Source organism: Myodes glareolus, chromosome 3 (genome assembly GCF_982192425.1).
Source record: "Myodes glareolus chromosome 3, mMyoGla1.1, whole genome shotgun sequence".
Lineage (NCBI taxonomy): Eukaryota > Metazoa > Chordata > Mammalia > Rodentia > Cricetidae > Myodes > Myodes glareolus.
In genome coordinates, this window is record NC_142028.1 from 120,524,182 (window position 1) to 120,812,539 (window position 288,358).

The 288,358-nt window shown below is 43.1% G+C and overlaps 1 protein-coding gene across 13 annotated transcripts; it reads left to right on the plus strand.

The window, feature by feature from the left end:
- The first annotated feature begins 18,357 nt into the window (after positions 1-18,357).
- On the plus strand, positions 18,358-201,996 carry Cdk5rap2 (CDK5 regulatory subunit associated protein 2). 13 transcript variants are annotated; one of them, XM_087904938.1, is made up of 36 exons: positions 18,358-18,597; positions 25,005-25,072; positions 26,822-26,889; positions 46,355-46,465; positions 50,003-50,079; positions 56,039-56,162; positions 59,060-59,214; positions 64,797-64,959; positions 65,959-66,012; positions 66,839-66,958; positions 70,250-70,342; positions 77,522-77,740; positions 100,993-101,163; positions 114,281-114,378; positions 120,229-120,356; positions 121,745-121,854; positions 122,674-122,802; positions 132,291-132,475; positions 142,577-143,012; positions 147,207-147,438; positions 153,361-153,486; positions 157,725-158,298; positions 160,076-160,308; positions 167,366-167,414; positions 170,125-170,303; positions 174,456-174,575; positions 178,128-178,244; positions 180,220-180,409; positions 181,310-181,434; positions 182,525-182,773; positions 184,692-184,769; positions 185,627-185,892; positions 188,638-188,781; positions 195,070-195,196; positions 201,503-201,549; positions 201,884-201,996. In XM_087904938.1, exons 1-36 carry the CDS (start codon positions 18,539-18,541, stop codon positions 201,938-201,940), a joined length of 5,481 nt encoding a protein of 1,826 aa, XP_087761064.1. In that variant the 5' UTR covers positions 18,358-18,538; the 3' UTR covers positions 201,941-201,996. The 13 variants fall into 13 exon arrangements, with proteins under 13 accessions (XP_087761064.1, XP_087761065.1, XP_087761072.1 ...); XM_087904939.1 differs by having other exon boundaries at positions 120,232-120,356; XM_087904946.1 differs by having other exon boundaries at positions 120,232-120,356; positions 142,580-143,012.
- The last annotated feature ends 86,362 nt before the right edge of the window (positions 201,997-288,358 follow it).

Here is a 288,358-nt window from a genome sequence, read left to right on the forward strand (position 1 = left end):
TGAGTCCTATCCTTTCTCTATGTTTGCTGCTGGTAACTATTGAATTTTCCCCACCCTTTTTAGTGCCATCTACTGTGAGGCCCTCCCTAGAAGCAAGCAAATGTCAACCATGCTCTTGAGTTTCCTGAAATGGTAGCTAAATAAAGCTTTATAAAGTACCCTGCCTTAGGTATTTCTTTATATGAACACAGGTAGACTAAGAGAAGTACAATATTTCATATGCAATAACACTATCAACATACAGGCTTCAGAGGGTTTGAGAAACCCTTCAAACTATTAGAGATCAAGCTCTTGTTCATCTGTTTGATTTTTCACTTTTGAGTTTAAGGATTAACAACTGCGTGGATGGGGGTTATTTTTTTTTAACAGATATTCTCCCATGGAATGTTAATTGGTTCAGTTAGTAAATTTGTCTTGACATAAAAAAAAAATTTCCAGAACCTAAAACAGCAGAGACTTCTACTCTTTTTTTTTTTATTTTCCAGCCTTGTGTGCAGAGTTTCTAAAATGGGAAAAAGTCTAGATGTTCAACAATAGACAGATAGCTTAATGCAGATTCTTGTTAGATGATATGTAGCCAGTAAAAATGATTTAGAATTTTTAAAATGGAATGAGGATCAAAAAATGGGAAATTTTTAGACAAGCATGAAATTACACTCCTAGGACTACTAGATATAGAACTGCTTATGTGTGTGCACCAGATTCCTTGTTGAAGCATTATTAAAGTAAGATAATTAGAACCAGCCATATGTCTGTCACTATAAGGATGGATAGATTACAGTCTATTTATATTCTCGTAGACTCCTATGCAGTAGTGGAAGATACATGAATTATAGCTATTCATCGGCTTGATTATTATGGCGTCCCCTAAAAACATTGAGGAGGGAAAAAAGCACTCACGAGAGTGTATATATAGTACAATTTATCTTATAAAAAAAGCCAAGAATTGGGAAATAAGACATGTTGTTCGGAAGTATATGTATATCAAAACAATGGAATAATTTGTTCAAAAATATAACTTTAGACCCAAGCAAGAACTGCACAGATGGCTGGGAAGGTATTGGAAATGCTCACTTCTGAAGCCACACGTGAAGAGATGGGTAATCATACTGCTCTTTTACCCACAAGAAATTGGTTTTTGAATGCCAAGCACTTCAGACTCTGTAGATGCTGCTACCCCTAATGTAAATTGGTATCATATTTATAACATACACATGTTGTATAGACTTCAAGGCATCTCTGAATTCTACTACCTACTGCAATATAAAGGTAAATAGTTGTTAATCTCCAAGGATATCATACATGTTTTTACATTACATGTTTTTTAATATTTATTTATTTATTGTGTATACATTGTTCTGTCTGTCTGTATGCTTGCTGGCCAGAAGAGGGCACCAGATCTCATTACAGATGGCTGTGAGCCACCATGTGGTTGCTGAGAATTGAACTCCGGACCTCTGGAAGAGCAGTCATTGCTCTTAACCACTGATCCATCTCTCCAGTCCCCACATCATATGTTTTTGAAAGCATTCTGATCCATGCTGGCTTGAATCAATGATTGTAGAAGATAAGGATATAGAGGGTGTAAGCCTCCACACTTTCCTGTGGATACCCAGGCCCGATTCACGCGCGCTTTCCTGAACTCGAGTCCACGAGAATGGACGACTGTCTTAAGGGTTTAAACAGACAACACACAAAGAGACCTGCTCACTTACCAAAGAGTAAATGGCCACTTTATTAAACTCAAGTTGGGTATTTATATTAGTGGGCAAGGGGGTTCAAAAGGGCATGACCTCCTCCCATCAGGAGCAGTAGAAGGAGATGGCACCTCAGGCAGAATCAGCTGGGGGAGGCAGGCATATGGGGCCCACTGCTAGAACCTTGATTACAGGTGGAATCACCATAACAAAAGAGAGCCAAATTCTTCCTAAGCTATCCCCTCAAGCCAGTGCTAGTGCAGAATCTCCAGGGAGCCAGAGGTCAAAAGGCCCTGCTAATCGCCAAGGAAGAAAATGGAAAAAGACCTGGGTTCCTACAAGAGGGCTGATGATTCTTTATATATTAGTGTATAACAGACATTGTTATATATGTAGCATACATAAAGAAAAGTTTTTAAAATTATGCTTGTTTGTTTGTTTGGATTGTGGGACACATGCCCTGGTATGTGTGTGTAGATCAGAGAACAATGTTTGAAAGTCAGTTCTCTCCTTCCACCTCTGAGTCTCACTAGTGGGCCATTTATAGTGAAAACTTAATAGAGGAGCATTAGAGAGTTAATAGAATAACATGATTTAATCTGTGGTGGCTTGGATAAGAAAACCAACCCCCCCCCAAAATAGGCTCATATGTTTAAATGTTTGGTTCCCGATTAGTGGAACGGTTTGAGAAGAATTAGGAGGCCTTGTTGGAGGACACTTTTCCTAACACCAGTCCCAGTCTTGTTCTCTCCTCCCACCACCCCTGCCCCCCCCACCACATAGCAGATAAGATATGACTTCTCAACTACTTCTTCAGCAGCTTGCCTGCTTGCTGCTTGCCTGCCACCATGCTCCCCACCATGAAGTTAATGGTAAGTCTCTGAAAGTATAAGCAAGACCCAAATGAAACACCTTCTTTTAAAGGTTGCCTTTGCCATGTGTCTCCTCACAGCTATAGAACAGTAGCTAAGACATGATCTATGTCAAAAAATATATATCTATGAAGGAGATATTTCTGGGAAAAACCATAGCTTGATTATCTGTGCTAAAGAACAAACAATATGAAGATACTGTTTTTTTACATAATGGTAAAAGAATGAATATATGAAGAGACTACAAAATCCTGTTTATATGTACTTAATAATGTTGCCTCAAACCGGATGAAATAAAAACTAATAATTCCTATAAAAATAGATAAACCCACAATTATAATTAGGGGTTATGATACCTCTCTCAATGCAAAGAACAAGTAGACAGAAAGCCAGTAATGGTGTAAAAGAACGGGGAAAGACTCAGCCCATCTTGGCCTTGTTAGTCTAGACCACTACAACCAACAATAGCAGCCTGTTATAGAACACTTCCCAAGATCGGCCATACACTGGGCCATTAAACAAGATGAAATAAACTTACAGTATCAAATCAGGGCCAGTAATATGAATCACCAGATAAAAACACTTCATGCCCAATTCTGATGACCTGAGTTTTGATCCCTGGAACCCATGTAAGGTGGAAGCAAAGAAGAGACCCCTCTGCATGTGCTTGATGACACCCATGTTCACATCTTGGCAGATCAAGAAGCAGAGAAAAGGAAGTGCTGTCCCTCAGAAGACTTCTTTTGTTATTTAGTCCAAGACCCCAACCCAAAAGATGGTACCTTCATCAAGCTTAATTCTTCCACAGGTACCCTCACAGATATATTCAAGGGTGTGCCTCATTAATGCCCAAGGTGGTTTGTTTGTTAGTTTGAAGATTTATTGATTTGTATTCCATGTGTATGAATGTTGTATATACATGTGTAGCTATATGCTAAATGTGTGCCTGTTGCCTAAGAATGTCAGACGCCTGGTGTAGGAGGTCCTTCTCTTTGTTTGTTGCTTTCATTGGTTAATGAATAAAGAAACTGCCTTGGCCTAGTTGATAGGGCAGACTTAGGTAGGTGGGGAAAACAGAACTGAATGCTGGGGGAAGAAAGGCGGGATGGGAGAGAGACACTAAGGAGTTGCCAGAATCAGACATGCTGAATCTTACTGGTAAGCCACTGCCAAGTGGCGATACATAGACTAATAGAAATGAACTAAATCAAGGTGTAAGAGTTAGCCAATAAGATGTTAGAGCTTATAAGCCAAGCAGTGATGTAATGAACACAGTTCCTGTGTGGTGTTTTCAGGGCTAAGCAAGCTGGGCTGCCGAGAAGAACAAGCAGGCCCTCTCCTTGCAAAAGACGCCAGCATCAGATCCTCTGAAACTGGCATTACAGATTGTTATAAGCTACTATGTCAGTGCTAAGAATTGAACCTTGGTCTTCTGGAAGAGCAGTGCATGCATTTAAACCACTGAGCTCTCCAGATTGTTGTGGTTCATCATCTCCTTTTTGTTGAGATGGGGTTTCTCTGTAGCCCTGGCTTTCCTGGCACTTGCTCTGTAGACCACACTGGCCTCAAACTCAGAGATCTGTGTGCTTCTCGTTCTTGATTTTTGAAATTAAAGGTATGTGTCACCACCCAAAGGTTTCTAGATCACCATGCACAAATAAAAAACCTTTACCTGCTGAGCCATCTTACAGATCCAAGGTGTTTTTTAATCCAATAAAGTTATCACTAAAAGTAACCACCTTTGCTATGCATGGTGGAGCACGCCTTTAATCCCAGCACTGGGGAGGCAGAGGCAGGCAGATCTTTGTGAGTCCGAGGCCAGCCTGGTCTACACAGGGAGCCCAAGGCCATCCAAGGCTACATAAGGTGTTAAAGACCAGCCTGGTCTACATAAAGAATTCAAGGACAGCCAGGGTTACATGGGAATATCCTGTCTTAAAATGAACAAAAAAGAAACAACTCCAAATTACCCACCACATTAACTGGTAAAGAGCTATAGAAACATTCTGTTGTCTGAAAATCTGGGTTTTATTTCTGACTCTTAAAATAGTTCCAGAGTGGTAAAGGTAAAAGGAACTATTTTTTTAAGCCCTTGTCTACTATACCTGAATTAATAATTGTTAGAAAATCCTTATAGATGACATAGGTGACCAAGTAAATCAAATCCACAATTTCAGAGGGTCCAGGTATTTCGTCAACCTTCTAAGATCTAGAGAAGGGAGAGAGGCTGAGAGTGATTTTAATTAACAGTGGTCAGTGACCTCATTAGTTAGACCCATGAAATGACACCTCCTTGAAACTCTAACCTGAGGAGTTTGAACAACTTTCAAATTGGTGATCACGTAGAGATGTAGGGAAAGACTGTTCCAAGACAGCTCCTGAATTTCTGCTACTCGGACTTTAGCCTGTGCATCCCATCCACTTGGCAGTTCTGGGTTATAGCCTCTGTAATAAGCAGGTAAGCACAAGGAAAGGGTCCTCCTGATTCTGCCATCCATTCTAGCATGGTAGCAAACTAGAGGAAGAAATCATAGAAGCATTCTGTCAGAGTCAGCACAGGAGGCCTGGATTTTGATAGACATCTGACATGGGACACATCTTAGTGGGACTGTATCCCAAGGCTATAGGATCTTATACCACTTCCAGGTAGACAGTGTCAGAATAGCAATAAACTGTGCACAGACCTTTGGTTGTCAGAAAGAATTTGGGAAATAGCCTGCACATATATTTGGTATCTGTCTTAGGGTTTCTATTGCTACAAAGAGACACAATGACCACAACAACTCATAAAGGAAAACATTTGATTGGGAAACATTTAATTAGATTGAAAGGGTTAGTCCATTACTGTTGTGGGAGGAAGCATGGCAGCATGCAGGCATATATGGTACTGGAGAGGTTGCTGAAGGTTCTACATCTCTGCAAGCAAGAAGAAGACACTGGGCAAGACTTGAGTATTGGAAACCTCAAAGCTTACTTCTAGTGATATACTTCTTTCAACAAGGCCACACCTACTCCAACAAGGCCACACCTCTTAATATTACTACTCCCTGGTGGTCCAGCATTTAAATCGATGCACCTGTGGGGGTCATTACTATCCAAACCACCACAGGGTCAGAGTTGGAATACATGAGAGCATCAGAAGTGGCTTCCCTCCATTTTTCTTCTGCTGTGAGATGATGTGTGCAAGTTGATGGCAAGGGCTCTCCTTAGTTTTCCATTCCATTAAAGTAGAGGGCTTGCGTCATTATTTCTAGAGAAGCTAAAAAATACTAATAAATGAGAAACAGAATCCTGGGTAAATGTAGTGGACACTGCCTATACATTGCTACCTGGGACTTTGAATTTGTGTTTGATTCAAGGCCAGAGAGGCTGGTGTTTGGGTAAGCATCAAGTCCTCTGTGAGGGACTCTGGGAAAAGTACAGCCTTCTTGACTAGTGGAATGATGCTGATGCAGCAGATTCCTTAGGGAGGCCTCTTCTGTGGCCTGGGCTAAGGACGCTCACACTTCCACACACCATCGCTCATGCTGAGTGGGCAGGAAGCAAACCTCTTCTGAAGTGTGGATGCTTTGGGTGCCCTCCACTGTCTGCCTTTATTTTCAAAAACTTGTTGAACAGACAGACTACATTCCATCTTTTTATACACACACACATACACACACACACACACACACACACACACACACACTAAACATTTTCTAAATGAGTCATTGTCTTTAATCACCATGAAAAACGTTATTATACAGTCTTACTTAAAGGGAATTTTTTTTTTTTTGCCAAGAGATGAAGTTCTCCCAGACAAGGAGAAGGACATTAAGGATTGCCTATTAAGATTCTGCTTTAATTTAGATGATAATTTGTGGATAATTAACTAAATTGTATAGACACCAGTGAACCATGAATCCCCCAGAGGAATTGTCTGAGATGCATAGGACTTAAAGTGCTAAAAGAACAGATCAGAGCCGGGTAGTGGTGGTGCATGCTTTTAATACCAGCACTCAGGGAGCAGAGGCAGGTGGATCTCTGTGAGTTCGAGGCCAGCTTAGTCTACAAGAGCTAGTTGCAGGACAGACTCCAAAGCTACAGAGCAGCCCTGAATCAAAAAAGAAAAAACAAAAAACAAAAAAACAAGAACAGATCAGAGTTAGGCAGCAATTACTTTTTGAGTTTCCTGACGTTAGAATAAAAAGGTAGATTCAGAAATGTCTCTCATTCTAGTCACTCAGGAGAATCCAAAGCTCAATGCCAGCTTTGGAAATTTAATGAAACACTATCTCAAAATAAAAGATAAGGCTTGAGGATGTGTAGTAGCTTGGTGGTAGAAAGCTTGCCTAGCATGGTGTCCTGAACCACAAACAGGAAGCAGAGAGAGCCAGCTAAAACTGACAAGAGTCTTTTGAAACCATAAGCTAAGCCCAGTGACATACTTCCTCCATAAGGCCACACTTGCTCATCCTGCCCTAATAGCCACAAAATAGGGGCCAAGCATTGAAGTTCATAAGACGTTGGGAGGCTATCTCATTCAAAATGCCACATTCCCTTCACTGGCTTGTGGCCTTATCACAATGTAAAATGCAGTTAGTCCTACTTTTCAAAAGTTCCGTAGTCTTTCACAGTCTCAACAATGTTTGCAAGTCTAATGCCTCTTGTGAGACTCTAGGAGATCTCTTAACTGTAACCCTGGTAGAATAAAAAACAGGTATGATTCTTTTAACATACAACGGCACATAATACGCATTACCATTCAAAGAAGGAGGAATTAGAACAAAATGGGAAAATACTGGACCAAAGCAAGGCAAAAGCCCAGCAGGACATGCTCCAAATCCTGTAGCTCCATGATTCCTACTATCAAATGGTTTAAATGGCTCTGCTTTGTTGCCTGCAAGATACAGCCTCTCTTTCTTGGGTTGGTTCTAATCCCTGTGTGTAATGGTTCTTGGCAGATGTCTCCTGGTTCTGGAACCTCTAACCTCTTGAAGTCAGGCTTTACATTAATGGCTTCAGAAAATGACATCTTACGGCCTCCATACAAGGACTTCACACACAGCCACAAAGCTGGCCTCAGTGATTCTCCATAACCATAGAGGAAGGATACATGACTCCTTTACTTGTGTATCCTTCCTGACACTAAAACTAACACCAGAAGGATACACACCATTTACCCTCAGATTCAATTAGCCAGGTTTTTCCTTGTTATAGCGAATCTTAGCTGGACCCTGATGGGGTGCTGAGGCTGGTACTCAAGGCCCCTATATGAAACCTTGCATACTCATGTACACTTAAAATTAATCTTTCCCCTTTATTTTTAATGAAAAAACTTATGCTAAAAAGCTATATTATTAATTTACACATAACTCTACTCTGAGATTCTTGGCAACCAATGGAACATGAAAGCTGAGTATTGAAATGTCAACAGAAAATCTATTTGTCTGGGTTTTAAATAACAGGTCACTCTACTAAGAACATCTTTTTTTTGAAGCAGAGAAGCACAGCTTTCAATGCAAACTTTCCAACTACAGGCTTTTAGGACAGGCATCTAAACTGGCTTAACCTGACTGTAAAAGGAGGAGCAGACTTCTCTCCTACCATTGCAGTGCTGCTTGGTGAAGAACCCAGGCACACTCAAGCCCTATGGTGCATGGCAGTTCCCTCCCTCTCCCTGCTACTCACCAAGTTTTCAAGGAGGACATTACAGAACAATAGAGTGTTGTCCTTTCTCTGGTGAGTGAAGAGCTGGATCAGGTAGAGTGAACATTGTCTTGTGATGAGAAGGTCAGTGCACATCCTAGGGTTGGAGTCATCCCATGGCCAGGTTTGGGAAACATTTGAAACAGGATGAGTTGCTGCTGTTTCTGTGTTTTCTATACATGAGCCAGAGGACTGAAAAGGCAATGTGATATCTTGGAACATCCTGTGGTATCATGGGAATCACTGTGCTCACCTGTTAGACATGGGTGTGTATGCATCTATGTTTTGTGAAGTAAGAAAGATGAATGCTTAAGATTGCACACTTTGAATCTCATTCATGCCCTAAGCTTCTAGTGATCGTGGACAAACCACTGACCCCATCTGGAACTAATTCAGTTTTCCATGGACATATCAGGAGATTTTGTTGCTGTTCTTCACGGGGGCCTTTATATTACTGATTTCTATTATGTGGAAGCAAAAGACTGTTTATGGGTACAGGTCATTCCTACTGGTTAAGACTGAGTCTTTCATGCTTTCAACAATGTTACCTAATACTCACCATCTTCCAGGAACTGTAATAGACCCCAGAATGCAGAAAACCAAACCCTCCTATTCAGAGGAGACTAACACAAAAAAGAACATGCTTTCTCTGGAATAATCTGTCTGTACATGGTATAAATTACACTGTGACTGGTTTAATAAAAAGATAACTGGCCAATTGCTGGACAGGATGAGGTTATGTGAAATATACAGACTAAGGACTCTGGGAAGAAGTATGGAGATAGAGGAGTCCCCAGTGAGACACAGAGAAGAAACAGGATGTGCATAATGAAAGAGAAGTAACACCACATGGTGGTATGCTGATTAATATAAATGGGTTAATTTAAGTTGTAAGAACTAGTCGGTAATAAGCCTGAGCTATTGATCAAGCATGTATTATTTATATTAAACCTCTGTGGATATATTGAAGCATCTGACAAGACACAGAAAAACTCCACCTACAACAACACATGGTGCATTACAGTTACATGGACACTCAAATCCTTAATATGGAGAATGATTTCCACTAGGTCACTGGGGAACTTTTAGAAGTGAGGTAATTCTTTTCTCTTTATGCTAAAATAATAGTTAGTTAGAGAGCCTGTCTAACACTAAGGGGGAGACTAATGAAGGACATCTGACATTGACCTCTAACTTCTACACATTTGCTGGTGCACGCACATTCAAACACACCTATGGAAACACACACACACACAACAAACACACAAACACACACACATATACTTGTTCACAGATACAAGTATCACACACAGGTGCATTTATATGTATATCACACATACATTCACATACAAGCTCAGAGCACTGTGGAAGTTGGGGCCCAGATGAGGCCCCCAAACATTCTCCTCAACTGTAGCCACAATGGTTTAGTGGAGTAGTGAAGACAGGCTTAGCATAGATGAGGCCCTAGGTTCGATCATCAGTACCAAACACGTTTCAAATCTGATTTGGAGGACGCTAGGAAATTCACAGTACAAGCAGAAGAAACAGTCTCTTCCACTGAGTCACTGAAGGCATGCTTCCCAAGCCAAGACCCCTGGCTTGTTGAACAGAGCTCTCACCGATGTTCAGTCTCTTCTTGTTTGTGGGCTCTAAGGATCAGTTCGGGACGAAGCCTGTGCAGGGTGCCCGGCACTCTGTCAGACAGAGCGGCCAGGGTCTGGTGGAGGCAGAGAAGCCTGATGCTCATCCCTCTGTGGCAGGAGGCACTGTAGCCTTCCCAGGCCAGCCCTATTCTCTGCTGTGGCTCACTTTGTAAGGAGCAGGTGATATTTACCACCCACTTCTGCGACTCCACAGACTCTATGTTCCTCTTTAATCTGCAATATGTCCAGACAATTTATTGACTTGATTACCCTTCTTTGCCTACAGCAATTGCTATTTTACATATTTAATAAAGGGCTGTGAATGATGATTATAAGCATTCTCTGAAGTTTTGGGATAATTTCCCCAGTAGCCTTTGGCCATCTTCTGGTTTTAGAGACCCTGAGATGTGCCTTCGACTCTGAAGCTCATATATTTAAACTCATCATGTGTCTGTGTCTCTCTATGTTTTATGATGTTTACAAGTGTCAGCTTTTGAAGACTAGGAATTGAAGCTCAAGTTCATGAACTTGCTCCATGACTTCTGACAAAATTGGTTCATAGGTCTGAGTATCAGTTTTTTATCCCAAAAAGAATGGAATAAAAGCTTCTCTCAGGGCTGTTTTGAGGAAGTTTTAAGAGATAAAGAACAGGGACTGGAGAGACAGGTCAGAAGTTAACAGCACTGGTTGCTCTTCCAGAGGTTCTGAATTCAAGTCCCTGCAACCACATGGTGATTAACAACCATCTGTAATGAGATTTGATGCCATCTTCTAGAATGCAGGCAGAACATTGTTTACTAAATAAATAATACCTAAGAGACAGACAGCGAGAGATGCAGAACAAAGTTGTGCCTTGTAAGTAATGTTAAACAGTTGCACATCCAATTGGAGGTTTTGTTTTCTTTCCATGAGCCTCAAAAAGCAACACTACTGTGGTTTTGCTATATTCAGGTTTCCCTTTATAGGGAAGAGATCTTATTTATAAAATTTTTTCCAGAACCTAGATCACAGGAATTTGATACCTATCCTGATTTTTATTTTTCTTATGTTAATAAAATCTTTTTCTTTTGTATGTAATTATGAATATTGAAATCAGCTGCTTGAGGGAAGAGATTTGAGCAGTCCACCAGCAGGAAAGGCTATGTATCTTAACAGTGAGCATGGGCTTCAGAGTGAAATCTGGGCTCAAATTCCAGCTCTGCTGTTTAGCTGCTTGCATGGTGGCTCGGAGGAAAATACTTTTTCTTTATCTTCTCAGGTTCAGTAGCCAAGAGATCAATGACTTGAACTAGCAAAAGACACATTAATGGGAAAAAGGGAATGTCATGTTTTATAAGTTACATGTACAAGAGTTTATACAAAAAAGTAAAACTCAGGGAAGTGTGGGTCAGTGAGTTGATTTAATCAAAAGAAAGGAGAGTTGGCCTTTTGGGGGATGGTAAGTCATTGGGAACTGACAGTAGACCATCACAAAGGGATGCTTATGCTTTGATTTTAGGAGGAAAGGGGGAATGTAAGTAATCCTTCCTTTATCTTGCTGGTCTTATTTGCCTTTAGCTGCAAACGACCTTTAAGCCAAAGAGACTTATTTGATGATGACATGTTAAGTGACCAGTCAAATTTGTTCCTCCCCTCAACTTGTCAACTGTAAATCTGGAACATAAGCATTCCTTCATGGGGCTATTGTGAGGGTTCAATGCACTTGGGTCAACATTTGGAGTATTCAGTGAGCTAAAGTCCTCGTAGCTCATTTCAACTATTCATGGAATTTCTCAGTTGAAGAGGCCTTTGTGCAGTGATGCAATGTATTCAGTCCACCGGTACAAGTAAAACAAAATAAAATACAAGAGTCCAGAAGGTTGAATTGATAAGTGGTGCTAACTAGTTGGGTTTTTCTTTGTTTGTTTTTTTTGTCAATTTGATACAATCTAGAATAATTTGAGGAGAGAGAATGTAAGTTGAAAAATGGCCTTCATCAGATTGGATTGTAGTAGGCAAGTCTGTTGAGCATTTTCTTGATTAATGATCAACGTGGGAAAGCCTAGTCTACTGTGGGTGTTACCAACCCGGACAGATGCTGGTCCTGATTATATAAGAAAGCAGGATGAGCAAATTAGTAAATATCCTTTTTCTGAATCTTCTGAATTCCTGTCCAGATTTGCTTCAATAATAGACTGTGATGTGGAAGTGTAAGCTAGTTAAATCCTTTCTGCCCCCAAGTTGGGTCAAAGAGTTTATCTCAGCAGTGGAAATCAAACTAGGACACAAGCCAAGTGTAATGTCATATTATATTTATATTATATTGATGCTTTCCCAACAATCTTATCCTGTTCCTCATAAAAGGGTGTTTCTTATCCCCTTCCTATTGTTCAATTTTATTTTAAATTAACATAATAATTGTATTCTTAAGTGTATTTCAGTACATGGACACAAGATATACTGATCAAATCAGCACAGAAAGGATTTTTTAGTTCCTTATTTCTTTATGTGTGGATACTTTGAGTTTTTCTCATTTGGTTCTGTTCACATATATAAGTCTTTGTGAACTACATCCACCCCACTCTTATCGTCTTGAGAAGAAGTCAGGAATGGAATTAATTTAACAAAATGGCAATAACACTTACCGCGTACATAGCCTTAGGCTAGATGTTGGATTTATTATAGTGTTGATAAACCACCATACTGTGAAAAGGAAGTGGGTGATAATTGGGAGCTAACTCTCAATAAGAATGTTGGAGGTTGTGGTCTGGCTGGAAAGACTTCTTCAGAAGAAGGAGATCTTTCGGAATACTTCTGACCTTGGAATCAAACAGGCTGCTTTTTGATCTTGGCTTGGCGTAGCTTGGGGATAGAAAAGAAGCTTGCCCAGATCAAGGGCAATTTGTGCAACAAGACAGATAATAGCAGTTGACTTTAGCACACAAAATGAAATAAATTTATGTATGGCCTTACTAATGAAAATAGGTAATTGTGGTAGTTTGAATGTAATTGACCCTCATAAACTCATAGACAGTGGCACTTTTAGGTCTGGCTTTTGGAGTAGGCATGGCCTTGTTGGAGGAAGTATGGCACTGTGGAGGGGCACTTTGAGGTCTCATATGCTCAGCCCACACCCAGTGTCTCAGTTCATTTCCTGTTTCCTTCAGATCAACTTCTTCAGCACCATGAATGCCTGCACACTGCCATGTCTCACTTACCGTGATAAAAATGAATGATAAACATCTGTAGTATAATCCATTAAAAGGATTGTTAGTACAATCCTAACTAAAAGTTTTCCTTTAGAAGAGTTGTCATGGTCATGGTGTCTTTTTACAGCAATAGCAATCCTATGACAATAATTGAATAAATGATTAAGAAGGGATGATGAGAAAGTTCTTCCTTGGAGTTAAATTTCAATAAATAACTTTCAATAATAGAGAGGAAAGGATGGAATACAAAACCACAAACTGAAATGACACTGTCTTGGTTGTTTTTTTTTTTTTTTTCAAAAATGGTTTTGTATTTATATAGAGGAGTGTGTGTGTGTGTGTGTGTGTGTGTGTGTGTGTGTGTTTCATGGTGTGCATGTGGAGATCATAGGATAACCCCAAGTGTCTGTCTTTGCTTTCCATCTTGAGACAGGGCCTCTTTCTTATTGTTTGCTGCTAGTTCCTCAGGCTGGCTGGCCTGTGACCTTGCAGGGATTCTCGTTTCTCTGCCTCCCACCTCTGCATAGGAGCCTGGAGCTTGCAGAGGCTACAGCATCAGGCTTTCACATGGATTCAAATCAGGTTCTCAGGGTTGTGTGGCAATTGTTTCCCTATAGTTGCATTGGGTAAGATTTAGACACACATGGCAAAATTACAGTAGAATTTTGAAAAACAGATTAAGAAATCTAAAATAGTTCAAATAGCTTTACACAAGAGTTATTTTTTTTTTTTTGAGACATGGTTTCTCTGTGCCACTGGCTGTGCTAGAATTTGCTTTATAGACCAGCTGGCCTTGAACTCACAGAAATCTGCCTGCTTCTTTCTCCCAAGTACTAGTATTAAAGGCATGTTACATCACCACCTGGCCCTACAAGATTCTTAACAATTAACAAAGGAAAAATAATACTTTTATTGTGGTGAACTTGGCATATGGAAACCTCATCTAAAATATGTGTTGCTATCCCACTCAATAAAATACATCAACTTCACATCCCTCCTTTTCTATACCCTAAGAAGAGCATAACATCTCATTTTTGTAATATTCTAACTAAAAACACATCATGTATAGTTTATAGTGAAAAAGAAATCACAGAAACCTGATTGAAAAGCATTCTAGAAATTACCTGGCATAAATTTTAGGAAGTTGATTGATATCATGAAAAATAAAGAAATGTCATTTACTAGAGGAGAGGAAGAAGATGTAACAGAAAAATAGTGTGTCGCCCCTTATACAATCAAGGACTTGTAAAAAACAATGTTAAAGAGCAATCTGAGTACTTTGCAATCAAACCTATAGCAAACGTTACTGTATCAGTGAAACTTCTATTTTTCTTATGTTTGACAGCACTGCATTATGTTTGTATAACATGTGACTATTTCAGGGAATTAGATAAAGGTAAATATGAAGAATTCACACACGCACATGCACACACACACACATACACACACACACACTCTCTCTCTCTCTCGAGATGGATGATCTAACCTCAAAATATATGTTCATGTGGCCTCAAACTCATGATTCTCTTTCTCTAGCCTCCTGAGTCCTGGGACTGCAAGTGTGCACCACCATACTTAGCTTTCTTATACTTCTTTTGCAATAGTTTTTTAAGTCTAAAATCGTTCTTAAATGAAAATCTAAGAAAGTAGATATGACCTTTGACAAATCTCTTTTTCCTCTCTGAGTATAATTTTCTCTTGTTAAAACTCTCCACAGTGGGGGAAAGATGTTTGAGATAACCAACTAATAAAGAAGAAAGGTGTATTTTGATGCATAGTTTCTGAGGCACTAGTCCATAGTTATTTAACCCCACGGTGGTGGTACAGTACATCATGGGAGGTTGCTGCTCCCCTGCTGGTAGCCAGGAAGCAAATACTGAGGGTGAAGGGAGACATCAGAATCCTGTTATCCCCTTCAAATGCATGCCTCCAATGACCTGCCTGACTTAAAGTAGGTTCTACCTCTTAAAGATTATCCTATCTCCCAGTAGGGACATTAAGGGAATTTGGCTATGGTTTCTGTCACTCAGTTGATCACTGATGCTGATTTGGCTGGCTAGGCTGGTGTTCCCTTCCTCTTTCACTTCATATGTGCCCTGCCAGAAGCTGCTGCTCCATTGAAGATGGTAACCTTCCCTGTTGGAGGAGAACTATTCTTCCATTGAGGGCAAAGGAGAAGCTGGACTCCCCTGCTAGAACTACAAGCAAGTTCTCATGGTCCATCATCTCCTAATAGCATCACAGGCTTGTGACTAAACTTTGATATGTGGAACTGTGGATCCAAATTGTAGTGTTGCTCATCTGTATGGGGGTGGGGCAACCATTCTCGTCAACTTCCTAGTGTCAGGAAGAGAAAATAGACTACCACAAAGAGCAGTGGGAATGTCTTAATCTGCAGACTTTACTCTTGCTGTTAGAAATAGTAACCCTACTATCTTGAGCTGCTACAACTTCAGAGGGTTCCTGCCAAATCAAAAGCATCTGGACACAAATGACTTCCAGCCATGCAGAATGTCCTTGTCCAAAGAAGTAATAATGCTGTCTTTGTGGGTAGATGACTGTTGCCAAGGAGATGGCTCCAGAGAACCCAAACCGCTCATGGGGGTGATGTCACTTCTGGGCTTGGTGGAAAGAAAACTCACAAAGAGAAAAATGGGTCAATGGCCTCTCTGTCTCTAACCATGAATATGCTCTAGTAGCAGGAAAAACAACTTCCGATATAGTTTTTTCCTTTGTATAATTGATTCTATTTTCAGTTTTCAGGATCACCAAAGGTTAAGTTCATAATCCACAAACATGGTCTTACTGAATAGAACAAGCGATAATCCAAATAGGAACCTCCTATAGGTTCTTTGTAATTCTCTACTTCGTTTTTGTATGTGGGAAAGCCAAAGTACTGAAAGGGGAAGAATCAGTTGTAGTTAGAATGTAGGTCTCCACAATTCTAGTCCTGCAATCCTATCACAGCCACTTGAAACATTTGTTTAAAGAATGAGTCTGGTGATCATAGCATTGCAGTTCTGTGCTATCTACACTAGACTGGATGTCTTCCTTTGATTTCTGCTTTTTTTAAAAAAATATTTATTTATTTATTTATTATGTATACAGTGTTCTGTCTGTATGTGTGCCTACAGACAAGAAGAGGGCACCAGATCTCATTATAGATGGTTGTGAGCCACCATGTGGTCCTGGGAATTGAATTCAGGACCTCTGGAAGAATAGTCAATGTTCTTAACCTCTGAGCCACCTCTCCAGCCCTCTGCTTTTGCTTTTACATTTCATTCCTGTATACAGTTTGTTATGATCACATTCATCACCTCCCATTACATTCTCTTGTCCTGATGTACTCCTGATGACTCCTTTGTTCTTTCTCACTAGTCTCTCTCCTACTCTCTCATCACTGAGTTTCATTAGAGTTGCTTGTATGAGCATGGATGGGGGTTATTCACTGGAGTATGTAAAACTCATGGAAGCTAATGACACCTCCTCACCCACTTGGGAAATATGGCCTGTCTGATCCACTGAAGACGTTGGAGTTCAGAAGCATCTGGGCTCAAATCACAGCTCTTGCTAATTTGGAAAGAAAGAATGTTTGAGGTTAATGGGGAATAAGAATGAAGATGTGAGAAGCCATTGATAATGGCACTGGGACTTGTTTCCTCTGCATGTACTGCCTTTTTGGGATCAGTCTCTTTGGATGCTCAGCTTCCTAGACCTGGAGGGAGGGGGGAGGAACTTGAATTTCCCACAGGGCAGGAAACCCTGACTGCTCTTAGGACTGGAGAGGGAGGAGGAGAGGGAGTGGGGGGAGTGAGAGGGTATTGGAAGGAGGGGCAGAAGTGGAAATTTTTATAAATTAATAAAAAAAAGGGGAGTGAGGGTGGTAATATAAAATATATTGTACACATGGATGAAATTCTCAAATAATGAATTGAAAGTATGTCTCCTTTCAAGTTCTCTGGGATAAAACAGAAAAGCAATGATATTCTTTTATTAGAGACAAAAGCTACACAAATAAAATGTTAACAGTATGTGGGAAAAAAAAGAGTGAAGATGTGAACATATAGAATTATTATTGACAGATTTCATAAAGATATCTCAGGTCATCCTTACAAAAGTCTTATAGGATAGGTACTAGCCCATTTTCTCAGATATGCTTGTCAGTCAAAGTCATCCATTCCATCCCCAAGTCCCACAAAATATGGCAGGTAAAAGTCAAAAAGCCTTGTAACTGCAGAGTTCCCAGCCCCCAAAACAATCACCACCAACAAAAACAAAAACCAACAACAAAACAAAACAAAAACGGAAGGACAATCTGCTCTACAGTTAGCAAGAACTGTTCCATATCCTTGTATCCCTTCCCCCTTTCTTTCCCCTTCTGTCTCTTCCTTGCTCTCTCTTGGGGTGCTCTCTCTCCCTCCCCCTTCTCCACCCTCTCCCTCCTCACTCCCTTCTGTCCCCTTCCCATTCCTCTCTCACATACCTGTGTAGATTTATTAAAGAAAAGTGAAGAAAAACTCTTGAGAGTGGGAGGGTTTCCAAGGGAAGAATACCTGAAATTCTAATTTTGTCCACACTATTATTTTTGATGGCACAGAATGGCTCTTCTCAGAATATCTTCATTCTCTGTTCAGGAAGTTTAAAAAATGGTTCCAGGGAACGCTGTTCTCAATGCAAGTAGCTAAGGATCTAGTTTTAGTGGATAGTAATCTTATTCATTACTTTGGGCAAGTTATTTCTTCTCTCTCCTTCTCAGTTTACTGATTGTTGGTGCATGAGTCCTAATGGTAACTAAATGTACTGAAAGCTTTGACATGAAGTATTGCTAATATAGGTAAGAGGTTTCAAACTCAACCTGTATATTAGTTCCACAGGTGTTATTTTTCTAAATCGAAGCAGAATTCAGTTATCTGAGTTTCAACATAAAGCCGAAGTCTTTTGGTAGAAGAACCAAGGCGCGGAGGGTGGTGAGGAGTCATGATTACAACTGCAAACAGAATTAGACACGATGAGATGGCCCACCTCCCGCTTTAAGTAACTGACGCGGGCGGAGTTTTACCCTCAACAAATATGGCCCCTACCTTGGCTTCGGCCCGAGTGCCCTCACACTCTAAAAAAAATGGCGGCCAACCTCTCCTCTCTTAGTATTACAGCTTCAAGCGCGCTGGTTCTGCCCTGAGTTAAGATGGCGCCCACTCACTCTTCCCTGCCCGGTTTCAGGCCTGTGCAGGGTGGCTTCATCGCCCGTGTCTGCTGACCCCGCCTGGTTTCCGTAGGAAGACGCGGAGGAAAGATGGCGGCGGCTGCGGTTTGAATTCCAACCGCGCCGCTTGACTGAGAACAAGAGCTGGCTTGGAAGGGGCGGGACCTGGGCAGCCCAGCTCGTCGCGACCGCTTGGAGAACCAGTGGCGCCGCCGCCGCACACACCGGTGCCACCATCTCTGTGTTCATGATGGACTCGGGGATGGAAGAGGACGTCACCCTGCCTGGGACCCTCAGCGGCTGCAGGTGTGGCCCTGACTTTGGTTTTGTGGTAACTGCGTTGGGGTTCGTATTGATGGTGGTTCTGTCCCTTGAGGCCCGTGTGTGTTGGGACCTGGGGGTGTCCAGCCAGCTCCACGCTCGTCTGTGGTATTCTGGAATATACTCTGAGAAAATGTGTGGAATGTAAGGGACTTTTTTGAACGAGTGGGAGGAGATGGGCCTAATTGGGATTTGTATTAGTAGGGGTTGGTTGGGACTGGGACCCTAGGGCACTTAGTGATTCGTTCTTGTCCGAGAATTTGCATTCACGATGGGAAGTGTGTTGTTGTTTTAGACTTTGTCTAAGGGCTCACACAGTAGCCACCCAGGACAGAGGCATCATTGCAGGAGTTAAGAGCCTTGGCTGGAGATGGACGGAACTGGATTCAAGTCCAGCCCTTAAGTTGACTATGTGGGTGACCTTGGTAAAAGACTTCTGCTCTGCTCTGTAAAATGGTAATAGGCACATGTGCCCTCACCAGAATTGAATGAGCTGAAAAGAAACAATGGCTGCCTAGCAGTTCTCTTGGCCAGGCTTGCAGCTGACACAACAGTGTTGAAAAGGGTGATCTGTGTTGCCATCACTACCACCACTGCCAGTTGTGCCTTCTGTCCAAAGCTCTTGGGACCAGAACTTAGATTATTTGGATATTTGGAATGGGTTATTGGCATGACAACTAACCTAGCCCAGTGTCTAACTCAATGGATCTGCTAATACTCTCTTTCATTCCCCTGCCTTGACAGGACAGATGCTGCATTCATTTCTGGTAATTCGCCTCCTAACCCACTCTAGGCCCTCCAGGCAACTTGCCGTGTTCAGGCTGAAGTTCTGTAATGTGGCTTTCTAGTTTCTTCATAGCCTGCTGCATCTGCCTGTAGCTTCCCTTCTCTCTGGTTCCCAACTCTGTGTCTTCCCCAAACTCTTTGCCCTATGCCTGACTGTTAAGTTCTGGGTGAGAAATGATGTTGCTGTGTTGTTTCTTGCTGCCTTAGCTGCCCTTCCTATACCTTTTGCCTTATTAACACCCTGTTCGACTGCTAGGAAACCCTCCCTGATATTCCCCTCCTTGAGTGGGCTGTCTGTACTGTTCCAGCTACTCTCACCCTTCTCTGTCTGAGCCTTGTTGACAGTCATCAGCACTGTCCAATAGAAGTACGAACGGTGGTGTATATTTAATTAATAACTGTCATGTAAGCCAGGCATGGTGGTGCTCACCTTTTCCCAGCACTCAGGAGGCAGAAGCAGGTGGATCTCAGAGTTCAAGGCCAGCTTGGTCTACAGAGCAAGTTCCAGTATAGCCAGGGCTACACAGAGAAACCCCGTCTCAAAACAGCAACAACAACCACAACTTTCTGGTATTCACAATTAAAAAGCAGAAAAAGAAACAAATGAAATTCCTTCGTTTGTGGTGCTGGAGTTTGAATGCAGGGTCTCACATGTGCTCAGCAAGTGCTTTACCACCAAGCAGCAGCAACTTTGGGAACAGCTGAATTAATGACATACTTTATGTAGCTTAATATTTCCGTATAGAGTTCTAGCAGAATCTATGGAAAACTTGTTGGTGGTGTATTTTACATTTTTCAATCTTAATGTTTGACATCTGGCCTGACATTTTATACTTAGTTTCCTTCTCAGTTTGGACAAGCTGCATTTCAAGTCATAGTTAATGACTTGTGTATTGGACAGTGCAGGTGCTGGCTTTTAACATATGGTCATCACCAGATGAGACAGAGACCTATTTTAGAACAGGAACCAGTTTTGTTCACTTTAGCAACCCCACTTCCTAGCCTAGTGTCTGGGATACAATGGGAGCAGAATGACATTTATTAAGTCACTGAGTGAAAACTGATTCTTTGAGGGGCTGCTTTTGTCCATGTTACCTATGGGACCCCTGAAGCATAGAGAGCTGAACAGAATGGTCTGGGGTCACATGATAAATCAGGATGTAAATCTAAACTTCCTGACTCTAAGCCTGCTCTGCCTTCTAGTTAGTCTGAACTCATCAGACTGAGTATTCAGGGGTTCTTGCAGACCTTCTGGTTAGTCTAAACTAATCAAACTGGGTATTCAGGGGCTCTTTTAGGACATTGAACTGGCCATTCAAGAGAATCATTAGGTGACCACATCAGGAAAAAATAGTTTCTGTAGCATGAATTCTAATTGGTAATAATAATTAAAATCCAGAGTCAGTTACAGGGGTTAATGCTGAAGATCAGAGAAGTAGAGAGGCCAGCTACTAGAGAGTTCTTTCACTTCTACCAGTGCCCAGACAGAAGGGTGGTCCTGTCCTCAGACTGCATCTCCAGACTCCATTTGTCTTCACCAAATATCAGACTGCACTGAGTTCCTGTCTCCTTCTGCCTTACATTCCTCTCTCCACCCAGCCATATCCCTCATGGCTCTACCTCCCTAGTGTTGTTATTAAAGGTGTGGGATACCAAGTGCTGGGATCACCTTTGTGTGAGCTGTTTTTCTCTCCTTTAGACAGATTCAGTCTTTGTGCCCAGTGTGGTCTTGATCTAACAGAGTCTTCCTCTGCCTCTGTCTCTAGAGCCCTGGGATTAAAGGTGTGTATCACCACTACCTGGCCTCTAGTAGCTTAGTTCTGTACTCTGATCTTCAGGCAAGCTTTATTTGTTAAAACATAAAATGTTACTACAAGTTCCCAGGATAAAAACCATAGCTTTTCATTTTAATATGTTGCTTTCTGAGCACTTTTCTCTTGGTAATTTGCAAACCCCATGTTTACAGCCTAAACTGAGGCCACTTTGTCTGTGAACTTTTGTTTCATTAGGTCAGGGTACACTATTTGCTTTGAACCTAATCCTTCTGTGTGTTTCAAACAGCTCTATCCTTGTGTAATGTGGATCCAGGGTCCTGCCCCAATTAAGAAATTTACTCAGAAGTCAGAGGCAGGCAGATCTCTGTGAGTTTGAGGCCAGCCTGGTCTACAAGAGCTAGTTCCAGGCTCCAAAAGTACTGAGAAATCCTGTCTCAAGAAACTAAAGAACAAAAATTAAAAAAAGAGAGAAATTTACATCTTTTTATGTAGAAAGATCCCGTGCTTGGCAGTCAGCGTGATAGCACAGATACAGAAGACAGTAGAAACCCTCATTGAGCCATGTACTAGTTACGCTGCTTTGAAGAAGTCACTTTTCTTACAAGCCTCCGTTTTACTTTGTTGATAAACTTATTTAATTGATGGCCATGCAGATGAAGTAAGAGTGAACATGCTAAGCCCCTGGCACCTACTGGAGAAAATGTGAACTCGGCGTGTGTTCTTAAATTCCTACTGTTGGCAATACAGGATCCTCAACACCGCAGCCCTCAGTTCATCTCTTTGTTTCATGCCAACTGTCTGTCTGTGTTCAGCTGGGAGTGTCCTGAGGCCTGAGCTCAAGCTCATTGCTCCAGCACGTGGCTATGAAGTACCTGCTGCCGTATTAGGAGCAGCTGGAAGGAAATGTTTAACCATAAGCACAGTTATATTTGGACCATCCTCATGGATGCCTGGAGAAAGGGTCTGAAAAGAGGATGGGGTGAAATCAGGTGAGGACTTGGTGGTAGTGGGAGGGCTAGCTTGGATCCAGGGCATTCTTGATCTGCGAGGCTTGAGGAGAACTGTGGTTCCTCAGTTGATAAAGGACCTGAGTTTGATCACCAAAACCTACCTACAGAATACTGTGCCTGGTGATGTGTGCCGGAGGGCTGAGATCAGAGGATTCCTGGGGTTGGCAGATGAGCCAGTTTAGAGTAATCTGCCAACCCCAGGCCCAAGAAAAAAAGACCCTGTTTTAAACAAAACAAAACAGCCAAGGCAGATGGCTCCTGAGGAATGACCCTGCAGATGAACTTCTCACCTCCAGATGTCTCTGCACACTCGTGTGCATACATGCACACTAACGTATGCCCCCATATGAACAGGTGCACATGCATGAACCTGTAGTTTTTATACCGTAAAGCTTACCCATTTAAAGAAACTACAGAATATAAATGGTGTGTCAGCGTATCCACAATCCAAATTTAAAACATTTTCGTTATTTGAAAAGAAACATGTGTCCCTTAGCAATCCTTCCTCATTTTCCTGTTGTCACCCTGTCCCCACTTCAGACTCCCTTGTCCAGAGTCAATATTTTTGAGTCTATAGATTGTCTGTTCATATATAAGGTACCTTACAGTGCACATTCTTTTGTTAGATACACAATGCAGCATGCATCCCTGCTTTTTCCCTTTTGTGTCAAATAATAGTCTGTTGTACCTATGTACCTTGTCTTGTTCATGTCAATGGATGTTGTTACTTTTTTCTGTCTATTATGAACATTGTTGTGAACCTTTAATTGCATATGAGTTTTGTTTGGACACGAGTTTTCTCTGAAACTATGGAATTCTTGGTTCCACACAGGAGTAGAACTGCCAGGCTGTATGGAAACTCTGTGCTTGTTATTTGAGGGACTGCCAAACACGTTTCAAAGATGAGGTGCCATTTTTCTTTTTCACCAGCAGTGTTTTGCAGGTTCTGGGTTTTTGTATTTCACCAGCAATTCTCATTGTCTTTTCTACTCAAGTCATCACGGCAGGTGTGATATTATGTCACTGTAGAACTGATCCTTTAATGCCTGATGGTAGTGTATAAATTCTTATGTGACTCTTAACCATTTGTGTGTTTTCTTTGGTGATATGTCTTTTTTGCCCAGATTAAAAAATGTGAATTATTTCAACCCCACAATTTCAGTTCTTCATATCTGCTCTAGAGGCATCCTCATACATATACACAACGGGACCAGTGTACAGATATTCATACAGCAGATTTTAAAAGAGCTGCTTAGAAACAAGTTGAATTCCAGTTAGCAGGGGATCAGGTAAATACAAATCCTTTAAAAGCACCTTTTAGACTGTATACAACCCCCATTTTTGGCTCTTAAAGTCAGCTTCCTAGGTTACAGTCATGTGTTTTATTAAAGTAGGAAAGAACAGAGACGGTTTCAGGCAGTAAGGAATTCTTTATGAATCAATGCCAGTAGAATTGAAAAATTACTGCGACAGAATGCTCTGTAGGGTTACAAATGTGGTCACAGACCCATGTGTACAGTCACTGAAACTGTAGGATGAAGGGTGGTGTAGAGTATCACACTCACTTTAAATGCATTGGTGTGTGTCCATCTGTTTGTGTCCCTTCATGGATCTTCCTCTACCTGTTGCTCCCCACCTTGGTTTTTGAGATAGAGTCTCTCATTGACTTGGTGCTTAGTATATACTGACTGATCAGAAAGCCCCCAGATGCATGTGTTAGCTCCGCCCCTAACAGTGCTGGGGTTATAGGCATATGCCACCACAGCCGGCTTCTACATGGTCTCTTGGTATCCAAACTGTTTATGCATGTGCAGTACACAATTTACCCACTGAGCTGTCTCCCCAGCCTGCATTTGTCTTATTTTAAGCCAGAACATAAAACTGTGATTCTCTGTGTATAAATGCCCAGGCGAAGACTATCAGGCACCTTGTTTCTGAAGTCATTGCTTATCTCTTAGGAAGTGACTGGGTTGGTAATCTCTAGTGAGAATGAGCTTTAGGTATATCTGATTTTCATCTTTATGCTTTTCTGCTCTAATTAAAATTCATGGCAGACAGTGGAAAAGGATGTTCAGAGACAAACAACAGTGCACTTGTTCATTTGATTGTTTTTCAGGGTAAGTCCATTTCTGCTCCAGTTCTGATGGCACTGCCAGTAGAAAGCTTAGTTTCCTTTGGGTCTTCTAGTGTGAAAGACAGTTATTTCTGGCAACTAGAAGCACAGAAAGAGGTAGCTTCCTTCAGAGAGGCAATAAAATAAGCCAGGAGGATGAGGTAGAGAAGTGCACTCGCTCTGGGGCCCATGGCCTTCCTCTCCTGGCACATGGCAGATGCTCTTCAGTTTATGAATGTTCACCCATTCATCCAGTAAAGAATGGGGACCCTGCTGTGTGCAGAGGCTAGAAGGCCCTTCCTCTTCTCATTTATTCTTCATTATCCCTACCCCTGGTGTCAGGAGGCCATAGTCGTGAGGAGGTGCAAAGTGTACGAAGTGAAATAATGCCATTGAAGGCTTCCTACCTTTACTTTTGGAGGCTTTTAATATATAAAAAGTAAAATTTAAAATAGCACCCATTCAAAAGATGGTGGTTAAATTTGATTTTAGTTTTTAAAATTCAGTGTAGAAAATAGACTTTGTTCTTTTAGTGATGCTTTTTGGAAGAAATAGAAAATTAAGGTGAAGGAAAATATGTCTATTCCCTGTGAGTGATACTTTTGGTTCTTTGGAATATTTTCTTGGTGTTAGTTATTTGTAGCTGCCTTTCAGGCGACTTTTGATCAAGTGCTAGATCATCTCTCATCCCCCTGTGCTCTCTCCTAGTGACCTTCACCCTATTCTGCCAAGTGAGCTGGGTGGCATCAATGACATTGCTGGCTTGGGAAATGGAGGTAAGTGTGCAAGCCAAGAAAAAATGGGGAGTAGGCTAACACCATGAGCATCTGAGGCCCAGAATCAACCTGAGTGTTCACAGTGGGCACTCAGCATTTTGTATATGTGTACTGATTTGCACTTAATCTTCTTCATATACATGGACTAGAACCGTTCTTAGACTCAAATTTACTTCCTGTTAATAAATAGCTGTGGGGAGGCTGGACATTGAATTGGTACCAGCTTGGACCCTAGGGTTGTGTTGGTTTCTACTCCTGAATGCTTGAGACCCAAGAGAGCAGCTGTCTGTACTTCATTGTACCAGGGTTTTGTAGCAGGCTGCTGGCTGCGGTCTAGCCTCAGGAAGTAGCTGCTCAAACTGTAGGAGGTGTTCCTCTGTAAATTGCAACATGTTATGTTCAAGCTGGATTGTGGGAGACTGCATCCCACTGGATTATGCAAGTCTGGTTTTCTCTTCTGAATTATTTCTATTCTGGAAGAAGTGTGTGCCTTCCTAAGTGTCTGTGTATGTAGTGCTAACAATTTTCCTTGCTGAATTTTTTTTTAAGAGATATTTTGACTCAGGGTTTTTTTTTTTTTTCTTCTCTAAAGTCAGGAGATAATGCAAAAAGAAGCTTTTGGAGCAGACAGAATGAGAATAACAAGATTTATTTCCAGGGAATGATATAACTTAATAGGTCGTCCCCAGGTTTTCCTTTGGGACCCGTTGACTTTTACTTGAAAGAAAACATTTGATAAGCAGAAAGTTGTGAAGCTTGCCCTTAATTCAGCCTTGGATGTACTTGTCTTCTTGCCAGAGTCTGGCCAAGCATTGAGAATCAGCTTGGAATGTCATTGCCTATAGACTGAGGACAGATAGATAAGAAGTTACTCTGATAAATCATTTAATCCAGGTTATCAACAGAGATGTGTTAGGTGCTGTGTTAGGTGCTGTGAGGGAGGAAGGGAGTGAGATGCACATTGGCTGAGAGACTGGACACTGGATCTGAGAGTTGGCATTGGCCTGAAGTAGCGGAAGAAAGGCATGGGCTTCTCCAACAGGCATTGCTGAGCACCAACTGAGGACAGAAGAGAAACCCCTGTGCCCTTATTAGGGACACAGGAGTCTGCACTGTCTCTGCCCACACTTGTCTGTGCCTGGGGTCTGCTGTTTTATCCTCTGCCCACCGCTGCCTGCTTTGTTGAGAACTCAGCTCAAAGCTCACTACCTTCTTTGGCTTTCCTGGGTTACTTAGCATCCTCCATCCTCTGAGCATTTTATATATATATATATATATATATATATATATATATATATATATATATATATATAATATATATATAAATAATTTTATATATATAAAATTATTATTTCTGTTGAGTAGCCATGGGAGATTTTAGGTTCGTGTGGCCTACAAATCTCAAAGTCTTCACTGGTGTTTTAAGAAAGTCTTTGCCAGCTGTGCTGTGTCAGTTACTGACATGTGAGGAGGAGGAAGCACATGTCAGGACTGTCTACTTTGTCACATCACCCATGTATTTCTGGGGTTCATCACCTTGGCACATGTGGCTATATTGCAATCAATGTAGGTATTTTGCCAATATTGAGAATGTAGTAATTACTGATTTGAGTCAGTAAATGCCAGCAAGCAATAAGTGCCTGTGGGTACACTGACTGCTATTCTGATTTTCTCTCCTGCTCTTGACCCCATTACGGATGCTGGGTAGCCTGAATACACTAACGAGCTTGTCTCTTTGCCTTTCTAAAGTGCTCCCAAACGTGTCAGAAGAAAAGGTGTGGCCTACCAGAGCCTGGAACATGAAGGACTTTGAAAATGTAAGTGAAGAAACCAAATCATCCTCCTCTAAGAAGCCATGTCTGCTGCCACCGTGTAGCCAGGCCAGGAGACAACTGTTTCCTGAGAACTGTTGTAATGCCAGAGGCGAGGGAGGGGGTGATACATGCCATGTGGTGGGGCTTTTGTGGCCTGGGCCTTATATGAGGAGGCGTTTACATGTACACACAACCAGTCTTTCGTAAAGGTTCTGCTAGGTTCTGACTGGTAATTGGTTTGTTTCTGGTGTCTTAAAGATGAGAGTGTTGCCGTATTATTCACTAAAATGTAGCTGACAGTATCATAGGTACATGATTTATAAATTCTCTTTGGTTCTTGCTGCAAACATGAGGTGTTTTCTATTAGCAATTTTACAAAGGAGGTCTCAGAATAGGAGAGACTGATTTATGGTCAGATAATAAATTCGTAAGAGGCAGAACTAGGATTCAGTTTCACTTTTTAGAAAATGAATATTCTTTTAAGGTTTATTTTAATCTACTTTAGAGTGTGTGGTATGTGTATGCTGTGTGTGTGTAGTACATGCATGTTGAGTATGCTAATGTGTATGACTGTGTGGTTGTATGTCAAAGCCAGAGCTAACTAACGATGGCAGTTATTTTCCTCTGTCACTGTCTGCCTTATTCCCTTGCGACTGAACTTTTGCAGCTAGGCTGGCAGGTTGACTGGCTGGCCAGCAAAATCCGAGGATTTTCAATATCGGTAATGCAGTTATTTAGGTCATCTCTGCTCCTCCCAGTGCTGGGCTCATAGGCATGCCTGGCCCTGCTCAGGTTTGTTTGTTTGATTGTTTTTCTTTCTTTTTAAGTGATTGCTGGGGATTTGAATTCAGGTTCTGACGCCTGCATAACACGAGCTCCACTGCCTGAGTTCACTTAAGCATCCTTGTTCTGCTGCATTGCCCCTCCCCTTTCATTTTGTAGACTTTGTGGCTGGTGAATGGAGCATGGGTAGCCTGTACCCAGTGCTGTGTTGTAATTGCCAGAGAATGGCTTACTGGTGACAGGTTTGGCTTTGATGCTCAGTGACTTCCAACATTGTTACCTTTCATTTGTTAGCAGAGGGGCTTGTTGCCAGGTAACAGGAAACTAAGGTTATTTTCCAAATTCCAATTCTCTTTAACAAGTAATCTGCTCAACACTCTCGTTCATCATGGGAAGAATTAGACTCTTCTTCATTTGTGACCAAATGACATCCATACTATGCAAGACACAGGAGATATTTGTCAGAGAGAAGATGGAGGACGCAGAGAGAAGGACGCCTACAATTATGCCTTTCTCTCCCCAGTTGTCTTTGCAGAACAGAGCGGTGCTGTCTCTGGATTTAATTTAGCATACTCATTACTGCTAATAGTTATCTGCAAACCACCAGTGACCAATTGAAGAAATGGCTTGTCAGATCTCTAATGGAAACAAGTCATTTTTAAGCTTAGAGTTGTTATAATTTCAGCTGTACATGCGCTGTTACGTTGTAAAGTCTGGGGCCTGAACTGAATGAGATCTGATTGTTTCACATCGTGTATAATTAAAATATGCTCTCCTGTTAAAGGCTTGTTCCTATTTGATCGTAAGAGTAATAATAACTGCTGTTTATTCGGCTCTGGCTCCGAGCTTGGCACTTTAAATATGAAGTTTTTCATAATATTAGAGCAACTTTGCAAGATCAACAGTTATTATGTTTTGTTGAGGAACATGGTTTCATTATCAGATGAGGAGATTTAGCAGCATTGTATAATTTTGGCCTCACATCTGCCTTTTGAACCCTAAAGAATCCTGCCTGCCCTATTTAAGATTCGTAAAACATACCGAGGCTTGGGTATGTGGTGTGGCAATGGTGTTCTCAAAGGACCTTACTAAGGACCACAGCTTCTCCACATAGACTGTCTCTTAATCCCTTTTGCTGGTGACTTTCGGCCAGCGGCTTAACCTCCCTGTATTTCTTCTCCTCTCAGATGGGCTGTTAAGAGGATGATGCCTCTGTCATTGAGTCCATCCATGTGTCAGGTGGCCTTCCTCCTTACTATCTTATTACTGTCATTTTTCTCAGCTCTGCCTTGTGATTGAAGTTTCTCTTGCTCAGACTGTTCTTGATGGCCAAAACCTCATTTTTCTTGAAGGTGAGGGAGAGCTTTCTATGCCAATATGTTTTAGAATTTATGCTTTTTCTTTATGACTGTGGTCCTTTGGCTGCTGTTAGGTTTTTATGGCATTAATATTTTTTATTGTAGCATTTTCGAGAGCACATTTTGCAGTTGAAATTGAAATGGCCACCCTGCTCTCACTGTCTCCCTTGCAGGTCTTTATAAGTCACTGAAAGTTTTCATTTGGCCTGAGCTACATTTTGTGGTGGCACTCTGGGCTTTCTGGGAGGTGCTTATAGGAAAAGAACTTGGCATCTGACATGAGATTTAAAGGGACATGCACATGAAAGAGAGGCAGAATAATTTTGAGTTAAAAGGGAGACCCCTGCTTTTCTTGTTCTGGTCTCAGGTGACTGCTGTGTGAGCATCAGCAGGTGCATTAACTAGGTTTAGTGAGGCATTGATCTGCTTGTGCTTTTCTCAGAGTTCATCTGTTCAGTACACAGTTTCACATAGGCAAGCCAGGTCGTCTGTCAGGTGGGGAATCTGCAGTGGGTTCTGCCCTGGTAAGTTTCCCTGTTATGATCGTACTGGATCGATGGATAGGAAGATAGTTTGGTGATGCAGTGAGTGCATAAGAGAGGGCACCTGTGGATACCAGAGACAGATAGCACTGAGTAAGTGACCTGGGCTTGGAGAATTCTATGTATACGAAGATTCATATACAGCTTTGAGAAGGCATGTTAATAAAGTCAGGAAACTGTGAGATGTATTTTCAGAATGAGGCTATCTCAAGGAAATATAGCCTAGAAGTAGGAAGGCAGTCTGTTTCTTGACTGTTACACTGCTGATTTTTTCTTGAAGGGGAGAGGGGACCAGTGATAGACAGTGATGTAAGTGGTCAGAATTGTGCTTTTAAAAGATTACCCAACACTGTGAATGTAAGGAGTAGAGTTTTGAGGGGGACAGGGTGGTGGCAAGGTGATAGGGTTAAAGGAGACCTGAGAGGTGTTGTATAGAAGGAGCAGGGCCAGACTCTAGGGTATGGGAGTGATAAATACAGAGTGGGGTTCAGGCTTAGAAGCCAGAGACGTGGAGAGTACAGTGAATCATGAGCTGAGAGATATCGAGAGTGAGGTCTTATCATAGAGGCCAGAGATGCAGAGAGCCGGTGGGAGCACCAGAAGTTAGATGCAGAGAGTGGGTAGGAGCACCAGAAGAGAGATGAGTGGGGAGCGGGTGGGAGCACCAGAAGAGAGATGAGTGGGGAGCGGGTGCAGCACCAGAAGAGAGGTGCAGAGAGTGGGTGGGAGCACAGAAGAGAGATGCAGAGAGCAGGTGGGAGCACCAGAAGAGAGATGCAGAGAGCGGGTGGGAGCACCAGAAGGGAGTTGAGTGGAGAGCGGGTGGGAGCACAGAAGAGAGATGCAGAGAGCGAGTGGGAGCACCAGAAGAGAGGTGCAGAGAGCATGTGGGAGCACCAGGAGAGAGATGCAGAGAGCGGGTGGGAGCACAGAAGAGAGGTGCAGAGAGCGGATGCGAGCACAGGAGAGAGGTGCAGAGAGCGGGTGGGAGCACCAGAAGAGATGTGCAGAGAGTGGGTGAGAGCACAGAAGAGAGATGAGTGGAGAGCGGGTGGGAGCACAGAAGAGAGAAGCAGAGAGCGGGTGGGAGCACCAGAAGAGAGGTGCAGAGAGCGGGTGGGAGCACCAGGAGAGAGATGCAGAGAGCGGGTGGGAGCACAGAAGAGAGGTGCAGAGAGCGGGTGGGAGCACCAGAAGAGAGGTGCAGAGAGCGGGTGGGAGCATAGAAGAGAGATGAGTGGAGAGCGGGTGGGAGCACAGAAGAGAGATGCAGAGAGCAGGTGGGAGCACCAGAAGAGAGTTGCAGAGAGTGGGTGGGAGCAGGAACTGAGAGATGAGTGGAGGGTGGGGACATAGCTACAGAGCTAGAGGACCTCTGGTCATTCGACAAGCCAGGGGATCCAAGCCCAGAGGGTAGGGACCTACTCAGACTTTGAACCTAGCAGCCCTTTTGACACAAGGTCTTCCTGGTGGTTTCACAGTGTTGTAGAAACACTGATGAGAAAACCAGGTTCCTTCCTGTGTGTATTGAAACTGGTACCTGGTCATGTGCTGTCTGTGTTGACTGATGATAAAGTCAGCTGTCCACACGGAAGGCTTTAGGGAAGAAGTCAGCAAAGAACTTTATTTCACTGAAAGCCTGACTTTGTCTTCCTAGGTGTTGAGTACCAGGGTTTTTGGATCAAACAGGACCTGGTGAAGTCAGCATTTTGTGAAGGCCTGTGCTTGTCTTCTGGGACCTGGACTAGACATATTGTCCCTTTAAAAAAAAATAATATGCCTGGGGGTGGTAGGGTCCACTTTTAATCCCAGTACTTGGGAGGCAGAAGCAGGTGAATTTCTGTGAGCTTGTGGCCAGCATGGTCTACAAGAGCTAGTTCCATAACAGGCCCCAAAGCTACAGAGAAACCCTGTCTAGAAAACTGAAAAAAAAAAAAAAGAAAAAGAAAAAAAAGATTATGGATGAGTGAGGAAGACCCTACGTCTGGTCTGTATAGAATAGTTCAACTCTAGGTTTTGGCAGAGAGTGGCAGGAGTAGTTTCTGTTTCAGTTGTCATGGAAGCATCAGAGAGGGACCTGTATTCCACTGGGTGTGATAAACCATAATTGTCTCTGATAAGGCCTTCCGGTTTCTCATTCACCATAGTTACATATGAGACAGTAAAAGTATCCTTGTGCGTATTGTCTTTTTATATTTGTGTAATTTTTCCTGGGGGGGATGAATGACTGGAAATGGGAGTTCTGGATGGCCCAAGCTTTAAATCAGAATCACATGCAGCCAACAATAGACCCCAGAGTAGGCCCGACTTCCACTGATGTGTTCTCTAAAAATTTCTGAGAAACCTGGGTAGGTGAGGTTGAAAGTTGCTTTACCTCTTGTCCCAACCTGATCTACTTGAAGTACCAGCGTTCTTTGGTCAAAACCCCTATTCCTACTTGTTGAAAAGCTTGGCCCCAGCTGACGCAGTTGGTCAGATTTGAGTGGCTAATCTGATTGGCAGGGTTCCTATCTTAAAATTTGCTCCGTAATACATGTGCTGCAGGTCGTTTGTCACTGGGGAGCAGCCCCCTTGTCTTTCACCCCATGTTTGTAGCCTGACAGCTTAAAATCTGTGTGACCAGCATGGATTTTAAGGTGACAAAACTTCGGTTTTATGTCTCATTTGATGACTACTGACTAGTGGTCCCATATGAGTGACTTCCAGAATGTCCTGGGAAAGTGAAGCTAGTGAGGTATTTCAGGGTTGTGTAGCAGTTTTTGAGCCTTAGTATAGGAAGAACCTAGCATGATGTCCAGACTGCTGAAGTCTGCCATAAGGTGAGGGTTGCTATCCACTGCCTTAAGTTCAGCATGCCAGTTTCGATTTTCTGCTGGTTCTTTTGTGTTTCCTTGACTGTGGAATAAAGTTTCTAAGTTCTTGCCGTGGCCCTCAAGGCCCTGCCCAATGTGATGGTCAGTTCCTTGTTTCTTGGTGTTCAGCATGTTCTTGTCTCTGTGTCACACAGTGCTCCATCCCACAGACTGCTTTTTACCACCACACCCAGCTTCTTCCTGTGTCAGGGCCTTCACAGCTGCTCCACCCTGGCCTGGCATCCAGTGTTTCCCTTTCCTTGGTTGTCTGGACCTTCATGTCTAAATTTTAATTTGAATTGGTTAGAAAGGTTATCGCTAATGCTGTGTCTCAGTTCTGTGTTTTGTCTCCTAGCAATCCCTCAGCACCCTGTCTTTGTATATTTGCTAACATGTATCACTTTTCTGTCTTGTACTCAACATTGAACCAAATAAAATAGTAGACTTTTGGCAGGCATATGTTGATTGAATGAGTAGCTGCATGACATACTGAACCACTAAACTTTGATTGCTTCTTCTGTAAAATGGGAAACTTAATATTTATCTAATAAACTTGTGGTGAACACAGTGCCTGGCATTTAGGTCTTCAACAAATGGTTTCTCTATGGTAGTTGTTAATAAAATGAATGGAGATAATACAGCTAGAGGGAGACAGATTGTAATGAGGATGGGACATGTAGAACAAGAGTGACAGGAAAAAGAGCAGAAAGGAAACCGAGGTGAGGCTAAGAGTGGGAAGATTTTGAACAAGGCAGAAGAAGAACCTGCTGGAATCCAGACAAGTGGAAGCAGCCAAGCCTAGGGCATGCAGGACGAGGACTCAGCCACTCTCTGTGGACTTACCTGTATGACATGGGGTCTTCACAGTATCCAGGAGTCAACTTTGTCTTTTGACTGCTAATTGTTGGGCACAGAGATTTGTGGAGTGGCATGGCTTAGGTTGAGCCTTCTGAGTTCCCATACTCCTGCATGTCCTGGCCGTGCCCTCCAAAAACCTGGCCAGATGGTTGGCTGGGCAGTCTAAATTTCTACAATCTTTGTGAAGGCCATTTGGAAAGAGATTTTGATGGTTATAAAATTAAAATTTCTCTTGAACCCAATAATCCATTTTGGAGAAATTTATCCTAAACAACCAACCCACTGGAAGGGAAAGAAAAGCAAAGTCCCTATTCACGAAGCTATTTCTTGCCACATTGTGTATAATTGTGAAAAATTGGGAACAAGGGAAATTATATTTTACATTTGCCGTCTCTGACTCTTTGGCCCAAGTTTGTTTTGAGGCTATTTCACAAATGAGGAAGCAGCGGTTGCAAAGATGAAATGACTTGCCTGTGAGCCTGGTTTGAGTTTAGACCTTACCTTTCAGATTGTGAAGCCACAGCACACTGAAGCCATGAATGCTCAGTAGAGTACTGCTGAGTAATAGAAACTCACTGATGTCACTGAATCTTTATACTGTCTCTGTGTGTGTGTGTGGACACACATGTTTATGTGTATCAGTATGTGTTCATGTGTATAAGCGTATATAAAGGTCAGAGGTTGTCATTGAATGTCTTTTTCCACTTCTTTCCACCTACATTTTGAGACAAAAGTCTCCCTCCAAACCTGGCAATTAGGGATTTAGCCAGCAAATGCCAGGAATTCTCCTGTCTTTACCTCCCTAGTGTAGGATTACAGGCTTACACTGCCACCCATGGCTGCTTTAAATGGGTCCTGGGGGTCAGACTTGGATCCTTATGTTTGCATAACAGGCAAGCTTTGTACTGACTGAGCTATCTCCCCAGTCCTAGTGTAATCTTTTAAAGTTATCATTAGCTTACACATGGGGCATAAACACACATGCAGGCAAAATACTTGTAGACAATCTTAAATAAAGTGATAAATATGTTTAGCTTGTAACAACATGAAGCATCCCTACAGTGTAATATTACAGGAAAGCAATGGAATCTACAGCCTTACCTATGCTGTGATGCTGTAAATGGTTATTGGGAAGCAGAGCCTGGAAATCATGTGCAGAGAACTGACTGATGAGGTGGTTATACTCCATATTTTGCTCAGTTATTTTTAAACCAGCTTCTTTTTGTCGGTTTCATTTTATTAAAATTGTGTGTTTATTTGTGTGTCTGTGTGTGTAGGGGGGTAAGTATGTGCATGTGTATGCAGGTGCCCAAAGATTCCAGAGGTATGGGAATCCCTCAGGAGTTTAAGTTACTGGCAGTTATGTGCTGTCTGATGTGGGTGCTGGGACTCACACAAGGGTCTTCTGGAAGAGCAGTACACGCCCTTAACCACTGAGTCATCTCTCCTGCCCTCAGTTTTTTGGTTTTGTTTTGTTTTGAGGAAGGCTTTTTTTTCTCTGCAGTCACATATCTGCTGCACTTTCTATGTTGCCCAGGCTAGCCTTTAACTCACTGTGATTCCCTAGCTTCAGATGTCTGAGTAGTAGAATTGTTGGCAAGAGCTACCATACTTGGCTGGGATCCGGTTTAAGATCAAATTCTGCTGCAGTTTTGTTTGTGAATAAGGAGATATTTGCCTAGGAAAGCGTTCTTGATGGTTTGAAGACTCTAGGGAGTGTATTGGCATCAAAACAAATTCTAATGCATCCCCTCATTTCACTAACTCATTTGATGCTGTTGGCAGAATATTCTTATACACAGTATTGCTCACCAGAGATGAAGTTTGGGAAACAAGAGGGCATACGCTTGTTATGCCTTGGTGAGATATGACATCTTTTGTACATGCAAAGAGGATACAAAAATTATATTAACCCAAAGCTGTGCTTGCGGAAGGCTGCAGTAAGAAATGATTCCTTTTAAAAGCTCTGCCCTGTTTACCGATTGCTAAGTGCTAGGCTCTGCCAGGTGCTTAGCGCATTTAGTTGTCACAACATCCCTTCAAGGTAATTGATTTTATAGATGAGCCAACCAGTGACTCCAAGATGTGAAATAATCTTCCCAGGGTCACACAACTCGTGAGCAGCAGCAGAGTGGGTTCCTACGATCCCAAAGCCCTTGGTCTGAAGGAATGACATGGTCAAGTGGGCTTTGGTCTTGAAGGTCTGGCAAGTCAGGGAACAGTCAGAAGGAGGTACTTTATGTTTCTACTGAGATGGACATCTTTTTTTTTTTTTTTTTTTTTTTAATATTTGACATTCCCCCCCCCCTTTGGTTGGTGCTTGCAGCCGCCAAGGCTTTTTTGTTTGTTTTATTTTTTGAGACAGCATTTCTCTGTAACTTTGAAGAATGTCTGGGAACTAGATCTTGTAGACCAGACTGGCCTCGAATTCACAGAGATCCACCTGCCTCTGTGTCCCTGGTGCTGGGATTAAGTGCATGCTCCACCACCGCCTGGCCAACCATGGCTTTGATGGAGAGTGGGAGTCTGAGGGAACCAGAGTCACCCAGAGGCAGATCTTGCAAATAGGATCCCCTCATTTCAAATGACTGCCATTCCCAGCAGTGTGAGCTTCTGAGGGCTGGACTGTGGCAGATGCAGCCCTAGTGTTAGATTACTTTTGAGCACTATTTCTGGTCATAGTTGGTGGGTTTATATTTTGGAGTGTTTATTCCTCTTGCGTGATAAGCAGTTTTCAGTTCTTCCACATCAAGTTCCGCTCTCCTAGAACTTGTTTCTCATAGAGGGGGAAATTATGCACAAGGAAAGCAGTATTGTAGTTTGCATGATTTTCTGAAAAACCTGTGTGAGTGTGTGCGTGTCTGGCAAGGTGGGCAGAAGCCAGATAATACAGCACTTTGGACATATTTGAATGTAATACTAATGGGGAAAGCAAACAGGAATATAAAACAAAACAAAAGAAGCAATGAGAGGTTCATGCAGGAGAGGAGCATGAACAGATCTGTCTGACTGGAGACAGCAAGGCTGTTTTTCCTTGACACAAGCATCCAGCCCGTGTTCTAGTTCTCTCCCTTGTTTGAACAAGTATGCACGAGATGGCCATGTTCTCTCTGAGGTATGATGGGTTAAAAGTGAGTGGCCAGTGTGGCAACGCAGTGTTGCTAAGATGGGGAGAACAGAGGGTTGTGGAGGCACCAGCCAGAGATAAGTTGAGGCAAGTGATGCTAGACAGAGAGGTGACTGGTCAACTTGTGTCGAATTTTATTCATTTAGGCCTTTTTTGACATTTACTTGACTTTAATCAGGCACATTTTCTTTTCCATTTGCTTTAAAAAAATCTCTATAAATAGGACAAGTATTCTTTCAAGTGTTGTTAGGAGAATTCTAGGCAATTGCCATAAATATTTTATTGGTAGCTGAGTAATAGAATAAAGTTTCTCTTTATAGTAAGCATCTGGCCTGGTAGAATTTTGTTTGAATGAATGTTTTACGTTCTGTTTTCTTAATACATTTAACAGGGGCTTTAATGAACCTTCCAATTGTTTCTTGTGCTGTTCTATTAGTCACAAAGTTGAAGCCTTAAGTATTATTAACAAGAAGGCAAGGGTAGAAAGCTTGAAAAGTATATTGCACCTAGAATATGCTGTTCATTTATCCAGTCCTGAAACCGTGTTTGTGAAGAAGAATAGTGCAGATGGGATGTGGAGAGGATGGGTTAGTGGTTAAGAACCTTTGCTTTGGATCCTATCACCTGTGGAACTAGGAGTCTTGCACATGCCTGTAACCTGGGCTTCAAGGTCAGCAGAGACAGGACCATCAGTGCGGCTTTCAGGCTTCATTCTGAGTCCAGGTTCAGGAAGAGACACAGTTTCAAGGAATAGGCAGAGAGTGGTAGAAATGGTTATCTGATGTCCTCCTCGGGTCTCCATGTGCTTGTATACACATGTTCATACAGTCGCACAGACAATGCACACATAAGTAAATCTTTAAAAACAGAATAGTATGAGACGTAATTATTTTAAAATTACCAAAAAAGAGACTTGTTGACTATGTGTATGCGAAGATGTGCTAGAGTCCAAGTCTGGCTGTTCCTACTTTAACCATGGTTCAGTTCCTTATGTCAGATATCTTGGTTTGCTGTTGTTGTTTGATTACATTTTTCTGTGTACACTAGGTCTTTCTTATTCAACTTCCTTGAAATAGAAATTTATATGAAATAAATTTTACCAGTTTTAATTATTGGATGTATTTTAACTTGTGTGTTCCTGTATTGGTGACTGTTTGCCATTAGGGTTTGGAAGGGCTGGTGACTTCTTCCCAGCTCCTGATGCTCTGAAATCAAGTGTAGTAACTCTCTGTGTTGAGGTTTCTGTGTGAGCATAGGTTTCATTCTTTAGAGTGAGTAAGAGTGAAATTGCAGTTATTGATAAGTGTAGTATGTGTAGGTTTTGATCAGAAACTGCCCAACTCTTAATTGGTGTGGCCATTCCCTTTTGCATCCCACAGAGAGAGAAATCTGCTTGCTTCTCATTTCCTTCTTCATTTGCTATTGTCAATTAAAATGTAGTTTTAGTCCTTACAAGAGATGTGTTTCTCAGTATAGTTTTATATTTCTCTAAAAGCTAAAAATTTTGAAATGGTTTTTTGTGTATGCCTATTTACCATCTGCATATCTTCTGCTGTGTATTTTCTGCTCAAGTCTTTTGCCTTTTTTTCCTCCAAGAAAAATTGGGTTTTTGGTTGTTTTCTTACAGTTATATTTTGAGAGCTATTATGTATTCTGGATATAAATCCTCTGTAGATATGTGATATGCAAATATTTTCTCCCAGAGTGCAGCTGTCTTTTCATTCTCTTAACAGTGTTTTTCAGAGCAAGATTAAATTTTAATGAAACCCATTTTATTGATTTTTTTTCTGTTAAGGATCATGCCTTCAGTGTTATATCTAAAGAACTGTTTGCCTTGTTCTAGAACCTAACAATTTTCTTTTATATGTTTTTGTCCAAAAAATAATCATATTATTTTATTTGTTACATTTAGATCTGCTAGTTCATGTAAATCAACTTCTATTTAAGATGTAATGTAGGTCAAGATGAGGTGTTCATAAAAGGATATCCAGTTGCAATTCCATTTGTTGAAAGGAAGACTATCCTTTCTTCTTTTCATGCATTTATTTGCTTGTTTGTTGTGTGTGTATGGGCAGTGTGCATCTCAGTGCATGTGAGGTGGTCAGATTACAACTTGACAGAAATTCCCTTCTGAGGATCAAACAGGTTCCCAGCCTTGGAGGCAGACACCCTGAGCTCCTTAAGCAGCTCCCAGCTTCCTTTTTCCTTTGATTGCTGTCACTCACATGACAGAGCATGGCCACGTTTGGAAGGGTTCATTTGTATTTCCAACCTTCACACTATATTCTCCTCTTCCCTGATGGCTTCAGTTCATCTGGCTCTTCACTGTTTCAAGTAATCCTTATAACCAGCTTGCCTGTGTTTACAAGAATCCTTCTCGTATTTTAATAGAATTTGTGTTAAATCTTTAAGTAAATTTCAAGAGAATTGATACTTTGTTAAGTAGAGTCTTCTAATCCAGGAATTTCGCTTCCAAGAAAATCACTTCCATTGGTTGTGGAGTGTTGCAAGGAGGGCTCGCTTGTTTGTCCAGGCCTCCTGGCCAGCTTATCCCCAAAATAACTGCACAGAAACTATATTAATTAAATCACTGCTTGGCCCATTAGCTCTAACTTCTTATTGGCTAACTCTTGCATTTTAGTTTAACCCATTTCTATTGATCTGTGTATCACCGTATGGCAGTGGCTCACTGGCTAAGTTTTGGCAGCATGTCTTACTCTGGCAGTGGATCCACAGCGACTCCCTGACTCTGCTTTCTTCTTCCTAGAATTCAGTTTCCTCTTCTCCGCCTACCTAAGTTCTGCCCTATCATGCCACGGCAGTTTTTAAATTCATTAACTAATGAAAGCTGCACATGGGTAGCAGGACCTTCTACACCATTTTCCCTTTTTTGTTTAAACAGTAAAGGAAAGCTTTATCATTGTAAAATTACATATAACAAAACAGTTATCAAGCAAGAATTGCAGTTATAATATTTATATCTACTTTATCTTCTATTATAACTAGGGGAAAAACTGTAACTATAATTTTTTTAACTCCATCAAAGACTCCAGAATGATATAATATTATCTAAATAAGCAGGAAGTTTACAACTTTTAAAACTCTGGAATTGACAGAGACATCTCACTGCCTGTACATTCACCCAAAGTTCTTCTGTACCATTTGGGCAGCCATCTTCAGCCTACAGGCCCATAGTATACAGCCGACTTTTCCATGAAGCAGGAAATTTAAAAGACAGTTCCGCCTATATTGGCAGTTTTCCAGTCATTTTCTTCTGTATCCTGCAGAATGTCTCTCAGACTCTTTTATAAAGCAGGAACCCCGAACCATCTCCCCTTTAGGCAAATTCAGCAGTCATTTCTCTGTGGGTTCTGTATGTCCATTTTTTACAGCATACCATAAAGCAGTGGTTATTTCAGGGCTAAGCTAGCCGGGCAGCTGGGACGAACAAGCAGCCTCTCCTTGCAACAGTGGAGGTGTCACTAATGCTTTGTATTTTTCAGTACACAGTTGTGTGTCTTATTAGGCTAATACCAAAGGCTTTCATTTTTGGAGCTATTGGAGCTGCTGCTTAAAATGTTCAATTTATGGTCATTTTTGCTACTGTTTTGAAATACAATGGGTATTTGCATGCTGACCTTGCCAAAATTACTTTTATGTGCTAGAAACGTTTTGTGGATTCTTTCAGCTCTCTTTTCTATCTAATGTGAGTACCTTAATTTTTGCGTATACGTGAGTGTGTGTGCACACTTGTGCACTTTATTTCACTGCTCAGGACTTTAAATGTAGTGTTGAAGAGCAATTCCTGAAGTTAGGGTAATGGCGTACAGTTTTTCTTCCTTTGGGAAACACACACACGTAAGATGTTCATTATGTGTGTGATACACACACAGTTTGTAGTTACTGTTAGCATGTTAATGAAGTTTCTAATTCCTGCTTGGCCGAGTCCATCTCTGTTTCCCAAATGTCAAATACTTTGGTTTGGTCAAATACTTTTTCTGCATGTGTTGATATGATTTTTTTTTTTTTTTTTTTACTGTGTGCTTTGTTAGTGTGACCCTCATGTGGACTGACCGAGGAGCAGTGAATTATCCTTGCATTGCTGGGGTCAAACTAATGGTGTAGCAATCTGATTATTCAGTTTCCTAGCTTCTGCTAAAGGTTTTATGTTTGTGCTCACGAGGGATTTAGTTTGCAGTTTTCCTGTAATGTTTCTGTCTGCTTTTGTGGAGCAGGTTATTCTCATCAAGCCAGCTGGGGAAGACCCACAACCTGCTGTTTCTGTAAGAAGTTGAAAAGAATGGTCATTGCTGACATTGCTTTTCATTTAAGTATTTCATAGAAATTGTTACTGAAAACATCAACTTGTATATTTTTCTCCTTCCTTCCTTCCTTCCTTCCTTCCTTCCTTCCTTCCTTCCTTCCTTCCTTCCTTCCTTCTGTCTGTCCGCCTGCCTGTCCGCCTGCCTGCCTGCCTGCCTGCCTGCCTGCCTGCCTGCCTGCCTGCCTGCCTGCCTGCCTGCCTGCCTTCCTTCCTTCCTTCCTTCCTTCCTTCCTTCCTTCCTTCCAGCAAGATGGCATAAAGCCCAAGGCTGTCCTAGAACTCACTATGTATTCAAGAGACTCCTGGTCTTCCTGCCTCTGCCTTCTGAGGATTGCATTAAGTCCTTTACCTCCATGTCTGATTTACATGGTATTGGGGATGGGACCCGAGGCTTCAAACATGCTAGGCAAGCATTCTACCAAATGACTTATATCCTTAGCCCCTAAAAGACATTAAGTTCAAAATCAGTTTTGAAGATAGGTACATCACTGTTTAGGTTGTGTTTTCCTTTGGTGAGTTTGTTGTGTTTGCTATCTATTTCACCAGCTTCTAGTTTTGTATTTATTTTGTCCTTAATTTTGCTTTCCTTAGATTAATTTTGCTCATTTTCCTGCTTCTGAGCTAGAGGCCTCAATTGTTGACTTGAGACCTTTCTTTCCTAAAGTACTTGGCTTAGAGAATTCCTCCTCAGCATTGCTGTCACTGTGTCCAGCTATTTTTAATACATCATATTTTTGTTTTTGTTTAATTCACAGTGTCTTCTAATTTTTTCCATGACTTCTTCTTTGATCCATGCATGGCTGGCCAGAAGTGTGTTGCTTAATGTCTAAGTGTTTTTGTTTACTGTTTCTTTTTAGTTTCTGACTTTTGGTATAATTGCATTATGGTCAGAGAACATAGTTTGGCTTTGGTGTTTTTAAGTATGTTAAGGTTTGTTTTGTGACTTAGAATATCTTGGCAAAGTCCCTGCTGACTTGAGTGCCCAGTTAGTGTCTCCTGAATGTAAATAAGTTAGACCTGCTGGTTGATAGTATTGTTTAAAATTCTTATGCATTCTTTCTGACTTTTGTGGATTAATGCGATAGGCATGTTGATCTCTCCAACAGTAACTGACTTGTGCATTTCTCCTTCCTGCTCGGTTCATGAATCTGACACTGAGGTCCTGGACCTCTGCACACTGGGATCTTTGCGTTTTATCATTGTGTCACATCCTCTTGTTCTTGACTGAATCTCCACTTTGATGCTATCATCATTTGATGCTCTCTTGTCGTTAGGGCTCACACACTGTAGTTTTTTCTATTCATTTAAAGATATTTTTAGCCTTTATTTTTATTTTATATGTATGGGTGCTTGCATGTCTGTACACCATGTACATTCAGTGTCCTCAGAGGCCAGGAAAAGGGAATTCCCTGGGACTGGAGTTAGAGATTATTTTGAGCTGCCATGTGGGTGCTGAGCGTCAAAGCTGTGTTCTCTAGACGAACAACCAGTGCTCTTACTTTCTGAATTGTCTCTCCAGCCTCCTTGTTTATTTTTTAACTTACTTCTATTCTCAGGTATATAGTTTAAATTTCTTTTTTTAAACAACCTTTTTTTTTTTTATTTTACATACCAATCCCAGTTTTCCCTTCCTCTCCTCCTCATGCTCCCTCATAAATTTCTTGTATATAGTACACAATTTGTTTTTTAAATATTACATTTGTTTTGTGTGTGTGTGTGTGTGTCTGTCTGTCTGTGTGTGTGTGTACACGTGTGTGCTACAGGGATGAGTGTGTGTGTGTATGTGTGTACACGTGTGTGCTACAGGCATGAGTGTGTCTGTGTGTGTGTGTACACGTGTGTGCTACAGGCATGAGTGTGGAGTTCTGAGGACAACTCGCAGGAGTTGTTTTATTTGTTACCATGTGGGTCCCAGGGTTAGGGCTGAGGTGTCTGACTTGTTAGCTGTCTTATCAGCCCCATAATTGGGGTTACAATCTGTTCTAACAGCCTCTGTATTCTAACTGGGGTATTTATGTCATCATTTAATGTGCATCAATGTATTTTGACTTAATTTTTTTGACATACAATTGTAAAAATTTTTCTAATTCTTTATTTTCTTTTCAAATCTCTTTTACAGTTGCTGGGAATAATGGTTTATACCCTGTTAATTGTATTTTACTAAAATGCTGATTGGGCAGTAGCCAGACAGGAAGTTAAGGCGGGAAACCAGGCAGTCAGTAGAGTCAGGGTGACAAGAACAGGAGAATTCTGGGAAGAGGAAAGCTTAGTCGGCAGTTGTGACCCAGCCACAGAAGTAAGATGTGACTGCCTCGCTGAATAAGGTACCAAGCCACGTGGCTAGCCTAGACAAGAATAATGGGCTAATATAAGTTATTAGAGTTAATAGGAAGCCTGAGTTAAAGAGCCAATCAGTTTATAACTAATGTAGACCTCTGTGTGATATTCTTTGGGACTTAATGGTTTGGGACCCTGGCAGGACAGAAACCCCGACAACATACAGTATTTGAATACTTTTCATACTTCATTTAAATATATTTGATTAAATTTTAAATAGATCTTTGTATAGTTTATCTTCAAATCTTTAAGGCATTTTAGTAGTTGCTTTGGGATGACCTTGTCTCTCCCCTCCTCCATCTCTTCTTCCCTCTTTTTCTTTCCTTTTTTCCTCTCTCCCTCCCTTGCCCTTTATGTCTCCTCACTCCTCTTTGCATTTCACCATAAGTAAGATGTGGAAAATGTGACTATTGCCTCTCCCAAATGCATTATATTAACACACTTTCACAGCTCTCCCCAGACTGTTTGGTTTACTCCAGCAGTCACATGTATTTTAAAGAGTTTGTGGGCTTTTCATTTGAATAGTTTCTGTAACTGAATGTGCAGATATTAACAATTTACATTTCTTTTTCTTCCACTTCCAGGGCTCCACACTTCCTTTGGTATCATTTCCTTTCAATCTGAAGAACTTCCTCTGTCATTCCCTTTAGAGCAGGTCTGTTTGTTGCTGATGAGTCTTCATTTTCTTGCATTTGAGAGCCTTGTTTTACCTTCATTCCTCAGTGTTGTTCTTGGATGGAGAGTTTTGCATGACAGTTTCCTTCAGCCTATAATGCTTCCGTTGCCCTGGCCTCTCTAGTTGTGATGGAGAAATCTGCTGCCTTTTGACCCCCCCCCCTCTGACCTTGCATGTTATATGCTAAATTTCTCATGCTTTCAATCATTGTTTTTGTCTTTAGTGTGCACCATTGTCTAGGTATGAGGGAGGTCCTAAGCCATTTTCCAAATAGAATGTTTTAAATTATTTCTTTGGGTATTTTTCCCCTGAAACATCTTTTTTTCTCTTATTTCTTTTAATATTTCAGAAGCTCTGATAAACATTAGAATTTTATCTAATGTTTTATCTCAGAATTTTATCTAGAATTTTATCTCAGAGTCCATATTAATGATTTTCAAGGGAATTTTTTTTTTTTTTTGGCCTCTTTTCTGTTGAAGTTTTGTTGATTTGAATTTGGGCTTGTCTTTGTTTTGAGTCTATTCCAAATAGCTATTCTACTGGCTAGTCAAATGGTTATACTGCTTTCCAATTTACAGTTTCTGTTTGGTTCTCTTTTTAACATCTGTTTGTGTGCTGTTCATTTTGTGGCAGTGGTTTGAGACAGTGTCACTATGTTGCCCAGGCTGTCAAACCTTACGGTCCTCCATCATCCACCTCCTGAATCATTACAAGATTGTACTACCATGTCTGGTCCAGGTTTCACATATTTACATAGTCAGATGTGTTTACTTTGTCCTCACAGAAACCCGTGAGATTGATTTTATTATTCTTACGTTAGAGATAAATAGAGGCTGGGTCTGACTGGAATGTTGTACCTTTTCATCGTCTCTCCTTTTCCCATTTTACTGTCTCCTCTTTTATGCAGTCAGTAGTCTGTCCTGTATAATATTATATGTCATAATGTTTCTGTTAACGATACATCATAGACATAATTACATTTAAGTATACGAACCGTTCTTTCTTTGTTACATCTTTGTAATACTCTACTGAGTGCACATACCATGATTTACTTAATCATAGACTGTTGGCTTAAATTATCCACCTATTATTTGATTTTAAGAATTCTTTAAAGTTCTTTAAGATGCATGCATTTAAAACTCTTTAAGACTACATAAGATACATGCTACACATGTGTGAATAGTTCAGCGAATTAACAAAAACTAAATACCACAGTCAGTCATTATTAATGAATGATAAGAGTGTTTTTAAGACCCCAGAGAAGTCACTGATATTCCCAGTGCCACCCACCTTTCCTCCACACCAGGTGACTATCATTGTAGATTCATTTTAAGTCTCTTTCTACCCGTGTTTCTCTTATTCCTGACAACAGTTCTGAGGAGAGGAATCCCCCTGCCCCAACTCCCAGGCAGAGATTTAAAGCATGAAGCAAAGAAGCAGAAGGTGGGGGAGGACTTTGAAAACATTTATGTTTAAGCATGGTGGTGATGTTTGTTTTGATACAGGAAATTAATTTAGTGTATAGGTTAATGTCTCCTTGGAGTTAGGCTACTCTTTTTGTTAGTCTGCTTAGAATGCCAAATCAACGGATCAAAATGTCAGCTATTTCCCATAGTCCATGAGGTCTACTTGGCAGATCAGGTTTCTGGAGTCTCAGCAGGATATGAGCCCAACTAATTATGTACTATCAGTGTGATCCTTGGTCTTGTGTACAATAGGGGTGGTACTTGCACAGTGTAGCTTAAGAGTTGAGGCTCCACATATTAAGGTATCTATGTCAATATTTGTTTGCACAATTGGGTCTCAGTAAAAATCTCTTTGTGAATAGCCCTTCCCCCCTTATTTTGACAAATTTTAAACTTAGAGAAAAGTTGTGAAATTATAGATGACTGTCAATTCACCAGTGACTGTCCTTCATTTGATGTATTTCCTTTTTCTCTTCTAGCACTCTTAGTGGCAGATACTACCACACAGCACCCTATGGACTTGGCATTGAGTTGCCTTTTTATCCTAGAATATCATAATGTTACAACCTAACAAAGTTGTTTTCTGATTTCCCCTAGTTATCATCTCCATATGCAATAAATATTTAAACATTTGAGAGTCTTCCATTATGCTTGCCGATCTTGTTTCTGTAACCTCAGGTTGTTTAGATGACTGACCCTATCATTTTTACTAGTTTGTCATTAGGGTTTTTGAAGAATTCAAGTCTATTGTTTTGCACAGTCCTTCAACTTGACTGCTTGGTGGAATTCAGGTTAATGATTATAGGCTCGAGTGCTTTAGATGAATTGTTTGCTCTCTGTGATTTATTTCAGAAATAAATAAAAAATTTATTTATTTATTTCTGTCTCTCTTCCTCTTCCCTTCCACCTAATGCTATCCCAGTATCCCAGCCCCATCTCCCATCTCCTCCTTTTCCATTGCTATGGAGCCATACGTTCTTTTTCACTTGTTCATTCCCGTAGCTGTCCATGCTGATGCTCTTCTGCTTGTGGCTAGTGGGAACCCTGTGTCCTGGTGGACTGGTACCATTTCAGTCGGGGTAAGCTCCTTCTGGTATTTGGCCCAGTTGCTGTACCCAATTGACTCTCCTGTGCTTGCTTTACAGCAGATCACTGAGCTGAAGAAGGAGAACTTCAACCTAAAACTCCGCATCTACTTCCTTGAGGAAAGGGTGCAGCAGGAGTTTGCTGGCCCCACTGAGCACATCTACAAGACGGTGAGTAGCCACTTCTGACTGCTATCCCTTGTGTCTTTGATGAGGTTTTCCCAGAAGACGTTTGACTGGTATTTGTTCTTAGAGTTAGCATTAACGACTGCTGTCATTCAATTTGGATTGATTTGGGGGAACAACATGATGCTAGAACAACCGTCAGAAAAGTGAGGTATATGATCTTAAGGACGTTTTAAAATTGTTTTGTCATCAGATTTCTGACTCACAGTCTTGATCTCAGCTGTCTTTTTATAATTAGTTATTATTTGGAAACAGGCAATGGATCAGTAGATTAGCTTTGTAACTGAATGGTAGTGTTACCAACCAGTGGGGTGGGTGACTTTTAACCAGTCACCCCTCTCTCTGGGCTTTCTTCTGCAATGAAGTGATAGCCCTGGGGCTGTTTGGATGAAACCAGAGTGACAGGTGAAGTGGGGTGATGGGTGCAGTGGGGTGATGGGGACGGGTGCAGTGGGTGACAGGTGCAGTGGGGTAATGGGGACGGGTGCAGTTGGGTGATGGGTGCAGTGGGTGACGGGTGCAGTGGGGTGACGGGTGCAGTGGGGTAATGGGGACAGGTGCAGTGGGGTGACGGGTGCAGTGGGGTGACGGGTGCAGTGGGTGACGGGTGCAGTGGGGTAATGGGGACAGGTGCAGTGGGGTGACGGGTGCAGTGGGGTGACGGGTGCAGTGGGGTAATGGGGACAGGTGCAATGGGGTGGCGGGTGCAGTGGGTTGACGGGTGCAGTGGGGTGACAGGCAAATGGCTCAAACAATCAGTAAGTGCTATGCATTCACAATCATTGACTTATAGACTTTGGTTACCCAGAGTTAGGTTGGTCAGATTTTCTGCACTTTGACTCCTGTATCCCTGTGTGCTTGCTTACAACTGTCAGGAAAGTCTTTTCCCATTTGAAGTCTTAACCTGCAGGTCTGTGTCTGTACACAAACTTTGTTTCTGAAAGTTGAAAGAAGAATTTGACATTCTTCACATGAGTCCAAACAGTACACAGGTGCCTATTTCTTAGCTTTTGCTGGTAGATTAGCCCCTGGCCTAGGAATTACTCCGTCTTCTTGCTTCTGAAGTTTGTACTGGGGAAACTTTTGAAAGGGGAAAAGGAGCTCCCAGCGGCAGGTGGGGTGGGAGTTGAAAGCCTGCTTAGACTTTGCTGAAGAGAAATCTGCTGCCTTTCTGAGCCCTTTCAGGAGCTGAAACGCTTCCTTTTCCCTGAAGCTGCAGTTTCCTCCTACAGTGTCGGAGTAGAAAGACTAAGAGGACGGTCCTTTTCTGGGTGCAGTGGGTGCAGTGCTGATGCAATCAGAATTTCAAGGGGAACCAATAGGAGAGCACACTGTGCATGGTGGTCGGGCCTCTCAAGACTTCAGGTGGCAGGCTGTCAAACTGTCTGCTGCCCACTGGGTTCAGTAGGCTCTTACATATTGGTCATTTTGCTGTGATTCTCAGGAAAGTTGAGACAGTGGATGTTATCCTAGTGTGCACTGAGGACACAGGCCTGGGGAATGTCGGTCACTTGCCTACTGTCCTGATGATACGGAGTGGATTGTGAGCCGACCTGCCTGCCTCCGTGTACGACTTCTCCTCCTTCTCACTGACTGACCGGCCTGCTCTTATGATCTCCCTCACCAAGCTTTTGTGTAGTGTGTGGTTCAGATTCCTAATTTAAAGGACATAAAGTTGTGTCCTAAAAAGACGTTCTAATCTGATCCCCGGGCCCTGGATTTAGCTAGCATTACCGATGTCCTGTGCAGAGGAGTAGTTTCATGTAGAACATAAAGTTCTGTGTGACCCCTTTTGCGTAAGTACTAGCATGTTCTGTTCTGCGTTTTGCAGTTTTCATTCAGTGATTTCTTGGATGTCTTTCCCAACAGTAGTTTAAGAGCTGTTTTAGTCTTTCTTTTCTAACTTTATAATAGTCCATGTAGTGCTTTGAAGGCATTCTGACTCTTGGTTTGGAAATGTCTGTCATTTTACACAAACCCTTAAAACTTGAGATACTGTGCATGGGGAGCACAGGCATGCTAGCTAGCCATCGGGTCAGGCACAAGCCATGCTTTTATAACACACTCTGTCTTCGCCCACACCTTCTCTGCCCCGTGGGAGCTGGTGGAGGAACCCAAGGCTTGTGGGGTGTTTTTCACAGAGGTACACATGGAGATATTGTGCCCCACCACTCCGGGTCTTGTCTGTCATGCAAAGGGACAGTTGTTCTAGAGAGATTCTGCCTCATGGGCAGGCTTGCGTTCCAGTCTGACAGCGAAGGGGAAGTACAGGCTTCTTTCAGTGTGTATTTGGTTCTCTAGTCCTCCCGTTACAGCTGGACACCTTGGGCACCTTGGCCCTCTCTTGACAGTATGGGATCTGACAGTCACAGCTCTGCTTTCTCATCCCCTGGATGTGTCTGTCTCTAAGGACAGGCACAGGGTCACCCTGCTGACTGTGTTATCTCAGGGTCTGTCATGTTGACTTCAGCGTTCTTAATGCTATACTCATCACTAGCACTCAAGTGTCTGTGAAGTAAATACACGAGTGTCCACTGTGAAGGGGCCGTGTCCTTCAGTGTGGGCTATACTCTTGACTGTGAGTGCTCCTTTCCGCAGAGCCACTAGGCAGAAAGGAGGGAGGCATGCCCTTTGGATTGTAAATTTTATAAAAGTGTTATTATTTTAAAAACACAAATGTGGTACAAATCAGCATGCATTATTAAAAACATAAGAGTGAGAATTCAGAGAAATGTTGATTTGCTATCACTCCTCTGCATGCCGTATGCTAGGCTCCAGGACATGACTACTTTGTGAATGCTCTCTCGACTTCATTTGGGGCAAAGTCAGAAGCCTACCATGTCCCTGTTGCCTCCCACTGACTGCCACCTGCCAAAAATTCTGTCTTTGTGTTCTCATGTGAGTCAGTTGTTAGCCCAGGGCCATGTGCGACTTCCTTTGTTCCAGTCCCTTAGGGAAAAAAGGTTAATGACACTGTGATATCCCTTAGAGATGGCTTCCCACATGAGCTGGGGCTTTTTGTGAGTGTCCTGAAATCTCACACGGAAACCAGACAGGACATACTGAGGCCTCCCATTTATCCCTTCACAAGTCTTATTTTATTTTTGTTAAGTCTGTAGCATGCTCCCTCTGCAACAAGCACATGCGTGATTATAAACAACTAGGAGTAATTGCCTTCGAATGGGAAAAGCAGGCCATAAATTTGCTTTTTTACAAACAGTTTTTGCATCAGCCCCGTTTGTGTGACATTTGTGCCTAGGTGTTTGAATGCTCTGACTGTTAGACACTGGAACATTAACGTCATTGTTCCAAGTCCTAAGGAATCCAGAGCTTTCTCTTGAGACCACCAGTACTTAATATTTCCCTTTTTCTGTGCCTCAGGGCTAATGAGGCTTGTGAGTGTAACATATGCTATTGCGAGCATGGCATAGTCAGTCCAGCCCAGAAGTAGCTTGGCCACCATCAGTGCTTGCTATCCCTGCACCTTACACTGTGTCTTTTCTTACCTTATCGCTCTGGAAGAACATTGAGCTCAAGGTGGAAGTGGAAAGTCTGAAGCAGAAGCTCCAGGAGAGAGATCAGTTGCTCATCAGTGCCTCGTGAGTACCTGTCAACCAAGAGCTTGGCCATCGGGTCCCACGGGTGGGTGTTGGGCTGGGCAGTGAAGCACAACCAGCTGCTTCTCTAAGCCAGTTGTTTCCCGACTGGCTTCTGAGGGCTCCTTGGAGCTTGTAGTTTTTATTTAATTGTTTGGCAACTGTTTTTAAAGTGTTGTAGTATAGGCAGATGTACAGGACTTAAGCGTAATGTGTGATGGACTTGTATGAAGCAAGCACATATGTGAGACCCCCCCCATCTGAGCCAGAAAGGAAGCATCACCAAGCTTCCAGAAAGCCTCCTTGCCTTCATGTTCTCACAGCCTCTCTCTTTTCCCAGGACACCCTCTAGTCTCAACACAATGGCCTTGTTCTGCCTATTTTTGAACTTTATATAAATGGAATCATACAATAGGTCCTCTTTTGTGTCTAGCTTCTTTCCCTAGCCGTGTTTGTGAGAGTCAAGTCACTTGTGTTTTCTTTTGGGAGTTCATTTCGTTCTGACTGATGAAAATCCCAAGGAGTAGAGTGGGTTTTAGTGGGTAAGGCTGGGAGGCAGAGGGAGGATTTCAGCTAGTAACTGGTTTTAAGCCTGTTTTGTGTCCTAGGGACTCTTGTAATATGTTGTTTAAAGGGGATTGTAGGGTTTTATTGTTTAAAAGTTAGACACCTACAATATCTATTAATAAGTTAATTTATTTAAATCTTTATTGAGTGCCGACGTATAGACCAACTGGCTCCACAGAATTACTAGCACCATACACTGAAACTCTGCAGGGACACCGTCTCACACCCCAACCCCATAGCCGTAGGCTCCCCTGAGGCACAGTATGAGCCAGTAGGATGTTGTGGCGGTGTGCTGTAGGCTTGTGTGGCAAGTGAACACCCCAGAATGTGCCCAAAGTTCGCCCCAGAAGAGTGGAATTTCTTCCCAGGTACTCCACAAGGGCTGCTTGGACGTCTGTGTAGAAGTGCTTCCCTTGCCATGACAGTGGAACTCCTGTTACGTGTGGAGGTCCAGGAACAAGCTTGAGCACGCCAGGCTGCGCCACAGCTGGGTCTGGTAGCTGCAAGTTGGCTGTTGTGGCTTACGGACAGACCACAGACTCCTAGGCCCAGGTTCCTTTTCTGAGTGTCCCCGAATGAGTGAACAAATTAATAAATATACCGAGACTAAGATCTTCATTGGAGTTTTTTCTTTTGGAAGTGGCTCATTCTTTGGGCACTGAAGCAAGTCTCTTGTACCAGATTCAAAATCAGTATGTGAGTTGGTCTTAATAGTCATTGCCTCACCGCTAAAAATCTTGGGTAGTACTTGGTTTTGACAAAGCACATATACATTGGAATTTCTGCTCACAAGGGCTCATGTACATTCCTCAATACTGTCACTCAGGATGGGAAATTTTGGGTACTTGCATGCATATTTGTATATTTTCTTAAATGCCAGGGTTTATATTCAAGGCCCCTCATGATCTGACCAGTTTTTGTTAACTTATTTAGAAGATTCTTATCAAATGGCAGTTGTGTGTGCATTGTATGAGGCTCCTGGTGATACAGTGCTGATCCAAACAGCTAAATGAGACTTGGATTCTTCCAGGAATGGTGATGATGAGATATTTACATTAGCAAATGTATGGATGCAGGTTGGGAGAAGAACGTTAAAGAGAAAAGGAGCTGTTGAGAGTTTGTAGGTGTGGTAGCAGATATGTAGACAGCGAAACAGGAAACGTACGCCAATGGAGGTGACATTTGACATGCAGTATGAGGTGCCAGTAGAATTAGTCGGATGCATGAATGGAGATGTGTCTAGGTAGAGGCTGTGGCTGAAAAAATAGGAGGAGAGCAGCGGCGCTAGAGAGTTTGGTCTTTGTTCTAAGGTTAGATAAGTAAATGACACAGTACGGAGTTTGATTTTCAGAAAGGCCATTCTGAATGTTGGGTGGAAGAGGTATTGTGAGGGTTCCAGGAGACCAGTGAGGAAACCAGCCAGGTGGGTGAGGTGAGCCGAGTGCCGACTTGGATGGCAGGCTAATGGGAAGAGCCTTAGGAAGCACAGTCCTTGGTGATGGGTGAGAAGGGAGATGTTGCATGTATTAGTCACAGTTCTATTGCTGTGATAAAATAACTTGACAGAGTGATTTGGACAGAGAAAAGGTTTATTTTAGCTTATAGTTCCAGAGGGATAACATCCATCATGACAGGGAAAGCATGGCAGGAGCAGGAAGCTGACTGATCACATTTTTTTTAATCCACAAACAGGGAACAGGAAAAAAAAGGGGGGGGGAATTATTCCCAGTCTACAAAACCTCAAAGCCCACCCCCAGTGGCATCTTCCTCCAGCAAGGTTCTATAACTTTCCCAAACAGTGTCATCAACCAGGGACCAAGTGTTTAAATACAAGAAGAGCCTATGTGGGGCATTTCTTACTCAAACCTCCACACAAGGAGAGGCTCTTTGGGATTAAAGTCACGAGCTCTATCGATGGATGCTGACATTGACTTAACAATTTCAGCTTCCTCTCTACCACCTCTTTCTAACATCCCAGATGCTCCATAACTGTTCTTACTCTAGCTTCTGAGCAGATGCCTTCCCTTCCTTCCCTTCCCATCTTCTCCTTGTTCTAAAAGACTCAGACAGGGATCCTCGTAGCCTGTATTTGCCTCTTTCATAGACTTCTCCATCATATGGTGTCCATCCAATGTGGGTATCTCTTTTCCATGTCTAAACACTTTTGCACCCATACATATCATTATTCAAGGAGGACCCTCATTTTATAGAGAAGGGAATCAGGCCTTGTAAAGAGAAGAGCTGTGGTCTAGAAAGGTCAGAACTTAGGTTAGAGGTCAAGTCTCACTTTAAAATTTTTTTTTTCATGTATTGACATAGTGTGTGCACAGTGTATCTAAGTGGCCTTTCAGTGTCTACCTCATATCTGCTGATGGCCCTTTTCCCTTTTGCTCCTACTACCCAGAACCCAGCAGTTTGTCTATAGATGCTGTTGTTGTCTTGTTAGTTTAACGCTATCAGCCATTTTCTGAGTTGAGTTTTGGCTGGGGAAGGGGTAGGACGTGGGGCTCTGCCACAGGAAAAGGACAAGTCTAATTTGAATGGAAATAATCTAGAGGAAATGTTGAAGGTTAAAAATAGTAACAAGGAAAATGTTTATGGAAGGTTCTTTCACACTGAGTGGAAAGATGGTGTACAACTCTTGGCCTGACCCTGCCTGTTCTGTACTTGTAGCCCAGATTCTACAAAAGAAAAACAAAATGGCAGAGGGAGAGAATAAGCACTGGTTCTGATCCTCCTTTGTCCCAAACTTGTATGTGCAGTGCTTGGCAGTTGTGTGAGGCTGCCAGTCTTCCTGTGTTAGTGAAGAGAAAGCTAAGACCCAGAGAACTGTAGCAAGTTGGCTCTGGTGCAGCTCCTGAGCCCACTCTGCCTTGATGTGAAGTAAACATATCTGTGTGCTGGTTTCCATTGTTCTGTATCAGTTACAATAAGGGGGCATTAAAAACAAAAGCAGTCATATTGTTGGGAGTAAATTTCATCTCTGTAGCTTTAAAACACAAACAATAATAATAATTCCATTAGCAAAGGCAAATTGCACCATACTGCTGAGTATAAATTTTATTGCTACAGTAACTGTAAAATACAAAGATGATAAATGAAACGTTGGAACATTTATTATTGTGAGTTTATTTTATTGGTATAACTAAAACACAGACAAAGTGAATAATGCTAGTAGTTGTTCATAATTGTACAGCCTCCTGACAGCATATGTGATTCAGGCTGTGCGATGGCATGATTAGATCTGGGCTGATGGAAGGGGCCATACAGGGCGCTATAAAGCCCCATGGCTAAAACATCCTGAGCACCCAGCTAGAGGGGTGCTAAGTGGGCTAAGTGTTTGTTGTGGAAATACAGGGACCTGAGTTTGGATTCTCAGTGCCCATATCAAATCTGGGTAAAGTGTTTGTAACCTGGGGTGGTGAGGGGGAGTGGCAGGGGAGATGGGGTTGATGTTTAGGAGCTACAGGGTCAGTGGTACACCCTGTTTAAAAGTAATAATAAGGTTGAGAGCAATAGAAGACAGTGTCACCCTTTGTCCTCCATACACATTGTGCGAGCCACATTCAGACATGAAGGAAAGATAAAAATCTTTCGTCTACAGCTTGGGAAAGAGAGGAGGCAGTCCACAGTTCTTGTCATCTGTAATGCCCCTTGAGGAGTGACAGAAATGACTGTGAGTCAGTGTGACCTGGAGACAGCCCTGGTCCCAGGAGTGAATTGAGTGAGTGGGGGCTGAGGGCACTCAGGGCAGTGATCAGGAAGTGAGCATGTTGGCCTGGGTTCTGGCAGGGGCTGATCTGTTCTGAGCTCAGACTCCAGCTGAGGGGTGACAGGAGGCCTCTCAGCAGCCCAGCAGGGTTTGTGCTGCCCTGGCCTCACAGGAGAGGCCTCAAGCAGGGTGGAAGGGGGACCTGCAGAGTACTGAGGCAGGCCTGCAGAGGACCCCTTGTGGTAGCCCATTAGCTCCAAGAGGTAATCATCTCATTTGTCACATGAGGAGACTGAGGTGTAACAACTAATTTACTGAGGCTAGAAAATTTACCCAGACCACACTGGGGTTGGGATAGAGTGAGGATTTAGAAGCAGATCTGTCCAGCTGGAGCCGGTGTTTTTTCTTTCAGTTATTCACACTGAATTCTATTACTGTGATATTGTCATGGTTTTCTGAAGCCTTGCTTGAAAGGAAACCGCAATATAAATAAGGGCTCTATTTGCAGGTGATTTCTGTGGGAGCTTGGACAGCCAGGATAGCCCTTTGGGTGCCCTGGTCCAGTGTGTGAGCATCTGGTTACACAGCTTCGGGTTAGGGAATTTTATATACTCCTGAAATCAAGTGAGGTACTGAGTGGCAAAGAGTTTTGTTTAATTTTTCTGCTACCCTTTTTCTGAGAAGCCAGCTTGAGGTGGAGCCATTTCCTCAGTTTTCCTTCTGGAGACTGCAGCCATTGAGGATGCAGTGAGGACCGAGGTCTCAGCTGCAGCCAGCACCGTTCTTTCTGCGTTCCTGCTCGTGGCCCTGTGTCTGGTTTAGTGTCAGGCCTGCCTGATTGTTCCACAGAGAGAACATTCTAGGGCCACAGCCCAGTACCCTGGGCATTTAATACCACAATACCAGGTGCAGGGTGCTGGCACCCAAGTCCCCCTTCACACCCTAAGTCGTAGTGTGTGCCGGACCCATTTTGGTGTACTTAGAACGTTTGCCCTCAGGCTGGTGCAAGGTGGAGCATGCAAATGCTAACCTCACAGATCTGTTTGTTGCATGCTGCTTCTTTGCCCATTGATTCCTGTACTGCCTTCTATACCTCTGGTGTAAGAGTACTAGCGGGAAAATTGGCAGCTGCCATCAAGAGTATTAAAGTGTGCTTACCCTTGGGCTCGGAGATTCTCTTTCTAGTAGTGTGTCCCTAGAAACCATGAAGCCACAACACTGATGTTTAGTGAGCCGTTGCTCAGTACCGGGCACCTCTTCTTAGATCTTGTTCACATGTCACGTGTACATTAGAAGCAGCTTAGAGAATTGACTTCATAAAGTATGTTCCATATAGTGATACAGTCGTTAAGATGATGATGCAGATTTATGTTTACTGACTTTGTAAAGCGTGTTCTCAGCATAGTGAGTGATTCATTGTACAGGTTAGTTCACTAGTATACACTACATGGTTCTGTGTGGGTAGGTAGAGCCCTGAAAGGCTGTGTGCTAAAATGTTAATTTTATCCTGTTGGATAAGTACCCCCCCGTTTCTGAATTATAAATATTATTTTTTTTTTTAAAAAGGAAACTTAGCTCAGGCAAATGTCAGGAATGACTGACAAATACCCCTTATCCTTTGGGGCTGGGGAAGTTGCCATGAGACAGGCCCCCCGACTCAGCCTGCCCTTTGCCTCTCTGCAGCAAAGCAGTGGAGAGCCTCGCTGAAGGGGGAGGTTCTGAAGTCCAGCGCGTGAAAGAAGATGCCAGGAGGAAGGTGCAGCAGGTGGAAGACCTCCTGATGGAAAGGATACATCTTCTAGAAGAAGTAAGTCTGGAGTTGCCGAGGGGCCTCTACTTACAGGTCAGTCCTGGGGAGGGTCACCTTTCCGCAGCAGTTACTGGGTGTCCTCTGGGTCTGGCCTCATTGTAGGCACTCTGCCCCTGTAACTGACAGCTACACGGTTGTCTCCTTCCTGTGAGGACCCTGAGGTACAGAGGGAAGTACTAACTGGCCCAGGTGGTTGCCAAGGCCCACTGAAGGAGGGTAGCCCTGAGCACATTCAGATTGCCTGCTGCTCGGCTATTGCCTGCCCTCCCAGCTCTTGTCCCGTTGCAGCCTCTGTCCCGGATCGTGCAGAACCGAGTGGCTGCTCTTCTCTAGTGGACCCACACAGCGTCCTGTGCTCTTCCCTCTGTCAGGCAGCTGCTGTGACTCCAACTGGGAGTCAAGTGCTTTCTGGCTAAACATCCGCCTCTGGATGGGACAACAGACAGTGTTCCTCTATGTTAAGCTAGTATTAAGAACCACAGTTTGAGTAGCCCTTTCCTGAAGTGCTTGGATCCAGAAGTGGTTTAGACTTGAGATTATTATTATTGAAATTTTTATGTAACTAATGAGATGTCTTATGGATGGGTTCTAAGACTAGACACAGAACTCAGTTATATTTCACATATGAATTATATATGTAATTAGGGAATTTTGTACAATATTTTAACATGACTGTGTTCGACTACAACCCATCACATTAGGTCAGGTGTGAAGTTTTACATTTTTGACACGCTGATAATCAGAAAGTTTTGTAGTTTGAGCCTTCAGAATTTAGATTGGGTTGATCTACATATTAATAATTATTATGGTATTTACTTATGTGTTTTGAGGCAGGATTAGCTAGGTAGAGAGTTAGGTCTCAAACTTGCAATCCTCCTGTCTCAGCTTCTCAAATACTCTAATTATGAGCACATACTACTGTCTAAGCATTTCTTTTGTTGGAAAAGACGACACCATGACCACAACAACTCTTTTTTTTTTTTGTTTTTTTGAGACAGGGTTTCTCTGTGGCTTTGGAGCCTGTACTGGAATTAGCTCTTGTAGATCAGGCTGGCCTCAAACTCACAGAAATCCTTCTGCCTCTGCCTCCCCAGTGCTGGGATTAAAGGCATGCATCACCACCACCCGGCGTGATCACAAAATCTCTTATAAAGGAAAACATTTGATTGGTACTTTGTTTACAGTTTAGAGGTTCAGTCCATTATCATCATAGGAGGAAGCATGGAAGAATGAAACCGGACATGGTGCTGGAGAGGTAGTTGGGGGTTATACGTCTGGAAAGGCAGGTGAGAGAGACACTGGGCCTGGCTTGAACATTTGAAACCTCAAAGCTCACTCCCAATAACAGGCCGCTTCTAGTGACACCACACCAAATCCTACAAAGCCCTATCTCCAGTAGTGCCTTTCCCTGGTTACCAAGCATCCAAATCTGTGAGCCTACAGTATTGGGGTGTTTGGGGGTAGGGTATTCTTATTTAAGTCACCACAACCACCACCCACCACACCCTTAATCAAGACAGTTGAGAAAGTTGTCACCTCTTGATGCAGCACTTTGTTTGTCCCATGAATACTTTCCAGTGCTTCTGCTTTGTCACTTGCTGCATTTATCCCATCGGGTGAAGCATTTGCCTGTGTGAACTGAACACAGAAGCACCAGCTTGTAGCACTTGCTGCAGTAACAAGAACACATTCCCACAGTTAGAGTTCCCCTGGAAAGCCTCATGTGTGTGCTTAACTATCCTTCTAAGAAACCTATGTGCTAACTACTTCCATTTCTCCCTCTCTCTCTTTTTCTCTCTTTTTTAAACATAGTGAAACATTAGGCACAGAGTGGCCAGGTCATTTGCTAAAGGTCACACAGTGGTAAAGGTCAGGTGATCTGGCCACATTTTAGGCTCTAACATTCTGCTGTCTCGGTCCACAACACTTTAGGGGTAGGTCAAGATCAAATGTGATATAAGACTTCTTGCTCAGAGCCTGGCTTTAGTTGCCACTCAGCAAATAACAGGCATCGTTGTTTGCTGCCTAAGAAATATGGAGTGACAGACAAGCCTCTTAAACAGATAGTTAGTGGGAAGGGGCAGGGGAAGAGAAGCTGAGCTTTAGCTTCTGGATGCCAGGTGTTGGCAGTCCCCCAGCAACTCTTTGGAATGTTGGGTATCCTGTCTTCTGGAGTGAGAACCAGGGCTCAGAGTTTAAATGACTGTCCAACGTCACACAGCAAGTGTAGTAGGAGAGCTGCACTTTGAATCCAGTTTTATTTGACTTTAATGTTTGTGGTGTGATCTTGAGGCAGTGGTCTGTGTAGGTGGAGAGTCAGCCCTGTTCCAGGTCACTTGCGTGAGGACCAGAGCCTTCCCCCAACAGAGACATGGTCTAAATGATTTAGAAGATAATTTCCATGGTGGTTTCCTGAGCACTCAGGAAAAGCATAGAGCTTTTCACCACTTAAATCACCTCGGAGATACAGAAATGCATTTTAGAAATGTGTAGTCATTATCTTAAAAAGAAATGGTGGGGGGCGGTGAGCTGTGGGATGAATTTGCATGGAGATTAGGGTGACTCTGGGACTTATGCATGTTTAGTATTGAGAAGCTCATTTCTTCTTGTTCTCATTGAAGCTGTAAATATTGATCTGATTTTTCAAAACCAAAAGTACAGTTCTTGTAGAGTTGACTCTTTTCCATTGGAAGTGCCCATTACTCTTCCAATACAAGAGGGAAAAATGGCTGGCAAATATATTTATTACGCATTCTTTCCATGTATAGTACATTCAGGGAGGGGAAATGTGCCGGAGAAAAAGTCATAAATATTTATATTTTAATCCAATTTCCTTTCAAAATGTTCCCAATTGTATTGAAAAATTGCATCAAATGCATTTAATTTAACTGTAGGATGTGAAAGCCGCCCAAGCAGAACTGGAGAAGGCCTTTGCAGAGACGGAAACAGAGAAGGCGTTTCGCCTCAGCTTGGAAAGCAAGCTCTCTACCATGAAGAAGATGCAGGAGCGGGACCTGGAGTTGACTCTGGCTCTGGAAGACAAGGACAGGTCTGGATCTGCTCCCTGGGAAGCTCAGGTCCCATCATCTGGAGAGGGAGAGAACCTAGCCTTCCTCTCCCTCCCATCTGCCATTATTCTTCTCTAGAGTGAACTACCTTCCTGGAGTGTATTTAGCACAGCAAGATAAAACTGGGCATGAGAGAAACAGGAACAAGATACTGGTGGGCGAGAGGTGGTCACTAGACAAGTTCATGTTAGAAAGGGGTGCGGAGACCCTAAGTTTAGCGTTTAGCTTGGCGATAGCTTCCTGGTAGACAAAGGAAAAGCAGCCCTATGGACCTGAGGTTCGTATTACCCATGAGGTGAAACAAGCCATGGATTCAGGAGAGACCCAGTTTTGCTTGGCCCTAGTAGAGGGAAATTGCTCTTGTGGTTCTTTCCACAAGGGGCAGTAAGTGGTGATGTCCCCACAACGACGCTAGTGAATTTTGTGTGATCTGTTTCCCATCATGGTTTTCAATGTTGGCTACAGGCCGACATTATGCAGCCTTATAGAACAAAGAGCATTGTAGATCAAATACAGAGTTCTTCAGTGCATTGTGAATAAGCGGTGTGGTGTTGGGTCAGAGAAATGGATGGGCAGCAGGACTGTTAGGCCCACTCTAATGACCACTGTATTCTGCTGGGAAACTTTTGACAAAAACCCGTTAAGAAGTAGTTGAAATTTTCTTGTGACATTTTGATTGTCTTATTTGTTGTCTCTAAGTGGGAGGTAGAGTTAAGATAGTGGAGACAAACTGATATCATAGGTGCTGAAGAGCCACACCTATTTGGAATTGGATGAGATTATTCCTGAGTCAATTGTCTCCTCCAGAACGTTCTGTCTCTTTTCTCAGCCACTCAGTGCCCTGTGGAATGGCATGTCCCACCACATTATTTAGCTAGTTAAGGCCCAGGCTGGCACAGACTCACTGTGTGGCTGAGGCTGTCTTTGAACTTCTGATGTCCCTACCACCCGCTCCCCAAGTGCAGAGGGTTTGCAGCAGTATGTCAGCCTGCCTAGCTGTTTAGGTTTTTGTGCCCAAGTGCTGTTTGCCTTTACTTCTGACCTAGTGCCACCCTGCTATTTACCTAAATATCAAAATATTGAGGTCTGCAACTTTGTTTTCAGTTTGTCGTTGGGAAATTAGCAGAACACACCTTCTGGGATTCTTTCCCTGAGGGGACCGAGTCAGTACTGAGGGAGCCTGTGGTCATGGTCTCCATATTTCAGTACCCTCTCACTTCAGGTATTCACAGGACTGTATTTATTGTGATTACTGGAACCTTTTTTAGGTTCCTTTTTAGTTTTTTTATTTTTGGCTCATCGTTTAGAGGTATTTTTTTTCATTTTAATTTTGGTGTATGTGTGTATACATGCATGGAGGTCAGAAGTTGGTCCCCTTGTCTTAGTTTTGATCTGTGAAATAGAAGTGTTGTATCTGGACCTTGGTGCAGGAAATGAGTTATTAGCTCCATCTATCCCTTTGTGATTCAGTTTTTCTTGATCATTTGTCAGGAAGAGAAAGTGGTCCTTTTGCTGACTTTTTCTGCTAGGTAGCATCCATGAACAGTGAAGAACTACCACATCTAGAAATTCTTTGTAAGTCATTGTTGTATTCCATGATCTCTTTCTCTGTTGATTGGCAGTGAAGTCCTTAGAAGGCATATAGGCTTGTCTTTCTTGGAGAACTAATAAGTTTTATAAGATAAATTGGGGTTAACGAGCCTAAGGAATGGATTTGTCTAGAGTAGAATGTTTGAGTAGCCATAGGGGGTAAAAAGGAGAATTCTTAGTATTGGTGACTAGGAATAAAGGAGGAAAAAAAAGGCTTTACAAAGGGGACTTGCATTGCCAAAACCAAAGCTTATCCGAGTTGGCTGGGTGGAAACACGGGAAGGCAGGAAGAGAAGGATCAGGACTGAATGGGACAAACAGTGGTTTCTCGTTACTGTTTACAAATTTGTGTGGAGGTCCAAGAGAAGCCTCTCATATTATGTAGGTGTTCATGAACTGAGACAGACTTGACTGTATTCAGCCTTTACTTGCTGTGCACCTCCACCCCAATCTTTACATATCTGTGTTAAATTTTAATTGATAAATTAGACAGAGTAAGATTTAAAAAGCAGCCAATTGTGGCAATAGTTAGTGTGACTGTGGTCAATTCCATAAAAATACTGCACTGTGTTGTCTGAGGTTTTCTGTCCTTCCTGGTTCCCGCAATCGTTTATCATCTAAAAGAAATCACACAGAGATCTACATTAAGTATAAACTGATTGGCCAATTAGCTCAGGCTTCTTACTAACTCTCATAACTTATATTAGCCCATTATTCTTATCTGTTTAGCCACATGGCTCAGTACCTTTTTCAGCCAGACAGTCACATCTTGCTTCTTCTGTGGCTGGTCACGACTGTGAAGGATTGGACTTCCTTCTTCCCAGAATTCTTCTCTTCTCATTGACCTGCCTGGCTATCCTGCCTATACTTCCTGCCTGTCTACTGACCAATCAGCATTTATTTAAAATATAATTGACAGAATACATCCCATGGTCCCACAACAGTACTGGCCTAACCTTGTTGTGATGATGTGAGATGATATGTGGTGGCGTGAAGTGTGGTAAATGACACAGGCATGATACACTGTTGGGTGACTGTGTAAGGTTTACTTGATTGTCAGCATCATGGAACAGTTCTGGCAGTCGTGACTGCTAATTAATTAACAGGGAGGTAGCATATACAGTGTGGCTATGCTGGACAAGCCACTGGGCCTTGTGGAAGAATCGATTCATCTGAACGGCATGGGAAATTCCTTTGAGAGTTTAGGGGGAGCTTGGGGAAGCCACATGATTAGATTTTTATTTATTGCAGTTCCCTGCTTGCCTGGGGGATGGATTGTCACGGGGCTCTCATGCTGATGCAGACATCCAGATAGAGGATGACAACTGAGACTGAAAGTCTGGGGTGGGATGGAGGCAAACAGCTGGTGATAGAGGTGAGATGGACACAGTGGGCTTTAAGGACTTTGGGAAATGGGAGGATGAGGCTTCCAGTTAGGACAGGAGCTCTAGGGTCTGTGAGCATCTATGAGTGGAGGGGAGGGGAGGGGAGGGGAGGATGAGTGGAGGGGAGGGTGAATGGAGGGAAGGGTGAGTGAAGGGGGGCGAGTAGAAGGGAGGGTGAGTAGAGGGGGGTAAACAGAGGGTGCCTGAGTAGAGGGGAGGGTGAGTGGGGGTGCAGACAAGTGGTGGTATGGATGAGGGGAGGGCCAGGGGAGGTGCTGGCAAGCAGAAGTGAGGGGTAGGGCAGGTGGGGGCGGGGGAAGGAGATATGGGCGAGGGGAGGTGAGCACAAGGGGATGTGGGCAAGCTGAAGTGTGGGTTCTAGATTCCTGCCATTTGCACGGGTCTGGCTAGACAGGTATAGAAACCTGACTTGCCGGTCTACAATTTTGTCAATCTCAGCAGTGGTGTCCCAGTTAAACTCCCAGAGACCAGCAGCCAGATGTCACCTTGATTTTTCCCTTAGGATATAACCATTTGATAAATCTCTAGGAACAAAATCTCACTTAGCCCATATTTAAGTCAAGGTCACAAGGTTAGCCCAGCACAGCAGCAAGGGTCATTAGTTATATCCAGGTGACATGGATCTGATCAGCCACACAGAGGAACCTGCTGTTAGGCATGGCGAGCTGGTGAATCTTGGGGTCTGGCCTCTACTTGCATGGGTACTGCCAGTGTCTTCCTGGGTTCCTACCATCTGTTTCATTATTTTCCCTACTTTAGTTTCTTCAGTCTGGGTTTTGAGCTGTTCTGCATCTGACGGTGATCATGTTGGGAGCCCCATAGGTTGTATTTTTAAAAGCTTGGATTTGTTGCTGGCGTTTAAAATATTGTATTTCACAGAAGAGTGACTTCTCACTGTTCTTGATTCCAAAGATGTAACGCCTGTGGGTGTCTTATTGGCTCCATATGGTGGGCTGAGCCGCCAATGTCCTTTAAGTTCAGGCTCCCACTTTCTCTTTTAAACTTGTATTTGGTGAGGTTTTGCTCTCCATTTGCTCATTGATTATCAGAGCAGAACCCCTAGAGGGCAGTATTGCGCCTCCCTCCAGGTTTCTGGGCCAGCAAGCTGATCCCACTGGTGCTCTGATTCCAGTGCACTGCTAGGTGCTCCTGCTGCCTGAGTCACCCTCCTCACCTCACCGCTGACGGGAAGCTAGTGCTTCACGCGGGCAGCTCTGCCAAATCTCCAGACCTCTGCTGTACATAACCAGGTTGCTGTCTAGGCTTAGGTAGCAAAGAAATCTTTGGTGAGTCTTCCAACAAAGTAACTGTTGAATATTAAACAGGCAGGGAGACATAGTTTCCTGGACAAAATGCTTGTCATTTGAGCACAAGGACCTGAGTTCTGATTTCCAGCACTAATGGAAAGCTGGATGTGACGATATCCCGGCATTGTAAGGCAGAGAGACAAATGGGCTTGTCAGCCAGCCCAGCAAAGCCAAAATAAGGTGGAAACACAGCTGAGGAAAACATTTGGACATTGACCTCTGACCTCTACACACACACACACACACACACACACACACACACACTCACACATGTAGCATGCAATCTGTCATTTGTTGTTTTCAGCCATATATAAATCACATGCACGCGTGCGTGCACAGACACACACACACACACACACACACACACACATCCCTTGTACACAGGTAGCATGCCAGCTGTCATTTGTTGATTTCAGTTGTATGTCAGAAGTGCACTTTTTTTTTTTATGTTTCCAATACAGGCTCAGAAAGGTAGAATGACTTAGCTTGGTCACAGAGCAGCTAATCAAGCACATTGAGTTTGGTTCCAAAGAGGGAAATGTTCACATCTTCTAGAGGGAGTTAAGGTTGTAGGTGGCAGAGTTTGTCTCAGACTCAGAGATGGAAGATGCAGTTAAGGAACTCTGGTTTTGTCAGGAAGGATAGGAAGGGGTTTGGGCAGAAGGTATTGATAACACATGCAAGGGCATCGAGGGCACAGAATAGCTTTGGGGTGAGCTGTCTGTGAGCTGCTGAGTACTGATCAGGATCACGATGAGACTGGGTTATTCTGACTGAAGAACCTGGATGCCTTATCCTGATGTCTGACTGTTAGCTTGAGACGTGTGTTTTTAAGCATTGTCTGCTAGTCATGGAGAGATATCCCCGCTTTTAAATCCACACCCACCCAACAGCTCTTGATTGGTTGTTTGCTTAGACTTCAGGGACAGATTTCTTTTAGAGAGGGGATTTCTTACTCAGAACTTAGTGGTCTGCCTCTCCTGGTGAGGGCCGCTGAAGGTCTGAGCAGGTGCATGACTTGAACAACCCAGGTGCAGCTCAGAGCTAAATTCCTGGACGAGGCTGGAGACACGTGGACTTATTAACATCCCATAAATTCTGGCCCAAGCTCTGTGACCTGTGAGTGAATGCAGTTCTGTTTGTGCGTTTTCATCGGACACATGTACTTTGAAGATGTCTGGCCCGGCTTCCTACCTCCTCCTGCTCCACTGAGCTAAGAGAGCAGCTCAGAATTAATATTTAAATTTTGTTCTCTTTTAGACTGATTGAGGAGTTGAAGTTGTCTTTGAAGAGTAAAGAAGCTTTAATTCAGTGCCTTCAAGAGGAGAAATCTCAGATGGCGTCTCCTGACGAGAATGTGTCATCTGGAGAACTCCGAGGACTTTCTGCCACTCTGAGGGAAGCAAAGGAGAGAGACGCTGAGGTGAGGCGACAGGGCACAGCAGGAGGGGGAGCATATCAGACTGTTCATGGGAAGTGGGGCACTCTTCAGTCTGCACGGTTTGCACAGTGACTTCCACATGCAAGTTCTGTCAGCTGAGGAATCTGCAGGATCCACCTTTGTTAGGGCCTGCCTTTGTTCATGTGTCGTAGACTTCTGCATCTGTGCTTTACCATGTGTTAATTTGCTGTCACCTTGGGGCTTCCTTTTCATCCTTAGGGCTTTCTTAGTGTAAACCTGTGCTGCATTGTTCGTGTCCAGTTTTCCTTTGTTGTTAGAGGCTGGCTTGTTGTCCATATTTGGTGTGAAACATCAGAGTCTGTGGGGGAAGGGGACTGGGTCTGGGCCTGGCAGCATATGAGATGTTCAGTATCCTGCCCTGCTCAGGCCTCCCAGCCCTTTGGTCAAGTAGGGATTGTGATCTCCTGACTGAGTTAGGACCAGCCTTAGATCAGTCATCTCTCCAGGTTGTAAGACGTGGGCTGTCAGACCTTGGGCCCAAATCTCCTGAACTCCTCTTGCTCTTGTGACTTCCTGGGCAAGCTATGTTGACCTTCCATTCTCCTTGGGTGGGTGGAGAGAGTCTGCTGCATGGTCTGTCCACATCAGGGTGTGTTCTGGAAGCTCCACAAAGGTCGTATTTCTTTATGAAGCAGGGTCTTTGTCCTTGTGACAGTTGCAGATTCTTTAGCCTCATCAGTTAATTTCTTTTGGAATGGGGTTGCCACTTCAATTCCCAGGCTGTTTTCTAGTGGGCCCATTACCTTTTCTTCTGAAGCACCTGTTTACTCTGTGAGACTCATAGTCAAACCATGGGCAGCTGCTTCACACTTTTCCTCCCTCAAACCATGTCAGACTACGAAGGAGGGCTCACTTGTGTTAATGAGTTCTGCAGCAGTGGAGGGGAGTGAGCTGTGATGGCTCAGATGGCGGTGGGAAAGCCTTCGGTGGACCTCCTCGCTCATGAATACCTTTTCCTAGGCTGCACAGAGGGCATGGCAGATGGAGAGAAATCACTGGGAAGAGAAGATCCAGGTATGTTGATTCATTTTGAGACTGTTTTGAAGACTTTTTCTCCTCTTGCTTCTCATTTATTCTGAGTGCAAGAGATAATTCTTTGTGACAGTTGATTCGATGCCACTGAGTGCCAGTTATGCGTCCAGCACAGAAGAGGTATTCCCCAGTCCTTGCTGTGACTCTCATTCCCATGTTGTAGATGTAGTAGCTGAGGCTCAGAAAGGTGAAGTCACTTGCTCATGATCCCATAGCTGGAGGGAGGAATCTGCCTGTTTGATTCAACAGCTGGGCTCCAAGGGCCCTTAGTCACAACAGCTGCAATTTGTACAGTGCCTGCCAGCTTAGAAAGTACTTTCACATCTCTTATCTCATCTGATCCTCACAACAGCCCAGGAGGGAGGCAGCAGTGATTTTCTTAAGACGTGAACTCAGACTATAAATGCAGGGCTCAGTCCCCATCAACCAAACTGTCTGCCTGCTTTTGTAGCATTAAGGAATGAAATTAATGATCTGTTAGTTCCTCCAAATAACCTGGTGCAGTCTCGAAGACTCTGATGTGACTATATTCAGATTTTAGAAGGCACTGGAGTCCTTCCCATAGGAATAGCTGTCAGCTTCTCAAATGATCAGATCCCCTTCCCTTCACCAGGCCCTGTTGCCGGGAGCAGTAACACAGTAACTGGGAGCTGATGCCACAGCGTTCGGCTAGACTAGGAAACATTAATCACAGGTTGACAGGAATAAGATAGAATAACTGCATTTGAGTGTGCTCTTAAAGATATATTTACAGTGCATTTTGGTTGGAACACATCAACTTCGTGAATCTTTTTCTAATCTAATTTAGGCACTTCAGGAAGACCTGAGAGAGAAGGAAAGAGAAATTGCTACAGAGAAGAAAAATAGCTTAAAGAGGGATAAAGCCATTCAGGGCCTAACCATGGCATTAAAATCAAAGGAAAAAGAGGTATGTCTGAAGAGTGAAGTGGAATTTTTCTTTCTTAGTTTCTGTGGCTTGCCTGTCTTCTCCTGAAGTTTTAGCTTTAGATAGAAAATTTGTAAGTGCTAGGATAGTACAGGAAGTGATTTTTTCAGTCAGGTGGAGTTGTGGCAGACTGTAGTCCGTGCTGTCAGTAACTAAATATGAATAAGACTTTTTTTTTAAAGTGTTTAGTAAGCCACATTGACAAAGGTGCAAAGATGTAAGTTGATTTTAATAGTATATGAATATTAATTTAAGATGTGTTGCATTTCTTGATACTGTGGAATATTTGTTTAATGATGCAAAGATGTTACATTTGTGTGATTAAATAAAATTAACCTGGGGTCCGGAGACTTAGTCAGCAACTCGCTGACTGGAAGTGGTAAGGTGGAAGGAACCATGTGAAGCTAGGGTTAGTAGGTAGGGGTTGAGCAGCAAGATGCCCTGTTTTGCGGGAGCCGCAAGCTAGAAGAAAAGGTTAGCTGCTTGCTATTCAGCCTCTCTGAGCTAGCAGAATTTTTATCTCCACCTTTGGGTCCTGGTTCTCTGGAGGAATAGAGATCTAGATAAAGTTCCCTTTAGCAGCTAGGACAGTGCTGGTGCCTGAGGGAACATAATTCTTGCCTGGCTAAGGTCACTGGGGTATAAACAGTATTGGTAGCTGTGGGGTTGCATTTGCTGACTAGGACAGAAGTTGCTTAAGGAGCAGCTACTGAATTTAATGAAAATCAACAACCAAGGGTTTAAACTTCAGCTGTGTTTCCAGAAGCTCACTGAAGACTTACCCAGGCATGTGGCTAGTTAGTGACTGCCCTCAATGAGAGTACAGATTGACTCTTGGAGAGACAACTGAAATTGGACATGAAGGGATTTGGGAAACAAGACTGTGGCTGGGAAGCAAAAATCTTGTTGCCTTTGGGATCCAAGGTGGTAGCTGAATTCTCTTTTCTTGTCACTTGGTACTGAATGAAGTCTTTGGATCTCCATGATTAACTAAGGCCTTCAGTCTTCTGCTGTGTGATTGGCAAGTCAGAGTGATGGACGTTGGAACTGAGGGAAGTGCAGGTGGTGGGGAGGCAGAGGGAGAATACCTGGTCCTGATTAGGGTGGATGTAGGGAGTGGGTGGTGCTTAGAGGAGAAGATGCTGAGCTGAGTTCTAAAAGGTGAGAAGGCCGAGGAAGAGATGCAGATAGCAGGCCAGTTTGGAGAGAACAATGGCAAAGTCTGTGGTGTGTGACACCAGAAATGGTCTGGGGTTCCCAGGGAACGAAGTGCACAATTTAAATGAGACTGTAGATGTTGGATGTGTTGCAAAGGTCCCAAGATTGGTGGGGCTAATCATATCAACTGTTTGGGGGTGGGGGTGTGCGTGGCTCAGTAGCAGAAAGGGTGATCACATTTTTACCTTGGAGAAGCATCTGGCTGTATTTGAAGAATGATTTCAGGAGACAGAGAATGGAGTTAAATGTGAGTCGCTCAGGCAAGAACCAAGAAAATCTTTATTAGAACACAGGTCACAGCAAGTAAGATGGAGGAAGAGGACTGTATTCAAGAAATAAGATTAGAAATAATTAAAAAATAGAGATAATTATAGAAAATCTGGTTGATTTAAGGGTTAAGAGAAGGAGCAGTCAAGGTGACTCTAGATGTCGAGCTGAAGTGGCGGGGATGTGTGGCGACACTGCCGAGGCTCAGAGCACAGAGAGCAGAGCGTGCCATTGAGACAGGAGTGCTGGCCTCCAGGAAGGTACCGGTCATCCTGGCTCGCAGGCAGAGAGCAGTGCAAGCTGAAGCATGGGGACAGAGGGATAGCTTGGCCCAGGGCAATTGACTTGGGAACACTTATATTTAGTCATGAATTAAAATGCTGAGAGTTGACCAGTATATTCTGGGAAAGCATAGACTAGGAAGGAAGAAAGAAGGCAAGCAACCAAACAAGCCAAGGATGAGACTATAAGGGATATTATGAGTTCAGGGATGGGACAGGCATACTCAGAGGGGCCAGCAGGAATGGTTGCAGAAATAGAAATCTGGCACTGAGAAGCTGAGGGAGTGCAGTGGCAGCTGCAGTTGCAATTTGGCCTTTGACCTTAGGAGCTATAGCTCCTGTGATGCACGGGGGCCCAGCTGGAGTGGATACCTTCAGTGTGTGTTGACACTTGTAGTAGAGCAGTTCCAAGGTGTAGTGGTCAGAGTTCATGACACATCCCAGGGTAGAGAAGTTGAGAAATTTTGGGAGAAACCACACAGTTATTGAATAAGGCATATGAGTAGGCAGTGATAGTAGTAATGCTTGTTATTTTAGCAGCAATGTACACTACCTCATTTAGCACTAATAACACCATAGTGATGAGTGGTATTCATCATGTATTAGTCTGTTTTTCTTTATTATAATGAAATATCAGAGGCAGGGTAGCTTTATAAAGAGGTTCATTTCACTCGTTTTTTCTGATGCTTATAGTTCAAGTTGCTTCTGATGCTTATAGTTCAGACACTGTCTGATGTGTTCAACCTCTGATGAAGGTCTAGTGGCAGATAACAGAAAGGCAGGCAAGAGGGGCAGGTCATGTTATCAGATGAAGCCTGAGATTGGACTTCTCCAGAACCTTCCAGGAGCACGTTCCAAGTACCCAAGGACCTCTCACTGTTATTCACTTTCTGAAGGCCCACCTCCTAACATTGCCACATGGAGGATCAGATTTCTGATTCATTAACACTTGGGGGTCATACTCTGACTTTATGTAGACCATGGCAACAGGTGAGGGATTGAGTCTCAGAGGGTAAACCTTTGTCATCTCTTTTGATTTCTTTTAGTTTGACTCATCTAGCCCCCCTCGAGAGCAGGTGACAGTGTGTGGCTTGGGCAGTTTGTGGGGCTACTGGCAATGGGACCAGGAGCAATCCCCAATGAATGACCTGAGAAACCTTACACAGCCTAGACAGGAGGGGAGGGCCTTGGTCCTGCCTCAATGACATGGTGATGTGACAGAATTTGTTGACTCCCCTTGGGAGGCCTTACATTCTCAGAGGAACAGATGGGGGTGGGGAAGGGGAAGGTGGCTGAAACAGGAGGGAAGGGAGGGGGAACTGAGATCAGTATGTTTAAAAAAAGATCAACAACAACAGAGGGTAAGCTGCCCAATTATAAAATGGCAAAACTAGAAATGACCCTCAGAGCTTGTGTCTCTATTAAGCACTCTAGGTCGGGGGAGCATGTGGGTTGCGTAGGAAGGAGAGCCCAGCTATGTATGTGGTGGACATTTTCTGTTTTCCAGGTTGGAGAACTTAACTCCGAAATCAAAGAGCTCACTGCTGCTTTCACCAAACCTGGGGAGGCTCCCTTGATAACACAGGCCACAAAATTCCAGGTAAGAGTTTTCATTAGTGTAAGTCACTCTCTCAGGTCCTCATCCCAAGAGAGGCCTGGACTTTGCAACTGAAGGGAAACTGGGAGAGTTTAATAGGGGAGCCATCAATGGTCTTTAGTGATAGAATTAGTTGCATCTAATTAAAGGTTGGTCTTCCACCAATTTTGAGAGTTTTTCTGGCCTCTCAGTGTGCTGGTGGTGGTAGCCACTCTGGTATTTGGGAGTGCTGACTTTACTTATAGATAACATATCTCATTTTATTTTCAAAGTTCTTGAGGAAATAATTATTGTATCCGTGTATTTGTGAGGTTTTTGAGGCTCGTTGAGGGTATACAACCTACTTAGTGTCACACAGCTAACAGGTGGTAGAGTCAGGGTTTAAATTCAGCAGTTAGAACTAATAACAGCCCTTTGAACACATAGTTTGTGCCCAACCCTGCTACAAGTTGTCTGAAGATTATCCCATTTATCTGTGCAACATTTGAAGTAAACACTGTTATATCTTTGTTTGATTGAACTTCAGGTTTAGAAATGTGACCTTCTCAGGGTCACCACACTGGTGAGTGGCAGGGCCGGAATTTGACCCCAGGGCTTCTGGCACTCCACAGCCTGAAGTTATTTGCTCCTCCTCTCTGGCTGCCTCTTTCTTCTTGCTGCATTCTGAACTTGTGGTCCAGAATTTGATGCCTTGCCTTCGATCTCTTTGTTGTGCATCAAGATTGCCTCCCACCCATCTTCATGATAATTCCTCTCTTTTCCAAATTTTAGTTTTGTGCTTTTAATTATTTCAATATTTTCCTCCCATGTTTTTAGTTTGCCTATACAATGTATGTAAACCTATTACTGGTATGGAATCAGTGAGGTTTCATCATCTGATTAAGTTCATCCTTGCTTAAACACTCCTCCTGACCCTGCACCAGGGTGCTTCTGGTGGTCGGGTAGAAGTTCAGTCTGATTTAGGGCTATTTGACTTCCAAGATTCATACCTCCTGCCTTATCTGTTGCCGAGCTTTGGCTCACAGAAAGAATAATTGCAGTAATTTGGTTTAAATCATGGATGCTTGCAGCATAGACAGATCTGTGCTTTTGGGATCTCAGACTTGCTTTTTCTACTGTTTTGACAGCAGATGATGAAATTGAGCTGAGCTTACATTTTACACCATTTCCCCCTTGCTTAGAAAATAACAAGTTTTAAAGACCAAATTCTTTTTTTAAATTTTTATTTATTTTTTTATTAAAAATTTCCACCTCCCACTTCCCTCCCCTCCCCTCCCCCCCACTCCTCCTCCCCCTAATTCTCTAGGCCAAAGAGCAGTCAGGGTTCCCTACCCTATGGGAAGTCCAAGGTCCTCCCCGTTCCCCCCAGGTCCAGGAAGGTGAGCATCCAAACAGACAAGGCTCTCACAAAGCTCGTCCATGCAGTAGAATCAAAGCCCAACGCCACTGTCCTTGGCTTCTCAGTCAGCCTCCACTGTCAGCCACATTCAGAGAGTCCGGTTTGATCACATGCTCCATGAGTCCCATTCCAACTGGCCTTGGTGATCTCCCATTAGATCTGTCCCACTGTCTCAGTGGGTGAACACACCCCTTGCGGTCCTGACTTTCTTGCTCATGTTCTCCCTCCTTCTGCTCCTCATTAGGACCTTGGGAGCTCAGTCCAGTGCTCCAATGTGGGTCTCTGTCTCTATCTCCACCCATAACCAGATGAAGGTTCTATAATGATATGCAAGATATTCATCAGTGTGGCTATAGGAGAAGGCCAGTTCAAGCACCCTTTCCTCTGCTGCTCAAGGAACAAACTGGGGACATCTCCTTGGACACCTGGGAACCTATGTTCATAGCAGCACTATTTGTAATAGCCAGAACCTGGAAACAACCTAGGTGCCCCTCAATAGAAGAATGGATAAAGAAGGTGTGGCACATATACACTTTAGAGTTCTACTCAGCGGTAAAAAACAATGACATCTTGAATTTTGCATGCAAATGGATGGAAATAGAAAACACTTTACTGAGTGAGGTAACCCAGACCCAAAAAGGGGAATATGGTATGTACTCACTCATAAGTGGGTTCTAGCCATAAATAAAGGACATTGAGCCTATTATTCGTAATCCTAAAGACCAAATTCTTTGGAAAACCATCAATATTTTCAGTTGCTTAAAAAAATGGTAGGAGTTGATAGCCAGAGTCCAGTCCTTATGAGCTCTAGTATAGTTTACTTTTCCTTGTTATATTGGGGCTTAAAGGGAAAAAAAGCAACCTTGTAACCTTGACTGTTACTCAGGCATACTGCGTGCATTTAGTAATTTACTGACCCTTTCTCCTGGTCAAAATGCAGTACATGCAGAGTGAGGTCTCTCAATAGCAGCACGGGCTGGATTCTTGTCTGTAGTACACAGAGATCAGGTATTGCTGAAGCTCTGTATGTTGTGTGTCAGGTTGGCAAGTCTAAAGACATCTCTTGATGCTTCACCCAAATTGGTATGCTTTTGACCTTCCGAGCGTTTGTGAGGGCAGGACTAGAGTGGCAACCTGTTTGCAAAGCATGTCCTTTATCCTGGTCTGGTTACCCGTGAGTAAACACTGCATGTTTGTACCAGTGCTTCATCTGAGGTGTATGTAGTTTCAGTGTTGCACTGACTTTTAAATGTGTATCTTTCATGTAAAAGAACATATTGAGGTGTGTTGTGATTTCAACTAATTGAAGCCTCAATTTAAAAGCCATTGTGGGGGCTAAAAAGATAGCTCAGAAGCTAAGAATACCTCCAGTTCTTCCAGAGGGCATGAGTTTGGTTTTCTGTACCCAGGTAGGGCAGCTTATAAGTACCTGTAATTCCAGCTCCAAGGAGATTTGAAACCCTCTTCTGGTCTCTGTGGATAAATGACCCCTCCAGACATATATAATATGCATAATTAAAAATAGAATGCATCTTAAAAAGAAAAAAGACAAAGGTCATAGGTTTGATTTGACATCAAACTTGACAATGAAGCAGCAGCAGGTGATATTTAAATTCTTGTGATATTTAAATTCTTAGAGTGGCTGCCAAGGTACAGATGCACAGACTCAACTTCAGATTACAGGTGTGACTGTATGCAGGTTACAGTGTGGGCTGGCTGGTTCTCCTCATACCCATTCAAAGTTATTTATGGATAAGAGATGGCATTCTCTAGTTGTAAAAGTAGAAACACTTATTGAAGGTAAAGTAGTAGAAAGAAAGTAATAGAAATTACCTGTATTTGAATTTTTTCATCGGACCTTCAACTCTCCAATATTGACAAGGAGACTTACCATTCATTAATTGTGAAAGCTGGGCCGATAGCTTAGACTTTTTCCTAACCAGCTCTTATAACTTAAATTAACCCATTTCTATTAATTTACTTTCTGCCTTGTGGCTTTATTACCTCATCTCTGAAGTGTCCATTCTGCTTCATCTGCATCCCTGGCATCTCTGCCTTCTTCCTAGAATCCTCTCTGCCTGGAAATCCTGCTTAGCTATTGGCCAGTCACCTTTTTATTAAACCAATCAGAGTGATACATCTTCAGTGTACAAAAATTATTCCACAACAGTTATCAGCCAACTCATCTCTAAGTATGTTCACTGTTGATACCTTCACACACATGCATATATGCACACACACAAAAACTTTAAAAAGTTAAACAAAATTTTGTGTGTGTGTGTGTGCATATATGTATGTGGTTATACATGGAGGCCAGAGAAGCTGTTGAAATTGGAGCTCATATAGTTAACTAGGTTGGCCAGTAAGTCCCAGGGATCCTTTGTCTCTACCTTTCTAGTTCTGGGCTTACCGATGTGCAAAACTGCTTCTAGCTTTTATGTGGGTGTTGGGATTGAATTCTGGTTCTCGTGCCTGCAGAGCAAACACTTTACTAACTGAAACATCTCCCCAACTTCTTTCTCTATTTATTTTTTAAAGAGATTGGGATTCCCATATGTTACCCAGTGTCTTAGTAATGGTAAGCATTGGTGTGAAAAGACACCATGACCACAATAGCTCTTATAAAGGAAAGTATTTAATTGGTGTTGGCTTATAGGTTCAGAGGTTTCATCTGTTATCATCATGGCGGTAGCATGGTGGCATGCAGGCAGACAATGGTGCTAGAGGAGCTGAGAGCTCTACATCTGGACTGATAGGCAGCAGGAAGAGAGAAAGCTATCCTGGGCCTGACTTGAGCATGTGAGACCTCAAACCCTCCCCCGTGACACACTTTCTCCAACAAGACCACACCTATTCCAACAGGGCCATGCCTCCTATTAATGCTACTACCAATGAGCCTTTGGGGGTCATCGTCATTTAAACCACCACACCCAGACTCATCCCAAACTCCTAGGCTCAAGTGATCCTACTGCCTTGACCCCTTGAATGTCTGGGATTACAGATTTGTACTGGGCCGTTAAATATTACTTCTGTAATCTTTTCTTTAACATTCTTGCCATGGCAGCAGAGTGTGGATCTCTTCAGATTTTTAAATTTTCATATTGAAATAATTGTCAACTGACATATATGTTTCTGCATCCCCTTATTCAGTCTTCCAAGGTAATATCCCCTAAGCCGTATAGCTAAAACTGGTCCAGGGCATTTAACTTCTTTTATAGTGAGCAAGAATAATTTGACTAGTTTTACATTTGACCTTTAGCCACATGTAAGGCCAAATATTTGCCATTTGGGCTTTATTCGGGAAAAGGTAAAAGAGCCTGCTAGGGAAGTTTCTCAAGAGGCTGTTTAAGGAAAATTTAACATGGAAAGTATTTCTATGAATTGAGTCGAATGTGTGCATTTGAGTTCTTTGAGGTTGGGTATTTAAGGAGGTTTTGCCATCACTGTTCATGCAATAATCCTGCAGAACTTGCACCACTTGTAACTGTGAACAATAGCTGTTTAACAGTCCACTAACTGATGCCCATCTCTAGCTTCCTCTTCAAATTTAGTCTTCTTGTTTTTATTCTTGCCACTTTATTGGTGTTAATTAGAGTCTTTACTGGTGAGGGCATATGGTGCTGTGCCAGAGAAGAACACAGGCTGGGAATCATTTGAATTCCAGATTTAATTACGGGCAGTGTGGTGATACACTAGTCACTTAGCAGCCCTGAGCTTCATTTACTCATGGTCATGGTTTAACTCCTTGTTGACGATGAGCATTTTGCAGGCATTGTTGGCCTTTGCTTCTTGAGTTTATTTAAGCATCACCGTCAACATTAATAACAATTTGGTCTCATATCCCAGGCTTCTGCTTCTTTATATTTAATTTCAAAGGAAACAAAAAAACAAAAAGTTATTGTGGAACAGATGGTGTTCATTCTCATTTCATGTTCCTATGTCCTGATTTTCAGTTAGAACATGGGGCCAGATGCCTGGGCTTTAGGGATCCTGGTCTTAGGAGCACAACTCCTAAGACCCTAGGTTAACTGTGGCTGTAGTCTACTTGCTGAGCAAGTGGGTTGACCACCTGAACAGCTAAGAGGTGATTAGTGTCAGGCAGAAATGGATTTCCTGAGTCTGGGGCCTTAACTTCAGTCTGAGTTGTAACTGACAACACAAATATCATTGTCTTTGAGCCTCGCTCAGTCTAATTGGAAGGACAGACTTATTAAATAAGTTTACTTTTGACCTGTGTACAGCATTTTGGAGGCAGATGCAGGTGGATCTTTTTGAATTCGAGGTCAATCTGTTCTGCATAACTTGTTCCAGACCAGCTAGAGTTAGTTAGATGGTGATTTTTTTTCTTATTGAAAATATTACATAGACTTCACAAAACCAAGTTTTTAGTAAACTAGAAAGAATGTAAAATGCATAATCTGAGCATGACTCAAACCACGTCACCCAAGTACGTAGATTTCCTTCTATGTGTAGACTTATTTTTAAGTGATTTATGTATTAGGCTGCTGTTTTCACTTCACACTGGCATAGATGTATCCATATGTTTTGATGTATGCTATATAGTTTTGGCAGTTTTGGACTGCTCATTAGGTTGCTTGTTATCAATTCCTGTTGTAATTCTGTAAGGAGTAACAGAATATAGGCTCTCCTTTTGATTCTTCTCAGAGTAGATCTGAGGAAGGAATCACTGAGATACATAGAGGCTCGTTTATACTATGCAGAGACGCATGGTTAATTTCCATTCCCTCATATATTCCAGGCTTCTAGGTGCTTAACTGGTTTTTATTTTGTTTGTTTTGTTTTCATTTTTCAAGACAGGATCTCTCTGTGTAACAGCACTAGCTGTCCTGGAACCAGCTCTTGTAGGCCAGAGATCTGCCTCCAGAATGCTGGGATCAAAGGCGTGCGCCACCACTGCCGGGCTGCTTAGCTGATTCTTAAAGTGTTAATTAAGGACGAGTGTCATTTCAAAACAAGCTGAATAGCACCAGCTAATCCCATTTAAACAATCTTGCTTTGTAACGTAGAACTTTTCAATTCATTCTTTTTATTGTTAGTAGTTTAGAACACTTTGTTCATTTTTGTATTTTATGTAAATATTTTCTCAGGTGCATTGCACATTAATGAAATAAAGACAGTCTTGTTACATTTAGCCCTTGAGCTCTGATGATATTAGAGTCTTTCAAAGTGGACTTTGACTGCGATGCTGACCAGTAACTCCTTTTGAGCAGATAAGTCTGGGTGCAAGCCGTACTAGCAGAGGAGGTCATTGCCGGTGCTAGGACCCACCACTGCTTGTCATTTTTTTCTTCGTTTTCTATTTGTTTTTTATTGGCTGATTGTGATATTGGGGCTTAAACCCAGGGCTTCACGTACACTAGGCAAGTGCTTTACCACTGAACTGCACTCCAAACCCCTTTTCTACCCCTTAAAAGTTACTTAATTAAATCTTTTTAAAACTATTATGAAAGAAACATGTTTAGTTACCTTAAATCATTAAAAAATACAGAGAAGCAGAAAAGCCAACTTATTCCCACTGTATTGAAGTCAGTTTTGTTAACAGTTTGTGCTTCTTTTCCACCACCACCACCACCACCACCACCACCACTACCACGGGGCTTTCCTCCTTTCCTAACAAAATCACCTCCTAAGCTTTGTCCTGTATTCCTTGGGCTTTGGATACTGAATGTTGTCTGTTAGGTTTTTTTGTCGCAAAACTAGGGGGTCTTGTAGGTTTGTTTATGATATGTGAAAACCAGCTCCCTTTGCCCTCTCTCTCCTAGGGGTCTGAGGACTATGAGGCTGCCCTGGCAGAAAAGAAAGCCCTGTTGGCTGAGCTGCACTCAGAAAACCTCACAAAGAGCGCTGAGAACCAGAGACTGCTTAGGAATGTTAAAGTGATCACCCAGGAGTTGAGTGACCTGAAGAAGGAGAAGCTGAGACTAGAGAGGGACCTGGAGGAAGCCCACCAAGAGGGGAACAAACGGGCACACACCATCCTTGTGAGTGCCTCCCACCCTCCTGACATGATGGGGGTTGCATCAAGACTGGGTCCTGTGATGGTTTCTGCTCATAGGGAGGGGAGTGCTGTACAGAAAACTTAAGAAAATCTGTAAGCTCTAAGGGTTTCTCTTATCTCCTTAGTGGAAATGACCCAGCTTGACACTCTCTTTCACCCCTCTCTCTCACTCTTGCCATCAAGTTGACAATAGTTTGTGTCCTGCTTTTTCATCCATTACTCACTTGTGCTATGCTGCCGGGTGTGAATGTTTTCAGAGAGATAGTTTTTGTGTTTGTATTTAATCATTTGGTTGTTCTTCACTTGTCTTAACCAGACACTTATTTCAAAGCCCGGGGTATTTTCACCTTGTAACCTGTGCTTCAGCAAACACTTCTATCCCTGTGTGTGAGTATTTAACCAATGACATAGGTTTAATTCCTGAGTCAAAACCTACCAACATTTAAAGACTACTTTATAGACATCAAACTGTTCTCCAGACAAATTGTACTGGCTTGGACCTGTTTTTAAGACTGTGCTCTATTCAGCACTAAGTATTAGCATGTAAAAATTCTTCCTAAATTTGCTACACTATTAAATTTCAATTCTATCTAAAGTTAAGTACTAAGCATGCTTTAATTAAATCCCTCCTGAGAGTCATGTATACACGCACAGCCTTGGTGCATCAAGGCAGGACTGAGTCTGAGTCTGAGTGGTCATGGATTCTGTGTTCTGACTCAGCTTTCCAGAGTCTGCAACGGGCAGTTATCATAGCTAAGGCTTGGGGGAGAGCCCACAGGTACCACTGGCTGTTAGCACAGATGCTGGGATTCACAGTTGCCATGCCCATGTCAACACTGAGGAGTGACGTGCACATCTTTGCATGTTGTAGTGACTGTTTGAACAAGCGTTCAGAGAGCGATCATGGAGAGTTAGAGAAGTCATCAGCTACACTTCTCCCCCCCGAGTGACACAGCTCCTTTCTCTTGTCAGCACTACTTTCAACCTCGGTGTACCTGACCTCTCCATCCAGTCACAGGTTGGTCACTGGCCTGTGATTTTGGGTCACTCACATTGCCTCGGCACCCTCCATGTTGTGTAGGACACAGAATGGCCGTGGTGAATTACTCTCACTGATAGCCTTCACGTAAGAACTTAATTTCCTCCTAGGGTTGGGCATTTTGACTATGTAACTAATGCCACAGTGAACATCTCTGAGCATGCAGATACTTTCTCAAAAAACACGTAGGAGAAACTTTGAGAAGTGAGGGTTATTAGATAACACAGTGCAAATGTTTTGTCTTCCGGGTTGTCTTGAGTCCAGAAGGGTGTCCCATTGTGTGCTGCCACCAGAGATATTGCAGTAGGCCAGTTTGTTGTATTCTGATAGAAGTTACGTTTTCTATATTTTGGATGCTGTTGGGAATACCTAGCATGATTTCTGAAGTCCTTGCTTTTCTATTAATTCCAGACAAGGGAGGCCTCATAATGTACTGCTGCGCTGTCTTCCCTTCAGTCCAGCGAAACAGTCAGGTTGTGAGGTTCCCAGCTTGGGTCATGTACGGTTTCTCTTGGTAGGAGTGTGGATATGTGTATGTACACGTATGTCATCATTGGCTGTCTCACATGTTTTTGTGGAAAGCGGGTGCCCAGAGAATATAGTATTGTTGTAAGACTCTGGAAAGACCAAGACAACAGCTGCTTTCCTGAGTCCTCACCTTGATTGAGCTGGCTTCGGGCACACAACTTCCTGGCATCTCACTGTGACTGCTTTTATGCATTATTGCGTACATGTCTCTGGCATGCTGGTCTGGGCAGTTTTGTTATTTTTGCTAACATATTTCACCCTATTGCCATCTCTTCATGACTCCTGGTTATAGTCTAGGAGTCTGTGTCTCTGTCTGAAGGGTGTTTACACTCGATCATGAAGGTACATGTAGGGGAACATGCTGAGGTAGTTATTTTGCTTCATGGTGCTAGGATAGAAGCACAGGTGGACACAGCCGTGCATATCTTATCAGCTTGTTGCTGTTAAGTGGGTTCTTTAATTATTCAGAATGCCTCCCACTTGACAGCTGCTGCTGGCGTTGCTTTGTATTGACAGAAACAAAACCTAGACCTCTCAGTAATGTCTATTTCTGCCCTCAAAAAGAAAAGAAATTGACTCCAGTTTCAGTATCATTGAATACCTTGTATAAGCCATTTTTACTAGGCATGGACATGCTTCCAGAGGAGAGGTAGAAACACACCGCTACAGGAACACAGAGGAAGGAAGTGACTTGCAAATTGTAGAAGGTTCCTGAGGAAAATGAGTTGTCTGGTTTATGTGGCAGGAGAACAGCAAGCATTCTACCAATGCAGCCTCATCCCTAACCTCATTGTATTTGCATTTTTGAGTCTGGCTTACTTTGTCTAATTCCATTTCTTTCCTTGAAAATATCACAGCTTCATTTCTCTTTAAAGCTGTATAGAATTCCATTGTGTTTATGTTTTAGTTACCTTTCTGTTGGCTGTGATAAAATACCAAGATGAAAATCAACTTAGAGGAGAAAGGGGCTTATTTTGACTTAGGGTCCCAAAGGGATAGAGTCCATTGTTGCAGGAAAGGCATGACAACAGTTAAGGAAACTGTGGTGGCGGGAGCAGGAAGCTGGCTGATCACATTCCCCATCCATACACAAGAAGCAGTGAGAGAGAAAAGGAAGTAGAGCAAGGCTATACAACCTCAGGACCCATGTCTTATGATGTTCTTTTAGCAAGGTTCCGCCTCTTAAAGATTTTGTAACTTCCCCCAAAAGTACCACCAAATAGTGCCGTTAGCTGGGGACCAAGTGATAAAATACATGGGACATGTCTCAAACACACACAGAATATATGCCAGGCTTTCTTTATCAATTTATTTGATGGTCATTCAGGCTGATTCTATTTCTTGGGGGTTGTGAATGATACATAAACATGGATGTGCAGGGATCTTTGTGGTATGTTGACTTTGAATCTTTTAGGGGTGTACTTGAGAGGAGTATAGCTGGATCATATGGTTGTTCTTATTTTGAGAACCTCTTTGTTGAGTAGATGATTGAGTTTTGGCACTTAATTTTTGCAGGTCTTGGTGCCCTATATGTTATTCTAGGCTGGTCTTGTACCGTCAAGCCTTACCATGAGGACACTCAAATCCAATTAGATCTCTCCTGCGCATGCTCAAGTTTTTCTGTGAGGAAAAGGGTATTGGAAAGAAAAATGTTCTTAAGTCCGGGCCTTTTTCTCTGTCTGCATTTAGTTCAGTCTTCAAATCATCTTTGATAATGGAAACTGTTGTCAGGGGTGATGGCATCAGATAGGCATCATCCCTAACTGTAGATGGTGCCTGCAGCATATGTGGTCAAAACACATGTTTGGGCCAAGAAAATGTGATTCTCTTTTACAGATTATCTGAGCCTCATAATTTAGGTGACATGGATCTGGTCTCTAATTTCAAAACTTTGCCTAAGATACTATGTTAATAGTGCTGACAAACTAGGAACATGACACATTTGACAGAAAGGAAGGTTTTTACATTCTCTACTTTCTATAGATCAGAATAATCTGTTCTCAAGAAAATTAGCCTGCAGTGTTCTGGTTATCTGAACTTAAAAATGTAATTTGTTCTTCTGTGTTTTTCAAACACGTGGTAGTTTATAGAAAGTTATACAATTAAATGAGCTTTGGTATATAGACTCTTAGGTATAAAGGCATTACGCTCTCAAAGGAAAAGATGGCAAGGATTTTAAACCAGAGTGAATATGGTAAGCATGTTGTGGTGTACTTTGTAGAGCTGAAGAGGAGGACTTCAGGTTTTCCTGGCAGTTCCTAGCAGCAAGAGCAATGAGGGAATTCAGGTACAAGGTCTCCAGTGATTGGAAGATGAACATTTTAAGAAAAAAGACTACCTTTAGCTGGCGCTGAGACCCTAGGGAAGGATTATATCTGGTGGGATTCTATGGAAAGAGCAGTTATAGGGTCTTGAGCAATAGTCCATTCAATCACAGCAGGTCTGTTCAGACAAGATCCATGTCAGTCTAGCTAGTGAGCTTGTAAGTGTTGAGGTTTTCAGTTCTTGGGACTGGGTCTAGCTGGTTTTCATTGTTCTGTTCTCTAGGACAAGAACTTGAAAATCAGTTGGAAATACTGCAGCCTTGTTTTTAGAAAAGCCCCAACTTAAAGTCCACACAGACTTAGTTTGTGTGACATTCTCTGAATTCTGATAGCATGTCAACTAGCTCTCTCTCAGATTGATCAAACCATCCTTTGCCATACCAGGAGCATTCATTTCATGGCTCATTGTGTATTGGGAGACAATGCCTTTGCCGTGAGCAGTTTGGATCAGAGACCAGTGGACTCGTTGTGCCTGACTGTGCAAGCACTTGAGAACTTGTCCCGTGAGGGTCAGCTGTCATGTTGGTTTTAATTGCCTTGATTGCAAATCATGTGCCAGTTGACTTAGCACATACTATAATTTGTAGTTTTGTTTATTCCTCACACATTTATTGAGTGCTTGCAGTGTGCAGGCACTGTTGTTAGGCTTTAGTAAATACCAGCTTTAATTTTACTGTGGGGATCTTACAATGTGAGAGGCCAAAAATTGAGGGTGGTAGACAGGTCCTCTGTATTCTCTTATATGCCACATTGCCACCAGAGGGAACCATATCCCTTGAAGCAAATTCAGAATACAGTTATCAGGGACCGGGAACAAATACTCCTAGTTCAGCATCCTGACTGGACCAGTTAAAGAGACCTCTGTAGGCCTTGACAGAGAGGTGACTTGGGCCTTCATGTCCTTTTCTCTCTGACTTAGAGGTTCTCTTTGGCACAGAGACTTAAGACTCTGTGTGTGTGTGTGTGTGTGTGTGTGTGTGTGTGTGTGTGTGTGAGAGAGAGAGAGAGAGAGAGAGAGAGAGAGAGAGAGGGAGGGAGGGAGGGAGAGGGAGAGAAAGAGAGAGCGCGCAGATGAGGACAAGAGCAAGTCAGTTAGTCAGTTGTTTTTTTTTAATAACAGCCTGTGTTGGACTGTAGTTGAGCTGTAATCCCTAGACTGTCACACAGTGCTTGCATTTGTCATGGGACCTGTCATATGCTGCCCTGACAAGTGAGGACTTCGGTATTTAGGCACCTAGCTCTGTGGGATACATTTGCTGGCTACAGGCCAAAACTCTAATTAAAATTGTTACCATCACCAAGCTGGCCCAATCCTGTTTGCTCTGTGAGGAATAGATTTAATTTTGAGGTAGTTTAGCCTGAACCTTTCTAACTCTCACGGTACTCATTAATGGATCGCACCAAATGAAATTGGGATGACATTTCGTACATTTTATAAGTCTCAGTCAGTACACGGACACTAGACAATAGTATCTCAGTGGTTAGTTAGGCATAGGATCATAGATACAAGAAAGGATTTTTTTTTAAAGCCAAACTCAAAATCTCCCTTTGGTTTTTTTTTTTTTTTTTGTTAATTAGTTTTTTGTTTTTGTTTGTGTTTTGACTCAGCTGTGGAATGTTTTGAATTGATGTTCTTGTAGCATAATGTGCTCTTTTAATGAAGTACACAAGATGGTGTGTCCTTGCAAATCCCAGTTTCTGGTGGGATGGGTCAAAGGTGAAAGAACTTTCTGTACAAGCCTGACATCCTGAGTTCTACTCCCAGAACCCACATATATGTGGAAGGAAAGAAATGACTCTTAAAGTTTTAAAGTTTTCCTCCAGCCTCCACACACTTGCATCAACACACACACACACACACACACACACACACCATAATAAATAACAGAAGTTTAAAATCCCTGATTTTTGTGAGAGAATGATGGATTCACTGGACTCCATCCTTCCATGATGTCTCACTAAGTAGAGAAACGGAGCAGTTTTAGCATGTGTCTTGCAGAAGTGGACACCAGCACTGGGTTTGGGTTGGAGCTGAGTTTCGTTCTGGACATTTAACCTCTAAGCCAACTACTTAGCTTTTCTAGACAAATCCGCACCCTTCTAAAATGGCATAAGTCCTGTGTATTTTAGCAGTAAAGAAATGAGTAACGAAATCTCATATGTGAGAGTGACAAACGGAGTCTGGACTGTCCACTGGTGTACCTTGGACAGTGCTAAATGTGGTTCGTGCTTTCCCAGTCAGCCAAGCTACACATTCGAATCTTTCTTGATCAATAGCAACCTCTGCTCTGAGGAGCATGCTTGTCTTTTCCTTTCCAGCTGACTGACCCCTTAGAGAAAGGGGACAGAAGGCCCATGGGTAGGGGGGCTTGGACATGCTAGTAGCTCTTGCCCAAGGCTACTGTAAAGGCTGCTTTAAAATGCTGACCTTTTTGTTTCCTGGTGGCATAGCTGTGGTCTCCATGGCCACCAACAAGGAGACTTTGTCACCATTACTTATTTCATCACTCTACTAGGCTCTGTTCTGGGCAGAGTCAAGTCAGACACTCTCTGACGGCTTCCTTGGAGAGCTGCGATGGAGGTGCGGATAGAACTGAGGACAGTGCAGTACACTCAGTGCTGATAGCGGGGTAGACCAGATCTCCCAAAGGAGCTGGGGCCTCTGTGCTGCTGGAGCTGCGGGGAAGAGAGGAGGCTTCATAGAGGAAATCAGAGCTCCTGCTACTGGGGTGGGAGAGATAGAGATGCATTCCTGATAGAGGAAAGAGAAGATATCTGCTCCAGGGTGGAGGTGGCAATGAACCTGGTACCTGGGAAGTCTGAGTGGGGCTGAAGAGGAGCAAGTTTGTTCCCGTGTACCCCCTAGGTGTGGTTAGAGAGGTGTAGCATGTCTGTGCTATCGCAGTCATGCCTTAATACCTTCTCAGTGTAAGCCCTGCTTCTTTGTCCATTCTCCAGAGAGGTGTTTTTTTTTTCTTTTTAATTATTTTTTTAAGACAGTGTCTTATGTAGCCACAGTTCACCTTGATCTCACTGTGTAGACAAAAGTGACCAAGAATATCTGACCTACCTGTGTTCAGTTCCCATGTGCTAAATTTCATGTGTGCCATCTGTACAGGACTGTCTCCTTTCAGCGGCTTCTATTGATTTTTTTTCAATATTTTTTTATTCTTTTTTTTTTTTTAATGTGTATGGGTGTTTTGCCTACATGTGTACCATGGCATGCTTTGTGTCTGCAGAGGCCAGAAGAGGGTATTGGATTTCCTTGAACTGAAGTTCTAGACAGGTACAAACTGTTCTTTGGGTGCTGGGATTTGAACGTGGGTCCTGTGGAAGACCAGACACTCTTAATTACTATGCCATCTCTTCAGTCCCTGTTATTTTTATATTATACATATGTGTAAATGCCAGGCATGTGGGTATCCATAGAGATCAGAAGAGGGTGTTGGATCTCCTGGAATTGGACTTACAGGTGGCTGGCAGCCGCTTGATGTCAGTGCTAGGAACTGAACTCAGGTCCTCTGGAAAACCAGTAAGAGTTCTTAGCCACTGAGCCATCTCTGCAACCTTCCTCCCTCTGTCTTTTATTGTTCACATTGCATTGTTGTTCAAATGAACTCCTGCAGAAAGAGGACATGAAGTGCAGCTTCATAAAGTGCTGTGGAGTAGGAGGCCCAACACCACACCGCTCTCCTCCCTTGACTGCTTGCACAGTGCTCAGTGAAACTCTGTGCTGCCCAGGCTACAACCACATCTCATGCTGGTTCTGGAAATGTCCTTGTGTCACTAAATGCCCATACCTCATTAGGATTTTGAAGAAATTGCCTTTGTATATTTAAAAGTAAGCACTTTGACAAGCTTGCTCACAGCAAAACCTGATAAGGTTGAAATTTGATGGATGAGAACCTTCTCATTCTCCATCTGGCTAGAGATAAAACAGACTCACAGGATGGAGAAGTATGAGGGCCCGGCTTTTCATTTCTAATGCGATGTTAAGATTTGGGGGATATTTTAGTTTTCAAATCATCCACTTTTAAAACCAACTCACCTGCTCTGAGAGAGTCCTGATACGCAAAAGCAGCTCTCAGCTCAGTGTTGGCCCAGAGTGCACCTACACATCTCCAAGGAAAATTCCCCATTAGTGCATGAATTCAGAATGCCAAGAGGCAGCATCCTGCAAATCTTGGATTGGTATTCACTGGGGAGCAGGGTGGAACTGGTGAAGGGTTGAGGTTTCCAAACTTCCACCCAATCCTGTGCTTGTGGCAAATAAAGCAGTTGTACCCTGGGGGCACTGAAGATTCCTTGGAATCTTTGCTTTTTGCATTAAAAGCAAATATAAGTTTCTGTTCTCCTCTCACCTGCTGAGTCAGTTTTGGGGATGCCCAGGAACATCTGGTTACGTGATTCCTGTAGTCAGCCAAAGTTGGGTGTTCTTAATCCTGGGGCTTCTTGGGCTCAGACTGAAAAAACAATGCCGTGAGGCAGGTGTGGTAGTGCATACCTACAATCCCTGGGCTTGGAGAGGGAGGAAAACCAGGAGCCAGGGTTGTCCTTTGCTTTATAGTGAATTTGAGGCTAGCCTGGGATCTACGAGACTCTGTTTCAGCAGGTCAAAACAACTCATCATTATTGTGAAAAAAATACAATAGACTATCTTTCATTACTATTGCTTGCATCACTTATTAACAAATACTAATTGTACACATTCCTGGAATTCACCAAGCCATTTCCATACATACATAATTATGTATGGATCATGTCTATTCCTTCCTCTTATCATCATGTTCTGTCTAGCTTTCTACTTCCTTTCCTGTTCTGAGGTATTCCTGCTTGCTCTCAGGGTACTTTATGTATGTTTGTTTCTACATATTACACGAACATACAATCACTATTTTTCTCTATGTGGCTTATTTTCCAGGATGTGATGTGCTACAATTCCATGACAGACTTTTATTCTTTATGGTCCATTGTGTGTGACACACTCATCTAGTGATGGGCACCTAGGCTGCTTCTATATCTTAGCTGGTGTGAGAAGTGACCTCGCAGCAAACCTAGGCTAGCAGATATAGGAAACACAACTTAGAAGCATCAGGGAAACCATGATTGTCAATCACACAGACCTCTTTTCCTCAGTGGAAGGAATAATGATGCTTAGTCACCTGGAAAGCCCGAATGATGTTTTCAATCAGCCTAGTGATCCTTTGCTATTCCAATGTTAGCTAGCCTCGCCCTGTGTCCCCCAGTATCATGAGTTTTGTCTCTCAGTGAAGAGAACAGATTCCTTTGAAAAGACACTATGTACTTTGCATTCTCCACCCATAGGATCTATCCTATGCTTATCACTGATGATTCCTCCAGCCTACTCGTTCTCAGCGTTCCTAATGCTGTGACCCTTTAATACAGTTCTTTATGTTGTGGTGACCCCCAAACAAAATTATTTTGTTGCTAATTTATTACCAGAATTTTTCTGTCATAAATTATAATGTAAATATCTAATATGCTGGATATCTAATATGCCATCCTGCAAAGGGATTATGACCCACAGGTTGAGAACTGTCTGCTGCTTTAGGCCCTAGCTCTGATCTCTGTTTATCAGCCAATAGAATTCATTCTTATTGTAAAGGTCACAGTGGTTTACTACTTTGCAATGGAATTTCTATGTAGCCAGCCCTGAAGCTTTGTGCTCTTGATTGTTTCCCTGCTCACAGTGAGACTTGGGGAGGGAGTGGCAGGGCACAGACAGATAGCAGCTGAAATGGACCTGGGCAGATGTCTCTTGGTCTCTTCTGTGTGCTGACTTCATTTCTTTAGGAATGGGATCACAGTGTAGTTTTCAGGAACATTTATTGTCTTTTTCTTTGTTTTTGACAGTAGTCATGCAGACTGGCGTGAGGTGGTATCTCATCAAGTTCTTTTTCCGTAAGATTTTGTTGGTAATTATGAGCGTATGTTTTATCTCTGTAGAGGTATGTCCATATGAGTGCAGTGCCCGTGGAAGCCAGAAGACTTTGAATCCTGTCCCAGTTAGGGTTTCTGTTGCTGTGACAAAGGACCATGACCAGAAACCAAGGTGGAGTGGAGAGGGTTTATTTAACTTACACTTCAGCATTGCTGTTCAGTTCATCACTGTAGGAAGTCAGGACAGGAACTCAAACAAGTCAGGATCCCGGAGGTGGGAGCGGATATGGAGGTCATGGAGGGGAGCTGCTTACTGACATGCTTCCCATGGCTTGCTCAGCCCACCTTCTATGGAACCCAGGACCAGCCACCCAGGGATGGAACCACCCACCATGGGCTGGGCCCTTCCCCATTGGTTTCTAAATGAGAAAATGCCTTACAGCCGGATCTCATGGAGGCATTTCCTCAGCTGAGGCTCCTTCCTCTGATGACTCTAGCTTGTGCCAGGTTGACACACAAAACCAGCCAGTACAAATCCCTTGGAGTCAGAGTTACAGGCAACTGTGCACTGCTTGATGTGGGTGCTGGGACCTGAAGTTGGGTTTTTCTTCTGCAAGACCTTGGGGTGCAACTTTTCAGGTTTTTTAACCCTGTTTTTGGTGCAGGCTTTTGTTGCCATATGCTTCTCTTTGCTTGTACTGCTTTTCCTGTGTCCCTTAGGTTTTGGTGTCTTTTGGTTCCATTTTCACCTGTTTTTAAATTCCACTATGCTTTAATTTTCTTTTTTCTTTAATTGACTTTCTCAGTTACCTGTTTGTTTAACAGTGTATTGTTTAGTTTTCATGGAAGTGTCTGTGTGCCATGCAAGTGTGTCAGCTTGTGGAGGCCACAAATGGGCTTCAGATCCGCTGGTGCTGGAGTTACAGGCTGTTGGGTTCTTTTTAACTTAGATAATTACTGAAGTGTTGGTTTCTAGCTTTCCCATCTCTGTGTATTCCACAATCCCGTCACTACCTGAGAAGATACTGGAAATAATCGTTTTTCATTTGTTAAGACTAATTTCCTACCTTAATATATAGTCTCTTCTAGGGAAATAACCATGCACTGATAGGAAAATAAAAGTGTGTTTTGTAAATGTTGTATAGACTGATCTGTAAATATATGTAAAGCCCATTTATCTACTACATTATCTTAACTCTCGTGTTTTTTTTTTATTGTTAGATAGTCTTTCTATTAGGAAGATTCTGGTATTAAGCCTTATTGTTTTAGAGCTATCTCTTGTAGTAGGTGTAATATTTTATAAATTCAGGTGCTCTAATACTAGTGCCTATACATTTCTAATTTGTTAAATTTACTTTAAAAAACAGTTTAATATTATTTGTGTATATGTGCTGGTGTTTGTGTGTGTGAAAATGTGTTTGTGCATGCAAGTGTATGGCTTGTGTGTTTTCTAACTGCCGCATATGTGATGGATACACACAAATAGATCTTGTCTAATGATCATAAGCTCCATTAGATTTTTATGGTTTTCAACAATCTTTGCTCCTCTTTCTGACAGACAGCCTTGGTTGGTATGATAGTCTTGGCTGACAGTTACTTTCTTCAGCGCTTGGAATGCGTCAGTCCATACCCTTTGCAGATTTCTGGGAAGAAACTTGCTGTTAGTTTAATAGGGATGCCCTTAAATGTGACTTGATATTTTTCTCTTGCAAACTTTAAGATTTATTCTTTTCTTTGTCCCATGTGTGGTAAGGATTCATTTTTTGTTATAGTTTGTTTTTGTTTGTCATCTTTATGTTTGGGTTCTGTTGGGTTATTGGATCTGGGTGTCCATGATTTCTCCACTATCAGGGAGTTTGTTTTGTTTTTGTTTCCTTGTCTCTCACTGAGTGGTTTTTCTATGCCCTTTCCCTTTGTTCTCTTCCATGTTAGGAAAGCCAGTGACACAGACATCAACCTCCTGATGATGTTCAGAACTCCCGTGTTGCTTCACACTTACTCTTTCCTGTCTGCATGTGATATTTTAAGACCTGTCTTCAAGTACCAGGGCTCTTTCTCTGGCTTAACCTATCTGTTAAGGCTTTCAATTAAATTCGTTTTTTTTTTCAGTCTTTGAGTTTCTTTTTTATTTATTTAGAATTATACATAATAATAATTGCTGCCTAATAAGGAGAAATAAAGATTAAAGTAGAGAGTGTCTTAAAGATTTTTTAATGTAGTTCTGTGTGAAAAGTAAATTGATTAGTATTTAATGAATTAACAACACATTGTATATCACTTATAAAACAGTTTTATTTTAAATTCTGCTTTTCTACATCATGAGTTTCAGACGCAATTTTACTATGTGACAAATGGAAGACATTCCACAAAAAAATCTGATTCATTGGTATTTTTGAAAAATTCTCATTCCTTCTTTTTCAACATTTCCCATTCATATTGTGTATTGTTTTCCTGATTTTTAATTTTTGACCTGTATGTTTTTCAAGCTCACTGACATTTTTTAAAGAAAAATTGTATGTGTGTGTGTGTCTGTTTGTGTGTTATGCTCATTAGATGCAATGTCATTAGATGCCAGAAGTGATAGATCTCCCTGGAACTGGAGTTACAGGTTTTTGTGAGCCATGTGACGTGGTGCTGGGAACCAAACTTGGGTCCTCTGGAAGAGGAGTGTGCCCTATTAACTGCATAGCCCTTTTACTGATGTTATAAACATTCTTTTGAATTATTAGGAATTTTATTCATTTCGATATCTTCAAAGCTTATTGTAAGATTTATAATTTATTTATAAATTTATAAGAGGTTTAAGATATTGGATTAGGTGAGGTTTTTTTGACAGAGAAATAGAATGTAGTATACTTCAATTTGGTAACATGATTATAAATCCTGATACTTAAAGTTTGTTAGCTCCTTGGACTCTCAGATAGGGCGGTTGATTGCATCAAGGAGTGCTTTGTGACAGAGGCAGCACTGTGATTGGCCCTTGGAAAGTGGCATGCTGCCTCCATGCAGTTTTTTGGGCTTGTTTGTGACATGTTCTCATAGGGAAGGGCCTGGGTGGAGACAGGCCAAGCACCCGGAAAGTGTCTGAATGAAATGGCGGGTGATAGGGCTAGTTTGAGATAAGCTGAGGCTACAGTGTTGCTCCCTGGAAGAGCCAGGGATGGGCTGCTTCCTCTTGAGATTTTGTCTGCAGTTTCTGTCTCCATGTGGCTGGGTTGGCAAATGGCCATAGTTGCCCTTGTGAGAGTGGTGTTCTCAAGGAGGCATGTGAAGGAGATGCCCAGAGAAGAACATCTGAGCTCCTCCTAATTGTGCAGTGTAAACCCTTCCTTCGTCTGGTCCTTCCCATGGGAGAGTTGTTCAGTAGATTTGTGACCAGAGTATTTATGGGGCCATCCTTCTTAACTGGAGGGAGGTATGGTGCCCTAAAACAAGAGCCCAAGTTTCAGATTCCTCTGCTTTCCGATTCAGACCTAGGAGGCCCAGCTCTGTTGGGAGGACTGAAACCACCATTTCCCCATGAATCTTCTCTGTTGCTCCTGGATTCTTAAGGAAGAGTATTCAGTTGGTTCATTAAGTTGGACATGTTTCTTCCTCTCCCCAAGTAGTGAGAGCAACAACAAAGAACTCAAAATTCTCTCTGTCAAGTGTGACTCCAGATAAGTGATGTCGCAGGACTGTACTTTGACTCTCACTCTGTTGTGCCCTCACCTGTCCAGGACCTAGATTAGCTCTGGGATGCAGTGGTGGTCGGCAGGGCAGGATTCACGTCCAGGCTCTGGCTCTGTCTCTCACGTACTATACTAAGAGAGGAGAGATTTGTTGCACCTCAGCCTCAGCCTTCATGCTGGGCACTCGTCCTGCCTTCTTATCATCTTTCCGGGAAGGGAACCACTCATGTCCATGGTCACGTAACTAGACAGCAGGTGAAGTCTGTCTATTTACACAGCCCTGGAATAGTGAAGGAGGTTTGAGGGAACTACCCAAGGTCACCAATTTTCAGTTCTGATTGTTTTGCTTCAGCAGGGCACGCCGTCTCCATGCCTCCCCGAAACATTTATTACAACTCCGTGGGCTGTGAGAGCATGAGTCAGTTGGCTGTCTTTGTGTTGCCATGGCAGCTGTTCTTCCTCAAGGCCTTCTTAACACACATGCTCCCATAGCCTCTAGGCTCTTTGCTTTAAGCCTTTTCCCATTGCTGACCAAATGAGTAGGTAAATCCTGTTCCTGCCCCATCCTTTTGGAGGAGGCCTCTTACATTCAAATGTGCAAATATTATAAAATTGACTTGTGATATTGAAAGTATTGCCTAATGAAAGTCCAAGATGTAGAATGCTGTAATACTTATCATCTTAATAGTTGATGTTGAGACCACAGAATTTGGGCCACAGTGGCCTGGTTTTCAATTTCAAGATTAGAAATTACATAAATCTTTGTCCTTCTCTCTGTCTGTATGAGCATTGTTTATCTTTCTGGGAAATAAAAGTAATGATCCTTACCATGTATATAAAGTCAGCAGTATCTCACATCACAGTGCTCTTGGCCCATGGTTGTAGCTGGTGCTCAGAAAATGGTGAGTCCCATAACTGATGTAGTCATACCAAGGGAAAAGGCTTGTGTTCTTGGGATTCTTGACTTTGATTCATGCCTTGATGATACTGTGCGTCATATACCCCATGATGCTTATTCTCTCTACCCCAACGTCCGCCTCTCTTTATTTCTCTCACAGTACACCAAGGGCTATGTGAGGCCTTAGGTTTCTCCCCGTAATCTTTTGAAGGGTGACACTTTGTAGAATTATGGAACAGACCAATTTCATGTCTTAACTTGGTTGGGGGACATGTGGCAGAACATGGCCTACTCTAGTATGTTCTCTTAGATAGCTCAATTAAAACTCTAAAGCAAATGATAAAGGAGAGTAAAATAAATGATTATGGGACATACATACTAGAGCAGTTTTTTTCAACCTGTGGGTTATAACCCCTCTGGGCATCAAACAACACTTTCACAGGGCTTGCATAACAGATATCCGCATCTCATGTATTTCCATTATGATTCATAACAGTAGAAAATTACAGTTATTAAGTAGCAGTGAATGTTTGGAGGTCACCACAACATTAGGAACTGTATTAAAGGGTCACAGGATTAGGAAAGTTAAGAACTACTGTATTAGAACTTGAATCATCCTCAAAATATGAGTCTATTGTTTGTTTAAAGAAAAGAGCTGAACATAGCAATTCGTGTAAATAGACTTATAGTACCACGTGCATAAAGAATGCACACTTAGCATGAAATATGAACATTTAAACAGTTGAAATCCCATTTTTATTAAATAGACGGCAAAACAAATATAATCCCAAAATATGGTCCTGGATCAGGAATGAATGATCTCTTCAATGAATGGAGGTTGGACAATAGTCATTGTGGAAATGCAAACTATAATTCCTCTGATGTATCACATTGAAGCTGTTAGTGTGGTTATTACCAAGAAGTTGAAAGAGAATGAGAGTAAAGTTGAAGCTTTATCTCATATCTTATTAAAAATGAACTCAAAATTAGATCTAAACACAGCAGTTAAAGTTTGTGACAGTTGTTCTGGGCTGTGTTTTCTTCTTCTTTTTTTAAATGATCCTGAAAGTATAGGCTGTAAAACAAGAGCTTTCACAGAGCAAAGGAAACAATTTAACAGAGGGAAAAGATTGCCTGTATCTGGGAAGAAAGTATTTATAAGCCACATATCTCACTGGCAATTGAAAAGTATCAATAATATTTAAGAAATGTAAACAGTATAACTGCAAGAAAACTAAATGAGCAAAGGACTTGATTAGACTTCTCAGTTGAAACCATACAAATAGTTACTTTATGAAAAAAATGTTTCTAGTCATTGTGGAAATAAATGCAAATTCCAACCACAACAGCATATCACGTATCACCTTGAAGCTGTGAGAATGGTGTTTACAGAAGACTAAAGATACGAATGCTGGGGAGGATGCAGAGGCAGGGGACTCCTGTGCACTGTTGGTGGGAATGTAAATTACTGGAATTGTTTTGAGCCCAGTATGAAGGTTCCTCCAAAAGTGAAACTAGAATTATCTTATGATTCAGTAATTGCCCTTTTGTGTATACATCCAAAAGGATTGAAGTTAGTATGTTTCAGAAATATCTCCCCTTCTATTTCTCGTTCACTGTGGCACTGTTGACAGCAGTCAAGAATGGAAACAACCTAAGTGTTCAACACCTGCTGTATGGAAAAGAAAAATGCACACTGAGCATACACATACGCACATATACACATGTATGCACACAGACACCAGAAATTTTATTCAGCTATAAAGTGAAACTGTCATTTATAACAACATGAGTGGACCTGGGATCTAAAGACGCTGACCCTCCGGAAGTCAGGAGTAGAACAGTGCTTCCTGGTCTGTGCTGGGGTTTGTGGGGTGTGGTGAGATGTTGACCAAAGGGACGGAGTTTCAACAAGAGGGATCAATTTTCCATATGTATTATTGGTATGATGAATATAATATGTTTAAAACTTTAACATTGCTAAAAGGACAAATTTTAAATGTCACTAAAAGAGACATTTAAATAACAAACATGTTATTAGCTTGATAAACTTGATCCCCAGTGTTTATATACATCAAATCATGCCATTTTACTCATAAATATGGTTATTTACCAATTAAAAGTAAAATATTAAAACAATATTCACATCTAAACTGAAATTCTAAACAAAACACATTCTTCCTAAGGTAGTGTGCAGATTTACTACTGTGTGTGTGTGGGGGGGGGGTTAAGTATGTGTTCATGTGTGCCTGTGCATATGTGTGCTAGTGTATGTGCTAAAGGTCAGAGGTTGACGTCAGGCATCTTCCTTTGTTGCTCACTACCTGTGAGATAAGGTTTCTCACTGAACCTGGAACTCACTGCTTCTGCCAGGCTGGCCAGTGAACTCTAGGGATTTGCTTGTCTCTGTGCCTCCTTCCCCAGCTCTGGGTTGTAGACTGCTCATGTCTAGGTTTTTTGCAGGTGCTAGTAATCAAACTCAAGTCTTCATGCCTTCTGCCTTGCTCCATTGTAGTGTTAAAGAGATATGTTTAAGTGGCTATTTTAATTTAAGATCTTAAACTTCCTTGAATTTTTTTTATATGTATGTGAGTGGTCCTTTCAAGTGGTGTGGTGGATTGGTTTAATTAAGTGGATTGAGATCATTACATTATTATTATTTTTTTTTAAAAAAAGTGAAAGTAAAAGGTCCCAAATGTGTGCTTTTGTGTGGGTATGAACTGAGGGGGTTTCGAACCAGATACCAGCTAAGTGTTGTTCCTTAGTCAAGGTGATTAAAAGTGTAGGACCCAACCATGACTTGCTCAATAGAGGCCTGAGTCTTAGTAGTTTACTAGAAGTGTAGGATCCAGCCATGACTAGCTCAATAGAGGCCCGAGTCTCAATAGTTTACCATGGTTCTGATAAAGACCACAAACTGAGACTACCCAGGTACCATACAAAAAAGGATTCCTAATGTTCCAACCTTTGTAGATAGGATCACCTGTGAGTACATACCCATCACTTTTCACCAGGACCCCCTAGAGAAATGTCAGCCAATCAGGAGGCCTAAATCATAGAATCCCCTTACCCTACTAATGTAACTATTCTGGTTTTTGCCTTTAAATAATGCCCCTAGAAGGCAGGGTACCTCTTCTTGCTTCTGCTGCACCAGATGCTGTGCTGAGGTTCCTGCTGGCTTGTATTGTGCACACACTACACCTTGTTATTGTTTCGGTGAATTAGTCTCCCTGGTGGTCTTTTGGGGTCCCCACAGACTAGGCACAACACAAGTAAATTAGCTTCCCTTAGCCTTTTTCCTTGCTCATAAAACGGGAGCAGGGCTAGTGTGTACTCATTGGTAGAGCACTGTAAGACCCCAGATTCCATCCTCTGTCTTTACTTATTTATTCATTATTTTACTCATTCTTTACTTCAGTTATTCACTAAATACTTAGATATTTTATTGTGATGATTTGGTTATCTATTGCTGTATAGCAGATCACCCCAAAGTTGGTGTCTAAAATGACAAATTTATATTTCATTTTTATAGCCAAGGATTTTGGCGGGGCTCATGGGAATGGTTTTGTGCCCTATGTGCCTGTCACTTGTACTGATTTAGTGGGTGGGCTGCTTTGGAGAGCAAATGACTCTTAAGGAGTACCTTGATGGAGATGGGTGGAAAATTAAGCTGAGGTTATCGACTGGAGTACCTGCCTTTGGCCTCTCCAGTGTAGGAAAATTAGGATGGCCATGCCTCTTAGATGTAGGATTTATAGGCCTCCCAAAGAGTGCCCAAGGAGACAGGAATTAGAAACTTTCAGACCTGGACCAGAAATAGTGCATGCTCTTTAGGTTGCAGTGGTCACTACATTCCTAAGTTTTGAAAAGTGGAGAAACAGACTCCTTATCTCTTCATGGGGGAAAGTCAAAGTGTTTATGACTCTCTTTAATACAGTACTTTCTATGTGTATGGTGCCATTACAGGGGATAGAGTTGCAACAGTAAAGACAATATGATTGGCTCTTGGAGGACTGAGAAAGTTCACAGAAAATATTAGCAAGTGCTATGGGGAGAGATAGTAGAGGAAAGGAGTGTGCAGAGGAGGGGGCTGGAGGGAGGTTGTGAAAACTGGAGTGAGGTGACAGACCTGCAGGAGGTGGAGGGCAGCTCCGAACTGCAGGCCTCGGGTACAGCAAGCATGAAGGTCATGATTTGAGTACATACCTACAATGTAGAAGCCCGACCAGGACAGTCAGTTACCAGAACAGAAAGAGTGGGGCGAGCGGAGAACTCTGAGGTAGGCAGGATTTATCTGGAGTCAGGTTGGGCTCAAAGCTTATCATCATACTTTTGTTTTTGAGGCAAGATCTCATAGGGAGCCCTGCCTGATGTGGGACTCAACTGTGTAGACCAGGATGGCTTCAAACTCAGAATTCTGTATGCCTCTACCTCCCGAGTGCTGGGATTAAAGATATGCACCACCATACCTCCATCATAAATTTTGAAGATAAAATAGATTAACTAAGACAATGCCTGGAACATGATTTGGGTCATGGTAAGTGCTTGCCCCAATACCTTGTGGTCCATTGACCCTAAATGTGGGAGGATTCCAGTTCCTCCTTGTTGCTTTGCCTACTTCTCAATCACAGCTACTTCTCTGACACTAGTGTGTGTACACTCTGATCAGAAACAGCAACAGGATCCCAAGGGGAAAATTTAATAAAATCCTGTTGTTGGACAGGTTAATCCTGCCTCTTCTGTAACAGCTTTCGGGAGGTAGATGGACTTTGCCCTGGTAGATATTCTGATGTGGAAGAATTGACTCTGTGCTTTGTAAGTGCACACCTTGGGTGATTCTCTTTTTTTTAATCTTTAATTTCTTTTTTAATGTATATGAGTAATTTGCATGCATGTATGTCTATACATTACTTCCATGGCTTGTGCCCACAGAGGCAGAAGAAGGCATCAGCTCTCTGGGTGTTCGAGTTGCAGATCCCTGTAAGATGCCATGTGGTGCTGAAAAATCAAGCCCAGTCCTCTAGAGGTGCAGTTGGTGATTTTAACTCCTGCATCTTCTCTAGGCCCTTTGTAGATGATCCTTAAAAGAACAGCTTTTGTTTGAACTGCTCTTGAAAGCACTGTGATTCATAACTAGCAAGAACAGCTTGCAAGTGGGAAAGGAGTATAGTTACTTCTATACAGACATGGTTGGCCATCAAGAAGATGCAAATTTAAACATTTATGAAGAAGCCTTTCCTATCAGTTCCATTAGGAAACATCTTGGAAACTGATATTGACAGGGATGTGAGGGAAGAAAGCATGAGGCTTTGTTGCGGTTGTTTGGTTGTTTGTTTGGTTGGTTTTTGTCACTACCTATTTGGAAGAATCCTCAAAATATACATACCCTTTTGACCTAGAAATTTCTCTCAGGGTTGAAAAATCTAAAGCTAAAAGATATCCACAGCAATAAAAAGCAGTAAACTATAATAACATGTTTTGTGGAGGCTCAGATAGTTGGAGACCATACGCAATAAATTTTGCTGTATTCGTTAAGATTGCTAAATGAGAAGATTATGTGGGATTGTTTTGTTTTTTTGTTTTTGTTTTTGGAGACAGGATCTTGCTCTGCAGAACTACCTGACCTGGAATTTTCTCTGAAGACTAGTCTGGCCCGGTTTGAGGCATCATACCAGCTTTCCTTTTTCTTTTTTTTTTTAATTGTTGTTTTTATGTCTTTATTTCGTTTCTGCATGTTCTTTGTAAGTCATAGTATAGCAGAATAAATAAAAATGGAAAAAGTTGAAACCAAAGTTAACATAATGTAGAAGCTTATTGCAGTTGGAGAAGGTCCAAAAGAAGCATTCACAACTCAAACGTGGCTTAAGTTGTTGGCAGGACTGGCTCATTGGTTATTATTCTGTTACTGGTGCTTTAGCATTACAGCTGGTTGTGTCTGGATTCTGCATTTTCACGTTTAACCAAGCTTGAGTGGAAAATTGTGTCTGTGTTGAACATGTAGAGACTTCTGGCCATTATTCTCTCACAGTATTTTGTAACAGCTGTGCACAGCATTTGCAGTATTCTAATTGGAGGATGTGGGCGTTTTCTCTACAACTATTATACTGTTATAGGAAGGACTTGGGTGTTACTTTTGGTATCCTTTGGGGTTCTGGAGCTAATTGCCCAGAGACATTAAGGGACAGTTTTGTTTATAGAATTAAAAACAAAGATCTGACCAAAAAAATCTTTAACCCCGCTCCAGAATTAGATTTTGGTTTACTGCTTAGAGTCCATGATCTTTGTGATCTTATTCTGAATTAAGGACCCAAGATAAAGATAACCTTATCTTTTTCCCTTGTGGGGAGCCAGCATTTAATTTAAAAATATTTTTGTTTCTTCCCAATATTTGAGTCTCTGATTTTGTGATTGTTTACAAAATGGTAATTGTGTTTTCATTATTTCTTATTTTATAGCTTAATATCCTTGAAAAAATATACTTGTTTCTTCTTTTCTAGCTGTTTGTCCATACAGGAAAAATTAAACACAAAAATAACAAAAGGAGTTTTATAGACACCTCAGAAGGCGTTTGTTTCGTGTTTCAGGTACAACAGCTTATCACAGTACAGATTTAGTCTTTCTGGAAGTCAGAAGTCTGAGACATGGTACAAATGGAGGCTGTTCTTATGGGTTGGATTCCTCTTAAAGCTGTAGATTCTGGAGGCTGACTGATTTCTGAACCAGTGACCTCTTTCCATCTTCAGTGCTATCCATGGTTGCTAGAGACATCTTCTGCCTTCCCTTCCATCTCCATGGGCCCTTGTGCTTATATTGGAGCCACCTTGATAACCTAGGATGACATGTGCCCTTTAAAGTCATATGATAAACAGCTTGACTTCGTCTGTTAACATTTATTCATTTTTGCCATTTAGGGATTGAAGCAGGAACATCTCTGAGAAGCAATTATTCTGCCTAGCAGAGCAACCAAAAGTGTTTTTTATTTGTTTTGCTTTTTGAAGTAGTATGAATTCACAGATTTCCTCACCCTTGCCATGCATGTGTGCATGTTGGGGATTGAACTCAAGGCTTTGTATGTACTAAGCTTCTTCCACTAAGCCATATCCTTAGCACTAAATGTAGATTTTTGATGTATTTGAATTACTTGCTCATCCTTACAAAAATTCTATTTTCTCCCCTCAGTAGTGGGAAAGCGTATTCTGGTTTGTTCCCTTGGATGTGCTTGTTGTTGTCTTTGGTCCCTTCCTTCCTCTTGAGTATGAAAAGATGTCTGGAGTCATCTTGTATGCTCCTGTCCCAAGTCTGCCATTAGTCATTCTTTCTTGTGAGATGAGCTTCCTTAGTGCTCCACAGCTACCTGAAGCGCTGTTAAATAGAGAGGCCATGGGTCTGCCTTTCCAGAGGTCTGCAGCATTAGTGTCAGGATGTAGGTGATTCTGTTTTAGGTACTAATCTTTGGGACCACAGAAAAAACACGTTTTTAATGGGAAATGGTCGAGAACGCAGTATGGATGGCAGCAGGACATTGATACTGGTCCTTCAATGGAAGGAAGGAAACAGCGAAGTGTAAGTGCATGTGGATAGCTCAGATTCAGATTTACAGTGAGTCTAACTTTGTTTGTTTGTATATCTTTCCTATTGTGTTGAAAGTCCTAGATGTAATGACATTAATAAATCTTCGTTTAGTAAATACATACTATGTATGTACATGTACTTTAGAATACCATTACTAGTATTATTATTTATGATACACTTACTTCAAGCACTTTAAAGTTTTCTGTTCCCCTTTGCCTGTGGAGATATACCTCAGTGAGGGTGTTCTCATCAGTCCACTGTCAGGTTACTGAAACAGTTTCTGTTTGTTCAACCTGTCAAAGTTAGGTAAAGTCAGACTCATTGTGACTTTGTTTGCTGTATTTTCAGTTCAGGGGAACTTTAAAGGAGATAATTGTGTAAAATTTTAAGTGGTCACATCTGTAAAAGTCGTCCTGTCTTTTCTTCTTTTTTTTCTATCCAGCTCTCCTCTGTCTTACAGGCAACCATTTAGTTTATGTTACGGTGAAAATATGTGGCAGTATGTTTTCCTTTCTCATTTCTCCTGGCTCTCCTTCCTCAACGTCTACATTAATACATTCTGGAGATTACTCTGGGACATCTTCAGAGAGACCTTGTTTCTTTTTCCATGCAGCGTAAGTGTTCTGTGGTGAGATTGCCCCACAGTGTATTCCTCTTGGTGCACACTGGGTTCTTTGCAGCTGTCTGCTTTTCCAAATAGTCACTGTCACAGAGTCAACCTCATAAGTACCTGCTTTAAGGTAGTAACAGTCTTACTCTGTATTGTTGTATTTTCCTGTCTTTTACAAAACTTCCTACCAAAATTATTTGTGTGTTGTTGCAAGTTCTTTATGACCACTGTGAAGGCCTTTCCTGGTTGGTTACTTGTATTATAGAATCGCAGGGACGTGCCCCTCTGTTTAGGGTCCTCTCAGAGTGCTCCCTCAGTTGGATAAGCTTGGAGGAAGTAACCAGCGCTGTATTATGCACACAGCTTGATTATATTGTTCTCTTTACTTGTAATTGTGTTTTTAAAAATATTTTTTCTCTACTATTTTCTCTTATTTTTTCTTTGTTTCAGACTGTTTGGTTTTTTTGGTTTTTCAGCATTATAAATAATACCATGTATATAAAGGCTTTTTAAAATTTGTGATGTTCTGAAAATTGGTTTTTGTAAAACTCTGAACGAGAAAGAAGCCTGTATTTGTTAAATACAGTGATCAGCTTGTTCTTGTCATAGCTTGAGAAGTGAAGTCGGTAAGAGATTGTCACCTTGAACTCTTTAGCCAGTAAATTCCATTTTTCTTCTTTTTCTTGTGGTAGGACCTTAGAAATGAAGTTGAAAAACTAAGGAATGACGTGAATGGGAGAGAGAAGGTAGTGGAAAAACATTACAGGAGTCTGCCGAACGAAAGCAGTACAAAGCTCCACACTGCAGAGGAAGTGCTTGGGTGTCTAAGAAAAAGTGGAAGTCAAAAGAATCTGCTGCTTCAGGTAGGATGCCATTTTTTCCTTTCATATCTCAGTCACTTTTTAATGCAGTAGTTTATCCTAAACTCTTGCAAGGACTCTTTCTTTGAGACAGAGTCTCTTGTAACCCTGGCTAATCTCAGACTCACTTTGAGGCTGGGATGACTGTGAGCCTCTGACTGTCCTGTTCCCACCTTTGGTGCACTGGGATCCGAGCTGTATCCCACCACTGGCTCCTTAACAGAGTTCACCCCTGTCTGTGGTACTTAGAGCTTCCCTTACGTTTGTCATGTTCCTTGGCTGGTAGGAAGGGAAGTGCTTACCCAGGTCACATGATAAATGCAGTACCCTAGCTGGATTTGCTCCTATGCCCAGCCCACTCAGTGAAGGCAAGTACTTAGGCAGTAGTCCTTCACTCCTTTGCCCATTTCCTCTCCTGTTTAGTCTTGGAATTCCCTTGTTATTTGATTAATATATTGAATTTCTGAGATTCAACCCAGGTAACAGTGTGTATTAAGTCTAGGTATTTAATGTCGCCACCTACTACTGATACTTCATTGAAACCAGAGTGTAGAGGCGGGAAAGAGTATGTCCACAGGGCTGTGTAAGAGACCTGTACAAAAGAAGCTGGGAGTTAACAAAATTTTTGATGTTACATGTGTTTGGACAAGTGGGACCTATGCAAGGTTCAGTTTCACCACTGTGGCACATAATAGAGACTAGCCAGCAAGAATCAAGCTGACTTAAGCTACAGCTCAAGAAAGGCTCAGCAGACATAAGATGTGACCAATGCCTTTGAATCAGGAGATTTAACTGAGATTTGAGGCAGGTCTAGGTGACCTTCTTCCTCTCCAGCAAGAGATCTCTGGAGAATGTAAAGTAGAGGAGTGCTGACCTGGGGGCCACGGGAGGCAGAAGAGACTCACAGAGCAGAAATGGCAATGGAAGGAGTCAGGTGAGTGAACTGTGCGGACCCCAGCCAGGGAGACACCTCCTCGGGAGAAAAGGGTGAAAGATTGTGGAAGCTGACGATTCTTACAGCTGGTTTTCACCTGTCCATCTCCTAGGAAGTCTACTTTGTTCTGTCCATTTCCACACTCACTGAGTTTCTGAGCACTTTATTATTTAAAAGGTGAGTGGCCTAAGTTCATCAAAAGGGAGAAAATGTTGAAGAGGCAAGTCAAAGGCTTAAGAGAATGGAGGTACATAGAAATTGGGACAGGTGGCTCTGCCTGTAATCCTAGCACTTGTAAGGCTGAGACAGGAGGGTCATGAGTGTGAGGGCAGCCTGGGCTATTGAATGAGACCTTATCTAAAGGGAATGGGGGAGAGTTTTTAGTAGAAATGCAACAATGAAAATTATATAGCTTTTTAAACCTACAAAAATCTGGCAACAAAACCATATAAAATAGGAAGTAAGATCCGGATCCATGGGAATGACTCAGTGGGCATAAGTACTTGTCATAGAAATCTGATGACCTGAGTTTGATTCCCAGAACCCACATAGAGGTGGAAGGAGAGAATTTGCTCCATATAGCTGTTCTCTGACCTCCACTAGTGCTATGGCACACATGCTGTGATATACACACTCAGACACAGACACACACACACACACACACACACACACACACAGAGAGAGAGAGAGAGAGAGAGAGAGAGAGAGAGAGAGAGAATAAAGATCAGAATCTAATACAAATAAAGATATCTAGAAAAGAAGAAATGGCCTATTAGAAATGCAATATATGATTGCTGACTTAAACATTTTCAGCACTAGGGTTAGAAAGTCGAAGATAAAAGTTGTGTACGTCGTCCACAAACATAATTAAACAAGAAGATAGGGAAAAGGTAAAGATAAGAAAATTAGAGGCATGGGTCAAGAGTTCCAAAATATGACTAACTGAAACTCCAGGAAGCAGAGCAGGCAAAGCAGGTCCAGGTATCAGGGGCCACGTCCCAGAATGGAAGGACAGCTGTCCCTGCGCAAGGGATAAAGGAAGACCCATAGGCTGAGGCATTGTGATACTTCAGAGCTTGGTGATTAAGAAAGGATCCAGAGAGGGGAGCAACATAGACCGTGCAGGAAGAACTGGGACTCAGAGTGACATCAGAACTCCCAACAGCTGCTTTAAACACTGAAGATATGGGTGATGCTTTCAGACTTTAAGGAGAAATGATTTCCAAACTAGCATTCTGTCTTCAGCTAGTCTCTGCCGTCCAGTGTGAGAGCCGAGCAAGGTATTTTTCAGGTATGTGGTATCTTAAGGTGTCTTGCATGCGCTCTTCAGGAAGTTCTTGGCAGAAGAGCCATATAGACAATGGAATTAACACAGGAGAGATAAAGGATCCAGAGAATAGTGGTTTCCCCAGGATGTGCTGAAGGGAAGTCCAGAGTGACAGCTGTGCTAAGTATAGAGTCCAGGTTTGGGTCTTTGAGGGAGGGTGTCATCTGGCACTCCTCTGGGAAACTAGCAGAACTGATCTATTACTGTTATAGTTGACCCTATTGGGAGGGATTTAATTTTTTTCTTAGAATTTGGAGAAAATTTGCAGTTTATAATAATTTTATGAACTAAATAGGCAAATAGAACAAACTAGTTACTAATTCCAAGAGTTCAGAGAACTGAATGTGACTAGCAGTGTGATCATGAATGCTGCATTGCTCAGCAGTGTTTATGTGGCTATAATGAAATACAAATATTGTTTCAACTAGTTATAATACAGTTGTTAGGAAAGGCCTTGAGATGCAGATGATTTGTAGAAGAACTAAATCCCAATACTCCTGATTGGAGCCAGTTGGTAAAGTTGAAATGTAAGAAATCAAGAACCACAAGAGTGAGAATGTCGTGGTGACACCTGAAGGCAGAGCAGAAGTTTCACCTAAGGAATTGCAACTTGGTTTTGCCTGGGAGTGAGCCTTTGAGGTGAGACCTGTTCCCTTGTTAAGCTTTCCAGTGTAGTTTGCTTGGTGAAAACATGAGAACAATGAAGGTGCAGTTGTGTCAACAAAACCCTAGAGTGGCAGTGTTGGCCGATATCTAGTTTTTCCCATTATAGTTCAGTGGGCTCTTACAGAGCATTGCCCATTTCTTTCTTTGTGAGTACAGAATTCTTTCTAAATGATTGGCATGTTAAATTAATTCTGTTCCATGCTCAGGAGGTAGATGTGGATCTTATCCCTTGCTTTCCTTCAAAGAGTGAAGATTAGGAATAGATATTGTACTTGAACTTGGCCAGAGACCAGAGATGCAGTCTCTTAGACCTGTTGTATTATTGGATTCAGGCTTCTTAGGGGCCAGGGAAGGGACTGCACTGTGTGTTATGGAGGAAGAGCCTCATGTATGAGCACACCTCAATGCTTATTTGCAGTCCCGGCCTTCTTTGCCTTGTGTATGTCAGTGGTTTTGTGTTTATAGTTTCAGAGGAGACTAAGACTTTGTTGGATGTAAATATGTAAGCTCTCTAATGACCTGGCATGTTGACTGAGTAAGAAATGGATCCAGGGGTCATGAAATGAACAGGGTAAACCAAGGGATGGTACCAGCTCATTGGATCAGAGTACTGTATCCACAAAAGGACAGTCACTGTGGCTAGTAAAGGCAGTTCATGGACAGCCACCATCCTTGGTTACCTTGCTGGTATGCTGCTTGCCCTCACCCAGTCGTGGTATGCAGATAATGTTGCAGAACAGCAGTGTAGTTGCCTAATGTTTGGGGATGATGGAATTATTTAGGGGACATACAAATTTTGTGGCAAAATAAGATATCTTCCCTTAAAGAGTTTAAGAACTATACACACACACACACACACACACACACACACACACACACACATGTACAGTGTATGTGTGTATTGGATAAAAACTTCCTTATGGTTAGTTTCATTTCCTTAGAAATCCAGTGAAAAAGATTGGGAAGTAATACAGCAAAACTGTTATTTAATGACTGCAGAGGAGCTTAAGTTTGGGAGCGATGGCTTAGGAACAGAAAAGTGTTCTCAGCAGTCACCAGGCAGCAAACTCATCTTCTCTAAGGCAAACTTGACTGAATTTGGGTGTCCACATGCGAATGTATTCATGTTACTTTCTGAAACTTCTCTGATGACTCCTTTGATAGTGCGTCTTACTGGTACTTTAGCTTGCAGTGGGTGGGGTGGGGACGCTTTGCTAGCCATTCTGCAAATTGTTATCTTTGTTTGGTCATTCTGGTTTGTTGTGCACCTGATACCAAGAATTTCTAGCTTTTCTTGGAGAGGAATCGTGTATCAAGGATCCTCTCTTGAGAAATGTTGGATTCTAAGCAGTAGGGAAGTTGTCCTGATGAAATGCTGTCTCTTCCTCATCTGGCCCCCATTGTTGGTCTAGTCTCCTTTGCTCTTAACAAACTGTAGTGCTTGCCAATGCCTGAAAGCACAGTTGATGCTCTGTGTGCCTTTGTTTATGTCTGCCCATCTAACCCCTGAGTATCCCTGCAAACACCTGTCTAGGCTAACCTTTCTTGATCCCACAGCACTGTACTGCCCCCTCTTTTGTAGCATATGCTCTTCCTCTAGTTGTTGTCCTTGGCTCCACCTCTCTGCTTATCCTACCCTGCACCAGGTGAAGCACCATTGGCTGGCACTTTAGGGGTGAGAGTAGGTGCTTATCTCTGAATCCAGTGCTTAACCCTATACTTGGCTCTGGAAATGTGAGTTTAGTGATTACATGAATGAACTATATGAATGAATATGGCAACCTGACCCGCAAAAGAAGAGGTGTTAAGTGTAGGACAAGTCCTTTAAATCTTTTTTAAAATTAGGCAAATTGGTTCCCTGATGAATGGTTGATTGTGTCTTATGGTTTTATGAAAGGTGTTTCTCAAAATAATTAACAAGCTGGACAGCGTGGGCATCAGCCACTGGACAGATGTAAACACTTAGACTGGTGTAGAGCTGGAGGCTACCCTGGGCCATACCACCCTGGCAGTTATTTTATTGTGGAGTGGACCTTTTAAGGGCCCACAGCAGGAACCAAAGTGGCTATAGAGGTTACAGTGGATGGATTGGCCAGGATTTGTTTCTTAGTAGGCACAGAAGTAATTTAGCAACCAGTGCCTTCATGGTGCTTCAGTGACAGACCAGTCCTGGGCCTGTCTGGATGAGCTATTGGCTCTGACAGTTCATGTGCTGGCACCTGGAGGTCCTCGTGAGAATGTCAGCCTGGGTGAGAAGAGCCCTTGGGCTGAGTGGGAATCTGGAGCCTGGAGCTTTCTCCTGTTTCTGTCATTCCATTTAGGACAAGTGCAAGAACTAAGTCTCAGCCAATGTTTGGCGTTTTATTTTGGACCAAACTTAGTGGCACTATTGAGGTGTACACAGCCTGTAGTAAGTTAAGTGTTTTGAAACTAGACGGTTTAGATCAGGTAGTATTCTAGTTAGTTTTATGTCATCTTGACACAAGTTAGAGTCATCTGAAAGGGCAAAGCCTCAATTGAGAAAATGCCCCCATAAGATCCCACTGTAGGATGTTTTCTTGATTAGTGATTGATGGAGTAGTGCTCAGCCCATTGTGGGTGGTGCTATATCTGTGTTGCTGGTTCTAGGTTCTAGAAGAAAGCAGGCTGAATGAGCCTTGGAGAACAAGCCAGTAAACAGCATCCTTCAATGGCCTCTGCTTCCAAGTTCCTGCCCTGTTTAAATTTCTGTCCTGGCTTCCTTCAGTGATGAACTATAATGTGGAAGTGTACATCAAAGAAACACTTTCCTCCCCTGTTGCAAAAGGAAGCAGCGGACTGCGTTCCTGCCAGGGATCCTGGCTCCCCAGCTAGTTTACACCCGAAATATTTACACAGAAACTGTATTCATTTAAACACTGCCTGGCCCATTAGCTCTAGCCTCTTACTGGCTAACTCTCACATCTTGATTAACCCATTTCTATTAATGTGTGTGTAGCACCACGAGGTGGTGGCTTACCGGGAAGATTCTAACCTACGTCCATCTTGGGCCGGAGCTTCATGGCATCTGCCTGCCTCTGCTTGCTTTCTCCCACAATTCTGTTCTGTCTTCTCCGCCTACCTATGTTCTGACCTATCAGGCCAAGCAGTTTTCTTTACTAATTAACCAATGAAAGCCACAGATAGATAGAAGACCCTCCTACATCACTCCCCAGCTTGCTTTTTAGTCATTATGTTTCATTTCAACAATAGAAACCCTTACTAAGATAGGTAGTTTAGAGGGATACATTTCTATGGATTTATATGATTTAGTTTTAAACTTTGCTACTGTAATGTTTTAGTTATATAAATATATATCGTTAATTGGACAAAATGTTTATAATCATATAAAGCTGGTTGAATATTTTAATATTTATTACATTTATTTATTTTGTGCTGCATGGTATCTGTCCCTCATATAAACATGGGTACCAAGACATTGCATGGACATTTGGTAGTATCTACATCTTAGCAATTTTTAAACTATTCTTTAAAACATGCTGAAGTATTTGGCAAAAGGTTTTAGTCTGTTGTGCAGGCCTTATTGCAGACTATAGACATGGAATTGTAAATTACATTTCAGAATTGTAAATTTCTGGTGTCAATTTAGGAACTCCCAACTGTTGCAGTCATACAGTCTTTGCTCTGTTCCAGTGGTTCTCACCCTTCCTAATGCTGCGACCCTTTAATACAGTTCCTCATGATGTGACCCCCAGCCACAAAATGATTTTCATTGCTACTTCATAGCTGCAATTTTGGTATTGTCATGAATCGTGATGTAAATACCTGTGTTTTCCGATGGTCCTAGACGACCCCTGTTAAAGAGTTTGGTTGAGAATCACTGCTCTATTCCCTCAAGAAACGTTTGCTTTTCAAATGATTGTTCTTTCTGTGTAGAAAATGTGGATTTCTTTCGCTGTACCCTTGGCCATTTTGTGTTGATTTAAGATTTATCTTCTGCCCATTTTTACAAAGAGCTCAAGGCTGTGATGTTGTTTCTGTTCCTGCTGAGCATTATGTAGTCCTGAGGATTAATGCTTGGGTGCTGAGGGAGCTGAAGAAGTGTGAAACTCCCTGGCTATATGTAACTTGTCACAGCTGTGATTTCCAGCTTGGCTGATGACGTGGTGTGGAGATGCGGCTGCATTTTATGAGTGTTCAAATAAATGTCTTTGTTGCAGTGTTGTGGCACAGCTGATGAAATAGGCCCCATCCATCCACCAGGTCACTAAATTCCCTGATTAGCAGAAGTGATGCATTAAGCCTTCTCTTTACTGATTTGCTGTGTCTTCAGATTGTTATCTGCACTGTACACGTTTCCCTCAAGTCCTTAAGGAACAGGTGGCAGAGCAGAAACTGCCCCCTGCCCTTGTTGGGTACAGAATGTCAGTCATACTACTTATGATCTCTGGCCTCTGACAAGTTACCAGATCTCTTTGAAATGTCACCGATTCTAACCTGTCCTTCTGAGGGATAAAGATTACTGGAGGACACTCATAAGTTTCCTCTAGTTTGTGTGCTCCAGAAGCCAGTGTGGAAGTCTGAGTTCAGTGGCCATGAGGAACAACTTTGGGGACAACCTGGAGTTTCTCACAAACACTCGATGGGATGCTCTGGAGAAATGGAGAGAGTGCCGTGGACTTTAAAGACTCACTGTAGACCTGGTCACTCCTAAATGATTGTGTGATGTCTCCCTCTAAATCTTAGAATTCCCAAGAGAGAACTGTGCTGGTTGAGCACAGCCCCAGCCTTGCTCACAAAGCAGCAGTGTTGGCCTGTACATTGCTGCTATGTCTCGGGGACCTTCTGGTTAGGCAGGAGAATAGTGGTGAACAGGGCCATCACCCCTAAAGCTGTGGAGGATGCAGTGCAGCGTCACACATGGAGATGTGTGCCAAGTTCAGTGCCATGTTGGGAGACCTCCTGTTGAACTGTTCCATGTTTAGAGATGCTGGTGGAGAGGGTTGGTGGCACCTGTTCAGCAGGTGGATCTTACTGCCCACCAACCCTAGACAGCCTAGCTCTCTTCTATGCTAAGGAGATCTACTGGCTGTCAGCTCTGCTGAGGGTGCCAAATGACTTCATTCTAATGGGGCATGAGTCAGCGCAGGGGAATAGGTGATTGATGAAATGGGACGCAAATGGCTCTGACGAGTTCATTTATTTAACATGGGTGAGCAATTTGCTTCTAGGAAGACGTTGACTCACTCTGACTTCCATTATGCAAAATATCCACAGGAATCTCTGCTCTTAAGATTCATATCAGTCCCTGTGTTCCCTTCTTACCTATTTAATCATCAGTTCAGCGAGTGTTTATGGCAGGATTTGATTTGTGCCAGACACCAGGCCTGGTTTAGGATAACGGCTCTATGCTTTGCTCAGCCTGAACAGGTGGTTGGCAAAAGCTCTGAGTGAAGGTGGTTGGCTGCTTCCAGACCAGAGGAGGGTATCTTTCTCGGCTAGAGAGGGTGTCCTCTAAGATTGGGTTTGAGAAGGTCCTGCGAAATGCGGGGAGTGTTACTGGAGAATGGTCAACAACATTTCACCACCTCTGGGCTCTCTGAGGTTCTTTGAGACTTGGGGAGGGATTTCAGAGATCCCTGAGAGGAAAGACAGGAGAAAGGAATGAAGACCGATGCTAAGGAGTGTGATGGCCTCAAAACCCTGGCAAAGAGCTGCCAGGAAGAAGAGGAGAGGAGAACTGGGCTTGGCATCGGGGCCTTGGCCTGACAGTTCTCTCCACTGTGGTTCAGAGCCTGGCCTACTGAGATTCTCTCTGTCCACTAGAAGCCCATATTTACTACTTCATTTCCTAACCCTTCTTAATTAACTTTGACATCACATGCAAGCACATATCCTGGCTTTCCCGACTCTCAGTTAAGTGAACTCAAGTTACAACTGAACAATGAGAAGATTGATATAGTGTACAGGACTTCTATAAAGTACCCGGCACAGCACCAGAGCATTGGGTTGGGACATAGAGCTGACACCAAGTGTCCACTCCATCTCAGGCACCATGCATTGATTGATTCATTTAATCTTTTTAACCTCTTAGCGTAGGCGTGGATGTGTTGAAGAGCAGAGACTTGGAGCCCATGCCCTACCTCATGATCCTGATGTTGGGCTTGATCACCGTCCTGTGTCTTCATGTCTAGAATTGGGGAAAGGTATCCCCTTTACACTTAGGTTGTGTTCACAGTCATTGAGAGACTACCTGGAGAGCATTTAGCATAACAAGCCCATAAAGTCAGCATAGCTGGTAAAGGGGCAGGCAGAAATGTTGTGCTGTGAGACAGGATACAACGAGAACACCAAGGACTTGGTGGCTTTCTTTATCTTGATGCCCTCTCAGGTGCTTCTGAGCAGCTGAGAGAACCCCATGGAGCACTGTTGTGTGCAGAAGCATTTAGGAGTACCTGGGCCTAGTCTGTAGCGTGATTTACAGAAATGCTGGATATCTAGCTGGGTGATTAGCATCTCAGGCCTAGCCTGGTGGTTTATTGTTCCAATCCTGAGTGCATAGCCCCACCTGAAGATCTGTCTGGCCTGGAAGGACAGCACTGTTTTCCTGAGTCAGGGTGCTTAGCCTTTTTTTTCTTACTGCATTCATTTGCAGTCCAGCTGAAGTCAAAGACTCATGCCCTAGAAAAAAAATGTTTAAGTGCACAAAATTTATAGATGCATCAGTTGTGATATAAACCATTATTTTGAAATTCAGTTTTCAAAGTATAAAAAGTTTGCTCTAGAAATGACATTTGTAATGTATTTAAATAACAAAAATTTAGTGATGAGTATAGTGACCACAGTAGCTTTGAAATAGAAGAATAAATGTTCTGAAATATCTTTGGCCCTTACAGAATAACCTATTTTAGCTGGCAGAGTCATAGAGCTAGCCCTAGTGCTTATGTTGTTTGTGGCAACTACAATAGAAGTGAATGGTGGTTCCAGTTAGAGGCTAGTGAACAGAAGATGAAGATGCACAGGGTTTCTGGTCACATTTGTGTATCCCCTATATGTGTTGGTAAGGTTGAAAAGATTGTCTGTGAATAGCAGCGGCCACTTTTTCCTGAGCTGGATATTCTCTTCAGCATTTGGAAAATTCTTAGTTCTGGTTGCACACTGCTGGTAGGCTATACACATTACCTTGGTCATTTTAACGTTATTATTTTTGAGTTAATTTGAAATTCATAAAAAAGTCCTAAGAATAAACGGGTTTACCTATTCTGAGTGATCTGAAAGTTGCTCCATGAAGCCCTTGTCACCTCTGAGTCCTGTAAGCAGGCGTTAACCAACAGCAGGAAATGCGCATAGACTCTGCAGTGCCTTCTCAGACTTATTCACAGCTCTTGAGCTGCCTCAGGAATACTTTACATTAAGGATCCGATTTAGGATCCCGTCTTGAGATTTCCAGTCTTGATTCTTTAGTCTCATAGCTTTGATCCTTTGAAGTATGCAGATCAGTTCTGTGTTCATATGGGACAGTTTGCTTAATGTTTGGTGATTTGATTTAGTTGGTGCATCTTTGGTGGGTGTGTCAGCGTTGTGGGATATTTGATTGTACTGTGAAACTCTGAGACTGTGTTAACAATATCAGCCTTGGATCAGGGGGTGGAGCCAGTGACTGGTTGACAGGAATTAGCCATCGAGAGTATGGAAGACCTAGGAATATGGATAGAAAGAAGCACACAGGAAGGAGTAGGAAGGGACTTGGAGATTTGCAGGCTTTTTTAGTTTGGGGATGAATGGAGAGATACTATCCTGCCAAAAACGAAGGTCAGCTGGTTGCCTTTCAGCCCCTGTGGGCTAGCCAGTTTTTACCCCAACACGTGGCTCCCGAGTCTTTATTGGTAAGTAGAACAATAGAGACTTAGTTAAAAACTGCATTTGGTGGCAATGGCAGTACTGGTGCTGGTGGGACTAGAAGTCCTACCAGGTCATAGCCTGAGCGGCATAGTAGTGATAGTAGTTGGGGGTGGGGTGGGGAGACCAGATGATAATTAAAATATTAGTAGATTCAGGTTCACCTGCTGTGCCAGAGGTAAAACATGTCAGAGTGGTGATGCTGTGTTCACACCTTCTCTTCTTCCATGATACACAGTTCATGTGTTTAGTTACTAATTGTGCTGGCTTTGTTAAGTTCACAAAGACTATGTCTTCAGGAATCTGGACAATCCAGTTTCCCTTTTTCCTATGTACAAAGGAAGACTATCAGGGTAGTGTTTTGAGTCTGTAAATAATACTGATCTCCAAACACTCACTCACCCTTTAGTTTTAGCATCCTTTTATGTCCGTTGGCCAATTTGTTTATTGCAGTGATGACTGCCAAATGGTTATGTTTTCTAATTCCATCATCCTCCCCTCACTTATTAATTACCATTTTACTGTAAGGAAAAGCCTCTTGTCATGTAGTCATTTGTATTAATTTTTGACTTTGTGACTTTCTATCTTATGTAATTATTTTGATGTTCAAACTGTCTCATGTTTACCTGGCAAGAGCTTTTTTGAAAATGACCTCAGTATCTTCTGGACAAAGTTTCATCATTATTTAGCCATTTATTTATTAGCTTTGTGGGATTATAATTGAAAACATCAAGTTTTGGTGGACGAGGGTGTAGTTCATTGACATGTGGAGTGCTTGCCTAACATTCACAATTCCCTGGGTTCAGTCCCTAGCACCAGTAACACACACACACACACACACACACACACACACACACACACACACTCACACAAGGTATACAGTTTAATATCTTGATAGCCACTGTGAAATCACCACAGTCAAGATACCTAACATAGTTATTACCTCAGAGTGTTCCCACAGTGTTTTTGAAGAGCGTGTTTAAGGTCTACTTTTGTAGCGGATGTACGAGATGTTGTTGTTCACCTTGGTCCTCATGCTGCGTGCTACCTCTCTGGGACTTACTAGTCTAACTGAAACTCTGTTTGATGGCTTGCACCTCTATTTCTCCATCCCTTCACAGATCTTAGCAATCAATGCTCAGGTAATTAAGAATGTTTTTTTCTGGCACAACAGGATGCTGGAGGCACATTTTCTTGTCTTTGATTTCGTCTGTCCAGTACTAGAGTTAGCTGTTTTTCCAGATGTCTCTGTTTCCTTGGCATAATTTATCTTAATCTGCTGTGTAATTTCATAAGGTTATAGTCATTGTCGATTGCTTTTTAGGTGGGAACTTCAAAGCTGTTAATAAGCAACTTTCCAAATCCCCAAATTTTGAAGTGGTTGCACCAGAATTTGAGCTTGAAGGCTCGTTCATACTTGTGAGTGCTGATCCACAAACTGTATCCCCATTTCATAACAGAGGAACCCATCCTCATGGGGTTGACAATCTGCTTTTCCTAGACTGTTCTGCTAATTAGCCGTGGTTCAACCTGTTGAACCTAGCCTCTGTCATCACCCTGTTCTGGACACCATCAAGGGCCACTCACTTGACCTCTTCCACTCTCCTGTATGGCTGTGTTTCAGGTTTTGCTAGGTTTTGCTTTGTGAGTGTTTCTGTGAAGCATCATCTAGTGTGATGAGGTATTTCTTAGAGTGTCCTGACATCAGGCCAGCAGCATTGAGTGAGTGTGGCTGAATCAGGTGGCTTTGAGGATCTTTCACAAACAGCTTTTGGATGTTGGTAGCATGGCTCTCTACTTTGTGTTGAGTATTAGTTAGCTTCATATTACTATAGTGAAACACATAAGATGATTAACTTATAAAGGGAAAGGGGTTTTTTAGCTTATGGTTTTGGAGGTTCCAGCCCAGGATTGGAGTTAATTATGTTGAACAGGCAGTGAAAGGGAAAATCTGGCAGAAAAACTGCTCACTTCAGGTCTAGGAAGCAAAAGAAAGAGAAGAAGAGGATAGGGTCCTACAGTTCTCTTAAGGGTGCATCCTCAATAACCTAGGCACCTCCCACCAGGCACCATGTCTCAGAGCTTCTGCTACCTCCCAGTGGCACCACCCTGATGGACCTTTGGGCACTGTGCAGTCTGTCATTCCTAATTTCTCCTGCAGGTGGTGCTGTGTGACTGTGGCCTGAGCTGGAGTCTGGCTCAGAGCCTTCAGTCTGTGGTTTTAAAAATCCAGAGCTAGACACTTGTGTTTGCATAATGGCAGGCCTTATTCCTTGGCTTATGCCCTAATGTCAGATGCCCATTGTCATTTCCAGGAAAAGCAACAGTCAGACTATGAAGGGCTGGCGGGGGACTTAAAGACGGAACAGAGCATCTATGCCCATCTGACGAAGACTCTGCAGGACTCAGATAGGTAAGTTTCTCTTCAGATACCACAGCCACACCTACTTCCTGCTTAGGCCTGCTGGTTTCTCAGTTTGGGGGGGGGGCACAAATCCCACCAGACGTAGTAAACTTTCAAAGCTGGTGAATCTCCTTTAATGGTCAAATCTATGTATTATCAATCAGTCAATCAGAATTGTCTGATTAGAGCAACAAAATTAACGTTTTAACTGAGTTTTCAGTTCTTGATTGTGTATCTAGGAAGTTGTTCCATGTGCCTTCTATGAGGAAAATTGTAATGTTATCCCTATTGCACATGATCCTTCAAAGCCAAGAAAGGTTAGGTGACTCATCCAGGGCCATACAGTTGTGTTGACAGACCCCTGGGATTTGGCCCCATCTCCATGTCTTGAAGTGAGTCATGTCTGTAGAATTGCTGAAATCATTTGGTGCATTGAAGAGTGGAGAGGAAAGGCAGCTGTGGCTGGTGATGTCGCTGTCAGCCTCCTGTCATGAGCTCTAGCTCTCTATCCCCGAGCAAGTGGCCTGTTCTAACCTCTTTTTGCGCCTCTCTAAATCATCTGTCTATCCTCAGGGTAGTTATAGTTGAAAGGCTATGGTATCTGATGTTCATTTCAAAATAGTAGAGGAACAGAGGTAGGTGTGGTTGTGTTGGGACAAGATTGACCACAGCTTCCTGGTTATTGGTCTAGGGTGTGGAGATGTGCAGAAGGGACTCCTTACTTTACTTTGTCTTTTTTAAAAAATAATTTCCAAAATTTCCATAGTTAAAAGCATGACCGTCCCTTTTCCTTCACCTATGCCTTTTGTTCTTGCTGCACTGGGCTCTTCAGTGTTCCCTAGACTGTGCAAACCTGCCTCTGCCATCAGCTGCCATTCCCTGCCCCACTGTCCTGCCTTTCCTTGCACTGTCTCATAGCATGCCTTCAGTTAGCCCAGGTGTTACTCTTGTCAGGAGGCCCATCTGATTCTCAAGTCAGCTGCCCCTCTGTGCCCTGTCCCCCCTCTCAGGGCAGGATTGTCTGCAAGGCCCAGTTCCTCAGGCCTGACAGAGCAGGTGCTAGGGAGCACTGTTTAGGAATGCCCTCCTCTAGCACTGATCCTCCAGGTTATGAGGTAATTCCCAGATTCAGAGGTGAAATGAGTGTAGATATGGCAGAAAATATGCTGCTGGAACTAGGTGTGGACATATCTCAGGAAGCCTGGACGTTTCACTCTGGAGAGGGCATGGAGTCAGGGGAGAGAGAGAACAAATTTTGCTTTCATTGTACAGAATGTCTGACAGAAGCCAGCATAGATTCTGGACTCAGACAGACTTTCTGGGTCGATGTGACTGCTCTTAAGAACTCTCAGCATCCAAATAGTTCCTAGTTTCATAGTTCTTTCCTAGTGAATAAAAACATGGATGAGACTGAAGAGGGCCAGGGCTGCAACTAATGGACAAGGATGCTTAAAAGGTTTCATACTCATCTTCAGGCCTAGATCCACACCCCAGCCCCAGCACTTAGCAGGTTTGATCTTGTGGGTTTCATCTCTGATACTGAGCCCCAGTATGTGTGTTTGTAGTGCAGAGATGGGCTGGCCTGCCTACCCTCTTAAACTAACCTTTGCCTATCTCCCTCTTAACCTGACCTTTCCCTATCTCCCAACACATTTCTATGCTTCCCTCCCTCCCTCCCTCCCTTCCTTTCTCCCTCCCTCCCTCCCTACCTCCCTCCTTCCCTCCTTACCCTCCTCCTTTCCATCCTGCCCATCTTTTGTTCTATCCACTTTCAACTTACCTGCCTCCAAACCTGCTTAGTTTATCTACTTCTCTAACTGCCTCCTGTCTGCCAGCCATGATAACATTGCTATGTAAGAAATAGTGGTTTGAATGAGAATGGTCCCATGGTCCTTGTTGCTGGAACTGTTTGAGATGGATAAAGAGCTACGGTGGGTGGGCCTTGAGGGTTGGAAACCCACACCATTCTCAGTTTGCTGTCTGACTTTTGCTTGTGTATGGTCATGGGCTCATCACTCTCTGAAACTGTAAGGTATAATCAACTCTTTCTTCTTTAGGCAGTAGTAGGCATCTCAGCGCTATAGAAAAGTAACTAAGACACAAGGTCTGATACTATGTAAACTTTAGTGCCCTCTGGCAGGTAGGAAGCTTTCAATAAATGGCAGCACTTATTAGGAATAACAACACTAAAAGCCCACCCTCCTGGTCCCAGCCTGCACATCCGTATATATAACTTTGGGGTTTTAGATCCTCAGACCTTAGAGCAGAGGACACAGTTGCAGATGAGAGCCATTGAGTTCCTGTTTGTAGTTTTATTCCTGCTCACTCTGGAAATGTAAATGTACCTATAAGTATACTTGTGATTAAAGTGAGAAAGGAAGGGATAGCCCCCATGTGCTGGGTCACTTTAGACTGGCAGTACTCAGAAGCTGGTGACTTTAGTTCCATATTACAGAATGGAAAATGCTTGCTAGGGTGTTAAGTGCCCGCTTGACTCTTGGCGAGTCTCTCAGAGTCTACTGTGAAGAATGATTAGGGTTCAGACCTTCTAGGCTTCTGAGCTGATGTCCTTGTGGATGTACCCTCACCCCAAAAATGAGTTCAGTTGTTGCTTAGCCTCAGCAGAATGGGGATATTTGGGACTGGATCTTTATAGATCACAGGGACACATAGATCATATGGTACCCACTATGTACTGAAGGCTTTATAGATCATATAGTACATGCTAAAGATGTGGTATGTCCTTCTGTATATGTTTGCTTTTATTGGTTAATGAATAAAGCTGTTTTGGCCATTGACTTAGCAGAGTAAAGTCAGGCAGGAAATCTGAACAGAGATTTATAGAGAGAGTAGGTAGAGTCAGAGAGATGCCATGTTGCTGCTGAAGGAGACAGACAGCTGGAACTTACCAGTAGGCCTTAGCCTCATGGTGATACACAGATTAATAGAAATGGGTTAATTTCAGATGTAAGAGCTAGCTAGAAATTATTAAGTTATTGGCCCAGCAGTAATTAATATAATTTCTCTGTGATTATTCGGGTCTGGGCAGCTGGGAACGAAAGAGCAGCCTCCACTTACAATGTACCATAGGCACTGTAAATCATATAATGCATACTATGCACTGTAGACTTCATAGATCCATAGTACATACTATGCACTGTAGACTTTACAGATCAAATAGTACACACTATGTATCATAGACTTTATAGATCATATTATACACACTATGTGCCGTAGGCTTTATAGATAATACAGTACACACTATATACCATAGGCGTTGTAGATCATATAATACACACTATGTACCGTAGGCTTCATAGATCATATAATATACTCTATGTGCCATGGGCTTTGTAGATCATATAGTACATACCATGTACTGTAGGATGTTAGTAATATCCCTAGTTCTGCCTGCAAGCTGGTTCCACAGTGCCACATCCCAGTATGGTTGTGGCAACCACGAATGTCTTTAGATATGGCCATATGTCTTTTATAGTTGTAAAATTCTCTCCAGATGAGATTCCCTACTGTAATTCCCAAGAACCAGAATTTCTGATTCATCAGATGAAGGAGGGAAATGATGTAGATTCTTGCTGAGTGTCCACCAAGCTTTCTCATGTAACGTTTTCGCTTAACCTCCAAAACCAGTTCAAAGGAAAGATGTTATTATCTCATTTTATAGCTGAGACAGCTTAGTGGACTGACCTGGGTCTATAGAGTGGGTTAGTGGCACTTCCTTCTTTTGAACTTTGTGCTTCTGCTCCTGGCCATTCCCTTCTGCGACCCTGTTTCAAGAAGAATGTTCAGTGCCTGTTTCCCTCTGAGCAAAACACCTTTGTTCTGCTGGCTACTCATACCTTGCAAGGACTCTCGAGTTGGGAAAACCTAAGTGATAGACCTGAAGCATGAGCCTAATGGCAGGAGCTTCACTAAAACTCTCTCCTTTGCTTCCAAGTTAAATGTTTTGGCAACTTGCCACATGCAAGCCAAGCCAGTGCTGTGCTTTACCTCTGGAAGGGTTTCCATCTGCTAAACAAATTGATCATTGAGATTATTTGGAAGTGAAGTAGGTACAAGTTTCCTATAGGCCCTTCCTTTGCATGGAGGCTGCTTCACAATGAACTCTCCTTGACACACAAGCAGAGAAGAGTAGACAGAGTGGCTTATTTCCTCTGGGGTGTGTGTGTGTGTGTGTGTGTGTGTGTGTGTGTGTGTGTGTAGATAGGTAGATATAGCTATAGATAGAGATATATTCCATTGACGAAACTGGAGAAGTGGGGCTTGAGTCTTGTACACAAACACCCAGCAATAGCTTCTAACCACTCTGGGAAAATATGATAAAAGCTTATGAGCCTTCTTCCTAGAAAAATCCATATATATACATTTTTACAGATAATTACAGAGCAGTGATAAATCCTTTCAGGGAACGGTATGTCAGATATTGGTTGTTTAAAAATGAAACTTTCTGCTGGGCAGTGGTGGTGCATACCTATAATCCCAGCACTTTGGAGGCAGAGGCAGGTGGATTTCTGTGAGTTTGAGGCCAGCCTGGTCTATAGAATGAGTTCCAGAACTGCCAGAGATATACAGAAAAACCCTGTCTCGAACAACAGAATCCAAAACAAAACAAAAAGAAGTAATCCAAATGTCAAATTTCACAGTAGGCTCAGAGCTCTGCTGTGTGGACTGTATCTCTAGTACAGGTGTCAGCTGGATCTCCGTGCTCTTCTGAGAGCTGGCTGTGCGTCTTTCAGATCATGTGGCACTTGCACATGGATGTAAGTTCAAAGCCTTCATGTGAATCTTTACTGTCTAGTAGAATAGCCATTAGCTAAGTGGCTACTTTCACTTACACTTACTTTCAATATAACAACATTAAACATTCAGTTCCTTGGTACATTAAGCCCCATTTCAGATGCTGAGTAGGCACATTAGCTAGTGGTTGCTGTAATAGACAGTATATAGAACATGCCTGTCACTGAAGAAGGTCTGTTGGACAGAGTTCCTCATGATTGCTGCGACTCTAACAGGCATGTCTTTTTCATGGCCTCACTGGGTTCTAGGCTTCTTGTACTGTGTTGACCTACATGTGAAACTCAACAAACATCCCCTCCTCCGAAAAAGCTCATTCATACCGTGCATTTCAAGCTTGGTTGAGTTAGTACAATACAGTTCTATGGGCCCTGAATTGGTCTGTTTCTGTCTTGCTGTGAATTCACATTTTCTTAGTTTTTCTTCCCCCCGGCCCTCACCCCTAACCCTCACTCCTACTCTAGTATGTCCTTTTTGATGGAATCAGAACAGAAATCTGATTTCTCTCTCCTGAAGCCTAAGTGCTGGGTGAGGGAGCCTTTTAGTAGCTAAGCCTTCTCAAGGCATTATTCCAAATAGTGGACCATTCTGGAGAATTAGATTCTTTCCCCTTGATATGTCTCTAGTAGACACTAGTAAGGAATGAGTTTAAGTAAGTGGGGGAACAATCACCTGATTTTATATTATATGCTCAGTTAAAGATGTTGCCAGAAGCTTTCACAAGTGTAGGAGACTATTTAAGCAAGAAGCACATAGTTCTCCCTTGCACGTCCAGTGGCATTGAGACTGTATGGAAAGACTCGTGGAGAAAAAGACTCAGGAGAAATAACATGTGTTGATCAGTTGGAGCATCGTAGCAATTTTTATTTTCTTTGTGCTTTTATATTTACCTTTTTCTGTAATAAACACATTTACCTTTATAACTAAAAAAAAACCAAAAAAACCAAACATACAAGTGATATGCAAGTCACAGCTTTGTTGGGCTTTGCATCTTCAAGCAGAAATCAGCCTGTTGTATAATTTCTGTTGTTTTGTTTTACCTGGTAGCAGCGACCTACAGGCTGAGCTGAAAGAGGTTCTTGCCCTGCGGAAGCAGCTGGAGCAGGATGTGCTTGCCTATCGGAATCTGCAGAAGGCCCTACAGGAACAGCTCAGTGAAATTCAGAGGCGAGAAGGTACGCACTCCTTTCTATGGCTATCCTGTTGGTTGTTTTACATGGAGGATCTTGATTGAACTGGAAGGAACCCTAGACCAGGAAGTAGTATGGCCACATGATGCTATTTGATGACTGAGTTTGCTTCTCTCTGGCTTCAGCTTTCCAGGTGGAAGGGCCTATTAAAGTCTATTTATTCTGTAGAGGGTCTATGGTAGGTTTGCATCCTGCCCTTCTATATGCATCCTTTACTACTCTGGCTCCAGATAACCCAAGGGATTGGAAGCCCCGTTGTCTGGTAATCAATCCTCATTAACTGGACTTTTCCTGCCCTAGCTCCTTGAGGAGAACCATACATACAGATATGAAGCAAGATTGCTGTTTTAGATTCACATAGGGAGGGCAGCAGGACCAGGGCCCATGGGATAGCACGACAGCACCCATTATAGTATATCTGGGTCCTCTGTCTTGCTACAAACTGGGATCCTTATAACTTGGCTTATATCTTGTTTCTTTCTGCACATCCAGCCCAGAGCTTGGCATATGTGGTAAAAACTGGTTGTTGCTCTGGTGGGTGACATTTCTTGATCCTGCTCTGTGCATAAAGTACATTCTTTTGCCTTTCCACCTCTGTTCCTCACAATCATCCAGTTAGGCAGAATAATTGTCAACTTTTCTGTCTAAATGAAGGAGCTGAGCTGGGCATGGGGTCATTGATTTGCATCATCTGACCCAGGATGTACTGCTTGGACATCCAGGGCTCTGTTCAGGAACACCAACACTGGATATGTATATTAAACCAGATTCTATTTGTAGTGGTACCCCACTCAGTAAATGTCCCCTGGCTCTGCTTCTTCTTATGTTATTAGAATGTGATATGTGCCATGGGAAGCAGACCCTGACATACAGGTAACTGAGACCTATTTGTACCCACTCTGGCAGACAGTTTTGTATTAGGTGTATGCTCTCTTCTTCCAAGAACTCTGGGGCCAGTAAAATACATCAACCATTTTCATGCTGCTTCAGGTCTATGCTTGGGGTCTTATCTATTTTCTGCATATTCATCCCTAAGCAGAACCACTCTTATTTGAACTAAAATTTTATCATTTACTTGTGCCATTAAGAGTGGTTTCCAGGTATAACACTTGATAGGCCAATTATAATTCAGGATTGGCCACAGTGATAGCCTACAGACAGTAAGAAACCACACATGGAGACATGAGCCTGTAGTGCAAGTAAAGTTACTTTTCCTCTGAAGGTCATGCTTTAACCCTGTGTGCTTCATCTCCCCTACCTGATTCTGTGGCAGTTGCTCTAGGTGGAAAACATGAGAATTGGGTTTGGGGGGATCTGTTTTTAATCCTATTTCTTCCTGTCTCCATCACACATTTTGTTTTGTTTTTATGCAGAAGAACCGTTTTCACTTTATAGTGATCAGACATCATATCTAAGTATTTGCCTTGAAGAGCACAGTCAGCTCCAAGTGGAGCATTTTTCTCAAGAGGAACTCAAGAAGAAGGTATTGACCTGACCTGTTTGCTTTTTGGATTGTCCTTGCCTATTTAGTTCCTGATCTCAGAGGTGTGTTGTTCTCACGCTCCCTTCCTGACCACCCTCTCTTTCCTTCATTGCTTCATGACTCCTCATGTGTCCTTCACATCTATATGCACATCTATATGTTTTTAAAGAATCTTTTGAGAAATTATCAGACACTGGCATTTGGAGCTCAATTGCCTTTGCACTTGGCCTAGCAATAGCAGGGCCTGGAGTTGGAGTGCTGGGCTGAGCCTGGGTACCCTGTGATGTCTTCTGTGGAGTCTGTTGCTCTATCCCTTTTGGTGTTTTGACTCTTGCTTTGTCTTATGCAGTTCTCCAAGTCCTCCAAATGTGGCAGCCCAGAACAGTGAACTTCTTTGTATCACTGGTTCTTCATTATAAAACAGCTTCTCCAACTCCCCAGGGGTTTTACAGGGAATGGTTGGCAAAAGCTCACAGGAGTTATTGCTTTATTAAGGACAACTTATATGACTGACATTGCTAACTGAGTATAGAGAGAAGGAGGTCTCTGCTATCAAGGAAGCTCTGATGTAGTTGGAAAAACTCTAGCTCTGGCATATCTTTCCTTCAGAATGCTCAGACACAGACAGAATGGTGTTAGCTGCCATTGACCAAGTGCCTTAGTGAGTTGTGCCTGTGATCATGTGAGTTCTCATTCTGTAGACCTATCCTATTCTAACCTTGCCTAACACAGAAGCTGAGGCTAGCTCAGGTCGCCTGCCCACAAGTTGTACTCCTCTGCCTTGAAGTGAGACCTCTATCTCTCTGCTCTTACCTCCAGGTCAGTGAGCTCATACAGCTTGTGAAGGACCTGCACACAGACAATCAGCACCTGAAGAAAACCATTTTTGATCTCTCTTCCATGGGTTTCCAGGGAAACGACAGACTTGAGTCAACAAAACAAACAGAGGTAAGAAGAAATGTTCTTGCTGTTCTGTGGTCATTGCAGAAACAACCCCCACCACCCACCCCTTCCCCTGCTTTTTAAGACTATCTGTCTGAGGGAGTTCTTTGAAATTCTCTCTGCTAGAGTAGAGTCTTAAAGGTCCGGTTGATCATTAGGTCTGTCCACAGGCTTCCTCCAGCTTAGATCATATCTTAACATTAAAGTTGGGTATCTTATAATGCTGTTACTATGGCCTAGCTCTGGGTATTTGCTGCAGGTGGCATATCTGGATGAGTGGTGTGGTCTCAGAGTTGTTTGTAGAGTAGCTATGACTCCAGAGAGCATGGGTAATGTGGATGCAGCCTTGGAATATCCATAACTTAAAGGAAGATGTCTACACACTCCACATGGCCTCTCACCCTGGTCACTTCTAGGTGTCACTGCTGGCCTATGTCTCTTTTCCTACATTTGTAACCATGCTGCACAGGGAAGGAAGGACCTTGACACTGTGTTGGGGGAGGGAGACGTTGCCTTCCTTTAGCTTGGCTAACCCATTTCTCCTGTGAAAGGACCTGGCTCCATATGTGCATTAGCATCATTTCTGAAACCAGGGTTATTTTGACCATTGGTGCAGAGGATCTTTCTGTATCAAAGTCCCTCAAGAACAAAACTGGGCTTTTCCTGAAGTGTCAAGTCCATATAGGCCTCATATCTGAGGCCACACTATTTCTTGGGAAAGGTTTATGGGCTGTCTCTTCCCACCTTCCCAGTGGGAATTGCTCAGAGGCACTGTATTTATGCGCTGCTTTGGCCGTCTGCTTTCTTTGAGACAGGGATTATTATTGATCTTGGCCTCCAGGGCTCCAGATAATTTTGAAAAGCAAGAGCAATGGCAAGCCACTTACAGGAGAAACAAGTCTCCTAGCTTACTTCCTCTGAGGCTGTGTTTTTAATAAGCAGCTCCTTCTTCACTAGCTCCATTTGAGCTGTAAATGCCGAGTTTTGTTTGTTCATTTGCCCTTTGAAAAAAATCTGTTAAATGTCCCATTATGTCCTTTGGAGAACAGAGGCCTTTTCCTCTGCCCACTCTAAGATCTTAATACCAGTCAATTCAGATTTGAGTCATTTGTCAGATTGCCCTTCAATTTGATGTTCCCTGAAAAAAAAAAAAAGACTTTTCCTTTATACCACAGTTCCCTTGGCTTTCCCCAGGACAGGATAGGAAGAGCTGCATGGAAAGATGATTATTATTTGAAACTGAGGGAAGAAAGGGACATAGGATGAGGTGAGATGGCAGAGGGTAGCCTGCTATTCTCTTGGAGGGTGTGTGTGTGTTTCTGTCTTAGGGTTTTTATTGCTGTGAAGCGGCACCATGACCGCTACGACTCTTATGAAGAAAACATTTAATTGGGGTAGCCCTATTAGAGTTTCTGAGGTACAGTCCATTATCATCATGATGGGGAGCATGGGAGCACGCAGGCAGACATGGTGCTGGAGTAATAAATAGCTCAGAGTCCTACGATTTGCAGACAACAGAAAGTCACCTGGCTCACTGGGAGGTATCCTGAGCACAGGAAACCTCAAAACCCACCCCACAGTGACACATTCCCTCCAACAAGGCCAAACCTACTCCAACAAAGCCACTTCTAATAGTACCACTCCCCCTGACATTATGGGGGGCCAATTACATTCAAATTACCACAGTCTCCTTCCACAATAAACAAGGCAAAAACGGCTAGAAATACCTATATTATCCACAGCTATCTATGAGCAGCAGGATTTACAGAGTGGAAGACAGAATATCATTTCTATTCTCTTGGATGTTGTAAATCAGAAAACGAGACAAATGGGGGAGGGGAGGAGAGATTTTAGAATATAGAGAAATGTCGCTTAATCCTGTTGCTTTAAAACAGCATAATTAACATTCATAACTTTGCCTTCTGGTTGAGCTACTTATGTTGAAATGCAGTTTTCGTATTCTCATTAAATCATAACATCATTTTCCATCTTACTAAGGAACTAAAGTTTAATGGCCTAATTCTTATTGGATACATGGATGACTTCAAGAGATTGTTGCAAATTGAATGTTTGTACACAGGTTTTGTCTTCCTTTTTTGTCTCTAAGTTGTTTCCTTAGGTTGTATTTCCAGATATGTAATTACTGATAGTTGGAGATATGTAGTACACATACAATTTGTTTTCTGATACCTTCTCCCAACAACTCTTAATTTGATAAAGGTGGGAGTTGTTTAGAGACCTTATAAAGTTTTTCATGTTTCTTTCCAAAATGACTGCCCATAATCAGAGCCATTGCATCAGGACCTGAGGATACACATTGCCCATATGTGGGTAGCTTATGTAGAAGCCATCCATGTGACCAGCTATCCTGTTTTCTTAATGAGCTTAATTATAAACGTCTCAACCGAGGTGCCCCTGCTTGTGTGTGTTTCCAATTATTATTGATGTTAGAGGAGTCACCATCAGATGGGATAATTTCAGCAGGACACAGTTAGGGTAGTGAGTGTTGAAACTCCTGACATGCAGCATGTGGAACTGGCGACTCTGGATGAGGGCATGTGAGGGAAGGAAGCTGGCAAGATAACTCGCGAAGGTTAGTGGTTACTGTCATTTACTTTTATTATTATTTTGTCATTCTTATACGTGGTCAGAAACTTGAGGATGGGGGGACATGGAGATAGATAAAAGAGCTTAATTTAATTGAGTTCACTTATTAGTAGGGCTGTCACATTCATCAAGAAATGGACCTTGTGTAACTCTCAAGCAATGTCTTATAAATTTTCCACTTGGCAGCCCCTTTTCCCCCGAGGAATTTCTACACAGTCTCAGCCATCTAACTATACATAGCTCACAGTTTCTGGTAATAAATCATAAAGAAATAGGTTTTAAAACAAATCTTTGGTGTACATATAGTTTTACCATTTATTAAAGGCAGAAGCAAATTTATATGCTAATGAGATGGATGTGCTTGTTTATTTTTATTTAAAGACTTAAATCTTGCCTGAATATTTATAGTGCAGGGTGTGTAGCATCTTCTACATTTCTCAGAGTTGATTGATATTTTGATTTTATAATATTAATTCTTTAAATGTTGCTTCATATAAATGTGCAGTACAGAAAGTGGAAGTACGTTTAGAGACTATTTCAGAAATTGTTGGACAGGACTGGAGAGATGACTCAACAGTTAAGGATGCTTGCTGCACTATCATGAGGACTAGAATTGGGAGCCTGTTATTTATGTAGCAAGTTGAGTGTCCTTAAACACCTATGAAACTGCTGACTGCTGCATGCACACAGGTCCATGTACCCACACACAAATACACTCATGTAATAGACACACTGATAGATATGCACAAGAGAATGAAACTTAAAAAAAATTATTGGTAATTCTGATTACATTTCAAGCCAAACTTTATTTAACAATTTTTACCTTTTTTAAAGGAGCTGCCACCGAACTACTAACAATAGTAGTTTTCAAATCAGGCAGTATACAGTATACACATGGGTGAGCCGTTTCGTGCTTATACTTTGAGGAATGGTAATAAGAAAATATCAAGTCTATTTTCTGCAATTAATTCATGTGTCTATAAAAACAATAAAGTATATGTGCAGGAATTGCTTGCATCTAGTAGTCGCAAATCTGAACCAAGGTGTTTCAGGCAGTGGTAGTTGGTATTGCACAGGGTAATGACATGCACACTGCATGGAACCTGTTCTGGCTGTTCAGAATGAAGGTTGTGTTGAAGTTGTGTGATGCAGTATGGGCAGTTGCTACCAGAAACCCATTAAAGTTTGAAGTAACTTTGGTTGCCATGTGTTCATTTTTGAATGTTGCCAGTGTTGTTGTGGCCCTCACACTCAATGACTCTCTATGGGCACTGCATAAGCCAAGCATGTGATGAGTATCTGCAGTTGCAGCGCTGGGGAGTTGGAGCTGGAAGGGTCAGAAGTTCACAGTCATCTTCAGTTACATAGTGAGTTTGAGGTGAGCTTGGGCCACGTGAGACCCTGGCTCAAAACAAAAAACAAACAATAACAAAATTAAAGTAGACTCAGTTTTCCTGTATAAATATATCCATTAAATGTCAATAACACTAACACAACATTCAGACCATCATATAAGACTTCAAGCCATATTTTTTAAAAGCCATTTTTCTTTTTTAATTTGATTATTTTCTATTGTATAATTATTTTCTGTTGTATAATGTAAGTAACATAATTGAGCCATCTTAATTATTGTAGGCATTAATGGAGTACTGTGTGTTGTTTAGATTCCTATGTATACTTTTTAATGTTTAAACTAAGGCAAATGTGTTTAGCTCATCGAGCATTTTGTCATTCCTTTAAGGTTCTTTCTTCTAGTTTCACGGTATGTATGTTATTTTATCTGTAGGCGTCTACCGTGGAACAGCTCATGTGTTTCTCTAACTATCCACTGTCAACCTCTTCCAAGCCTTCTCTTGGCTCCCTCTCCTCACTCTCACTAGCCTCTAGAAACACAACTTTCTACATTTCAAGACTGACTCATTTACAGTCCACTTGAGTGAGAGCATGTGGTACTTAACGCACTGCCTAGACCTGTTAACGTTTTTTACCTGTCTATCATCATTCTGCTCCGTATTTTCAATAATTCAATGGAAATTGTAAGAATCGATGTATTTGTCCAAATATCATGCTTATCTTTAACTAGCATAAATGTCTTAGCTGAAATTTGTATTATAATTATTTATTTTGTTAGTACATGTGTGTGTATGCTTTCATGTATGCATGTGCCACAGCCAAGTATGGAGTTCAGAGGACTACGTGTAGGAGTTAGTTCTTCTCTCTACCCCATGGGGGCTGAACTCAGGTTGTCAGGCGTGGTGGCAAGTGCCTTAACCCACTAAGCCATCTCCCGTGCTCTCAACGAGTATATATTTTATAGTTACTTTTTTTCTTTGTCATGAAAGAAAAAAGCTGAAAGCCTATATTTGCTAAGTTCCACAAATATATGTACCTGTAAACTCCTTTCAAGATTCTCCACGTCCCTTTGTGTCAATCCCCTGCCTCATCGGCTCCTCTACTCTGTCTACTGTGTTTTTATTCTCTGTTAAACTTTTAATTACAGTCATAGTGTGTCAACTCTACACAGCATAATCTTCCTGAAATTCACTCATGTTGTTATAAGCTAATAGTTTCTTGTATCCCATTGTTTGAATGTATTAGTGTTTGCTCGTCATGCTGTTAGACTCATGGACAAAAGGGGATAGGTGCATCAGTATTTCAGAATATTTTTTCCTAGTGAGCACTAGGAGTAAGTTTAATATTTTTATGCTTCTACAAGCAAGTTTAGTAGCCTTGTTTGGTCCTTATCTCCTAAGACTATCTGTAGGGAAAAGTAGTATACACACATACTCCCAACACTCAGGAGGCAGAGACAGGCAGACCACACAAATTTCAGTCCAATCTAGTCTATATACTGAGTCAAGGATATATAGTAAAATTTAATCCCTTGTCTCCACTGCCAAGGATTCAAGAAAAATGAAGAAGCCAATAGAGCAAGGGTGCCTCGGTAGTTTTGTAAACTTTCATGTTTTAGCAAGTTTGTTAACATCAGCCAGTTTTCATGTTTTGTAGCATTGTTGGATATGAGTTCTGTTCATCAGATCTGTTTGATCTTGATTGTAGTTCAGATGTAGCAGGCTAGAGTGTTCTGGCCTTGAGAATTTTCTATAAAGTAACATTCCAGATCAGTTTGTTTTGTTTTGCATTTCTTCCTCTGAGAGGAAGATAAGGATTTCAGCTGGACAGGGAGAGTTAAGATTACAATTGTCTGATGGAAAGAACTCATAAGGTGAAACTCATGGGACGGAGCCACAAGTATCACATACACACAATTGCCCAATACCTGACCCTAAGCTCAGTGGTTTTCCCACCTCCAGCTAAGTGATGATGCATCAGCAACATGAGATTTGATGTGATTTTTGGAATAGGTTTGATTGACACACTTACTCAGCATGGCTACCTTGGTATATATCGAGTGCCTCTTGGTTATTTTTTATGTCTTCCGTTTTTGTTTTAACTTTTTATTGATTCTTTGTGAATTTTATATCATGCGCCCTAATCCCACTCATCTCCCTGTCCCTTTATATCCACTCTCCGCCCTTGCAACCTCTTGCTCCCTCAAAAAAACCCCAAATAAAATAGTTTAAAAAAATTAAAAAATATCTTACCTAGGAAGCTGTGGTGTGTCTTGGTGTGTCACCCAGTCTACACTTTTGACCAAATAGCTGTACATGCAAGTAAGTGTTCATTGCAATGAGTCATTGACCTGGCTCGAGGTCTCCAGAGGCTTCTGTTACTCTATCAATACTGGATCCTCACTGGGACTCCTCTCAGATATTCTGCTGTTGCCCCATGTCATGGAGATCTTCCAGCCCTTGTATATGTTCCTGCAGTTCTTAGATGGAGTAGAATTTGGCCCTGGATCTGGCACTGGGTGGTAGCTGAGTTGACCAGCCCACCTGCCCTCCTGTGCCAGTACCAACAGGGCCAGCTCTCCTTCTTTGCCCAGGTAAGCTCCCCTGCCTGTGATAGCTGACAAGGGGCAGGACCAGCGCTCCCATATTCATACTATCAAGACCAGCTCTCCCTCACCCACACCGCAAGGGCCAATTCTTCATCACTACCCTGATGACGGGCAGGGCCCTAGTGCCAGTACGGGCAACGGGCAAGGCAAGCTCTCCCACAAGCACACCTCTATGGCCAGCTCTCCCATACTGCCCAGGCAGGGGATGAGTCAACTCTCCCATTAGCTTCAGGCAGTGAGGGGTGGGGCCATCTCTCCCATGCCTAAGCCACCATACTGCCTGCAAGGGAATTCATGTCTTATGACCAAAACTTTGGTTGTTTGGAGAGTTGGGCTATTGCTTTCCTGGGAACTGAACCGTCCATTCTGGGGAACTCAGAATGCAGAAACATTGGGACTTTATAGTTTTTAAAGAATTTCAGATTCATTCAGTCTCTTTTAAGTCCTTCATTTCCAAAAGTATAAAGTTATCAGCAACCTGACACTCTTCTCATTAGAGATGACTTTTTGTCATCAAAATGACAATGTTACTGGGACTGTCCATGTCACATGTGTGACATTCTAACAAGAGGTTTATTCCCAGTGCTAAACAGGAGAAGTGATGAATAATTTGGGTGCACCATGAATTTCATTTTCTGCTTTTTTTTTAATCTCTGCTATTTTCAATTCCATCAATAGCTATTTTCTAAAATCTTGTTACCTTTCTATAATCCAAAAGTGGATTTAGTAAAGGCAGAATGGCAGTGGCAGGAGAGAGCATGCTCAATTTATAGCCTCACATGAAGAGTTTGCAGGGCTAGGGAAAGGCCCCCAGTTATTGGGGGGAGGGGGAGATTTATCCATAGCCAGTAGCTCTGACTTAGTTAATTTTTATCTCATGACTTTGGCATTTGTATCTTTGTTTGTTTGTGTGTTATTGTTGTTGTTGTTATTGACTGGCTTTTTTTTGAGAAAAGACATCACTGATTTGTTCATACATATTCATACTGGACACTTTTGTTGTTGTTGTTGTTGTTATTGCATTTTTCATATAAATCCATGCTCCATATAGCTTCTGGCTAGCAGAGAGGATGAAGGCACAATCAAAATTGAAGCAGATGATGAGAATCATTTCCAGAGTGACCAGCATTTAGAGCAGAGTAATGAGGTAGAAACATAGTTTATTCCTTACTTTGTCTCACCCTGTGTCCAAATCAGTCTGCTATCTGGGAGTATGTGTGGTTCGTTTTCTGTTTATTCTGCCTGCATTGTGTGTCTACTTTATGCCAGTGGGCATCAGAGAAACTGGTCTCTTTTTTTTAACAGAACTTATAAAGTGGGGGATGGAGCCAGTCATGAAACATAGTAGCTGTAGAACAGTAAGAATTGACTGTTGGACCTGGATAGATATTTAAAGATCTAAGTCACCCTATTTGTTTTATGCATTGGAAACCGGCCTTTGAGAGGAGATGATTTATTGAAGGCACAGATTAGGATGCCAGTGATGGAAGTAGGGTATGAATTCTTGTGTCTGATCTCTTAGAAACTATCAGGTCATCTGATTGAAGTGCAAGTGGACCCTGATGGAACTGAATGACTCTGCAATCTCTTGACCCTGTAACCCAACTCAGTATTATTCTGATCATTAACCCAACCCATATAGAATCTTCTAGTCATGTTGCTACTGAACAAATGGGCTAAACAGTCTACAAGCCTAAAAAAACCTTAAATATTGAGATGTGGTAGGATATAGATGCTGCAGCTTTGATTGAGATGTACTAAGAGGTGCTGTAGGTGTGGAACTTTAGGTCTCCAAGGTATCCCACGTTCACAGAGTCATGAGTGGGCAATAACTGATATGGATAGTTTTGGAGCACAAAGTAATGAAAATGGATGCTTTGGAATCACATGAACCTGGTTTTGAGCCTTAGCCATGTCACTCCTGCCTCTACCTTTCTTGCCTAACCTCTGAACTACCCTTCTGTGTAGATTCTCTCTGATACTGAAACCAAAAGACATGTCATTAAGTGCTCAGCAAATAATAGTAATGTCTGCTTTTATTACTATAGTATATTTTTTTTCCTTTTTTGGAGATTGCTTATTTGATGGATTTAATAATTAGAGTGGTGACAAAAAGAACCTATATAGAACAGTTCATTTGTGTGAATCTTGTTTTCCATTTTAAAAAAAATCTTTATCATTTTTCCAATGTGGAGAGATGGAGCGATGGCTAATGTGTGTATCACTAACAGTAATGAAGTCAAGAGAAGTTATTTATAAACTGGTTGAGGAAATTACAGCTTTGAATAGGGGAGAGAGGATGCTAATTGTACCATCTTGGGACATGCCCAGAACAGCCTTTAACTCGAAGTCTCTGTGGTAGCACTCCTCTGGGAACCCCAATGGCCCAGGAAGGTGAATCTGTAAATAACATCTCCATGGGAATTAAGAACTTTCCACCCTCCTAATGAGATACATCAAATCCCTGTTAATTAGTGTCAGTAGAATAATAATAGTGTATGTATCTGTAGCATAAGTAATAATATTATGTGAAACATATGATAACTGTCGAAAACATGATTGAGGGCATTCATTTTGCGTCCTTCTTAGAAAGAATTTCCAAGGAGTAGACTGTGGAATGGGAGAACATGCATCAAGGGGGCACCTGTAGTGAGTCAGATACTCACCCTAACTTGGTCATCATTTTCATAGCAAGATGTATGGTACCACTTTAGAGTAAGGAAATTGATGGTAAGGAAAGGGACGTAAGTGCCTGCCTTCCTTAGCATGAGTGTGAGTGTGTGGACTTGCAAGCCTATATCCTACCTGTTTTTTTTACCTTGTTTCTGCCTGTGGACCAGTACTCACTTCCCTGTAGCGCTTTCTTCTTCCCCCATCCTTCCCATTCTCCATATACCTCTGTTTGACCACACACTTTCATTTGTAGATCATGGAGGACTGCGTCAAGAGTGACTGCAAAAATGAATATTTAAGGCATATGGATTCCAATATTTTAGACCATGATGGAGCCAACACACCTGGTATCTCTGGAGACCAGAGCCTGGAAGACAAACTCGTAGGCCTGCTTGGCACTTTGTTCCAAAAGAAGGCTGCACTGTTGCTGGAAGCCAGGTAGACATGGGCCCAGGTACCTCTTTGTTTGAGGAGGAATACACTTACGTTGCTAAATGGAATCAGATGTTGGTGTGCAGTGTACCTGAGAGCTCCTGAAATGGCTGGGAAGGAATCTTGCCAGTCGTGCAATTAAGTAATTAGGCTGCTTGCTGGTGGCTGTGAAGGGACTTGAGCAGAGCCACACTCAGGCCCATTACAAAGAGATGAGAGAAAGCTTTTCCCCAGAATTATTCCTGTGAGTCCCAGAAAGCTGCCTGACTGTCAAGAGCTCGAGGAGTCAGCCCTCCTGGCCTCTCCTCTGGTTTTGGCATTAGCTTAAAAACACCACTGTAGTCAGAACTCCGCTGTTTTATGTTAAGCTTGAACTAAATTCTCTCCTCAGTTTATCTGCTGGGAGTTGTTCCTATTTGGGGAAATACTACAGGTTGTTTTCCTGACACAAAGAAGGAGAAGCATTAGGTATGTTTGTATTTTGTAAATTAGTCCTTTATGAGCTGTTTCCTCTTTCATGTTTCTTCTAGGCCATCCTTGGCAGTTGTGTGGCTATGAAACCAGGAAGAGCTGTGCTATCTTTTTCTCAGTACTTCAGTTTTTCTGACCACTTCTCAGGGTTGCTGGGTGGACTTAGAAAAAAAAATATCGAGGAAAATTGGGTATGATGTTATATATTTCAATAAAAGCTCTCAGTTCTGATACAGGCAGAAAAAGTTACTACCGCTTTGTTTCTTAGCAAGAACCAGATACCCTAGTCTTTCTTATATCATTGCAGTACTAAGACTTGGAGATCCTTCTCCTGAGATGAAGGCTGGAACATTCTGTGTTTGGCAAGCTTAGTGAGACCCAACCTTTTAATTCCTGATACCTAACATTTTCTAAGGATGAGTCTTGGAGGGACATACCCAGTTCATCTTCAAAGGGAATTGGACAAGCATAGCTGGTACCCAAGACTAGAGAGTTTCTGAAGTCTCTAAGTAACCTACCTTGTAAAGTTTGAAGTAGAAGGTACCACTGTTCCCCCACTGTGTAGGACCACATGGGAGTATTCTTGGATGCTGTGAGCTGGGGACCATGGTGAGAACAAGGTGGGTTGGGAACGTGTGTTTGCTTCTAGTGGACAAGCTTTTCTCCTCCAGCTAGTTGTCAGAAAAACATGTGAGCATCAACATACATCTTCAATATTGGTATTTTTAATTGAGTTGTAAAAATTCCAGCCTAATCATGCTTTTAGAGAAGGCCCTTTGTGAGCCAGCACTGAAGGCAAACCTGTGATGTTTATTCTTGAGTACCTGCTTTCTTTTGCAGTTGCCTATCCCATAGGCTTCCCAGCCACCAGCAGCTACAGCTCCCCTTAGAAAATGCACCCTTGATGTAGGTGGGTCATCTGCCTATGTGTTACTTTCATTGGTTAATAAAGAAACTGCCTTGGCTTTTTGATAGGGCAGGATTTAGATAGGTGGAGTAGACAGAACAGAATGCTAGGAAGAAGGCAATGAGTCAGACGCCATGCTTCTCCTGCCCAAGATGGATGTGGGTTAGGATCTTTCCCGATAAGCCATGACCTCGTGGTGGCATACAGATTATTAGATATGGGTTAGTCAAGATGTGAGAGTTAGTCAATAAGAGGCTGGAGATAACAGGCCAGGCAGTGTTTAAAAGAATACAGTTTCCATGTAATTATTTTGGGTAAAGCTGCTTCTTGCAGCCCACCGTTCTTTTTACAGAGTGGCCCCCAACAACTCTGTAGTAAGAGGGAGCAGAGGGTTGTGTCCCGCCACCCGGCTCACGGTTAGCTTTATCCGAAATAATTACACGGAAACTGTATTTATTTAAACACTGCCTGGCCCATTATCTGTAGCCTCTTATTGGCTAACTCTTACATATTGATTAACCCATTTCTAATAATCTGTGTAGCACCACTAGGTGGTAGCTTACTGGGAAAGATCCTAACCCACGTCCATCTTGGGCAGGAGAGTCATGGTGACTGACTCATTACCTTCTTCCCAGCACTCTGTTCTGTCTACTCTACCTATCTAAATCCTGCCCTATCAAAAAGCCAATGCAGTTTCTTTATTAAACAATGAAAGTAACACATAGACAGATGACCCACCTACATCACACCCTAACTCTGCTTAACCTTCATTTCTGAGCACTATTCTTCCCTGTGCACTACTGAACCAATGATGGCTTGGTGATGATGCCAAGGTCCTACTGAAGACCTGACTTGTGTACATGCTCTAGACAAAGCCCTGGTTAGCTTTACAGGCTCAGCTTTACATGATGTGGCCAGTAATCTTTTTACAAGGATAAGGGAAGGTAGCATTTGTGGACCTAGCATTCCCTTAGCCATTAGAGAATTCTCTGGGGGTGAGGGAGTGAGAATTATTCAGTATTCTCTTTGGTCATGAAAACACTAGTCTTATACCTAGAAATTTTTACTAGAAGTGGGATGTTTTTGTTGCTTTGAAAAAACAACAAAAAAATCAGTCTTTGAACAGAGCTCCTGCCTAGCTCTGCTGTTCAGATCTCTGCCATCTGTCTCCATCATGATTTCTTCATACCTAGCGATGATGGTACTTATCCCCTAGGAATTGTAAAACAATGAAATAAAATAATGGATCTGGAGTATAGGTCTGTGTAAGCACTAAGTAAAGTTTTGTAACTATTGCTGCTTGAGTCTTGCATTGTAAGGGTGAGTGTGCCAGTGAGTTTGATGATTATCTGAGCTACATAGTAAGACCTTGCTTAAAAAAATACCTTTCCAATTAATGTCGCCACTCAGCCCAGGTAAGACGTTATGAATACCATATATAGGTACAACAACCAGCTATTAATGTGTATCTCTGTTCATTACTGAGCCATTCTCTGACAACCCCAGTACAAAACTTTGATAGACTTAGGCCTAAAACTTCCCCTCAGCCTTTGAGACTTTCTCCTTTCTAGCCATCCATGTGGAGAGAGAGACCCCAGAGTGACTGACTCCACTACCTCCTAGAACGGAACAGGAAATGGCTCATTGGTTGTTGTGCACTTCCCTGTCTGAGCAGCTCACTGTTGATGGTGGATTGAGAAGGCCAGGGCAGCCTGCCTTGTGGGATGGGCAACACTCCCTTCTCCTTTTCCTTGGCATTCACCTTGAGTGGATTCCTACTTCTCGCCTTAGATGTTTCCAGTTCACTCTCTAGCAGAATGGTTCAGAATTTCTTCATCAAGAGTTTTTGGTCTCTGTAACTCAGTGTTTGGTGATATTTGATAGCTGAGATGTTGTAAAAAAAAATGTGAAAGAGGAGCACTAGGTAGGCTTGAAAATTGTTCTTGAAAGGCTCATTCAATCTTGAATTCCAGTGGACTTCAGAAGAGGGTCCAGTTCCCCAGATGAGGTTTGATTCTGTGGCTGTGGGCATAGCTGAGAGATAGGTAAGAACCCAAAGAATGTGAGACTGGCAAGAGGTCTAAAGGCATTGGAGAAGTGACCAAAGGGACTGGGATAAGATTAGGTTACCAGGAGAAGAGTTGGCTAGTGTTTGGAGGTACATTTTATAGTTCAGAGGTTATAGATACGTTGGGGGTTCTAGATAGGGATACCAGGGATACTAGGGTTGGGTTCTGTCTCCACCTTCAAAACCCAGGCTGCGTCCTCTCCAGCGCTAGCTTCCATCATTTTCACTATGATCATTGCAGCAGGCTTCTCCCATTTGGGCATCACAATGCTTCTGGCAGTCATTTAAAAATTCAGTGTGTTATTCTACCTAGCTGTGTGTCTGGGTAGCCCACTTCTTAGCTGTTTGTGCTGCTCTAGCCTTGCTGTCTTCTGCATAGGCCACACTGCCCATCTCGATATGGAGAACAAATCTCCAAGTAGCCTTTGTTTCAGGGCTCTGGCACAGGCTGGTACTTACACATGTGCTTGTTTCTTCGTCTTCTCTGAAATAAGCCGAGTCCTCTGTTGAGCCCCAGCCTTGGCTAGCTGCTCATGTTACCTGTGTTTCTAGGTTCTGTGTTCCTAGCACTTATTGTGTATGGCACATCATGGAACTGTTTTGCAGGTTCTCTTAACTGTACTGACTGATGTCCCCATTTCATTCCTCAAAAAGATAGATATAATCACGTTTGAGCCACCGTTTCAGTGTCAACTGCAAACGCTGTCTTATGGTAGAAGTATCCCTGCTGCTATCCAAGAAAGCCTTCCCCATGTGGATTCACTTCTGACCTCCTAGCTCCCTGTTTCTTCTGAGTCATTATTTTTCCTTTTTTTCTGAGTCATTTTCATAAACATAATACACACCTGATATTAGATACTTAGGAAGGGTGCCCCCTTCCCTTCTGATTTCACATCTATTTCAGCTACTGTCCAATTTCTTTATTCTCATTCAGGCAACATTTCTCAAAAGACTTGCTGATATTCACCACCCTTTACAATTCTCTACCCCCATCTTAAGAGACGTCACAGCCTTTGCCTCATTTAAGTCAGTAATAGTTTCTAAACTGTGAAATCCATTCGCCAGCTTTTTGACAGCAGCTGGTCGCTCTCAGCCTCCTTTGTTAAAGGATACTGGTGTATCTCAGAGCCCTGTTCTTGGCCCCTTTCTTTGTTCCTCCACTCCCTCCTGCTGTTGGAATGGGTTACATGACTCGGATTTCTGTGTAATGATCCTAATAACTTTGCTGGAGACCTCCCTCTGCCTATGGATCAGATATTTCAGTGCTGACCTAAGACCCACATGGTACCACTCTGCTGCTTCTCTAGTCTCTGTCATGTTTATGTCCTGCATTGCCTAATAACTGGAGCCTAAAGTTACAAGCTCCTCAGTTCCTAAAGCCCATAGCGAGTCCTCATGGTCACCCTCAGATTAAAACCCAAATTCAGTTTCTTCTGATCTCCACTCTTACCTTGTCACTGCCAACATCTCTTATTTGGACTTCTGCAACTGTGAAGTCTTCTTATTTACCCTCTTGTTCCCATTTCTACCTCTCTGTAGTTTGTTCTCCATAGAGTAGCCAGGGTCTTTTAAAAACTTAAGTCAGGTTGCTCCTCTACTATGGTGACACCTTTCAGTGGATTCCCACTATCACAGTCGGATCAGCTTCTAGACCCAACCTCTGCCATTTCTCCAGCTTCATCATCCACGCCTTGTGTTTGCTGGGCCTCAGCCACACCAAGCTTGTTCTTATTGGGGGCTTCTGGTAGCTAGTGTTCCCTGTGCTGTGATACACTTACCCAAATGCACAGTCAGCAGAGCTTTGGTGAGCAGTCAGCTCTGTGGGGAGGCTCTTACCAACCACTTGGTTTAAAGAGAATCCCATTTGTATGCTTTCTCTGATTCATTCTCACCTTCCCTCTCATTCATAATTCTTTGATTATTATGCAAGTACTGTGCATTGATTTAGTTCTCAGTGTATGCATAGCTGTGTGTCTGTCACTGCCTTAAAGGCATGCCCATTCCTCTTGAGAAAAATGGAAAGTATCCAGTCAGTGAATGAATGGCAGATAGTTGAGCATTCCACAGTGCAGCAAAGATTAAGTTTGGAAAACCAGGAAGAATTAGAGCTCTCTTGGTGTCAGAAAGGCCTAGGTTTTAATCTTTGCTCTGCCACTTGGCTGAGACCTTGTTTTTTCTTTGAGCCTGTTTCTTCATCTGGTCTCACAGCCTGTGAGGATGTTGTGTGTTTCAAGGACCTGACACATGGCAAGTGCTTAGTAAATGTCAGTGCCTTCTCTTATACCTTCTGCTTGGCCCAGATGTTCAGGAGGGGTGTAGAAGTACCACCCAGGCTTCTGATAAGACCCTTGGGCCACACCAGTCTGAAGGTCCTGACTACGGAGACAGCTTAATGATTTTGCTATTCCCATTTCCAGACAAGCAACACTTGAAATGTTTGATTTAATAGCCATCACTCTAGTATATTTCAGTGACCTCCTTTGCTGCTGTTTACTACCCATTTGAAAAGTCTTTTTCTTAGGTTTTATTGTGTGTTATTTGGTGGTGAGTGATGGTCCTCCTTTGGCTAGCTGACTAGCAATTGTCATTATTACTTAACTATATTAAGAAAGGAATAGAAAAGAAAATTTAGTCCTGATACTAAGAATATCAGAAATATTTTTAAAGTTCATGTTTATTATAGCTTAAGCTGGTCATTGTAGTTTAAATGATTTTACAGTAGAAATAAGTGATGGCAGCTTGCATTTTGCTTTTAATTTTTAAAATTTGAATTGAGTTCACTTCCTGGATCTAGACCATGGGACTCTGGAAATGAGGCGGGGTTTACTGCTGTCTGAAGTGGGCGTGTTGAGATGAGCCTGGGTAGTGCCCTTTTCCATGGTGGCTGACATCAGAGGGAGGGTAAGCTGCATATATATGACTACATTACAAGGTTTCTTGCAGTAAAGCAATAAGGAGGATCTGAATGGAAATGGCAGTGGAAGTAACCCAAAGGCTTCTCTGTGACTGCATGAGCTCATGTACCTGAGAGACCCTTCCAGCAGCCATGGCTCCTAGACCAGCCCTTGCCTAGAGCACTTCTCTCAGTTCTCTAGTTCTGTTTCACCTCTGCCCCATCTTTTTTGTTTTCTTTCTTTATTTCATCAGTGATTTAAACTATTCTTTTTTTTTAAATTTTATTGATTTTTATTGAGCTCTACATTTTTCTCTGCTCCCCACCCTTTCTTTCCCCTCCCCTTCAACCCTCTCCCAAAGTCCCCACACTCCCAATTTACTCAGGAGATCTTGTCTTTTTCTACTTTCCATGTATGTCTCTTTTAGGATCCTCATTATTGTCTAAGTTCTCTGGAATTGTGGTTTGTGGGCTGGTTTTCTTTGCTTTATGTTTAAAAACCACTTATGAGTGAGTACGAGTCATAATTGTCTTTCTGGGTCTGGGTTACCTCACTTAAAATGATGTTGTCTAGGTCCATCCATTTTCCTGCAAAATTTAAGATGTCATTATTTTTTTGTGTGTGTGCTGTGTAGTACTCCATTGTGTAAATGTACCACATTTTCCTTATCCATTCTTCAGTTGAGGGGCATTTGGATTGTTTCCAGGTTCTGGCTATGACAAGCAATGCTGCTATGAACATAGTTGAGCACATGTCCTTGTGGCACGATTGAGCATCCTTTGGGTACATACCCAAAAGTGGTATTACTGGGTCTTGAGGAAGGTTGTTTCCTAATTTTCTGAGAAATCGCCACACTGGTATCCAAAGGGGCTATACCAGCTTGCATTCCCACCAGTAATACAGGAGTGTTCCCTTTTCCCCACAACCTCTCCAGCATAAGTTGTCATCAGTGTTTTTTGATCTTGGCCATTCTTGCAGGTGTCAGATGAAATCTCAGAGTTATTTTGATTTGCATTTCTCTGATGACTAAGGATGTAGAGCATTTCCTTAAGTGTCTTTCAGCCTTAAACTTTCTTCTTGGGGGTGGGGAGCTGGAGAGATGGCTCAGAGGTTAAGAGCGCTTGCTGCACTCACAGAAAACCCAAGTTTGGTTTCCAGCACTCGTCGGACAGTTCAGCACTGTCTGTAGCTACGGTTCCAGAGGATCTGACACTCTCTTCTGGTCTCTGCATGCATACACTTGCTGCACAGACATAAAATAAAAACAGATATACAGAAAAATAAAAATAAATACATCTTAAACCTTTTTTTCCTGAACTTCCGTCGATTGTTTTCTGTTCCCTTCCATATGAATTTTCTGATTTCTTAGGTTGTCATAGTTTGGTGTATTCCTGTGCATATGTGGGTGTGGCGTGTGGTACATGTATGTGTGCTTGTAAGCACATATGTGGAGCACAGAGTAAGATGCCAGGTGTTTTCCTCTGTTTCTGTCTGCCTTATTGCTCTGAGACAAAGAACTCTCACTGAAGTGGAAGCTCATCTTTTCAGTTATGTGGCTGGCAGTGAGCTCTTGACGTACGCCTGCCTCTGCTTTCCAGTGCTTGAGTTATAGGCATGCCTGGACTTTTACATGGGTTCAGAGAACAAGTTTTCTTACTTACTAAGCCGTTTTGCCTGTTTGATTGTTGTCTTTTTAAAGAGAGGATTTTACATGTAAGTTTGGTTTATACCTATTAACCACCCACACATCTGTCAGATTTCACTTCTGCCCTGAGGGGATGTTGTGTTTCTGTTGTTACCCCCCCACCCATCCTAGTTCCAGGCTGGGTTTTCTCTCTGGGGTCTTTAGTTTTGAGCCCTGTTGTGCACCTCTTTTTGTTATGTATACCTTCTGTCCTTTCTGTGAGTGGATGAGGAAGGAGCACATGTGTGTTTGTGCCGCCATCTTGATAGAAAGTCTGCCCGTTGCCCAGGAGCTCCTCATCTTCTGAAGCCCATGTGTGCAGAGACCTGTCTTTTCCTCAGCACAGTGTGGCATGTGAGACTCTCCTGTGTCCCCTGCCTACTTCCTATTCTTCCTTTGCCCTTCACCGCGTAGTGACATGACTGTTCATCTCAGTGTCATGCTTACATCACCACTTGACTCCGCTGTGTTTCCCCCTTGGCCTTGTGGATTAGTCACTTATGTACTTACTGCTTCCTAGCATCAGTTTGCATGCCGTAGCCCTTGTGCCAGTATAGGGTCCGGCACACAGAGGAGGCTTCCAGCCATATGTGCCATACCAGAACCATCCTGGGTGCTTCTCATGCTGGCTTTACTCTAAGTCACTGAAAAGCAGAGCCAGAGACTCAGACTTGTGTATATGGGAGCAGGAAGCCAGTGAAGATTGTATGGTTGATCTGGGCAGCCTGGCACTCCAGTGGGCAGTGCAGCCTGGGGCTTCTGTCCTCAGGATGGAAGCTAGGACATTCATGCCATGGCTCTCAACCCAGATAGCTCAGCTCTCTGACCACTCCATCCTGTCTTGCAGGCTGACTCAGCTTTGAAGGGCAGCAGAGAAGCACAGGGTGCTTGAAGTGGGGCCTCCTGCATCTACAGGAACTGTCCACACAGCTACAGTTACTAGTAGAAGTGGGGCAAGGCACACGACAAAGAACATCTGCTATCAGGATGCTACCTCTTTTAATCCTCATTGTTCCTCTAATCTTCCTATTCTCTGGAAGGAGATTTACCATTCTGTCAAAGAATCACATAGAGTTTGGAGCCATTCCATTTGTTATTTATTTGAATTTATTTTACTTTCTGTGCTGAGGTCAAACAGAGGCCTGGACATGCTAAGCAAATGCTGTGTCTCCGAACAACACGCTCAGCCTCTGAAGCCATTTATCTGTCTTTGCCCCAGTTTGCTCTCTATGGCTGTGAGAAAGACCATGTCAAAAGCAGCTTGGGGAGGATGGTATTTATTTGGCTTACCCTGTTATAGTCCATCATCAAAGAAAGCAAAGCAGGAACTGAAGCAGAGACCGTGGAGTAAAGCTGCTTGCTGGCTTACTCAGGCCGCTTTCTTAAACACTCCAGGATCACTGCTCAGGGATAGCACTCCTCAAGGTGGGCTGGGTCCTCTGTATCGGTCAGTTAAGAAAATGCCCCACAGGCTTGACTGCAAGCCAGTCTGAAGGGGCATGCTCTCAATTGAGAGTCCCTCTTTTCAGATTACTCTAGAATGTGCCAATTTGACAAACCAACTAGCACAGCAATGCGCTAGTTGTACTCTATCTGCATGCTTGTTAATGAAGCATCCTTTATTAATATCTGTTCCTTGAACACCTATTATAGACCAAGACCAATCAGGTCACCCGTGGAGTATCCAGCCTGGCATTGTTAGTTCAAAACCATATTTGTATACTGAACATAGGAATGGGGCCAGTATCATAGAGTTGGGTCCCCTATAATTGCCATGGATACCCTGTGATCTTATTTGCTCTTCCTTAGGCAAGCCCCCTTTCATATATCCATGTGATCCAGTTAGCTGGCTTTGTACTTATGTGACATTGTTCACAAGCTAAGCAGGGCGATACCTGTCTTGTTTGAGTATTGTGAGATTGCATGAGTTCAAATACTTGTCGTGGTTCCTGGCATATTTGGGAACTCACTATGTTTAATGCAAGTGAAATCTGGACAGGATTGGTAGGGGAAAACTTGGGAGGCTAGGTTGTCGCTGAATCTGAAATAGGAAGCTGATTCTCCCACTGTCTTTTTGGAAAAGCAGACCAGATCTTCTGAAAGCACTGGGTACCTTGGTTTTGGAACGAATATACTCGGGAGAGCAGGAACTTCCTGGAGATCACCTTGATAGTAAAGCTAAGAAGGCACTGCAGCAAGTAGCTCTTCAGCTGAGAGATGAACTTGACCTTTCCTTCCCAGACAACTCATTCTCCAAGTCACACAATGAACTCAAGTCAACATGGGGGACCTGGCTAGTAAAGACAGGTGACAGAGCCAAGGTGGAGCTGAAGAATGCCTCAATGCAAACTATCACCATAGAGGACACCCCCCATGAATTCAGATCTAAGGGGAAGAGAGAAGCTTGGGAAGAGGAATCAGAGGAGACCGTTTTCAGCACTGACCCTGAAGCAGAGGCCTTGTGTGAGATACCAAGGCTACGGGCCACTCCCCTCTCATTCCCTAGTACAATCAACAAGGTAAGGTTTTCTATATATTAATTATGTATTTCCCTTAAACAATAACAGCAACAAAGTTTTTTTTTAAAAAAATCACCTTTAATGCCACCATATTTTCTGTTTCTGTGAATGCCAAATCTGGCATTTCCCTTTTGCTTTGTTGTCCCAGCCTCCTTTCCCTGTCCTCTGCACTCTACCCTCCTTTTTCTCTCCTCCCACTTCTTACCCTGACCCCAGCCATATCTTATTTACCCAGTACACTTTGGTGTTTTCACTAGGAAAATCACACCTGGAATTCTGTCTATCCATCTGCCTGTAGTTTTCTCTTGGTTTTATGAACTAGGATGTTTCCCCATGATGGCTGCTTAAGATTCTACTGGACCAGAGTTTATATGGTTCTTTTCCCTTTGCACGCTGTAAATTTGTAAAAACTCAACTTTAGAGGATGTGAGCCTGGCTTCTGTTTTAGGAGGAATTTGTGTCGGAGACATCGTTCTGAGGGGTTTATTTCTTTTGGATGCCAGATTCTGAGCACTCAAGGCTCTCCAGCCTAAAGTAAAGGGCCTAGGCTGGGGCACCCACTGTGTCTGCTTGCAAGAGCATCCCTGTTCCCTGCCAAGCTACCCTCCAAACACAGTGTCCAAAATGGAGACGTCTGGTTTTTGCTGAGTCAGTGTGTGTGTGTGTGTGTGTGTGTGTGTGTGTGTGTGTGTGTGCTGGTTTTCTCCCTGAGCTGCTCTGTAAACTGTAAGCACAGTCACACAGACCAGATGATTAAGAATCAGACTCACTTGACAGTGCATGATTGAACCTTTCTTCCAGTCCTTTGGGAGTAAGGGTTAGCATTGAGAATCTCTGTAACAGTGATGTGTTCTGGTAAAGAAGGAAAGAGGTTATGATTCTGATACCTTTCGTGAAGACTGTGGTATGCTTGCTTCTGATGGCTGTTTTATAGCATAGAAATCAACTGTACACACTGCTTCATAGCCTCAGAATGGAGAATTAAGTTTCTTTTCTGACCACTAAATTACTGCTTTTGTGCCTACCAAACAGAGTTAGATATATCATTAACAAAATTGCTTTTGATTGTTTTAAATTATGCACCAAAACTGTAATTTCTAGAAGAGGATTTTCTAAAGATATCAGTAGAGAGTAAAACAAACAAGTATATATACAGTATGCACTGCCATTATATTAATGGTACTCAAAATGCAAATTTGTTCAATTTGGCTAGAATAGAATTGCTTTTGTTTGCCCCAGCTTCTTCAGTTTGTACCTATGTATTAGGAAAACTGGATAGATTTATTGTTTTTTTCTTTTTTGTTTGTTTGCTTTTTTTCTGTTGTGTGGTAGATGCCATCCTGTGTTCAGGAAATTGGGTAATTGAATGGACTTAATTTTTTCAAATATATTTTATTTTTAAATAAAATTATCTTTACTATGTCTTCAAGAGGGGAAAATTTTATTTATTCATTCCCTTACGTTTATCATCTGCTGTATGTCTCAAGGACTGTGCCGAGTTACCTTTATTATCTTATTTAATTTTTTCAGCAAATGTAATCATTGTACATTTAAAGAAACACAATGCCACAAAACTTAGAGACCTGTCCAGAATTCCTTAGCTGGCAAGTGGAGAGAAGATAGTTACTTGCTTGGCTTCAGAGAAAGACATTGGCTTTGTGGTTTTGATAGTGGCAGAATTGGTAATTCAGTGAATTAAGCCAGAACTCTCGTATCTAGTTAAAAAGAACATCACTACAGCCTAAAGGTGAGGCAGAGACCAGAATGACCAGAAACATGGTTGTAGAGGAATTTATAGACATACTTGTACTTGTATCAGGCCTGGCTGCCCACATGGCCTCTCATACTTTGAATGGGGTCAGTGTAACCCAGATTCCCAGGCTATGTGAATGCACCGTGAGGTAAGAGTGCAAGGGCAGAGGACTGTGTGGCAGGACTTGGAACATGTGAGTTTTGTTCCTAAATAATGCCATACAATCTGCCATCTTTAATAATGGGGGTAGGTGAGACTGCTCTAGTCCATATGGCAGCGTTTTATGTGTTGTTATTTCAGAACTCATGTTATGCTGAATGATGGCAATCTTCCAACCTCAGATAGGCCTTGGCGTTTGTGCACTTCAGATATTTTCTTTGCTGACATATGACACACAGATTTGGGCTCAAGAATAAAGATTGGTGGAGACCCAGGACCAAAAAATTGACTGTTCATTCCCAGTCATCTGCTGAGGCATTTGCCCCCCCCCCCCACAGTGGTTCCTCTCACCTCCTCAGACTGCCCACTTCCTTGACATTTTCTCTTATCCTTGGAATTCCAGGACAGAGAGATCTCACTTGTCCTAACAGCCTTGGAGTTTGAAGAGCTGGTTTTCTCCCCAAGCCTTATACTGTATAATATTGGAGTAGCTGTGTGACATCTTGGTTCTTTGAAAACAAATCTGATAGAACATTTCCATAATTCCCTAAGCCAGCTCTGTGCTCCTTAGTGGTCAGACCAGACTCCCACCTGCCCATCCCAAGTTCTAAGCAGCCACTAATCCACCTCCTGGTTATCTGACATTTTCTATAGTAGAAGCTTACAATATGTGACTAACTTTTTCACTTAACTTAATACTTTGAGTTCATTCATAGTGCAACATGAGAAGATAGCTCTTCCTTTGTTTTTATCACCACATAGTATTCTAGGGTATGGTTATTGCACATTTTATTTTGTTGCTATTCAAGCAGATGTTTGTGTGGACAGGTGTTTTTGTTTCTCTTGAGAAGATACACAGGAATAAACATGATGGCCCACATGATTACTCGAAGTTTACATCGAGTTTACACTCGATGTTACATCGAGGTTTGATTCTCCTCGTGTTTTGAGTATGTTTGAAATTTGCCACCTCATCTGACCTCTGGAGTGTCTACTATATACTAAATTGGAACCTATGATCGGTGTGGTAAAGATATGCAGAGACTGAAACTCTAGGCCTTACATTCAGGTTTGGAAGACAGGTGGTAACTATGGATTTTCTCAGGCATTACAGTGATGCTGATGTCTTCTGGGAAAAAAATGACAGGGACTCTGAGTGTGTAACAGGAAGCTTTGGCTTGGACTTGGAAGTCAAGGGCTTGTTCTTTTGAGGGTGGCACATCTGAACTGTCCTGATGAATGGCCTAGTAGGAAAGCAGAGGTGAGCAAGAATGAGTGTTTAGACAAAGCATATGCTAAAGCTCTGAAGTGCAAGAAGCATGGTATTGTGAGGAACCCATAGAAGGTATGTGTAACCAGAGAGTAGGCTAACATGGGGATGAGCAGTGACTTAGACTGTGCGTCATGCTGTACTATAGTGTGGACATTGACCTTTGTTTAAAATAGCCAGGAAAATAGTTTTAAGCACCAAGGAATAGTCGGTTTGCCTCTGCAGCAGCATGGAGTGGATTAGAGAGACTCAAAATGAATGCTGTACTACCAGGAGGCTGCTCAGGTGAGAGCTAGGAGCCTGTACTGGGGTGCCAGAGGAAGATGAGGAGAGTTAGAAGAACTGAGAAACACCTTAGGAATTGTACTTACTGGAGTCTGCTGAGCACCAAAACGGAGTGATAAGAAGAAAGGGAGGTTCATAAAGACTCAGCTTCCTGGCTGGTGTAGTGAGTGAATGACTGTAATAGCTATGGCAATAACCTGCTGCTGGGGATGTGGCATAATGAAATCAAGGCGTTGACGACCTTTAAAGCTTTTATAGGTTAGACTGGTACGAAACTCTGGGTTTGAGAAATACACTAGGTAGCAACCCAGTCAGTAGCCACTTAAGTAGGGGACTTGCAAAAGCATAAAACAGATGGGCTCACACTAGGAATGGTGGAAAAACAGATAAAAACAAAAACAAAAATAAAAACATTTCTGAGAAGACTGTGTTAAATATGAAATAACCAATTTTAGAATGTTTGAATTATCCAAAGAGAACATGAACCAGAGCCCAGAGGATGTAAAGAAGGACCCTTAACAGTGTGGGTATATGTCAGGAAGGGGGTGGGAATCTGCTACGATTTGTGCTCTTTCTTAGGGGTGGACAGGACAGATGCTGCTATATAGGGCTAGAGTGTGGGTGAGCACCTCTATTTTAACCTACTTTAAAAACACAAAAATGTTGCTCGTAAAACAAAACAAAACATGTTTTAAGCATACTCAGTGCTGTACCTGTGTGTTTCCAGGATGCTGAGAAGACAGAATTGATGATCAAGTTAAAAGCATCTGAGTTACTGGAAAATGTGTATGATCTTCCTGCCTCCCCAGAGGTGGTAGCTCAGCTCCAGGTTCAGGTTCTAGAGCTGCAGGGGGAGCTGAAAGAGTGTAAAACACGCAATAAGAAACTCCATGACAAGCTCATTCTGGCAGAGGCAATGATGGAGGGGATGGCAATACCCAACCCTGTGTTGCTGAATGGTAAGCATCAAGAAAATGTATTCCCATGAGCTGGGTGAGTGGCCCACAGAACTGCCTAAAATGCCCTTCCTATTGTTCAGAATTGCAGTGATTTGTATATAAGTTCCTAGTGATTAATCTTAACTCTTGAAAAATGCACAGTGGAAAAATATGAGAAGGGAGACAAATCAGTTGGCTTCTTTTTTATTCTGGAGTCTGGAGTAGTAGGGTTTGTAATGTTCTAAGGTCATGGAGGCAGGGGTCTCTGCTGCTTTCCCTTAGAATTGTGTATGGATGCCTTGGTTTGAATCTGGATTTTTTTTTTTTTTAACTATTTCCCAGGCCTGTGAAGAGACTTAGCAGGTAGCAGTACAATTTGTAAATGATGGTCTTCTTTGCAGAATTATCTGGCTAACTCGAGGCTCACCTCAAATGCTACTGACTTTTTGTCACTGTACATATAATCCACTTCCCTAGTCATGGTTCTTCAGGGACATAAGGGTTAAAATATGCCTAAGGAAGCAGAATCCAAAGACTTGGACAAAACCTTTCAGACTCCTGAACTAGTGTCTCCTAGTTCAAGACAATAGTACTTCAAGATTGTGGATCACCATTACAGTGGGTGGTTTGAAAGAAAATGACTCCCTACAGGGAGTCGCATTATTAGGAGGTGTGACTTTGTTGGAGGAAGTGTGTCGTATCACTGTGGAGGCGGCTTTGAGATCTCATATATGCTCAAGTCATGCCCAGTGATACAGACCACTTCCTGTTGCCTATGTATCAAGATGTAGGACTCTCAACTCCAGCACCATGTTTCCCTCATACCACCGGTCACAACATACTGATAATGGACTAAACTTTTGAAACTGTAAGTGAGCCACCACAAATGTTTTTCTTCATAAGAGTTGCTGTTGTCATGAGGTCTCTTCACAACAATAAAAACCCTAACTAAGGCAGAAGTTGATTCCAGGGACTAGGGTGTTGCTGTGAAAGACCAGACTATGTTTTTGTTCGGAGGAATTTGAACTCTAGTATTTTGGGTTAAGAAAGAAGTTGAGCTCTTTAAGGACTTCTTAATGGGCAATACCAGTAGGAGCATGGAAGACAGTGTTGCTAAGAGGGATTTGAACTGTCAGGGGTTAGCTCAACAGGTTTCAGAGTTGTTTTAGTATATTGCCTAGAAATCGTTCCTGTGATATTTTGGTGAAGAATGTGACTGCTTTATACCTCTGTCTGAAAAGTTTGAGGTTAAAATGAAGAGTTTTGGATTAAATCCCTTGGCAAAGGAAATCTCAAAACAGCCCAGTATAGACTCTGTTGTGTGGTTGCTAGTGTTAACTCTAATGAAGATGTATAATGAGAAGGAGCAAGCTGAGCAAGGAAAAATACAAAATTTAAAATTTGAGGAGAAAAGGGGCACCAGAACATGGAGTGGAGCTAAATCCTGTGTTCAAGGAGATAGACAGATTAAGAAAGAATCTTAATGAGAGAAAGGGGATGGTGACCTCAAGGCATCATCCCACCAGCTAAAGTTCCATTTTGTGAAAGGGATTTAAAAGCTTAGAGCCAGGTATGGTGGTGCACACCTTTAATCCCAGCACTGGGAAGGCAGAAGCTGGTGGATCTCCAAGTTTGAGATCCAAGTTTGGTTTGCAGATCCAGTTCCAAGACAGCCAAACTTAGGCAGTGAAGGTAACCATAAAAAATGGAAAGCTGGTGAAGATATAATTGATCAATGAGGCCATGTTCCAGCCCCAATAAGCAGCAGAACTTGGCAACTTTAACCATGTGGTCCTGGCTTTAAGGATAGAAGAAAGGACTAAGAAGAAAAGTCACTGAAGCAAGCTGGGCATGTGTCATGGGGTGTCTCTGAATGGAGGCCAGTGAGACCATTTGCATGAAGCTGTGAAGTTGAATCCTGGATTGTCTTGGAGATCTTAAAACTTTAGAGATGCCAGAGCCCTGAGCTACCTGCTGAGGAAGCTCTTAACAGGAAGTGAAACCAGCCCAAGAGAAAGAAGGGTGTTGCAGTCAACAAAACTGTTGGAGATCTGAAGAGTGCTTTTATATCAGACATGGAGATGCAGAGTTTGGAGTGTGCCCATTGGGTTTTCAGTCTTGTTTTGGTCTAGTATTTCTTCACTGTGCTTCCTTCCCTATCTTTTGGAATGGTAATATCCTGTGCCATTATATATTGAAAGTATGTGATCTGCTTTTTGATTTTATAGGTGATGGTAGTTAAGAGATTGCATGAATTTCAGAAGAGACTTTGAATTTTAGACTTTTAAATAAATTTGAGACTGTTATAGACTATGTGGACTTTTGAAGTTAGACTGAATGCATTTTTGTATTATACTATGGTCATCAGCCTTTGGGGGCCAGGAATGGAATGTGATTTGAAAGAAAATGGCCCTCTCTATTAGAAGATGTGACTTTGTTGGAATGGGTATTATGGCCTTGTTGGAGGAAGTGTGTCACTGTTGGGGCAGCTTTTGAGGTCTCATATGCCCGAGTGTCTCAGGCCACTTTCTGTTGCTTTTGGATGAAGATGTAAGAACTCTCTGCTCCTTCTACAGCACCATGTCTGCCTCCATGCTGCCTTGCTCCCCGCCATGATGATAATGAACTAAACCTCTGAACTGTAAGCAAGCCACTACAATTGCATTTCCTTTATAAGGAAATAAATTTCCTTTATAAGAGTTGGCCGTGGTCATGGTGTCTCTTCACAGCAGTAGAAATTCTAACTAAGACAGCCAATGCTCTGAGACTCTGGAGAGTACAGAGAACCCTCATAGAATAGTTCAGGTCAGCACAAAAGTAGCATTTACATCTTCCCCAAAGGCTTATGAACCTTCAAATGTGCCTGTGTTGACACTTGATTCTGATCTCCTACTGTAAGCAATTGACAGTCACATGAAGAACCCCTATTCACAGTAGGATCCTGTGTGCCAATCTGTTCCAGGCTCTGTGGTGATAAGAGCACGAAGCAGATGAGATCGCTTTCCAGCTTATGTTCTTGAGTGTGTGTAAAGACAGTGCTTACTGTACAACACAGTGCTTGTGAAAAGTGCAGCAGGATGAGGGGCTTGGGGCATGAGGAGTGAATAGGGTTCACTAACCCTCATGAGTGTTAGCATGCTCTGTGGCAAGGTGGGATTTGGTTGGAAACTTGGAGCAGTTAGCATGCTTGTTGTCCTGAGTGAAGGAACAAGGACAAAAGTCCTGGTATTGCTTTATACTTGAGAATTTGGGTATGGAGTAGGGAGACCAGTTACAAGAATGGTTGGTGTGCATAGCATGGGAGAGGGGCAGGCAGAGATGTAGAAGATGAGGTCAATGAGCAGCAGACCAGGTGTGCTATCAGAGACCATTCTAGGACTTCATCTTCACAAGATGAACTGTTGGAGGCTTTTAAGCCACACAATGGTGAGATCTCACTTAAGCTTTAAAACAGGAGCTGGCAAAGTACTGTCTTTGGCCAAATCAAACTTGCTGCTTGCTTTTGTGATTTAAGCTTATTGATACTCAGCTCTAGTCATTCACATGAATGTAACTGTTTTATTATAAAGTAGAGTTAAAGGTATGCTAGAGGCCCCCAAATTGTGTTATTTTGCTTATTGAAGGAATTAGGCCAACTTGTGTTTTAAAGGGATAGTTTCCTTTGCTCTCCATTGGAACGATGGAGCTGCCTTGCAGCAGTATAGGAAAGATCACAGTAGAGGCAGGAATTGGGGGATACTAGATTTCTGGCTAACGGTTTGTTGAACAATCCTGGTAGAGACTTCAGGTAGGCAGCTGGAAACAGGTGAGTTTGTTGTCTAGGAGAGGGGAATAAGCTTGAAAAGAAACCAGGGAATAGCCACATATACTAATATTTGATATTGTATAGCTCAGGTCCATAGAAATGAAACTGAGGAGTTCTAGAGGTTAGAGGTTGGACTGAGGAGGAGCAGCAAGTGAGGCGGGACACCAAGTAATAGTGACATCTCAGCATCTCAGGAGCTGAGTTAGAGTGGTAGTCAGCTACTGAGGAGATGAGTCTGAGGGGTCTGCCTTGGTGTTAAATGAGGCCTTTATGAAGGAAGCTTCTGTAGGAGGGGCCTGATGGGTATGAGTTCCAGAGTGACTACACGGAGGCCAGAAGTTGGAGACACCAAGGATAGACACCTCTGTGGAATTGCACTGATGTGAGGTGTGAAGGACAAGGGCCACCAGGTTCCAAGTTGCCAGTGAATTTATAACCAGAGGACTGAGATGACTAAGGGAAGTTGGGTAATCAGCAGGCAGTCTGCTGCAGGAGCTGCACAGTTGGGATTTCTGGAGGAATGAGTGGTATATACAAGGAGCATAGGGTCTTATAGACCTCCGAGCTTATGATACAGGGATATGGAAATAACAGCCTCTACCACAAAGACTATAGGAGAAGCAGTCTCTTCAGGACAGCCCAGTTTTTAGTAGAGCAAGGACTGAGACAAATGTTCACAAAGTGTCTTAGTTGTGGTTTCTGTTGCTGTGAAAAGACACCATGTCCACAGCAACTTTTACAAAGAAAACATTTAATTGAGGTGGCTCACTTAACAGTTTCAGAGGTTCAGTCCATTATCATGTCAGAGAACATGGTGGAATGTAGGCAGACATGGTACTAGCAAAGTAGGTGAAAGTCTTATATCTTGCAGGTCACTGGAAATCATCTGAGACACTGGACAATAGCCTGAGCATAGGAAGCCTCAAAGCTCACCCCCACAGTGGCACTTCCTCCAACAAAGTCATACCTCCTAATAGTGCCACTCTTTGTGAGATTATGGGGGCCAGTTACATTCAGACTACCATAGAAAGCTCAACTGTTTCTAGCTTGCCAATGAAAGATTCAAGTACTAGATAGGAAATTGTGTCAGATCAGGGTGTTTCTAGAGCTGCTCAGGGGTTGGAGGTGAGTCTTTTAGCTCTGGGTTTCCTGTAGCCCTAATAAAGTAAGTCCCTGTTAATTGTTGAACCCATCGCACACATTAAATACATGCTCTAATTGAATCTTCCTGCTGTCTGTGGAGGCAGTTCCAGTAATTATTGTCTCCATCTTAAGCATAGGCAGCAGTTAAAGAGAGGATGTGACTTGGACAGTTACTCTAGTACTCATCGCCAGGGCTCCCTATGAAGTAGCCTGGCTGATTCCAAAGGCCTAACACATAATACTCTATAGGGATTTTGTGATGCTCTGCAGCCAGAGGCAGCTTCCCTGTAAGTTTAGGCTGTCTCTTAGATTCACTTACTTGGGGTTCAAGGTCAGTCACCTTCTACAGAATCAGACTTTCCCTTCCTCCTTTCCCACTTCCCATTAATCCTTCCTTCCATCCATCTAGGCATTTTAGTCATCCTGTTGTTGAACATTATCTGATTGTCTGCTATGTCTCCAGCCAGCTTGGAGAGTAGGAAAAAGACAGACCACATAACAGTTCTCCACCTTCTGAGAGTTCCCTGTCATGCTGTAGTAGGGGCAGATAATTAAGCAGTGTTGGGGGTTGGGACTTTAGAGGTAAAGTCCTATGGCAGAGGTGACCCAGCCAGCAGAGGGACTGGCATTTGTCTAGGACTTGCCATCTGCTCTACACACTGGCTGAAACTCTAGAGTGCACCAGCTAGGTGCTGCTCTGGCTATCACCCAGAAGCCTCTGGGACTTCTCTCACTTTGGAAAAGTGGTCATGGGTTGATGGAATTCATTTTCTCACTCATAGTCTTTTGAGAACTTGAACTTAAACCATTTCAGACAAGCTGTACTATATTTATGCTTTTATGTCCTGTTATGGCAGCTCGATAGATTAATTTTATCTTATAAATTGCATTCTGCCTCCCCAGTGTTTTTATTCTCCCAGTTGTATCTTTGTGTTCTTCTCAGTTGCTTGGCTAAATTTCAAGTCTCCCGTTTTATTTTTCTTTCTCATTGCCAGAGCCTGCAGCTGTTGTGAGAGCAGTCTACCAGGACAACCCAGGCGAGCAAGAAGGACCTGAAACCATACCCTCTGCTTGGAAAGAGAAAGAAGCAAACAGTGACCAATACACAAGCTTTGAGATCGGTTAGAATTCCACCACCATGCAATAGCTACTGAGTACTAGGCATTGTTCACTACCATTTTACATCAAAGTCCTTACTAGGTCCTGGAAAAAAAAAAACACCTCTCTTTAGGGGCTTCTTTATCAGTTATTTGAAAATGACTGACTTAGGGTCATCTGGTAAGGAGACAGGAGAGTCAGGGCATACCATAATGTCAGTGGGACTTACTGGTCTATTGTCAGATGCTTCTGCAAGGTGGGTTCAGATTGTTTATCTTGAGGGACATAGTGTCATCTTTCAAGAGACCTCACACACACATCAGGGACATGGAATTGTAGCAGGCCATTAGCATCCAGCTTGGTGTTGGCTGTTGTTGAGTTGCTCTCTGTCCATCTAGGAGGAGTGAGACCAAGACTGTGAACTTTTCCAGTAGGTCAGTGGGGATGTGCAGAGAGGGGAGAGGACTCCAACAAATTTGTATCCCCTCCCTTTAGTTATGAAGTATTATAAGCCCACAAATCTGCACAAGGACACCACATTGATTCACATTCCTGTCCAGTCAGGATGAGCTAATGCTTTTTCTTATTCTTTTTACTTTAGATCTTTTATCCTTTTGTTAAAAACAAAATTACTTTTGTTTACGTTAAATTCACTTTGCAAGAAGTCGTGGTCATTTGAGAATTCTAAGTCTGTGACAAGATGGCAGGGAGTAACCAGCCTATTGAAAATGATTGAGCTATGACCCTTGGGCCCAGCCATGTATTCTCCCCAGGCTGGAGTTTCCTGTGCTGATTGCATGATCTTGTGCTTTGGGGTGGTCTGGGCTTTCAAGAAAAAACTGCTGTGCCAGGCAACAAAGTGCTGGTTAGCTCAACTGTGGGTCATGGTTTGAATGTGAACTGTGTCTCACAGACTCGTGGGTTTGAACATGTGGTCCCTAGTTGGTGGTGCTGTTTTCAGAGACTGTGGAATGTGGTGCTTGTTCATAGCTAGGATTAGTGGAGGCTTCTGGATGCTTCCTTCCTCTCTCAGTGACCATTTTTCACTGGGCTGCATTTATCTTCTGAGTGTGCCTCCTGTACTGTAGACACGTGACTGCCTGTGCTTGAACTCTTTCTTCTCTTCTTGATTTATTCTGAGTTCTCCACCCAAGATGTACCTTTTGTGGACATAGTTTTTGTATATCCTAGCACTTGAGCACTGGTGTTGAGTTGATTTATTCAGTAACTGCTTAGCTCAGGGCTGCATGCCATGGGTGACAGTTTAGCTTTGGCTCCTTTTTCAAAATCACCTTGGTAGATGCTTGGGGAAGGAATGGAGGGCATCAGTTGCACAGGTGCTATTGGTCTTACTCGTAAGAGTTCAGAGCTATTCTCATTTGCCTCTGACCCAGGAACCCCCAGTCCTAGGATGCTGTGGCAGAAGGCAACAGGTGCAGTGTTTCTCCTCTTTATTTTGGGTATTTCCATCTCTTAAAACCTTGCCCTCCACTTGAGTAACACAGACAGCTCAAGTAAAGGTGCTAGGTTCGCCGGCAGGTCTCAGTACATAGTAGTCTAAGTCCCCAGGTCTGCCAGCTTGCAAGTTCAGGCAGATGGATGGATGGGTAGGTGGGTGAGTGGGTAGATGATAGGTAGGTAGGTAGATAGACAGACAGACAGATTCCTTTCCCACAACATTCGTACATTTTTATCCAAAAGTATAATTAGTTTGCTCAGACCTTCATCAAGGGCTGCCGAGGACAAAATGGCAAAGTTATATTGTTTTACTGGTGCTGCCGTGAGAGTTGCTATGCATTAGCCTTGGAGCTGGGGAGCTCCTGCCTCTGCTAAATCACAAATGGTTATAGATTGTGGATGTTGAGAGTACTTCTTGGCAGGGGCTGGGGAAGTTCATAGCTTCCCCCGCCACCTTTATTGAAAATAAATTTTTCTCTCACATACTGTGCACTGATTATGGTTTTCTCTCACTCTACTCCTCTCAGTTTCTCCCTGCCTCCACTCCCTTTCTATCTCTGATTTGAAAACAATTAGACTTCTAAGGGGTAATAGTAAAATATAGTCTTGGCAACAGCATGGGTTGTTTGGAGATTCTTATGGGATCCCTTTACCAACAACTCAATTAGATGTAACCCAAACCCAGTAGTGAAAGCTTCATTTGGTGACTAGAGATGGACAATTATTTGGCGATTTTGTTTAGATCACCTTCATATATGTATATATTTTAGCAAGCATCTACTGTGTTAGGTTTCTATACTTCCTTGAAGGTATAGGAATGTTATACTTGTTTCTTTGTTAGGAGCAAAGTTTAAAGTGGAGCTCTGAGTGTGAACGTGAGGATGCACTTGCTCCTTGGCACTCTCAGTATTGTATACCCAGATATCAGGGCCAGAGTCTCCCAGACTCTGCGTTCTTTTTCACTTTATCTTTGCTTGAATTTCTCACCTGGCTATTTTGACTGACTATTGGCCACCTCAACTTCTTTATTAACCAATGGTAATAAAACATATTCACAGCATACGGCAGGGCATATCACATCAAACAATGTAATTAGTCTTAGTTCTTTGAGGGAATTTTTCTTCTTGCTATCTAATGCAGGTAGGCCATAGTGCAAGGAGATTGCTTTGTTTATAGGGGTGCCCAACCTTTCATGACATTTTAGTCTACAGATGTGTTGGGCTGCATTCATAGCTTCCTGGGACATGTGTAACTTATGGAGCTAAAGTTGGATACATTTGCATATTTCCTCATCTTAGAGGATGACTCCTGGAACAGAATTTTTGTTGAGTGATCTCTTGGTTGTCCTTTCTGTTCCTTGCACTCTGATCTACAAGAACTTACCACATACCCTTTCTGTCACTCAACTTGTGCCAGATACAGAGAAATAGATTAATAGCATGGTTCCTACTTGATAACATATTGTACACTATAGAAATGCTATATTGAGAATACTTCCATTAACACGTATACCCACTGCTGTCTAAAACCCAAATGCTGTTGGCATTGTGAACACTGGCAAGAATGGACTTGTGACTGTGAGGAACAAATTGTAGAACCTGTGATTTCACAGAATATTGATATGATTGTCTTTCAGAAAACCATTCTAGATCATCTGGTCCAGCTCACATGGTTCTTCTTAAAGTCTTTTCTTGAGCCAGTTTTTGCTTAGATGCCTCCCGTGATGAAGTCTTCCATCTTTGACAGATTGATTCTAGGAAATAGGAAAACAAGGGCATTCCTGTTGGCTGAGTTCCCTTATTGCTATGTTCAAAAAACTGTACTAGCCTTTTCATGATACCGTTCAGTATAATTTCAACAAATAAACATAGCTCCTTCCTCTTAATAAGTAGTTTTCTTTCTACTTTACATGTGAAATTCTGAAGGCTCAGAACAGTGTAATAATTTGCTTAAGTAAGCTTATTCAAAGCGAAGTGGCAGAGCCAGTGTTGGAAACCAAGTCTGTTCTTTTAAGAAAAGAAAAAAGATAAGTATTTTTCAGGCCTAGAAAGATGTCTCACTAGTTAAAAGAGTGCTCACTGCTCCTGCAAAGGCCCTGTCTCAGCATCTGTGTCCAGGCAGCTCACAACTGCCTCTCACAGACAGACAAGCAGGCACAGAAATGTAGATGGGAGTGCACAATTCAAAGGTGAGTTCACAGAAAAAGAAAAATTAGACCTGAGTGTGGAAGGACAAGTGTATATTCAGACCACAGTATATGCAAAAGCATGGGATCGTGAAATAACATGATGTGTGCAGAAAGTTCAGATGACTTTGTGGAAACTCTCTGTGGGATGCCTCTAACCAGGTCCTAGGAGTCTCAGAGTAGCGGAACTGATGGCTCTTAGGTATGTTGCTGGTTAATCATGGTTAAATTAGACCATTTACCTGAGGGAAAGAATGGATTCAGTGGTAATATTGTGTGCTAGTCAGCTTTGTAGAGCATGACAGACTTTCTAAGGCAATCATCTTAAAAGGATAGATAGTATTTTGACGCGTAGATAGGGTCTTACTGTCCTCTTTAGTGATGCTTTTCTTCTATGAGGCCCCACCTCCTAAACTCAGCACAATCTTCCAGCAGTGCCATAAAAATTAAGCTTTTAATGCACAAGCTTTCAAACATTTAAGATCCAGAATTCAGTTGTGGGAAACACTAGAGGCAGGTGGCTATTGTGTTAGTGTTTGACTCAGCCATGGCTCTGGCAACGTAAGGGGTTGCCTGCAGCAAAGGAGATACTGACAAAAATTAGTATTTGATTTTCAGATTCTGAAATGTGTTCACCTGATGACCTTGCCCTATTACCAGCATGCAAAGAGAACACTGGAGACTTCTTAGGCCCAACCTCTGTAGCCACTTACTTGAATTCTAAGAGTCAACTCTCCATTAAAGACAGTGTGATTGGGACTGACCAGTCTGAGAACATCAATATCCCCAATGACACAGAAGCCTTAAAACAGAAAATCCACACCTTGCAAACCGAGCTGGATAGCTACCGGAACTTCATCGTCCAGTTACAGAAACACTCTCAGTGCAGTGAGGCCGTTATCACAGTTTTGTGTGGGACAGATGGGGCTCAAGATGGCTTGAACAAGCCTATGGGCCAAACTGATGAAGAAGAGATGACAGTTTCAAGTTTGCACCAAGTACGGTATGTGAAGCATATGAAAATCCTCCATCCACTAACCTCAGAGATGATTGACAACGGGATGCTAGAGAGCCTCAAACAACAGCTGGTGGAACAGGAGAAGGAGCTACAGAAGGAGCAGGATTTGAACTTGAAACTTTTCAGTGAAATCCATAACCTGGAGAACAAGTTCCGAGACCTCTCTCCGTCAAGGTACATCCTATTTCTTCCTGCGCCAGCCTCCTACCTATTAAGCCTGCAGTTCTCCAGGTTGTTGCTAAGCAAGAGCCCTGGAGCTATAAGGGAAAGCTGCTGCTTTGGACAGGTAGAGTGTACGCTAGGGACACTTTACCTGGGTTCAGGCAGGTAAGAACCTTTTCTCTTTCAAGAGTGAAAAGCTACACTGCATAGTATCACTCTATGCACACCAGTTAGGAGATGTGCAGCTTCTGAGATCGGCAAGGCAGGTGGTGCCCTGCTCAGGCTGAGGACTCAGGGTAAAAGCTCCAGCAGTTACTCTGTGGATTGCACTGTGTTTGCTGAGCTGCGGTGTTTATTTTTGAACTCTGTTATTGTATTTTGCTGTGGTGTGAAAGTAGAACGGATGTCCTAGGCAGGTTGGAAGGAATATAAATGTTTTCCATATCTTTACCCTTTAAGGTCATCTTAGAGAAATAAGCCTGTGTTGAAAGCGAGAAATTCTTAGGTCATGAAGATAATGCTTTATGGTTATAAATATATACATTTGCTTCGTGAGATATGGCAAAATGGGATCATCTGTAAAGTTGACCTTCATTCTTACTAATTTTAGACAAACACTGCTCTGAATAGTCAAAGAGCCAGAGTGAATTTTTTTTCAAGACTTCCCAAGCAGCAAGATTGAGGGAAGCTTATTTATTGATGGGCAGTTCTATCAGCCCCCAGGCAGAAAGTGTTTGATTTGTTGTTGTTGTTGTTTAATTGAAACAGAATTTTACCCTGTAATTCAAGGGGCCCTCAAACTCACAGTCTTCCTGCCTCAGCCTCCTGAGTGCTGGGATTGCAGGTGTGTATCACCCCAATAGGTGATAACCTATTATTTAACCACAGATACACTACACAGGAGACACTCTCAGCTTGTTTTTGTAGACAGAGAAACTGAATCTCAAAGACGTTGCTATGACTTGCCTGTGGCCAGGTTTAAGTCCACACTGTCTCACTCTTCCTCCTCCACAGAATTGGCCTCTACCTTTAAGATGGATGTCTTGTGATTTGCTTGTAGGTTATTGGTATTAACAGTGGTCATGGTGAATCAAAGTGCCTGTCAGGCCACTTTAGATCCAGCTTACTGTAGCTCCTTTTCCTCTCTGAGATTTTTCTCTGTCCTTGCTCCACCATTCCTAGGCATAGAGAAGGATGGTACCTAATGGTAAGGAGGTGGTATTGGATGGTAAAGGTTTAGCAATCTGTGTGTTTTAAAAGCAAAGCATTTCCTTTTCTGTATGAATCCATTTGTTGGAAGCCTGGGAGAACTGGGTGCCATAAGATAGCTTGTTTCCATGACCAGTGGGTCCCAAGTTACTCAGTAAGGGGTACCTCAGAGTCCAGCTCTTTCAGTTGGAAGCAGACAGTCCTTTCTTTTTACCCTTGCCATATATATGAATTTTTGGTGGGTCCCTAACCCTTGGGGCACTTGTTTCTACAATTCAGAATTCTATCTTTGAAGAGCATATGGAAACTAATTGTTCTCCTGAGTCCTTGCCAATCTATGCTTTAATTGGGGGCTTTCTAAGGTTAAAAATATTGCAGAAGAATCTCTGTTCAAGCATTTGTTGGCTGTTTGAACTCAAAAAAGGAGTGACCTTGTACAGTTTCAATTTTTGTAAAGTACATATGCTTGTACAGCTGCAGGCTTTCAGAAATTATGCTCTGTCATTTTTCCAATTAGTATTAAGGTCACAAAAATTCAATTCTAAAATGACACACACATTTTCCTTCCCTCTTTTATCAGATATGATTCATTGGTTCAGTCCCAAGCCAGGGAGCTCTCCCTTCAGCGGCAGCAGATTAAGGATAGCCATGACATCTGTGTCATTTACCGTCAACACATGAGCACCGTGATCAAGGCATTTGAGGAGCTTCTGCAGGCCAGTGATGTGGATAGTTGTGTGGCTGAAGGCTTTCGGGAACAGCTAACACAGTGTGCTGAGCTGCCTGAGCAACTGGAAAAGCTGTTTCTCCATGGTAAGTGGGTAGAGGCACTGGTCCTATACTCTCTGACTTCTTGCTTGGGCACTGGCAGAATTCACTCCTTGGCTTTGCGCATCTCCTTGCCAGCTATACACACTGACCTCTTCTGCCCGTAGGCCCAACAGGCTTCTTCCTCATAGTCTTTGCACGTTACATCTCTCCTTCCTCCTTCCTTTTCTCAGCCATTCTACTGGGGATGTCCTCCTTGACAATCTCTATAATGCTCCTGCCACCCGCTGACATCCCATCTCCTTCACCTGTTGCATTTTTCTTAGTCTTCACAGTGGAAGAGTGAGTGGGTCCAGTTTTATGCTGTGCTGAGTATGGCCCATGACAGGAAATACACCATCTGTGGTCATGCCAGGAATAAATGGCTGAGCTTGGATTTTACATTTTATGTCTTATCATAAGTCTGTCTGTTCCCACTAAGTCTGTTTGTACCTTTTTGATATTTTAGTAGTTACTTGGTTGGAAGGGGGCAGTGGTAACTCAGTGCTTTAGCCACTTCTCTAGTGTCGCACCAGGCACCATGGCCAAGGTAGCTCTTCATTTGGGGTTTGCTTACAGTTTCAGAGGTTTAGTCCATTATTGTCACAGTGGAGAGCGTGGCAGCATGCAGGCAGGCACTGGAGCAGTAGCTGGCAGCTGCATCACGTCTATAGGCAGAGAGACAGAGACTGAGATTGGCCTCGTGGGCTTTTGAAACCTCAAAGGCCACCCCCAGGGACACACTTCCCTCAGGAGGCAACACCTCCTAATCCTTATAATCCTTTCAAATAGTGCCACTTCCTGGTGTTTGAGCATTCAAATATGTAAGCCTGTGGGGCCATTTTAATTCAGACCACCACACTTGATTGTGTTGGTGATGAGCCTGGGGGTTAGGAATATTACTTTCATAGCCAAGATTGAGGGTCTACAATGACAAATGTAGTCACTGAGTCAAGCTTTGGCTTCCCCTGTAAGATGTGGACCTTCTGACTTTGCTTACCTATAACCTTAACACTTTAATACCTAGGTGGCAAAATCACTCTAAGGGTTAAGTGGTGGCTGTGAGGCCTTAACTGTGTGAGTGACAGGGCTCTCATGACAGAGTGCTTCCTACCGCATGAGTTTATGTTGAGTTAGGGCTTGACCCTCAGAACTGTGTGCTTTACATGTGCGAAAAGTGAAACTACGTAGAGACACAGTGGACTTGGTGCAGTCAGGATTGACTACTCTTCTGCATCCCATCCACATAGAACAGTTTACTGTGGATCTTGTGTGTGCACTTTAATTTCATGATGAGCACAGGGTACTTCCCCCATCTGATCCCCATTAGTGTTTTTCCTAAAGACCTGTCATTGTAGTGGCATTTCAAGCTTGCATGAGGATCAGAAAAGTAAAACAACCACACTGTGCAGCCTTACAGACCAGGCAGCAATGACACACACCCTTAATCCCAGTAGTCACACTAGTTTGCCATAGAAACCAGGCAGTAGCAGTGCACTCCCTTAATCCCAGAACTAGAGAGGATTATAAAATAGGAGGAGACAACTCTCAGTCTCAATCTCATTTTGAGGTTTCCTGGAGGCAGGATCAACATTTTCAGACTGATGTCAAGGTAAAAGCAGGTAGCTGACTGCTTTGCTTTTCTGGTCTTCAGGTTGAACCCCAATATCTGTCTCTGAGGTTTTATTAATCATGCTTCATGTCATAGACTAACTTTCTGGCATTTGCTCCTAAGAGCTTTGAGGATCAGGGTTTAGGAACAGTAGAATGCAGTTTTAGTCTGCTATCTTCTGGCTCATATGTTCTGAATAAATAAGCTTGCTTTTACCTTACTGGTGCAGAAGTAGCTGGGTGGCTGACAGATAAAGCTAGATTGCCCGTGCTCTCAATGTTCTTGTCTTCTCTTCTGACAGCCCTGGCACTGGTCCTGGCCAGGGAGGTAAGGGGGAGAGTGCCTCTGGCACTAGGTGCGTTCCCTCTTCAGCTAGTCTCAAGGTCTTCTCTCTCACCCAGAGTTTGACAAACACTGGAGATCCCACTTGTTGTTTTTGGTGGGTTCTGGAGGCAAGAGAAATTCAGGCTAGCAGATAGCTCAAGTGTAGAAGTTCATTTTCTTCTTCAAGGTGTAAAGGTCACAGGATCCTCACGGCAGCTCCCTTCATAGGGAAGAAAAAGAGACCCAGAGACAGATCTTTCTTGAATGCCATGTAAGAAGTCCTGCTCTTGAATTATGAACCAGGTTTACAATGGCAGTGTGTGGCACAAGTACTTAAACATTTAAGTATAGACTTTAAGAAACAATACCAAGCATGTTTACTATGGAATGCCAGACAGATCCTTCTCTGATTGTATCATTTCCACAGCCATGCATGGACAGCTTCACGTTTCTGTCCCTGGACCCTTTTAGAACATGTGTATCTTTTATGGCAACAGGACTCTTGGCAACCTCTCCCTTTGCTCAGCGACAGATAACACACATTAAGCTTTACTGACTATAGAACATCCTTCTACATAAATGTTTTTTGCCATATTTGATGAATCCTAGGGGATGGACATTTAGGATGTGTCCATTTGGGGACTGCTATAAAGAACACTGATTTGGAATCTCAGTGCATCCTCACTATTTTTGCAACAACATTTGGTTGACAGAGCCTAAGAAGCAGAGTGAGAAGTAGTGTACTTTCTTGATGCTTGCTAAGGGCCAAGCTGGGAACTAAGGATCCCATGAGGGGTCTTGAACTTGACAAGATGCTTTGGAGTGTGCATTTTTCTGGGGGTGAGGGTCAGTAGCTTTCAGCTTCTTCACAGGGCCAGGACCCAGAGTCGATCAGGAGCTAGAGTTGTAGTCAGGTTTCCCAGTGTAACCTCTTCATGTTGTCTCCAAAGACAAGCTGCATAGATGAAGAAGACAGTTTGTTCTCTCCCAATATAATTGAGCAAAGTACTGGATTGGGTGCAGAGATGATGGGGAGCCCTTAATGAACTCGGCGTTGGTGCCAGGCTCTAGCCACTGTTTCTGTGGAGCCTTTGCCTTGACACTCTTTGTTGTTTCTTTTCAAGACTTTCCATAGTCTCACTGGTGGAGAAAACACCGAGGAGATGCAGACAGTTTTCATTCTGTGTTTGCTCTGTACTCTCAGTCCAGAAGAAAATGCATTCTCCTCATTTCCCAGCAGTAGGTCACATAGGAGGGGGCAGAATCTGAACTGCGGGTTTGATTTCACAGCTGTTCTAACCACTGGGATAGATGTGTCCCACTCACGTTGCTGTTAGTCTGGGTGCACGGACCAAGTGTTCCTGTTGCTTGGACATTGCATTTCCCCTTCTGTGACTGTTCAAACCAGTGCCTTTCTACACAGGCTGCACTCACTCTCTACGGAAGGCGTTCTTTGTTCACCCCAAGTAAGACAGAGAGCTGCTTCCTGTTCTTCACTCTGGGTTATCTGCAACTCATACATGACAGTCTGACTCTGTGATGGAGGCTATCGCAGGAATATTCCAGGGAATCAGAGATTGGAACTAATATCCTGGTATATGGGTCACTAGCCTTTAAGAGTCAGATATCCTCTATGGGGGTAGCAACACCTACCTTCACAGAGCTGTTTGTAAGAATTAAGTGAGGTATTTAAAGTGCTTCCTGTTGCCCTTGGAGACAGTTTGCGTTTGGGAGGTGACAGTAGTGATTACAAGAAAGTTTTGGTTGCATCACTGGCCCAGGCTGTCAGACAAAGGATTCTGACTCCTGTCGCCATGGAATCACTTTCTCCATTTAAATTCGTTCTTGCTCCAAAAATATAACCCAGAAGCCTGGCATGGTGGTACAGGTTTATCTCCCAAGCGGAGATGAGGAAAGAGGATTGTGGGTTTGTGGTCAGCCTGGAATACATAGATCCTGCCTTAAACAAATGAACAACAACAGCAAACTTTGTTACTTTTTGTAAAAAAGAATGAGAGGCAAAGCCCCCTCCATCGCTCCTTTTCTAATCCCCCCACCCCCAGCTGAGGATGGACTATGCTTATCTTCTCTGGGGTCCTCCCACCACCACCATGCTGCCCCTCCTTGAAAGTGAACTCACCAAAGGCAGACAGGACAACTCTGAAGCCATCCTTGTGTACCCTCTGTGTCAGGCTTCTGGGAGGAGCCATGGTAGACAGGAAGGAAGAAGCATGGAGTTGGATTGGAGATGCCAGGTATTGAGTGTGTGGGACAGATGGAGTCTGAGTGCCCAAAGAGGCTTCTGAGAACAACAGGGGACAGGCTGGGTCAGCCTTTCACAAGTCAACTTCTGCACTGTGATCCTCTTGCTTGTCACACAAGGAAGCGAAAGCTAGCTTTTGGTTTTTGCTTTTTCTTGATTTCTGTGTTACAAAGATGACACTCCCTCACTGTGCGAGCTCACAGCTCTTAGGTTTGCCAGAGAAGTGGGAGCAGTGTTTTCATGGCATGCATGCCAAGCTCCTACAATATCTGACAGATGGTGTCCTACCACCTGTGTGGAGGCAGTTTCTACCAAGAAACTCAGTTTATCAGTTGTTATGATCCCTTCATCAATCCCACAACGATGGCCGTTTGCCACTTCGCTTTAAAAGGACCCTATTGTGATGACAGAACAGGTGTAATACAAGCTCTCCAAAAGATCTTTTATTTCACAAACTCAATCTGATGGTGTCATTGGAGCACTTCCTACCGTGCACATGGAGGCCAGGTCTTTGAGGGTTTTAAGATGGGCTTGTGGTCAGGATGCTTGAAGTTATCCCAGACCAAAGGCTCCTATCCTGTGCACGAAGGACATGCTAAGTTCACAGTGATGCCCATACAGCAGCACCACCTTCTCTATGCCTGGCAGTACTTGTACAGCTTCTGACTGTTGGCAGTGCTGGCCTAAATGGTGGCCTGTGAGATCAGAGGCTTTTCATTACCTGAAGGTTGGTGAACAGCCCCAGTGTTAATTAGACTGTTCTTTCAGAGAAGATAAGTGTCCTGCCCATTATAAATTGTCCTTCAGAACTTTGAGCTCTGGTCCCTTTTTGAGGAGGAGTACAGAAGGCAGACATAGGGACTGCAGACTTGAGAGCATCTATCAGGCTGGGGAACTGCCAGCCTCTGTTTGCCTTGTGGAAGCCACAGCATCACGCTAGTATGGGAAAGATATAGCCAGCAAGGTCCATGCGTAGATCTGCACCTGCCATGACCCTGCCCCTTACTGAAGTGCAGTCAAGTGAGAGTGGAGCCTGGACCTTGGGCTTGCACGTCTGCTGTAGAGTGGAGGGAAGTGCTGACACTCTGGGGTTTTAGGAAGACCTGAGACAGAGAGTGCATGGAAAGGAACTGTATTCAGGGCTGCTGCCTCCTCACTGTGGGTGGCAGTGCTGTACAGTGTCAAGTATATGGTGACCTGCTGGGATGGAGAGGGAGCCTGGCTGCCATACAGGCCTCCCTGTGATAATCGTAAGCTGAATCACAAGACATAAAGCAAATATGCTTGCTCTGGTGCCCTTTTCCTTACCAGTGATGTTTGGGGACTTTTCCTTTTGGGAGTTTAGAGCGCTGTAGGTGCAGGCTAATTATAGTCTCATTTTTCAAGGCAGCAATAGAAGGGCTTTTTTCCTTTTTTCTTTAGCCATGCATCAGTTTCTTCAAAGAGCTCATCCTGGTCTGCAATTTCCAGAGTTTTGAAGTATTTTTAAAATAAAGTTGTTAGTTGCTTTGAAACCTAGGTCCTGCATCCTTTCAAATGATGACACTTGGGAACAGAGCACAGCATCTTTCCCCCACAGCATCCTGCGCTTTATTTTTGTTTTCTTTTGTCATTTCTGTTAGTTGCTTCCCCTGCTGTCAACAGTGGCCTCTTCAGCTGCACTCCAATACTGCTTTCCCCACTAATCCCAGTTCTGAGAGCCTTTCCTAGGGAAATAATTTAAATGCAGATAAAGCCATATGCACATATATTTGTCTCACTTATTTACTAAAATGAAAATTTGGAGGTGACCTAAATACCCAACAGGGAACTACAAGATCCAATCCATGTGTGCCTGCCAATAGAATGTTAGCATAGTCTTCACAGTGGAGGTTTCTGAAACAAACTTCATAAAAGAAATGCTAGTCATAAAGTGTGATGTGAAAAACTGAAGTCAACATCCTCTTCCCATGTGCATAAAAGGGAGAACAGAAGACAGTTTGGATCGTGCCTGCAGAGGGAGGGTGGGAGGTTCGGGATCGTACGTGTAGATAGGGTGGGAAGAGGATGGCTTTATGATTCTGTTACCCATTGCTCACGGTGAGCACATATTCCACTAGTGCCAGAGGATTTTGTGTTGTGTTCTGTGGTTCTGGGACTGGAACCCAGGATTTCACATGTGCTATACTGTACCACTAACTGTGTCTCTAGCCCAGCCCTCCTTTTATTTTGTATCTGCGTATATACATGTGTGTGTTCAAGTGTTTGTGCAGGCATGTATATATGTGTGTGTGTGGAAGATGGGGACTGCTGGAGTGAAGGGCAGAGATTGATTCACACGTCTTCCTTAATTGTTTTTTTTCATTTTTTGAGACAGGGTCTCTCATTCATCTTGGAAACACTGTTCTTTTCTTTACTGCCTGGCCTGATAGTCCTGGGCACCTTTTGTTTCTTCCTCTCCAGTGCTGCAATTCTAGGCCCAAGCTACCACATCTAAAAAAAAAGAAAAGAAAACAACATGGTTGTGTAGTAGGTACTTTACCAACTAAGCTGTCTCTATACCCCCAGAAGTTGGCTTGATTTTATGATCTTCAGCCACTTGAATAGGATGACAGGCCTTTGCCACTAGACCCTGCTGTTGTCTGTGTTTTAGACATAGGAAAGAGCTGCATCCAGAGACCACCATGGTGGCTGCTTTCTAGATTCCTTCCTATCAGCTAGAACGAGTTCCTGAATTAGTGTATATGAACTGTGCACCCCACTCCAAGGTCTGTGGTCAGGAGCTTTAAGATGGATCCTTGGCTCTGCAAATATATGAACAAGGTAGTATCGATGAACAGTTGTTAAAAGCTCTTTTCATCTTCGAATGTTCTCTGTGCTCCTAGGAGCATCGGCCGGAGCGGAACCGCGTCCCCAGAGGGAACTGCAGGAGAGGTGAGTGCGTGCTGCTCCTTAAGGAAACTCCAGGAGTTGCCAGCTTTGATTTGCCTGTCGGTTTTTAAAATTTAATGTTCCCTTTTTTTCTGCAACTTTGTGTTTTTTGTAAATAAGGCACCAGCACCCATAGAAGCACCAGTGACTGCACAGCAACCAAAGTCCACCACTGTGAGTCCTGCAGCTGCACACACTGGGCTCAGGTGACTTGTGGTGTTTCTGTCAGTAACTGCAGCAGATCTTCCTGTAGGAACCCGAGGGTCCCACTGTACTAAGCCTGGCACTGGAGCATGTGCCAGCTTATTTGTTTTCCTTCCCTCCCTCCACCTCCTACCGTCTGCCCCATGCCTCCTTACCTGGCTCCTTATTCTCCTGAACCACTCTACATAGCTGTGTACTCTGTCGCCTTTCTTGAGCAGTAGGAAAGCCATTCCTCAGAGGCAGCTGGAACAGAAATGACCATGGCCTTTGCCAACACCCTGTGTCTTTCTGTTCCAGCATCGGCTATTCTTGCCATAGCACTTGACATAGTTCCATGAAGCACTTAACCATGTGGTGTGTGCTACATTCCCATTTGGCTCACTCCTCTCCAAGGAGAACAACATTGTCTAACACTGACAGGGTTTCATCCTTGTTGCTTCTGACGCCACGATTCAAGCATTTTCATCCACACTTCAGGACGAGGAACTTGTGGTTCAGAGCTGTGCACCTTCATTGAGTGGCAGAGCTGGAACTGGAACTCCAGTCTGCCGCGCTCCAGCACCAGTTTTTCTGTGCTGTCGTTTGAGAACAAGAATGAAAGCATGGATTATATGCTTTCTTTGTTTACTTCTTCAGCCAACTGGCTGTGCTGAGGGCTTGCCCACTTATGCTCCATATGCTGTGGAGTACCTTCTTTGATGTCTGTGGCTTGGGGGTTCTTGGAGTGAAATGAAGAAATGGATAGTCTGGGATGTAGAAATGTAAATTTCATTGACTTCACAGAGGCCATCAGCATCATTCCAGAGTAGGCAGGGAGGTGCCCTACCTCTCTGGAGAATGTTGTTATCAAGGTGACTGTGGTCATAAAAGAAACACTCTTCCCTCTGCAGTGTCACCACAGTCCCCTTCTAGTCGAACCCACGCCTCCATCCTTATTCCACATCCTGCTGGCAGCTATGGAGAGGGAAAGGGAGGCCTTTGAGTGGGGCTGGTCCCAACTAGTCTTAGGATCTAAAGAATCAAAGTGATGGTACTGGGACCTCCCTGGACTATGTCTATGACTGATATAAAGGAGACATGGCTTCAGGGGCAAACCAGGCCCACTGGGTGGTCCATAGAAACTGTTTTTAGGATTCTCAGCCCAACGCTCTCCTATCGGACTACTGGGGGTCTTTAAAGTGGAGAAAGAAAGGATGAGGCTTTTCAGACTTGCTGTTCTGGAAGACCGAGTATGTCCAGATACTAAGTGGGAGGGAGGCAAGGAACATATTTCTGTCCTCTTCAACCAGGTGTTTCTCCTTTCCATCTCTTGAGTTTGCTGCTCTTCCTTCTGCTCCGCTATTTTCAGTTGTAGGCTCAGCACTCACAGGTCACTCCTGCGCTAGTGAAATGGGTACTCTTGGCCCTCACTCTACGTTTGGAAGGCAGCAGCAAGCCTAGCATCCATCACACTGTCTGGGCTCAGCTGCACCCGGTGTTTACCTGTTAATGGATGCACTGCGGCTTTCAGAGTCCTTTGCTCTTGTCTAAGTACATGAATAAAGAGACTGGCCACTGACGAGAAGTAATAGGGAAAAAGGGGAGTACAAAGAGCTTCAATTAAGGAGCTTATCTACAACGGAGATTCACGTTGGCTTTTCACAGCATTCAGCTGGTTTGTTCTTGTGGCTTAGGTGGTCCTTGCAAATCCAGGTTACTAACCAGATGATAATATAGAAACCTGCCAAGGGGTCAAGAAATCTTTGAGATTTTTAGGTCTAAGACAATCCTGTGACTTTGGGATGGACTCCCACATTCTCCTGGGGCTGTGGGACCAGATACGCATAGGTCTAATCTGAGTGGTGCCACTTATGAACCAAGACAGCACCTGGCTCATGATGCACCTTGACTTCCTCGATTGTAAAGGACAATAGTGCTTCCTTCCTCAGAGGGTGTCCGTGAGGACAAATAAAGATCCAGAACCCTGGGACAGAACAGCACTTTGTGAACAGGTGCCCCTGAATCATGCTCTGTCGCAGGCTGCTGCCCTGTAAATCACACTGTTGGACAAGAGCAGTCTCTACCCTTCCTTTTCTTCCTTGATTCCAGACTTAAGCCCATGGAGGCCCTTCGGTTTTCAGAATTTGACTGCTTAGTGTTATAAGGAAACAAAAGGAGTGACTGAGGTTGTATGGATGGTCAGTCACAAAGAGAAAGTTTTCCCTAAGTGTTTAAACACATGGTCCAGCTTGGGATCATGGTGTGGGAAGTGACATTTCTTTTTAAAATTTTAAGAATTAATTTCTTTTTATTCATTTTTGAGAATATCTTATGAGTATTGTTTTTATATTATTGCTTCTTCCCTTCAGCTCCTCCCATCCCCCTTTCTTCTCAAATTCATGGACTCTTACTCTTTGATTATAATTATCACATATATATGTATATACATACATATATACATTTATGAATCCAATCTTCACTAGATGATCTCAGGAGGTTGTATTTGGATATTTTTCTTTTGATCTTGAAGGTTGAGAACTGAGGAAGACAACTTAACCCATCATCATCTCCTGCCTGACTCTGCCGAGCCTTCTGCCTCTCACGCACTGTCAGATGATGAGATGTCTGATAAATCCTCCCTGTCTCTAGACCAGAAGGCAGACCACAAGACTGGGAAGTTCCTGGCTATGGAGAACCATTTTTCTCAAGGTGAGCTAAGCTTCGCTAAGCACCTTAGGCATAACCATGCTGTCTTGTTTTGATGAGCAGAGTGGGTTTACGTCTGACCATTTCACCAATGGAGGGAGAACCAGGGCTGCTCATGGAGGGTGATTTATCAGCGGAAGGAGCCATGATGTTACAGTGTGCTAGCAGTGAGGAAGTCTTGGTTTCTTTTTAAATGATGACTCGGGTGATCTGCTCTTTTCAAAGGGTGGGAAGAAAGCCCTGGGGATATGTCACTGTTGTTAGTTGTCCTTTAGTTTCTGCACATCCTGAAGCAGGTCCCTTAAGGGATGACTCTTGGCCATGGCATCAGGCCCTTTAATTTGGTCTACTCAGGCTGCTGCAGCTGAATACAGGGAACTGCAGACAGCACAAATCTATCTCTCACAATTCTGGTGTGCGGAAAGCAGAGGTTAGTGTGCCTTACAGGCAGTGTAGTTGAGTTCTGTGAGCATCCTCTTCCCACTTGAATTCTGACATAGAGGAAGAAAGGTCAGGGGAGATCCTTAACAAGAACATTAATTCACAGGCATTGCATCCTTATGACCTAATTTCTTCCAGGGGCTTTACTCCCTAACACCATCACACCTGTGCTAAGGGCTTCAGCATGGGAATTTCAGCATGGGAATTTCAGAGCACAGATGTTCTGCCTTGTTCTGTTGCTGGGTGTGAACTAAACTGGCCAAATCAGCTTCCCAGGGACCTTCCCCATTCTTCTTTCCGCTTGCAGCCTTCATTTCTTGTCTTGGAGTAGAAGTTGGATTTACTGTTTGTCATTCAGTATGTTTCAGAGATCCAAAGTACTATAGAGGCAAGCCAGATGGACTTGTGCTTAGCAAACTTTTCCACCCAAGGAGCAGATAGCAAGTATCGGATGTTGTGCAGGGTATGTCCTCTTAGAGTTGCACAGCACTGCTCTAAAGCACAAAGTAGCTATAGGTAATGTGCATGGTCCACATGAGCTCATTCACAAGAAGGCAAGGTGTGGCGCACGGCCCATGTGTCAGGCCTTTGATATGTGTAAACTCTGTACCTCTCTTGGTGGTCTCTGATCTCTTGCTTATTCCATTGGGTTTTTTCTAAGTCACCGCAGTGGATTCTGTAACACACTGAACACTAGTACTCCTTGCTAAAACCTTTTGTTAATACTAAATGGCATAAGCCATTGCTTTCAAAAGTATTTGAAGTGTTTGGTTTAAACAACTAGATTTCTTTTAGATGGAGAAGTCAAGCAATATGTCAATGATACTAGAGCCAAGTCTTTGCCCCATGGTGTCCTCTGAGGCTCCTCTGGCCACTCAGGTCTTACATCTTAGACATACCTAGAATATGGCATGCACATTCTTGGTATAACTGAGGAACCAACCAAATCTTCCAGTGGCCAGTCACCTGAACCTTATTTCCTGGGGTTTCTGGTGGTATACCTTAGAGATTTTTGTGAGTACTTGATTTTTCCATCACTTCTGGTTGTGGGTTTTGCCCTCATCTACTTTAGGTTAGACTATAAATCATTTCCCTGTCCTTAGTGCACCCCACTTTTGCACTTAGTCCAGTGTAACACAGCCCCTCTCCAGGATACTGAAACCACTACATGAGGTCTGATCACATGGGTGGAGGAGCAGCGTGAATGGATCATTCAGAGGAAATGTGATCCCATTTTCTCTATGTGGTCTTAGGCACAGCTCTCTTCTGCCTATCACTGTATTTTTTATATAAGAGATAAAGGTTAAAATAAATATAGATAAAAATTTATTTTTTCCAAATCTCAAAGAGGTTCAGGCCCATCTCTTGTCTTTGTTCAGCAGGGATATGTCTGGGCTGCCTGCGCCCTGATTGTAGCACTAGCCCTTTTCTTGAGTGGGGGCCCAGTGCTCTGGAGCCATTGAAATACAGCCACTGTTTGCTTTTTTTTTTTTATTTCTCTTCAGCTTTTTCTTCTCTGCATCTGTTTTTCCTTTTGTCACGTTTGTAATCTGTATAGAGAGATAATTTGGCACTTTTTTTCTTTGCTCACTTACCATTCTTTCATAGACTTTCTGACATGTTGTCAGATAATGTCACTTTTAGTGGCTTTGGAACAGCCCTTTGATGGCTGAACTGCAGTTTTCCTTCTGTTCCTGGAGCTCAGCACTTTCTCACAATTGTAAACAGTGCTGCAGGGGAGTCTTGAACACAAAGCCTTCCTCTTTGAGGGCATTTTCTTAATATAGATTCTCTAAATTTGGAACTACCCAGCAGAAGACACACATTTTTTCTCTTTTCTGTGTATGGCAGATTTTATAGGATTTATGGTTTTTGCAAGTTAGGACTTATTAGAAGAGTTTACTATAAGACTGGAGGATCCTTTTCTCCCATTTTGGAAAAGGTGCTATAGTATTTCGTTCTCCTCAGGATGGCTGCATAATTAATACATGGTGTCTAATTCCCCTGGGGGTGTTTCCTTCAGCCCATGTGATAATTCTCACTCTGAAAGATGGCTTGTGTGGAGCATCATCACTCCACAGTCAGCAGTGTGTGACTCAAAAAACCAGCAAGGAAGGTGGCAGTTCAAACCAGTGAGCTGACTGACTCTGGGCTGACGGACTTCTGGAAGAAGGTTGGCAGGACCTCGAGGCTGGGCCGGGAGGACCAGTGCTGGGCACACCACAAATGTGCACAGACAGCCTTTCCCGCCGTGCTGCAGCGGGAGGCAGACATTCCACTAAATGACTTGCCGCACTTCTGGCATTAATAGGAGATAGCTGAAGGTCTGGGAATTAAGTCATCTCATAAACATTCAAATTCATGGCAAAATTACTATTTAATTAGGAAAAGATCTGTAACATTGTGCTACTTTTAAATGAAAGCCATTTTGGAGGAATTAAAACTGGGTCATAACATTAGTATAATGTTTTAAAACAAACATTACTAAGACATACTGAGTGTACCCTAATTGATGAATTAAAGACATTAGTTTTGCCTTTGGATATTTAATGTGATTATGTTTTAAACACTGACTCTGAGAATCCACCTCTAGAGTGAAACTATTTCTTTTTTCTCTGTTGAAGTGAGATGTGGCAGAAGGTAAAAAAATTAATACATACTTATCCTAGGATATTTGGAAAATTAAGTATTTGTTAAGTGATATATTAAAATGTCAAATGGAGGTTTTTAAAAACATGAAATCTATCACCTTGAGGTAACTGCAATTAATATTTCATTGTAATTGCTTCTTTGGTTTATTTGTTTATACTACCTGTATGTTCTTATATAGAGTTGGGATTATGTTATAACCAATTTTATATCTTTTGAAATTTGCCATAACATAACACATTTTCCATATTTATAGTTTTCATTGCATAATTTAATAGCTGTGTAATCCCTCAGCATAGTGAATGGACCTTGGCTCAATGAACAATTTGAGCTGTTTCAGTTTCCTGTCACTTGTAAACTCAGATGAGTATTTTCATGCATTCTGGAAAGTGCCTGTGAGCATTTCACATGAGCTCCTTAAATAGAGTCCTGGAAGTAGAACTATTTGGGAACCGACACTGGAGAACTTTCCTAAAACCAGTGATATCAATAGCCCCAGAGAGTCATATGCATTTATACTCACACAGCAGTGATCTCAAAAACATACCTTTTATTACCTCTCTCACTAGCATTGTTTTAAGTCTTGAAGTTAATGAATGATAAAGGGATAACATACTCATTGCAGGGAAAAAAAAAAAAGAAAACTAGCCTAGAAAATTATCTGGTTTCATTAGGAAGGTAATTTAATCAACTCTCAGGCAGTTCAGGCTAACTTGAAAGTGATCTGTTAGTTTCACCATAAGGAAGATTTTTAAATTAATATTTGATATTGAGAAGAATAAAAGGCTGCATTAGAGTTAGCATTAAAATTGTATGGAGTATAATTTTTGTGTGTGATGTAAAGTTACTTCCTCATGGATGGCTGCAGAGAGCCATTAATGAGCCATGACTATGGACTGTGGGAAATAGCTTGGCCTCCCCCAAACCTGGGAAAGAATCGCCAGCTGCTGACTATCTCAATACATCCAGTGCTCTTGAAATTTCAAGATCTGTGCATAATCTACCAATTATTCAATTTGTTGGGGGCTTCAGACTTTAGATTTAAAATGTTCTTCCTTCCTGTAGACTTACTAATGGAACACATACAGGAAATTCGAACTTTGAGAAAGCATTTGGAAGAATTTATTAAAACAAATGAGAAGCTCCGAAAACAGCTGGAACATCAGAGGTCTGAGACTGACCAAGGTAAGGAAGGACTTTCCCAGGGTAAGAAATGGGGTTTGGTGGGTTGCTGCTCTGTGATATGTTTGCCTGAAGAGGCTCTCTGTGAATCAGACTGGGTGGTGAAATTGGCTAGCCTCTGGGGTCCTGAGCTGTAACCGTGTTCTCACTATAGATGAACTGGGATTCATCTATATGGATTGAATCCCAATGTATGGATTGGGATTCTAAAATAGAATAGAGCCGTATTTTTCCTTTTTATCAATAGTAGACTATAAGCTGGGTAGTGGTGACGCATACCTTTAATTCCAGCACATGAGAGACAGAGGCAGTTGGATCTCTGTGAGTTCGAGACCAGCCTGGTCTACAAGAGCTAGTTCCAGGACAGGCTCCAAGACTAAAGAGAAACCCCGTGTCAAAACAACAACAACAACAATGATAATAATAATAATAATAGACCATAAATTGACATCTGGCAAATCTTTCATGCCAAAGAAGGCCAGGACTATTCTCACCCCACCTGACTTTGCTTTGAAGGGAATGGTCTTCCTTTAAAACTGAACACCTGAAAGACACTTCTTCACATGGTTCGAAACCAGCTGTTGCTCACTGTAACTGTTAACCTTTCCCTCCCTTCTTTCTTCCTCTGTTTTCTTGGTGTCCTCTGTAGTCATTGTATTGTTGAAGTTGGTTGGGTTGCCCTGGGTATGGCTGTAGCTCTTCTGTTGATCGGTGTTGACTTTGAGCAGTTCACTCTAGTCCTAGTTGTTTCATGAAACATGGTTTTTCTGCTAGTAAATGAGGCAGTGTCATGAACAAGGCCTTGCTCAGTGCTCACTCAATAAATAGTTGCTTTTGTCACTGTTGGTTTTATTTTACTATTTTATGTAACACGGCCAGTTTAACTTTCAGTCTTTCCATGCTCTGCCGTTGACACCATTTTAGAGATGAGATCACTGAGTCCTAGAAATGTAGGACTCATTGGTAAAACTCAAGACTTGGACCCTAGCCCATTTTTCATTGCTCTGTAATCTGCACATAAGGCTGGTTCTGGGAGTTCTGTGTATGCTTCGGTTTCCGCTGTGGTTTGCAGGAAGCTCCCAATCTTCTGTCTGGGCTTCCATTCATCCCATGCATCTTTCATCCTCCTCCCTCACCCCTAGGAAATTTGATTAATTTGAGTTATTAGTTGTGTCAAGCGCAGGAAAGAAATTCATGCCCGGGCCCTTGATGTTCACTCTTGGTAATGCCTGAGTTAGTTTCATTATGTTTTACATTTTCCCCAGCAAATCCAATTATGGAATTATTTGGGGGTTCAAATGGCCACCAACTACAGCGGAGCCCAGTTGTAGAATAATTCCTCTGAAAGGGACGTTTACAGAAAGGCACTCATAAAATCTTCACTCTCGTGGAGAGATGTGCTGTTCTTGCCTTATTGTCACAGTTTCTGGAAAGACAAAACAGAAAGCAGTCCTCCCTCCCCCTTATGTGAATGTTCATCTTGGGGATCACTCTGAAAAGGCAGGACTCTGTCCGATTTCAAGGGGGAATGCCAAAAACTCTTATGCCTTAGAGGCTCTCGCTCTAGCCCGTTGTCTGGTCTGACCGCAGAGGTAGTACTCAAAGCAAAGTCTTGCCGCATGGCATCCAGGTGTCTTCATTAGGGCAGTTGGGCCTAGTTAGGTTTAGTGAATCAGGAATGTTTTATGGCCTCTTATTTTTTTTTTCATGTAATTCACTGCCATCGATCAGTTTCGATGTTGGGATTTCTGCTACTTGATCTGATGAATCTGTGGTTCTCTTGTGGCCTCACTCTCTGTTCTTCTAGAAACACAGATGAGAACCACAGTACAGCAGCATGGGTGTTTTTATTGTGCTAACCAAGGCTTGGCAGAGAGGGAGGCAACTTGCCCAATGCCTTGCAGCTGTTAAGCAGGACATAGGCAGGAACTCTGAAATGATCCCAGAGTTCACTGGGACAAGTAGGGCAAGATGGTGGAAAGAGACATTTGTGAATAAAAATTAATGTGATTTAATTTTGTATGATTCACGTGCCAGAGAAGAAGTTCTGTAGAGTGGGAAGAATATTTCCAGGAGAGCATGCCACAGCTCATTTAGAAGGGTGTGTGGATGCACACCATAGGCACTTATGTGCATATTCAGTGCTTTCAGCTGCAGGAAGCTGGGAAGAAATGTGAGAAGCAAGCAGTAGAAACAAGGGCTGATTTTTATACCTCCATGGATCACAAGAACCCCAGTGGCAGAGAGCTCTGAGTCAAGGTTAGGCTGACTTCCTTCCATGCTGACTATTTGCTATCAGTGTCCCATCCTCCTAGGTCAGTGTTCAAGGCAAGGGAAGGGAGAGTCTGGAGCTTCTCTCTTCTCTAGTGCACCATCTCCTTGAAGCCTCAGCAGATTTCACATAGGTCTCACTGGTTGCCAGAGACCCCTGCCCATGTCCTCATCTGGTGTCTGGGAGCACAGGGTTGTGGCATTTTGGTTGTGGTGTAGTAAGTGAACTGAATCAGTTCAGAAGCCAGGAGGGAAGCATCTGCCTGCCACACGGAGAAGACGCTGGGCACCCTCCAAGTGCTCGAGCCCGGCTGTGAATGGAGCACCCCAATAATAGCTGCAGACAAGAAAGCTGTGCTGAGCTTGGGAGGCCAAGGAAGTGCCCAGCATGAGGCATGCCCTAGGTTGAATGACATAAGGTGCCCCCTCCCATCTAATTCTAGATCCCAGTCTCCACAGTATACACTTTTAGAACGGGAATTAACCCAGTAATTAATAGAGTATAGTTTTGACAGGGGAAGTGGGTGTGAAGAGCACAAAAGTCGCCTGGTTATCAGCATTTTCTGGGCCTGGGGTCTGAATGGAGAGAGAATGGTGTCTGTTGTGGCACGGGAGCAGAGCAATGGAGGGGCTTGAATTCGACGCAGAGAAGTTTATTGTTTGTACTGTAGACCACCAGACATTTTTCAACATGAAATAGTAGTGAGAGGTGCTATTTCGAGATGATAACATCGTTGGTAAAACAGCAGGGAATGAAGCTAGACGAGGTGCTTAAGGCCTGAAGCATAGAAGAAAATGTGCCGTAGTCTGAGCATTCTGGGGAAGAATCGGCAGCTGTATTTGCCTGCTTGGACAGGACGACAAAGGGGAATTTAGGATATTCCCTCATGCAAGCCTAGGTCAGGAATTGGAGTGGGCCTTCTCAGACAGGGAAAGGGTAAGAAAGACCAGAGGGGGCAGAGTCAGACCGAGCTGCCTCAGAGACAAGGCCCAAGGCCTAAGAGTCAGTTGAGCATGATGGTTGCTGCTATCATCTTTCACCTTGCTGTGGTTGAGCTCTCATCTTTGTTCATCTTCAGGGCATGGTGATATAGAAGCCTCCTCTTGCCTCCCTTTTAAGCTCACTGTCCTTGCCCTTTAGACCCTGGCTGTGTGTTACATGGTTCGTGGGCTGGTTTTCATTGCATGCTATATTTCTTCATTGTCTCGGCATATTTCCTAGAAAGATTTACCCATCCTGCCTGGAGGCTGTCTATAAGTCACCATTCATGTGTGTTCTTATAGGTTCCACAAATGTTTCTGCTTATGGCTCAGAGCTGCACAGCTCTCTGACATCAGAGATACATTTCCTGAGGAAGCAGAACCAGGCCCTCAGTATGATGCTCGAGAAAGGGGCCAGAGGTAAGAAATCAGGGGCCACCTGCAGCCTAAATTCCAAAACCCTTTGTCAAAAGACATCTAGAGCTGACACTCTAGATTCCAAAGGGGCGGACCTGACAGTTTTCTACCTTGAACTGCACACCAGTCCTGTGGAGCATTCGTTGTTTTATAGCTAAGACAACGAGGGCACAGGTGGGTTACAAACCGCCACACCTACCTGCTGTGACAGCTAGAGTAAAAAGCCCCCAGAGCAGCTGGGCTGTGATGGTGCCCACCTTTGATCCCAGCACTCGGGAGGCAGAGGCAGTCGGATCTCTGTGAGTTCGAGGCCAGCCTGGTCTACAAGAGTTAGTTCCAGGACAGGCTCCAAAGTTACAGAGAAACCCTGTCTCAAAAAACCAAAAAAGAAAGGAGGAAAAAAAAACAAAAAACCCCAGAGCAGAGTCTCTACCTGGGTCTCAATATATATTGCTGTATTTTCTCATCCCATTCTAGGAAGAGAGAATCACTGGAAATTTATTACTGCCAAATCTTTCCTGGAGATTTTCTCCTACCAGCGAAGTTTATCCAGCATTCCTTATAAAGATCCTTAATTCCTTCTCTTGGAGCTTAGCTGCCAACGAGCTTTTACTGATGTTACTGTTCATATTTATAATGATTCTAGAGTGAAGAATTATTAGCCCTGTTTCTCAAGTAAGAATTCACAGCCTAAGCAATTGCCCTGATGTGGTCACTGAGCTAGAGGTGCTAGAGCTAGAATGTAGGCCAGCTTATCCCACAGTCCTGGGGGGATATGGATTCTGATTTTGCCTTAAGAGTCAAAACTGGGGCTCATACAGTTCATGCATTCATTCAATAACTTTTCTCTATCCTGACCTACAGGGGAGCTTGGTAGACCGATACAGAAATAAAAATACAGTATTTGCATTAGAATGGGCAAACCTATAGCAAGGAGTGAGGCCTGCTGTGATAAAAGGCAGGCCCTTCAGCTCAAGTCCTCAGGAGCCAAGTCTACAAAGGAAAGGGATGCTTATTCAAGGTGTCTGAGGGTCAGAGTAGGAGAAGAGGCGAGGCCCAGGTTAGAGATGGAGAGTGTGCACCAGTTAGGAGTGATGCAGCTGTGCTGATGTCACATGGACCAGCAGGAGCCCTCGCGTACATGGAAATACTTGAATCCTGGTTAATTGTAGATCTACATCCAAGGCTGTGCCCCTTCCTGTCTATATGGCTGCAGGGAAGCCTAACCTGTCTCTCATTTGTTTCTCATCTGGAAGATGGGGAAATTGCCAGGGCCTGCCGTGGCAGTCTGCTGCAAAGACACAGGACATTGAAACATGAGAGGCTTGCTGTAGTGCCCGCACAGTTAGTGCTAGGGCGTGCTATCACTGCCACTCCTTTGGCTCTCGTGTGATGGATCTGAGGCCTGGGCTAATAATAAGCCTGTCTAGACAGCAACTCTGCATCCTCAGTCTGGCCCAAGGGAGGAAACTGAGGCACTGAGGAGTGAAGAGCTTCACTTAGGGTCTCAGCCAGCAAGTGGAGAAGCTGTACTAGAACTCTGCCTCCATCTCCCTGCTGGGGGCCTTATTGTTTCCTGAGCCTCCAAGGGTATCTTATTCCTCTGGGGAGCCCATGGCCTCCTGTGGAGTTCTGCAGGAGGCTTGCTGCTCTCCATACTCACTGATATCTGGTTCCTGCCTGTCGCTGTACCCATCATATATACTCTCTAAGGCAAAGTAACAGAGATTTTCAAGAACCATTATGTAATAGGAAGTTAAATAGACCCCTTTCATTCTAGTGATGTTTAATCTGTAGCCTTGATATTGACAGATTTACCTGCCTAAAATGCATAGGATAATCGGAATGCCAAAACTATAAATGCCAGATTAAATCTCATTCTTTTCTGTATTCTTGGAGTGCTTCAGCTGAACTGCCGTACCAAGGTAATAAGGCTGGATAAAACAAAAGGTATCCGTTCTCATTTTGGTATTTGCAGATAAACAGAAAGAGAATGAGAAATTACTTGAGTCCCTGTCTAGGAAGGCTGCAAGTCTTGAGCACCTTCAGCTAGAGTACACCAGTGTGAAGGAGGAAAATGAAAGGTTACAGAGAGACATCAGTGAGAAGGAGAGGCACAATCAGCAGCTGACCCAGGAGATCTGCAGCAGCCGCCAGGAGCTGAGCAGGTGGGCTTGACTCGGCTGTCCCCTATGGCCTGCTATGCCTGAGGATGTGATCGTGGCACTAGGCACAGTGACTCCAACCCTAGTGTGCAGAAACAAGCATTGTCAGCTGGGCATAAAATGTGTGGAGAGTGGTCCTCTAAAAGAGGAGGAGGATACTTGGGGGGGCTAGTATTTTCACTAGGGTGGTCAAGAAAGGGCTTTCTGAAGAGACTCCTTTGAATAGAGAGCCACACAGTGAACATGTGAGGTGAAACTATTGGAGATGGCCATGTTTGGCAGAAGGCACATAGTGCCTAAGACAGAGTTATATGGTTTCTATGGCAAACCAGAAAGGGTGCTGTGCTTGGCTATAGTAGGAGCTGAGGGAAGGGAGGAGGGTGGATGCTTAATCATTTTGGCTTCTAACCCTCGAAAGACTCCAGTTTTGCCCCAGATAGCATAGGTCACTGAGAGATCTGAGTGAGCCAGGGAGATGTACATATACTCATTCTTCCTCTTAGACTCCACCTTATTCTTTGTGTCAACACACAGGACTGTCTCTTCTGTCTGAGTCACCTCCCTCCTCCCTGCCCAGGTGCCATCAGACATTCCCGAGTGGAGGTCCTGGATCTTCCCTACCTCTGTACCTCTAGAAAGTGATAGCCTTTTGGGTTTCTTTGGCAGGAATTGGAGGACACCTTCCTTTAGAATGTCTATAAAGGTTACTTGAGAGAAGGTCTGTTGAGTGAGAGACATAGGACATGTGGGAACTGGGAGCTGTGATGGAACTCTTAACCATGCATGTCCTAGCACATTTTGTCCACACCCTCTGGCTGACATGGCCTAGGCCTGTTCTGTGAGTACTGGATAAGCCTCCTGGAGGAAGAATTAACTCTTTCAACCTTGCTGGGTTTATTTCAGGGTACAGGAAGAAATGAAGTCAAGGCAGCAGCTGCTCTCACAGAACGATAAGCTGCTCCAGGCCCTCCGAGTGGAGCTGAAGGTTTATGAGAAGCTGGATGAGGAACATAGGAAGCCACAGAGAGGTACTGTGTGCTCAGGGCCAGGTCTGAGGCATCTCAGGGCTATGAGCTTACCCAAAAAGCTGTCATTGGGTGTAGGAGAACATGGCTCTTGTTTTTCCCTATCCTACCATTAAACCCATACTGGCCCATAGATAGACTAGGTATATTTAGAAGCAAACTCTTTGGCCCACTCTTTGTTTTTGACGCAGGGTTTTTTTTATGTAGCACAGACTGGCCTTAAATTAAAAAATCCTCATGCCTTAGCCTTACAGGTATATATCACCAAAAGCTAAAGTCTGAAATCTCACTTCTTTCATCTCAGCTTGTTGTGACTTCACCAGTAATTGGGTCAGTTATAGCCTCTATAAGCAGGTCTGTCAGTATCCACCGTGAAGCTGTGAAAGTTAAATGAGGGCATTTATTGAAACAACTTAGCCACATTCCTGGCACATAGTAGGCATCCAAGAAATAACTTTGTCATAGATTTCCCATCATTCATCCAGCAGATATTTCAGAGTGCCGCCACATGCCGGACATTACTTTTAGGTGCTTTTCAGCCTTAGTGTGCTCTGTTTCTAGAGAATGCAGATCAGAGTGCCTGACTATAAGGTCTAACATTTGAGAATCAATTTGGAGGCACAGTGGGGGGTTTTCTAAAACTAATTTTCCAGATGGTTTCTCCCTATTGAAAGTTTATCTAGAAAGGGTCATCTCTCAGCTTTTGCTTCTTCTCAAGTTGCTTCTCTTTTCTTGCTATTGTGCCTGCCTTTTTAATATACTGTAGCCCTTAAAATCAACCCCTTTCATTCTATAATTCTGGTCCAAATAGATTTTATTACTACCAGACATAATTTCGGGGTTTGGTGTGCAATTTGCTAGGCTTTTATGGCCAGAAGTGAAATTAATTTCCAGCTCTTACTTAGCTTGTGGAATAGCAGCAATTAAGTCAGCCAATATTTTTGTTTTTAAAGTCGAGTTGTTATTTTAAATTGTACCTAGTTCTTAGGAGGGGGCTGGATGGTGGTGATGGGTTGAAATGCCCTTGAGTCTCTTTGATGGCTGACCTTTCATCTTGGGAAATGTTAAGGCTTTCCTTTGCATGTGTCTGCAGAGGCCCAAGGTGAAGCATCTAAAGAAGGCTGGAATGGGCCCGATTCTTTCAGTGAACTGCCTGGCCTCCTGACAGAGATGAGGGCTCTCCGTGAGCAGCTAGAGAGGAGCATTCAGACTAACAGCACCCTGAGGAGCAGGCTGGAGGAGCAGCTGTCACAGGGAGCGAAGATGCCCCAGGAAGGGGCCCTCACTCTGGCTGTCAAGGTCCCATCTGCCACCGAATGTTCACTTCAGCTGGACGAGCATGGTAGGAACTAGGCTCTTTTCCCTTTGTGGACGCTCAGCTCTCTGGGTCAGTACGATATGTGATCCTCTGACTGATGCCCTCTGGCTGCTCTCAGCTCACCTTTCAGCATCGTTGCATAGTCTCTGTGTAGACACTGGGTTCTCTGGAAGTAGAGTTATGGCTTCCAGTGGCCCGTGCTGTCTCGTCTTGCTGTTTAGTCCCACCTACACCTCACCAAGAACTTTTGCCTTGGTTTTGTTTTGCTTGGTTTTGGTTTTGGGAAGACGATTTCTTTGTATAGCCATGGCTGTCTTGGAACTCTCTATATACCAGGCCAGCCTCGAACTCAAGGGATCCCCCTTCCTCTGCACATCTTCAAGGTGTGCACCATGACTCCCCACTCGCTTGTTGCCTTTAAATGAGATCCTAAATCTCTTCCTTACTCTGGCTTTCAACATCTCATAAGTCCCAGGAAGCTTCCTGGTAACAAATGGGTCTGAATTGCATTTGCTTGTGTACTTGTATGGTGCTAGAGATACCTGGGAAGGGCAGAAGATGTGCAGACTTGCCACACACACACCCAGCAGGGGCTGGAACCAACCAGCAAGCAGCTCACATATGGGCTTCCTACCAACTATATTGTCTGTCTGTTACCTTACTATTTCCCTGTTGGTTTAGAGTTCTAGTTTAAAAAATAAATGGTAGCATGACTTGTTGTTAAATAATATTATTAGGATAAAAACCCAGCATGGTTTTATCTCAGAAGATGGGGTGGTCTTATTAAAGCATATTTGCCTGGAGTACCATTACTCCACATTCATAGTGGGGCATGGTGGAAGAAACTTGCATGGGAGATTCTAGCACCTAAACATACTTATTGTTCTGCCACTGGCATGCTGAGCTATTTCAGTCTCCTGGTCTCTTTCTTTGAAAAACAAACTACAGCATTGTTCTGCCCACTAAGCGCTTAAGAGTTCTGGAGCTTCTCAGGGGTGGAGTGCTTCATGTATTGTCTAACGTCTCATGGACCTCCAGTCAAGTGTTTCAGATGCATCCCTCCGAGTCTTGTTGCGGGTCCCTGTCCTCTCGTGTTCAGGTTACTGTATCAGCTTCCCCGCTAGCTCTTCCACTGCTGCTGAAGCACCTTCCGCTCCTTCAGCCAATGGCCGCTGAAATACCAGCCCACTGGGGCGTGGTATATTTCTCTTTAAAAAAGAATGGCAAGCCTCGGCTCGCTCTCTTGGTTCCAGCTCCTGCTCCAGCGACTAGGCTCCTTTCCTAACGGTTTGTGTTTTGTAAGTTTTACCCCCTCAAAATAAATATCCCTTTAAAACCTAACTGGTGTGGGATTGTTTTGTGCATTATTCCACTCTAAAATATAGACCTCAACCTAACATTTCCCACCTTGAGTGGGTCACATAGCCCTCAGGGTGCAAGCCCTGCATCCTACTATGCCCTTCCCTGTATCCGGACCTTAGCTACAGGAATTATGTATCTTCTCCCTAAATGATGACTCATACTCTACTTCACTTTTCTTACCCTCTTTCCCTCGAGGCACTGAAAAAATTTTAAAAGATAATTTAGGCATCAGCTTCTGGGATGCCCACATTGGGTCCCCCTCACCTGTCTCTATGCTTAGCTCTCTTATCCATGACCACCCTGAGATGAAGTTAACTGTTTACTGTTTTGACAGGAGGGTTCTTCAAGAGAGGACTCTGGGCCTGACCCCTCTGTTACCTGGTGTCTACACAGGGTACCGGGGAGTGAATAGAATATGCATGGTCCTGGCTACAGGATTGTGTGCGGTGAAGGTGTGAGTGACATTTAGTTTCTAAAATGAATGGATGCATGTGATATACTTTACCACGTTCTAATTCCATCCTTTCTCTAGTGTTAATGATGGTAAGGCTCATTTTCTCTCTTGTTTTGTTTGTTATAGATGGCACCAAATGTCCTGAGGCCAGTGATAATTCATTTGATCTATTTGAGTCCACCCAGGCAATGGCACCTAAATCAGGTATAAACTGGTTAGCTGCAGCAGTGTTGGGTATGACATTAAAGCTTTTTAAATAGAAGAAAGGGAGGTCCCTGGCATCCCTGGCTGCTGGGCAGTGGTTTGGGAGTTAGGTTTGTATCTCTAGAAGATACTCTCCAAGCCACTGAATTCATCCTAGGAGTTAACCATGTACAACCTCAAAGACTTTAAACTTAAAGTTTTAAACTGAAACCACCTTTGTATGGATTTCAGGGTCTCTGGGATCCATCTTCAGCAGTACTGGACAGTCTCATCCCTCTGCAGTGGGGGCTGACCACACAGACGAGTCTTTACCTCCAACTGTGCTTTAACATTCTCACGTTTTTTAATTTTCACCAGTCTAGTCCCCCCACTTCCTCAAGACTCAAGAATGCAGGCATCTCTGTAAAATGCCTCTCCAGCCACTCCAGTCAAAATCAACCAAGTTAAAAAACAATAGATTTTCTAGCTGTATAATGCTGACTTCCTGTCTGGGACAGCTCAAGCTGCCCCTTCCAGGGAGCCTTCCTTGACTTCTCTCCTTGCTCAGATAGCTCTTTAACCTTGATCTCTGGCTCACTCTCACTTTGCATTTATAATTCCTGCAGCTTCTATATTCCCATTAGATCCTGAACTATTGTCATGAAAATAATAGCATGGTTCATCTTACCAGCCTAGGGTCTACCACAGAGTGAGTGCTCAATAAACATTGGTTAAGTTGATTTCAGTCTTTGCTCAGTGTAAGATAATACAGCTGTAGGCTCAAGGTCCGGCCCCATTGCTCTCGTGCTCTTTCAGCATAACTCCATGGGCACAGATGCCACCCCAAGTAGATCTAACATTTGCCTCTTCTTTTGTAGCTTCCGAGACTCCTCTGCTGTCTGGAACTGATGTGGACTCCCTCTCCTGTGACAGTAGCACTTCCATTATCAGCCCCCCTTGCATGCCCTGCCTGGTTGCTGAACACCATGTGTGGGCAAGCAAGAGTGGCCCCCATGTGCTGGGCCTGATTGGGGACTATGAGGCCCTCCATAAGCAGATCAGCCGTGGCCAGAGACTGCTTGCCAAGATGGACATTCAAACTCAAGAGGCTCTGGGCCCCACAGGTCAAAAGCTGGGGCCAAAGGTAACCTAAGTGTAGGGCTGATGTAGTGAGATCCTTCCTGTTCTCAGTAAGCAGATAGGCTGGCTATATTCTCTGGAAGATTCCTAATAGCCTAGACTTTAGTAAAGCCCTAAAAGGGAGGAGTTGGGAACTGTTGCCCATCAAAGCGTAGAGGTGAAGGGGCAGATTGTTGGTGATCAGTGGCCAGCAAGTTGAGATTGTACCCTGGGTTATGATGGCCACTGCTATGTGACTTCTCACTTCTTCCCAGACTTTCTGCTACTCTTTGTCCCTCCGTCCTCTTGTGTCCAGTCATTGCACCCCTCCACTACACACCATCTGGGCAGACTTGTCTACTTGGCTCCTGGGCTGCTGTGGGGCAGTTAGAGGCCCTGATCTTCACGCACACTGTACCAGACCCAACCAGCCTGTCCCCTTATCACACAGAGCTCTCATCTGACCGTGAGCCACTCTGTGATGCATTTGTTCCTGAGAGATGTTCTATGTCCACCTGAAGGTCATCTTCCTGCAGAGGAGATTCTGTGTGTATTTGCTCAGAACAGCCCTGTGAAGGAGGTTATATCAGTTCAGTGTAGAGATGCTGAACACTGACTGTTCTCAGTCCTGCAGCCAACATGCTTCATTGTGACAGAGCTGCCTTCTGGCCAGTGTTGGCCGACTGACCCCCTTCTCTCTGGGCAGCAGCTCTAAGGACTTCTGGTTGCTGGGCTGGCTTCAGTCAGTCTGCCCACTGTCAGTCACCACTCTTTCCCCGACATGTCCCACTCTGAACAGGCAGGGCCACAGGTGCTGTCCTTGTTTCCCACCATATCTCTCCAGCCTCCTTCTCTTGACTTTTCTGGCTTGGCATTCCCCATCCTCAGCTTCGCTCTTCTCTCTACCTCATCTTCCTGGAATCCTCCTCATCTCAAGTTACCCGTTGTCACAGACTTAGGTGTCTGACACAACTCATCATGTGCTTGACATGCATTACCTCCAAGGCACCAGGTGAGAGATGGTACTAAACCTTTGAGCTTCTATTAGTCACAGCTTCTGGATCCCACTTTGAAGGCTTCTTTTCCTTTGCATGTATATGTAGGTATGTTGTGCATGTACATATGTATTATGTATGTGATTACCTGTATGTGATTATATATATATGTGCAGATACTAATATGTGTGGAGGTTTGATGTTGATTTCCAGTCTCATTGCTGTCTACATTCTTTAATGAGGTGGAGTTTCTCGATTGAACCCAAACTCACTGATCACCAGTGTAGCTAGCCAACTGTTTGAGAGTCTGGATCCCCAAACTCTCCCTCTTTAGTGCTTGGATTTTAGATGGCCACCACACTGCCCAGCATCTACATGTTCTTGCTCGAACTCTTATCTACATGCTTGCTCAGCAAGCACTTTGCCCACTGAGTCATTTCCTCAGTTAGTCTAGATTGTCACCGAACACAGCTGAGTTCCCTATGGTATTAGCTTTGGCTTTGTGTGTGACTTTGCTTTTTTTGTTTTACTTTATTTAAGAATCATATTTGCATTTTGTCTTCTCCTAGATGATAAGCGCCACGAGAGAAGGGATAGTGCTTTTATGGAGCATTAAATAAGCAGTACCTACTCCCCTTAAGCCTTGTATAGAATAAGTGCTTGGTAAATAATATTGAATAAATTAACACTAATAAGATTCCTGTTCTTTTCTAATTAAAAAATACTTATTTTGAAAGCTAAAATTGTAGAAAAGAATAAAAACAAAACTTCTCTTCAAATACCACTTAAAGGTCAGCACTTGTAATTGTGTGTGTGTGTGTATGTGTGTGTGTGTGTGTGTGTGTGAGAGAGAGAGAGAGAGAGAGAGAGAGAGAGAGAAACATACAAAAATAAACACATATTTTTGGGACACTTGAAGTTTATCAAATAGTCAGAAATAGGAGGTTCATATATTTCAGCTACTTGGTATTAATACTTTTTCTTTTGAGCACTTGCCTTTTCAGTGACTGCCAATACGCTACTGCAGATGTGGCATGGACTGTTCCTTCTTTCACTGTTTGTGGGCATGTCAACTGCAGTGAGTTATCTTTTTGACTATATTTTGATTAGGTGTAAAGTAGGTTTCCCCATTTAAAGGCTGGGAAGGTTTTAGGAATCCTGTTCACTGTTAGCATGTTACTTTACACTTCAGAGAGCTTGTGCCTATGGTTCTGAGCTAATGCCTGTTTCTGGACACCTTTGTCTTTGTTGAATAATATTCATATTTTTGTCATTTTGCTATATAAACAGGTGTGCAGTTTTATATCTATCAGTTGCAAAGAGAAATGCTTTTCAGTTTGCTCTTGCTCCTCTTTTTATCTCTCTTTCGCTACACCACATTCTTTCTGTTCTCTTGCCTTTGACACCTCCCCCATGTGAGCGTGCCTCCAGCCCAGAGACGGAGAGAGGTTCCAGAGACCCCTGATACCATACATTCTCAAAAAGCCATCTGTAGCAAATATATCAGTGTTGTGCCCTGGGCTGTGTTGCTATCATTTGCTCTCTGGTGGTCTGGATGGAGTTACCGTGGGTTACAAACCATGGTTACTGGCTGGGCTAAACTTACCACCACACTTCTCTCTACTGTAAAGCTCAACCGTGTTGCATAACCCTGGCTCCCTCTCATCATGTAGAACAGGAGCCCTGGTCTGAAGCCTTCTGCTGCCTATTAAGTCATGCTTGTCTGGAGTGATCCCTGTCAAAGTGACTTGTAATAGCCTTGTTATCCTTTGTAGGTTCCACTCTCTGTGCCTCTGAGCAAGTTTCTCTCCAGCATGAACACAGCCAGACTGGTCCTGGAAGAAGCCTCAAGGTTGCTGAAACTCTTCTGGAGGGTGTCAGTCCCCACAGATGGCCAGTGTTCACTTCACTGTGAGCAGGTAGGTGATCCCACATCCTCAGAGGCTCAAGTACTCCAGAGGGCCTGAGTTTCTGTTCATTCTATGGCCAGTTCAGAACTGGCCCACAGCTAATGTGCCCCACCGTAAGGATGTGTTATAGGGCATGGTACCCAGGGTTTGGGGGCCACACTGAGTTCTTAACTAATTCCCAGCCTGCCTTTATTGAGTGGTATTCTGTACAAAGTTCAGGGCCTGGGTTGTGGGACTGATTTGAAAGCATACATGTGTGAACTCTGGGTTTGTTCTTGACTTGCTGGATTTCACCTGTCAGCTTGTCTTTATGGACCAGCTTGCTCATATTCCTAGCCATGCCTTGCACTTCAGGATCTTCTGTTCTATTGATGGCTTCTGCTGGATTTTTGTGAAAAACTATTTAACTATTTGAGAGTGAAAGGTCAGAAGCCTTGTCTTGGCTTTCAACAGTAGGATTCATGTGTGTCCTGGCACAGTGTACAAAACCCTGGCTAATCCTGGAAAAGGATGTTAGAGTTCTGCTTGGTAGCCTGGTGGATAATTTTTATTTCATTTGACTGGATTAATAAATGTTTTCCAAAGGTGAGCACAAAGGCAGAAGGGAAGTTTGCATTTCAAGTCACTACCTCGTTTAGTTTTGGCAGCTCTCAGACCTTCACAACCTGGCAATGAGATTGTTTGTACCGAAAGTTCCCATGACACGAGTGTCCTGGGGAGCAATGTGGATACACCGTGCTCAAAGATGTTTATAATCATACATGTGACATGGGGCAGCCATTCCGAGCCCACTTTTAGTTGGTGGAGCCTTGGATGAAAGATGAGTGATAACTGGATCACTTGAGCTCTAACCTTACTGGCTTTTCTTTCTCTGAACCCACAGACTCTTTTCTATTGGAGGCTTACATGACACTGACCGTCTGCCTGCTATGTATGTCCTATGATTCTGCTGACTGCCTTTTACCCTCAAGTCAAGGAAGAGGGCCCCTTGGTCACTCAGCCATAGCACCATCTTCTATTTCATCAAACCCTTACCCACACTGTAATTATGTATTTGTTTGCTTAATGCCTGTCTCTCTCTATTTTCCTTCAGGATCTAGTTCTGTTTTATTCGTGTTTTTAAATGAATGAATAATTTTTTCCACTCTCCAAAATCATTGCCTGCTCTAAATTATGTTAAAGGTAACATATCTGAGTTAAACAATTTGGTGCATTTTTTTTGCCCTTGGCAGACAGAAGAAGCTGTTTGTTAAGTAGATAGAATCCAGTTTGTCTACTTTGACAGAATACATACACCCACAAAGACACAAACACACAGATATAAGCACACATACACAAGTGTGCACACATACTCTTGTAGCCCTGTTGATCCTCTTCCACCTGCAAATGAATCAGGGGGCTATCAGTGTTTGTGTTGAGGCACCCTTCTTGAGGGCGTCTTGGGTAATGGATTATGTTCACGTCAGCATCATAGGATTCAGAGCCGAGGACCGCAGAGATGCACCATGTTGTTGCTGGTGTTCATGGACTGCTGTGTGGTAGGAAGTTGCTTCTGGGCACATTTCTTTTTTCTACCTCGTCTTCATGTGGCGCCTTTTGCTTGGTGTGGGTGAAGCAGACTTCTGAGTTTTTAGCAACAAGTCTAGGTGCTTCACAACCTCCTCTTTTCTCTGTGTTATCTGTTTACCTTTGTATTTAACTCAACTCCCCCTTCAGCCCCTAGCAATGCCCTGGAAAATGTGCATCAGTTTATCTGAGAAATGTATATGAAGGGTTACCAAATGTAGGTATATCCTTAAAATAGGAGACTCATAGGACTGTGAGGGGTTAGCTTGGAGGGTCAGAGGTAGATGATGATTTTTCTAATCAACACTCATTTGTAGATTTGACTTTGGAGCCATATAAAACTTTGCATAATTATAAATAGAATTAATCAAAATGGGAGTGAGGGAGCAATGTCTAAAGATTCATAGCAAGGGGAAGTCAGCCAGCCATACTGTGTATCACTGGGGACATGACCATGGGAGCAGACATGCCAGTGATACACCACATTGGTTTGAGACTTCCCCAAAGCACAGAGTTTTCAACGGTTTTCTTTGTTGTTCACAGACACTGTTTGCAGGTGTTAATAATCTGGTATGTTTCTGTTGCAAGATAAGTGTAAATTCTTTACATTTATTTATTTTTTATGTGTCCACACATGCTTGTGTACTGACATGCATGTAGGAGTCAAAGGACTGCCTATAGAAGTCAGTTCACTCCTTCCACCACATGGGGCCTGGGACTTCACCTTATTAGCCGCTTTGGTAGCAGGTGCCTTCACCTGTAATGTAAGACAAACAGTGCAGAATTTCATTAGGAACTGAGAGTTTTACTGAAAGATAAATATGAAATCAGAGAAATGAAAACCATATGATCCTAAATTTGAATTATAAGCATAGAAATGAACTATGATGCGTTTTTTGTTTTACAAATTGACTGAATCACTTCACATAAAATACTGTAGAAATAATTGGATTCAGAGCAGCAAACCCAGTAGATACCCTAAGACTGGTTCTGAGAGCCTCTTTTCAAGGGTTGGGCCAGGCCTCCTACAGGAAATGACTTATTTCAGGTCTGGGCAGATACACAAAATGAGCTTAGACCATACAACATCCTAGTGAGGAAGAGGGAGGTAAATCTTGGACCTGAACCACAGTATCCCCTGAAAGTATTAGGTAAGTGCAGCTGCTAGGACCTCACTTTTGCCAGTCTGATGTGTAAAACCAGGAGCATTGAAAACCACAGATTAAAAGAAGGTAGCTTGTAACAATGTACTGCTTGTTTGGATGCTAAGTTGAATAGATTATATTTTTTTTAAAAAAAAAAAGAAGTCTGACTTTGGTTGCTTTTCAGGATTTGACAGACTATGTGTGTGTATATATTAGGCATTCCTAATACACTTGCTTTAAAAGTCTGGTATTTGGGGTTTGTGTTTTCAGGTTAGTCATGCTCAGTGGTGCTCAGGAGTTATCTTGTGCTAATGCTGTACAGGTTCAAAGAGAACTTCGTAGGTGATATATACTGAACTGTTTTATAGACGACACGACATTGGAGGGAGGCTAAACCAGTGTGGCCTTGAACTGACAGTTGTAAGTTCTGGGCAGGTTCCTGGGATTCCTCTCCAATTCTGTTGACTTCTATAGTTATTTGAGATGCTCATCATAACAAGGAAAAGAGTAACCTCTCCAGAAGCCAGGTGAAGCACTGATGGTGCGTGTGTCCTCTAGGGTGGGGGTGGGAGACTTCCACTTCTGTTTATTGATTCTAAGTGCCTACTTGGTGCCACATATTCTGCTTACACTAAAATCTTAGCCCTTGTTGTGGCCTCGGGGACTTAGGTAGTTTTTCTTTTTTAATTCACAAATGGAGTATGTTTGGACAATTAGGTCAAGGTGTCATTATTCATTTTTTTAATTAACGCATTTTATATTTAATTGCTACAATTACACATTTTTATGTGTAATTTTATGCTGTGAGGTTCTAATACATGTGTACAACATGTAACGGTAAGATGAGGGTGATCAGCATGCCCACTACTTATTATTTCCTTGGGTTGTCATCATTCAGAATCCTCCCTGTGCTGGAGATGCACATTCTTAGTCCCATTTTTCAGAAGTAGAAACCAAAACTTCAGGAAGTTACATGACTTGCCTCAGAATTCTGCAGCCAAGAAGTGGCAGAGCTAGGCTCTAGAATTTTGCTCTCTTAGTATACTTTTCATCATGAGATGAACAGGAAGATTTAAGTACACTGAAACAACAGACATAAATATTTAAATTTACTTGTTTTAAGTGCTAGCTTGAAGATGTCCAGTTTTAGGTGAGTGCTGGTAAGCAGTGACCTGCAAACTGCAGGCTGGCACCTGCTCTTCAATAGCCGCTGGTGCTGGTTGGGGTCATTGCTGCCATCTATCATGGCATGGCTTCCTGAACTCCCAGGAGGGAGGGAGTATTAATTGAACTGTTAAATCAGCATTATAGCTTTAAAGAATATATGAATGGGGCTAGGGAGCTGGCTCAGATGGAAAAACCTGTAGAGGCATGAGGACCTGAGCACCCGTGTCAAATCTGGGCCTGAAGGGTATGCACATATCTGAGCCTAGCATTAAGGGAAGGAGTAGTGGCAAAATTGAGTGACTACCTAGCTAAATCAGTGATTTCAGAGTCAGTGGGAAACCTTGCCTCAAAACTAAGATGGATAGCAATGAAGAAAAGCACCCAATGCTGTTCTCTGGCCTCGTGTTTGTGTTCACACAGGTACAAGCACATGTGCATATACACACGTGAATATGTATAATACACACAGATCTGTAGTACATACACACACACACACACACACACACACACACAAATTACCGTTTCAGACAGCCTGAAATCATATCTCTTGGAAATAACTAAGGTTTATGCCTTATCAGTACATCTGTGTTCAGTTTTATGAACACTTGTTGGTTTTGGTTTCTTTATCACTAATTATAATCATCTATCAATAAAAGCCCTGAAACATTGTAGCTGCAGAATTATTCCTTCCTATTTAAGCCCTTTGCTGACCTGACTATAGAAAGAGCAAAGGGATAAACCAGGCAAGCTAGGAAAGAACCATCCTCCCGCAAGACTGCCTTCCCGGCTTCCACCATACTTTGAATCTCATTTTACTACAGTATGAAAGAAGAGCCAGATGCTAGTCCAGTGTTGCAGATGCAGAACTGTAGGGAGACTTCGTCCTAGAATTGTGGCCTGTGAAATCCTGACTAGAAGATAAGTACTAGAGAAGAATCAAAGCAAACCTAATGATGAAATTAGGATCTGTTTTGGAGAAGCACTGAAGTCTTTGTACCTGACGTGATTGGTTAACCTAAAGGAAGTTAAGGTGGGGAATAAAAAAGATACATACCTTAAACATTTTAGTTTAGCTTAAAACAGATAAATGTGCGTTCATTTGTCATTCCTTTGATATAGGGCCAGGCCTTTTCTTTGAATATGGGTCTTCTGATTGGAGTTCCACATCTTCTTTCTTTCACAAACCATATCCATTATGTATTTCTGTCACTACCAATTTCTGTTTCTTTTAGATGAAGAGGAAACTTAAGGCACTTGAGCAATCCGAATATAGAATTCTTATAGACTGTTCCTCCTACATCTTTTATAGTTGTCTCACCCACACCTAATTTGCCAGCAAAGTGTTTTTCAGTGACTTGCCTTTATCTGGTCTCCCATAAAGCATATTTTAGCTTCCATATGACCAGCTTTCTGTCCATATATCTGGCTCACAGGTCAACTTAATATGTAATTAGAATCTGATGTTCTATTGAAAGCACAGATACCACAAACATGTTTGGAAAAAACTAGAAAAGACTCTACAGGGACTACCAATGTACTGTTTCCCTTCTTAGTAGCAAAGGTTTAGTGCAGCCGAAAGAAAAGGGGTGTTCTTAGTCCTGGAGTCAGTTAAGGGGGTCTCCACTGGGACACTCACAGGATGGTGGATGTGGCATGCACACTCCACTCTGAAAAAAAAAAATCAAAATTGGTCTGTACTTGATGAGTATTGTTGTGTTAAGATTAAAACGTTAGAAAATTTAAATCAGCATTATAACTTATGTTAACAAAAAAACTACAAGAATTTAAAACTCATCATTGATGTTTGGTTACCACATCAATATATGATTATAGCTGTAGGGATCTGTGTTTCCCTTTATGAAACAGAAATGCCTCACATACAGCATTTAGTCTGTTGATTTCTTTCTTTCACTAATTATAATCATCTTTTGAAATCAATAAATAGATCTCAACAGCATCCTTTTTAATGCTGCACAATTCTTTTTTATGTAAGTACCACAATTTATTTATTCAGATTACTATGAACCAACTCATTTATTGTTCTTGCCTCTGGCAATGCCAAGGTGAGTGCCCATGGAGAAAGACATCTTCCTGTGCTGATGTGATTGTTCCTGGGGGTAGATGCTGTGGCACAGAATGGACAGGCAGAGAGATAGAATGCATTTACAATTCAGTAGATCTTGCATCCTCACTGGGCCACAACCATCTCAAGGGCTATCACAGTTCTGACTTTCCTTCTGAGCTTTCCTCCTCACCCTTGATTCTGTCCAGTTCTGCTAATGTATTGTGCACAAAGGGCTTCTGGCTTATTCAGATATTTTGCAAGTGAAGTTGAGCATCTTTTGATGTTATTTTTAGTTCCTCCGATGTAATATAGTGTTTTATGTTATTATATTTTTTCTCATTATTTTTTCTTTAGATTGGAGAACTGAAGGCAGAGATCACCAAACTACACAGAAAGTTGTTTGAACAAGAAAAGAAGCTGCAGAACACAGCAAAGCTTCTGCAGCAGAAAAAGCACCAGGAGAAAGTCATCTGGGACCAGTGTGAGTGAGAGGCGGGGGCTGCCACGCTGACCACTGCCTACCTCTGTGTAGTGGTAGTGCCATGGCCTGCACTCTTTGGGGCCCAGGCTTCTGAGCTCATGCCTCCTTCTTGGGGTTTATTTTCCTGCCTCACCCTTTTCGAACTGCACAGTCAGTTCTTCCAGAGTTCTTCCAGGACTGTCCTCTCATGGGTAACAGATGGTGCATTATAGGAGCTGGGTGAGTGTCCTACCTAGGGGAAGGGCCCCTAAACTGATTCTGAAAGGAGTAGACATTGTGATCTGGAGCACAGAATGGCAGTCTAGGACAGGACCTGCAATGATAGAGGTCAGCAGTAGGTTTGGTTTATGTGTAAGAACCTAGAATTATCTTGCTGATGAAATAAAAGCTGACTGTGCAAGGCTGAGGCAAGAGGGACCAGAGAATGGGGCCTCTTGGGAAAGACCTCCAGAGGAGATCAACGGAGTTCCTTCCTGCAGAGGACCAAGCTGGCATGTTTCACATGAAGGTCTGCATGGTGTTCCCACCATGGGTTTCAGGGGAGAAGGAAGAAAGCTTAAGGTCAGTGCTGACTCTTACTCAGCCACATCAGGGCCTCGTACTCAAACCCGCAGTACTCCTCACCGGTGTGTGGAGACAAGCAGCTTCCACCGGGTTCTCCAACAACTCAACGCTGGCCTTGCCTGTGCTCTCAGCCTATCAGATTGCCTGTTTTAGGATTGTCACCAACTGTACCTTCCTCTGTCCACTACTGCAGCCTGTGGCTTCTCTCTCAGCAGCATTTCTTAGAGGCCTGGGGCATACAGGGTTGCGAAGTAGGTGGTCTCATTAGCTGCCCTCTAGGGATCTCCTGGAAAAGACTATGAGGTTAGTGAGGGTTTGAACTGCAAATGAATAAAATTCAGTTATGGCCAGACACTGGGCTCCTGTCCTCTGTCCTTTTCATAGACTCTGGGGTCAGGGTCAGGTAGTTTCTTTTGTAAAGGACCCTGAACTTAATGAGGGGTAAGGGGGCATAAGCTTCAGGGTTATCAACTTGAGGGCCTGCCAGAGGCAGCCTAAAAGTAGTGTGAGGCTTTGGTCCAAGATTAAATCTGATTGTCACTGAGGTATGTCAGTCAGACAGCAGAGGAACAGGATTCCCAGGCATACCTACGTCCATAAGCAAGACAGCAGTGAGTCTTCTAGGCATGCTGAAAACAGGTCAAGGCTTTCACTTGAGCAAGAGGGCACATTAGTTTTCTGGCCATGTGATACAGTCCCTGGAAGGAAGGTTAAGTTTGTTTTGGCTCACAGTTTCAAGGGTTAACCATGGTGGAGACATGTTGGTAGGATCAGTTCCTGTGTGGGGGAATAGTAGCATGAGGTAGCTAGTCACATCATGTGACAGACAAAATGCAGACAAGATTAGAGGGACCACGCTATCATCCCCAAGGCCTGTTCCCCATGACCTCATCACACTAGCCAGGCCTCACTTTACAGCCTCTCCAAATAGTCCCACCAATTGGGAATTGAGTGTACAAAACAGGGAACATTTCGTGTCCAACCATAACAGGGAAAGTGGGACAAAGAGCCTTAGACTGGGCTTGAAGAGTAGCAGGATTTGCTGTGGTTCATTTGTGCATCTGCCGTCACAAGACAGAGCATGAAGGCTTGGGAGATCAGTGACAGTCCCTCAAGCATGCAGGGCTGTGAAGGAAGGTTGAATTTGAAAGGTGGGTGATTGCCCAACAGACTGGGTATTGTTTTATCGGCTGAGAAGACTCCATGTCATCTATGGAAAAGAGGAGCCCTCCGAGGTGTGGGTGACAGTGGCAGTTATCGGCGTGCTCAGGTGCTATGGAGCATTTGGGCCAGACTCCTGAGGGAGCATCACACAGCCCAAGTCCAGGCAATAGGACTTTGACACAGGTTCCCTCCTGAACCTCCTGCTGCTGATTCTGATTTGGCATGAGGAACTTCAGGAGTCAGCAGAATTCAGCTCAGGTGGTGACCCTACTGTGATAAATCAGAAAGCTAGAACCATGCCATGTTGAATCTTGGGTCAGTATTGGGAATATGCTCAGGTCTCAGCTATACCTTCTTGTGTGACATGTATTGCATGGCTCTGATTGAGTTTTAGGCTCTTCCTCTCTAGAGACAGCAGTTTTAAGCAAAGCAGGCCACAGTGGCCTGGATAATAGTTACAATTGCATCAGTAAAATTTGGAGAGTGGGACCACCAATGTAGGGGATAAGATAGGTGCCCCACAGATGCTGGCTGTCCCCCTTTCCAGGCATCTTTACATAGTGCTGCTCGTGGAGATGGTGTCACCAGTGTCTGATAAACCTGGATATCCCTAAGCCCTCCAACCTGCCAACTCTGTTCCTAGTTTTGAAGTGACACAGTGACATTGATATGGTGTTCCCCACCCCTCCTCCTCCATGTGGCAACAGGGATGAAAAAGATCCAGGGATCACCCCTCAGTATTTGAACTGATATTACCTCCTCTCAGAATCTGCAGGAGAGAGCTGGGAAAGTGATGGAGGAGGGTTATTTGTAATTTTACTATGTTAAAATAAAAGCCTTTCTTTTTTGTTTAAACAGAAAAAGGGGAAATGATGGAGGAGGGTTATCTGTCTATTGTGTTATTTTCATTGGTCAATAAAGAGACTGCCTTGGCCCCTTGATAGGACAGAAAATTAGGTAGGCGGAGTAAACAGAACAGAATGCTGGGAAGAGGGCTATGAGGCAGAAGCCATGGAGCCAGCCACCAGGTCAAACATGCTGAATCTTTTCCAGTAAGCCACCACCTCGTGGTGCTACACAGATTATTAAAAATGGGTTAATATCAAGATATGAGAGTTAGTCAGTAACTAACTCTCTAGAGATAATGGGCCAGGCAGTGCTTAAATGAATACAATTTGTGTGTTGTTATTTCTGGGACTAAGCTAGCCGTGCAGGAGCCGGGTGAGGCGAAAAGCAGGCCTGCCCGCAGTTCCCTACTACAGGAAAGGGTAAGACATGGGAACCTGGGTCCTTACCACTCACGAGTCACGTGGCCTGGCACTTTCCACTTCACTTGTGTGCCTCAGGTCTCCTTTGCCAAGTAAGGGGAGTAATCCTGTCTCAATTGAGGACTTCAGTGAGTATTTCCATGTCCTACGGCCAGGTGAGCTCTCCAGTGGGCATTTTCCTTTCCAGTCTCTGGTGGGGTGGGAGATCCCTGGACTGAGTTCTGTGGCCCATGCGTGTGCCTTGTCTCTACACTGAGGTCAGTCTGATTTGGGATGTATTCTTTACCACTCTGAACCTCATCTTCTTATCACAGCAGAAATTTCTGAGTGTTGTAGCATAGATGGTGTACCTATTCAGATGTCAGAGAGATTTCAAAACATAGGCCAGGGAATCCTTACAGTTGGATAAGCTTGACTCACTGGGTTCATTGTTGGAGACCAGCTTTGACAGAACTGCCACTTACCAGGGTGGGGCATGGGGATCAGAAAATTTAGTAATGAATACAAAGACATGAGTAAAAATAATAAAACAGAAACATGGGATAGTATTGGGAGAGAGTTCCAGTGAATACTGAAATCACCTATATTTAATTTTCCATCCACTTTTATACCCCAATACAAAAGGGGGAAGAAGGCAACAAAAGGCTTCTTTACCATGATCCAAAGGAAACTCAAAAAGTTAATTCCTTTAACCCTTTGAGACATCAAGTCATTGGCATTCTGTTGTTTAGGCAGTGAAGCCACCCTAGACCAAGTATCCTGAAGGCAGCTGCTTCCCAAGTTAAACCTCCAATTACAAGAGCAGAAATATGCTTGCGTATCCTGATCATCTGTCAGCAGGGAGTGGATCTACCTGTATGTGCCATCTTACTGTCAAAAGAACCAAGTAACAACATCCTGGGTCAGGATGTGTAGCCCTGGTTGTTGTCAACAATTATTGTACAACCTCAAACTCTCCAACCTTCAGACAATGTGGAAATAGGCTCACATTTTTCAGTCTCCACCGTACATCCAGTGGTCTTTCAAGATTATTTTTAACCTCCATGCCACAACAAGCTTTTCTGGGTCACAGGTCCCTTGATGGATATATCTTGAGAAAGCAATGCTCTATGCCCAGAAAGATTCACAAATTCCTATCCACACCAGAGTTGTATGCTGGGTACCGTATATTGGGCTTCCTAGGGCACATCATGGACCCTGCAGCCAGGGGTAAGGGGGAGACAGAGAGGCAAGGAACACCAGTGAAACTCTTTTTACTCAAATAAAAGTAAAGGTCACTGTGTCTGTTGACCTCTATGCCTCCAGATGGAAGTTTTTGTGAAACAAGAAAAACATTTCCTCCAGGCAGTTATTCTAGTAAGCGGGCAGTGGGCTGTATGTATGCTGGGGTGAGCTGCAGTGGGCTGTATGTATGCTGGGGTGAGCTGCAGTGGGCCATATGCTGGGGTGAGCTGCAGTGGGCCATATGCTGGGGTGAGCTGCAGTGGGCCATATGCTGGGGTGAGCTGCAGTGGGCCATATGCTGGGGTGAGCAGCAGTGGGCCATATGCTGGGGTGAGCTGCAGGTGGGCCATATGCTGGGGTGAGCAGCAGTGGGCCATATGCTGGGGTGAGCTGCAGGTGGCCTCAGCAAGCATGAGCCAAGGGGGCTGGGACTCTGAGGAGCAGGGTATTCCCTGACCCTCACCGGGTCCTAGTTAGGATGGATTCTTATTTTATTCCTTTTTCCCAAGCTAGTCTTAAACTCATGACAGTCCTCTTGCCTCTCAGCATCCCAAGTTCTGTCTCTGATTCTTGAGCAGGCTCAGAAACCTGGAGTTTCCCTCGCCGCTTTAGTCTTTGCTGGACAAGGGGCTATGGAAGAAAGCACCTTTGTGTGTGGTTGCTCCAAGTAGTGGACACTCCTGTTCTCAAATTCTGACACAGCTCAAGTGTCAGTAAGCAGGGGCCCTGGACTCGCGCTTAGCCCACCCCTGCTTAGACAGAGCCGGTCGCCCTGGGGAGCCGTTCTGAGCTGTTTCACTAGCTGAAGGGCAGGAGGAGAAAAATGCCCTGAGTCCTTCCAGGACACCACAGGCATGCTTGAAGAAAGGTTGTTGTGTAAAACTTGGCTTTCACAGTACTTCCCTGGACACTTGGCATGGGCCTCCAAGTGTGGACTTGTTTCCCACACTGCTTTCCAGAGGGCAAGGACAGCAGAGGAAGCCAGGCACTGTCAGATCCTGACCTCTACACTGGCCAACAGCATCCTTCCCAGTCATTAGCAGGTGATCCAGGTGGCCATGCAGAACCAGGCATTGCCTCTGAAAAGTAGCGTGCATACTCTTCCTTCCCTTTGGGTCCCTGTGAGGACTTGAAGTGTTATCCATGGTCTATCCTTCCCAGTGTGTTTATTTGGCCCTGGGAGTTGAAAAGGAACAAGTGAGGCCTTCATACTTCTCTCTGGTCTCCATTGTTCAGGGCTGTTGTGTAGGTTACTGAGTTCTATGACAAAAACCTGAGAAAAGCAATGTAAGGGGGAAAGAATTTCTTTTGGCTAATGGTTTGGTGGAATATGGTCCATCATGGTGGGGAAGGCATAAAGGAGTAGCAGTCTGGGGTAGTGTAAGCTTACAGTTCCTTTATGTCTTGGTGGATCAGAAAATCTAGAGTGCTGGCCAGAGACAAAAGTACATATCCTTTTGAGCGATGGCACCAGTAGCCCACTTCTGTTAGCTAGGTCACAGTCCTAAAAGTTTCCTAAGCCTCTGTGATGATCATCTTTAATCGCGAGTGTGACATATCCTAAAATCATCTGCGAAGAGAGTCTCAATGGGAGATTGTCTGTATTGGGTTGGCCTGTGGGCATGTCTGGAGGGGGCTTTCTTACTAAAGTTAATTGATATGGGAAGACTCAGCAGTTCCCTGGGCAGGGGAATTCTGAACTGGTAGTAGTAGAGAAATTGAAGTGAACACAAGCAAGCCAGAGCATGCATGCTTCTCTGCCCTTGACAGTGAATGTGACCAACTGTCTCAAGCTCCTGCTGCCTCGATGCCTGCAGAGACAAACTGTAGCCTAGAGTTGTGAGCTAATATAGACTCTTATCGGTGTTGCAATTTGCCAGAATATTCTATCACAACAACATAAGTGACACTAGGACACTCTCCAAACCAGCACCACCAGAGGGCCATGTGTTCAGACATGAGCCTGTTGAAGACCCTTCAGACATCCAGTTGTCTGGGTCCAGGCTTCCCCCTCACTGGCTTTGGTTTTATTCTCCTCTTCTGAGGTCTGTGGCTCTAATTGTTCCTTTCTTTGTTTTTTCCTCAGTGGTCATCACCCACCAAGTCCTTCAGAAGGCCAGACGAAACCTGGAGGTAGTGGCCCCTGAGTTTTTTGCACTGAAAGTTTTGGGTGACTAGGGGCTGGGGATGTCTAGATTGTCCTCTTTTGAAGAAAAAAGTCAAAGGTGTGACCAAGGATTACAGCTTCCACAAGCAGCTGTAGTTTCTGCCCAGAGAGCACGAAACATTCCATTATCTCACACCTGTCCTCAGTGGACACTCGTGATTCCTTTTCCAGCAAAGAGCAACCCACGCAGAGGCATGTGTGCATCAGCCTCCTGGAGTGAATGAATGAGTGAATAAGTGAATGCAGTATTTTACTTCAGACAGTCCATGACCCATATTCTCTCTCTTTCTCTTTTCCCAGCAAAGGACCAGGACTACCCATTCAGGAACATCCAGTCCCAGCAGACCGGGTTCATGAAATAATAAATACAACAACAGTAATAAAAATAATAAAATAAAATAATAATAAAAAAAGCTTGTGGTTCTGAGATCTCCTGCCTCTGCCCTCACTGTAGCTCCTGATGGTGAAGGAAGCACGGTCGTGCAGTGATTTCTGTCTGAAAGTTGGCTTGAGGTTCTTTTCTCAAAGGTTCCATTGCTCTGCAGTCAGGCGCCATAAAGGCCGTGAGCTTTGGATCCTGTGATCTGGAGTTTCCTGCAAATCTGATGGGCTCCGCATCCACCCCAGATCTAAGACCCAGTTTCCAGCAGCACTGTCTCCTTAAATGATCCATCCTGGTGGAGCCTCCGAGCTAAGGTTCTGAACTCTTACACCAATGTCTTAGGAGCCAGAAGCAGGGCCTGCAGATCTCACTGTTAAGTTAGGAGCATAACCCCAGCCCCCTGGCATCCATCCCAGGCCTCTGGTCTGGGAGTAACACTGGTCTGGATCCAAATCCCAGAATGCCAGGTCCTGACCCTCCCCAGGGGAAGGTCAGGCCCACTCCCACAGGGTATTTAAGTGGGTTACCAAAGGAGAAACACGTGGTTCCCGGTTTGTCTGTGTTCCCCACTTTCCTGTCTCTCCACCATGCTCTCAGCTAACCGAGAGCACTGTATTTAATAAAACAGAGGCATTTAATTTGGTTTAATCTGACCTAATTGGATTTCTTTGCACCGGTGGAGTGGCTCGTCTTGGGATTTTTTCCTAACACTCACATACTCTTTTGTTTTCTTTCCTTTTTTGTTTTTTGTTTTGTTTTCAAAACAGGACTTCTCTGTGTAGCTTTGGAGCCTATCCTGGTACTCACTCTGTAGCCCAGGCTGGCCTCAAACTTAGAGATCTCCCTACCTTTGCCTCCCGAGTGTTCGGATTAAAGGCTTGCGCCACCACTGCCCAGCTTTCACATACGTCTAAGCCCACTCCAGAATCCAGAGGAAAAGAAGTCCATGTGGACTTGCCTTGGCACTGTGCCTCCTCAGGCAGGTCCTTAGCTCCTAACAACCTGCCCTAGAGCCATCTTCTAGGCTGGAGTTGTTTCTGATTTAGGAAACAGAATGAGACCTGGAGCTGGGACTTGACTTTTGCACTGCCCTGTGATGCTAGTCTCCTCAGCTGTCCATGTTGCTGCCTCGTACACTTGGTGCAGCCCTGTCACTGACTTTCATGTTTAAGATTCTCAGCTTTGTTCTGAGTGGCATGGATCCTTGAGCATTAAACAAAGCCTTCCCACTGCCCTCTGGTTCTGGGCCAGGCCGCTGGCAGGGATCACACAGCCCCCAGGTCTGGCTGCTACCACTCTCTCCTCTTGCCTCCTTGCTTCTGGCAGGTTCCAGGCCAGCTTACTGTCTCAGCCTAAGATATCCCTGCTGTCTTCCAAGCCTCAGCCAGACCACAGGCTCTCTGCAAGCCTCTCTCTGCATCTTCTTTTCCCAGCCAGCTTTGACTGGGCCTTGGGAAATCTTTTTCCATGCTGGAATCCTGAGACTATGATTCTAGGCACTGTCTTTCTCTCTGCCCCCTTCGCAGTCCCTGCTGGCACACTTTTCTTTTTCACTACTCCCTGAGCTCTTGGAGAGCACCTTGTGTCCACACTGAATGCCAGGCTTTCTCTCTAAGGCGCTCTCTTTTTCTCTCCACGCCCCCCTCACACACACACATGGAGGGAGCAGCGTTGGTGCTGGCAGTTGCAGTGGCCATTCTTCACTTCCATCCAGACTCCAAACTGGCTTCCTCTGCTGCCCTGCCAAGGGCCTCCATTGCTCAGCTAGAGAGCTGAGGCCCAGGTGCGGCTCTCTGGCTCCATCTGTTCAGTGGGCCAGCCTCTTCCTGCATGGGCTCCTGTCATCTGTGCCCTCTTCTGTACAGCTGTATCTTTTGCTGATGTGCCAGTGCGTGAAAAAGCAGATGGAGGCACTACTTCATGTGGGGTTCCTTGCTATACAAGTCACCCCTTTTCCTTAGAAGCTTGTCTGCTGAGTAGAGCTGTAGTCTGGCCTCTGGTTCCCAGCTTCATGCTTCAGTCCTTAATTTGCACAGCTGTTTAGTGGGAGCTCCTTTCCACTCAGTCCTGGTGTCTTAAGCTGTAAAAACCGAAGTTAGCTGAACAATAAGACTGCTGTCCTAAATCAGCATCTCTTCTTGGGTGTCTCAGTGCTGACCTCGGGCCAGTTTCTGCAGTGCTGTCTAGAGTGCCTTTGTCAGATGTACACAAGTGCATGTGTGACCAATGCTTAGTACAGGCTTGTGGGGAACACCAGGCCAGGCCGGCTGACGGACCTGGGTTCAGGTGTATCTATGGTGAGCAGTATTACCCTGCCGGGCATATGCTTAGCACATTGCCCATGATAGCCAACCTTGGTCATTGGCAAGGGTATGAACTTGGAGTTTGGAACCTCTGGCCACTAAATCTGAGGCACCTGGGAACAGACGCTGCAGGGCAGAATATCTGGAAGCCCAGAGGTGCCTCACTTCAGGTCTCCCACCGACTTTCGGCAGCACAGTCGTCCAGAGTAACTGATATTATTCTCTAGTCTAAAATAGTTCCAGACTTGGGCTAGAGGAAGCCCTCCCTTGTCGGGGAGGCCGGGGCAGAGGGAAGCATGCTGGTTTGTTTTGGCTGGATGAGGGCCAAGAACAAACTGCAAATAAAGACAGTTTGGACCTTGGAAAATGTTCCATTGTCCCTGGTGAGTTAATTTTACCAGCAGCTGAATTCAAGAGGCTCTGAAGCAGTAATCAAAAAAATGCATCAGTTTCCCATTGGTGAACTTAATCACCACATGTGCCTGAGCAGCCGCACCTGAGAGACCCGGCTGCGGCGGCTAAATATCTAGAGAGCAGAGACAGGCTGGGCTTCGTGCCCTCTCTATCTCGGGAGTGGGCTTCAGTCTCTGCCCCACCACGAAGCCCAAGGTGCAGTCGCTCAGTCAGTTACTTCCGTTTTCTGCTCTCTGAATGATTCCGCCTTCTGGATCTTTCTCTCAAGAATGCTGTCTGTTGAAAGACTCTGTGTTATGAGCTTTTCTTCCCCACACTTGCAGGTACAATGTCCTGGGAGGCCAGGGCAGGGGCTCAGAGACCAACAACTGAATTCCTTGACATAGCAGCCCTAAGAGCTGCTTGTAAATGACCCATGAATGGAGAAAGAGTGATCTTGTTAATAAGGTCTTGGTATTGTAGAGGCCAAGAAGCCTGCCTTTGGGAACCTGGCCCTGCCAGATTACCTCTTCAATCTTGGCCGTATTTTAAGCCTAACTCAAAAATTCAATTATCACAATGAGTCATCCTGTCCCGTGAGAAACTCAGGCTCTGGCCCAGCAGCAAGGCAACTTACCTCACCACAGACAGCTCCTCCCAGTCTGTACTGTCAGGTGCCAGGTGGGTGGCTATTTAGAGACCCAGAGAGCCGTATCTTGCTGTAGGCTTCAGGGCTCTTAGAGCAAGATTCATTTTTCTCTTCAGCAGGTGTAATGGGCACTGTGAAGCCAGACTGGCCAAAACCTGGAGTAACTCCACTGTCAGAGTCCATTCTTCCATTTAGTAGCTTTAGCTGGTGGCCCTCATGTCTTTGGCTCCCTTACTCTCCAGACACTATATGTCAGTAGGTCCACTCGATTCCCCAAAGTCATCCTTTCAGGTGCCCATCTGCTTTCACCAGGACCATGTTGTGCAGTGGCTTTGCCCTTTAGCTCCCAACATCCACACTGATACTGTCCAACTGTCACCACACACTGCAAGTTTCTACACAAAACTGATTGTGTCAACCTCTGGTCAACCCCAGTAGGGCCTTCCATCATACCTCAGGCATGACATGCAGGCCCCAGGGCTCCTGTGTTCTATCCTCATAGAGCTTTTTTCTTTCCTGCCACCACCAGACCTTGGCACATGTTGCCCATGCCTAGCATGCTCTCACCCTGGCTTCCCTAGCTGCTTGACTCTTACTTGAGATCAGGGGCCCAGTCTTTATTCTGTCTAGCTTCTGTGTTTACAGACTTCCCTGTTGATTATCCTTCTTTTGTATCTGGCTGCTGTTTAGAATCTTGACAGCAAGAGTGGTGGGGCCTGAGTGTCAACAGGAGGCAGGCGACTTCATTGGCAAATAGGGAAGAAGTCTGGATAAAGTGGGTGTGGGCACAAGATGGCTGGAAGCTACTGAGAGGTCCATACTGGAGTGTCCTCACAGGAGCCAAGGTAGGGGTAAGGCAGGGCACTCCAAGCCTCCTATCTAGAAACAGAATGGTAGCCAAGTATCTGCCCAGAAGGGCTGTTTTTACTCTCAGATTCTTGATAGACTGATATTGGGGAATGATCCAAATGTCCCTGGCCTCAACCTTTGAAAGCATGTTCTTTCCTGCCCACATATCATCACTCCTTGGGTGTTTTCAGCCTTCATGATGCACTCTGGGAAAGTCATCCTTGGCGTGTTTCTCTTCTTACAATGAAGGCAGAATTCACAAAATAATCTCACACTAGTTCAGAATTTTGAATAATAAAGGGTTATTTATATAGGGAAAACTTACAGATCATTGTCCTAGTCAACAGTCCTCTGCACGAACAGGGAACAGGAACAGAGTCTAGCAGCCGGAAGCAAGAGTCAGAAGCAAGAGAGTGAGTGCATGCTTTACAACTGCATTTACAGTATAAGAGAGCATGCCCAAGTGGGCTGGTGTCTTAAAGACTACTGGCTGAAGGAGTGGAATGTGCTCCCACAGCACCTCCCCCTTTTGTTTCAATAAGGGAGTTCCAAACCCAAAACAAAACTATATACACTAGGGACAGATATCAAGTATTATTAGAATTATAGCCAGCATAAACAATATTAAGCAAGGAACATATGCTAAATGTTTTAATAAACATTCTATCTTAAGGAGTCTAAGTCTTGTATAGGAAATGGCTTGGCTAGATCATAAGGGTACAGTAACTATGACTAATCTTCAACACCATCGAAGGCCTGAGAAGGGAGATAATATTACTTGATCAGGCAGGAAGTACAATCAAGCAGCTTCCAAAGCAAGCAATATATGATGGAGACAATTAGCTACCTGAGCACTCACCCAAAGTCTCATTTGCGATGTTGAAGCAACCAACTTTGGCTAAGGCCTAGCATAACTGACAGACCGTTTTCAGAGGCAGGAAACTGTTCAGAACCATCTTATCCTGTCTTGGAAAGATTTGACAGTCTTTTTCCTTATGTCCTGCTTATCCATTTCCTGATACCATGCATTTTGTTTGGTTCTCACTTCTGACTGCTAGACTCTGTTCTTGTTCCCCATTCGCACAGAGGACTGTTGTCTAGGACAGCGATCTGTAAGTTTTCCGTAAATAAATAACCCTTTATTATAATTTTGAACTAATGTGGGATTATTCTGTGACTTCTGCCTTCATCTGGCACCCAACCATTAGATTTTAGAGCCTCCAGCTCTGACTGCCCCATGCATCCTCCGATGGGCTCAGAGCGCACCCGACTCAACGCAAGTCCTCCCTCAGCCATCTCAGCCACAGCCTGTGCGCAGAGCCAGCAGTTCATTTGGATATTGAATTCTTACACAGTGCACAGTGACCTTTCTTGCTACAGACTGGCTGCAGTTCTTTATATTTTCTCATTACATGCCTCCAAGTGGCTTCAAGTCCCATCTGAGTACTGTGATTGCCATTAATGAATAAACTGCTTTGGACCTATCACAAGGCAGAACTTAGGTAGGCAGGGAAAGCTAGGCTGAATGCTGGGAAAAAGAAGGGTAGAGTCAGAGAGATGCCATGGAGCTGCGGCCATAGTCAGACATGTCAAAACTTTAGTAGGTAAGCCACAGCCATGTGGCGATGTACAGATTAATAGAAATGGGTTAAATTAATATAATATTTAGCCAATAAGATGCTAGAGCTAATGGGCCAAGCAGTGATTTAATTAATACAGTTTCTGTGTGATTATTTTGGGTCTAGGCTAGCCAGGCGGCTGGGAACCAACAAGCAGCCTCCCATTACATTACAAGTCTAGGTCCTGCTTTTACCCTTGACCTCTCTCTACTCTTTCCTCTCCTTTCCATTTCTGCCCATCCTTACAGCCACTGACCTGCAGATGGGTTGGGCACCTCAGGCATAGGAGAGGCAACATTCTTCCTCTGGGTCTTTCTACCTTTAGCACCTTACCTGGTTTCTGTAGAATCAGGGTGAACTGTACTGCAAGACAATGAATCCCCCAATCCAGACATAATCATTCTTTGATAGTTGACCCTCTAGTGTGACATGGCTTCCTACACCTCTCATCCATCTGAACCATCTTTGGTGGTGTCCTTGGCCCCTTCCATGTGGTTCCAGTCTCACCACTCTTTTCACAGACCCTGAAATAATATGCAACTCTTGGTCATGTATACCTTACTTCTAGTCTAAAAATGCTCATCTCGCAAATCTTTAGCCCAACACCACAGACAACAAAAGCCTCACTCAGGCATCACCTCTAGGCATCTGTTCTTTAAATCACAGTTTTCCCCTGTATAAGAAACACAATCCTATTTCTCTACCCCTAGTAACTGTATCAGTGTTAGATTTCAACTACAAGCAGCTAAACTAATTGAGACCAAAGAAGGGATCTAAAGCTCCATTAATAACATTGTTCTGCTACGACCTATCAGTATTCTGGGATCCTGGTGATTATTTCCCAAGCTTTGCTTTTAGGAGGATTCTGGGCAAAGTTGTTTCTGTATCAGTTTACTGGATTTGCTTTTTTATTTATTGAACATATGTGCCAGGAACTACATCTTACATTGTCATATTTAATCCTATTGAGTAGTAGTTTTGACTTTATTTTTATATATATAAGCATTTGACTTTATGAAGTCTATATGCATCATGGGTATGCAGTGCCTGTAGAGACCAAAAAAAAAAGGCATCGAAGAATCCATGAAACTGGAGTTACAGGTGGTTATGAGCCACCATGTGGATGCTCTTAACCCCTAATCCATCTCTCCAGCCCTGATATTATGACCTTTCAATAGAGGAAGAGGAACTCACAACAGCTTTGGTATTGTATAATAATTAAACAGTCTTTGTGGCAGGCAGAATGATGGCCCCTTAAGATGCCCACACCTGCTATGTTTCTCTTCAACTGGAAACATGGTTCTTTATTTGCAAATGAGCATGTCTAGAGGTAATTCAGACTCCATACTTTGACTTGGAGAGTTTCTGTTTACCCAGGTGGGCCCAGTCTGATCAGAGTCTGCAGAGAAGGGTCAGAGAGAGCTGTGACATCTAGAAGAGGGAAAAGAGGTATGGTCATGGTGAAGGGCAATGCCAGGAGTCAGGAATGCAGATGACCTTGAGAAGCTGGAAAGGGCAGCAAGCCAATCCTCTGGCATGGCTACAAAATGCCAGAGAAGTTTATGGGAGAACTGTATTGGGTCTGTGGTTTTCAGGTGGTGCAGTTCATCAGGAGGAGGAGAAACCACCTATAATGGCAGGAGTTTGCGGTAGCAACTTGTTCACATGGTGCAGACCAGAAGCAGAAGCAACTAGAACCTTCAAAGCCAGTGTGTAGTGATTCACCTCTGACTACACCGACACCCCAGAGTCTCCAGAGCCTCTTGAAATATCCACACCAGCTGAGGACCAGGCATTGAAACATTTGAGCCCATGCAGCACGTTGCATGTTAAAACCGTGACAGCACTGCATTCCAGGGAAGCACTCCTCACCTTGTGCTCAGTGAAACCTGTTCCGGTTGCCTCCCTAACATACGTTAGGACAAAAAGGTCATGCTATCTAACATGTCTATGTTGGTGATGATCTCTGATGACAGCAGTGGAAAACTAACGTGCCTCATATAGTGAGCACGGGTGAGGAAATGATTGCACAGGTAATGTGTCATGTTCTTGTAACAGCACAGGATATGTTCAGTACCTGGCTTGGGAAGTCATGAGCTGCCATTCCTGAAGGAGCACCACAAAAGCTGTGGACATCAGAGAGGAAACTATTGGCTGGGTGGGCAGGTACTGGCAGTGGGCCTGCTATGAAAAGTCTCTGGAGATGATAGCCAGAAGCCATGTACCCAGGCTGGGAGACTATGGTTCTCTCTAGCCACTCAGGCCTCTGCCACCACCCTGCCCTTAGGCAAGTTGTTATATATGGTTGCAATACTCCATTACTTTAGAATGTGTCTATGTAATGTGTTGAAGGAATTATTGAAATGTGTAATTACAGTGTGCCTAGTAATATAAAACAAGTCTATTATATTCATTGATGGAACCATGTGCCATAATGTCTATTCTAATATAAGTGATCCTGCCATTAGAGTGTTATATTGTGTGTGATGGTAATTGTCCCTCCACAGACCTCAGCTTCCCACCTTACCCGGTTGGTTGTCATCCTTCCTCAAAACATTTCTTCTGCCACAAGATGGGGATACCTGGGCTTCCCAAGTACAAAAGTATTTGTGGGGCACTTTATCTAGTCCCTCATAGACATATAGGTACGTGAAGCCCAGAAGAGTATGACTGCCTGGCCAAGGCCCAGAACTGGTCAAAGGCTCCTATCTCTTAAGTTCTAACCAATGTTCAGTTGAGTGTTTGCTGGGTGGTTCTGAGATTTGGAACCCTATTTTAAAAGAGCATAAAGGCAGACTGAGATGGGCATCCAGGGTCCTGGTGACTGAGGAGGCCATTAGGTCTCCTTTCCTACTCTGAGACACCTTGTGAAACACTAGAGCTCCCAGGGACTAGAACTCCTTTGAAAACCAGTGACTCAACCAAGCTCTTTTTTGTCCAGATGGGAGCTGAGGATTTTGAATGGAATGAGAGCTTATCAGGTATTCTAGTTTCATTTTTGTTGCTGTGACAAAATATCTTGACATAAACCAGCTTAGGGCAGAATGAATTTCAGATTACAGCCCGCTATTATTGAGAAGTCAGGGAAGAAACCTGAAGCAGCTAATCACAGTCAAAAACAGAGACGTGAATATATACATTCTTAGTACTCCACTCTGGAGTCCAGCTCTCCAAACCAGAGAAGAGTGCTACCCACTTTCAGGCTGGGTCTTCACACATTAATTAACACAAGATAGTCTCCTATAGACACACCAACAGGCCAGCCTGATCTGGACTATACCTCATGGAGACTTTCCACAGATGATTCTAGATTGTGTTGACTGTCTAACCATCACACTGGGATCACCCCCAAGTTGAGGGGGAGAGCTGGGTCAACCTTCATGCCACTGGACTTGCATCCTTCTTTCATGGGTAACTTGAGCTCTGCTGTCTGGCAACATGAATCCCTGGGGGCTTGCTAATATCAGAGTCAGGGAGTTCCTAGGGACCTAGGCATATCATGGCATGCTAGATTCAGGAATCTATTTTATTTTTGGCTATGAGCCCAGGCTTTAATGGATGAACCACCTCTCCAGCCCGAAATCTTTATTTTAGATGGAAGTCCCTGGGCATCCAGAAACTCTCCCTCCTGAGGGCCTCTAGTTCTCAGTCTCCTTCCAAACATTAACTATGTGCCTGGCGCTTACTACCCATCCATGGATAATGTGAAGCCCCTCTTAGCCTCAATTGAGGGTGTAAGAGCATCATGGATGTACATGGGGACTTCTTAGCTAGAGGGAAGTCAACAAGGGCAGAACAGCTCTTAGATAAGAGTAGGAGGGGACAGACCTGCAGGAAATATGAAAGTGTGCAGGACTGGGGTGAGCAGGACTGGGGTGAGCGGGACTGGGGTGAGTGGGTGAGTAGTCCTGGGCAAAGGAGATGGTAGCTGTATCAGGGAGCCCAAAGCATGAGAGTACCCAGTAATCATTCATGACGGTGGTTCACCAGGATGAGAAACAACTGGAGGTGAGCTTACAGAAAGGACTTGGGAGGTCCATGGCAGTGATTCAGGGGAAAGGGGTGCAGGTCTTGAGCACTTGCAGGAGAGGCTGAGAGCTTTGCTTCAGGTTTACTGTTAACCCTGACCCTCAGGTCTCAGCCCTTCCAGCTGAGGACTCTTTCCATCTCTTTGCCACCAGATGGATTATTTTTCATATATGACTAAGGTCCTAACTTCTCAGACTGGTGACATTTCTATCATCCTAGTTATCTGAGCCCCAGGTCCTTTTATGTCCCTCATTTTATTCCTTATAAGGTGAGGAAATCTACCGGGAGGTCACACAGCAGGTCCTTCCTTTTTGACTTCAGCAGTGAGAATAGTTCCTAACCAGGTGCTCCTTTGTCTTGTGAGCTGGGCAACCTCACAGTCATGTAGTCATATTGACTACTGAGAGAGCTCCCATGAAGGGGCCAGGGGAAATCTCTCCAGCTTCCAGGAGACTCTGGACAGAGATTGAAGAGATGCGGGCTGGTAGCAGGCATGAACTGAGCTTACAATGAAGGTCAAAAGCGGTCTTATGTGGAGATCAATGTAGCACCATGTTAGGAAGAGATAAACAGAAAACACCCCCTCAGCTCGCTCTCTTGTCACTGGGCTCTGAACCAGTTCTTCCCTTAGCCTGGATTTCCATGGTTCCTCTACCTACCTATAGCTGTGAGGTTCATATCAATTAGAGACCTAAGGACCTGGACCTGGCTCCACCACAAGGCTCTATTTCACTGATCCCTTTCCCCTCAAGCCTTCCCAGTTCCAAACTAGGAACCCATGCAGGTCCTGCCCCTGGTTCATTGTGGTTCGGCTCTGATAACATGCTGTGTCATGATTGAGTTTCTCTCTTTTACAGAAGAGGGAGTAGAGCCCACGGGGAGTAGGGCTCTTGCTCAGTCAAATGTCCCAGTGAGCATGAGCTGGTCATTAAGTGCATCTGATTCCCCTGACCCTCTAGAAAGTAGCTTATCCCCAACCTAACTGGGTGAACTGCTAAGCAGGGGTGTGGGCTTACCCATATACAGTATGTGTTTCAAGTTCAACAATCTCTTAAATTGCACTAAATATTTTAAACACTGCCCAGAAACATGAACTACATCTTCCTATGAGGTGGGAAATATCCTCTCTTAAAGCCACTACACCTGTGTAAAGATGGTGAGGAGTCAGGAGGCAGTAATCCAGTAGCTGGCAACAAGACCTACATAGAAGAAGCATCTTTTTAATGGCACAGAAGTGTTATTTCCTCACTAAGGCAGCAGGGCTTAGGCGACTCCAGCTGGGCAGCACATTTTAATTCCAGTCCTTGCAGATGCTAATGTGCTTATTTCTCAGAGAACAGACACTAATTGACAAGCAACTAAATAATGTGTAACATGAAAGCAAATATAACTTTTTTTTAAACTTTTCGTCTTTCATATATTACATCTTGACCAGTTTCCCTTCCCTCTATTTCTCCCAGCCCTTTCCCCACCTCTTTTACCAAGATCAACTCAACTTCTCCTCCTCTGTTTCCCTTCAAAAAGAAAAAAAAGAACAGACTTCCGAGTGATATCCACTGAATATTGCCTTGTAAGATACAATAAATCCGCATATCAAGGCTGTCCATGGTAACCCAGGAGGAGGAAAGGATCCCAGGCACAGGCAAGAGTCAGAGACACCCCCCCACACACACTCCCATTGTTGGGAATCCCACAGGAACTCCAAGATAAACCACCACATGTTTGCAGAGGACCTAGTGTAGAGACATAGAAGGTCCGTGATTGTCACTTCAGTTTCTGTGAGCCCCTAGAAGTCCTGCTTTCTTGATTCTTATTCTGTGTTCTCATGTTGTCCTCAATCCCTGATTCTGACAATCCTTCCACCCCCTTCTGTGGGGGTTCCCCAGGCTTTGCCTAGTGGCAAATAAGTTTTAAATGTGGGGAAAAACCAAAGAATGAAATTAAAACTGTGAGGTTATAACAGGAGGGCCTGCTTGTTCATCCTGGCTGCCCAGCTAGCTTAACCCCAAAACAACCACACAGAAACTGTATATATTAAAACACTGCTTGGCCCATTAGCTCTAATTTCTTATTGGCTAATTCTTACATATTAGTTTAGCCCATTTCTATTAATCTGTATATCACCACGAGGTCATGGCCTACCAGTAAAGTCTCAGCATGTCTACCTCTGGTGGTGGGTCCATGGTGACTCTGTTTTGCTCCTCCCAGAATTTAGTTCTGTCTTCTCTGCCTACCTAAGTTCTGCCCTATCAAGGGCCCAAAGAAGTTTCTTTATTAATCAATGAAAGCAACACAAAGACAGAAGAACCTCCTATACTATTTCCCCTTTTCTGTTTAAACAAAAAGGAAGGCTTTAACTTTAGCATAGTAAAATTACATATAACAAAACAGTTATCAAGCAAGAATTACAGTTATAACATTTATATCTATTTTATCTTTTATCATAACTAAGTAAAACTATATCTATACATTCTTCAACTCCATCAAAGACTCCAGAAGGATATAATATTACCTGTGTAAACTGGAAGTGCATTATAAACAATGTCCAAAACTCTAGAATTGACAGAGACATGTCGCTGCCTGGACAGTCATCCAAAGTTCTTCTGTACCATTGGGGCAGCCATATTCTGCCTACAGGCCCATGATATCCAGCAAACTTTTCCATGAAGCAGGCAATTTCAAAAAAAGTTCAGTCATTTTCTTCTATATCCTACAGAATGTCTTGCAGACTCTTTCATGAAGTAGGAACCCCGAAGGATTATCTCATCTTTAGACAAGTTCAGCAGTCATTTCTCTGTGGGTTCTGCATGTCCAGTTAAGCAGTTCAGGCAGAGCAGTTTCTTGCCCAAATGGCTAACCAACTCCATAAGAAGCCTCTTTGATGCCCATCTTCCTTTTGAAGTAGCTTGGTACTGCCAGGGACAGATGTGTCTCACTGTCATGAAAAGTCCTAAGTTCTTAAAACATTTTAAATGACATATTCTGTAGTCTTTGAAAGATATGAAGAATGCCTATCTATCTGAAATATATCTATGCACATCTTGAAATTCTTATTAACATGACTACAAACTTGACTATTATATTATATTAATATTATATATTAACCTATATTTCTTAATTATACATTACATTTTAAAATGAACTACAAAATCACAATACCTTAATCAAGAGCAGAAATATAAATATAACAAGATTGACCTTAAATTTGTATCAATAAACCAAGATTCATATTAATGCAAATTATTCATATCTATATCATATTCCCCTTTAAATGTAAAAGAGTATTTACAAACAATATTTGGGAATATGGGCATAGTTTTTTTCATACTGATTTCTGCTGTTTGGAGGCTCTGTTAATCAGGTCTTTCATGGTGTATCCTGTGTGATAGGTTCATCTCAGTCAGCAGGTGGGCAAAGTAATTTTTTGGGGGTGTTCACAATGACCTTTCAGGAGGCCTTGTTCCATGAAGCGATATTTGCCTGGATGCAATCCACAGTTTCTCATCTTCTGTGAAAACAAAAGAAAAACCTCATTTCCCAAGCAACATGTTCTTAGACTCAAATTCTGAAGTCAAGATATTTTTATAATATACGTGCTGGTTTAGCTTAGTAGCCCATACAATGAAATGCCTCTTTGTACTTAGCTCCCAGAATTCAGTTCTGTCTTCTCTGCCTACCTAAGTTCTGCCCTATCAAGGGCCCAAAGCAGTTTCTTTATTAATCAATGAAAACAACATAAAAGACAAAAGGACCTCCTACACCAGAAGGTTGAACAGTGGTTTCCACATTCCATGAAAATGACACTCAAAGGCTTTTAAAATATTTGATTTATGGTGAAGATACAGTTTGGTGTCTTCTGGGCTTCTGACCTCACATCTCCGTGATAAGCATCAGAGGTGGTGCAGTGAGGAGAGGAAGAGGTTCTCCAAAAAGAACTGGAGAACTGCAGAGAGTGTCTGAGGGAAGGCCCACCATCCAGTCTCTGACTGGGAGACATTCTGTGCCCCAGAGGAACAGTGGGCTCCCAGGAGGCTAAGGAGTGATGTGAGTTGAGTTGTATAATTCTTGAAAATATGTTATAATTTCAGCCCCTAATGCCTCTGATTGTGGCACCATTGCAGGCAAAAATTAGTTAAGGTCCTATTGGAGTAAGGTGGGCCCCCAATCAAATTAAATATGATTAGTGACCTAATAGGAGGAGAAAGATAAATGAAAGTTCAGACAAGACAAAAATGCCAACAAAGGAAAGAGTGACTTGAGATAGTGAAGGCTTTGATTTGGGGGATAATCTGTAGGGGGGAATCCAATTACAAGTTGGGGTAATTACAGAAGAGAGGGCAGAGAAGGAGGGTGAGAAATGTGTTCTGTGGTCTGAGATTGGCTGTTGCTGAGAGTCAGTAATGAGTGGTCAGTTAAACAGTAGGTGATTGGTAAGCATCTCAGATGGCCAACCATTGTGAGGGCCTGTAGGGAGCAGGCAGGACAGGGAGCTAGGAACACCAGACTGCAATACTGTTTCCTGTGGTTGTTTTTAGGAGCCTGCTACCATTCAACCAAAATGGAGAAACTTTCCAAAATACGTGGCTGTGCCTAATAAGCTCCATACAGAGAAAATGATGGTGGCAGTATTTGAGAGTCATGTGGCTGCAGTGATGTCATTGAATGCTGCAGATCACTCACTGGACACCAGCAGAGCTAAGAAGAGGTACAAGATCTCCTTGGGCTCAGACTTCTAGCTTACAGTAGATAGCTGTTCTGAACCACCCAGTTGGTGGTACTTTATTGAAGCAGCTCTGTGAACCAAATCCAACTTCAGTGTTCATGTTCTATAGTTAACTAGGCCAGTGTTGATATGAATTCCACATCCTGGCCAAAGATGCTACTTCTTGAGAATAGTCCTGACTTATTCTCTGACCAGCATAGAGCTGTGAAATGTTATTTGTTTTGCCACCATTTCTTATGTGTGTAGTTCTTGTTCCCTAGATCTGGTGTTTAATCTTCATTGTCAGTTTGATTGGATTTAGAATCACCTGGGACACACACTTCTGGACACATATGTGCAGATGTTCTCAAATAGTATACCAAGGAAAGAAGACCCACTCTGAAAGTGGGCGGCACCATTTCATAGGCTAGGGTCCTAGACTGGTTAAGTAGAAGGTACTGGAACATCAGTGTCTTAGTCATTTTTCTATTATTATGACAAAATATCATGACCAAGACAACTTATAAAAGACAGTGTTTAGTTGGGTTACAGTTCCAGAGGGTTAGAGTTCACGATGGTGGAACAAAAGCATGGTGATAGGAACAGCTGAGAGCTTGTATTAGCAAGAGCAAGCAGTAGACAGAGAGTGTTGAATCACCTGAGATCTGCATCACCACCCTCCCAGTATGGACTGCGGCTCCATACCACCATGAGCTTGGGCAAGGGCCTAGGGGTTAAACAGAGACACACACATAGAGAGTCCGGGTCATTCTCCAAGAGATGAATGCCAATTTATTTAGCTTTATCCAGAGTTAATATACCTTTTCTCCCAGTAACGGAAACCCCTCCCAGCCAGAAGGGGTTCGGGGAACTGGCGCCATGTGAGAACTTTTCCGCAGGCAGGTGGGCGAGAGGTGCGGGGCAATGGCAGACAGGTGAGAGGGACCTTGGCGCCGCCGTGAGCTTTCCCGGGCAGGTTGGGAAATTACCATTCCAAAGTAATACAAGGCCCTATGGCTAATTCACCAGGCTAGCAGAGCAGAGCACAGAACTTAGCAGGAAGCTTAGCTGGTTAGCCAAAACAGTCCTTGATTTGCATCCCAGGGAGCAAGGGAAGACAGGAGCCTACAAGAGAGCACACTGGGAATAGCATGAATCACTTGAAACCTCAAAGCCTGCACCTAAAAACGTATCTCCCCCCATCAAGGCCATACCCCCTTATTCTTCACAAACAGCTCCCCCAACTGGAGACCCAATATCTACGGGAGTCTACGGGGACCTTTCTCATTCAAAATGCCACAGCCAGTATTCATCTGTCTGTCTCTGCTTTCTGGTGTGGGTGCGTTGTGACCAGCCAGCCCATTCTGCCATCATGCCTTTGCACCACCACCCACTGGGCCCTTTCTAACTATAAGGTCAAAGAAGCCCCTTTGCTGTTACATTGCCTCTCATCAAACACATGGTTACAGCATCAAGAGGTGTAGATAATACTCTGGACTACAAGGATAGTCTCAAAATTCAATTCAACTTATCCTACAAGATGCACTGCTTGAGCTTCCTAACCAAATACGCCTTCACTCAGCCTTGCCCTCCCATGCTCCCCTCCCTCTTCTTTGTCAGCAACTTGGTTCCCTTGCTTTCCCCTTGCAGGCTCCTGCTCAGAGTTCTTCTGCACTTTCTGTTTGAGACATTCCCTCCTTGATGTCGCTTTCTCAGTCCGGCTTACGGGATCCCGCATTTGTAGTCATCACCTGTTCCCCACAAGCTTGAATGCACTTTGCTGGTGTGGTGCCAAATCATTTTTGTATGTGCTATCCTTATTGTTTATCATCTGTCCCCCAACACACACACACACACACACACACACACACACAGAGAGAGAGAGAGAGAGAGAGAAAGAGAGAAACAGAGACAGAGACAGAGACAGAGACAGAGAGACTGTAAATACTACAAGGCCAAAGATATCATCTGTCTTACTCACCTAAAGTACTGTCTGGTACTTTGTAAACACTCAGTAAACATTTCTCGACAAATGATGCTTTCCCTGCTTTCCCTGTGCTGTGTCCAGGTCCAGGTATGGAGGAGACTAGTATATTTCCTTATATAGCTCAGAACATCCCAAGGAACCACCATCAGCAGGCTCCTTAGCTCAGGTGCTGGAAGCAACAGTGGCTGATGGCACAGCGGTGTGTGTGTGTGTGTGTGTGTGTGTGTGTGTAGGGGTAAATTGCTTTCTCTGGAAGGAGTGATCAGAGGCCCTTCAGAGGAACCTGAACTAAGTGGACAGGTCATAGAGGAGGCCTGGCCAAAGGGTCCAGTATGCAGAAAAGCAGAAGTAAGTGCCAAAAAGGGATTTCTTTATGCTGCTGTGGTAAATGAAGGGAGAAGGCTAAGTGCAAAGACTGAGCTCAGAGAGAAGTTGAACACCAGCCAGGCCTGAGCTCCTGAGCCGTAAACACCTTGGTTAGCAGTCTTCTTCCTGGAAATTCCTGGAATTCAGCAGGTGCTGACCACACAGGGACAGGCCTTCTTGAGCTGATTTGAACGATGCATGGAACATAAGCATTGACCTGTTTGTGAATGCAATATGCTCCTAAGGCCCTGCCTTCCCTGCCGGGTGGACTGTATTCCCCCGAACTGAATCAAAGCTCAGCTCTCTCTGCTTAAGTTGCTCCTTACTGAGAATGGTGTGTCCATTTTGAGACTCTGAACCTACACAGTGTCACTTGGCTGGAGGACTCGGGCACAACAGGCAGAGTCCCATTTTCCTCAAATCCTATCCGCCCACCTGCACCACGTAGAACCCTTGGTAGGAAAGTGTCAGAACCAGCTCAAGGTACCTTAGTCCCTAAAGGAGATTCAGTGTCTTGTAACTGAGTGACTGGTTGCACGTAGAGAAGCCTGGGGGGAAGAGGGAACCAGGGTCTCACCACTCTGCCTCTGTCCTTGTCATCAGCTGATTCTCCTCCCTCCCAAGAATGCTGTCAGTGGTGGAAAGGTGGGTGGGGCGTGGTCAGAGGTAGAGGGGCTGGGGATGTTACACTGTAGCTGCTTCCTGTCGCAGAGCCTCTCAGTCCTGTAAGGGAACAAGAGGGACTGTGAGGCGCTGGTGAGGAAAGCCACACTGCATTTGTGTTGTGGGGCAACCTCCCTGTGCTGGCTTTAAGTGGAGCCCTGTAGCAGTCCTGACCATGGGAAGAGGGAGGGAACAGCCTACGGAAAAGCAAGCATGAGCTTGGACGGCCGTGGGAACAGACAGGTAGAATGACACCTTCCAGTCTCATGAGGCCTCTGGTACCTTCCCTGCTACTCTGAAGCAGCCCCTTGAAGTGAGAACTAACGTGACAAATTGGTGGCAAGGTGGGCACCCATCATAAAATGAAAATGCTTATCTGGGAAATAATATTAGCAGTAAAATAAATTAGACTGCACGCTGACATCATAATTTTATAAATTAATTATGAATAAAAAGAAGATACATCTCAAAGGAAGGGGGAAGTCTAATTTCAATGGACAGTAATTAATTCCTCTGCTGAGGGAGTCATTAACATTCCTGAAATACAAATTGCTCCTTTGCTAGTCCTGCAGTCCCCTAGGGACCCTTCCAAGGCACTGATGGGGTCTGAAGGCCCATGGCCAGGAAGATGTTTTGGGGGACCAGGGAACACGACTCACTTTGGGCTGTGCTGCTTTGATTTTTGGTCGCTATGCAGTGTGGCTGTAGGCATCCTGCCCCTTCTCAATGCCTTCATCAGGCCATGAGACCTTGGCTCACAGCACCCATTATGCTGCTGGACCCTGGCTGCTACTGAGGCTCACAGTTGTCTTCACTGGCTCAGAGTCAGATGGAAAAGACAGCCCTGTTTTCAGCACACTGCACACTTACTGTGGCTGGGAAAAGGCAGTGTCACGGTGCACAGAGGAGTTGAGTCCTGCGGGGAGTGTGAGGACCATGAGGCATTGTTTGCGGAACAAGCTGAGCAGCCAAGTACAGGTAGACAGGCCAGATACTGGAGCTTGTATTTTTTCCTGAGGCCACAGGACTCAGTAAGGCTGAGACAGAAGTGTGACTGGTATCTTAAGAGAGGGACCACAATGTTCTGGAACCCCACCATCACATTCTTTTTATACTGAATCCCTCCACCCTGTCCACAGAAGACTCATCTGTCTGTCTTCTATCTATCTATCTATCTATCTATCTATCTATCTATCTATCTATCTATCTATCTATCTATCTTTCTATCTATCTTTTTGTCTGTTTTATTTTGCTAAATATGGTATAACATAACAATTATTCACTTGATCCAATATCATCTGACATTTTGATATGCGTACAATGTGTCATGTTTAAATAAGATTATATAAGTCCATCTCCTCAGACATCCATCTTGTCATCATAGCAAATTATTCCAAGCCCTTTCTTCTCACTTTATGAAAATGCCAATATAAAACTGTCATCTTTAGCACCCTACTCTGTAGCATCCACAGAATGGTTTACTCCTCTCTATCTGTAACTTAGTCCCAATGATCAACCAACCATTCCTGGTTCCTCCAAGTCTGCAGCCTCGATAGATTTCTTCTTTTTCAGTAAATGTCTTCCTTTGGAACCAATCCTAAATATACAGAGAGCTTCAGATATGGTCTGAAAGCCTTTGATTTGATCCAAAACAACAGCATCCTTTAGAATCCCATCAGCACCGGCCCAGGCACAACTTCCCGCCTCCGTGATATCTCACAGCAGCAGCAGCAGCAGCAGCAGCAGTACTCTCCACCTTAGGGCTTCCATCCCAGTGCTGACAGCTTGATGCAACATTGACCACCCTTAAGACTCCCAGGAGCTGGCTGCTTGTACTTGAGGTCTGCCGTGAGGTCAAGTGTGGGAAGTGTGGAGAGGTGCAGTGAGCAGGAGAGAGGGGGTTCCTGATCTAATTTCAGAACAGATGCTGCTGTGTCTGCCACCTTATTTTCACAAGAAGGCAAACACCAGAGGGGATACTTAGGGATCACCTCAGATATACCCATACCAATCAGGAAATTCACACTGACCCCATCATCTGACCCTCAGGCCTCACCAAAGTTTCTTCCTAGAAAAGGAATCCAAGATCATGATCACCAGTGTGAGCTCTATCTAAATTTTCTATATGTATATGTGTGTTCACATGTGTGTGTATGCCATGACCCCTCTATGGCAGTCAGACAATTTGGTTGTCAGTCTTCACCTTCCATCTTGTTTGAGGCAGTGTCTTCTTCACTGACGTGTGCCGCCTGGCTAGCTGGCCTGGAGTTTCTGGAGATTCTTCTGTCTCCACCTCTCATCTCATTGTCACGAGAATGCTGGAATCTCAGTTGCATGTGACTGCTTTTGGCTTCACCAGTTCTGAGGATACGAACTCGGGTTCTCATCCTTGTGTGGGAAGTGCTTTGCATACAGAGCCATCTTCCAGCCATCACTTGCCTGTCCTTGAGCGTCTTCCAGGCTGGACTTGTTCATCAGTCTCGCCTCACCATTCATGCCTTTGGCCCATTTACAGGTGCTCTCCAGCTGTCCGCTGCCTGGAGCATCTGATGCTTTGTGATTAGATCTGGGCTGTGCTACCTAGGCATCTCAGCATCCTTTCGGGTGGTGTGAGTTTATCTCTGCTGCATTGTAAGACACAGTCACTTGATTGCCTGGTCATGTGGCATCTGTATGGCCCCTATCTCTGCGGAGCCACCTCGTAGCCTTAGTCATTATTATTAAGTAATTATTTGATGGTAGTGGCGGTGCTTCGACAGGTTGTAAATATCCCATTCCTCTTTAGACCCTCAAGTACTTCAATTGTCTACTGACACCACCACAGCCTTCTATTTCCTGGTTTGCACGGGGATTGTGACTCAATGGCACCATCGCTTCAAATGATGCATGCCCTATTCAGGGAAAGCCAGCAGGAGCCTCTGCCAGCTGGCTCTTGGGCTTCCTGCCCAGGGCATGCTACCTTTTTAAACACTTTTGCTTTTGTATTCTCACAGAGCCCCAGGACCGCTTGACTGGGGCTCCCACCATATGTTTCAATGAGTGGAGAAATCCTTCACTCTCTTCTGTGGCCTTAAGCTGTCCCTTTGCCAGATGTTCCCTGCACCTGACACCCAGTGCCCTGGGTGGGAAGACGGAGGAAGAAGAGCTGCAGTATGTCTCTTAGCCCAGCCTTCACTCTCTATGGCCTATGAAGAGGGCAAAAGGGAAGCTTCACTGTAAGGCACAGGCATATCATTACAGACAGCATACCCTGTGGGGCTCAGTCCAGCCAGCAGACCCAAGGGGACTGCCGAGGCTATCTGCTGCTGACAGTCCAGAGGAGGAAGGTACTTGTCCAAGAGCACACAGGATTTTAGTAACAGAGCTGAGAATCCACCTTCTTCCCTGGACCAGGCACTGGAATACTGGGAATATGGTAGGTATGTTGGGCTGGATGGAGTAGAAGTCATGGGAGGAGGGGTGAATGCAGAGGATCTTTGCCTTCCTACAAGAGCTCAGACTCTTCTTGTGTGATACCCTCATCTCAGGAGCCTCCTTCTGGTCTCTCCGGCTTTCTGCTGCCCCTGGTACCCACCCCTTTTGCAAGGAGGGAGGTGGGGAAGAGGTTCTATTAGACAGGTGTTGCCTGATGTCTTGGGGCAAGGGTAGAAGGCCAGACTTTCAGAATTTAGAAAATGTACATTTACGATGGGTATGATTCCTATAACCCCAGTGTTCAGAAGGGTAAGGCAGGAGGTTGCCATCTTAGGCTGCAGAATGAGACCTAGGCTGTGTCAAAAAGAGAAGAACAAAGAAGAAAAAAATAAATATTAACAAGAAAATAGAAAGTATAGGGACTACACATTTGCTTTCTAGGACTGGGGTTTTGGATGGAGTCCTAAACCTTCTGGAAGGACATGGCCGAGACCACACTCTCTGCTGCCAGTACAACCATGGGGAGATGGGTCATAGAGGAAGGTGTGACTTTCATTAAGGGCCAGAGACAAAAAAAAAGGACTGCAGCTCTAGAAATGGCATTGCCTTTGTGAGGAATGTTCCACCTTCGTGTGAACATTACTTAGGCTGGGCCACATAGCACCCTGCATGTGTTGCTGTCAACCAGCACACCTACGATACTAACTGTGTGCAGTGGTCAAAGGTTCCTATCAAATGGGCAATGGAAAATAGGTTGAATGGTTAGCTGTGAAAAACAACACTTGGGCTGACGTCGAGTCTGGTACCCTGGGGTGTGATGTTGTCCAAAAAACTAATCTGAAGGAATTTTCAGTGAGCTGAAGATACGCTCACAATATAACATTTACCAGAACAAGCAGGATGCAATACTAGACCCAGGTCAAGGGCTGTTTGTGAAACAGTGGCAGAGTCCACTGTTAGCAGGGTTTAAATCTGGATCGTAGGATTGTCGGAGACTTTTATCCCCTTCCGTATTCTTCTGTGTTCTCTTCAGTAAACAACATTACTTATATTGTGTACAATAAAAATATATAAGAAACAATATTACTTTTATAATAAGAAAAAGCAGCCTATAAAAGTTTACAAAAGGAATAAGGCACCGTGTAATTTTAGGTAATACGGTTCCTTTTTTCCACAGTGACTTTTGCATTAGCAGAAGCCCAGACTGCCTGATTCAGAGCCTGCTTCTTTCCAAACTGTCTCTGCCTTGGTGGCATGCTGGTGGCATTTCTACTTGTGCAGTAGAATTAAGGATGTGCTGGTTGGGAGGTGAGGAACATAGTGGGAAGATGAGGGAGTGATGAGAGGAGATGACACCCACAATTTCCTTGTGGCCATTTAAGTTACCCCCAAACCGGGCATGGCTGTTCTCTTTAGAATTTTGGGAGTAGCCGCAGTAATCTATTTACTTCATGACGTCACCTCCCAGGGAAGCATGCATTGGTGGGTATAGGGAAGAATTAAGGGTGCAGTGCATGGCCAGAACACAGCTCCACATTAAGTGACCCAGGAGTAAACTAATCATTACAGAAAATAAAATGCAATATTGCTCACACTGGACAAGGCATGGTCATTGCTCACATGATACTGTAGCAGGTATTGTTATGTGCACAGAAGACTGTGAGTATGAGCATTCCATTATGGGCAAGGAGGACACATTTGTTAATGGCTCCTGGGGGAGGGGAGTCATTTTCTCCAGTGATGTAACCATAGCTAGCTGCCTATATGCTGGTAAATAATGCCCCCACTCATGCTAATAAAATGAGAAGCCTTCATTACACTGGATGGGACATATACACATTCATACATACACATGAACACACATCTGCACATGTACACACATATACATGTGGAGGGGGATGAAAGTAAAGGGGGACTTGTTTGGAAGAATGAAGGCTTTAGTGGAGTGGGAGAGGATAAGAGAGGATAATGGGGGCCTATTATAGTCATATGTGAAACGGTCAAAGAATAAAAACAAAAGTGGTTTATAAAGAAACTCTTCTTCCATTCTTGCACCATCTCAATCCCCCATGATCTTGATACTATCTCTATTCAGATAACAAGAAAGCCAAGGCCAGAGGGACTGGAAATTTTCCATGCTGCACAGCTCTTAGATGACAGGATCCAAGCTTTAGTCTGACTTACAGATGTCACATTCAGGCCACACCTTGTGATCAGTGCTTCCACCCATCGGTGATGTTTGAATCACTGAAAACCATCTGTGACCCAGTTCTGGGAGATGCAGGATTGCCATGTTGGCTCTTTCCAACTCCTTCCAATGCTGATGAGCTCCCAGGAAGCAGTCCAGGCATCTCTCACATCAGTACAGCCAATGGTTCACAAGGCCTGGCTTCCCTAGGCTGGCTTTCTGTTGGTTTCTTTCCCAACAAGATTTGTCTTTGTTTTACCAGACAAAAAGATGGAGGGCAATGTGAGCTTCTGGACCACACAGGTTTAGGTTGTCAACTAGAATGTGGCTGCACAACACCGAAGGATAGACACAGAAAACCCAGTCTGTCTCTTGAATTGACATCCCTGACTGCCTGCCAATGTCTTTCTGAACAAGACTAGGTAAACAGTCCTAGGGTTAAGCTTTGTCAAATGAAGTTCTGTAGCATGAGTTCTAATTGGTCTTAATAGTAAAAACCCAGATTCAGATATTGAAGTAAATGCTGAAAGACAGAGAAGTAAAGAAGCCAGCCACTAGAGAGACTTCTTACCTCTACCAAGTCCTCATACCAAATAGGGCAAGATCCTGTCTCCATGAATCCTCAGACTGAATGATCTGAGCTCCTGTATCCTCCCACCTTATATTCCTCTCTCTGCCCAGTCATATCACTTCCTGTCTCCGTCTCCCTAGAGCTAGGATCAAATGTGTGAGATCCCAAGTGCTGGAATCAAAGGTATGGACTCTGTTTCTCTTTTAGACTGGTTAAATCTCCTGTAGTCCAGTGTGGCCTTGAACTCCTTCTCTTCCTGTTTCCACCTTCCAAGTGTGAGTGCTAGGTGTGTGCCTGGCCTCTGTGGCTAACTAGTGACTAGCTCCACCCTCTGATCTTTAGGCAAGCTCTATTTGTTAGAACACAAACAAGTGTCACCACAAAGTTCCTGAGGTGCATGGGACCAATTGCCTTACACCTAGGGACAGAGGATGGTATGGCTTAGATTTGAGATATCCCTATGTGTGTATGTGTTTGAACAAATGTAAGCCGCTCATGATGCTGTTTTAGAAGGCCATGGAACTGTTGGCATATGGGACCAGTTGGCTGTTCTAAAGCCATAGATAAGTACAGGCTTTGAGGGTTAGAGCCTGGTCGCTCTCTGCTTCCTGGCCAATGGCCTGTGAGAAGCATCTATTTCCATGGCCACTAGAGGCATTTCCATACCTCCATGTCTTTTCTGTAATGATGATGTCTGTATCTCTAAAGCCAAGAGCCACAATAAACCACTCTTACCTTAATTTGCTTTTGTTGGGTATGTGCTCACAACAGTGGGAGAAGTGGCTAATACAGAGGGGCTCTGTCACCTCACCAGAATAGATGTCCCACAATCAAGCATCAAAATATTCTAACTCTATTGTTTGAGTCACTGCTTTACTGGATGAAATATGCTGCTTCCCCACTGATGTAATTGGAGATGGAGCACTTTGTAGTTTTACCCTCCTGTCCCTCACTGAACTCTACAATAAAGGGAACTTTAGACAGTTTACCAATTGCTTTTGTATGTTCTAATGACATGCTATGTCTCTGTTTCTCAGCTTACTTCTTTGTCTTGAAAGTATTGATCTCTGCTTTGAAAAATTAAGAAATAAATGTACTTACATTTTCTTCTGTGTCTCTTGTCCATGCCCAACTCTTGTTAAATAATTACTCTTGCATTGTCAAGTTCCATTACATTTATATTCACTCTGTTACCATAATGGCCTTTATGATTTCTTTATGGCTCTAAATTTTCAAACACAATAAAAATATCATTTATATGTTTTATATTATGTGAGTATTCACTGCGGAAGTGAGCAGGATGGTGAGGTGTGCATGCAACTGAGTGTATTGCGTTTTGAAATCTCTCCTACTCAAAGGAGTATTCTAGACATGGGGGCTGCTGACTCAGCAGCCATTGATTCCTAAGTCTATTCTTTGAAAGTTTTATGTCTTGGAATGTTTAGAATGGAGTGTCCCGTTCAGGGAGGTTTGTACATTCGTGATACTGAGTATCCGTCACCACACTTTAGCTCTAGATCCTTTTCATTTCCCTGATAGAAAGCACCATCATACCTCAGTTCTTCCTCCATGTAGTTCCTGGTAAATGCTCCTCTGCTTTTTGTTTCCGTGAATTTGACTCTTCTCTATATTTCATGTAAAGAAAATTATTCAATGTATGTGCTGGGTTTTCCCACATAAAATAGTGTTTTCAAAGTTCATCTGTCTTTGCATGTTCTTTTTTCTTATGTACAGCTGCATCTTATTCCACTGTATGTGTAGACCACATTTTATTTACCCGTTCATTTTAGTTATTTTGTCACTCTGGAAAATTACGTTACAGGAAGAACTTAAAGAAAGGAATTATTTGCTTTACTCATAGTTTCACAGGGTTCTTCCCACTCTGGCAGGGGAACTTGATCAAACATTGCATACTTTACTCAAATCTTGGTGGACCAGGAAGCAAGGAGGGGGACAGAGACAGAGAGAAATGGTGACACTGAACTGACTTTTTCTTTATTATCTTGTTCTATCCAAGTCCCCAACTTGGACATCCACATTCAGGGTGTATCTTTTCCCTTTGACTAATCCTCTCTGGAAACGTTATCACGGACATCCCAAATGGTAAACGTCCATTTCTTAGGAGATTCTAAACCAGTCAAGTTGCAGTGAGTTGGATTAACCATCACTCCATTGCTTCATTTGTTGAGAGGTTCTTGTTGTAGTGTATTACCATAGAGTTTCTATTGCTGTGATGAAAACATGACCAAAGCATGTGGTAGAAAGGGAAGTTTATCTTCCACATCACAGTTCATCATCAAAGGAAGACATGACAGAACCCAAGCACGGCAAGAGCCTGGAGGCAGGAGCTAATGCAGAGGGCTCAGAGGAGAGCTGCTCATTGGATTGCCCTCCCCGGCTAGCTCAGCCTGCTTTCTTATAGAACCTAGAACCACCAGCCCAGGGATAGCCCTATCCACAAGGGGCTCGGCCCTCCCACATCAATCAATAATTAAGAAAATGCCCTAAGCTAGAGTGGGAGGGGGTGGTACATGCCTTTAATACCAGCACTCAGGGAGGTAGAGGCAGAGGGATCTTTGAGCTCAAGACTAGTCTGGTCTACAGAGTGAATTCCAGGGCAGCCAGAGATACACAGCCTACAGGCTGATCTTATGAAGGCATTTTCTCAGTTGAGGTTCTAGCTTGTGTCAGATTGACATAAAACTAGCCAGTATACTATAATCTTTTGGCTGCTGTGGACATTCTGCATACATATCTGAAATCCCTCTGAGTGACATTATTGGATCTCATAGTAAATCTAATCTACAGTTATCTGTTCTCTGTAGTAGCTGCACCACTTCATAGTTATGTTGTTTGAAGGTGTCAATTTCTCTTCTTTCTCTAGTAGTTCTAAAATACCTTTTCCATTCTTTGATCATAGCCACCCTGATTTGTGCGCATTATGTGTGAGTGTATGCATATGGTGTGTGTGCACGCATGAGCATGTATATGCATGTACACACCTATAGAGACCACAGCAGGACTTTGGATATTCTACTCCATCACTCTCTACCTTATCATGTTGAGGCAGGGTGTCTCCCTGAGCCTGGAGTTAAGCTGACAGGAAACGAGCCCCAGTGGTCTGCCTGGTCTATGAGACCAGGGGTTACAGGTGAGTACGTGACCTTGTCTAGCCTTTTATGTGGAGTCTGTAGACTCGGATTCAGATCCTCATGACTGTGCAGCAAGTTCCTCTCCATAGAGCCATCTCCCCAGCCCCTCTTATGCATTCTGGGGAATGAAAATCCTCTCCTCTGTTCTTCTTCTCATTTGATAGTCTGACTTTGTGTAAAGCCCCGAGATAAGACCACTTTCCTGCACGGGCAGAGGTGTGGTAGAATGTGATAGATGAATCATCCTCCCCACCCCCAAACACCTGGAACCTTGGGGTGTTTTCTTCTATGGCAAAAAAAAGGGGATTTTGGAGGTATGATTAGGGACTTTGAAATGAGAATATTTTGCATAACCCAGAAGGGCACTAATATATGATAAGTGTTCTTATGAGGGAGTCTGGGAGGGATTTGTTTACTGGTTCCCAAGTCACACTTGCCTGATAAATCCTAGGCATTGTAAAATCTTGTTCTAAAGTACCTCAGTATATGTTTCTATAGTTGGTGCACCTTCCTAATAATCAAAAATCATCAATATTAACCAAAGTACATCATTTTCTCAGTGATGTACTATCTATTAATTCTACTATCTATTTTTTTCTACTAAATCCTTTGATTCCTTTGGCACCTGCGTCTCTCAATTGTCTCGCGTGGTGCATCGTCCCTAGTCGTCACTGCGACAGGGTCTGCCCTCCTACACTGCTGGCCCAAGCTTGTTTCTTCTGTTCCCGTATGATTGCAGGCATAGTAACAAAGCAGGAAGATGGTGTAGTGGAGGGGGCCGTCTGAGGAGGCAGCTGATCTGGGCTCTGGCTGTGAGGAGCTGCTGTCCAGCCTGTACTGCTTTGACTTACGGGATGTTCCTCACTGCAGGACTTGGAACACACACTCTTGATTTGGTCTCTACATCAGCAGCAGCGGCTGAGGGGGGACTGTAGTGTGCATACACGCAATATTTTAAGAGTATCATGAGTCATGAAGGTAGTTCACTGTATCAGATGATGCCTGTGGGGTACTGGAGTCCGCCCTTCAGGAGCTCTCCTGAGAACAGTCAGAGACCATGTGATCAAGTGGCAGATGCAGTCTGGCCCTGGCATTCTGCACAGGACTTAGGCCATAGTACTTAGCAAATAGTTACAACTACATCAGTATGGTTTCATATTCTTCAAGAAATGACTTGGGCCTTGTGAAAACATAAATGAGAATATTATTTAAAACTTAGAGGGTGGTCAGGCCTCTAAGAAGTGTTTACCTGAATCTAAAAGAAAAAACTAAAACTCTATGTTTGACTTCACCTGGATGCTGGATGCTGGATGCTAGGAAGCAGTGAGTTTTTATGAATTGAAGAATGAAGTGATGGGGGTGAGAAAGGTTGCAGACAGGTTGATGAATTACAAAGACCTAGGTGAGGTACTGTTACTTTACTTCGATGTTTACTTTCACACTGAAGCTTTTACCTTCCACCTTGGAATGAAAGTAAACACCGAGAAGACTGAGATACAACACATGGGAAGGGAGCACAAGGACTTTAACACTGTAATAAAAAGCCAGAACCTCAAGCCAACAGTCAACTTTGTCTATCAGGGAGGAAACCTCATTCCAAAGGAGGGATCTATTTCAGACGTCAAGAGGTGAACAGGGATAGTGAGGGATGCATTCCAGGTACTAAAAAAGGTTTGGTCAGCAAGAGGCATAATGACAACAACAAAGTTACAAGTACATGAGACGCTTGTCTTGAGCTGCCTTCTTTATAACTCTGAAACCTGGACAATGAGATGCTCCTCAGAACAGCAGCTGAATGTGTTTGAGATGGCATGTCTCAGGAGGACTTTGAGCATCACAGAAAGAGATAGGCTGAACAACAATGACATTAAGAAACATTTCCATCTACAGAAGAAAGTAAACTACAAGATACGGCAATGGCGCTTGAGATACTTTGACCATGTTATGAGAATGAATGACAACAGATACCTGAAGATAGCGCTGCTTGGAGGAGCGCATGGGATAAGGTGAAGAGGAATGCCCAAAAATGCTGGATAGGCAGCAGACAGGAAGTCTGTGGAACCTTGTGTATGACAATAACACAAGCATCTAGGACTGCCCAGGATACGAACAACTGGAGAACCACCATATCAGACGTCCATGCCTGCTTAAACATCGCCGGGCATAAATGGTAAATGATGAGGTGAGACAAACAAGATGGGCAGGGTTGTAGCAGGAAATAGAATCATCACAGCACCCCTATGAGCTATAGTGAGATAGGCTTTGTGGGAAGTCAAATCTGTGTTCTGGAGGAATACCTTAAAGGCTCCAAGAAGGCAGGAAACAGAGATAAAGAAGGGTCCGTGATGGACAGTTCACGTGGAAAAGAGTCATATTGTCAGAACTACAGTTAATATGGAAGATGGCTTATGTGGGTCTAAAAGGCCCCTCCTTCCAGGTGAATAGATCCATGCTAAATCCTAGACAGCATGTTGAAACCCAAGTGATAAAGCAAAAACAATTTGCAAAATCTCAAGCCAGAAAAAGAAAAGCATCTGAAATAGGACCCAGGCAGAAACAGGTTGGCCTGACTTTGGACTACACTGATACCTGCATGGACTGGGGCTTCTCTGTCTTTCCATATCATCCTATATTGAGAAACAGATAGTTTCGTCGTCTGTCAGATGGGGCAGGATCCAGCCTTCCTTGTAGGATTGTCAGATAATTGAGTGAAAGGCCTTACAGCATTGAAGCCTAGACCAGCTCTCAGAAGAATGAAAATGTTGGGACTGGAGAGGCAGGCTTGATCAGTGAAGTGTTTGCCTTTCATGCTTGAGGACCTGAGTTCACCACCCTGTCCACCCCAATCCATCTAAGACCAGAGCCAGGTATGGTGATGCGCACTTGTAAAAGTAGTGCTGGGGAGACAAACAAGGATTCCTGACGCATGGGCTTACTGAGCATCCAGCTTTGCTTACTTGGTGAGTTCCATGCCAATAAAAGGCTCTATCTCATAAACAAGGTTGATAGCAGCTGAGGAATGACGGCCAAGATTGTCCTCTGGCCTCTACATAGCTGTTTTTGTGCACCCCTACATGAACATGCACACACACACATACACACACAATGAAGATGCATACCTACCTGGGTCATTCTGAGGGAGATATAGCTTGAATACCTAGGTGTCCAAATAGGTTTTAGATAAATGAAGACAGTCATTTTTGTCATTTATGGATGGAAAATGCAGCCAAGTAGGTATTTGGGCATAGAAGAGTTAGCACCCACTATTGGGCATAGGGGCAAGCAACACTGAATTTGGGTTGTTCTCTGGCTGTGGTTACCACCTTGTAATCTATAATCAAGTAACTATTTGACCCATGATAAGTGTCTTCTTGTTACAATGCCTTCAGCTCCAACTCCAAGACCCTATCCCAAATCATGGGGACATGAAACTGCCCACAGAAAGAGAGTCTGGTATGGTCCCTGTTCAGGATACTAAAATTCTGGTATCCAGAAAGGTTCCAACCCATCAACCTCCAGTAACTCCTTGCTTAAATTTTTACTCCCTCCTATTAATAAGGCCATCTTCTTTGCTGGTCAGAGCACACTAATTCAGACCAAAACATTGAATGTTGGCAGGCTGTATAGTTATGGAAGTGTATAGTTCCATTTCATCTGATCTAGCTCCATTCTGCTCTAATCAGGGAGGTAGAAACTTTATCCTAATTATACTGGGTCAAAGGAATTTGAGGCTGGCCCTGTAAGTGTCTCTACTGAAGACACTTCCTAGATTTGCCCTGCCAGGGAAAGGTGGTTTGAATGAGCTCTGTAATCTAGCCTCAGTGTGTCAATGTCTTTTCTCCCAGAATCCTTGCTGGGCCTTTTCGTGGTGTTGCAAAAGAAATTGAGGTATAGGTGAGTGACACACCTGAAAGGTGCAGCCCTCAGTCTGGCCTTGACCTGTAAGAGTTTTGGATATTGCCAAGACTCCCTGTGTCCACAGGAAAAAACCTAGTAGCCGCCAGAGGGCTCTGCAGTGTAAGATCAGGACCTTGGGGCCAGCAATTGTTAGCTAAGACGGATGCATCCAGGTTGGCTGGGGGAACTCCTGAGTGGTCACAGTACACATAGCCTCCATGTCCTCCTTTCTCTGTTGCTTCTGTTTCTACTGCTGGCAGGGAATGTCCTTTCCTGCACCATCAGGATACTTGGGGCACCCTTTGAAGCCAGATCTTCAAGCCCTGGAAAAGCCGTGACGTTCAAAGAAATGAGGCAGTTGTTTGTCTTTCTTTCACCAGCATTGCGTCTCCTCCTCCTTTTCTGGTAAAAGTACAAATAACAGTTGAGCTCCAACCATCGTCTTGCTCCTGGGACATGTACACCATCCTGTAATATGGATTCTCCTAAGGACCGTGCAGGTGCTCTGGCCAGTCCCTTTGTGTCAAATATGCAAAGTCTCCTTTGGCTCCGACTTGGCCCACAGAGAACCATGTGTTATGCTGTACTGATGGGCAATAAAGGTCTTTGCTTTTGGAGAAGAAGGCGTCCCTGGAGAGATGACAGCTGGCCTGAACTATGATGGTAAAGGCATGCGCCTTGGCTCTAGCATGCGTGGTTTAGATGCAATACTGCATTGGAGTCAAGGGAGGAATTATGAGCTCTATTTTAGGGATTTCCTTCAACTCACCAAGTCTCAGTTTTCTTCTCTGTGAAATGGGCATAAGAGCAGTCCCTACTTATCTGAGGAATGAGTGAAATCTCACTATGAAGCCCCAAGAAACGGAAGCAAGGCAACAGACCAGCACTTGGATTTAGCCCATAGCTATGGTGGCCTGGACATCTTTCTGAGAGGGACAGAGTCTGCTAGATCAATGAGATTCTGGACCGAACATCATTGAATACGTGGAACCAGAAAGAGGTGGGGACAGCTTATAACTTTCTTCACTGGAGTGTTGGAAATAGTCTTGTGTTCTGAGTCAGGGTAACTCTGACCTAGGGTAACCCTCAGGCAACTATTCTTCAAAGCCTCTGACAGTCTTTGGAGAGTACAGACCCATTTTATAGGCTCGGCAACCTGTATGCCTGATGATCTGATCAGAATGCAAACACTAGCCCACTCGTCTCTGATACATGCCTTTCAAGAATTATGGCTATCTACTGACTGTTGAGGAAACTGAACCCAGAGATGCCCAGTGTCCCCCAGTCTGTGAAATGCAGAAGCAGGTCTCATGCCTCTTTCCTGGGCCAACTGCCCTAAGTGGTAGAATGGGGTGGTGACCTTTCTTTGCCATCCTTCCTAGTGACCTAGGGAACAGTCTCAGAGGTGACAAACGTATCATTCCTGCTGGTGAACCACTTCCCTGGTGGAACATGACCTCCATTTAAGGCTGGCCTTGGGTTCATTGCTGTAGCAACTGAGTCTCTGTCTCTGGAAACTTAATGGCCTGCGAATGATAACAGATAATTTGCAAATTTGACATAATCGGTGCTGGCCAATTTCCATTCAATTATTTGTTAATAAACACCAGGACCCTCAGTTGGAGTTTTATGCTTACAAATTGGAAGTGAAAAGCTCAAGTCTGAAGAGAGTGGAATACCTGACTCATTTTTAAGCATTTTATTTTGGCAGGGCCCAGGAACACCCAAGGTTTACTTGGTGTTCATTTGCATTGTGAATATTTTAAAATAGTAATTATCTGCAAAAGGTCAAATATTTGCTTTATCTATCTAATTCAATTTTCCAAAGGCCTTTGGGATTTAAATTAACGCCCTTGTAATATCTTCATTGAAAAAGAAGATTAATTATGCTTACATGGAACCTAATTTGGCTTATCAGACCTTTAATGTGGCAGTGATGGTGAGTGCATTTAAATTTAGGATTACGAGGGTGATCCTGGTTCCTTATTTGGGAGACTTTTAATATTTGTCATTATTTTTATGCATATCATTTTCCCCCGCCTGCTCAGGAAAATTAAAATGTCGGTTCTAAAAGAAATAAACATTATGTATTGACATTGGCAATTATGTTTTGGTATTTAAGGATGCATAAAGAACTGTACACAGGGCTTCAAATATAAATTTGCTGTTAATGCCCTTAGACGGGAGCTTGGGCTCTCCCCTGTGACTCACTTGCAATGGGGAAGCACTCTCTGTGGAGCCTTGACTTTTAGGGTTACTGAAAAACGCTTGAAGATTTGAGAAGCTTCAGGAGCTGTGGGTTGGGGTCTGGGAAGTTCTCTTCATTACTGAGACACTATGTGATAACAGTCTGTCAACTTTATCTGTGATGATAGCCTGTCTATCTGGTTTCTTATTTGTAAATGTGACCATTTCCCTAAGTGTCATTCCTCAGAGACAGGGCCAATATGACCTATTCATGAGTGATTGGGAAACCCAGTGTTGGAGGTCAACTATGTGTGGAGTTTTGATCCCTAACAAAGGCAGTGGTGTCTTAGAAAGCATAGAAAGTCTAAGTCATGAGTTAGGTTTTTGTGTCTGTTGACTTTTGCTACATAACAAATCACAGCCAGTAAATTTATTACTTAACAATTTCTATAATAATTTATTAATTATTATTAATATCAGAACTATTTTCTTTTTTTCAAGAGTCTATGGTTGCCTGATAACCAATCTTGACTAAATTTGTTTGTGTGTCTTACATCAATTGGCAGATGCATGGGGGTGTGGGGAGTGGTTGGCGTAGAATGGGCCCAAATAGGATGCTCCATGCCTTTTTCTTATTCCCTAGCACAGAGGTTTGGGACTCTTTTGACCATATAAAGGCTTGCTTGGGGGAACAGAAACATACCAATGCTTTTTCAAACTTCTGCTCGAATCTGGTTTGTAACTATCTCATTGGTTAAAGTAATAGTCTAGAATCAGTGTAGGCAGGAACTACTGAAAGTAGGGATGATGGAGTCCTCATATGTAATGAGTTTATCACAGGTGTCCTTGAACTCTTACTCTTCTGCACCCGCTGGACAAAGCCTTTGGGCTCTATGTCCAGTCTCTTCACCTGTCCAATCTGGTGAGCACACTGTGAGGCTTCACTGATGCAACTGTTTTCAGTTTCTGACTCCAGTACTTTGTGGTTTCTCAGAAATGCTAAGGATGCAGGATGAATCTCCAAAGAAGCACATTGCAGGTTTACTCATACAGTAAAATATCAGGATCCAGGGAGATGGCTCAGTTGAGAAAATGCTTGTTGAATAAGCATAAAAGTTCTGCATGAAGACCCGAGACCTATGTAAAAGCTGGGTATGACCACCTGCACTTATAATCCCAGAGCTGTGGTGGTAGAGACAGATGAGTCCCCGAGTCCTTCTGGCAAGGGTAAGTAGCGAGTTCCAGTAAGAAACCCTGCCTCAAAAACAAGTTAGACATCATCTAAGGAATGATACTTGAGTTTGACCTTTGACCTCTAAACATGCATACACATAACCCCCCAAACATGTACCCCTCACACAAAACAGTGAAGAATCAGGAGCCAACTAATGACAGGAAGAAGCCTGGTTAGATAAATCATTGTTATGTATCTAACAAAATCATTTTTAGATTAATATACTGGCATGGTAGGAAGTCTATGACAAATTATTGAGTAGAAAAACAAGCAAGTTTCAGTTCAATTTGCAAAGCACACCATCATTATGTATGTGGCTGACACTGTATGTGGGGATGTTTATTTCCATTTATAGATAAATAGCTGTATCACCATGCCCAAAACCATGAATAATAGGATCCAATAATTCTAGAGAGTTTGAATTTTTACAATGGACGTGTAGTACTTTAGGGATTGGGAAAGAAAAGAAACAAATAGAAGCCAAAATTAGGCAAAGCCTAGCAAAACAATGGCCTTTAGCTTTTAAATTAGCCAAACAATTGCTAGGAGTCTATAAAATTAAAATATTGCTGACTATGTTTTCAGCTGTCAGTTGTGGAAGACGGTGCATGTAGAGTACTGCACACACGATGTCAGACATGGACAGTAGGTGGGCACCTCACTCACAGGTGAGGAAGGTACTAAGATGCGATGAGAATAGCTCTCAGAGTTGACCTGTATCTGATGACCACTGACCTTCACACTGTGAAGCAACATCATGTCATTCTTACAGAGTGATAAAGAAGAGTGACCCATGCTTAACTTTCTTCAGAATTGCTAGAGGGCTTTACTTTTAAGTACAGATTTCTGGGCCCAGTCCACATACAGGAAGCTAGTTCTTTCTGGGGTGGGGGACCCAGAAATCTTTTTTTTATATATGTATGCACAGGGATTCTGAGACAGTTGGTAACTGCTTTACTTCCTTACTTACCACCACCTTCTTCTTCTTCTTCTTCTTCTTCTTCTTCTTCTTCTTCTTCTTCTTCTTCTTCTTCTTCTTCTTCTTCTTCTTCTTCTCCTCCTTCTTCTTCTCTCTTTTGGGTTTTTTGAGACAGGGTTTCTCTGTGTCGTTTTGGAGCCTGTTCTGGAGATGAGGCTGGTCTCGAACTCACAGAGATCCTCCAGTCACTGCCTCCCTAGTGCTGGGATTAAAGGCGTGCACTGCCACCACCTGGCCAGCAGCTGCTTTCCCAAACCCCTTCGCCTCATGCTGTGACTTTTACAACTCTTATCACGCCCATTATCTCACTGTTTTGCTGAAGGAACTGAAACTCAAAGACAGAGTTCACTTGTTCAGGGTCCTGGAGGCAGGAAATGGGGTAAAATCTAAACCCTCACATCAAGGAGGACTCATTCGTAGGCAAGAAGGGTTTTGTGACAATGACAGCTTGAGTTCTGGGGGTGACCTAACAGCTTGTGTCAGTTACCTGACACTTTCCTGTCCTGCTGTTGGGATCCTATGGTCATTTCTCTGTCAGGTATATGGCAGCCCATGCTGGTGGGAGTGTGTGACATTGGGCCATACCCACTTCCCAGTAGAGGACACTAACACCACAGCAATGATCCAGAAAATAAAACAAGAACAAGAGGTGGTCCACCTTCTCCTCCCACCACCGAGCACCAACCTATAAGAGCCCTTCTCCTCCTCTTCCCTGGTTTCTTTTCTTTTTCGTTCTCTCTTCTCTTCTCTTCTCTTCTCTTCTCTTCTCTTCTCTTCTCTTCTCTTCTCCTCTCCTCTCCTCTCCTCTCCTCTCCTCTCCTCTCCTCTCCTCTTCTCTTCCTTCCTTCCTTTCTTTCTTTGCTTTTTTTCAAAATTACTTGCTTAAACAGTTTTTTTTAAATTAAGTATATTTAATCTTATTCTTCTCCTCCCAAGTCCTTCTGGACTTTCTCCCTTTTCCCCTCCCTAACTACCCAGCTTTAAGTTTTTTCTCAAAAAACAAAAGCAAAAACAAAAACACAATACAACAAATCCCAAAAGCCAAGAAAATAAATTAAATCATCTCCCCAAACAAAACAAAATTCCAAACTGTAACCATGGACTCTAATAAATGTTTATCAGCCAACTGCTCCTGAACAGGAGGCCTGTCCTGGAGTGGTTGAGATACCAGTTGTCACTCCATTAGAGAGAACTGATTGTCCCTCTCCCAGCAGTTATAAATAACAGTTCAGTTGTCAACAAATTACCCTAGTGGCTAGATTTTCAGTCACTCAGTCATTCATTTCCTCTTTTTTTTTTTTAATTTGTTTTTCCAAGACAGTGGACAGCGTTTCCCAGTAGCTATGGAGCAGTCCTGAAACTTGCTCTGTAGACCAGGCTGGCCTCGAACTCACAGAGCTCCCCCTGTCTCTGACTCCCAAGTGCTGGGATTAAAGGTGTGCGCCACCACCACCCGACTCATTCATTTACTTTTTAAATATAACAAAATACAACATAAGAAGATAAGACAAAAACTAACACATCGAAGATGGACAAGAGAATCAATAGAAGCGAGCTCAAGAGAAGGCTCAAGAACCAGGCTTGCTCACTCGTTCGCACACGCGGTCGTCCCATAAAAACACTAAACTGGGAGTCTTAATGTAAGCGCAGAGGACGTGGTGCAGACCTGTGCAGGCCCTGTGCACGCTGCTTCAGTCTCTGTGAGTTCATAGGAGCATTGCTTATGTTGATCTAGAGGACCTTGTCCTCCTGGTGTCCTCCATTCCCTCCGGCTCTTACCCCCTGAATGGTACAAGGTGGCTGTGACCAGAGTTTGGGCCACGTAAGGCTGAGAATGTGAGCGCTGGAGAAGGTGTCATCTGCCTGTGGTCTCACTTTAAAGCTGCTCGGCACCACATGCTATGAAAGGCGGAGCTGGACAAGCCTGGGGATATCTCCTGTGCCCTCAAGCCTCTGATGGAGCCCTACAATCTCCCACATTCCCTCACTAGATCAAAACTGATATTTTGACTCCTGTGAGGTGCCTGGGTATTGGTTTGTAGTTATTTTTTTTCTTCCCAACAGTTTTATTGGGATATATTTTGTCTACCATATGATCCACACTGCTAGAATGTCCGGGACAGGCAGCAGTACAGTAGAGGGATATTCGCAGCTGTTGGACCGTCGCTCTGAAGGTTTACATCTCGGAAGAATTCTGGGTACCTTTCACTCATCACCCTTCAAGTCCCCATCTGAGTTTGAGATCATCTACTACAGAGCTGCCTATTATGGAAAGTTCAGGTAAATAGAGGCACATATTTTGTGTTCACTAGTTACTTTTCTTAGTACTGTAACAAAATACTTCATAAAAGCAACAGAAAGAAAGCAAACTTTGTCGCCATCCTATAAGGGTATAATTGGTCCTGGTGCAGAGGGCACAGAGAGGAAGGAGAGTTAGGTAGCTGGTCACACTGCAGTTGCAGTCAGGAAGCTGAGAGCGACAAATTCTGGTACTCAGTTTATTATACAGCCTGAGACCCCAGCTCGTGGGACAGTGCCACCCACATTTAGTGTGGGTGTTTCCACTTTTAGTGTGTCTTTCCACTTCAGTTAACCCAGTCTACAAACTTCCTCACAGATATACCCAGAGATTTGTCTCCAAGGCGACTCTAGATCCTCTCATATTGACAACACGAAACACAGCTTGTTTTGAATATTGACCCATGTGGCATCATGCATGGGAACTGTATGTCTTTCCACAGTAAAAGGGCATCCCATTATTTTGATGAACATACACTTAAAGCATCTGTTTTGTTTTATAAACATGTTAGTGTCTCTCCAATGGTTTGCTAATCACTTACAGAATATTAAAAGGATACTGCCAGGTTGAGGAAAAAGTAAGAAACCGTGTCAAAGAATCTTTGTGAGCAGAGTATCACAGAAATTGGAAAAATGATTTCACTAGGAGATCTCCAGCTGCTAGCTTTATAATTACCCACACTGAAAAAGACCCTGAGTGCATGAAGTAGAGCTATCTCTAAATAAGTGCTGGTCACCCACATTATAGAGCAGTGAGTCACAGAACTTGGACTCATTGGCAGGAAGAGCTATTCAAGATATGTAGTTGACTCAATTATAGGCTCTCACTTTTAGAAAAGGATCCTTTATGTGTCATGCCCATCTGGAGCTATGTTCACCAAAATGTTCCCATGGAAGGGTGGAATTTCAAGTAGTATGTAAGCATTTTAATTTGGGGGAAGGAAGGTAAAGAAATTGGGGTGAGAAGTAGCCAAGTATAGAAGCTTAAGATGCCATGAGAATGTTGTTCCCATAGATGGCCACCAGAAAGTCATCCGCATTACAGATAAAGCTTCCATGTCCTCTGTCACTGGGCGATAGGGACCCAATAAGACTAGATAACCTAGGCAACTCAAGACAGGAGACATCAGTTGTCAAAACACATCTCACTGCAGAATGACAGAGAGGAAACTTACCAGGTTTTGATTCCCCAAATCCATGGTTTTGGGGACCCTACCCCCAGCCAAGACTGATAAGGTAGGGTCCATTGGCCCCTAAGGAGCTGGGTCCTCCAGGACTTGTGACACTGGACTCTGTTGTAGCTTTTCTTTCCTCAATGGATCTTTACTTGAGTAGCCTTGAATATGTTATTTATGTTCTCCAGGCCTCAGCTTCCCCATGGAAATATTTCCTTTGTTGGTTCCTGGAGAGGAGAAAATGAGTGAACATCCAGGTCAGGTGCCAAGAATAGAATCTTCTATATGAGAAACTGTTCATCTGCTTTGACTCCTCCCTCCCATCCTCTGTCTGATTTATTGGGGTGTTCTTAAAACGCACCCTGGAAGATACCATGTTCCTTTTTCAAAAGCACATTCTCATTTGTAGGGCTTCTGGACCCGCAGAGTTTCTGGGGCTCTTCCTCATATGGTCACTTTCTCTGCCTAGCTGCCTTCCCTTCAGAGAAGCTTCAGTGACCTCCTTTCTTCCTCTTCTACTGTGCTCTCTTTTCTTCTTGCTTTCTTTCCTGTCACCTAACCTATGCCTCCTCATTTTTCAGGAATGATGAGAAACTACATCTTTTAAGCCATTTTCCAGACTCCATTCCCTCCTGTGATTCAGTGCGATGCTTCCTTTCAGATCTCCTCAGAGTGTAACATGAGGAGACAGCTTGGCATATCTGTCCCTCCCGGCATCCCACAGTCGACATACCCCAAAGAAAATCATACAGAGGACTCCATAATATTGTTAAACTGATTTGCCCATTAGCTCAGGCTTCTTGTTAACTCTTGTAGTTTATATTAATCCATTATTCTGATCTATGTTAGCCATATGGCTTGGTACCTTTTTCAACTGTCAGCTCACATGTTGCTTCTTCGGTGGTCTGGGCAGGAATGATGGAGGGAGCTTCCTGCTTCCCAGAATTCTCCTGTCCTCATTGCATCACTTCTACTTCCTGTTTGGTTTTCCTGCCTATACTTCCTGCCTGGCCAATCAGCATTTATTTAAAATATGATTGACAGATTACAGACAATTCTCCCGCACACCAGAGTAAGGATAGACATCCCTCCAGCCCATTCAAGGTTCAGAGTTTGCTGCTGAGGACCAAGCACATAGTTGACAGGTGACTGAATGTGCCTTGATAATGAAGCCAGATAAGGATGTAGGGGCATACAGATAGGGACTCTGTGGGCTGAAATGCCTGCCCTATTACAACTGTGCCTCCTCTTCCTCCTTCTCCTCCTCTTCCTCCTCCTTCTCTCTCTCTCTCTCTCTCTCTCTCTCTCTCTCTCTCTTTCTCTCTTTCTCTCTCTCTCTCATGTTGTGTGATATTTCAATTGCATTCTGACATTACCAAGACTGTAAATAAAAATTTGCTTTGAATCAGAGGGTGGAGCTGGCCATTAAGCTGACAAATACCACCCAAAGATCAGCTTTGGACTACAAAATGCAATCAAACAGAACCTTCATCTGGTGATGGATGGAGATAGAAACAGAGACCCACACTGGAGCACTGGACTGAGCTCCTAAGGTCCAAATGAGGAGCAGAGGAGGGAGAACATGAGCAAGGAAGTCAGGACCACAGGGGTGCATCCACCCACTGAGACAGTGGGACTGATCTAATGGGAGCTCACCAAGGCTAGCTGGACTGGGAGTGATGGAGCATGTGATCAAACTGGACACTCTGAAAGTGGCTGGCAATGAAAGCTGACTGAGAAGCCAAGGACAATGGCACTGGGTTTTGATTCTACTGCATGGACTGACTTTGTGGGAGCCTGGTTTGTTTAGATGCTCACCTTTATAGACCTGGATAGATGGGGGAGGACCTTGGACTTCCCACAGGGCAGGGAACCCTGACTGCTCTTAGGACTAGAGGGGGAGGTGGAGGTGGGGAGGGGGAGAGAAAAGGGAGGCAGGGAGGAGGTGGAAATTTTAATAAATAAATAAAGAAAAGAAAAAAGAACCAAAATGCTCAGGACAAGTTCAAGGCAGGTAGCTTAGATGTTTCAACCTCATGCACTACTCCAGCCAGGACTTCAGATAAGCCCTACACATTCCCATTACACAGGGACTGGCAACAAATGATACAACTAGCTCTCCCAGGATTTAACCTTTATCTCCATTTTCTCAGGGTTCATTCCTCAGACATCAGGAAGTGACTTAGAGAACATGATACCCACATTCCCAAGATGTGGGGTGGGTGGATTTTGGTCATTCAATGGGTTATGAATATATTTCATCATTTGGGGGGATTGGCTATAAGTTGTTATTGTGAATGGTCAGAAAAAAAGCTGATCAATGATGATTAGATTCAGGGATCTCATTCTGAAGAAAAAAGTGGGAACATAGAAATTATAGGATTAAAAAAGTTGATTATTAAATCTACTTTTAAACTGAAAAGCAACCACTAGTCTTAAATATTTTACATTGGTATGGATTTTTGTACATTAATACAAATTTAAGGTTATGCTTGTTAGAACATATTATGTATTCATTTTTGCTCTTGCTTAAGGTACTGTACCTATGCAGCTGATTTAGCAATATAATGTAAATTTTCAGTCTTTGAAAGTTATTATTGCAAGCTATTTAGGATAATAAAGAAATTCAGGTTAGTAGTTAGTCACCAATAGTAATCAAACTTGTAGTCATGTTAGGTCAAGGTCAAATGGAGATGAATTTTAGATAGACAGGTGGTCTTCAAACACTTCAGAGATCTACAGAATATGGCATTTAAAATATTTCGATAACTTAAGATTTTCATGGCAATGAGACATATTTGCTCCTGGCACCACCAATCTATTTCAGATGAGATAATGGGCATTGAAGAATCTTCATATGGACATTGCTTTCTCTGTGACAAAAGTTAGCCGCTGGTCAAGAAACCACCGTTACCTCAAATGCTGACACTATGCTGTCCAAACTGGACAAGCAGGATACAAAAGGAAACTACTGTTGAACTTTGCCAAGACAAGGCAGGACAGTCCTTCAAAATTGCTGCTTCACAAAGAAGTATATCAGATATTCTAGGCCTGAATTCCAAAGAGAGATACCCCAACATTGCAGAGGAACTTTGAATAACCATTCAGGCAGCCAGCTGTTTCTGGTCTTCTTTAGTTTTGGAAGTTGTTTGCTCTGTACTCCCTATTTACTCAAGTAATATTCTATATTTCTTGGGTCTTTGATGGGGTTGAAGACTAGATAGTTACAGTTTTCCTTGTTACCAGATTCAGAAAAAAAATCATAAAAGAGGTGTCAAGTCTATAAGAGGCATAAAGATTTAAATTTCCTATCTATCTTTTTGAGGTGTAAAAATTAGTTTTAGGTTGGTAATACAAGTAAGTCAAGATAGAAAATGAATTAGAAACAAAACTTTGGACTCACCAAGAAAAGATAGATAACAAAATATTTTCTCTAAATTTGCCAAATACACATCAACTGGACATTATGAATATAATTCTTTTTTTTGAAAGTAATTTTATTAAATTATAAAAGTTTCCATTTCCGCCCCTCCTCCCACCACCTTCCCACTCCCCCCACTTCCTCTCCTCCTCCCTCTCCATCCCTAAGAGCAGTCAGGGTTTCCTGCCCTGTGGGAAGTTCAAGTTCCTCCCCCCTCCCTCCAGGTCCAGAAAGGTGACTGTCCAGACAGACTGGATCCGCAGAAACCAGTATATGCAGAGGAAACAAGTCCCAGTGTCATTGTCAATGGCTTTTCAGAGAGACTCCGGGCCAGCCACATTCAGAGAATCCGGCAACATTCAGAGAATCTGGTTGGATCGCGGCCTCGTTCAGTCCCAGTCCAACTGACCTTGGTAAACTCTCATTAGATCCGTCCCGTTGTATCAGTGGGTGATAGCATCCCTCGCAGTCCTTATTTCCTTTTTCATTTTCTTCATCCTTCTGCTCCTCATTTGGACCTTGGGGGGCTCAGTCCGGTGCTCCAATGTGAGTCTCCATCTGTATCGCCATCCATCGACGGATGAAGGTTCCCTCTGGTCTTGCCTTCTTTGCTCACGTTCTCTTTCCTTCTGCTTCTCGTTTGGACCTAGGGAGTTAAGTCCAGTGTTCCGATGTGGGTCTCTGTCTCTATCTCCATCCATCGCCAGATGAAGGTTCTGGGACTCTTGTCTATTTCCAATCTCCAGGCGGATAGCTACATGATTTTCATCAGGTTCACCTTCTTATTTATCTTATGAATATAATTCTTACCTGTTAGTTATTCTTACTGTTTTTATTATTTTTGTGTCAGTATTAAAACTTTCCCTTTGTTTAGACAAAAAGAGGGATTTTTTTTTGTGATATTTTGATCACATTCTGATGCTCCTGAGACTGTTAATAAAATTTGCTTTGAATGAGAGGGCAGATCTAGTTACAAGCTGACCAAAATTAACCGTAGAGATTTTGGAGAACTGAGGGCAGATAGAGAGACAGGAAGTAGTAGGACTGGACTTAGAGTAATAGGACTTTTTGGATGAAGAGAGAAGAGGTCGCTTGTTGCTTCTCCACTGCTTCTCTGATCTCTTAGGCTCTTACTCCCATATTTGACTTTTGAGTTTTTACTGATAAAGAGTAATTAGATAAATGCATTACTTATGTCTCTACCTTCCCCCCTTTGTTATGCACCTTGATGATTATTTGGAGGCTTCCCATGGAGCTCAGTAGGAATCTGTATGGTCTACATCCCTATGACCTTTTCCTTTTCCTCTCGACTACACTCCTGACAAATTGGATCTGGGGTAGCTCCTACCTACACTCCTGCTCCTTTTAATTGACCAACTCACATTAGTTTTCAGGTTCCAATCAAGTGGCCCATCTTCTACAAAGTTCTCCTTGAACCCAATGGATCTATGGTCTTGCTATCTCCTTGTCTCCACCCTAGCCTTCATGTATCAGAGCTTTAATCTTTAAGTATCAGGACCCATAGCTAGCAAAGGACTCCTTATGGGCATCCAGGAGTTTCCAACTCCCAACACAGGTTTGGGAGTCCCAAATTTGGCTCTGCCACTGCCTGTCTCCGATGGCTCAGTCATTCTAGATCGGTGTGTCTATGTGACACAAGATATAGCAGGACACCAAGCAAAATACTGCAAAGTCACACACTTAGGCTTCAGAATTTCCCTACCTCTTCACATCTCAGTATCTAGTCATTGAAATGGGCCAAGCTGAGTTATTGTACCTATTCTATATTTGAAAAAACTTAGGCCATAGAAGGAGAGTCAGAAATAGTTTGTATGTGCATACACAAAGACCTCTGGCACATCTGCTATAAAGAACATTTGAGTTTTTAGAAAGAATTTGCTATTGTACACCTACTTGCCACAGTTTAAAATCACCTAAGAAGAGAGCCTCTGTTGATAAACTATCTTTATTATGTTAGTCTGTGTACACGCCTGGTGCGAGGGTATTGTCTAATTTTTCATTGACATACGAAGATCCAGCTCACTGCAGGCAGTGCCGTTTTCCTAGGCTGGATGTAAGAGTAGGATGTTAGCTAAGAAGGAGTGAAACAAGAAGTTGGGAGCATGGGTACCTTCCTTTTCTCTGCCCTTGACTGTGGCTGTGATGTGACCAGCTGTCTCAAGTTCCTGCTTTCCAACCTCTCTGTCATAATGGGCTGTAACCTAGAATTATGAACCAAATAATAAACCCTTTCTTCTCTTCTATTGTTTTTTTCACCAGAGTATTTTATCATAGCACAGAAACCAGAACAGGTACTTTGAGATTGCCTGAGACTGAGACGCACTGGAGGAGACTTCAGGTAGAGGGACAGCTTGAGCCATGTTATGTGGGGGAGATGGGGGAAGTTATAGATGTATGAATAGTTCCAAGATCCTGGAATCTATGTACTACTCTCAGGGTAAGGGGTGAGAGAAGAACTTGGGGATATATCTTGGGGGGTGTGGCCTTGGTGGAGTAGGGGTGGTGTTGTTGAAGGAAAAGTGTCCCTGGGGGCAAGCTTTGAAGTCTCAGATGTTCAAGCTAAGCCCAGCTTGGCTTTCTCTTCCTGTTGCCAGATGTAGAACTATCAGCTTCTTCTCCAGCACCTTGTCTGTCTGCACGCCACCCTGATTCCTGTTATGACAATAATGTACTAAACCTCTGAAGCTCTAAGTCAGCCCCAATTAAATGTCTTCCTTTATAAGAGTTGCCGTTGCCATGTTGTCTCTTCACAGCAAAAGAAACCTTAAAACAGATGAGGTAAAGGGTGGGATTTTTCTTTCTTGGCTACTTGGGGTTAATGAAGGCCTTCGAGTGAGAAGAAAGATTTACCCAAAAAGAGAATGCTTCTGTGAGTTGGGAGGACATGAAGAAGGCTGAAGCACTGGGTAGGCAAAACACATGCAGGTTCCAATGTCAGCCGGCTGGAATGAGGGCAAACCCCTGTCCCTTGTCCTTGTCTGACTTTGGTGAGATTCTCAGGGATATAGATAGATTCTTCCAGGGCTTCTGCTGGTACCTACGTGCATGTTCTTAGAATGTGATGGGTCCAGATGAGGGCTTGAGGCAGGAGCAGTGACTACAGCCTCTGAATTCCACAGGACATCGCAGCAGCCTTAGAATTCCTCTGCGAGTCGCTGTCCTGAACAACCTTGATGGAAGTGTGTGGCTTCAAGAACATGGGTCAGCTGGTTATATTTGGAATGCCCAGAGAGAAAATATAAGGTCAAGTGGGCTAGAAGAGTCAGAATCACTTGAGAACTGGTGTTTGTTTTGTTTTAATTCTTATTTGTGCTTTTAGAATTTCAGGCTGAACTCAGGGAGAAGGCCAAGGCAAACGATTTATAAACACATGATTGAAACACTGAAAGGCCCTATCTCCTCTTCTTCAATGTCCCCTGTTGTGTGAGTTTTGGGGGAAAAGCCATGAACAAACATTTATTCATTTAACAAAGGGCACTGATGTCAGAACGAAGAAATGTTTCTTTATTGGGGAGATGGGGAGAGGACAAGTTCTCCTATATCTCAGTCTTGCCTCAGACTTGCTGTGTAGCTGAGAATGACATTGAGATCCCGACCCCTCCCTTATCCTCCATCCTGATTGCTGGGAATACAGGTGTGGGCCAACATACGTGGTGTCATGTAGTACTAGGGAATGAACGCAGAGCCTTGTGCATGCTAGGTAAGCACTCTACCAATTGAGTCACACTCCCAAATGGTAAAGAAATGGTTGTATCCAAATCCAGATTGCTGAACCATGAGTTTATTGAAGGTAGTTGCAGGAGGATGAGTAACTTTTGGGCTGAATCATTGAGAAATCCCACCTCAGCATGAGTGCTCACTCATGAATAGTGTATCATCAAATTTCCTCTCATAACTTGAAGGCAACTACTCCATTAAAGTGCCTTCCCTATCTCAACAATTGTTATTGCTTATACAATCTCAATGAGGAGCCTAGGGGGACCTGAAAATTCCATGAGCTTCCTGAGTCTTGTTTGTTTGGAGCTTATTGAATCTTGTGAGCCTCCTGGCTCCATTTAGAAGGAAATATTTCTTTTCAATCAGAAGAAAACAGCTGTAATCACAGTCTCAATGGGCTCAAAGACACACTTTTTACAGAGACTCCTCTGGCCCCTGTCTTCTCTCACTGGGGAGAGTGGCTTTCCCCAAGAAGGTGGTTAATTGAAAATAGAAGGTTCTAGGGCTCCAGAAATTTGCAAAGATTACTAAAGTCTAGTGATTTCAATGTTAGGAAAGACTGTTGTGGTTGTAGTAGATGGTTCTGATTGGCTCAAGGTGTTGTCATGAGTTAATGTTGAAGTCAGGTTGGAATCGTGGTTTCCGGTTTTTGTGACCCATCTTAGGTTGATTTTATTGTCAGTAAAGGAAGCATACACAATGCCTTGACATTTATGTAATAATTCCCATCCTTTTTCTCAGCTAAGCATACCCTCAAGGTTGGGCATGGCTTTTTTATGTCACAGGTAAGGAAACTGAGTCCAAGAGGAAGTGTGAGGGTGGTGGTGGGGGTTTTCCTGCTAGTATCTGGGGGCCAGATTTCCTGATCTCTAATGTGAAACTCTTTGGAGTCTGTCAGTGAATCGCCAAATGTGGTTATGTCAGTGTCTCTGAAGAACATATTCGAAATCAGGAGCCTGAGCTCTTTATCCCTGAGTTTAGAGCAGGAGCTGTGGATCTACTTTCCAAACTAGGTTCCCAAGGAATCCTGAAGCAAGTCACTGGAAGTCCTACTTAGAGATGATTGTGACCTAGCCCAGAGCTTCTTGGACTTGAACTTGTATATGTTACACCTGAGCCTCATGTTCAAACACCCTGTCAAACTCAAGATCTGCACTGGATTAGGGGATTCTTACTTTAGTTCTAATGAGTTTGTGAGAGATGCTGGTGCTGCATGATCATGGACCACTTGGTTTCTATGGCTAAGATTGTGGAGTTTGTGAGAGATACTGATGCTGCAGGATCATGGACCACTTGGTTTCTATGGCTAAGATTGTGGACTCGTACTATAGGTGCACATCAGGCTGGATAGGTTATAATACAAGCAGGGATGTGCTTTGTTGTTCCTTCCCAGAAGAGGTTAATCTGAGGTGTCATATCAGTTTCTACTCTTCAAATCTAACCACTCCTCTCCTTTGTTTAATCTACGCCAAAATAATGAGAGTCCTGAAAGCATAAGAAAGAACCTATCACTTAGGGGAATCTCACTTAAAGCAGCTTCTGATGGAAAAAATCTTTCCATGATGTCCTGTGAGGTTAGGGAGGGACAGAAATTGCTGAATGCATTGGAAAATGCAGGAGATCCTACCTATCCAAAGATGCTTTTTTTATGTTTGGTCCCCAATACTATCTCTAGCCCCCTCCTGAATCTTGTGTTATGTTGATAGTTCCCTAAGTATTTTTAATTAGATTTCCAAAGCAAAAGAAAGTTTCCAAAGTTAATTAAAAGTTGCCTCACTGTAATTGTATAAAAGCAGCTTTTGCTTCTGAAAATTAAATTATTATAATTAAACTCCTCTATCCATTTAAAGATTTTAGCGGAATGTTTATTATCCATTTATTATGAAGAGACCTTGGGATGGATGCTGCTCCCACAAGCAGGACTTGGCCCAGTGCATGGGTCATACCATGTAACCAGTCTTTCCCTCTCTTGTCTTCTCATGTCTCTGGGGAGGGAAAAATGAAATGCCATATGAGTTTAGTGCTTGAGTGAGATACAAGTTTTAAGCCCATCTCCAAATTCTGGCCATTTCTCATGGCAGACCACATCACTGCTCACTTGCAGAACCCTCTCCCTAAGGTACTCGATTTTCTTATTTTTAAAGACTTTAATTTTTATTTTATACATATGAGTGTTTGCCTTTATGTATATGTGTGTGTACTACATTCATGTAGTACCCACAGACGCCAGAAGAAGGGACTGGGTTCCCTAGCACTGTAGTTTTAGATGGTTGTGAGTGATGACGTGGGTGTTGGGAATCAAACCCAAGTCCTCTGCAAGAGCCCTAAGTGCTTTTCTTAACTGCTGAGTCGTTTGTCTAGCGCCTGTACTCCAGTTTCTTTGCGCTTGGTCACATGATTTCTTCGGGTTGGGGAAATATGGAGAAAGGTGATATGCATTAGTTATTGTGTACTTCTCTTGAAGTCTTATATGATCGTCTGAGCAGGAATTTTGTTCTCCTCCAGTGACCTGCTTTGACACTTGATTGACTTTCCTGTTACTGCATTGCTATAATCCTCTTATACTCATGGTTTTTAATGCCTTCAGTTTCAGTTAGCACTAGGTTTTTCCATCAGAAAGAAACAGCTCCAGAATTTAGTGGCCAAATACTTTATTTCTTGCTCACATGATCACAGATCAGCTTAATTATGTTCCAGGTCAACATTGGAAAATGGTTAAAGAGGAGGCTCCTAGCTGGGTTTAGACCGGTCTCCTGGGAGGAGAAGCACTATCTGTCGGTTATTCACTGGCCTCTGTAAGAGTTGCTTGGAAGATGAGTGTGTTCTGCTCACATTCCGTTGACCACCACAAGTCACAGGGCGATGCTGGTTATCAAGGGAATGTGAGCTACACTACTTTTTGGGAAAGTTGCATCAGTCTTTGAGTCATAACATCTTATACAGTCTTCTCTCTTGGTAGTAAACTTTAACTTTCTTTCTTTTCAATCTATTCTTTCTCAAAGGGACAGTTTATAAGTCTCTTCCAACACATTAGCAGGCTCTGAGGCTGAGAACATGTGACAGTCTCAGTATCAGGTTTATATACAGATCTTTTGGATATGGTGACTTGGCATTTTTCTTCCTACGCCTATGATACATAGTGATTGGCCAGTGCAATAAAACTTTTCTAAAATAGGAAGCAGGGGAAGGTGCCAGTTCATAGACGTTCCTTTTTCTTACTGGACAGGGTGTTCTTGCATGGAAGATAGGACATGCTCCTTGATTGCACTGCTCTGGGACAGGCTTCTTGCCCAGTGTTCTCTATGACTCTCTACATACTGGGACCTTCTTTCCTTTTCACTGTTCTCTCTGAGTCCAATTGGAAAAGGCATTGTGAAATCATCTTTTTGGTCCACTTCTTGTCTTTAAACTGCTGACGACTGTGATGATTGATTGTAATTGTAAGCTTGATTGGATTTGGAAACACCAGGGAGCACATTTCTGAGTGTGCTTATAAGGATGTTTCCAGAAAGGCTTTAATAAAGAAGGAATATTTACCCTGAATGTAGGGAGCACCACCCCATGGACTTGAGACCATAGCTTGTATCCTGGCAATGGGCGTGATGTAGTTAGTCACCTCATTGGTCACAACAAAGGGAAAGGTAACTACTACCCATGCTTACAGATAATCTTACATTCTGGATCGTTGGAGGTTTCCAGTGTAAATTGACAGCCCTTGTTATTAATAGTTAGTGGCACGTTGTTCTAAAATTTTAGCTAGCTCTTTGTATCTTTAATCATACCAACAGCCCATCTGGGGTCATGCTTCTGCCTTAATTATAGGTAATCTGAGAGTAAAAGACTCCTATAGATGATCTGTATCCTTTATCTCTTTCCCCTATGGCATTTGTTTAATAGAAAGAGGTGACTGGGTTCTATGTTAGTCAACTCAAGAGATTTTTTTAGATCAAAGCTGGTATTCTGTGTTGATTTAGTCTCTACCCACAGACTCAGTCTTTATTACTTGAGGGGACTGTAAGTTTTATCTATTTTTTCCTATTGCTAGTTGGAAAGTAAAGGCACTTGAAAATGTTGTAAGATTCTATTTTCTTTCTCCTCTGCTTTTAATCTGACTAAATATTTTCTGAGTTCATCCCTTTATTGAACTAATTTGTCAAGTGCCAACTAATAGCTCCCCAAGAAGGCTACTAATATTATATTCCCCAAGCTGTTCACCTAAATCCAGAGGCTCATTTGGCACATTTCCTACCCTCTAATTTATTGTAAGAAACAGCTGTGGCAAACAGTCCACCACTCTGTATTGTTGCCTCCTCCTTCCTGTACTCCCGTGACTTCCTTCTGCTGCTCCTGTTGAGCTCTGAAAAGAATGTCAGGTAGACTTAGTGTTTGCTCCTCCATTAGTGTTTTTCTAGAACTGAGACCCTTTCCAGCCAGAAGCTAAGCAGGTACACTGCCAATCTCAGTGTCTGTAGTGAGGGTTGGTTTACTATTTCTTTTTTCTATTTATCACAGGCCAACAGTGACTCTGTCTCATGAAAACTTGATTCTAGTATTCCTATTAGAGCATTTCCACTCTTAGGGAAGAGGGGAAATATATACATGGAAAATCACATAAATTGTGTGTGTGTGTGTGTGTGTGTGTGTGTGTTTGAAAGTACGTCGATGTATATGGGTGTGTATATTATACAGAATTTTCCTCTGAATTGGAGTAGCCCATCCTGGAGAGAGGCTCATTAATACTCAGGAAGTAAACAATCCACTAGTCTCAGGAAGTCCCTGGAACTAGCAGGGTTTCTCTTTCTCTCATAGATTATTCTCTCATACAATATATCCTCACCACAGGTTCCCCTCTCTCCATTCCTCTGTCTCTCCTGGTTCCCCCTCACCTCCTTCTTCACTGGAGCCACTCCCTTTCCTCTCCTTTCAAAAAGAGCAGGCCTCCAAGAGACAACAACTAAACAGAAGAAAACATAATAATAACAAAACAAGGCAAAAGCCCTCACACACACAGAGGCTGGACAGGCAACAGAAGGAAAAGAGCTCCAAGATCACAGCCACAACATATATGCAGATGACCTGATGCAGCCCCATGCAGCCCCCATGCTTGCTGCATCAGTCTCTGTGAGCACATGTGCAACCAGGTGTGCTACTTGATTCAATGGATTGTGTTCTCCTGGTGTCCTTTGTCCCCTCTGATTCCTACAATTTTCTGCCCCCTCTTCCATAGAATTCCCAAGCTCTGTGGGAGGGACCCTATGGAGACCACCAATTTAGTCTCTTTCTCCATACAAGATCCATATGTCCCTCCTCCCCAATCTACCTTCTTTAGTTAATTTCTCTCAGCCTACAGATTGCAGCTTGGTTACCTTTTGTCTAATGGCTAATATCCACTTATAAGTGAATATATAGCCTATTTATCTTTCTGAGTCTGCCTTATCTCATTCAGGATGATTTTTTTTTCTAGTGCCATCCATTTGCCTGCAGATTTCCAGATGTCATTTTTTTGAACAGCTGAGTAATACTCCATTGTTAGATGTACCACATTTTCTTTATTCATTCTTCTGCTGAGGGACATTTAGGTTGTTTCCAGTTTCTGGCTATTATGAATAAAGCCATAGTAAACATGATTAAGCAAGTGTCCTTGTGGTAGGTTTGAATGTCCTTAACATTTATGCCCAACAGTGGTATATCTGAGTCTTTAGGTAGATCTACTCCCAGTTTTCTGAGAAACTGCCATATTATTTTCCATCATGGCTATACAAGTGTGCATTCCCATCAACAATGGAGGAATGTTCTCTTTGCTCCAAATCCTTGTCAGTATGAGCTGTCAATTGTATTATGGATCATAGCCATTCTGACAGGTGTAAAATGAAATCTCAAAGTAGTTTTAATTTGCAATTCCCTGAGAGCTAAGGATGTTGAACATTTCTTTAAGTGTTTCTCTGTCATTTGAAATTCTGCTATTGAGATTTCTGTTTATACCTGTACCCCATTTTTATATAGAATTATTTGGTTTTTTTTATCTAGTTTCTCAAAATATATTTTGTATATTAATCCTCTATTGGAGTAGGTAAAAATCATTTCCCATTCTGTATCCACTTGAACTTGAATTTTGGACAGGGTGATGAGTATGTATCTATTTGCATTCTTCTACATGCAGATATCCAGTTTCACTAGCACCATTTGTTGAAGATGGTTTCCTATTTCACTATGTTTTTCTGGCTGCTTTTTTAAAAAAATCAGGTGTTCATATATGTGTGGATTTATATCTGTGTCTTTGATTTGGTTCCATTGATCAACCAGTCTGTTTTTATACCAATTCCATTTTTTTTAATATTACTATCATTCTGTATTACAACTTATAATCAAGGATGCCGATACCTCCAGCAGTTCTTTAATTGTTGAGGATTGTTTTAGCTATTCTGTTTATTCTTTTTTGAAGGCGGTTCCATATGAAGTTTAGCATTATTTTTTCAAGGTCTGTAAAGAATTGTTTTGTAATTTTAATGAGGATTGCATTGAATCTGTAGATTGCTTTTGGTAAGATGTACATTTTTACTATGTTAATCCTACTGATTCATGAGCATGGGCTATTTTTCTATCGTCTGATATCTTCTTAGATTTCTTTCTTCAAAGACTTGAAGATTTTGTCGTAGAAGTCTTTCATTGGCTTGGTTGGATACAAAACATTCTATATTATTTGTGGCTATTATGAAAAGTAGTATTTTCCTAATTTCCTTCTCAGTCCATTTGTTATTTGTATGGAGGGTTACTGATTTTTTTTGAGTTAATTTTGTATCAAGCCACTTTACTGAAAGTATCAGCTGTAGAAGTTCCTTGCTAGAAATTTTGGGGTTACTTATGTATACTGTGATATCATCTTTCAAATAATGATACTTGATGTCTTTCTTTCCAATTTGTATCCTTTTAATCTCCCATAGTTGTCTTATTGTGCTAGCTAGTACTTCAAATACTGATGATGGAAGTTACAAAATAGCTGGGTGGTGGTGATGCATACCTTTAATCCCAGCACTTGGGAGGCAGAGGCAGGCAAATCTCTGTGAGTTCGAGGCCAGCCTGGTCTACAAGAGCTAGTTCCAAGATGGGAACCAAAAGCTATGGAGAAACCTTGTCTCAAAATCCCCCTCCCCAAAAAAGACAAAATAATCCCATAGTAGTTCAGAATTACATATTTTAAAAAGGGTAATTTATTTAGAGGTACACTCACAGATCACAGTCCTAGATTATAGTCCTCTGAATGAACAAGGAACAGGAACTGAATGTAGCGGCTGGAAGTGAGAGCTGGAAGCGAGAAAGCAAGCACATGCTTTACAGCTGCATTTATAGCATAAGAGACCATGCCCAAGTTTGACTGGTATTTTAAAGGATATTGGCTGAAGGAGCGCCCACAGAACCTCTCCCTTTTGCTTAAATAAGAGAGTTCCAAACCCAATACAAAACTATGTACACTAGGAATAGTTATCTCCGCATTTACCCCTAATCTCTCTAGGACTTTTATCATAAGGGGTGTTGGATTTTGTTAAAGGTCTTTTCTATATCCAATGTGATTTTTTTGTCTTTTATTTTGTTTATACGATGGATTACATTTACTGATTTTTATACATTGAACCATCCCTACTTCTCTGGGATGAAGCCTACTTGAACATGGCTGGTGATCTTTTTTATGTGTCCTTGGATTCTGTTTGCAAGTATTATATTGTATATTTTTGCATCAGTGTTCATAAAAGAAATTGCTCTGTAATTTTCTTTTTTGAGTCTTTATGTGGTTTGAATATCATGGTGACTATGGCCTCATAAAATGACTTTGGCAATGTTCCTTTTGTTTCCATTTTGTTGCCTAATTTAAAAAGTATTAGTATTAACTCTTCTCTGTAAGTCTGGCAGAATTCTGTGATAAAACTGTCTGGCCCTAGGTTTTTTATTTGTTTGATGTATTCAGATGCTGCTCCGTTGTTCCCCAGTTGCTCAGACCTGAAATAACCACACTGAAACTGTATTATTTGTAATACTCTTTGGCCAATAGCATAAGCATATTGCTAGCTAACTCTTATATCTTAAATTAACCCATTTCTATTCATCTGTGTATCAGCATGTGACTGTGGCTTACCGAGCAAAGTTCTGGTGTCTGTCTCCTCCAGCTGCTACATGGCATCCCACTACTCTGCCTACTCTCTCTCTACATCTCTGTTTGAATTTTCTGGCTGGCTTTATTTTGTTAAGCCATTGACTGAAAGCAGCTTCTTTATTAACCAATGATATACAGAGGGGAATCCCAGATTACCTCCCTTTTTTGTATAAATAAAAAGGAAGGTTTTAACATTAACATAGTTAAATTGCATATAACAAAACAGGTATCAAGCAAGAATTACAGTTACAATGTTTATATCTACTTTATCTTTTAACATAACTAAGGAAAACTATAACTATCTATTATTTAACTCTATCAAAGACCGCAAAAGGATATAATATTACCCAAGTTAACAGAGAGTGCATTGTAAGCAACCTCCAAAACTCTAGAATTGACAGAGACATCTTGCTGCCTGGACAGTCACCCAAAGTTCTGCTGTAACATTGGGGCATCTAATCTTTAGCCTACAGGCCCATAGGATCCAGCACATTTTTCCATAAAGCAAGATTCTGACAATCTGTTCTGCCTTATAATGGCAAAGATTATCACTATCTTTCTTCTGTGTCCTGCAGAATGTTTTGCAGACTCTTTTATGAAGCAGGAACCCAAAAGGACCATTTCACCTTTAGGCAAATTTAGTCATCATTTCTCTGTGGGTCCTGCATGTCCAGTTGGGTTTGTGCCCCATGTTGGGTGCCAAACTATAGTTGGAGACTATTAATTTGTTGGCCTGCTAGCTCAGTCAGTAAAGCATGAGACTCTTAATCTCAGAGTCATTGGTCCCCATGTTGGGCACCAATCTGTAATCAGAGTATGTTTGTTCCCCAGCTATTGAGATATTTTATGCTATTTGTAGCTATTTTGAAGGGTGATGTTTTCTAATTTCTTTCTCAGTCCATTTATCATCTGTGTACAGGAGGGTTACTGATTTTTTGAGTTAGTCCTGTATCCTACTACATTGCTGAAAGTGCTTATGAGTTGTAGAAGTTCCTTGATAGAATTTTTGGGATCACTTATGTAAACTATCATACTGTCAGCAAATAGTTAGAGTTTGACTTCTTCTTTTCCTATTTGTATCCCTTTGATCTCCTTATTGCTCTACATAGGACCTCAAGAACTATATTGACTAGATATGGAGGGAGTGGACAACCTTGTCTTGTTCCTGATTTCAGTGGGAATTCTCGGAGTTTCTCTCCATTTAGTTTGATGTTGGTTGTTGGCTTGCTGTATTATGTTTAGGTATGTTCCTTGTATCCCTTCTCTCTCCTATACCTTTATCATGAAGGGATGTTGTATTTTGTCAAAAGTTTTTTTGGCATCTATTGAGATGATCATGTGGTTTTTATTTTCCAATTTGTTTATCAGGTGGATTATGTTGACAGATTTTCATATATTGAGCCATCCCTGCATCTCTGGGATGAAGCCAACTTGGTCATGGTTGGATGATGTGTTTATGGATTTGATTTTTCAGTACTTTTTTGAGCATTTTTTCACCAATGTTTATGAGTGAATTTTTCACCAATGTTCATGAGAATTTGTCTGTAATTCTCTTTCTTAGTAATGTCTTTCTGTGGTCTGGGTATCGGGTAGTTGTAGCCTCATAAAGAGAGGCAATGTTTGGCAATGTTCTTTCTGTTTCTATTGTGTGGAACAATTTGAGGAGTATTAGTATTAGTTCTTCTTTGAAAGTCTTGTAGAATTCTGCATTCATACCATCTGGTCCTGGGCTTTTTTTGGTTGGGAGACTTTTGATGACTATTTCTATTTCTTTAGCAGTTATAGGTCTATTTAATTTGCTTATCTGGTGCTGATTTAATTTTAGTAAATGTTCTTTTTCCAGAAAATTGTCCATTTCCTTTAAGTTTTCCAATTTTGTGGAGTACAGGTTTTTAAAATATGACGTAATGATTCTCTGAACCTCCTCCATGTATGTTGATTTCAGCTTTTAATTTGATTATTTCCTGCCATCTAGTCCTCATGGGTGAGTTTGCTTCTTTTTGTTCTAGAGTTTTCGGGTGTTCTGTTAACTCACTAGTATGGAGTTTTCCCAGCTTCTCTATGTAGGCATTTAATGTTATGAACTTTCCACTTAACACTGCTTTCATTGTGTCCCATAAATCTAGATATGTTGTATAGTCATTTTCATTGAATTTTAGGAAGTCTGTAATTTCTTCCTTTATTTATTCCTTAACCCACTGATGCTTTAGGTGAGCATTGTTTAACTTCCATGTGTTTGTGAGCTTTCTGAAATAAGTGTTGCTGTTGAATTCTAATTTTGAGCCATAGTAATCCGATGAGATACATGGGATTATTCCATTTTTTGTATTTGTTGAGCTTTGTTGTGTTAGTGAGTATGTGGTCAATTTTTGAGAAGGTTCCATAAGGTTCTAAGAAGAAGGTATATTCTTTTATGTTTGGATGTGATGTTCTATAGATGTCTGTTAAGTCCATTTGAGTCATAACATCTGTTAGTTCCCTTATTTCTCTGTTAATTTTTTGTCTGGAAGACCTGTCCAGTGATGAGAGTGGAGTGTTGAAGTCTCCCACTATTAGTGTGTGGGGTTTAATGTATGATTTATGCTTTAGAGGTGTTTATTTTACCTATGAGGGTCCCCTTGTATTTGGGGCATAAACATTCAGTAGTGAGATTACCTCTTGATGGATTTTTCCTGTGATTAATATGAAATGTTCTTCTTTGTCTCTTTTGATTGATTTTAATTTGAAGTCTATTTTGTTAGATATTAGGATAGCTACACCAGTTTGATTCTTAGGTCCTTCTGATTGTAAAACTTTTTCTCAACGCTGTTCTCTGAGTTGATATCTGTTTTTGAGGTTGAGGTGTGTTTTCTGAATGCAACAGAAGGATGGATTCTGTTTTGAATCCAAACTGCTAGACTGTGCCTTTTTATACATGAATTGAGTCCATTAACATTAAGGAATATTAATGATCAGTCCTTGCTAGTTTCAGTTATTTTAGTTTTTGTTGTTGGTAATGTTATTTTGTAATTTTCCCTTCTTTTAGATTTGCTGCTGTGAGATCATCTATTATCTGTGTTTCTGTGGATGTAGCTACCTTCATGGGTTGGAGTTTTCCTTCTAGCAATTCATGTTGGGTTGGATTTGTGGCTAGGTGTTGGTTAAATCTGGTTCGGTCATTGAATATCTTATTCTGTCTATCTATGGTGATTGAAAGTTTTTTTGTGTGTGTGTATAGCACTTTGGGGGCTGGCATACATGATCTTTTAATGTCTGCATAATGCTTGACCTGAACTTTCTGGCTTTCACTGTTTTCATTGAGAAGTCAGGTATAATTCTGTTAGATTTGCCTTTTTCCTTTGTAGTTCTTAATATTCTTTCTTTATTCTGTATGTTTAGTGGTTTGATTATTATGTGGCAAGGGAACTTTTTTTGATCCAATCTATTTAGTGTTCTGTAAGCTTTTTGTATCTTCATAGGCATATCTTTCTTTAGGTTGGTAAAGCTTTCTTCTATGATTTTGTTAAATATATTTTCTGTGCTTTTGAGTTGAACTTCTCCTTCTCTTATCCCTCTTATTCTTAGGTTTGGTCTTTCCATGGTTTCCCATCTTTTGTGGATATTTTGTATTAAGCTTTTGTTAGATTGAATGTTTTCTTTGACAGTTGAGTCTATTTCCTCTATCGTATCTTCAGTGCTTGAAATTCTCTCTTCCATCTCTTTTTTTCCTTATTTATTTATTTAAAGAATTTCCACTTCCTCCCCTCCTCCCAATACCCTCCCGCTCCCACTCCCCCCACTCCCTCTCCTCCTCCCTCCCCATTCCCAAGAGCAGTCAGGGTTTCCTGCCCTGTGGGAAATCCAAGTTCCTCCCGCCTCCCTCCAGGTCCAGGAAGGTGAGCATCAAAACAGGCCAGGATCCCAAAAAGCCAGTCCATGAAACGAATCAAGACCCAGTGCCATTGTCAATGGCTTCTCAGTCAGCCCCCATTTCAGTCACATTCAGAGAATCTGGATTGATCACATGCTCGTTCAGTCCCAGTCCAGCTGGCCTTGGTGCGCTCTCATTCGATCAGTCCCCTTGTATCAGTGGGTGAACGCACCCTTCGCGGTCTTGATTTCCTTTTTCATGTTCTCCTTCCTTCTGTTCTTCATTTGGACCTTGGAGGTTCAGTCCAGTGCTCCAATGGGGGTCTCTGTCTCTATCTCCATCCATCGTTGGGTGAAGGTTCTCTCTGGTTCTGCTTTCGTTGCTCACAATCTCCCTCCCTCTGCTTCTCATTTGGACCTAGGGAGTTAAGTCCAGTGTTACAATGTGGGTCTCTGTCTCTATCTCCATCCTTCGCCATATGAAGGTTCTGTGGTAACATGCAAAATATTCATCAGTATGGTTATGGACCCAGGCCAGTTCAGGTACCCTCTCCTCTGCTGCCCAGGGAACAATCTGGGGACCTCTCCTTGGGTCTGGGAACCTCTCCAGAATCAAGTCTCTTGCAAATCCTAAAATGGCTCCCTTAGTTGAGGTATAAACTTCCCTGCTCCCATAGCCACCCTTCCTCCTTCCCCCCTCCCATTCCCCTAAGCCATCCCCAATACTCCCCATCTCCCCTCTTCCTAACCATCTCCACTTACTTCCACCCCCACCCCTCGTGCACCCAAGTTTGCCTGGCAGTCTTGTCTACTTCTAATATCCAGGAGGATAACTATATGATTTTCTTCAGGTTCACCTTCTTATTCAGCTTCTCTAGGATCACGAATTATAAACTCAAAGATCTTTAATTATGGCTAGAATCCACTTATGAGTGAGTACATACCATATTCCTCTTTTTGGGTCTGGGTTACCTCACTCAGTAAAGCATTTTCTATTTCATCCATTTACACTCAAAATTCAAGATGTCATTGTTTTTTACCGCTGAGTAAAACTCTAATGTGTATATGTTCCACACCTTTTTTAACCATTCTTCTATTGAGGGGCACCTAGGTTGTTTCCAGGTTCTGGCTATTACAAATAGTGCTGCTATGAACATAGTTGAACAAATACTTTTGTAGTATGATAGGGCATCTCTTGGGTATATTCCCAAGAGTGGAATTGCTGGGTCCTGAAGGAGGTTGACTCCCAGTTTCCTGAGAAACCGCCACACTGATTTCCACAGTGGTTGCACAAGTTTGCATTCCCATCAACAATGGATGAGTGTTCCCCTCCCTCCACATCCTCTCCAGCATAGGCTATCATTGGTGTTTTTGAGTTTAGCTATTCTGACAGGTATAAGATGGTATCTCAAAGTGGTTTTGATTTGCATTTCCCTGATCGCCAAGGAGGTTGAGCATGACCTTAAGTGTCTTTTGGCCATTCGAAGATCATCTGTTGTGAATTCTCTGTACAGTTCAGTACCCCATTTTTTAATTGGGTTAATTAGAGTTTTAGTGTCTAGTTTCTTTTTTTTTAAGTAAATTTTATTAAATTATAAAAGTTTCCATTTCCGCCCCTCTTCCCAACACCCTCCCACTCCCCCCACTCCCTCTCCTCCTCCCTCTTCGTCCCTTAGGGCAGTCAGGGTTTCCTGCCCTGTGGGAAGTTCAAGTTCCTACCCCCTCCCTCCAGGTCCAGTAGGTGAGTGTCCAAACTGACTTGATCCCCAAAATCCAGTATATGTAGAGGAAACAGGTCCCAGTGTCATAGTCAATGGCTTTTCAGAAAGACTTCAGGCCAGCCACATTCAGAGAATCCGGTCAAATTCCGAGAATCTGGTTAGATCACTTCCTCGTTCAGTCCCAGTCCAACTGGCCTTGGTAAACTCTCATTAGATCCGTTCCATTGTATCAGTGGGTGATAGCATCCCTCGCAGTACTGATTTCGTTTTTCATGTTCTTCCTCCTTCTGTTCCTCATTTGGACCTCGGGGGGCTCAGTCCGGTGCTCCAATGTGGGTCTCCGACTGTATCGCCGTCCTTCGCCAGATGAAGGATCTATGGTGACAAGCAAAATATACATCAGTATGGTTATGGGCCACGGCCGATTCAGGCACCCTCTCCTCTGTCCAGAGAACAATCTGGGGGATCTCTCCTTGGACCTGGGATCCCATATATAATCAAGTCTCCTGTAAACCCTAAAATGACTCCCTTAGTTGAAATATATTCTTCCCTGATCCCATATTCATCCTCCCTCCCTCCCCCCCCCCATCCCAGGCCACCGAGCTTTCCCCATTCCTCCCCTACTCCCTTCTCTCTAACCCTCTCCCCTTCCATCAACCCTCCCACCCCCCCATGCACCCGAGGTTACCTGGGACTCTTGTCTATTTCCTACCTCCTGGTGGATAGCTAAATAATCTTCATCAGGTTCATCTTCTTATTTAGCTTCTCTAGGATCACGAATAATAGGCTCAAAGACCTTTAATTATGGTTAGAATCCACTAATGAGTGAATACATACCGTGTTCCTCTTTTTGGGTCTGGCTCACCTCACTCAGTAAAGCGTTTTCTATTTCCATCCATTTGCAAGCAAAATTCAAGATGTCATTGTTTTTTACCGCCGAGTAAAACTCTAATGTATATATGTTCCACACCTTTTTTAACCATTCTTCTATTGAGGGGCACCTAGGTTGTTTCCAGGTTCTGGCTATTATAAATAGTGCTGCTATGAACATAGTAGAACAAATGCTTTTGTAGTATGTTAGGGAATCTTTAGGGTATATTCCCAAGAGTGGAATTGCTGGGTCCTGAGGGAGGTTGACTCCCAGTTTCCTGAGAAACCGCCACACTGATTTCCACAGTGGCTGCACGAGTTTGCATTCCCACCAACAATGGATGAGTGTTCCCCTCACACCACATCCTCTCCAGCATAGGCTATCATTGGTGTTTTTGAGTTTAGCTATTCTGACCGGTGTAAGATGGTATCTCAAAGTGGTTTTGATTTGCATTTCCCTGATCGCTAAGGAGGTTGAGCATGACCTTAAGTGTCTTCTGGCCATTCGAAGTTCATCTGTTGTGAATTCTCTGTTAAGTTCAGTACCCCATTTTTTAATTGGGTTAATTAGAGTTTTAGTGTCTAGTTTCTTGAGTTCTTTGTATATTTTGGAGATCAGACCTTTGTCTGATGAGGGGTTGGTGAAGATCTTCTCTCAGTCCGAAGGTAGCCTTTTTGTCTTACTGACAGTGTCCTTTGCTTTACAGAAGTTCCTCAGTTTCAGTAGGTCCCATTTATTCATTGATTCTCTTATTGTCTGTGCTACTGGGGTTCTACTTAGGAAGTAGTCTTCTGTGCCTATATCTTGTAGACTACTTCCCACTTTCTCTTCTATCAGGTTCAAAGTGGACAGACTAATGTTGATGTTTTTAATCCATTTGGACTTGAGTTTTGTGCATGGTGATAGATATGGATCTACTTTCATTCTTCTACAGCTTGACATCCAGTTATGCCAGCACCATTTGTTAAAGATACTTTCATTCTTCCATTGTATACATTTAGTTCCCTTGTCAAAAATTAGGTGTTCATAGGTTTGTGGGTTAATATCTGGGTCTTCTATTCGATTCCATAGGTCGACTTCTCTGTTCCTATGCCAATACCAAGCTGTTTTCAATACTGTAGCTCTGTAATAGAGTTTGAAGTCAGGGATGGTAATGCCTCCAGAAGTTCCTTTGTTGTAAAAGATTGTTTTGGCTATCCTGGGTTTTTTGTTTTGCCATATAAACCTGATTATTGTTTTCTCAAGGTCTGTGAAGAAGTTTGATGGGATCTTGATGGGGATTGCATTGAATCTATAGATTGCTTTTGGTAGAATTGCCATTTTTACTATGTTGCTTCTCCCAATCCAAGAGCAGGGGAGGTCTTTCCATTTTCTGGTATCCTCCTCAATTTCTTTCTTCAAAGACTTAAAGTTCTTGTCAAAGAGGTCTTTCACTTCCTTGGTTAGAGTAACCCCAAGATATTTTATGCTATTTGTGGCTATCATGAAAGGTGATGTTTCTCTGATTTCCCTCTCTGCTTCTTTATTCTTTGTGTATAGGAGGGCAACCGATTTTTTGGAGTTGATCTTGTATCCTGCCACATTACTAAAGGTGTTTATCAGCTTTAGGAGTTCTTTGGTAGAGTTTTTGGGGTCGCTTATGTACACTATCATATCATCTGCAAATAACGAAAGTTTAACTTCATCCTTTCCCATTTGAATCCCCTTGATCCCCTTATGTTGTCTTATTGCTATTGCTAGAACTTCAAGTACTATATTGAAGAGGTATGGAGAGAGTGGACAGCCTTGCCGCGTTCCTGATTTTAGTGGAAATGTTTTGAGTTTCTCTCCATTCAATTTAATGTTAGCTGTCAGCTTGCTGTATATTCCTTTTATTATCTTTGGGAATAATCCTTGTATACCCAATCTCTCCAACACCTTTATCATAAAGGAGTGTTGAATTTTGTCAAATGCTTTTTCAGCATCCAATGAAATGATCATATGGTTTTTTTCTTTCAGTTTATTTATATGATGGATTACATTGATAGATTTGCGTATGTTGAACGAGCCCTGCATCTCTGGGATGAAGCCTACTTGATCATAATGGATCATTTTTCTAATGTGTTCTTGGATTCGGTTTGCCAGTATTTTATTGAGAATTTTCGCATCGATGTTCATGAGTGACATTGGCCTGTAATTCTCTTTCTTGGTTGTGTCTTTGTGTGGTTTTGGTATCAGAGTAACTGTAGCTTCATAAAAGGAGTTTGGCAATGACTCTTCTGTTTCTATATTGTGGAATACATTAAGGAGTATAGGTATTAGCTCTTCCTGGAAGTTCTGGTAGAATTCTGCATTGAAACCATCTGGTCCTGGGCTTTTTTTGGTAGGGAGATTTTTGATAACAGCTTCTAATTCTTCACGACTTATATGTCTATTTAGATTGTTCACCTGTTCTTGGTTCAACTTTGGTATATGGTACTTATCTAAAAAAATGTCCATTTCTTTTACATTTTCCAACTTTTAGGAATATAAACTTTCGTAGTAAGATCTAATGATTCTCTGAATTTCCTCTGTGTCTGTGGTTATGTCCCCCTTTTCATTTCTGATCTTATTAATTTGCATGTTCTCTCTGTGCCGTTTGATTAGTTTGGATAGGGGTTTGTCAATCTTGTTGATTTTCTCCAAGAACCAGCTTTTTGTTTCATTGATTCTGTGTTTCTATTTTGTTGATTTCAGCCCTCAGTTTGATTATTTCCAGTCTTCTACTCCTCCTGGGTGAATCAGCTTCTTTTTTTTCTAGAGCTTTCAAGTGTGCTGTTAAGTCTCCAATGTGTGCTTTCTCCGTTTTCTTTAATTGTGCACTTAGTGCTATGAACTTTCCTATTAGCACTGCTTTCATAGTGTCCCATAGGTTTGAGTATGTTGTGTCTTTATTTTCATTAAATTAAAGGAAGACTTTAATTTCTTTCTTTATTTCCTCCTTGACCCAGGGGTGATTTAGTAGTTGACTGTTCAACTTCCATGGGTTTGTTGGCTTCCTGGGGGTAGCATTGTTGTTGAATTCTAACTTTAATCCACGGTGATCAGACAAGACACAGGTGGTTACTAATATTTTTTTTGTATCTGTGGAAGTTTGCTTTGTTACCGAGTATGTGGTCAATTTTCGAGAAAGTTCCATGAGCTGCAGAGAAAAAGGTATATTCTTTCCTATTTGGGTGGAGTGTTCTATAGATGTCTGTTAAGTCCATTTGATTCAATACCTCCAATAATTCTCTTATTTCTCTGTTGTGTTTCTGTCTGGTTGACCTATCCATTGGTGAGAGAGGTGTGTTGAAGTCTCCTACTATTAGTGTGTGTGGTTTGATGACTGCCTTGAGTTCTAGAAGAGTTTCTTTTATATATGTGGGTGCCTTTATATTAGGGGCATAGATATTCAGGATTGAGACTTCTTCCTGATGAATTGTCCCTGTTATGAGTATGAAATGTCCATCTCCATTTCTTCTGATTGATTTTAGTTTGAAGTCAATTTTGTTAGATATTAGAATGGCCACACTCGCTTGTTTCTTAGGTCCATTAGCTTGGAAAACCTTTTCCCAACCCTTTACTCTGAGTAGGTGTTGTCTTTGTGGTTGAGGTGTGTTTTTTGTAAACAGCAGAATGTTGGATCCTGTTTTCATATCCAATCTCTAAGTCTGTGCCTTTTTATAGGTGTATTGAGTCCATTGATATTAAGTGATATTAATGACCAGTGGTTGTTGACCCCGGTCATTTTTGGGGGTGGGTGGGTAGTAGAGTGTATGTGTTTTCCTTCTTTGAGTTGTGTTTGTGAAGGGTCGCTCGATGTCTGAGTTATTGTAGGCAGTGTTGGGAATGTTGGCTTCCTTGGGTTGTGATTTTTCTTCTAATATTCTCTGTAAGGCTGGATTTGTAGCAACGTGTTGTTTAAATTTGTTTTTATCCTGGAATATTTTGTTTTCTCCCTTGATAGTGAACAATAGCTTGGCTGGGTATAGTAGTCTGGGCTTGCATCCGTGGTCTCTTAGTTTCTGCAGTACCTCTATCCAGGACCTTCTGGCTTTCATGGTTTCCATAGAGAAGTCTGGTGTAAGTCTGACAGGTTTACCTTTATAAGTTACTTGACCTTTTTTCTTCGCAGCTCTTAATATCCTTTCTTTAATCTGAATGTTTTGTGTTTTGATTATTATATGGCGAGGGGATGTTTCTTCAAACTTTTTGTTATATTTCTCTTCTATTTCTTTACTCATTTCTTCAATCTTTTTGTTATATTTCTCTTCTATTTCTTTAAGTGAGTTATTCATACCCTGTGTAAGAGACTCTATTGCTTTCATAATAACACTATTTTCCACTTCTTCCGGAATAGGGTGTTCAAGTCCTTCTGTCGTAAGATAGTTGGGATCTGGTATTTTCATGTTGTTTTTCAGATTGTTGGAAGAATTCTTGCCTTGCCACCGGCCCATCCCTTCCTTCAGATGCTCTCCAACAGCTCTCCCCTCCGCTGGGTCTTCTGCTACAGGATTAGTGCCACTTGCTGGTCAGAAATCTCCCTGCCTGCAGTCTTACCTTGCTGCAGGCAGGCTATTAAAACAAAGGAACTCCCTCCCGTTTGCACTCACCGCCCCGTCCCGGCAGCCTCTCTTCCATCTCTTATATATTGCTCTTTATGCTTGCATTTGTGGTTCCTGATCATTTTCCCTTATTTTTTGTTTGCACAGTTTTCTTGGTTTGTGTTTTCTTTATTGTCTTTATTTCGGTTTTCAAGTCTTAAATCATTTCTTTCATCTGTTTGATTGTTTTTTCTTGGTTTTCTCTAAGGGATTTGTAGATTTCTTCCAATTTTTTATTTGTCTTTTTCTCCATTTCTTTCAGGAAATTTTTTATTTCCTCTTTAACGGCCTCAAACATTCTCCTAAATTTATTTTAAAATCATTTTCTTCTGCTTCATCTGTATTTTGGGTGTTCATGTCTTGTTGTCGAACCACTACTTTTTGTACATTCTGTGTCGCTCTTGGTGGTGTTGAGTGTATTCTTACCTTGTCTATCTATATTTCCCCCTGATTAGTGTAGTTGGGGCTGTGTCACTGGTGATCAATCTTCCAGATGCCGGTAGATAGCAAGACTCAGGTGGTTGCTTCTTATGGTGCATTTTGGGCTACGTTTTTAGTACCCCTGAAGGTCATTCTGCATTGCTGGAAGTCATTTGGGTGCTCCTAGGAGTTGCTCTGCAATGTTGGTGATCATTCGGGCCTGCTTACACAGAGGTTGTTTGCTTGGGCCTGGTCCCTCTAAGGTTGCTGGCTCAGGCCTGGTCCCTCTGAGGTTGTTGGCTTGGGTCTGGTCCCATGGAGGTCACTGGCTCAGGCCTGGTCCTGTGGAGGGTGGTGACTCAGGCCTGCTTCCTCAGAGGTTACTCCCTGGCACCAGCTCCTGCAGAGGTCGCTGACTCGGACCAGATGGATTTTCTTCTCATCTTCTTTTAACACTGACATCAAAGTTTATCCCATTGTCTGTGCATTTGGACATCAGGTGTCTGGGGTGCACCAAGCAGGGAAATGAGATAAAATGACATTATAGGCCATTATGCAATTTCTTGTCATTTCCAAAAAAGCAACTAGAACTCCTACACTGGGGAGACTTGGAAGTTGTAGTCTCCTCACTATGCACTCACAAAGGTGCTGTTTCTTTTGGCATGCAGCCTCTTTGTTCTAACAAAAAGATTCTTGTTATAAGGTATTGTAGGAAGGTGAGCACTGCCATTCACTAGTGCTGCTGGGAGAGAATTTGGGATTTGCTTTTGGGTATGATGCTGATGGTTCACCTCCTCAGGAACTTAGATATATAGTGAAACAATTTTCCCCATACCACTCTAAAGCTGGGGAAAGGGGGCTAGAAAGCAGATTGACAGGGCAAGAAGGGAGTTTCCCCGAACTGGGTGCTCAGTTTGGCCACAAGTTGTAGCTAACATTTTCCTACATGCCTTTTCCCTCCAGGACACAGCTTCCCCCGAGTTACCTTTTCAAACTTCCACTAGTGCTAACCACCGTGCATGTAGTTCCCCCACGGGAAGCAGAATGACCTCCTTCTCCTAAACATGTCTCCTTCAGAGTCCCTAAAACCTGACTGTGTCATCTTATGTCCATGTGGGACTGACGCTTAACAAGGTGGCTTAGAGACAGGGACATATTGGATGGACAGGATCATTCAAGACTGAAGACTGGAAGGAGGTAAAAGTGAGGTAGAGGTATTTGAATGTGCCCTGATGGTGTCTCTGAAGGTGGAGGGTCATGGGCCAAGGTGTGGTCATGGATCTAGGGGAGATCCTGGAGAATGTTTCTATCTGATGGACTTTCTTTTTACAGGAAAGGGGCCCTGAAAACACCTTGGTTTTGACTTAGTTAGACCCAGTCCAGACTTATGACCTCCAGAATTGTAAGACAATAAATCTTCATTGTTTTCAAGAATAGAATATTGGAACTTTGTTACAGTGGGAAAAGAAAGTGCTGCACATACATTTTTTTTTTGCTTCTTTGTTCCTGTTTGCCTTTCCCTATTAAAATGTCATTGCCTTAAAGTAGGATTTCTATTTCAGGTTACTAGTGAATGGAGCACTAGCAGGTGGCTTCAATGGAGACTTTTGTCTCTTCCCTCTGGGTTTCCCTCTTGGGTGAACGAAAAAAACGTAACTACTCTTCAGTTCTGCTTATCTTTTCTCCCCTTTCATCCTTCTTCCTAGCATGGTCATGGTGGTCTGTAGAATTTCTCCTGAGCTTTCCACCTAGTTTTTTTCTAGTCTTTTCACTATTTTCCCATTCTAAACTCGAGGTTCTAAACCGGAGATTCCTCCTGGATTACAGCTCACTCTCAAAACCTCATCTTTACCCAGAGTCCCTTGCTATATTTTATCCTCTATAAAAGAGCTCATATGTGATTTTATCATCTCTTCTTGCTTTCTCTTTACTTCTCTTCTGCCTTATTTCCTTTTTTTCTTATTATTTGGTTGCCATTATGAATGAATAATATAAGAACAGTAATGTTTGCCTGGCGGTGGTGGCACATGCCTTTAAGCCCAGCACTCAGGAGACAAAGACAGGTGGTTCTCTATTAAGGAAGTTCCAGGACATCTAGGACTGTTACACAGAGAAACACTGTCTTGAAAACACAAACAAGCCAAACAGAAACAAATGAAAAAAAAAAAAGAGTAACATTGTTTGAAATCCCACAATTCACTCCCACTGATGTTCCTTTTTTGCCAGGCCTAGAAGTGGCACCCTCTCTCATCTGATCTCTGTGCTGCATCGCTAAGCTTAGTTTTGACTGTTATTTCATGCCCTGTGACCTCTAAATTTAAGAGTTTTTTTTCACCACCTGTCAATCATATTTTAATAAAACACTGATTGGCCAGGCAGGCAGTATAGGCAGGAAAGCCAGACAGGAAGAGGGGTGAAGCAAAGAGACTGGGAGTATTCTGGGAAGTAGGAAGGTTCTTCTGCCATTCCTGCCCAGACCATTGAAGAGGCAACATGTGAGCTGACAGCTGAAAAAGGTACCAAGCCATATGGCTAACACAGACAAGAATTATGGGTTACTGTAAGATGTAAGAATTAGTTAATAAGAAGACTGAGCTAATGGGCCAATCAGTTTATAACCTAATGTAGATTCCGTGTGATTTTTTGGGGGGGCTTGCCAGCTGTGGGGTACTGGGTGGGACAGATACCCCAACAAGTCGGCCCTCATGTTACAAATGGCGCCCAGACGTGGATAACTGAATCCACAGAAAGCCTGAGAAAGCTTGGGAAAGAATAGAGTAAAGCATATTTTCTTGGTAGCAGCAATTTCTCAGGTCGCTCTGCTTGCTAGAGGCAAGCAAGCACTCTCATCTAAGAGAGGCTTCCTGACTCAGCTTTGGCTGCAAAACCTTGCAGCTCTTTTAAAAGGTCCTGCCACGAAACACTTAAATGGTGTTGATGAAAAGCTGAACGCATACTTTTCAGTTTTCAGCCGTAGCAGAAAAAAACCTGCACCATTTAAAAATGCTGGCTTTCTGGGCCGTCCTGCCAGGGCAAACTCTGACTCTTTCAGGCAGGCAGTCTGACTGAGTGTGGTCTGTGAGCAGAATGCTGCAGTTTGCTTGCTGGTAAGGACCTTGAAATGCCATAGAGTTGTGGCAGTGAACACAGTTCTGGCTGGTATCTCAGCCATGAGGCTGGAGAGCTAAGGAATGGGCTGGATCTAACTGTCAAGCCACGGCTTTAGTCCTACCGATATTGCTTAGTAAATTAAAGGCTCATGTGATCAGAAAAAAAGAGATATACAGTAAAGAGAGATTCAAAGAGGAAGAAAACCTCTAAATGGTTTACAGTGTGTTAAAAATATTTGCAGGATAAAAGTTAAAGTTCTTAAAGTAAAAAGAAACAAAGAAAGTAGTTGGGTGTGGTGGTACACACCTTTAATCCCAACACTTGGAAGGTAGAGGTACATTGACCTCTGAGACTTCAAGGTGTGGTAGCACACACCTTTAATCCCAATGCCTGGGAGGCAGAGACAGACAGATCTCTTTGAGTTCAAGGTGTGGTAGCATACACCTTTGATCCCAGCACTTGAGAAGCAGAGGCAAGTGGATCTCTGTGAGTTCAAGGACACCCTGGTCTACAGAGTTATTCCAGAACAAAGATATACAAAGAACCTGTCTCAAAAAGTAAAAGTAAAATAAAAGAAATACAGGTTAAAGACACAAAAGATGGAAAACACACAGATAATCTTGATACTGTATGCTGTTATTCTCTCTTTGAATTGTTTGAATGCTGAGGACGGAGCAACAGCTGCTAAAAGACTTTTGTTTATAAATGCTGCTGAACTAACCCAAGATAAGTATTTTGAAAATATTTTGGCTTCAAAACTGAAGTCAAAAGGTATGCTACTTTGGAGAAGAGATTTTGCTTTTGTTTCCACAGAAAATGAGAGGCTGTGGATTCATTCTGAGTTAAGAAAAATCAGGTTCGATAAAGGAAGACCACCTGAGAAATCTCCGATAGGAACAGATGGCTCAGATGACAGAGTTCTTCATCCAGAACAGGTTCAAGACTGCTGCCTGAGATGATCAAGACTCACAGGATACTCCAGTCAGGACTTGATTATAACTCTAAATTTTCTTTAGGTCTCCATAAGATCATCAGTGCCCCCAACCAGCAAGAAGTTGCCTAGAATACTACGCCCACATTCCCAAAAAATGGACTGTGGATATTTTCTTTTGTTTAGAAAAAAAGAGGGAAATGATGCGGGAGAATTGTCTGTATTCTGTCAATCATATTTTAATAAAACGCTGATTGGCCAGGTAGGCAGTATAGGTGGGAAAGCCAGACAGAAAGAAGGGTGAAGCAAAGAGACTGGGAGTATTCTGGGAAGTAGGAAGGTTCTTCTGCCATTCCTGCCCAAACCACTGAAGAAGCAACATGTGAGCTGACAGCTGAAAAAGGTACCAAGCCATATGGCTAACACAGACAAGAATTATGGGTTACTGTAAGATGTAAGAATTAGTTAATAAGAAGACTGAGCTAATGGGCCAATCAGTTTATAACCTAATGTAGATTCCGTGTGATTTTTTGGGGGCTTGCCAGCTGTGGGGTACTGGGCGGGACAGATACCCCAACAAGCCAGCCCTCATATTACAACCATCTGACTTTCTTTGGAGCCCGGCAAACTTCTCTATTCTCACTGCATTTATTGTATACCAGGGAATCAAGAGTATTTTCTGGGGTGGGAAGAAACAGCTCATTTAATAAAATTCTTACTGCACAATCAGGAGAGCATTAGTTCTATACCAGAACCCACATAAGAAAATCTGAGTGTCTGGCCTGTAAGGAGCCATCAGGACATCGCCATTATGGCACTGGCGGTCCTGCAGCTTGGAGGTAAACAAATCCTTTTGAAGTTGCTGCTCACCCTTGGCCTGCATTTGCATAACTGAGCCTTGTTCCCTAGCCCAAAGCCCCGGGCTTCAGCGGAATGGTATTCACCAATCAGGACAGCCTCTCCACCCTAGAAAAGCAGCTGCCGCTTGGGCTTCTCTCTTTTTCGCTTTTCTCCCTCTCTCTTCTCCTCTCTTTTGCTCCTGCTCTCTCTTCAACCAAAAGGCTCCAATAAAGTGTGATCAGAGAAGAATCCTCGATTTCGTGGTCGTACTTGCTTGCTGGTCAAGCAGCGCACCACAGTGGACTGTGCTTGTAATTCCAGTGCTGGGGAGGCAGAGAGAGGTGGATCCTCAGGGCTCCAGTCACTTAGACTAGTCTCATTGCTGAGTTCAAGGCCAGTAAGAAACCCTGTCTCAAAAGACAACACAGATAATTCCTAAGGGATGACACTTATGGTTGGCCTCTGACCTCCACATGTACAGACACATGCACCTAGAAACACATGAACACATACACACACACACACACACACACACACACACACACACACACACACAGAGAGAGAGAGAGAGAGAGAGAGAGAGAGAGAGAGAGAGAGAGAGAGAAGGGTTAATGAGAATCATTGAAAAGAACCTGTATCTTGGGAGGCAGAAAGAACCCCAGCCCTGTCTCCCTAAATTCTAGCAGCCCAACATCCTTACAAATGGCACATGGCACAGGGATACCAGCTACTGCCATTTTACCTCAGCTGAAATTCTGACACAGATTTTACACTCTGTGTCACATGACTCTTCATGTGCCAAGTTAAATAGCGAAGGCCCGAATATATACCAATGCAGATTTTATTTAAATCACACCTTACTTTTTTCCTATGAAATCTAATTGCTTTTCTTTTCAGAAAGTTGGAAAAAATGGAAGCAGGTCAGAAATTGATATTCTATAGTCACTAATGCTATTTATATTCTGTGAACATGCTGCAAAGTACAAACAGTTCAACAGTGAAATGAATCAAGAATCCCAAAACATTTTCCAGGCCTCCCACAGACCCTGTGTGGGTTATTTTAACTCTCTTCTTCCTCTCTGTTCACAATTTTATTTTAAACTGTGGTAAAATACATATGACATAAAACCGATCAGTTAAATCATTTTTAGTATACAACTCAGTGGCTTCAATTACATTCATGATGTTATGCTAACATTAGCACTGTCTTCTTTCCAAAATGCCCTTATCATTCTAAACAGTAACTCTGCTATAGGCAATAACTCCCCACTCCCTGGCCCCTGGCCTCAGATGATTTCTAGTGTTTGAATTTTCCTATTCTAGCTATTCTGTATCAGTGAAATAATGCTATTGGTTTTTCAATGCCTAAATAATATTCCTTTATACTGTATGCCATTATGATCCATTCCTTTTAAGGATGAATGCGCTCTCTCTCTCTCTCTCTCTCTCTCTCTCTCTCTCTCTCTCTCTCTCTCTCTCTCTCTCACACACACACACACACACACACACACATGCACACACACAGACACAAATTTGTGTATCCATTCATCTATTGAATTATTTTCAACTTTTGAGGGTGGTGAATAAGGCTTCAGATGAATGCAAGCTTACCAGTATCTGGATCTTCACTTTTAATTATTTTGGGTGCCTTGCAGTGGAACAACTGAGCATAGCAGTAGTTTTAGGTTTAATATCCATCAAGCTGTTTTCCACAGTGGTGACACCATTTATTTACATTTCTACCAGCAACAAACAAGTTAGGTTCTCAAATTTAAATTTTTAAAAAGATTTATTCATTTTATTTTATTTGTGAGTGATTTGCCTGCCTGCATGTGTGTGTACCATGTGGGTGCTTGGTGTCAGTGGAGGTCACAAGAAGGCATTCATTCAGTCTCCTGAAACTGGAGTTCTGGATGGTTGTGAACTACCATGTAGTTGCTGGGAATTTAACCCAAGTCCTCTGCAACAGTAGCAAGTGCTCTTAACCAGTGAGTCATCTCTCCAGTCTAAGCCTTGATTGTTCATCTGTAACTCCAAATCAGAAAAAGAAAAACAATGATTGTTTCAGGGGGCTGGAGAGTTGGTTCATCGGTTAAGAGCACTGGCTACTCTTTCAGAAGACCACCAAAACTGGTGTGTTACTGATGACAATGCATTTCAAGGCTTACTTCCATTTTCACATTGTTTTTAAATATCTATAAAGACCAAGTGATTTCTCGATATGTTTGGTTATTTCTAAATTAAAGAAAATCCCAACACAAAACACAAAGATTCAACAAGCAACAGTCATAAAAATGTTTTATTGTAAGCCATCTAAAGTCTGTCATGATTACACACAAAGTAGGTCGCCCCCACAATATTCCCTCTTAAGGGACTAACACAGCCACCACAGAGACACACCACAGAAACAAACAAGAACTAATTGATCCATCCACAATTTTTGTATCTAACTATTTGGAGGAATCCTGCTGGAAGACGGAAAGGTCAGGACAGAAAGTGAGCTAGATCCTGGGGATGACAGAGCAGGGGCTTTGGACTTTGTCCGACAGGTGAATATTGACCATATTCTGGAGAAGGTAGTCTATATGTGATATAGTGACCTATAAGAGAGCAAGCTTTGGGGCTGGAAAACCAGGTTTGAGGGTTTTAGAAGTCAATGCAATGCCCATCAAAATCCCAACAAAATTCTTCTCAGACCTTGAAAGAACAGTACTCAACTTAATATGAAATACCAAAAACAATCCTGTACAATAAATGAACTTTTGGAAGCATCTCAATCCCTGACTTCAAACTGGTCCTTATGGAGATTCAGTAGGTGATTAGTAGAAGATGGAGATGTTGTGAGAGAGACAGGAATCAGATGTAGAGATAATAGCTTAAAGAAGAGAAAAGATTTGTGATTCTCAGAGGACACAGAAGTTGAGGTTTGGACTACTGTGGGTTTAGTCAAGATCCTAATGGGGAGCCACAGATTCCAGGTCCACCCTTAGGGTGCATGTGTGAGGTAGGAACTCATTGTTGGTTGGACAAGAGTTCTTTTCCATGCCTAGGAACTTTTAGTAGCCAAGGAAGTGTATGCGCCCACCGTGTGTGTGTGTGTGTGTGTGTGTGAGAGAGAGAGAGAGAGTGTGTGTGTCTGTGTCTGTGTCTGTGTCTGTGCCCATGTGTGTTTGTGTGTCACACCCATGGTGTCAGCACCCATGGAATATGTGACTAGCCATGGTGTATGAAAGTGCTGGGGACAGAGAGTAGTATATGAACAGGTAAATGAGGTTCATTAACTCAGAGGCAGGAAAACAAACTAAAGACAGAGCTTTTCAGCCCTCTAGCTCCCAACCTATGACCTTAGTACTCAATGAAAAGAGGGGCCAGGTGTCTCGTCCTAAGAAGTCAACCGGAGCTTGGTGGTGATGGTGCACACTTTTAATCCCAGCACCCGGGAGGCAGAGGCAGGCGGATCTCTGTGAGTTTGAGGCCAGTCTGACCTACAGAGTGAGTTCTAGGACATCCAGGACCGTTATACAGAGAAACCATGTCTCAAGAAACAAATATCAAAAATAAACAAACAAAAAAGTAGACTAGAAATATTGGAACCCAAGATAAAGCACATGGCTTTTAACCACACCATCTGCTTTATTTAATGACTTCCTTTTCTTCTTCCTTCTCTCCCTTCTTTCCTCTTCCTTCCAGTCTTGGTTAACCATTTTATTTTTCTGTTTTACTAATCTGCTTTCGCTGGGTTTCAAAAATATAGTGAGAGCATGTCCCTGCTGTTCAGGGCTTCTTGGACCTGGGTGGAGAACAGGTCAAATAGGAAAGGCTGGATCTCTTTCTAGAGAACAACGGAAAGATTCAGGTGTAGGCCCAGTCATGAGCATTGACAGACGCCACAGCAAGCCCTGGATCTGAGCCAAGAACAGAGGAAAAAAATCCATACCTGGCCAGTTTTAGGACCTATGGCAGTTGGTTCATGGATTGATATTCTGTAGTAGCTTAACTAAACATCCTCCTGAAGATGGGGCGATTCTTTTCCTTCTTCACTTGGCAAACTTGAATTAATTCTGTGTAATGCTTACAAACATTTGGGGATTATTGCCCCACCCCCAGAGCTTTTTACCCAGGAAAAGGAACTCCAGAATCTCATAGCTTGTCTGGGAGAGCAGGGGAAAACAGGAATCACCAGCGAGGGCTGTGTTCATAATCCTTCCATTGTTTCTGGCTTTAAAAAATTTAACCAAGGTCAAATTCATATAACGTAACGTTAAGTGCAAATTTCAAGAGCATATAAGTGCTATTTTAAGTATTGCCTCTTTCCAGTTTCAAAATAGTTTCATCACCCACAAAAGAAATCCTGTGTTTTATGACTTTTCCTGATGAGATGGGAATAAATGTCTATTCATACCCCAAGGAGGGCATCACAGAGATCACAGAGATAGAAAAAAAAAAAAAAAGGTTTCACCCAAGTCTAGCTTGGTGAACCAGCAAGTTTATCAGTGCTGTTTACAGAAACATGGTTGAGGTGTTAATTACAGGAATGTGGGTGAGACATTATTTTAGGAACACAGATGATTCAAAGGCCCTAAACTCCTCCCCAACCTGAGTGATGACTCACCAAAGCTATATCACCGCACCCCTCCACAATGTTCAGGTAGCCCAACCAGTCAAAAAGTCTCTTCTTAGCCTTGTTACTGCTTGAGTAACTCTGGGGAGGGACCTTGGGAGTCCTGTAAGCTCCAGGAGCTCTGGGAACCTTATGAGTTTTATTTACTTTCCGAGCCTTACAGGAAGACTGTCAAACACTCTCTACCCAAGAAGCTATTATATGCTCTCCTCTTTCTGCCTTGTTCCAGCTGTGGTAGCTCAGCTTTCTCTCCCTATGGGCTTACCTGTTCTGGGCATTTAATAGAGGGGGAATCACACATGACGGCTATATATAGGGCTGGTACCCTGTAACAAAGGGTACTAATCTCCTCTTCTTAAAAAGATGTCACTCATATTGGATTAGGTCCACTCTAATGACCTCAATTTAACTTTAATTATCTCTGTAAAGTCCCTATTAGCAGCCCCAATGCACATTAGTGACTTAAAAAACAAGTAGTTTTAAGAGCTGGGCTAGGTCCATGGAAAAATAAATGGTAGATAGAGATATTTCTCACATACCTCTTCCTGGTCCTATACCAGCATACCTCAGGTTCATATATAGTGTGAGATACACCAGTGCTTCCTATTTCGTGTGTGTGTGTATGTGTGTGTGTGTGTGTGTGTGTGTGTGTACCTCTATGTACATGCTCGGAAGGGTGGGATTTGGGGGGAATGCCAGGTATCCTGTTCTACCATTCTTCAGCTATTCCTTAAGACAGAGATCAGTGGTTTTCTACTAGGTTGGTTGACAAGAGCCCAGCAATCCTATTTCTGTCCACCTTCCATATCACTCAGAGGTGGGGTTACAAGTATGTGGGTGTGGCCATTCCTAGATATAAGTGGTGTTAGGGATCTAACCCCGGGTCCTCATGCTTGTGCACAAACGTGCTTGCCCACTGAGACATCTCCCTAGCCCTGCCTTCTCATCACAGTCTGTAGAATACCCCATTGTATGCTGGATTAGGTTAACTAATTAGGCAGACTCACTCTAAATGTGAGCAGCACCACTACATTGGCAGGGTGTTCTGACAGAATTTTAGAAAAGAAAGAGAGAAGAAAGAAGGGAGGGAGGGAGGAAGGAAGGGAGGGAAGAAGGGAGGGAGGAAGGAAGGAAGGAAGGCAGGCAAGCCAACAAGCTGGGCATCAGGATTCATCACTCTCTGCTTCCTGACCAGATGCAGTGTGACGACCAGCGACCAGCCATCTCAAAATCCTGCTGCCACAACTTTCTTACCATGGTGAACTATATCCTCAACTATGAGCCCAAATCAATCCTTCCTTAAGATGTTTTGTCACAGCAACAGTGACAGTAACTAAGTAACCAAGACGGGGGTAGAGGTGAATCTCTGCCAGTTCCCTTCTAGTAAAGATCTCTAACTCTCTGCTTGGATCACAGTACTACAAACTTGGTAAAGTGTTTTCCCAGATGGTTGCCAATGATCCTGGGCAGAGAAACCAAGCCAGAGACATGAGTAGGATCTGGAAGTGATCACATAGTCTGCACAGTTAACATCTGGGATCTTGGTGTCAGGCTCTAGCACTGGACCCAGTTATGGGCATTAAGGGACAATCTTTCTGTAAGGAAGGAGAGGCTGAGAGGACTGAGTTAAGGGAACACCTGAGTTCACAGAATCCTGGATGTCATTTAACATGGGCAACTATGGCTGAACATGGAGCAGAGGGTTTGAAATGAGATACAAGACAGAACTTTCTGGGCTCTGGGGGTCTAAGCTATGAGAGTGACAGCCCGGGGAAAACTTTGCACACGCATTCATAAAGCCCAAGTGTCAAAAGCAGCCTTGAGAGTGTCCTTGTTCAATTCCCTTTTCAAGAGTCTCTCTAATAGCTCCTTTACTTGCAATGACAGGAGGCTCATTACTGTCACCTTCTGGCCACATTTGTTCTGCTGGCACAGACAAGTTCCTAGGCTTCTCTTTTCTGCCCCTCATTTTTTCCTGTCACTCAGGAAACAAATCCTGGTCCGTGTGGGTGAGCACTCTGCTGAAGATCAGTCACATTGCTCTGAAGACACAGCGGGTTCAGTCCTACCAGGTTTTGGAGGGCACAGAGCCAGCAACTATTGGCACGTGGGCCCAGCCCTGAGACATTCTGATCACAGGTTGCTGGGCTGAAGGCATGTCTTCTCATTAGTACCAGCAATCAAAGTTGACCCCGGAGATGCTTACTGCAAGGAGCTGGAGGATAATCAGGCCCTGCTGTATCATCTATGCCTCCAGATCCAACGTCTGCAGCTGAGAACATGAACCCTGCTTCTTACCCATCCACCCAATGGTGCATTTAGCGTGCATTATCACTGACTGTCCTGCTTTACGGATCTAGGGGTTTCTGCCCTCTAACACTTCTTTTGGCTGCATCTGTACCTCCAAGCAACCTCTTCCTCTTCACATGTGATCAAGGAACAAGCTAGAGTTCCTGATCCTCCTGATCCACAGATCCTAGCATGCTGGAGACATCTCTTTCTGACATCCATGAGCATCTCCTGTACTACCTGTGCCAAAGCAGGTCTTATGTCTCCATCAGACAGACTGCCATCCCGGATGTGCCCTCCCTTGAACAGCCACAGTTACCTGCTTTTTTTTCCTATTGCAGTAGTCATCTGGCCCTCCTGGCCCAGCCCTTCTGGCCACTTCCCTTTCCCAGTAACACTAGAGTCTGGTTCAGAAGCTGTTTTGAGGCACATCCTCTCTGCTCATGAACCCTCCATGGCTCCCCATTGCCTTGATTTTAAGTTCTGACCTATGTCCTACACACCTTGCTAGCCTCGTCTTACCCCTCTTCATTTGCATTGTTTTTTTTTCCCGCTTTAGCCCCAGACACTATTTTGTACTATGCTTCATGTTGCCTCCTCTCCAAAGAATGTCAGCCCTTGCTCTCCAATATCACCTCTCTTGCAAACACTCAAAACTCTACTCAGGGACTTTTCCTTCGAGGCCTCCTTCAGTCTAGCAGATATCATTCACTCATTCATTCATTTATTCTAATGATTGTCCAGTAGTCTTTGATCCTTACTCCCCATAAAGCTGAGAGTTAGGGAAGACAGATCAACCCCCTCTCTTTCTCTCTCGTAAAATGATATTTGTTTTAAGATCCAAGTAGGACTCTACCAGGGGAAAGAACACTGTGGGCAGAAGTCTGCAAAGGTCCCAGGGCAGGAAGGAGAGTGGTACGTTTAGGCATAAGAAAGTGGCTATATTTCAGAAGACAAGATGTTAGGGACAGTAAGATGGGATGGGAAAGAGGCGACAACCAAACTGTGAAGGAAGAGAAGGTGTCACCTGGGTTTATGATGGTGCTTTGGCTAAAGAGGGGCATGCAGGAGGTGACTCTGCCAGTTTTCAAGATACAAATCTACTTCTCATGGTCTTTGGTTGGAATGAGGGAAGGGAAGGGAGGAGGTAAGGAGGTTAGGAGGAGGTCAGGTTGTCTTCACCGTGAGTGGTCCGACAGTACAGATAGTCTGTAAGCAGAGTCATGGCCCCAGAATTCTACACTAAGAGCTGGAGGGGCCGAGAAGAGGTCTAGGTCATGTGTGAAAGACCCAGAGGAAGAGGGGAGGGTGGGTCTCTGACCTGCATAGTCAGCCGGTGCTCAGCACAAATGCTATCTCATTCTTAAAGCTATAAAATTCCTCTGGCAGCCACCTACACGACCTTGATAACAAGGCAGACGATTCCTAAATGCCAAGGTGCAAATAAGACCAGATTGGTCCCTGTGATCTGGGGAGCACTCAAAGCACATCAATACTAGGTGAGCAGGAACTCTACCTCCCACAAGACCCTTTCTCACCTCCACTTCGGTTCCGTTTATTCTATTAACCAGACCCCTGCCTCTTCCTAGCTATCTTATTGCCATTTGCAGCTTGTAAGGATTGTCTAGAGCTGGGCTTAAAAAACAGAACAAAACATTTAAGCATGCCTCCCTTTTCCTCAGTCCTCCTCGGCAGGCTTTGTTCTTTAAGTACTGGGGAACTGAGCTCCTCGGAGGGCTTCAGCCCGCCCTCGGCTGGTCCCAGCTTTCGCCAGCCCTGCCTCCTGCTCTAAGCACTTAGAGCAGCGCTTGCAATGTCAGCAGTACCCGATCCCCCTGTGCAGGAAGCACACACTTCAGCATTTAGCTTGTGCTTGCTAATGTGCTCCGCTGTAATTGTTTCCAGAGCTCAGGAAGTAGTGGAGGGGGGGGAGTGATGCGGTAAGGGCAACCCGGGGGCTGCAGGCCCAGACTTCAGAGCCATTTCTTTTGAGGAACACAGAAACAAGAATTCACTCTGGGTCTGAAGGGCGGCTGTGAAGGAGTGAAGAACATAGAAGTCTGCTTTCAGGAGGGCAGCAGAAGCGGTCATGGAGCAGTAGGGGGTTGTTGATGCGTGGATGGAGGGAAGAGAAGCAGCTTTAGTTTACTGCCTCACAAAAGGACACTCCTTCTGCCTACTCAGGACGGACTTTCCCACAGGCAACTTCCCATCTTTGCAATATAGATGGTGACATTTAGCCCAGAAAGAAGAGTGGGTACTCGCTCGGTAACTAGGGTGGACCAAAGTTGCAGCGTTGTCCTTGGCTAGCTGTGTGATTTGGGAAAAGGTACTTAACGTCTCTGGAACTTAGGAACCTCATCTGTAGAATGAAAACTGAAACCTCATTCTTTTTTATTTCTTGTGAGTAGCATCAGATGGACACAAAGTTAGCTGTAGCGGCTTGTCCACAGCCTATGGCTCCCTTAGGCTTCAGTTGGACCCTACACACATGGGAGACTTAATAGCTGGTCTCTGATAATATGGTGTGAGAAGAGGGGTTCACTCTATGTCCTGTCTACTTTCCCTTCACATAGGGCCAGCCTCGGGATTCTGCAGCCTCTGCTGGGCAAGTGCTGGGTCTCTGTTGTTAAAGACCAAGCAGGGTGTACCTTCCTGTCTCCCACCAATGATTGTATTACCCTATATGCATAACACAATGTGCTGGTTGCCCTGCATCCCCTGACTACCTGAGAGGTCCACATCTGTCTCTAGGATGCTTAAATCATTCCATACACTTTACTTGGTCTCAAGACACCTCATAGGTGAACATTGCCACCTTGCTCCCAAAACTCTACTGTAGTTTCTTCATTATTGTTAAATTGAGCTTCTCTACTTCTTCCCCTTTCTCTTTCTTCCTTATCTCTCTGGGCCTTGGTTTCCTTATTTTTAATATGGTGATGATCAGGGTGGCACTTTGCAGGGTGTTCATGGGAACCCGTAGAAGTTTCTACTCTACCTTGTGCAAATCTGTTCTTGATTGCTGTGGAGTATGATTGCCTTTAGGACCAGAGATGATTTCTGGAGACTTGTGAGCAAATATTTCTCCTCTAAGTGTTTGATTTAAAGAGTTTGACTTGGAGAACAAAATAAAATAAAGCAATAGCATTTTAACATATTATTAATATCCATAAGTGGGAGAATGCATGGGCTTTCTGTCCAAAGACTGGTTATTAGAGCAGCCAGCCTTTAAAAAAGGTTCACTTAAAAAAAGAAAAGGTTCACCTATTGGGAATTGGGCTGTAAACAGAGAAAAATGAAATCTCTCCACAGGCAGGATGATAACAACATGGTAGGCAGTATCCTGACACATGGGCTAAAAGGAGGGAGGCTGGGGTCCAGGAAAGAAGTATTTCATTTATCTGCTCCTTGAGATCTCAGAGAAATTTGATATTCACACCACCCTTCTTTCTCCCAATGGTTCCTTGTTCTCCTCTCCCCCTGCTCCTTCCCTTTGCCTGTGCTCTGTGTCTCTGAGGGAAGCAAACTAAGAACATTATCTCTATTGTACAAATGAAAAGTAGAAGTCTTACAAACTCCACACCAGGAAAAAGTGATGAGTAGGTGTGTTCTGGGGATCATGGTCCATATGAAGGCAGGAGATGTGTTGTGGGTCATCTTGGAGCCGTATCATGTCATAAAGAACAACCGATTCTCCTTCTCTCTCTCACACCCTCCCTCCCTCCTGTTTTATTTCCCTCCTTGATTAGTCATTTCCTAGGGTTGCCTTTCTCCATAACTGGAGAAAAATAGCACTGCCTCCCTTTCTGTCCTTTGGTATTTCATGGGAGAGAAAGACATGGAGGAAGTCCCTCCATGGGTGGGGGGGGGTCTGCCTTTGGAAACTTGGTCCATGTAACTAGCTTGCAGACATTCAGGGTGTTCAACTCTGATCTTTTCTGATGTCTGATGACGTCATTATCTCTGTTCATCTTTGCCAAATCCATTTCATTGACCTATGAGAACAATATATGTCACAATATGATGTCTGAAGTGTCCCAATATGTACTCATTCTGCCCAAACAATAACCTAACATCTTACTAGAATCCATTAGCATAGATATCAAGGGAAGGCATGAGATGCCAAGGATGCCTGTTGAGTTTCCACTTGAACAGCTTGGTCTATGACTATGGTATTGATGAAGACAAGAGCCGTGGAAGAAGAAGGCAAGGGCAGCTAGTCTCAGTTTGGAAAGGATGAGTTTGATGCTCAGGTAAGTATTTCGAGACGTCTGGAAGCAAGGGCATGGAACCCAGGTCTCAGTGATGCATACAGATTCGGAACCTGTGGTTCCAGTGGTTATGACAAAAGCTCCAGAAGGGATGAACTTTCCTGACGACAGTGGAAAACATGGAGCAAAATGAACCCTGGGTATAAAAATGTGCTCAGAGGTCATAGCTCTCAGGAAAGAAACTGAGACGAAGTATGGTGTGCAGAAGCTACTTTTCCAGTGTTTTCTCCATTGCAGGTGAGGTAAGATCTCACCACTAACCTCCTGAGCTAGTTAACTCCAGGGTCTTTTCCACTGTAAGTCAGATTTCACCGAAGGGTCCCACGGGGTGTATGCCTTAAGAGCCTTGAAGGTCAGGTCAGAAGCCTGTTGGTAGTAGGCTTGATGGCCAATCTGTGCCTGATGGACAGGATGGACAGTTACCTCATCTGGTGAGCGTGTCATGGGCCCCTTGTTCATGCTTGAGCTTCTGTCTGATCACCGTAAGCCGATCTCCAGTAAGACAGGCAGTCGGCTCCAATTATCACGAGGTGTGGCCTCCTGCGGCAGGAGTGGAGCTGATGGGGAGCAGCACGTGCGGTCTTAACTGTCACCACACTCTCCTTAGAATGACTTTCGGGGCTTGACCTGCCTGTCTTCTCACCGTCAGATGCTATAGAGAGATCTGACACGGAAGGGCTGGAGGTGATGGAGAGGTTACCCATCTTGTAGAGGCAGATAGCAGGCGTACAGCAGTCAGAGAGAAGATGGCAGTCAACAGGGGTGGAAAATTGTGCTGGACCTCCATGTTTATGCTTGGTGGTGCACCTCCATGTTTTTTGTTTTGTTTTGTTTTGTTTTGTTTTTGTCACAGCCATATGCCCACATGTTGTTTCTGGACGAGGGACAGTGTTTGGGAGTCAAGCCTTGATTCCATCTTGGGGCAGGGGTTGGGGGGGGCAGTCAGCCCTTATGTGGAGACATTGGGTGAACTGAAACAGAAAAAAAAATGCCTTTCTAACCAGACAGACAGACAAACATGACAATACAAAAGAAAGAAAGGAAGAAAGGAAGAAAGGAAGGAAGGAAGGAAGGGAGGGAGGGAGGGAGGGAGAAAGAAAGAAAGAAAGAAAAAGGAAAAGAAAGAAAGAAAGATAGAAAGACAGAAAGAAAGACGGAAAGAAAGAAAGAAGGGATCCCAATGCTTTCCTGCCAAAGGGACGGAGGAGCCTTCTCACCCAAGCACACCATCTTGGGGGCACTGTCCAGTGTCATGAGTGTGGAGAGGGATCTGGCTAGAACCTGTTCAGGTGCCAGATGTGGTTGGGTCCTAATGGGTCCCTTGTGGGAGGGGGTGAGAAGCTGCAGAGACAATGGCATTGACTCCAGAAGACAGGTCAAAGGTACACTGCAGACTTGTTTATTCAACAATGGGGAGAGCCTTATATACCCTCCTGCCAGCACCCAGGCTGCATTCCAAACCGTTGACATTGTGTGGTCATCCGTCATTGGCTCGGCGTGATTGGGACCTCTGACAGCGCTTGTTGCTAGTTCCTCAGGCAGACTCCAGGCCTTGTAGGCCTTATCATCCTAAACTTGACCTTCGCATCATTCTGTATAAACAGATAGGATGATCCGAGTGCTAAAGATCAAGATGCAGAGACACTGACTATGAATCTGCTCTCAAATACTCATTCTCTACAGGCCAGCCTGCAAGCCTTCTGAGAAGCGTGGGCTCAGCAGGCTGCAAACCTGTGCACCTGAAGACATGGCATGTGGGAGAACACTGTGCCTGCAATCCCTCCAATGAAAGGAAGACGTGTTTAATGTGTTGACAATATTACTTGGGCACAGAGAGATTTCCCCCCAAAATCAAATTGATAACAACAGGTTCCTTCACAGAGCCTGATTTATTTGCCAAGTAGATATCTCCCCCGTGCGACCACATTGCTATACCTGTCACCCCTGATACTGGAACTAGACAAATACCATCTCTGGAATTCAGGCACCACTTGGAGAATGAAATCATAACTCACTTTAGAAACCAGTAATACATATTTATACTCTGACGGGCATGGGCCTGAAAGCTCTTCACTGTGCATTCCCTGGCTTTGGATGGGCGTCAATCTTCTCTGCGGTTTATTAACACAGCTGCCACTCAAGCCGGATTTACCGTTACCTGACTGACTGTACTCAGACAGTTCATCATGGGAACATTCGCTTAATTTGCCCCATCCGAACTGTTCCCTGCAACGTGGATGTCTGATATGGCTTTATAAATGACATTTCTTTTTTTGTTGGAAAAAATCTTTCTGGTCCCCTTTCTTGTATCCTCCCCAGCTTCTTATTTAAAGGAAGCAATAAATGTCAAAACTATCTATAGCCCTCGTGAAGAGAGGTTGACATCCAAGGCCAAACAAAACCCATATAAACTGCCCTCGCCCTAGACAGAATAAGCCTGGTTTAATGAACAGTGATAATTTCTTTTTAGGAGACTTAGAAAGTCCAGTTATATAGAAAAACAAAGAAACCAGCCGACTAGCTCACTGTCTTACAGTCTTCCTGGAGTCTGTCTGTCCCACCTTTGTGTTCTCCTGCAGAGAACTCAGAGTTCTTTCTTCCTGTTTGCAGAATCAGTCAGGTATCACTTGTAAACACAATCTATGCCAGACACTGAGATAGACATTTTCATTCACTACCCACCTAAATGATGGGAGGTGAGTGAAGTGAGACCTTAAGAGGCATTAAAGGATGCCTTGAAGAATGGATTGAACTTACCTGAATTCTTCAGATTTTTAGCTCATGGGCAGTTCTTACCTTTCCGAGGTGCCATCTATAGTCATAATTAACAAGGTTCACAATAGATCAGAACAAAGGACAACAAGTATTTATTTGGGGGAAAACTCACAATAAGGGTAGAGAGCTGTGGTCCTCTGTGGGAGCTGGAAGCTGCAAACAGAACTCTGACCACCACTCAGTAGAGCGAGCACGCTTTATATCTGTGCTTATCAGTTCACGTGTAGTACCTCAGACCACACCCTAATGGACTGGTACCCAAAAGGCTATTGGTTGAATAAATATCTACAACATCTGCCCAGACCCACAACTTAAGTCAAAGCTTACCCAGGACTTCTTTTTCACTAAGTGCTTTGGCTATTTCATTTAAATTCAAGAACAACTTTAAGCAGAATGTTGAATTTCAGATACCATTAATAAGTTGGGAAATGGAAGTCTGTAGATGCAGGTACCTTGCTCAAAGTCTCTCAACTGGTGAGAGCAGTGGAATGCAGACTCAGGTCTCTGTAGCACCCACGGTTGTGTTATTATTCACTTTTCTTACTCTTTCCCACTAGAACACCTTGAGGTCAAATTTCCCTACTATAACCACAGGCAAGTTTAGTCAAGAGTCAAGTCATATAGGTCATGGTCAACTCATGGCTGAAGGGAGTGGGTAGCAGAGATGGAGTAGATTCTTCTTGGAGGGAGCATGTTCTTCTGTGTGTGAGGATGTTCTCAGTACCTGCAGCATTTCTGCTGGACAATGTTAGCTTGTCTTCATTGGGATTTGTGGGAAGTGCCCTATGAGAGCTGGAGATGACATTGGTGGATACAAGTATATTGAGCTTGCTGCAGACACTAGCTGAAAAACCCATGTAAAGAGAAGGCTGACAGAGCCCAGTCTGGTCGAGAAATGCTAACTACTCATTCTACCAAAAAAATGGCAAACAGTTGTGACTCCAGAACCTGCTGCTTCCTCAAGCCATAGATAATATGGGTCCATCATCCCAGTGCTTCTGTTTTCCATTCTCCTGACTACCTTACACCTTCTCCTAGTGGAGTTTCCGTCACTCTCAAAGAGTCACCTCTCCCACTGTGTCTCCATCCCTGTTTGTGATTGGCTCAACTTTCCTTCTGGAAAGCCTCATAAGTCCTATAGGGACTTCAGCAAAGCCATCTGGACCCAAAGCTGACCTCATGGTCTCATGTTCAGACTCACTTCTCCAGGCTCCTGCCTTACCGAGAGGCATTGTCTTCTGCTGACTCACTTTGAAAGAAAGTATTCTGGGTTCTTCTCACTCAGATGGTCGCCATGTTCTATTGTATCCACCTTTCTCAAGTCTGTCTTCCACTAGGCATATAACTCTAACAGGAAATCATAAAAATGGTTTCCATAATGTGGATGAATAAATCAAGGCACGAAGAAAGTATGTGAATCTCCTAATGGTAGAATTTGGATTTAAGCCCAATTATGTTAAATTCATTCATTTTTCTATCCTGATAGTATTATTGAAAAGAAATGGAGCAGATGTTGAAAAGTCGTAGTTACTGTAACAAAATGTCACAAACTGGTTATTTTAAGAAACAAATGTTTATTGCCTCTTTGCTCTGAAGGCTGCAAATACTGGCCCAGAGTGATTAAGAGTGGTTTGCTTTCTGAGGACACGGTTTATAAACGATCAGAATGTCCCTCTGTGTTTGCTCTGATTATCTCTATGAACACATTGCAACCTAAACCAGATGCCAGATGTATGCTAAAGTATTCAAAGTTAAGACTTCAAAGTGTGTGTGTGTGTGTGTGTGTGTGTATTATAAAATAACTCTGAGATCATAGAACACATTGAAAAGGATATTGAAAATAATAAGATACTAGGCAAAGATGAGGTCTAGATACTGATCCTAGAATACAAGGGAATTGAATGTTTAGTGAAGTGGCATCTGGAACAATGTGGATAAATGATATTGGTTCTATTCAGTGGTCACTGGTTGTAGAAAATGGGAGGGCTATATTTCTACTTCATGTATTATGCCAAAATCAATTGCAATTCAATGAAGATTTCATTGTAAATTATGAAAACACAGAGCACTAGACACAACAAAGATTGAGTAAAGAATATGGGCATGGCAAGAAGTCCCCCTTTAAGGATT

Excerpts from the sequence above, each read along its gene's own strand:
- Cdk5rap2 (XM_087904934.1), top strand. The coding sequence starts at position 22,077 with ATGTTTAACCATAAGCACAGTTATATTTGGACCATCCTCATGGATGCC. Across the intron at positions 50,080-56,038 it reads CAGTTGCTCATCAGTGCCTC|CAAAGCAGTGGAGAGCCTCG; the intron begins GTGAGTACCTGT and ends GCCTCTCTGCAG. Across the intron at positions 114,379-120,228 it reads ACTCTGCAGGACTCAGATAG|CAGCGACCTACAGGCTGAGC; the intron begins GTAAGTTTCTCT and ends TTTACCTGGTAG.